Here is a 243793-nt window from a genome sequence, read left to right on the forward strand (position 1 = left end):
GGAACAAACATTAGACCAGTGGAAATCTGTGCTTTTGTCTGATCAGTCCAAATTTGACATCTTTGGTTGCCGTATATTTGTGTGACTCAGAAAAGGTAAAGGATGGTCTCTACATGCATGGTTCCCAATGTGAAACATGGAGGAGGAGGTGTGATGGTGTGCGAGTGCTTTGCTGGTGACACTGTTGGGGATTTATTCAAAACTGAAGGCACACTGAACCAACATGGTTACCACAGCATCCTGCAACAATATGCCATCCCATCCGGTTTGCGTTTAGTTAGACCAGCATTTATTTTTCAACAGGACAGTGACCCCAAAAATGCCTCCAGGCTGTGTAAGGGCTATTTGACCAAGAAGTAGAGTGATGGAGTGCTGCGCCAGATGGCCTGGCCTCCACTGTCACCTGACCTAAACCCAATCAAGATGGTGTGGGATTGCAAATGGGCCAGCAAGTGCTCAGCATCTCTGGGAACTCCTTCAAGACTGTTGAAAAACCATTTCAGGTGGCTACCTCATGAAGCTCAGTGAGAGAATGCCAAGAGTGTGCAAAGCAGTAATCAAGGCAAAGGGTGGCTCTTTTGAAGAATCTAAAATATAAAACATGTTTTAATTTTATTTATTTAGATATACATGTATATACACATACACCAAGCCTTCACATATATACAGAGCTCCAGAGTTTTGGTTTGAACCCTCCCTGTGTGGAGTTTGCATGTTATCCCAACAAAAACAACGTATAGATCCAAACCAGACACTAACCAGTATCTAGTTTGTCAGACTGGTTTAATTTATAACACTACATCTGTTGCATTTATGTTATTTATTTAACCCTGGAGCATACATGCTCTTTCATGCTCTTATGCTATTATTAGCTATTCATAAAAATAGAAAAAGAACAACTTATGTAAAACAAAATATTTTGAAAAAATGTCAATCTTGACTACTATTAGAAGATTTACATTTAAATACAGTTGTGAAATGTCTTCAATAGATACATACAAATAATAATTGTGATTATCTAATAAAGACAAATTTGTGCATTCAGGTAAAATGAAAAGGCAAATGTCACTCTCACCTGGTGAGTTGGTAACAAATTACATCTAAAGTGACCAAGAGGGAATAATAAGAGTGCATGCACAGAAGAGAATCAGGTATGAGTCACTGTCTGAACTAAGCCCTGAACAGCATCTTGTAAATTTTCACCCACATCACACAGACTATGGAGTTGCACAACACAAAAACATTTTTTTCAGATTGTTTTCTTTAAAAACAATCTTCCAGCAGCCCAAAAAATAGACATTTTATTATCGTTGTCAGTGGAGTGAAGAAATTAATCATTTTTGTCTTCTTATTTCTGCACACATCTTTTTTTTTAATCGTGTGTATATGTGTGTGTGTCATCTGTCTTTACCGCACACACAGATACAGCCTCTTTTCTGTCCTCATGTGATGCCGGCACTCTCCTCTAGGTTAGTGACAGTGATGAATGCAGAACATGGAACACATTAATGCAGTGAATTCTGGTCAATGTCAGGCCTTTCTTCACCGTGTCAAGTTAAACAAACAAGATCAAGCAAAAGCGAATGGTAATTGACCCTCCAGAGATAAGGCCCTTGCGACTGAAGCAGGAGGTCACGGGAATCCCAAGCCATTCTAAAACCTGAGTGTGTGTGTGTGTCCACATTTAAAAATATACTATACTCACTGTCCAAATGCTCACACTTTGATAAAATGCTGTAGCGTTCTCACCCCTATTACAAAGTGAATTATTACAAGAAGGAGCCCTCTGATATATACTTTCTCTGTACAGTGCCTCATCAGCAACAGACTGTCATTGTAATAAGTGGATTTTACTTGTAGGAGATGTCTAAAGCTGTAGTGGGATGTGTTTAAAATGTGGAGCTTCTGACATTTTGATGACACATTCTTGTGAAACCTAACTAATTAGTAGAGTTTTGGTTTTGAACTTCTGATTTTATATAATGAACCTTGTATACTTACTGCATGTCCGTCACAGCTAGCAAACATCATTCTGATGCTGTGTAATTGGAAGTGAGTATGATAGAAAAGGAAGAGGGTTACCAGGTGGTGAAAGGCAAACAGCTGATAGAATTTCATATTAATTTATTCATTCATTTTTGTTATTATCCTATTTTAGTCCTGTTGATAACACTAAAAGAAATCATTGTAGTAAATTTTACTTTTTTTTATTGTTTAATTTGGGAGATTAAGACCATCACATTTTGTAAGTGTGATTGGTAGTTGGGTGAGACCCTTTAAGCAAACTGTTATTTCAATGCATGCATATTTTTAGGAAGTGTATTGCACTCAATGTAGTTGATATAAATGTACTAATATATTACATAGAACTGAATGTTTAAGGAAATTACAGTGTTTAACAAACTTATTAGATCGCCACCCAATTTAAGGTTTATACCACAGCTGTAACAATATTAGTAATGACCAAAATCTTTTTTTTTTAATCTTTTTGTTATGATAACTCCATCGGTGCAAGATTTTTTTAAATTAAAAACATTTTATCACTTAAACATAATTATTGTTGCTATCCATGTTTTTTCAAATTTACTTTTTTACAAAAACAAAGCATAAAAACAGTAATCTGACTTCTCAGCGAAGGCCAGTGTGCCTGAAATTTGAGTATAAAAACATGAATTTGGTTATTGTTAGTTTAAAACAAGATGCTCTGTTGAGTTTGCTGTGGCATGCATACTTGAAGCATGTGAACAACCACGAATGCAAAAAAGACTCTTCTCCCTGGCCTTGCATGCTTACACCACTGACTCCTTCAGATTTGTATAGGCACACAGGCTCATAGCCATAAGTAAAACGCTAAACCTGACTCCTAATTTCATTGTCACCAAGTTAATAAAGGAGCAATTCATGGGGGGAGATGTGTTGTTCAAGGGTGCCTTCAGGAGGGGGATACATTTTTTAGAAAATAGTACTGTACCTGGGGGAATTAATATCAATATCACAGTCTTCTGGTAAAATGGATGGGTTGTTTGACCATTAAAAGTCTAGAAACGTGCGCCTGACTAATTTGGTACTTTCTCCTTGTCTATGACTCGCATTTAGTTGCCTCATTTATAACGCCTTCAGGCTTCTACCCTTATGCTGAAGTGCACCTGCTACCTTGCAAAGACTGAATAGAGTGGTTGTTGGTCTGGAAAACTGCGTTGTAAATCTGGATAGTGTTGTGATTTTGAGCAACAAATGAAAAGGCCATGTACTGAACTTTCAAGCTTTGTCTGAATATCTTGGATGAGCTCAACTTACAGTAAACTGGGCTGCAGGTTTGCCAGGGCTACTGTGACCTACAGAGGTAAGGTAATTGTTGAGGGGCAGGTACAGCCCATGGGAGTCAAAGTCCAGACTATTCATTTTCTCCCTTCCAAATTAAAAAATGAACTAAAAATAAATAAATATTTGGTATTGTTGGTAATTACTGATCAGAAATTGATTTTTAAAAGACTTTGAACTCTTATGTTGCTGGTAGATGTGACGAGCTGGACATGTTACAGGGTAGAGATGGGTGGAATGACGGTTTAATCAGTATTAGGTCTTTTTTTCACTGTTTTATCTGGTTAAACCTTCACTGAAGGTGTCTTAAGTGAGACATTAACATTATCCCTTTTCCTGTTTGGACTATTGCTCTATTATTGTCATATCCATCTACTAATTGACTTGTTTGATATCAACATTGACAAGTTCAAGTTAAAAGGTCTCTAGCAAGAGTTGTTTTTTTTGGGGGGGGGGGGGGTTAATGTTGAATATCATATTTCCCCAAAAGGACTTCAAATGCTTGAAGCACCGACTAACATTTCAGCCAGTGCTGAACGAGATGCATATCAACATTAAATATGTTTAAATATTGCACAGTAGGTACATGTGATTGGTTCAAAGAAATGTTACTGCCATGTATTTTATTAAGCTAGACTGCCTGTTGTATTCGTTGCTGGCTTTTAATTTCTACATCTGTCCACGCAGCTGGTGTTTTTATTGCTATTAATTTATTACTTGGGTTTTGTCTGCCTGGACACTTGCATTTATGGAGTAATAAGGGAATGCATTTAATGCTCCCCTCTTCAGTTGCATTGTGAATTGTGAGCATAAATTGAATTGAAGGCGGTTGATTAAACCATACTGTCCCAGGCTTTTAAGTGTGTTTAATTTCACACCATCTATAAATAAGCCAATTATTTTCTTATGCACACTGTCGCAGTGAAGGCTTCGTGTTTATCTCACGCAATTGTGTATGAAGGCTCTTTCAAACACCATGCATCTCTAGTTCTCTTGTTAATCCACTTCTAATGTTGACTAAGAAACCAACACTGGTTTTTTTGTTTTTACAAAGCTCAGATTATGAGGGAATTGTATTTTGAATGCACTTGAAAGCCAAGGAGTTCTACGCATATTTTTGTTGGGCTTAATCTACAGATTGTTATGTCTAGCCATGTGGGTATTATTCAACACAAACTCCTCAAAAGAACACAAACAGTGAAATTCTCAAGACTGAGTATGTGGGAGGGCTTATCCAAGCGTCTGCTGCCAGTTTTAACACTGGAGGATACTACATGTTGAATAGATTTATGCTTTTTATGCTTTTATTTCTAGTCTGTATTGTTTCTCTTGCAGTTAGGGAGAGTCCTGTCTTCATCCTGACCGAAGCGAGAGTGAAATAAAGTAAGCTGCTCTAATCATTTTCAGTCTCAAATGGTCTCAAAAGGAATATAAAATTTTTGTATTTTAATGTTTTTATTTATTCATTTATTTTTTGCACATGCATCATGTTTACTTTTTTTTTTACTTGACATTTGATGGATGTAATTTTTAAGCTAAATGCAAATAGGCACAAGACTTCTCAAACTATCCCATTTGGTTTCATAGCTGCTTCAAGAAAATCTCCATTGTTTACACATTCAAATGTCGTTTTGTATAATCATGCATGCCTATTGAAGGACCTAAATGCATTGTAATTAGAAAATAATGGGCCAGCATTCATGGATGGAAGGTTTCTACTTAACATTTTCCCTCCAAGCAAATGGGCTAAAGTCAAAATCAACCTGGATAGAAGCCCGTCAGACCCCGATATAAAAGTTGATCTAGCCTGTTAAAAGAGGGGGGACTGTGCATGCAGAGGTGTAATGGCAACGCAGTCTCTATTAAGGCTAACAGCTCCCATCTCCTTCAAGGTGGTCATTTAGTAGTGCTGCTCATTCAGCCTAATCAATGGTTGAAGCTGCAGCGAACCATTAAATAAAAAAAGAGGCTAGAGATGAGGTGCTTCTGATTGGGGTTAATTGGATGTAATTGGAATTTATACTGTACAGTGGACGACTCATTAAGAACACATTTAAAAATAATGTCATTTGAGCTCAGGTCATTTAACCATTTTTACACTGAAAAAAGTGCAATGCAGGACTTGGGAAAAGTGGCATAGCTGGTGTCCTACTGTGACTTTCTACAGGCTGTATGTGCGCTAAAATGCAAAATGTCACTCATTGATTTTGTTTTTCAGTTTGCACCTGAACCTTTCACCTTGAATTTCAGATTGAACAGAGTTTAGATTTGTATTGGATAATGTGCTAACACTTCATTTAATTCCCATTTTTAGCATTTTTAAGCCCTAGATAAACATTAAACACTTTGAAATCAATTATAATGCAGCTGTAACCAGAAGCTTTCTGTGAGCAGCAATAAGCATATGCTTGTGAATAAACAGATAATCAAACAAAGTCTCATTAAGCTATATTTAATTTAAACTGTGTTTTTTTTTTTTTCTGCAGTTTTGTCCAAGCTAGCATCCTGTGTTGGACAGCTACTTGAAGCTCTGTGCCATGAGACAAGCTCAGACGGATGGATTTCAGCACTAATCCGTTTGATGTAAGTGAATTTAGGTTCTAATTCATGGGCTTGTGCACTGTATAACAAGCCAGAATCAGCAACACACGGTCCATAAATTCAAGAGGAGAGCAAGAGGGAGAGAGAGACAGAGTGTGGGATGAGAGAAGGGGGTAGAAGAATATGGTGTTTAACTGGAAGGCAGTATGTTTTATCAGTCACTGGCACCATTTAGCTGACAAAAATGAGCAGGCCCAGCTCTGGGAATAGGGCCTAGGCACCGGGTGTTCACCAAATCCTCACAAGAAGAATATCAGCACTTCTCACATGCTGCTGCCTGATATCCACTGCTGTAGCTGAAAACTATCTCCATTGTCCAGTTTGATTGCCTGAATCAAACTGATTTACTGCAAATCCATCTGAGCTTTGATAAATCTATTACAGTTTCATTTCACTGATTTCATTAACGTGAATAAAACCAGCCATGCTTTCTGCATAACTGCCTTTTAATGGCTTGGCCCTGTCACCTGCCTCAGTATTAATCCCTCTGACTTATTGCTCCGCAGAGGGAATGAGTAATGGGTATTTGAATGTGATCAGCACAGTACAATGCAATTAAGGAACCAGTACTGTTCTGTGCCTTTAATCCTGAACTAATTTGAATTGCAGTTTGATAGCACTGTGAATCCTGCATAATTATGTAGGGTGCATATTAAACTCTGTGACAAACCAAAGAGGCCTTTAACTAGCCCTGCCACAAGGAGAGCAGCCAGGAGAGCCACAGTAAGGTAGCCAGCCGGAGCACACTGGAAGTCTCAATTACCACCGTCTTGGATGACAGGTGGAAGCTTAGGGGGATGGGATGGGGGGAGGCTTCATTTGAAAATGGTTGACACTGATATCTCTCTTTTTTTCATCCCTAACCTCAACTGTTATGTACAAGTGTCATTTCAGCCTCAAAGAACAGATACATCAAGTGTGAATCAAAGAAAGGTTTGGGTTCGGTCAGTGAGGATAAGCCCTGAAGAGACGCTACTTCAAAGTCCACGTGTATTTATCACCTCTCTTCTGGCAGCTAATTAGGAAAGTTTTAATTGTTCATTATGTGAGTTAATTTTAGGACATACCTGCAGAGGTAGATACAGTTTGGTAACATCTGCCAGAGTGTTTGCACTAGTTTGTGCTTCTGATATATTACTAAAGCCAGATTTAAATTGAGTGCATGAAATATAGACATTTATAAAATTTATCACATCTGTGTCATTACAAGACGTGTGGACTAAAAGTAAACTTCTTTGATGGGAACTGAGTTAAATATGTTAGGTTTCTTGTTTTTCATCAAAATGGTCAGAAAGAAAATTCCCATGTATCTCCCTCTGATTTTACTTTAAAGCAAAAGAATTTAAAAGCAGGACATAATTTGACTGTTATTCTCTGGGGAGGGGAAAAAAGAGTTTAAAGACAGTTTAAATCGGCAATAAATGCTTCCATCAGGAGTTACCTTATTTTTCGTTCCACAAGTGGTCGGACTCTCATATTTCACACTGCCTTAAAATATTCTTAACAGTGAGTTATTCTGCCTCACACAAGATTGAGCCAGAGAGCAAAGATAAGAGGGATGGAGTGAGAAAGAGAGGCAGAGGGGAGAAGAGGAGGAAGACACAGAGGGGGCTGCTAAATTAAGCCATTGTGACTCAAAATCCTCCTTTAATAAGGTTCATGCTGTCTACAACTTCATCATTTTCTCCTGAATGATAATTACTTTATTCAATCATGTTCAAGGTTTTAGTGAAAGCTAGCATTGATTGATTAACTTCAATTACCATGCTTGCATTTGCATAGATAAAAACTGCTTTTCAATTTGTGAGTGGCACGCGGGTGGAAACCCTGCCTTGATATTTGCATTTCAATGTGAACGGTGAAGGATAAAGGTGGGAGCGGGGTCTGATCACTGCTAAGCCCTTTCTGGTCGGCTGCGCCAGCATCTATTTTTCCATAAACACCCTTTGTTATGATGTTGGTTTGCTCCCTCCACGCAGAGAGAGCCAGCAGCGAGCTCTGTTTGCAGGCTGGCTTGTCGGCTCTGTTGGGGGATTAGGCTGCGTCGCACTACAACTCAGTCGAGAGCTTAGGTGAGCGCAGGCTGTGGCAGTGCACTGCTCTCACAACAGTTGTACACCAGGCAGATGAATGGGTGAATGTTGGAAAATTTCACACTCCAAGGAATTGTATATGCTGCATTCTATCTATAGGCTCACCGAGCTAATGAAGATGCACATGTGTAAAGAGCGGGAGGCAGTGGGAGATAATTACAATTATCACATGTCTATATCAATCATCATTAACGAGATTGAAAAACACGCATAAACCCACACAATTTATCTTGACATACTTATTTAACCGTCAAATTATTTTAATTTTCGTAACTTTTTTTTTTTTTTTGAAGCACCTCATGTGTCATACCAGCCACACAACTACATGCTCATTTACAGATGACAAGATATCCCCTCTCTTGACAACCTGAAATCTTTTGCTTCTTGCCAACTTTAAGTGATAATGGAAAAACCAACAGATACTCGTAATTGAATTATTGTAACGGCAAGGCATGAGCACCTAAGTGTGAAAAAGAATTTTTTTTTTTGAAGTCCGTTGCCACTTGATCTCTGTGAGCTAAAATAAAAAATAATGAGAGGAGGTGGTTTCGTAATGTATTTCCATTTGTGCTCCGGTCCATGCAAGGAACCGTATAGATATACAGTGAGCAAAATCACAGCTGTGCCACTTATGCATGAGTATTGGGATTACTGTCACCTTTGTCTGCATATTTTTTCTTTGATTAATGTCACCCAAATGCTGTGTCTTCCAATTGAGAACCCAGTTCATTTGCATGATTTTTTGTACATGGTGCAAATTTGGGGATAAATTAGTCAGTCTCCCTATGTTGGCATGGCACTGAGTGATTTTTACAGAAGGAAAAGAGTCTCAGAGCAGTACTCCCAGAGAATTACACCTGTGAGATATGCTAATCATTAACACAGCCATAATGACCTTATTTACCTTCATATAAAAGACAGAAATTAGCATTAGGTGCCCTAAATGAACAGGGTGTTAATAATCAAGGCACTCACTTTTACCCCCCATTTGTTAGCTGGAGAGGCGTCAATATGTTTAGTTGGAGGCAACCATCAGTTGATGCCTTTAAAACGTATTATGGCGCCATCCCCTATTGCTGCCTTGAAGGGGAATTCCCAGATGGTGGGCTATGATTAGGTAGTTCACTTAGCTGTTTAGAATTGAGCATCTGGAAACACAGGTTGAATTAACACCACTGGGTCCCTCATTTTCTCTAAATGAGTGTCATTCAATTAATCTAATTATTAGGCATGCAAAAACTGAAGGACTAATAGATTCCTATTATACCATCATTATCATCTCTTACTCACAAGTGCTTATATTTCCAAACGGACTCATGTGTTCAGCACCAAAAGAAACAGCCTCGAGCTTTGCTCTTATACCTTCAGCTTACCTACGGACAAGTTTAGAAAATTGACAAACTTGGTTACTTTTTAAATGATCTCATTTGCATTTTGCTTTCTACTGTGCAGCGAGTTTCACTTATTCTCATTTCTGGTCCTTTCGGATGCAGAGGCCCTGCTGGTTTCCACTTTTGTCATGTAATCAGGGTCTGATTTAGACCTAGAACACCAGCTGAATGAAATTAAGATTCTAGTAGGACTGAAAACAAGCAGCACTCTGGGTACTGAGGAGCAGGACTGAGAGCCACTTAATTACAGCACTGTATCTGTGACAAAATAAAATGCACCTCAGAGGCATCATTAGCCACAGATACACGGGCAGATCAACGGTATAGGTATGAAACTGAAGTCTTAAAGCGATTACAAGTGAGAAAACTGACAATCACATTAGAGGAGAAATTTCAGAACATCATAGCCGTATCCTATCTGGGACTCCTGTGGCTATTTCTGCTACATTTGTTGCAAACAAAAAGGTTGATCAAGGGGTTTTCTTTTGAACACATTGTCCTTCTGTCACTTCACTCTATTTGACATAATGGACGGGCAGAACAGATGATAGGTGTCAGCTCCTCATCAGCCACCTCCCGATCATGTGATGCAAGCCTAAAATGGCCCATCTCACATCTCTCTTCTCTGTTCCCTCGCTAACTCCCCCTCTCTGGATCCCCTGCTGGCCGGAAGGACCCTCTCCCAAGCCTGGAGTGGCTCCTGCTGGGACTAGTGAGCCGCTGGCGAGAAAGGCAGGGGAGGGAAAGAGGAGGAGGAGGTGGCTGAGGGTGTGGGGGTGTTACACAGACCTGGAGAACACTAGCAGTCCCAACCTTACCCATCACCCTACCACCCCATCCCAGACTGCTATCTTCCGTTACTACTGACCCTCCCCCCACACAGACAAGCACTCTCCCTGCTGTTTGTGTGTGTATATGTGTTTATGCACTTCTATTCTAGCGGATGCATGTGTGACAAAGCGACTGCGTCCTTGTGTGTGCGTCTGTGTTTTCACACAGATGTACTTGCTTGGTTGTGTTAGAATTATTTTTAGTGCGTAGCTTGTGTGCGTGTGGCCGTGTTAGTGAAAGACTGAGTGAGTAAACATGTCCCGGGAAAGGCTGAACATCAAGAGTAAAGAACAATAAATCTACTGCACAGAACTAATCATACAGAGGTAACAATCCACCCAGAGCTGGAGCTAGTCAATTAAATCATCAGCTCATTAGAATAAAACCACTTAAGCTGTAATCAAATAACTTTGAATCCTTAGATCAGCATCTAAAAAAAAAGAACACTTTCTATTTTCTATTTCTTTTCCTCTCCAACTAATATCCAGTTTTCTCAGTTTCCATGAGATTTTTTTTGTCATTTGCCTTAACACACTTCACCCCCCCCTCAAACAGGCCCTCTACCAGCCACACTCCAGTCTAGCCCTGTCTGCAATGCAAACACCCCGGCAACTTAATTCACAAAGAAGAGATACCAATTTCTTCTCAGCAAGAGATATATCAAGGATGTTAAACAAAGCAAACAGCTGCATCGAATTCTGATGGCCCAAAGCTAAGCCTTCAATTTGAGCCTTCTCTCAGGAAAAAAAAGCAGAATTTAGCTTCAAATATATTCCTGGTAAAAAAGAGAGCGTATTGTGTTATCATGAGAGTCTGTTTACCTAGTGAATCTACATATGGCTATCTAATATCTTTGTGCCATTGAGCAGGTTGGAAGCTGGAGTCCCAGGGGTTTCAAGGCTGGGATTATGCATGGCGGGGGTTGAACTATTGCCCCTGTGTGATTGAAAGACCTCCACCAGCTTAGGCCCTGTTTATTGTACATTTGCATTGCTCAGTTCCACGAGGCTGCTGGGAACTATCAGTGGCCAGGCAGCTCATATCTGGGCTTCTGTAATTCGGTTTCCTGCGGATCCCCCTCATGCCTTCCAGCAAGCAGGAGGCGCTGAGGGCTTATAGGCAATCATTTAGTCTGATTGACCAGGATATTCTCTGATCAATATCTCGTACCAGGCCCCACACGGTGAGAAAAAACAAATCAAGTGTTTGCGCATTTCAAGCCAGTATTTACACTGACATTCAGGATTCAATACCAAAACACTTCTCCTTAATTTCGATTAACAAGAGGAAGGCTGCTTTGACTGTGTCATGCTTTGCAAATGAAGAAATGTAAGATTAGCGATGTTGTGAGGCAACTTTAAGATGCACGGCATGTTTTGTGTCAGTAAGTTGGATTCTGAGTCATCTCTTGCCAATGAAGTGAAGATCTATTAATAAAGATAATTGCGTTTGGATCCATGCCCTGAAGTGGTCAACTATGCAATTTCACTAATTCATCCTGGTGAAAGGTTGACCTTAAGAAATGTAATTACACACACACCTCAGTTACATCGGGAACCCAAGAGGTCTGCAAAACGTTTACTGGTAAAGAAGGTATAATTACCAGAAAACAATTAGCCCATTACTGTGGCAGTTGGCAGAAGAGTTTTTTTTCTGGTGCCTCTTCTGGCTTTAAGCAAACAATTTATTATGAAAATCCTGTTGCTAAATTACATGTTATCTGTACTAAAGCAAGAGTAAAGATTGTTTGACTTGTTAATTTCTTTCTTTTTCCCCCTTAGGTCTTACTTCTCTCTTAAATAGTGAAAATTGAGTTATTAAAATTTGTGAGAAACTCAATGCACCTGCCTATCTTTAAGGTATACAGTGGGGACTAGCATTAGTTCTACATGGCCACGTGGAATTAAGTGGTTTAGAGTAGCCTGGTATAAACACAAATCATTTATGAATTTTAATAGGCCCACCCATGCCTCATAACTATGCATGACTTCATACTTTCATAATTGACAGGAAATATGATCTAGGCCAAGGGTCGCCTATTAGAATGACTTTTCATTTAATTTTTTGACAGCCCAATACACAAATACAGGGTGGATTTCTTGAGCATATTCATGTAGTGCACAGGAACCTTTCTGGTGAAGTCTAGCAGCAAACCCCTGAGGTCAGGACCACCTCTCTTATAATTACGTACTACTACATTTTGTAGTAGTACAGCATATCTCCCTTTGAGTTGCACAATGCTGTTGTTCAAGTGGAAATTCGGCTTGTTCGTTAAAGTGGTTAAAAGCATATCTCACAAAGCTAAAATGTACATTAGATATACAGATCATTTCCGCTGGCAGGTATGCTGTGCACTCTGATGTCGACCATGCAGACTGAGCAAATATAAAATGTTGCCTTTCGCTCAAGTTCAGCTGTAGGTCAGGATGACCCCCTCCCCTCGCTCTTCTTCCACACCTACCCTGACCAGGACTGTTCTGTGGCAGCGAGGTGTTCATATACAATGGAACAATATGCCGTGGGAGGTCGAGGAATGTGGGCTCTATCACCCCCCTTTTAGCACAAGCTAAAACTCATTGTATCCCTTAGATGTAAATCTACACCTCTGGGCTATAAAAGTGCTACAAAGAAGCTTCTTGACTGTGTAAATTAACATTCATCCCACTCGCAATTAAGCAGACAGACTGACATTGTAGCTCCTACATGGCAGCAACACTGGGGGCTTTGTTGACATGGCGTCTGGATAGAGGAAAAACCAGAGGAAAATATTTTCAACTGAGTCATCGACTGGACATTGGGATCTGGAGACTAGAGTCTGAGTGCAAAACAAGATGCTGTAATTCAGCTTTTGCTCTCTCGTGGGATACTATTGCGCCATTATTAAAGTCATCTTCACACCAACAGAAGCACCTTTGGTGCTGACACACAAAGTGTACAGCACAGTTTGTTATTTTCTGCACACTACTGATCACTTTTAGATGGTATTTCAAATATTTTTTCTCTGTTGGAAAGATAAAACAAGCTAATCTCAGTGACCACATGTATCCATAGTTAGAAATTACATGGAAACCAAATTAGTCTCTAATAACTCTGCAACAGATGGTGCTTGCTCTTCTTACCGAAAGTTAAGAATAAGCACAGAGATGCAGTAGCTCAACATGAAGCTAATAAATTAATCTAAATGACCAAAGACAAAAATAAATTCCCCCTAGATAAATCTATTCAAAACACACACACACAAGCATGCACACACACAAAATTTATATCCAGTTAACACTGGATATAAGAACACATTGCTGAAAGCATGAATACATTACCATCTGCTGCTTTTAATCCCAGACAGTTACAGTAGTGGCATGTTTTGGTAAAAGGATATCATTAATCATGGGTATAATCAGATGACATCAGGTCATGGCCCACTAAGTGTGTTTTCCTCATTATGGTAATATGGAGGAGAGGGGTATGTTTCCGCTCCTTTTTTTTTCTACTTTGACACTTCTTTTCATGACAACCCACTCCTCATGGAGGAGGAAGGAAAACATTAGCAGCCGTCTGCTTCAGTCACTATAATCTGATAAACAGCAATTTTAGCTGATGCTACAAAGAGCTAACAAGCGCAGATTTATTGTGTTAAGACTATTTCAATTTAGTATATGATCTCTAAATACGGAGGTATCAAAGAAGTCGTTTTCGTATCAGATCTTAATTCAAGCCAACTTCAACTTATGAATAGACCGAAAGCTTCTCTGTGGCAGTAGAAAATAAACCCTGAGGCTATTTACTGTCTCCTTGATATATGAAGTTTGTGGTTTTGATTGTGTGTGATTATGTTCTGGGAGAATGACCTTTAGTGGCAACCGTATTGTAATGTAATGAGGATGTGTCAGTCGGCGGGGGTACAGTGATGAGACGAGGCCAGGCAACTGGCGTTTAGAGCATCGATCCACCGGCACCACGAGTGTAGAGGAGAATCTGAAATATTCTAACGCCTCCCTCGCCCAGTAAGTGGGTGTGGGATCTCTTTGAGCTGGTCTCAAGTATTTTGAGGCATCCTCTGAAACAAGGCTGATGTATACGACCAAACCAGTAGGTGATGAACTAAAGATATTCCTGAATAATACGGTACATGATTAGAGTAAATCTACTTCTAGAAATCACACACACACACACGCAAAAAAGTGATCTCGCTGCACCTCCTTGATTTTTAGTTTACGCTATAAAACCACAAATCTGATTCTGTACTGCTAGGAATATGACAATGTTATGTCATACTAATCATGATTAATGTGGAAAAGATAAAAAACAGTTGGAGTGGAGGTGAAAGGAGAGGAGGTGCAGATTGATATGGTGATGAATTCTCTTACCTCCACCTTCTCATTAACTCTTGCCTGGGTAATATGACCTGGGAGAGATTTTCTCCTCCTACTTCAGCCCTGACACTGACTCTCTAAGCCCTTCTTGGTAAGCCCTATCTCATAAAGTACAATTAACTGGGCCAATCAGACAGGCTTAAAGTCACTCCTCTAGTGCCTTAACTTCTAATTAACCAAAATACATCATCAGCAATAAATCAGCCCCATGGATTTCAATCATAATTATAGTAATTCGTAATGTTGTAATTTGCTCTGACTTTTTCTTCAAGGACTACTTAGTCTGATTTGGGCTAATAGGAATTAAAATCAATATTTTTTAGTCAGGCTTGGTTTTCCTTTAAAAAAAAGAAAAAAAGGAGTACACGATACAAGTACAAGATATCTGATTTAGAGTTGAATGTGAATATTTGGTTGAATGTGATCTGAGCATGTACTGAATAGTTTATCTCTGGGGTTTGAGCCTTAACTATGGAAGCAGAGCACCAGTGAAACATTAATCACCAAAGTATTATGGCTGATATCCTTGGACAGCACATTAATTCAGGTGGCTATTAGGCTGCCTTGCAGCAAACCTTCGAAAAAGGTCTACATTGAAATTCAGTTGACAGTGTACAGTGTGTAGAAAGTAACTATGACGTTACTGCATTTTAAAAAAAAAATAGGAAAAACAAATTATAGGTATGAATACAACCAATATTTTAAGTATGTTTAGTGGAGCAGATTTTAAAAAATAATGTGGACTTCAGTGGGCTGTAGGTTTAATCATTCCTGACTGGCACCACAGTCTTCCCTGTATTCCTTGTCAACAGAGACAGCCACTCTACCTGTAGATGGAAAATACAAAAAAAAAAAAAAAAAAGCTGAAGAAACACCAATTAGAATGGTTCGCTCTCCTGCACTCCCTCAGAAAAGCCTGGCTCCGCTAAAGGTCAGCCTGAAATTTGAATGACAGGGCCAAAGTCTTTTACTCATAATTTTTGTGTTTGCAATAGATTTCGGAGCAATTCACAGCCTTAAAGGCCTTAAGTGGAACAGCAATTAATTGTAATGAATAATCTGACAAATCTGGTTGACATATGGCCGCTAATACTCCTCCTTTCTAGAGGGAGCAGTGGAGGGATTAGATTACCTCAAATGAAATCTGGGAGCGCTGTGCCATCTGCATGTACAGGGTGAGGCAGCGCACGTAAAACAGGACGTGGGTGGAACCAGGGTCTGCTCCCTGCCGCTCGAGTTCCCTCAGCCTCACCGGCAACTGATTTGGGAATTGAGCCTCTTTTTTTTTTCCCCCCCTCATCTTATTGAACCAGCTGCCTCTCATGAAATAAAACGCAATAATGCTGCGGCGTTGCCAAAATCGAACACACTGAGAAAAGTAAACAAACATGACAGAAGTGATAAGTGTTGTGCAAACATATAAACAACACCGCCGTGTCAAGCCATCTGAGCACAAGGAAGCCATAACTTTATTAAAAGTATGATGAATTTCCATGCACCCCCCACACACATACACACATCTGTTTATTATTAAACTTATAAAGCTACACAAAGTATCTTGTATTTTGTTGCTTTAGGTCATGAAAGAGGTAATTAATGAGCGGCTGGTTTAGCAGTGATAGAAAGCCATGAAAAGCATGGACAGTGATGGGAAAGCTATTCAGGTAATTTGCTTAAGTGAAACAAGTAAACCCACACTATAGAAATACTTCATCACAAGGAAAAAGTTCTGCATTGGCTAATTTCATTTAAGCAAAACAATGGACATAATTTAAATATAAAGTATTTTTACAGTAGTTTGTGAATTGGTGCAGGTGGAGTAGATTACAATTTAATCTGTACTTCTTATATGAATGTACTCAGTTACTTTCAAACATGGAATGAGGTAATTCTAGCCTTTGGCAGAGGGCTGCTACAGTTAGGGTCATTAATGCATGTAAAGTCTTTTAAATGGTGCCAGAAAAAGTAAGAATAGCCCAGTCCTCAGCACTGGGAAACAATGTATTGCTGGGAGTGTGCTGCTGTATCAACAGAGCTGATACGTGTAATGGCGTCATTCTGTAAACTCCTGCTAAAAGCCTGATAAAGAGGCAGCGGCTATTAACAGCCAGCTGACATAAGCATGGATCAGCACATTCATTTAAAGAAGGAAAACACTCTTCTCACAATATACTTCAGCCTCTACTATTTCTTTGTCTTGAATGTAGTCTTGAGACCCCTGATTATAAAGTCACAGCAATATTTGTATTTGATAAATGCCTTTATACTTCCCTTGGACCTTAAAGGACCAGTTCAACATTCATACTGCTAAGTGCACTTTGTGTTTTTTTTTTTTCTTAGAGCTGACCATGTGCTCCAGCTGGCCTCAGTCTTTTCTGTTGATAAGCACGTTTTGCCTGTGAAGACCAATGGCATAATCTGACTAAATTCTCATGGTGCATCTTTTGACTTGCTTTTCTGTCTTTGCCTCCATCTTCATGTTTATTCATTGTTATGAGTTACTTTCTATTCTGTTTTCTTAAATTTAAACAACTATGGTCAGTCATTAGCGTGAAATGATTTTCATTCGTCCCTGTAGTGGTCCACAGAACAACTTAAAATTTTACTTAGCTTTTTGAGGGTTTTTTGTGTAGTGTAACCAGGACTAATCAGTCATAGTGTTAAAACTTGTGTACTGAGTGCATAGTGAGTCATTTTTTGTCTCATTTACAAGTTGAAATGAACCAAAATGATACTTTCAACATGTTTTAGCACAACTCTAGACCCGCTTAAAATATTTGAAATGTTTTAGACAATTTTTAAAGGTGGGGGGTGTTTGAAGCAATTCATAGAAAGTCATTGCCAAGTGGAAGTTTTGCATTTGCTCACATTGTCCTAACCAGCATCAATGTGACATAAACTCGCTTAGAAAACACGGAATAATAATTTTATACAAAGGCAGTGGGCGTCAACTCAGATTATCAGTCACCACTTGCAGCTTTATGATCATCACTTTAGCCAAAATGTAACTTTGATACAGAACACTGGATTGGCTCCATTAACTCCACCTGACAGAGAAGGAAAAACAACAATACATAATTACCCTTTTCTTCTTATAAAATGCATTCTGAGCGGAGAGTTCAGGAGCCAGGTCTCATATTTAATTGCAGGAATTGAATAAAGAACGTTTTTCTGTGAGGTGCTGGTGTGTGGCTAGCATAATTGCCAGGGAACAGGTCTTAATTTAAACCGGGGGGTAATTATCATGCAGAGCATACCCACCCAGAATGTTTGCATAACTATCACAAGCGTTTTCATAAATGATGCTTTAATTAGTCTTAATTAGAATTTGTTTAAGTCAGCAGGGAATGCAGGGCCCGTGAAATGATGTATGTAATAAGCATCAGGGCCCGCTCTGTTTTTTTCCTTACTTGGGGAATAGAGCTGACAAAATCACATCACATTAAATTGATTCAGTCAGAATTAAAATTCTTATGGTATTAATTAAATGAGGGAAGATCTCATTAGCAGGCTGTGTGGTGAGGGAGAGACCCTCTCTGCCAGCAGATGTGACGGTGTCAGAGCTGCTGTACATGCTCGCCATTAGGGCCCCCAGACAAGGAAAAAGTGAGGGAGGAGAGAGGAGGGAAGGAAGGAGGAGAAAGAAGGAGAGGAGAGATAAAATGAGAATGATGGAAAACAGAAGAAGGAATAAAAAAGTGGAATGCAGGCAATAGAGGAAGAAGGGGAGGGGGGAAGAAAGAATAAGTGAGAATAGGAGAATGAGAAAAGGAGCGAGAGTCAGTGCATGTCTGTGGCTCTGGGAGAAGAGGAGGAGGAGGAGGAAGGGAGAGAGAGAGGTGGCAGCGTATTAATGGGTTGAAGGCTCCTCACCATCTATAGCTTTATTTAGCTTCATTTGGTCTATTTGGCTGGAGGAATTCAATAAGAGAAGAGCTAATGACTTGACCAGATACCCTGTTATCAGCACTGATGAGACACCCTCTCTGCTTGACTCTTTATACAGCTACAGTGGTCTAATAGGCCTCTGGAAGATTGCTACCCAGAGTACAGTACAGACCTTCCCCCAGGAAATATAGAACATGATTTTGCCTCAGGGATCTTTGCTTGGCTGTTACAGGGCTCACCTGATCCTTTTGAATTACTATTGACACACTTCTTAAGGTACTAAACTGCAGAATAATCCTCCAATTCAAGGGTGTTACTCCACAGAGGATTTCCTTTTTTATCCTGTTGTGTTTTCAGGGTTGGGGTATTCATCCCTCGAGCAGCACGCGGTATCATCAGGTCAGCAGATAGTGATGGGGATGCTAAGCAGCAGACACATTGTTGGATGCCTGCAGCAGCTGTCGGTTTGAGTAAACTCCAATTTTAGCTGTGTAACATCTATCATAGGTAGACAGCAGATATACCATATAGAGTGTCAGGATACAGTATGCCTTAATGTCTGTGAGGCAGAGACTTTTTATTGACAATAAAGTCAAAATTTCTGAAAGAAATCACTTTATATCCAAAACAGGTCAGTAAAACACCTAAGGCCTACAGTATATGAGGCAGGAATTGTAAACAGTGGAAACACTGCCCTGTATAGAATCCAATGAAAATGATAATGGAGGAAACAATGGCCTCAGGCAATGTAGCAGCAACCTAGCACTGCCAGTGTTACAAGGCATCACTTTCTCTTTATTAGGAGTAAGCATGACTGTTAGTAGGTCCTGCATAAATATTTGGGGTAAATACACAGTATATCATTTTTCGTCACACTTGAATTGCATTATGATTTCCATGCAGACTCAGGTGAACTGGGGTCAGGGGACTAAATTAAGTGGGTCCTGGAAGCAGCTGCAATGGTTTCTCTCTTTAACCATGCTTGGCTGGTTAAGCTATCAAAAGCCGCTTGTACATGCATCATAAAAAACACTGTGTCTGTGTTTAAAATGGTATTAAAATGCTGTTGACCCTTAAAATTAGAAAGGGAAACGTGCAACTCTTTGCATGGCAATTATTTCATGTCCATCTAGAGCACAGTAGACTAGAAACGTATGACAGAGGCCTCTTGAAAATTTATTGACAGACAGGCACAGAAGTGAGGAGGTTCATTTATGACAATGGGGCGTGATGACATCACACCATAAAAGCCCTGTGCAGGGTCAGATGGCATACGCCACACCGGTTTGAGTCTTTGTGTTTGCTATGCATGAATATATAAGAGGTGGAGTGGGTTAGTAGCTGACATTGCTTTCCTGTGATGTATTGTGACATCCACCGCGATGCTCTTTTGTTAATGCACAGGCTGTAGGACCATGTGAGCAACTGCAGTTCAAAATGGTACGACTTGGAGGTCCTTATAAAGCAGGTTTCTGTGGAGAAATAGCAGAAATTTTCCTTGTAACAAAGAGCTTATTTAACCAAAAGCTCGTTTACTGTTTTTTTTTTCCCCCACTGGGATAATAATTGCCAGCTTACATTAGAAAAATCTCCTAAACTAGCTGTCAGCAGTTGCATAAATAATTTCTTTTTTCATGGCTAAATCTAGACTTTAGTGTTGTGAAATTTCTGAACTGTTTACCACACTGTTTCTCGAGGGGAAACTGCTGCACCTCTTTAATATCTCTGGTTGCACTGGGCCATTGTGGGCAATGTTGCGAATGAGTAAGCAGGATTTGAAAATGTTGGAGTAACTGGCATTTCAAAGGATTTGATAAATTTCCTTCCTTGTTCTCATTTCAATAGATTAGAAAAAAAATTCTGAATTTCATTTGCATGACATGTGGCTGTATCACATTATATACAGTAGTGCTACCATGAAGGGAGATTTGCATTGCCTCTTTCAGATTCCATGGTGATATACATGTTGATTTAGATGAGCTTTAAAAACACATAAAAAGCTTTGTAAGCCTGTGAGTGTGTCAGTTACTGTTCCCAGTATGTCCAAACTAAATGCTAAAACTGTAAGCACGGGCTATTATGATAATTTGGCTTACTTATAATAATTAGCTGTTGTATATTCATTAGCCTTTTAATTGGTTAACTCTGGGGACCGCCAACAATTCCAGTCAGTCAAATACACTAATGATACATGCACATACATGAACACACATACATACACAACCTACCAGAAAGACCTTGCTGGAGTAACCTCCTCCTGAACTTTTATAGAGCACTCTCCCTCCAATCTTACTCCAGCTTTCAATACAGCTGTCAGTTTTGGGCAAAAAAGCAAGCTTTAACTGTGAATTTGCAGCTTTGTCCTCAGTGAGAGCAAGTACCTGTGACATCTGCACTGACATGCTGGAGATTATCCTCCATGTGATTGTCAGACAAATTGGGGGTCAGCAGCGTTGCAGACAGGGGAGCGTGGCAAGGGACACAGAGGAAATGTTCAATCACGGGCCAGCCCATTCGGGAGCCTCCCTTTTCAGCCTCTCCAGCCTATGGTTCATCTCTCTTTCGCACTCACGCTCTCTCTTTCTCTGCCCACAGCTGCCGGGCTTCCACTGGGAGGAAGCTGTATTATGGCTGGGTTAATTTACTGATTAATATCCAGCCACTAGATCCAGCTTTCCCCAGATGGCCAATTAAAAACTACAACTGGCAGCGCACATAGGCCTGGCAGCAGGTTGCCGATGGGCCCAGGGCTGGAGGCTGTGACAGAAGGTGTGGGTCCTGCTTGGGCCTGAATAAGAGCCGTTGACGATCTTAGACTTTGACTTTCCACACCAAACTAAAAGCCATAATACTGTGCAGAGCAAAAGTGAAACTGGGGCTGCTGAGAGGACACCTACTGCTACTGTGTTAAACTTAGGCCATTACAAACAGAAAGTTGTAGGTTCTTGTGCACATTCTACATTCATTTAAAATATGTATATATATATATATATATATATATATATATATATATATATATATATATATATATATATATATATATATATATATATATATATATATATGTATGTGTGTGTGTGTGTGTGTGTGTGTGTGTGTGTGTGTCATAAGAGCTATTTATATTAAGTTCATAAATAGTGATCTGTAGTATAAAGCTTTAGATCTAAACATAAAAGACATTCCTGGAATCTGAATGTATCAGAACAGTTAAAAATTACTTATTATCTGTTTCACATAGTTACCCAGAAAATTTAATTTATTTTTCAATCAAATAATGTAACTATCTGACTCTAGTGACAACAAAGACGGTGAAATCAAGTTATAGATATATTATACTGTATAAATAAGGTAAGAAATTATTAATGATAAAGGCTTCTTTTACAAATGGTAGATAAATATTAATAACCACTCCTGTGGTATAAATCAAATAGAAAAAAAAAAAGAGATAATCAGTGGGTGCTCAAGATAAAATTGAAAAACGTTGATAAGAGAAGGCAAAAATGTTTATTTCCTTCTTGCATATTGAGTAGAACTGCATTCGCCTGGCTTACATTATATGTATAATACACAGATCAGACCTGTCTACATTAATCATTGTCCTGTATTTAATTATTTATTAGTATGCAATAGAAAATCTCTAGGTTATATCCATTTAAAGTTTTTTGTACTAAATATATAGACAAACCTATTTACAAAATATATAAGTATATAATATATAAATATGTATATATGTACAACATAATTTCTCATTTAAATTACATTTAAGTAACATGTGTTAATAAACAACACATTTTTTGTATCAGTTATTAGAGAACAAAATAGAAGTAAATTATATTCATTATTATCCTTGCCTACATAAATCTTGCTTAGTAATTCCAAATGATGTACACTTATTACTTGGTAAGTACTATGTAATTATTTTCCAGGCGTGTGTACGTGGTATGCATGTACTTCTAAATGTAATGATAGTTTATCTTCTATACTACATTTTCACTGCAAGCTGTAGTACTGCTGAATATTACCAGTAAGTAATATAATCCAGCCTGAAATGGAGCAGTGTTAATTTTACTATAATAACTGGCACATTATGAGACACGGCTATATTTAGGTGGAGACCATTTGAATACAGGTCTTGTTTTAATACTGACACAAACCTTATAAATGGACTAGGGTCACCATGGAAACACTGTAAATACAATGGTCGCTGCTCCTCTGAGAGGAAGGGTAATTAATAACTGAATTACAGAATGGAGATAGAAAGCCAGACAGACCCATGCAGCTTCTTGGTCCCTTGATAAAGGAGAGTTTAATACAAACAGTTGTACTTCTACTGGGTCAGCTAAACCAGGGATATCTGGGCCATCTCTGTTCAAAGAGAAAAAGGCCACGAACAGAATTGATGGCCCATTTCATTATGTAATTGCCTCTTTAACTTCCTTGTTCTGAGCAATCGCTCTTTAAACTCAAGCTCAAGGTAATATATGCAGAGATATGAGGGTAGTCTCACAGACAGATAATTCAGTAAATAGCTGTAATCTTTGCATCACCTTTAACCACCCCGGAGCTGGCTAATATGTCATCTTAAAACCGCGGAGTGCTAGAAATGAGTACGGTACATAAAAAACTGGTCTGCTACAGAGAGGAAATGCATATCAACACAGCAGTGAGCCCTCATGTGCACGCAGACAAGAGAAAGAGGTTTGCTGTGGCTGCTGTGGATATCACACGTGTGGTCTGTTGTGGAACGAGGCTTGAGACAGCCTTTAAGCTGCCACCCTCAGTGTCGGGGTACAAGGAGCACAAAGCTGGATATGATTACCTACAAGAGAGTGATGCTTCCTGCCCTCCAACCCTTGAACTTAAGGTGTACCCTACATAGAATCAAAGTAAACACCAAGCCCCTGCTCAGAGCCTCTGAAGTGGGTAGATGTGAGAACACAACATGAGTGACCCGCTTCCTTTCATTTCCCTCTTCATAAAGATCCCACAAATGAAAAAAAAAATGTAATGCAACACACAAAGCAGCGGTGTGAAGGCAGTGCTCTTATTGAAGGGTCAGTAGTAGGATCACTGGGAGAAGGTCACCAAAGAGCCCAAATTCACACCCCATAATTGAGTAACAGGGGTCGCTGATTACAAGAGAAGCATCATAGAGGAGCACTGGACAGCAGTTGGAGATGCGTTCACCTTGGGCTGTACAGGAAAAACAAGACAAACCATTGAAAGAAGGCTCTGGAAAGGCAGAATATTGGGTCGTCTTCCTAGGTCCCCTGGTGTGGTAAAGAATTAGGAATTAATTAAGTGAACAACTGGATATAACAGGAACTACTATATCAGAGAGACGGAGAGCGAGAATTCCTTCATGTAATTAGATCAATTGGGCATGAAGTGAAGAGGCTTCATTCAGGAGCAGTGTGTGGTTCTGAAGTGGCATCACTGACTGAGGTGTGATTACCTTTTGATTGTTAATGCAAAATTGGATTGAGCCACAATGGTAAAAATCCCTTATTTTCTCATTAAGAGTTTGGAGGATGGTTTTGTGCTTCTCTTTCAATGAGTGATATGAGTGTGAATCTTAGTTGTAAGAAAAGCTTGACCTTAATGTGCATCATAAATAGTTTTTATAGCAAATGTGCTTGTCCCATTTGAATCATTAGCGGTAATTAATGGCTTCTCTGATAATTCACCTGAGTGCTTTATGTCCACTTACTCGCCCTATAAATTACCTTTAGAAGGACTCATTGACTCGTCATTTCAAAACAGGGCTTTTCAACTGACTCTATGTATATTTTACAAAGTCACTGTTCATTAAAAGATGCACTTCTGTGACGCATCCTATGCTTGTAGGAAAAAAATGGCATTAAAGTGTGTTCTACACAAACAATCAATCTGAGAAGAATCCAATGAATCTCTTAATTACTGTTGGGCTGAGAGAGTACCCTGTATCTTAGATATGGACCTTAATCCAGAGGCTGGTCCTAACACAAGTGTCCCTGGGGAGGGGATAGTTCTGTGGCCCAGTGGAGCAGTAGAATGCCTCTATCTTTATCTGTCTCTATACACCTCCATACACAGACAGAGGACATGCGTGAGGGATGGGCCTCATCGTCCGGGGGAAACGGCTTGTGTCGGCCGCCCACACTGCGCTTCCTCTGTGTGAAATTGGCTGAGAGGATGTAGACATATTCCATGCACTGATCCATGGCTGAGTATAAACAAGAGAGGATCTTGCTTTCACTCCTAGAAGGTCAGGAAGCTTCCCCGTGAAACAGTAAGTGACACTGCCTCTTCCGCGCTCACTAACTGTCTGACCGGTGAAACTTGACCCTCCCATCCCCTCCTCCCACCCCGTAGCTCTCACCCTTAACTGTGACGGTGTCCTGTATACAACCAATTCGTCCACTCTCAGTGGGGTGCACTGATATTTAGTGGCTGGGTATGCCAACTTAATCAACAATTCCAGGGACAGATACTCAAATTCACATTGAGGGATCGAGCAGCAGACAAAGCATTCAAGCCTGTGACTGAAGATCCATGACCAGCTGGGAACACCTGTAACATCTAAACACTGCTCTGACTCATATATCATGACTTCAGCTGGACAAATGGAAAAAAAAAATCCAAAAAACCTGTTAGATCCTCACCTCACAACTAAGACTGTCCAACTGGTTGAGACGGAGCCATGAGATCTGATTGCGGCTGAAATAAAATGGACTGGGGAAGGCATGAATGTAATTAAAGTGGCTGACACTTTTATGCTGGGTAATGGGAGTCCAGGGCCTAGCTATTCCCTGATGAGCTCCCCTCACAGTATGGAGTACATTTTAATACCACGTTGCACAATGACTTAAACGCAACTCTCAAGGCCTACGCGGAGATGTAATATTGATGTGTAAATAGGATAAATGCCAATATCCTGGGGTGTAGGGTACACTGGAAATAAACACTACCTAATACGCTAAATAGTGTCAGTTTATATTGTCACAGAGGACATAAATGTATATCTAAGTGTAAATAAAACTAAAGATACTCTGCTGTATTGGTAGGATACTGCAGAAAAATAAAACTGAATGTTATCTCCTTGTAGCTGCAGATTATATAAAAAAGTAAAAAGCCAGAACAAAAGAAAAAGAACTTCGGTGTGTGAAATTAGGCTTAATGAAATCTTCCCTCAGTCCTCCTTAAGTAGACAAAACAGATGAGTTGTGTTGTGCGCACTGGCACTAATGCAGAGAGCAGAAAAACAGTTAGGCATTGTCCAATCAGTAATGTATTTGTTAACGCAGGTAGGAAGGAGGGAGCTTTTAGATCACAGTGGGGCAGATAATGAAGAACTTAATAAGAGGAATGGTACTTTGAAATGTTCCTCAACCACCTAGGTCCCACAATTTAATCTGTAATAAATAATCTGGCATCATTGCAAGATGGCATCTCATAATGGCAAATGAAATATGCTGGTATGATAGGTACAATAAATCTGGATTTTCCTATGGTTCCCTCAGGCTAGGACAATATGCAACTATAGTGCTCTCTGTCAGGAAGAGCAGATCTCAGAGCCGTCATAAAATCTAAATGGGCACTAATTAGGCAAGCCTTCCCTCTCACACTTACTATTTCTATTGACATTTTCGGCGCGCCACCCTCCCACCCTCCCCCTGCACTACTATAAGTCACTGGGAAAAGAACTCCCAGGATTGCAGAGCACAGGGCTGTTAAAAGGAAGTTCAACTTAGTGGTAATGAATAAATTTGCCCTCCCATGCAGAACTGTTTCTTTTGTCTTGGACCCAACCATATTCCTGCATCTAAATGGTAGTTTGCTTTGCAACAACCAACGACGCTATGGCAGATATTAGAGCCGTTAATGTAGATGATAATTACCTTTGATTAGCGATAACATCCTCATTTTCGGAAGGATGACAAGCATAGAGGGCATTTTTAAATTGTGCAATTTATTCAACATTAACTACATAATGCATATTTTAGGTTCATATAGCAAATGTTTCATTAGTGCTATGGAAACTATAAATATTAGTATTAACTAAATTCATCAACTAAGAACCTCGATATTATTTCTTGCAGCAGGCACGAACAAAGTGTAGTTAACTTTTCTATTGGGAGTACTGGTGTTCAGAGGTAGTGAATAGTGGTGGGATCAGGTAAATATATACGTATGCATTCCTGGGTGCTTCAAATTAATAAAAACCTAATGCGTACTTGGCACAGGCCTGCTTGTTGAACATATGCTGCAAGCATGGCTAAGCCATCTGGCTCAGAGTCAAGTATTCCCACCAACTGTAGTCTTATGCTACCTGACAGTGGAAAAGCTTTATTCCCCTGGCATCGGGGGCACAAATGGAGAAATATTATTGAAATGATTATCTGCATCAAGACTCAGATTTGGGCTGACATTTCGCTGGCTCTGTGTAATCCAAGGGGTTGTCTAGGAGAGGGCGGAGAGGGGGTTTGCCAGTAAGCCTTGGCGGGATGATTAATGAAGCCAGGATACTGGGTGGACCCAGCCCACCTCCACTCAGACCCAGGGGCCGAGCCCCGCATATGAAATTGGCCTATGCTGCTCATCTCCCTGGGAGAGAGGCACTGATGATCCTCCCGACACCGCTCTACCTCCAGTCACCAAACAACAGCCCAAAGCCATGCCAGATCCAGGCTTAGGAGTTACTCTCCTCGCTCTGTGTGGCTGTAAGGGAGGGCTGCAGAGAAGAACAGAATCTATGCACCTGCTTGTCAGTCAAGCGCTCATGCTGTATTGTTTGTTTGTTTGTTTTGTTTTCACAATGACAGCTTTAATACTTCTACCCGTTCCTACTGGTGATATTTTATGGGTAGATTAAAGCTTATAGCGTTAACAGACTTATATTTCATCTTGGAAAAATAACTTTTTAATAACCTGAGAACATCTGCATGAACCGATGACTTTTAACATTTTTGTGAAAAACCTGCCACCTTTATATAGTCACATAGAGCATCATGTAATGTCATAGCACATGGAAAGTCTTGAAATTTTGTATATACTGTGCATACCTTTTAATAACCAGTAATTTCTCAGCGCTGTACATCTGCAGCAGCTCTCCTTCTACCCCTTGGTCTTGATGGATTGGCCTGTGGAAGCCTCTTGGGACCCTGGTAATCAGATAATGCCAAACCAAAATCTTGACCAAGGGGAAAAAAAACTGTAACAAGCTCATGAATGAATACAGACAGAGCGAGAGCGAATAATTCAAAAAAGTGAAGAACATCTTTAATCATTCCGTGTCGATGATTAGTCATAGACAACGTCGCTTTGTTAAAGTGTGCTGTAATTAATAACAGGACCGGGATAGAACAATCGAGGGAGTGAGTGTCATGAGTTGTACAATACTAGAGAGGTGATTTCTAAATAGTGTAAATTAGCTGTTTACCTATTGTGATCCAGACTGTGACACTGGAGTTCCTTTTTCCTTGAGAACGAGACTAAAGAGAATGATTAATTGCAAGCTCACGGGTTTTACAGCTTCAAGAGTAAATCAACTTCTCAGAAGTGCTAACTTGCTAAAATATAAACTAATTTTAGGCCCCAGATATTAAAATATAATCCATCTTCTTCCTCCACAGGGAAAGCTAATTAGAAAATGTGACTGGCATAAGAGAGGAGAGGTGGAGGAATGGTGGGATTAGGCTCGGAAGCAGAAAATCACACCCTCTTGCTAAATCTTAGGATTTCTATACACTTCAAATCAACTATTTCCCTTTGTGCCTCACTGTTTGTCACATTTCCAAATTAAAAGCCTGAAACCTGTTTTATTCCACATAAATCAAGAGATTACTATCGGAGTGTTTGAGTAAAAATAAAGAAAACCGTGAGGAAGCATTTTTATTTTTTTCCCCAAATTACAAATATTTCCTTTTTTTTCTCACGTCTCTTAGATGTTAGTTGAATGTCTACCGGGCACACTTTCACTAATACAACAGCCAATAAACAACAATTGCCTGAGGCAATGAGGCTACCTGGCTGAGGCTCCAGTGGCATTCAGCTCCTGTGTTCTTTGTATGTATTGACCTTATGCAGTGAAACATCCACAACCCATTGTACAGTGCGATTTATTTGCCTAAGGATAAAGCAGTGCTAAACCAGGGACTATCTGCCATGTAATATTACAGACATAATAAAGCTAAAAACATGTAGTAGGATGCAGACCAAAAGAAAGATTTGATTAATCTTTTTTTTTGTAATTTATTTTACTTCTGAATTAGATCGTGTCAATGTCAAAGAGGGTGCTTTATGATGAAATTTGTAGAAAATAAGCACAGTGACAGTATATTGCATGCAACGTGAGATAGTAGCAGTGTGCAACAGATCTGAGTAGCCAGAGCCAGCCGAGTTCTCTCGAGTCCCAGAAGACAATCCCCTGAGAGAAGAAATGCTCTGAGTGGTGACAGCTTAAAGGCAATAAGCCAATAATAAAGACCAGCAAAGTGGCCATGAGAGAGACTTCTATCCCTGCTTCCTTCCAAACAACAGAGCAAACAAGTGTCACTCAAAAGTCTGCGACCAGGTGTGCAAAGTTAAAGCAATTTTTAAAGATTTTTTTTTCTGCATCTATTCCATAATTAATGGAAATATTTTGTCTACTCAAATAAGTGATTTTTTTTCTAAATCTTCTCCTGCAAACATTAAAGAAGGACACAATTTTGCTGAAAGTGGGAAACTAAGAGTTTATTTTCACCAGACCAGTTCTGTTAACCCTTTCAGTATAACTTCATAATCCATTTACAGAGGCACATTGCAAGTATTTTAGTGCTATAATAGCTGTACAATTGCTGCCCTGCTGGGTGCCTATTTGGCTGCACCAAATGCACTGTAATTCCTTTGTGCTGTATGTAACTACTCAGAAAAAAAGAGTCTTCAAATAGAAAATGGCACTTAATCTAGCTAAACTTTATTTCATGTGCAGACATGATTGAAGAGGTTAAAATGTAAAATGTAAATGAACTTAAAAACTTGCATGTAAAGGACAAAACAGTGGCTCAAAATCAACACTGTAGAAAGTGCTCCATTTAAGAAAAACTAAAGAGTAATGGAGTAATGGTAAATTTGTGATAAAATGTGACTGCATTAAAACATAAAAAAAAACACTTATTTGATATTAAGCAGCATATAGTTTATGCTAGAGGAGAAAAATACATGCAAAACCTTGTGTGGCTCTATTCCATCAACCTATCACCCCTAACTTTGTCTTTCCATCAGCCTCTATGTAATCAACTTTTCTGGTAGAACTTTAGGGGTTGACTCAAACGTTAATCCTGCACTTCAGTGCAGTTATACCCTGTGAGGATTACACATTTCTGGGCTCGTTTGGTAAGGAGAGTGCTGCAGAGGAAGGCAGTGGCCAGTCTGTGATGGGGGGCCAACCAGTAGAAAGCTCATTTGGAATTCAGCACTGCAACATTGCCATCTTTTGGCCAGACTGTATAGTCTGAAATCCCAAGGATACCTCATCTCCAGACCCATATCGATGTGCTTAGGTGGCTTGACACAAAGGTGGATAATGAATTTATTCTTCTCTTACAAAGAAAGGAAGCAGTGTGGTTTGGGATGATAATACAAGATATAAAACTACTGCTTGTTTGTTTTATTATTCTATAAGTAAAATACTTATGTGTATTTCATTTTTACAAAAGAAGTGAGTGTAATCTTTTAGAGAGTCCATTTAATTTCCTCTGTAATCACAATTTTAAAATCAAATTTGAGTTGAAATACTGTAAACACACTGCAGCATTCAGCAGAAAGCAACCAAACGTTATTCTCAGCGCTGTGCATTTTAGCGCCATAAATCAAATATTACACTGACAAATTAAGAGTGATGGCTCTGAAAAGCAAAGTCACACAGTGGCTCATCATCATCATCATCGTCATCGAGTCTTTTTCTGCCAGCAAATTTCCAAACATGTAGTGAACAGGAGAGCTCGAGCGGCTATGCTTATCCTCTACCTGAATAAATATTTGTCTGATGTGGCCGTGCTGTCCTGTTTTCCCACGGTGGTGTATGGGACATCATGGATAAGAGAGAGGATGGGCTCTGACAGAGAGTGACAATTCATCCCTTCATCCCCCCCTAACTGACATGTCACATTCTCTGATGACTTTATTGTGCTCCCTGTCACTGCACTTAATCTGTGTGTCAGTCAAGCTGCAGCAGCCCACACCACCACCTCCAGACAGCAAAGCTAATACCCACCCTTTTTAATGACATTAGATTTGGAGTAATGCCATTCAGTATACCACTGATATTATCTTCTATTTGCATCATTCAGCCAGCGACGCAGCCAGAGCCCGGCCGATAGAGAGCTGGTCATTTCCCCATCCATTTCCACTCAGATGACAGATGTCAAGATGGAAAGTGACTATTATTTACTGTAGCCGTGTTTTTATCACAGACAGACATGATGTCTCACTTTACTCCTGGCTGTCAGCCGCTGCATCACAACCTGTCTTTTTTTTTTGGTAATATTTTGAGTGCAGCAGTGCAGCGTCTAGTTACATTTTGATTTTGATTTCATTATGTAAACTCAGCCTATCAGGAGGCAAACTAGCAGCAGCGATTGTCTCAGTCAGTAACTACATGTTGTAAGTCTAATGTCTTATAATAAACCTTTGGAGCAACAAACTCTAATGATGATCAGTTTAGCAGCTTTTGTGTCGTCTCAGTGCACGTGAAGTAATAACACCTGCTTATGCATGCCAAACACTGCCCTGGAAAATATTCCTTCGCTCAATAAGTGTCTGTACTATCCTCTTCAGGTGCTATGATGACTTTGTAATGAACATGCCACGAATGATTTTGACTGATTCAAATTCCTTCTACAGTATGTTTGGTCCTCCTGTCACTGAGAATGAGTAAGCAGCATTACCAGCCTATCAGCATTAGAGGTAACAAAATCTTTCCCTTTTTCTTTTTTTCTTTTCTTTTTTTTTTTTTTTACTGACAGTGCATTCTCTCTCCCATCAGAGCTCCTAGTGCCTAATTAAATGTATTTAGCATCATAAATATTCCAGGGGGACAGGTTGACACAGTGAATTAATGTCTCGCCTCAGTACCAGAGCCTCTCTATTGGCTGTAGAGAGAAAGTTAGCCCAATGCCAGGTAAATGCCTCTGCTTTCATGTCTTCTTATAAATCGGTAGTGCATTTGTTTTCTAATATAGCAAAACTGAAAACACGTTGATGCTGATTACATTACAGGAGAGCTACTTTTGGATTAACTGCAGGGGAAAGACGCCAATTTTAGGCAACTTTATTTCAACTATTTTATACTGATACAGCAATCCCTGTTAACCTTACTCTTTGTTAATATTCCTTTTTTAAAACACAAGCAAAGGAGGTATCCAAGACCTTTTTAGATGCTTTGGAAAAAACACTGATATGAATTGATTCCATTTCTCCATATTCCCAGTCTTTGTGCTAAACTGAGCAGAACAATCTGCATTTGCTTTTATCATCCTTCAGCTACCAGAAAAAAATATGTTATAGATTAGGACACACTGCAGAACGGTGTTAAATTATGTTGTCTGTTTAGCTGATTTGTAGGTATTCTATTTTTACAAATGCACTTACAATATCATTTATTTCTCCTTTAAATTAAATAAAAGGACTAGATGTTGTAGTCCCTGATAATGCATTGCTTTAAATGGTGAGAATCTTGAGGGATGGCTGTTATGTTAAATTTCTTAGGTGCTGCCTACTTGCTCCACTGTCCCTTTATTTAAGTATGTAGAAATCCATGTAATAAGATTGCACTGTAAAATCTGAAAAATTACATAATAACAAATCATGGGTGGCATTATTGTACGCCAGATAAAGAGCAAGTTACAGATTTGAATAAATGAGATAAGACTATAGGTGGCTTATGTAAAACTATATATGCCTTAAACTTTCATGTAAGCTTTATCTAGTGAGCACACCAGCTATGAGCTTATGAGGTATTGTAATGGTACAGCCCAACCCCACCTTACTGCTAAGTTCACCAGAGTCTTTTTTTTCCCCAATACTGCCCCAGGGAATTTTGGAGGACTTGATTGGGTTTTGAAGCTCATCCCAGGTCTTTGCCCTCGAAAAAAAATGTTTCTCATCTTATTTGCTACACTTTTTCTTCCAGGAGCATTATACGCATTATTATGCTTATTTTTAAATCTTGATATTTTTCCTAATTTTCTCAAATCTTCTGTTACCTGCAAAAAATGCATAGACTCCACTTTCCCCTTCTCAACACCTGTAATTGCAATTTGCAAGAGCTAAACTAATTTTACGACGCAGGAACACCTGTATTCATCTCCATATTAATAGAAAACAGGAAATATAAATCCCAATTTTCCAGCAGCCAGTGTCAGTGAAGATGTTCCTTGAGGGAGAAGGCTGTCTCTTCCCCATTAAAATATTGGTGCCCTCCCTCGCTTTCTCTCTAGAGCGTCCGTTTTGAACCTAAATCAGATATCATAATTATGAATGGCACCCAATCTACATCACTAGCCTTGACACTTGTAATATCCATATATGCCAATGGACAAGTAGGTTCCCACTGTTGGGGTGTTCTCTGTGTTGAGTTATGTTTGGCGCTGCTCTACAATTCGGGGCCCTGTGAGTCTCATTTAGCTGTGGGAAGGGAGCTCTGACTGATAGGCTCATTTCAAGTGCACTACCCTAAAACATCTTTTGGAAAAGAACCCAACGAGCCTTTTCTCTACTCTTGAAGTCACCTTAAAAAGAATACTCCATAGAAAAAATCAAGGAAGAAAAACTGGCCTTATCACAAATCAGCACATCATCAGTTAGCCTAAAACACTAAAGAAGATCCTCTTAAAAATATCAGTGCAGTATTATTTTTGAACGCTAATGATAGAGTTGATTGAGAAATGTAATTATTAATGAATGTGACTCTATCTGTGCTCCTGCATCCCTCCTCTTGCTGTAAGTCATTACACCATGAACAAGAAAGCACAGGAGCTTTTGTCAGGTCAAGCTCTACAAAGCTAGGCTGATGTAGGTGGTCTACGTTGCCTCATTAGTAACAGCATGAGCTGTGGTCTAATGAACTTAAGACAATGCTAATTAATGGAAGAGAACAAAGGCTTAACATTTTTTAGAAAGTGTGAAGCACCGAATCTGCTTGTATGACAGCATTTAAGCCACCTTAATCCGCTTGTGATGCAGCGCATGGTGCCTCGACCGCATGGTGCCTCGACCGCGCAGCACCGGGGCAGGTCAGAGGGAGCAACTCCATACCTCAGCAGATATAGTCACCTGTGACAATCCTTTATAGGCTGATAAAGTAAAGGAAGTCTCTCAAGGAACAGTGCACTGACTTGGCGGAGGGTCTCCCTGGGGAGCAGGTGTCAGGGTTGTCTATCAGAAGGCTGAAAGGAGAAAAGGGACGTGTTACCGGACTCTATTGTATCCCAGTTGTCATTGACTGATCGGGTCCATTTAGCTGGCTTTCACAGTGAATGAAACCACCTGAATAGATGAAAGCGAGACAGCCTTCCTGACAAACAAGGAGCCCTGGAATATTCATGGAGGATCTGCGAGGAAAAGATTAATGTATTAGAAATTAAAATGGGGCCCGGACGTATGATCTTGCTCTAACACTTGGCCAGACCTGTGTCACCCGCCGCTAGCGCCTGAAGTCGGCACATGCCACTGCCAAGGTGGAGAGGAATCATTAAGCACCCTGCCATTGTGTGAGCAGAATAATCAAACTTCACCCCCCCTCCATTCTTTCCCGCAGCACTGACAATGAATAATTCTGGAGCCATTTGCAATGTTAACGGCACCTATCTGGGCCATCCATGCCTTTATGATAAGAGCTCCAAATATGCATTTCAACAGTCTGAACAGAAGCTGCTTCACCGCCATTTCAAAGGACACCTGTCAGTCATCTGAAAGAGCTGTCAGTCTCTGTCACGCAACGGTGCCAGTGAAATGGCCCAAAAGATAATCTTTACTCTCTCTCTTTCTCTCTCTCCACCTCTCTCTTTCAGATCAGAGCAGTTACATTTGCAATAGAGTGACAAGTGATTTACACTGGAAAATGGATTGTGTTTAAACTGAAAAAAGGGGGTTTATTCTTTTAGGCTGTGTTATTCTTTGCTAGCGTACAGCTGTATCAAATATGCTATCACAAATGTGATCTGGGCCACACTGAATGTCATTATGTGTGATACCATGAGCACTAGATGGGCTACTGAGCTCAAAGGTGACTTTGATAAATCCTATCTCACTAAACAGAGCTATGTGACTGTGAGGAGTGGGAGCGAGCTAGGTGGGATCAAACAGGTTTGTGTTTCCAAAAACTTTGACCTTCTGTTGTTTTTAACTGGAATGAATGAGGATTATTTCTATATATTTATCTACCACGCTCGATAAAACTGCCTTTCTTATCTCTGTATAGATCCATCTTTTCCCAACTGTACCTCTTTGCCCAAACATGCCTATATCATTTGTTTACTTCATTCCCAAAACTAGGTTGTTTAATACTGTTACTTATATGGAGGCCTGGTTGACAAGAAGCCCATTTACATGTAAGCCAGGAATTTGTTTAAGCACGACTAACTTGTGTGCCACCAGCTGTTGGTGGTATTTACAGCTGAGTGCAGAGGATGTGTTTGGATCGAGGCTTGCAGGGCTAGGGCTGCACTGGGCCCAGTCCCAGTATCCTTATGGCCATTCCAGGGGCAAGAACAGCCAGCATTCACAGCATACACCATGATACAATGAAATCACAACACCAAAGTGCTCAGAATGACACAAAACTAAATTTTGCATACCCTGCAAAGCTGGTAAGGACTTAGCAATGCCCTTTGAATACACTGAGTCTGAATATAAAGGACAACCTTCATGATGAGACACTCTGCTCTCCTTCACTGTGTACTGTTCAATAAAGTAAAGAAGACTCTTACTATGTTCCACTGCATTACACAACTCTCTAAATCATAAAGAGATCACAGCTAAATTATGGAACATTATATCATGGATGCCACAGACCACACATTTCGATCACTGAAGTCCACTTCAGCTACTGAAACTGTCTTCAATGCGCTCCTGGGAATTTTGCCAAAAGCCAGAGTCATTTTAGTTCATCCAGAACAAGCCAATACAAAGCTCTGTGGAAACCCTTATGCTTACCCATCCAAAATTCTTTGTTGTTTTCCAGCGAATCGGGCCATTTTCACACAGAACAAACAGCAATTTGACAAGCCATTTCAATTTTGGGCACTCCTCTTTGTCACATAGTTTCCACACCATGTCCATTCCCCCCAACAATCTCTTCATTGTGGCTCAGGCGGACATGGTGCGAGAAGTGACTCACTCCATGAATGTACACGTTCATTTCAGAGTGCAGTAGGATGGCATAATCCCTGATACTGAACCCTGACTCACCAGGTCTTTTCATTTTTTTTAGATTGAGCATTTTGTCCCTCGTTCACCGTGACAAAAAAAGGTCTTATGCATTTGCACTTTTGGCTAAAAGTTCAGCTACGCACTCTGTAGTGAAATTAAGCGTTTCAGAAAGACAACAAGGCCGTTGTGAACAAAACATTACAAGGTGGCCCGCTGAAGACAAATGAGCACGCTTTCAAATAATTCACGAGTAAATGAAATGTTATGAGTTAATCAAATGAAGTGAATAACGGAACAAAAGGGAGAAGCTATCTTGTCTGCAGTCGCCCCCCCCCCCTCCTCAAAATCACACAAATGAATGTCAATAGATAAGCTTGTACAACAGCTTTCTTACAAATTATTCAGTGACTACAATTTTGCAGTTGAAAAAGTCACACACAGAAAGCCATTTACCTGAGTCACAAATGAGTATGTAATTGAGTCCTTAGGGAAAATAACTCAGCTTAACTACTGGAAATAATGTGTAAATTCAATACATTTCCTAATGAGCTCATTTGAGTTTGCTGCAATTATATTTGCTAGTCTTGGTGGGGATAGGGTTCTGCCGCTGAGTTGAGGTGAATAAAACCACATCTCCTTGTATTCATTAAAATTAGCATATGGACCTGTCAACACTTCTCAGAGGCACGTTGTAACAATGCCATTTAGCCCTGCATCAAGCAATGCCAATAGAATGAATGCATGTGCTGGGTAAATGCCTCCCCACCCTTAGCGACAGGGGTGGAACGGGACTGGCAATGCTGGCTTTGACGCACAAAAGAGGCTGCGTTTTAACAGCCAGGCCCTGGCCTCTGACCAGGGGCCATCCACATCAACACTGCTTACACTCTACCATACCTCCCAGCTACCAGCCCAGCCAACCAACTCTATACGCGCACCGAGACAGACAGGGAGAGGAACAAGAAAGGAAAAATGAAGACCAGCATTGTGTGTGCGTGCGTGTTTCTGTGTTTGTGTAGTGGCAAGGAAGAAACAACAAACTTCGTATATATCTTCCTTTAACAGCTCTATATTGATCAACTTTTTAAAATATATGAATAAGAAAGCTAAAATCTAAAAATAATTAGCACTCGAATAATACCTGGAGTATATCTCTGGATAAACTTTAAAATATTCTTATCAAAAGGTGCCAGGAATGAGAGGCCTGTGGAAAAAAAGCAGAGCCTTTATTGTTGTTTGTCATCGTTACATTGAAGCTGCCAGTGAGAGGAGGTATTGTTGCTCAGTGGAGCACACAAGGCCCTAGTTGCATTGTTGTGCCAGGATTTTAAAACAGGCACGAGTTATCAATAGACCACAGACTATTCGACTCACTCAGCTGTGCCTCTTGATACACTTCAGAACCTCACACACCAACAGCCAGCCACGATCTCACACAATTGGGCTGCTTTACTCACAAACACTTTCTATCCAGATGGATCCAGGTTCATGTCTAATGGATAGGCTATACTATCATTTCAAAGAGCTCAGCCTCTCCGTTAAGCGCATCTTATTAGCCATTTCAAGTATTAGTTGCCATAGCGTATTAAAACATAATATCCTTGCAATTTGCACACGATGGTGCAAATAGTCTCGGTGAATTCACACTCATGAAGGTGAACACAAGAATAAAAGACAGGCTAAGGAGAAGACAAGGCCTCAGCTGTTCCCTCTACTGATCTGCAAGCTGTGATTACCTGGAGCACAAAACCAAATGTAAAGGCCTTGGGCTGGCTTTGATATTTCCATTGTTCATTTCTCTGCTGTGACCTGGACTACATCTAACAGACCTAGACTGGAGGTCACAAGGAATCAAGGGGGTAGACGAGGAGATTTAAAATTAAAATCTGAAAAAGGGCCAAAATTGAAAAATTTCACTGAAATGACCACGCTTATGCACACTTGCTTGCTCTCTCCATCACTCACTCTCACATACATCAACACTCATTATGGTTACCTTTTTTTCCAGTATTGCGTGCCATTACCTCACCCAGCATTAAAGAACTCGGACCACCTGGATTCTGTCAAGGAGCTTATTAAAACATTACATATTCACACTTCTGTAGAACAGAGTCTTAATGAGGATGAAGGGCGATTCCTACAGTTTGTCCCCACTTTATAGAAAACTATGTGCAATGAGGTAGAAAAAAAGTTACCCCATAGTCTGGGTACAAATATTCATAAAAAACAAAGGGTTATGTATTGTGACAGCAGAGAAAATTGCATTTTAAGTGTAGCATATTATAACATAAAGTTGTGTTATTATTGTTAGGAATTAAACCTACTGGCTGGCAGAGGGATTGTGATTTGTCTTTAACATTGGGAACCAGAGGATGTCTTCCAATTACCAAAGTGTCACACTGGTCTAACTTTTAGCATGCCTGCCCTGTGGTGACCTCAGAGGAGACAGCGCTTCATTAGAATGACTAGAAATTTTAAAAATTCACCTAGAGATATTGACTGCCTGTGGAAAAAGTGGCAAGTTTAAATTTAAACACATAAAAAGAAAAGAAGGTGCTTAATAAGATGAACAAACGTGGAACGGTTGTGTGGTTGTTAGTACTGTTACTAAAAAAAGGTCCTCTGTTCATCAGTATGGGGCCTTTCTGTGTAGAGTTTGTCTTTGGGTCGCTTCCTCCCACCTAAAGACACTGATGGGGTTTGGTTCATTCTAAAATGACTGTAGGTGTGAATAGATAACCTGTTCGGGGTGTACCCTGCCTCTTGCCCAGTGACAGCTGGGATAACCCTGAACTAAAGAGAAAAAAGATGAATGGATGACCCAAAAAAATCAATTTGAAAGGCTGTGGAAAATTTTCAGTACTTTATAGTCAAAACTCCATGTTTAAGTTGGTTTATCACATTATTAAATGATGGTAGCAGTAACAGTAACTGAAAATTGTGCAAACACTGCCAGCACTCCTGTTTAGTAAGTTAGTGACTTAAAGATGTCTAAATGTGCCAACTTCATGACTAACCACCTGAGCCAACTAGGTATGAAAAAAGATGTGCTTAGTCATTCACTGTGTGGAAATGCTGTAAAAGTAACTAATTTCGTTGTATGACTGCTTTCCAATCTTTCCAGTCTTCCAGTGTTCCAACCCAATATAAAAATTAAATGTAAAACCACAGACGAAAGAATAACAGACATTTGAAATGACTGACTTCAGTTGAACTTGGTAGCATCCATTCCAAAAAATGTTTTAACTGCTTTTTTAACTTAGGGTTCAGGGGAGGGAATGGATCCCAGACCCCATCCCAGCTGTCACAGGCCAAGGTGCAGCGTTCAATTCAGACTGGTCCTTGGCCTGTCACGGTGGGTAATGCATTGGCAGCATTAGTTCAATAAATAGGAAAGGCGCCTGAAAGACAATGTGTAAATATTCTCAATTTATTTGCAAAAAATCACTTCACAACATTAGCATACATTAATACCGGCAAAATCTGGGTTACAGTCCCCACTTAGAAAGAAGTAATCATTAATTTGAATCATATCTAACTTATGGATCATTTTTCATATGGAACAAATGAAGAAGGATAAAATAACTCAAACCAAAACTTGTATAATAGCTATTTAAACTCCAAAATAAGTGAAAAAGTTAGTTGATGGATCACACGTAGCTACTACATGGGAATTTAAAGCTGCATTTTAAATCTGCTGTAGCTCACAGTGACAGCTCACAACCGTTTCTCAAAACACGTTTTTGTGTGTAGAGTAATACAGCCGAGCTCAAATTCCTCTCGTCCCTTCAAGCGCAAAATAAAAGAGGCCTGGGCTGCCACCACCTGATTCAATCAAGTGTGTTACATTGTATACCCATGGGCAACAAGGCGACTTGTATTTTAATTAATAATGTAATACCCCGGTCTCAAAGGCCTGGCCCTTGGCATTCTTGCTGCTTTTTTGTAAATACTCAAAAGATCCCAGCAAAGAACATTTTTCTGCACACTCAAACTCGCAACTAGATTTAATACATAGTGTCTGAAAGAAACACAGTAGCATTTTCAAGGATCGTATGAGTGAAGAGAAGCGTGTTTTAGGGCATTAGGTGATAGCTCAGGAACCGAGGAGAGTAGCCTATTACGTGACATATATTGTCATTTAGATGAATGAGAAGAAGAAAGAAGTAAGAATAAAACTCTAAAAATCATGCAAAGGTGTTGGAAATAAGTAGAATACAGACTGCAATAGTGTAAATCAAAGCTAATGTTAAGGGATATGAAAACAGAGACATGGCCGTGGGTGCTGTGTTGTGAGGAATAACAAGCACAGTCAAGGGTAAATGCACGCTTCTTTGGAGATCCTGGACTGGAAAGAAGCCTGAGGGAGCTCAAGGGTTTTTGGGATACAGGCTGTGTTCAACCTTTTTCTACAGCCACACACGCAAGAACAACGGGGAATGGGGATGACACTTTTACAGCATACTATAAGAAGTACTGATTTGTAAGTTTACACATAACAACACATACTAAACACAGAAGAAAACTGCTGCCTGACTCACATTATGAATGTACAGCAGTCCCTTGCATAGAAGTGACCAAAAGTTTTATTATAGCAGACAAATGTTAGTTGAGGCAAAAAAGACTTTCATATGTAAAAAAAAAAAAAAAAAAAAAAGTTCAATGGATCATGTTGTCAACATTTTATCTGCTGTTTCAAGTGATCTAGAGTTTAGATTTTTTTTTTGAAACAACTGATAAAATATCAAACAAATAACTATAAAAACAATGTCTCAGATCCCAAATTAAATTTTTAACAGAACAAACATCTTAATTAGCTAGCATGAGCACAGCCACAAGTAAATCTAAAGTGATTATTCCTGCCCTTAGAGAAAGGCTGTCTCCCTGTGCTCTGTCAAAAGGTCAATTATGGCCCCAAACCGGCATGCAGTGACAGTGACCTGGAAGCGGTACTGATGACCCCACATCCAGGGGCCCAAAAGAGTTGATCATCTAACATGCAGGCTGCCTGGAGCCATGGAAATCTGACATTTGTCCTTATTCAAATGAACACAAACAATATGCATCTCATGCCTCTCCCTAACCTGTGCCAAATCTAAGGCATAGGGACCAGCAGTCTTAATGCATTGTCCTCCAAGTACATGCCTCTCCTTGTGACTGCGGCCGCACAGCAATCACACACAAAGCCTGCAGTAAGAGCAGGCTGCAAAAAAGCAGCATCTTTACTAGCAACAGTGGTCATTACAGTTCTAGTCGACAGTGCTAGGGGTCACAAATTGGATTAAGGTCATACAGTGAAAGAAAGCATTAAAGGTGAGACGAGTTTACGTCACGTGTACGGCATAATAGGTTACGGCAGTTTTTTCTAACACTCTTTAAGGTGATTGAAAGAAATCCTTCAATTAACTAACTGTTTGCAATGTGCAGGTGTCACTCACAGTTAAGGATTTTAAAAAATTATAACACAACTGTTTCGGTTACCTTACCTCTACAGTGGTTTATAATGACATTATGCTTATTGCTTTCCCTCACCGTGTAATTTTCAAACATAGCAGGTGGTTGTTTTAAGCCAAAAAACAAACAAAAAGAAAGCACAGAGTGTTCTGCCTTTGCAGACAAGACAGATAAAATGAGCAACAATGCAGTGGCTGTGATGGTGCACTTGGGAGCTAGTCAAACCCAGTACAGCAAATACAGTCAGATGCATAAATATAAACTGGCAACTGCTGCAAAACTTTAAAAAGCAACTGATGTTAATCATTGTGATGTCATTTTTGAGTACTTGTGACTATTAGTAAAATGTGGGTTTCATTCAAAATACACCACAGTATCCATGTTTGTACACTGATGGAGAAGCATATTATATTTCAAGGCTTTAAGGTACTGATCTCTGGTGAGTTTTTCTTTTTTCATGGATTTTTGTTGATATAAATTCCACATATGCCACTTTTTATAGGTTTTGCAAATGATGAATATCTTCATCCCTATATGTAGCCTTTCATGCTGAGCCCAGCTTGAACCTGTTTACTACTCTGAAGTAAAAACCTTTGCAAAAACACCTACATAAGAAGGTTATTGCCATAAGACCGGTGTATACATGGTAAACTCCCCCCGAATTGCACTTGCCTGAAGCAACACCTACCACATTAAATGTTTATCCATGTGGACTTCCCATCTCATGCTGTTCTGTCTGTGTGTGCAGAAGGTAGCGGCCTGGCCTGGAACCGTGTGACACAGAGCAAGGGCTCTCATGTCTTCGGGGTGTTCCACAGAGCATGATCATGAAAAGCAGAAACATGAAGAAAACCGCAAAAGGTTGAGCCATGGAAACGTCTTTCTTCTGCACGTCAGTTAATTTCCTCTTTTTCCCTTTGGTTCCACATCACTTTTCTATTATGTTTTGAACACAGTGAAAACATAATACAAATCATGCTGCTGGAAAAAAAAAATCTAATCATTACACCCTCAAATGAAAAAATGGATACCAGTGAAAAATGTACGGGAATTGTTATTTTTCACATTCTAATTCACATCACAAGGAACCGAAGAGAAACTCATGCTGTATATCAGATTGGTTTGGTGCCTTTTGCCCCAAGCCATGCAGCACACACTGATATTAGTTTTAAATACAGATTGCTGGCAATAATAGAACAGAAGAGTCCATGCTTGCCACATGGGCCTGGTCTGGAGTGCCTCACATTGCCGGTTTACAAAGACGGCTTCAATCACAAAGCACAAATAAATGTAGTTCTTTGGGCTCTGTCAACTGTAAACTGTTATTGATCCCAACAAATGAAATTTGTTCACGTTGATCGATCAAACATATTATCTGTGTTTTCCAGTCTATTACCAGCAAGTGGAAACTCAGGAGGCATCAATAAATAGAGTTGGGTCACCCCGGGTAGATTCCTTTCAAGCTAGAAGGGCTTTAAAAACAGGCGACCAAACATAAGTACTTGTACTTAAAGGTAATGGACCTGCATCATGACTAAACACTAAGTGCCTGGGGTGTCTAGATGTGAAAAGCACTTCTGTAGCACCTTCAAGGTCTAGAGGCACTTGTGTATGTACTGTATACTTGCCCTCTTCTCTTCTGCCCCTGCTAATACCCCCCACCCTCGCTCCTCTACGTTCGAAAGCCTTCCAGCTGGCACCCAGTGCCTGTACTTGGCAGGTCGGAGGGAACATGAGAATTAAACCTATAACGCCCCAGTTACCAGTTCTCAAATATCAGTGGAGTCCAGCACTTCACCAGGGACTGGTGAAAGGAAAACATGTTAGTGGAACAAAAAGCTCCTTCTGGCAATACTCCACTCAAGTGTTCTGCTCACTGCTGTTACAGGAGCAAAGTTTTCATTAGGAATTACAGTAGGTACAAATGATCGCATGAAAGCGGAATCCATCTGAAAGTTGGATAACAAAGCGATGTATGTAGGCTGCGTCTAACGTTCGGTTTAATGGACAAAATGTTTTCAGACTAAACCTTACTATTTAGGCTTTAAGGACTTCTGCTGAACGCTGCAGAGAGATGCAAAAAGCTGCAAAGAACTAGACTACACTGTCATCTTCACACACTATACAGTCACTCATCATGTGCTATACATTTCTAAAAATTAACGCAGTCTAATGCAACAAGACTGCAATGTGTTCTGGGAGGTTATAATGTTCAGGTGTTTGAAGTGTTTAAATGAAGGTGTTTGGCCCTTTGGGATTCCATAGACTGCCTTTTGGTTGAATTCCACTTAAATATTCCGAAACAGGTAAACAGTGTGGATATGTGATAAAGAAATACATAAAAACAAATAAAGTAGCAGCTGCAGTTTTGAGTGAGTGACTTTTAAGTTACGGTAAGTCTTCAAATTATTTAGTTGTTGGACATCATCGTCATCATTTTTGTGCTGCACTCAGGGATGTGGTCAGCATCAGTAAAAATGCATTTAATAAACAAAATCATCCGACAACAACTGTGTGGTAAACAAATACAATAACTTCTTTTTATAGCTGAGTCAATTCTGCTTTCTGAGTTATTAAATGCCGACTATAACGTGCCTGTGAGAGATTACCAAAACCTCGGCTGAACTTAGTGCTTCCCTCCGTCATTTCACATTTCTTCAGACTAACGGGAGAGTGACAGCTTGTCCACAAACCAAAGGCAGCCTTACCAGGAATAGGGATATCCGCCTCTCTACAGTGATAGAGCAGCTCTGATAGCTCCTTTATTATGGAAAATTATTTTAAACAGCATAAAACGGCGGGGCTCATTTTTTCCATGTTTCTGCCACTATCATTCCAGCTATTGATAAGATGTCTAAATTTATTGCAGAATAATTCTGCAGGAAAAGAGATAAAAGGTTGCTGAATAAAATATGAGGCGAAGGCTGTAAATTGTAGCAATGCATATCATTTCATTCAAATGTGGGACGCAATTACCATCTGCTACACTCATCAGTCCCCTCCTTTATGACTTAATTATATGTTTAATGCTATCAGATCAAGGAAAGGGCAAAACAGATGAATGAGAGAGAAAGAGAAAAGATTCCGCAACAAGACAAAAGGCAGATGAAAAGTAACATAAAAGGATGGAATTGATTTCATTCACCAGGAAATAGAAAAAGTTAATTTAGATACAATGTTCCCTCATCTCCTGTGCCTTTGTAAGATAATAAACCCAGCGTGTTGCCAATAGGTCCCGCACCAGTCAAACAAAAGAAGTCAAGTTCCTCAAAACTAAAAGTCTTCTTCCTTAACCATTTGAAGCGATAACAACTTGGTGAATCATTCAAAGTGCTGGATGATCATCGCAGTAATTTCAGTCCATGCAATTCTTGTATGACAACTGTGCATGATCTTAAAATATTAGCAATATTTACTTTTGCATGAGTTGAGATGAAACAGTATACTCTATAACATTTGTTCTGTGCTTAAATTTAACTCAATGGGGGTGAAGGAGGCATACTTCTGCACATTTTCTATTCTCTTGTCAGTTCTTTTACATCGATTATGCTTCTTGGGGGTTTTTTGCAATAAAATGAAACAGTCTTTGTTAAATCTTTACTCTATGTTATTCCATTACCAGAGTGAAAATTCAACTTTGAGACTGAAACTTTTTGTTTGGATGCAAATCGTGTACGCCAGTGTTCACAAAGAAAACCGGGGTTGTCCAAATGGCTTTGGGGTAAAAAGCTAGCCAGTGGGCATCCCAGGTGCCAGCGGGCACTGTCCTAACTGTGTACCTTTGGCCAGAACTCATTATAGGGTGACATTTAGGACTGCTGCTGTCCATGCCAAGTCAGCCTTCTGGATTGAGACAAATTATGTAGTTATTTTTTATGTCAGACATTAAGCCATATCCAGTGGGAGCCAAATCAGTATCACCTTCATGTCACCTGGAAAAAAAAACGATAAAGGATGTGGACTTCTTAAACAGGGGCATTATTCAATTCTGGTCTTACACATCAAGATTGGAACGAAATACGACCACCTAACATACGAAAAATTTGATTATAAACTGATATTCAGCTAAATTGTTATTTTTTTAATGCAAGACTTTCATGCAATCGAGCTATTAGTTCCCAAAGGGTTCTCTCAACACCCCGAGAGAAAATAATATTCCCAGTAATTTGTTTAAAAAAAAATAGAGAGCTTTTTTGAAAATATTTGCTACCTCTGTGCTGCAGATGGTGCACTCTTTTCCTTCCCTCTGTTGTAACTGTCTCTGCAAAGCCTTAACAAACGCAGAAAAGGGGAGACTGAATGAGGTGTTTGATCCAAGGGTTTATTTTAAATGCAGAGAAAAACTTTTAACTGGGCTGAATGCTGTGTTCTGAAACAATGCACCTGTGTCATGCCACTGCTGTAATGCCATATGCATATTATTTATCATAATTTGACAGAAAATCTCAGCACTTTTTAAAAGATATCAATATTTTGATGTTGCATGACAGTACTTTGCAAGGTAAAATTGCCTGGTTTTGCTTTACCTCTGTAAATATATTTGGGAACGCAAATAAAACAACAGTCTATGATGCAGACTCCTTCCTTAAGATCTTCCTGAAGCAGATTGTCCTCCCACAGAGAGTGCGTGAGCATGAGCAGAACTAAAGCGCCATCTTGTGGACTTAAACAAGTACAGCAAAGAGATACAGGCACCGTCAGCCAGGTTTTCAGTTTACAGGTTAGGCTACAGAGGTGCATTTAAACCCTTGAAATAATAGTGTGTAAAATAACGCGTTACTAGTCAAACCACATGCTGCATAAGGCAAATGAGTTAAATAATACGCCACATTTTTTAATAAGAAAAAATAAAAACACCTATTAAAGCAATCAATAAATATTTTATAGTGCCCTCATTTAGCAGGAGACACATTTTTTAATGTGGGAATCTCATTAATTCATCAAACAGCTGACAATTAAATACAGATGAGACCATCACTGAGAAGTATACACTGGCAGACAGCACACACAAGGCGTGAAATAAATCCCACTTGTTTACCTGCTTTGTGTTATTGGGCAAATTGTAGATAATTCCTCATTTAGTGTATTCACAGGAAAGCATTCACATGATGCATATGCTGTGAGTATTTTCTACACAAACTTCAAGATGTAACAAACAGCAAGAAATGGGATATAATTGATTATAAGTTAATTGTGCAAAGGTCTCTCTGATGGGAGCCATCTGTCAAAACAAGCCGCACATCCACTAATTCTAATCATAATTAATTAAATGGCTAACAAATTACATACATCATAGTTAGTAAAGGGGGAAAACTACCGCAGGAACTGTTATGAAACAAATTAGCTTTAACAATGAAAGAAAATTACATCACATAACTAAATATTATCCTCGTTTCCGCAAGCCATATTTCTTAATGAATTCTCTAATTAATTTAATTCACACAATGTGCATAATTTGGAGCTGAAAATGTCAGTGGGTCAGACTTAACCATATTGTTGCTGGCTGTCTATTTCAACGAGTGCCATATTAGCACAACATGACCTCTATGTAAATTACACAGACCAACTGTTGTAATTTTAATTCCAGAGTCAAATTAACATGTTCCGAAGATATCATACAAGTGCATTTAGCTCATTTTACACGTGCTAGTGTCAGCTGATGATTTCCACTTGCCTTAATTTTGTGGAATCCTTTTGATGGGAAACTTGATGACAGTGCAAGTTTCAGACGTTCCGTCATGCCAGAAAGCCTGTTATTGCTTTTATGCTTCTTACATTAAGTGCTGAACTTTCTCGTCAAGGTGACTTACCACTCTCAAAACCTAAGGCTAGTGGACCTTTATGCTTGTACAGACCCTGTGATTTGACTCATTCAAAACCCACTTACATGTAAATTACTACACAATTTCTAATGAAGATGGGAATGTTGGCTACCTCTTAGGTTTTTGAACACTTATCTCAATAACTCACTCCATAGTGTCGAGGTCAGAACACACAATTAAAGTCAGCAAGGCTGAAATGATCTTTGTCACCGGTGTATTTGTAACTGCAGAGTGAATAAATAATGTCCCGTGATTATAGGCAGTAACTGATTATTTCTGGGATTATTTTTAATGGGTTTCGAGCTGGAAAAGAACCTAAAAAGAACAGTTTTCCCCTTAGAGTAATCTCTTAAGGATCTTCTTTTAAGTGGGTGGATCACAGTTTGGTTAATGGCAACATTTACACATAGGAAATGAATATAAATCATTACAACTAGGAAGAATTAAGGATACAACTTTTATTATTGATCAAACTGCTGATAATTTACTCAATTTATTCATTAACTATAGGCTCAAATGGCATACAATATTGAAACTCGCTGCCAGATTTAGACTTCCTCAGCAATTTTAACTGTATTTAAATTGATGAACTGGTAGATTTGCTCTCCATAAGCTCATTCCAAGTCCACTACTATTACCTGTCCGTTCTGTTGTACTGCATTTAAAGCTTGACAATCACTGCGCTGTCACCTTTAACTTGGTACTGTTTCCTAACCCCCGTGCCTATTTAATTTACACAAAATGCACTCAAATTGGCCAAATGATGCCAGCATGAGTGAGATGCAGAAATCTGTGAATACATGAATAATTTGGCCAGTGGATGGAGCATATAAGCTTGCACATGCATTGCAAGGCTCGGGGGCTATCCTGAGGCCAATCATTTAGCTAACACGCTAATGAAAGTGTGTGTAGTGCAGCTAAGGGCAGCCACCATGGGAGGTAACACTCCCCTCCCTCCTCATGTTGGAGACTGTTAATAGGCTGGATGGAGCCAATGGTACTCCCATGAGAGGCCTGCTGATGAAGAGGAAAACCTGTCCTTGCCTCCACTAATCACTGCCTAATGGCTGCAGTAACACAGGTTTTACAAATGCAATTGTACACGTGTGTGTATGTGTGTGTTTGTGTGTGTATGTACCCAGCCAAGGTTATTATAGTTAATGAAACTAAAACATAAAATTAAATGTACCCAAAAAAACATATTAGTAAACTGAAAAAATACAAACTGGACTTTTGAAAGGAAAAACAAAGTGAACTCATAAAAGCAAATAGAAATGTAATGTTTTTGCACATGTGTTTATTGAGACTGGGATGCCTATATGACTGTGAGCAAACTTCTTTGACAAACTGTTGACATTTTACAATAGTCACAGTCACTGATATTGTGTTGTAATATACAATATTCTCCTGACAAAGACCCCCTTTCCATGGCGAGACCCGTGACCTCCACACACAATGTAGTGCTCACAACTCAGCTGTGTTGTATGCATTTGTGTCGCTGCCAAGTCACTTGTGAAATTCTAGAGAGCCTGATTAACAACGCTAGCTTTAAGATTTGTATTCAATTCATTTGTTTGTTTCTCACTTCTCAGCCACACTGCACCATCTTGCTTGGGCCCAGGAGCTGTCAAACCAGTCCAGACCCTTTTGGATTCCTTTTAAGTCAATTTCCTGGGGGAATGTGGCAAATCTGGTATGGAGAATGGGGGCGTTTTCTCTTTTGTTTGACAGCTGTGTTGATTTAAAGCAGTTAGAGAGCAGACACATTCTCTTAATGTTACTCGGTTTCTTAACATTGCCTTTTGAATGATAGACGGAGCAATGCTATAAGTTAATTATGTACATGTATTGCTTAACTGTCATTTCCTTGAGTGGGAGGAGCTACTGACTGCATAGGTAGGAGTAGCAGCTCCTTTCAAGGTGCACATGTGTCAGATAATGGTGGTGAAATGCTGCTGAAATAGAGTATAGCCTAGCGCAAAACTGCTTCCTCAGTTGTTAGACTTAGTGTTTGATTGGCATCTTTAAAATTTGAGATGCATTGTTATTTTTTGTCTTTTCTTCTCTAATTTAATTCTTTTTCTTGAATTGAAGTTTTCCCTCTGTTTGGACTCCTGATCTGCACTGTAGATATAACTGTAAATATGGCACACTAATCCACTGCTGTGATTAAAAGAGGAATAAAAAAGAAGACTGGAAGACTTTTTTTTCTGCCTCCACCGCTCTCACGTCATAATAGTATAATAACTAAAGGCCAAAATTAATATTTAAACTGGGGGAGAAAAAAAAACCCTATACAAAAGTGTATTTGATCTGTTAGTAGATCTAGCGGAGACACTGCAGTTTTGGAATACTGATAACAGAATTAAATTGTGCACTAACGCAGGCCTATTGTTCATCTATTCTTGGTACTTTATAATAATAATAATAATAATAATAACAATAATAATAATAAACGCTTGACTAGAAAAGTACCCAAGTCCTCACAGTTTCACGGCAATCTAAATTAAATCTGACTGCTTCAGTGGCCAATCATATTTATAACTTTTAAGCTAAATATAACAAGCTGGTGACTCCTTAATCCTAGTGATGTGCCCATATCTAAAAGCCCTAGATTAATGGATCAAAGTGACTGTATGAAAACTCGATTACAATAAGAATAGGCAACTATTTCTGGAGAAAACACCCACACAATTTAGGTGTGTGCAGTGTAATCTCCTCTAAAAATGAGAACAAGACGAATAACGTCAGACCAGTTTTAACAAAAGTGACCGAACAATTGAACAAGGCGCAGCCCTAGTCACATCACCGTCAAACTACGCGTCCTGCGTAACTTCCATACTACTTGGCAATATTGTTCCTGGTGTAAAGTGAACGGGGAAACACGGAACTGAGTTAACAGAGCGCTTCCGGTTATAACCTCCAAAGTAAAAGTTCCTAAAGAATTAGATGTAATAATTTGTCATGGCCAGTTTTATTTATTAAAATATATATCTTCTAATTATAGAAGGTTGTTTCCAAAATCCAAACCAGATCATGGATTTCAATCCAAGACTTTCTCACTATGAGGCAACAGTTCTGACCGCTGTACCACCATGCTGCCCTGTGGTAGAAACAAGCTTCCATAATTAGTTTTGGTTGAGCTAGAAATTTCTTTATCCAATAAGGATCATGAATATTGAAATAAAATTCAGTGATGCATGTAAAGATCAGGGTTTACCAGATACTGCATATAAATTCCCCTGGAGTTTACTATACTCTTAACCTAAAGGAATATATACATTACGAATTTGTGATCTATATATTCATCTTATTTTATTCATTTTCAATACCTTTTTTTCCATCCATCCTTTTTCTTCTGATTATCCACCTCGGGGTCACAGCTGTCATAGGGTGAGAAGCCGGTCAGCCATGGATAGGCTACAAATCTGTCGCAGGGCTAACACATAAAAAGAAAACCATTCACACACACATTCACTTCGGAATCACCAGTTAACCTTAAATATATGTCTATGGACTGTGGGAGAAACTGAGATTATCTGGAGTGAACTGACACAGAAATGAGTATGACATCCACTCAGAGAGGCCCCAGTGTGGATTCAAACCCAGGAACTTCACAGAAAATTCTATCAGAAATAAAAAACAAACAAAAGCACTTGAAAATTGGATGAAAATTAATTTACATTCATAATGATTTGAATGTGAATAAACATTCATTTGTAGATGCAGCTAAAATGTAGGTACACGAGGGAGTCTTCTTGAAATTACAAATGTATGGTTTTCCATATATAATTTAGCTATTAGCTTTTACTACATGTTATATTAGTTAACATTACCAGTGCTATTACCAGACCTATTACTGGAATCATATTATATTTTTCTGTATTGCAGTAATGTCACTCAGTAATCACACTACAGTTACAGTGCTTCAGTTATCTGCAGACAGCAGATAGAAACCAAATCTAACAATGATCATACATCTCTCTTTCTTCCTGCACTCTTGCACTTTAATCAGCTGAGTTTGTATTAGTTCAGGGAGAAGGAAAATGATGGAGTTGTCTACAACTTTAGACGAATAGAGAAATAGATATTAAATTTATTTTTATTGCATGAAAGAACAACAGAAAATGCAAACTTAACTTAAACTCTAAGAAACAGATCTTGTGTGTCTCCACTGGGACACAGGTTTCTGTAAGCCTGCTGGACTTTAGCCCAAGTTTTATATTTTTAACTTATTAACCCACATGATACTCAGAGCTAATTATTTTTAGAGTGTAACTTAAGTTTAATTCTTAAAACAGTCACACCATAAATACTGTCAGACAGGAACCAAAATTACCTCTCACGAGGTGCCGTTATAAATATTTTAAATGTTACACAAAATTATAAGGTGAGATAAATAACAATAAGGTAATTAAATATATAATATCCAAACTATCCAAAGTTGTAAATAATATTGCAAAATCTAATATCCAACATAAATTTATAATCTATTCAAATTAATATAAAATATAAAATAAATAAAGTCACACTTCTAAGAAAAATAACAGCAAATGTCATCACAGTTAACTAAAATACACTTAAAACTAAAACTAATTGTGATGAAAATAAATATCACAATTAGTTTTAATTGTGATAAAAATAAATATTAGATTTTGTAAAATTAAAACTAACTGAAATGATTTTGTGACCTTGGAAAATTAACTAAAATAAAATTAAAAAAATATAGAGGAAATATCCTAAGTTTAAATATTTGTTAGCTCTGTTTAATCTCGAAATTTCGCCTTTTCTTATTTCATGTCTTTTATTTATTTATTTTTTAAATGTGGCCCTAATATTCCCTCGTTCATTACTGATTGTGAAATAATTTTTTAAAATTCTTTATTTTGAAGGCGAAACGTCCAGCTTCCTGTACCGTCCGCGTTCTCTCCCGCTGACTTGCTTTCCGGACAGAAACTCCGTCCAATCACTTTACTGACTATGTGGAAGTCGGCTGCAACGTCCTCATACAAAACTGAAGTTAAAGTTGTGGCGTGGATAGACCCTGCGGCGAAACCGAAAACTTTTCTCTTTGACGTCGAAAGGTTTTTGGAGTATTTCGAGGTAGACGTAATGGCTCGCGGATGTGGACATGACCGAACCGGTACTGTACGTTATGGCAAATTAGTGCTTTAACATTGTACCTACGTGCTGCGCCACGGGAGTCGGACCCTGCTGTATTTATGAGTGACAACACTGACTACCGCTGCTGCTCCGTGTAATTTCTAGCATGCCACGCAGGCAGATAACTTCTCCAAAGACTAGAAAAGTGTGCAACAGAAGCGGCACTTTCAGTATGGTTCTTTGACGTGTTTTTACATTTACAGAGGGTTTGTTTGTTTGTTTGTTTGTTTGTTTGTTTAAATTAAAACTATGTCAATAATGAGGCTTAGAAGATATTTAAGGGACAGTGGGAGGGTGCTGGCGTTTGTGTTCGTAGCTTCTGTCATTTGGCTGCTGTTTGACATGGCTGCTCTCCGCATGTCACTAAACGAAGTGAATACCGAGCTGCTAAAAGAGCGTGTGATAAGAGAAAAGGAGCTTTTTAAACAGCAGCTGAAGGCCACGCAGCACACTAGAAGGGGGTTTAAACACCCGGTGCAGAGGATGGACTGGACACAGGCGGGGAAAGGACCACTCACTTCAGGTGTCAAACTTGACCAGGTTTACAGACATGGAGGCAAAGAACGGGATCAAAAGAGGAACTTTATTAAAAGTCAAGGAGACAATGTTCCCAAACGTGATAATGGAGCTTCCCTGCACAATTTTACTCCAAATCAGGAAGTTCATAGAAAGAAGAAACCTATACATTTTGATCTAAATGTAGCAGTGGCAAATGTAACCCAGAAAAATAAACTTGCCTTAAAGGAGGAGCCTGTTGAAGTTGCACAAAGTCATCAGGACAAGACGGATAAGGCAAATAAAGCAGTTAAAAAACAGCGTCAGGCTGAGGAGGCACACCCAGTTAAAACAACACCCAAACAACCTCCCAAAAAGGATGTAGAAAGAATAGAGAACGAAGATACAAAAGAGAGGGAGCAGGTCAGCGAGACTGTTAAAAGTCCTGTGAATGAAAAAAAGGAACCTGTGAAGCCTTTAGTCGTTCTCCAAGGAGGATCCGACTCCAAGAATAACTCTGCTGTTAGAAAATCAGGTGTCCACAAAGTGCTTTCTCTGGATTTGACTTCCAGTCCTAGAGATGCTAACGCAGTAGGCCAGTTTGGTCAGCCAGCTGTCGTTGGCTGGAAAGAAGATGCAGAGGTGAAGAAGAGATGGGACGAAGGCCATTTTAACGTCTACCTCAGTGACAAGATTCCAGTGGACCGTGCCATTCCAGACACCAGGCCGCAGATGTGAGTCTTCTGCACGTCATCTCTGAAGCTGCCCCCACTTGCAAAGCTTGAATGTTAATTTTTGCTGTGTTTTCCAGGTGTGAACAGAGTCTAGTCCACGATGACTTACCTTCCACCAGTGTGATCTTCTGCTTCGTGGATGAAGTGTGGTCAACACTCCTCCGCTCCGTGCACAGTGTGCTCAACAGATCTCCACCCCACCTCCTTAAAGAGATTATTCTGGTGGATGACTTCAGCACAAAAGGTAACAGTGTCTGGAATTCGTCATAGCTTGGCCTCGTCTCCATGGGGTATCTCAGTTGGGTTGATTAAAAATTTGTTATTAAATGTCGGCTATTCGAATATCTTTTTCATTGTCTGCTCAAATGCAATGTACTATATAGATTGTTAGGAAAACCATAGATCATTATTGATCAGCCAGAAGTGTTAAAATATGTGACAGCTGCTTATTGGTTTTACAATTAAACCATTGATTTCTTTTACATGTACCTTAAGTGTACTATTACTTAAGTGATTGATTGGATGATTGATTTTTTTTTAAATTACTGTATAATCTATGCAGGCTTAGCAACAATATAAATGATCATAATTTTATCGGCTTTCAGATTGTCATTTTTAATTTTTCTCTGCTGTCAGTGTAACTTGCATAGCTTTACCAAGAGCTTTTACTCTGGCAGACTATCTTAAAAAGCAGCTGGATGATTACATGGCCCAGTTTCCCAAAGTGCGAATCGTTCGTCTCAAGGAGCGCCAGGGCTTGATCAGAGCTAGGCTAGCTGGAGCTGCTGTTGCCAAAGGTATGTATGGTCAAGACTAATCTCATATAAGGGTGTCTCTTATACTTTATGAGTCTATAAACGTGGTATAGATGCGGGTTGGAGGATACGGCTCCCCAAAAAAGAAAGATAAAGACAGCAACAGAATATGCATTAATATGTCAAATTGTGTGCTCAGGTAAACTAATGTAGGAACAAGGGTCATAAATAATGACACCTTTCAGATTAGAAGTGTAAAAACATTATGCAATATATGCAGTAATACTATTATTATTATTATTGATGTTACTGCAAATGTTCTTTACATGCATTGACGTTTAACTGCAGCAGGACTCTTATGCTTTCCTTTGATGCAGGTGAGGTTCTTACATTTCTTGACTCCCATATTGAATGCAATGTGGGGTGGCTGGAGCCGCTCTTAGAGAGAGTCTATCTGGATCGAAAGAAAGTACCCTGTCCAGTTATTGAAGTTATCAGTGATAAGGACATGAGGTAAGTGGATAATACCATATTTAATTAATTAGTTATGTGTTTTGGTACAGTAACGGCCAAAAAATAAAATGTCTCGTGTCTTTTCATCCTCAGTTATATGATGGTTGACAACTTCCAAAGGGGTATTTTCAAATGGCCTTTGGTGTTTGGTTGGAGTGCAGTACCACCAGAGGATATCAAGAAGTTTAATTTGACCATCTCTGATCCTATCAGGTAAAATTTATGTTTTGTTTTGTTTTTTTGTTTTTTTATAGCTCTAGTGGCTCTATTTTATAGCTCTATTTTTAGTAATCTCTTTTGTTTGTTTTCTGTCCTGTAGATGCCCAGTTATGGCTGGGGGCCTTTTCTCAATTGACAAACAATACTTCTTCGAACTTGGTACCTACGATCCCGGTCTGGATGTGTGGGGTGGGGAGAACATGGAGATTTCATTTAAGGTTTGTCACTCAGCTAATTTATTGGGAATATTGGTCACAGCTGTTTGGAAACATCCTTCAAGTTTGTGTTTGTCACATGGCTGATGATGTGCTATATCCGTTGCCGTTTGAACAGATCTGGATGTGCGGCGGAGAAATCGAGATTATCCCCTGCTCTCGTGTGGGACACATTTTCCGCGGGCAGAATCCGTATAAATTTCCCAAAGACCGGCAGAAGACAGTGGAGCGTAACCTGGCGAGGGTGGCTGAAGTGTGGCTAGATGAGTACAAGGATCTTTTCTATGGCCATGGCTACCACCACCTGCTGGATAAAAAGCGCATTGATATTGGCAACCTCACAGAGCAGATTGAGCTAAGGAAGAAGCTGAAATGCAAAAGCTTCAAGTGGTACCTGGATAATGTTTATCCGGACATGGTTGCTCCTTTAGCGAAAGCTGAAGGCCTGGTATGTACTCTATCTGTTCATTTAACCCAGTGTCAGCATTCTGTCTGATTGGAATATAAACTGACTATTTTCTTGTGTTCTTGTAAATTAGTAAACAAATCCTGTGTTTACTGGGGTTTCACTTCTCTTAAAATGTTTTCTTTCTTTCTTTTTTTAGGTCTTCAATCGTGGCTTAAGAAAATGCCTTGCTTTGCATAACGGCTCTTTGTGCTTTGAGACGTGTGATCTCAGCAAGCAGGTAGGTGTTTAACAGATTATTTGAACGTAAATATCACCAAATGATCTATAGTAGGGCTTTTTGTATGTATTTTTCTTAGTCTTTACACAGGAAAAAAATGTGGATGATTTGCAAGTTTGGTGGTCATGACTGTGGTAATTATGGTGGGGGAATAACAAAAATACCCAGAAATAACCAAGACAAATGCAGTCAAAGTCTGAGAAAGGACCCAAGCCACTATAAACAAGTGTGGAGTCCAAGACGAGACCAAGTTTTTCTAAATGTGGCCTCTTTGGATTCAAGTCAGCACCACTGAGGCGTCTTTCAAAATCTTATATTGTTTGACATGCAGTATATTTACCTCCTGGTCACTCTCTCTCCTTTTCTCTCATTTTCAGGGTCAGCACTTTAATTACACCTGGATGAAACACATTCAGCAGCAGAACCTGTGTGTTGCTGCCCAAGGCAGCGGCAATAGGTTTGCTTTACGGTCATGTGACAGCACCAAGCCTGAGCTCCGCTGGTTCCACAAATCCTCCAACTCTGCTCTGGTAGGTTGACTTAGGGTGTGCCATTTGCTTTGTACAATATCTTTGTTTTGTCTTTAGTTCAAACCACAGAGCTGGCCTCCTTTAAATCCACGTAAGGAGTGTTTAGATGCAAGAGTTGCATTCATTTCCCTCCCACCCTTTTTTTTGTCTTTAAGGCGGAGCACCTCATAGCAGAGTTTGTTTCCAACCATATGTGCCTGGAAGCAGGACCTGGGAGTGATGATCTTCGTCTCAGCCCTTGTGAACCCAGCAATATGTTCCAGAAGTGGCAGTTCACGAACTACCTTGTGTAGTGGATGAGACTGAAATGAGTTCTATGTGATAAAAACGCACTACAAAAAACCTTCAGTGGCCTCATGCTACAGCACGGTCTGTGGTCCAGCCTCAAATCAGGACTTTCCAGGGTACAAACGAAGCGTTTTGGGGGCATTAATAAGCGTGATTTCTTTTATTTTCTTTTTTTTTAAGTGAATGATGTGGGATTGTGTGCCAAAGGACTGGGACTTAGTAATTTAAAAAATAATATCCTCTACACTATCACCTGGGAAAAAGTGAGAAGTGAGATTCAGATGGACATCTTTGTTTAACACTTCAGTTCTTTAGTAAAACATTTACAAAGATCGAAGGTTAAACAGTGCCTTATAGATTCATCATTGCTGGGACTAAATAATGAGTTAAATTGCATGAAGCTGTTTGTGTAAAACACTTTTTTTTTAAATATCTCGAGATGAGATGTGTGCTTTGAGCGGTCATTTGGGGAAAAAAGATGCTTTTGTGGGGTTTTTATGTGTCGGTTTTGCTGTGAAAACTTTGGATGACTTTGTTTTTGTCACTAGAGGGAAGTGTTGCTTCAAAACACTCAATAAACCTGTGCTCTGATTTCATGAGTTTATTACATGATCACAAACATTTCAAGAAAAAGACATGAATGAAAATGCATTTTTGGTGAAAATAATAACAAGTTGATGGTATATATTTTGTTATTTCCCTCCGTCTGCCATTTGATTTTCTTTTTAATAGTTATTTGCTGAGGTTACTTCTGAGGAATTTAAAACTTTTAACGCCGGATTTCTCATACCAAATATCTTAATAGCCAATAGTAACAACATAAATCAATTGTTTACTTTACAAATATGAGATGTTTTCACTCTATTGAGCCAAGTACCTTAACCGTGACTGTTATGTATGCATGTAAGGTTTGCACGTAATGGGGTGTTACATTGGATATTTCTGTGTAAACTGTAAAGCACACATGTTGCATTTGTTTTGTTTTTTGTTACGGTTTCATTAGATGGACATTGAAACCAGATTCTTAGTGATTAATTATCATGTACTCAAACTCATCTATCTTCTGACGGGTGTTGCCTCTGCGGATCCTGCGATAGGACACGGTGCTGTACTTGGTAGATGTGAGATGGTTAAATGAATCCTGGTGGCTCTCACTGCAGCCAGATTTCTTTACCAAAGGCAGGCTGGAGTAACCCGGGTGGGGGTTTTGATGAAGACCAGCATGGACATTAAAGTTCGGACCCTGCTCAGCTTTCTGATCCACTTGAAGCCAACCAGCACCTGATTTCTGGCCTTCAGCACCAAACAGCTGGTCTGGGTAGTTTGCCTCCCTGTTCAGCCTTGCATAACCCTCCTCATTAGGTACATCAAAGCTTAGGGCTGGTGTGTGAGTTTCTAGTTCCACTTCTTCCTCTTTGATTTGCCGATTTGCTAAAGAGAAAACGAAAGACAAAATCTTTTCTTTTACAGTCTATAAACAAAGACCACTTTTATTTCAATGCAAAGTTATATGAAATTCCTCTTACCTTCTTCTGCTGATGCATTTTGTTCAGGGTGTGCTTGCATTTCTACAGTTGTCCAGTGTGGCTGCAAAAACTCCTTACAAGTTCTCATAAACTCTCCTGGAGTCTGTTCAGAATCGGCACCTTGTTCCCCAGAGTCTAATGCAAACATTAGTTTAGCTTTGGCCGTATGAAACTTTTGGGGTTCTTCTTGGGTCCAAGTGATCTGATGGGTCATTTCCATTCCCATGTCTAAATTTTCTTTGGCAATATTGGCTTCATGTTCTTCCCCTGCCTTTACCTCTCTCTGACGGCTAGGTTCATCTGCCACAGTGTTTGCAAGATGTCGGCACTTGATGCCGGTTGATGCAGTAGATGCAGTAACGATGTTCAGCTGAGCTTGCTCCTCATCACTGTAAAACACAGAGTCATCTCCCTCTTCCAGGGTCCACACATCTCTATCTTCAGGTTCCTTCAGAGTCTTAAAGGCTTCAATGCTGATCCCACTGAGAAACTCCAGTACCTGAGGTGCCAGTGCATCTTCTTCCTCTTCTGCACTGCGTTTTGGGGTATTTGGAGGGATTGAACTCATCTCCATCTGTCTTTTGGTTCTTGAGTAGTGTTGAAAATGGCAAATCAGTTCTGATGCACTTTCTGATGCACAATCCCAACTTAAACAAGTATTGTCACATTGCCTTCTCCGCTGGTCCGAATGTGTTGCTCCTGTTTTGCTTTGTCAGTCAACTGAAAAAGTATCCATCGTGCTTTTCAATGAGCGACGCAAGCTCGGGCTCTGTGGTGGGCTCTGTACTGCTAGTACCATGTAAATCTCTGTTTGTGTTGAATCACCGAAGAACAGAGGCTTTGTTGTAGTCCAAACAAAGGTTCATTGTGGCTCTGGGACCTACAATTGTACTCATATTTAAATCTGTAGTTGGTGACCACCTTCATTCTGCAATGTTTTGAGTCAAGATTAACATTCTGGTTATTCTGTTTTCAATGCACTATTTACAGTCCGAACCAACAAAGTATGTACACCCTGAAACAGCTTAAGAACATAAAGACTTTAAGGTTTTAGAGCAACTAAATTGCTAGCGAAACATACAGTAAAATCACCACTGATTCATTCCACATAAAGGTGGAGATTCCATTAATTTTTTAATGTATTTGCTATAACATACCACAATTCAAGTGGACTACAAAAAGGAACTAGACACTTGCACCTTATCTGCTCTGTGGCTTTTCTATGGTAGGAAACTTTGACTAATAGCATGTAGCTCTTTTTAGGCCAGACTGTTAATAGTATAAAATGTGATTATGTCTGTACTTGATTTAAAGCTGAAAGTGATCTTGCGTCTTCGGGTCAGAAGTATTTGAGCAATAACACAGTTTTTGTCATTTTGCCTCTTTACACCACTACAGTGGATTTTAAATCAAACATTTAAGATATGACTGAAGTGCAGACTTTTAACTTTAATTCAGCGGGTTTAATAAAAGTATTGTGTTGACTCTTTAGCAATTAGTTTTATACTTGATCGCTAATTTCTTGCTCATTGTAAAGACCCTTTTTGTTTGCATTGATAAACTCTTGGGTTGATTTTGCAGTATGCTTTTGGTCATTATCTATTAATATCCATCTTTATCCATCCCATCAGTTTTTGCAGCATTTGACTGAGTAGGGTATAGCCCTGTATACACACTTCCTGTTACTCCACCATGTTTGACAGATGGTGTGGTCTACTTCAGATTTTGAGCTGCTCCTTTCCTTCTCCACATTTTTCTCTTTTCATTGTTCTGGTACAAGTTAATCTTAGTTTCATCTGTCTGTCTTTTGATTGCAGACTATGACAATGATGTCTCTCCCCAAATACAACTTCAACACTTCAACTCAACTTAATTGTTATGGATTATCTCGGAAACGGGCCTCATCTGGCCTTGAACCTGCTTATAAGTCAACATGGGAGACTGTTACTACCAATGGCTGTAATAATGCGATACATTACTTACTTTATAAGCTCATTTTTTTCCCTCTTTCATTCCTCCACTTTCTGTATGTGGCGTAACTTGCTTTCTTTGTGAAGGTAACAACCCTTTCCAATTTATCCATCAGTTGTAGTACAAGCCCTCTTTCTGTAGCAGCAAACTGAAACAACAGAAGTAGTTATTTTATAGGAAATAGATGAATTCTTCTCAACTAGTTTTAAAGCCCTATGCATTTCTTCAATTAATTTGTCTTTTAATGACACAGTAAGTTTTTTCACTACCTGCATCTTCACCAGTAATTTTCAGTGAGTGTGCTCACTCCAAAGTTGCATCTTCACCAACATCGAGACTGCATCACTACATGAAAAGTTAAAGGAAGCACCGGTGACTGGAAACATCTTTAAAAGTTTATTGTTCGTAAAGAATTTTCTGTACATCGTTATTTTATTTACAAAAGAAAAAAGACTGTGGATCATCGACATTAATGACACTCTTGCCACAGAAAATAAATGATACATTTTTTACAGCAATTTCAACAATTTACAAGAAACTGTTACTTCCAGTGTTTCTGAATACTGAAAGAAACGTATACACAGTCGGAAAAAACAATTTGGAAATGAAAGCACTTAAGTAGTACTCTCATACCCACATCCTGTTTTTGAGCTGAGCAGCTATCTATAGGGTGTAGAGGCTTGGTTTTGGTTTTGAGCACCTGAATATGTCATAAGTGCTTTACTGTCTTCTCATGTGCTTTAGGCTACATGTTTGTTTTAAATTTTGAAGTTGGCTACATTGATACAGTTGCTGCGATTTAAATTGATTAATGCTCATCACAATCTGTGAATATGGCAAAAAATGAATTCAAGTAAGTAGGATATATAATTTCATCTGTCACACTTTACAGTCTGTTCAGTTTACATTCATTCAGAGCCCTCATTTGTTTTTGTAATGCTTTTGTGTCACAAGTTAAAGCCGAGCAAGCGAGCCAGGCTCGTCTAAAGGCTCAGCAACTATAGGGGTAACTTTGACATTGGCAAATGCGTACAGTATAAAAGTGTCCAACTTGTTTGCATTCCCATGAAGGGTTAACCCAGGCTTTTAAGTGTGGGGAAACACTTGATTGCATTGTCTGTTTCTATTTGTAATGTGTTAGGAACTTGACAGACCCTGTTTACCAACACTTAATACTGAATAGACACAAGGAGCATTTGGAAAGCGAATCACTGAGTGTTTGTTCCCATCTCCTCCTCTTCAACTGATCGCTGAAGTCCAGGAATTAACTTGAGGATGTGTTTGCGGACACTGGTTCTCCTGCCTCTCCTGGGCAGGGTTCCAAACAAGGACGAGATCCTTGTTTCCTCCCAGGACGGAGACAGAGAGCTGGTGCTGCCGGCCAAACTGGAGCTGCTGGAGCGGCCAAGGGGTTGGTGGTGATTGCTGGAGCTCGATGTGTGAGCTGAAGAGCTGTCTTGTGAAGGAAAGTCTCTGGAGAAGAAGCAGTTATCATCTGTGGTGCTGGCTGCACTGCTGGGACAGGGTGAGCTCACGTCCCCAAACACACTGGCTTGGTCACTATCATCTGTCATCACACTCCTGTAGCTGCTGTCACTGGAAAAACGCCGGCCCAAGCGCCTGACGGGGGAGCTCAGAATAGCTGTGGAGTCTATCAGGAGGTCGAGACTGCTGTCATTTAAATTACCTGAAAGCACAACAAAATCCCAGTTAGCTGACAAGAAATTTGTATCAGGAAGCTCATCAGCAACTTCCACTGTATGTTTATGTTTCAGGGGAAGGCCATTTGAATTATCTGGAGTTTACACATCAATTCACATCATTGATGGCGCATGCATCAGAGAAATGTTAATGGCTGTGAGAAAGGAAGTGCTGTGGTCTGACAGCTGAGCATACTTCTCACCTCGCATTAGACGCTTTTCCTGTAAATTAAGGCCCTGCAGCTCCACCAATTTCTCACGTAGTGATTGCTGTATGGGCAAAAAAGACAACAAAAACATTACACTTATGCTTCCAGTAAAACTCTTAACTAATTCGCTGAGAACATTTGCCTACAAAGATATTTGCACACAATGTCCATGCAGAGTAGCTTTAGGGGATATTTTGGAGTATAGCCTGAGTAAATCAGCTGTGCAGCTGCAGGTTAGAAGGTATTGCTGGGGGCGTTTCAGGCTTCACTACTGCATGGCTTGGTGACTGCTCTTTTTTTTTTCTTTACCAACAACACGCAGCTAAACGGTGTCACCATCAAACACAGACAGGATTTAAGAGACTCACCTTGAGGGCGTCCATCTTCTTCTCCAACTCTATCTGCTTCACTATATTCCCACAAACAGTCTCCAGTCTGGAATAATATATAACACATAATTACACTCTGTTATAATGCTATTATAAACTATCGTTATAGTGACTTTTTAGTTATCATCTGTTGTGCTTTTTTTTCTAGCAGTATTTAGGAAGTTATAAATGTTGTCACTCACTTTAGACAGTTGGTGGATTTTTTTATCAGATCAAGCACGCACTGGTGAGATGAGCCTTCAATACTGACACCATTGACCGTGACAATTATATCGCCTGTAAAAGATAAGGATGCAAAAATATAAGGAACAAATTGGTTATGATTACACAACATAGCTGTAAACTGTATGTGCACATCAGTGCGTGAGATTGCAGGCGTAGGTGTGAAGGCATGTAGGTATTCACATATGTGGTAAGCGATATATCTGTCAATCGTCACGCAGCCCAAACGGTAACATCAATGTCTCAGCGGGGCCTATACGGTAGAAAGGATGTGGGTGGCTCACCTGCGGTCAGGCCAGCACTCTCAGCAACACTGTCCTCGTTCACCTTGCAAACAAACGTGCACATCTCCACTGCAGGGCTGTTTTTCAGCTGCAGCCCGTAAGTCTGCAAAGAGAGACAAATGTGTCACAAAAAAGCGAGCCAAAACCAACCCTCTTTTTCCACACAACTTAAGCATGCTTCAGTGTTTGCTTACCTGAATTTCAAAACCAAATGTCTCATTGTCTTGCTTTTCCAAAATAATCGTGGTTCTGTGCAAAAACAGAAAAAGCAAACGACTATTAATTAATATCAATTTTTAAGAAATGTAATAAACTGTTCATGCACAAAAAGTCCAGTGGACAGTTTTTCTTTTACACGTATAAAAGGAAAAAAGATCAAAAGTTGCATATGAATTCTGATATATTTACCGTTGTGGGTCTGTGTAATCAACCAGTGAGTTGGAGTAAGTCGGCTTGGACTGCAAACAGAGAGATGCAGAGTTCCTCTTTAAAAACAACAAAACACACTTTTTAAACTTTTAACCCTTCCTAGAAAGTATAAAAGGGTTGGGGTTTTTTTTTAAATAACAGTAGAGATTTAAAAATTATTTGGTGAGCTGCAAAGAGCTGCTTTGTTTATTTGTGGTAATTAGTGAAACTATATCACATTACAGCTTAAATCTCAGCTGTAATCTCACGTTGCAAATCAGTGTTTCGGTTATTTGATTTAGACAGCAGAAGTCTGAGTATTTACTGATGTGAAATTATAAACACACATATGTGTATTGCACTTGACATATTGTCTCACCTTGCAAACTCTGGGCTGTGAGCCAGTGCTGTGACGGTGCCGATCACTGCTCCCCCTCAGTGAAGCTCGGTACCACAGAGAACTTTTCTTCTTTGGGGTATTATCCAGAATGTAACTCTCCTGGCTGCCCTGGCGCTGAAGTCCATTGATATTCATGATGGAGTGCATGGTAGAATAGTCCTCAAAGCAGCATCGTGTCCTGCTGCAGCAGCTCTTCAGTGATTGTGTGGTCCTGCCCTGCCGTGCAGCCAAAAGCAAATGCATCAAGCGGAAATCCACATCATGTGATAGCTGTGGTAAACCGCATCTGCACTTCTCAGCTTCACGTACCTTGTTTCCTGTTCACCGCCTTTAACTTTTTTCTTCGTCTTTTCTCGAGAAGTGCTTGTTTGAAAAGAAAAAGCAAGGAGAGTGTTTAAGCTGTTTCTTTTTGAATTCCCCTTCAAACAGTCCCCTTTTCTTTTAGCAGTCTTTGCAATTTGATTTATGGTCTGTCAGAAATCAGCAATGCATGAGAAACCGGCCACCTCACCTCTCCAGCAGCACCTGCTTCCAGCCTCACTCACTCTCAGTTTCTCAATGGGGCTAAGCCTGTGTTCTGTGCTCTGCCAAGCAGGGAGACTTGTCTTATGGGGCCAGACAAAAGGCTGATTTAGCTCAAGGCCAGTTTCATGCTTCCTAAACAGACAGCATGGGTCACTGGGCCGAAGGCATCAGACATGGTTGGATCAAAAGAATAAAAAAACACACACACAGGCAGGCTGGCAGGCGTGCAGACAGTGGTTAAAGAAAACTAAGCTATGGTGCACAAACTTCCTCTTTCTCTCTCCAACACCATTGCCTTCAAAACATATACAGAGTTGCTTTACACTCCATTGTAAGCAGGGGAAGCTTTCAATACAGTGCAGTATATAAAGCCCATGTAAGAAGCAGGCTGCCTTACAGCAATCCACTCTGCCCCACTGACCCTCAGGAACACAGTTTGCCAACTAACCATGAGACCGTCTGGACACCGAAGTCCCGTGTGCTCCACTCAATACGCAAAGCAAAAATAATTCCATTACTTGCATAATTGGGTTGGAAATTGGTTTATGTAGAGTATCAAAATCTTGCACCCCTGTCTTTATATTGTACTTTCAAGAACCCAGAGTTTATAGCCAGGTCATGTCCTTCATAACATGCAGTACCAATTTTAGAGCATCTGATTGGCAATAGTTAATTTTTAAGCATGACGATTTTCCCAAACACTCATCCAAATGCAGTGAAAGCATATAGAAAGACACAAAATTCAGCATTATCAAAAAGAAAAGCTGAGATTATTGTACCTGGTCCTAAAACATCTTTGAAACATGGTGTCTAACCAGATGCTTACTCTGGATCGCATTACCTTAGCCTCCAGCAACACTCTGAGAAATCTTCGAGTCCTTTTTAATCAGGATATGTCCTTCAGTGAGCACATTAAACAAATATGTAGGACTGTCTTTATTCATTTGCGCAATATCACTAAAATTAGAAACATCCTGTCTCAAAGTGATGCTGAAAAACTAGCTCATGCATTTATTCATGACTGAAAAGCCTTCAGGTGATCCAGAACAGCTAAGAGAGTATTAACTAGGACTAGAAAGATATTGTCCCATATTCATTTCAGTTCACTGGTTACCCTTTAAATCCAGAATCGAATTTAAAATCCTTCTCCTCAAGTTTTTGAATAATCAGGCCCCATCGTATCTTAAAGACAGTACTTGTGGTTCCTAGGGTATTTAAAAGTAGAATGAGAGGCAGAGTCTTAAGCTATCAGACACCTCTTCTATTGAACCATCTCGCAGTTTGGATTCATGAGACAGACATCTTCTCTACTTTTGAATGTATTCTTAAATTTTCCATTTTTATAAAGTAGTTCAGATTGGATCAAGTGACCCAAAACCATTTCTTCGTCGTGTTGCAACAGACCGCTGAAGTCTTTCCATTATGCACTGAGCATTTTTTGTTGTTGTTGTTGTTGTTGTGCAATCATCTCTTCTCACTCTCTGTGTGTTTTTACACCACTACTGTATTTAACCATTAGTAATTATTAAACTCTGGCTCTCGTCCATAGCGTGCCTTTTGACTCATCTATTTTCCATCACCTTCAACCATAAGGGAAAAGAGATGGCTCTTCCTCCCTGAGCCTGGTTCTGCCAGAGGTTTCTTCCTGTTAAAAGGGAGTTTTTGCTCTCCACTGTCACCAAGTGCTTGCTCATAGTGGGGAAGGGTCATGTAATTGTTGGGGTTTCTTTCTAAAATTGTAGGGTCTTTACCTTGTGACATAAAGTGCATTGAGGCTACTGTTATTGTGAATTGGAGCTATATGAATAACAATGATTCAAATAATGAGTCTTGAGTTGACCTCCCCAGATTGCAGACCTCATCATTAATGAACCTGTGTAGGTAAATGATTAACATCCAATGGTTCTGCATGGAGTGTTGTTCAGGGACAACGACAGTAAGTACTGACACAAAGTGCACAAATGATCCGAGTTCTAGTCCAAGTTGTGGTTTTGTCTCGTAGCTCAAAACGTATTCATGTAGTATACACATTCTATTAATTATTTTACACACTGGTTAAAATTGACAGCTTTTTCTGATAAATTTTGATGAGGAGGCATGCTGAGAAATGTTTTACAATTGTAAAACATCATCTGTGGATGATGTGTGCGAACCTCTTTACGTCAACTACAACAATTTGTTTTCTCATAACCAACGAATTCGTTGGTAAAGCAGTGTTGTAAATGATGTTAGCAAGCAAAGCAAATACAGTAATGCTCAAAAGAGGAAGGAGTAGAAAGAGTATACCGCCGTGACTTTGGTTCTGAGCAATGTAGTCAATGACTTTGCTGAGCGCAAGGCCGGAAAGATAAAGCTCTGGTGGGTTAGTAGTTCATGTTTTTAGAGATGACTGACACATTGTTGACACGCATTTGTTGAAAATTTGCAGTCACACTGTGTGTTATGTGTATGATGTATCTAGAACATGTTCCACAGGAAATGATTGATGAATGATGAATGCTAGCAGTGAGTGTGATTGTGGTGATCTCTCGTTTGTCCCTTGCTTGCTGTAATGCTTACATTACAGCTTTGTGTTAATTTAGCAAGGCTGGATTTGTTTTAAGCTTATAGCCTGGTGGTGTGACTTTATAGCATAAGGTTAAATAAATGTGTCTGTTCCGCTGATGGTGCTGATGAAAAATTATAAGCAGCTAAAAATACTTTTAAAACCTAACTTTTAAATTCTTATGTGAGTGTTTTGATGCCCCTAAGTGACACAACGTGACCTCCTCTTACGTGACAGACTTCACTGTAAAAATCTGTTAATGCAACACAGAAAAAGGGGTTGACTCATTCATGTAGCGCTGATGGCTTCAGTGTCAGCGCTTTATTTCCTCTGTCTAACGGACATTAACAGCGTATGCGAAAGAGCAGCAGAACAGAAACGCAGATGAGTCACGCCAGTTGAAAGTGCGAATGGGAAGATGATAAAGAAAAAAAGATCAGCTTCAGATAAACGGCTCCGGGAAATTCTGCCCCTGTAACTTGCGCAGTTCTGCACAGTCATTTCTTACAAAATTACCCTTGAAATGTAGGGAGAGCAAAACATCCCATCTTTCTGTCAAAGTCATGAATGATGCTCAGTCAGTGAAAAAGTTTATTGACCCACTGACATCACATTTTGTATATATAATAAATAATGCAAAAAGAGACGACACAATGCAGTATGAGGAAGTAACACAAAACAGTTTTCGATACATCAAACATGTATATTGAAATGATGGCGGGCTTAAAATCAAAAGTAGGTCTTACTTTGTTTAAAATTCTATATTATATGTGAGATCAGAAACCAGAAATTGCACACGGTGATATGCTTTGCTATCTGCTTTCTGTCCCTTTTTGTGTCTTCATAGAGAAGCAGATAAGACACAATACAGAACATATAAATAATAATAACATTCTAATTTCAGTATTTCTTTTTTCAGTAATTATAGAAAAACGTACCTCTTAATTTTACAGAAATAAAAACTGAAGACTTGCACATTTTGCCAAGAGAGCAACAGGCTACTGTACATAGCTTATTTTCAGAGGCAACACTGCTGATACTACATATTATTCAGTCATCCTGACAATAAGTGCTTTCATACTGCAAAATAGGCCAACACTGATACCCAGCACAGATATTGAAGTATGTCACTTGTCTCTGAAACTAAAAACATGAACATATGGACAGGATGTGAATGAAAAGCCTCAGTGTATTTTTTTTCATGTTTCACAGTTTCACAATCACTACACGGATTGTTCAGATTATTTCAATCCACAGCTTGAAATAAGGAATCACTTTGCATGATTTCAAACACACATGCAAGCACACCTACACATGTATGCACAAATCCTGTGCAGATTCAGATTTCTGCACTTCCTCTAAGCCTGTTTATGTCGAGGCTCTGTAGGCCATGTTAGACGGTGGTGTTAGTGATGCTAATGTGAACCCATATTCAAACAGTGCTCCCCTTATGTGGTATGTAAAAGTAATCAGCATCATGTTGCGCTACATTTGCACCTTCGGCAGCTTTTTTTGCAATTTTTTTTTTTTCACCTAATGCAAAAATAAGTCAGGTTTATATAAAAACAATGGATTTGAATTATATATAGGCTTTTGTTTAGATGTTTTATTTTACATTTATCGGATAATTGCTCATTTTTGTTCAGCAGCAGAAAGCTTTAATATGCAAATAATTTTTTTAGAAAAAGAATAGAGTAGACATTCATAGATTTTCTTATCTTTATATTAAAAATATGTATTTGTAGTGATTTTTATGGTTAATCAAACAATGTCAGAAATATTTCTTTGTCAGGATAAACTTTCATTAGTTCAAGTTGCACTCTATATGCTGAAAAACCCTTTTCATGTAGTGACCATTGGCACCAGTGGATGAAAAGTTCATCACTCCATTAGATTTCTTCTGCTTATAACACCCTTAATTATCCAATTGCTGTGAGTTAATTTTTCATTAAAAAACCTTGGATGCATTGAGCTAAAGATTATCTTTTAGTTGTAAGCTTAGCAGTGCTTTGTGTACATGAGTGCCGGTCAAGCAGAAGCACGTCTGATTAACAGGGAAAATCTGTATGTGTGTCTGTCATTAAAAAACAGTCAAACCAGCTGTTTTGTTTCGTTTAAATCCAGTATCCTACAAGATTGTCATTTAGCACATTAACTACCCAACAATACTGTATTGGCTACAAGATATGGCACAAATATCAATGTGCAACTTCAAGCTTTGGGCACTTATGATACTGAGGTAGCAAAATAATCTATTTATACATCAAACACGACTTATTTAAAATGGCTCTTCCTACTAAGAGTTTAGCTGTTTGGTTAAAATGTTGCTTCACAAGGTGTCTAAGTGCAAAGCTTTCAAAAACAACTCCTACAATACTTTGGCACCAATGACGACACGATGAAGCTCTCCGACGGTGTGGTTGTGTCCCAAGGAGGGCGGTCTCGGGCAGTAAGAGAGGTCAATTATTTTACACCAGCGCCAGCACCAGTGCCGATCTGCAGAGCAACAAATCTAACTATTCTTTGATGTCCTTGATAACTGATAGCTGAGACAAGGTTTTCTTGACCCGCAGAGCAGTCAGTCGCGCAGCAGAGTTGGCGTACCAGCACTCCCTCATCAGCTTGCCCATCACACGCAGAGCCTGGTGTAGCAACGAGATGAGATGATGTTATAAGTTACAAAACCCAGAAAATCAGAGGTCAGGCTCCAATGTGTACTGGAATAACAAATATCAAACATCTAATCTGAACAGTTTCACTGGTAACTAAACATGCAATCCAACTTCTTTGATTGACTCTGTAGAAATATCTTTGCAGCCTTTGCAGTGGTAGTAATAGTTTTTGGTGGCTAAAATTGAATACAGTGGTGTGTGAGAATAACGCCCAATTCTCTTCTGTCAGGAAGTGGTTTAACAAGAAATGAGATCTGAGACAAAGAAGTCTCAGACCTCACCCTGTTCTGTCAATCACTTTTAGCCCATTACCTGAGGCCTTGAAGTTAACCAGTGCTATGTGTGTCATCCCTCCAGTGCCGTCCTGACTTCTTAAATATCACGTTTTCTGTACATTTAAAAAAGCTTTTAAGAGAATTTCCACTTTCATATGGCTGTGATATGTATATATTTGAATCACCAAGTTTTGTGATGATATCTGTGACGATAGTAAACAGTGTCCACAAAAGTGCAACTCCCCCTGAAAGGCAAGGGCTATACTACAACTTTGATGTTTTTTATTACATCATACTGACATCAGCCTATCAAATGCTTAGCCAATCATGGTATTCGTGTCCTCCAATGCCTAGCATATTGTTTGAAAGTTTGAAGACGAGCCATAAAAATTGTGGGTAATAAAAAGCTCTTACTGAGCTTGAAATTTGGTGCCTTGACCTTGACCCGATTTTCCCCAAAATGAAATCAGCTCGAGTTGTTATTGGTATCTAATATCACACAAAATTTTAAAATGATACATTGAAAACTGTTGACATTAGACTGCTAGCAAACAGACAAAAAACATAATATACTCCGTCCCTTCCTGGTAGAATAAAGAAATCTCCCTCAAACTGGCAAAACTTGTGATGTCACGATGCATTGTACACAGGAAAAATTATGGTAAATTTATTGACCTATGGATAAGACTGAGGTAGTAGTTTGTGGCCACAGTGCATCAAGCATGGAGGGCGATAGCTATTACCTATAACCTCAATAGCTGTTACCTGAGCTCCTTATGTATAAAGTTGGGACAACAGACTAATCTTTGACATCCACCTCAGCTTAAATAAGCATGTCACCTCAGTTGTGCAGCTTGGTTTGAAGCTTACCAGACTCAGTAAGGTCTGCTCAGTTTTATCTAGATAAAATCTAGAGACAGTCATATACATGCTTTAAGCTCCTCTAGATTATCTTACTGCATTTCTCAGTTCACACTAAAGCCTATTTCAGATCTCCTGACATCATTTGCTCGTGACTGTGACATCTATCACTCTGGAAACAGTTATAAAACCATTTCTAAGGCATTAGGACTCCAGAAAATCAAGGTGCGAGCTGTTATCCACAAATTGAGAAAGCTATTGTATTTACTTGGGTTATCGTTGTCTAATATTAATTTTTTTGATGATCTAAAACATGTAAGTGTAAAAAATATGCTAAAAAAGTAAGAAATAAAGACTTTTTCACAAACTATATATAAATGAAGTTTACAAAGTTTAATACTACTGTCGGGAGCACCCTTACACACAAAAGTTTGTTCATGAAATTTGTTCAGTTTTAAACATGCTCATTACTTATATACAGCTATTCCATACGTGACACTATAAAGTTTCCTATGCGGTTAGAGGCTGTTGGTTCACTGATGCTCGCTTTGGTGCTAAACTGTGACTAATCATGCTTTATGTCACCATGACTACAGTAACTGCAGGAACATTGAACAGAGCCACAAAATATTGGCTTTAATAATGAATTAGTGCCACTGGCTCTTTGACAGCTATCTCACATAACGACACATCAGATTTCTGTCTCACCTCACAGCTCTGCCACTGATTGGGTATGCTGGGTCTGAGCTTCTGATCGCAAACCACTTTCCTCATGTCCTCAATGGATGGATCTGAAGGCACCATGTCATAATAAGGCAGCTGAAAATCCTCATGAAGTCCTGTGAAAATGGCAAAAACAAATTTTGTTTATTGTCTGGGTTTACTTTATGAGGTTTATGAACAACTTGACTAATTATGTGCAGTGTGCTGTGAAATATAAGCAAAGATCTAGTGTTCCTGGGAGAATTACAGTTTCATGTATGCACTCTTCTTGAAGTAGTGCATGCTTTTCCTTTTTTCTATGATTATATACTGTGGTGATACTCAGTGTAATGCTTTAAATATGGCAGCGTATGTGCAAGTAATACTTGCGAGCCACAAGTTCAGGCCTTAGTTAATGACGTTAATATGGTTACACAGGTCTGAGTGTGAGCACAGGTGCTCCACAAGCCTTCTGTTTACAAGGAGCAGCCAATCAGAGGTGAGTTAGGTTAAAGGAAGAGGAGCTGTAGAGGCTCGTTTCAGACAGTCTGCACTGAGAGTCAGTATAAGATTTTTTTTAACTGTGTATTATGCAAAGCAAGTCTCTCACAGTCGCTCCCAAAATAAAAGTATTGTTTTGGAAATTTGCATGAAACTAGTGGTAGAGTATATGTGTTTGTGCGTAGTTTGAAATACCCCTGTCGGAGCATCTTCTGGCCAGTTCCCAGAACACCAGGCCTAATGAATAGATATCCGCCCGCTTAAATGACTCAAAGGTGTTTATATTGATTGTCTCATCCAGGATTTCTGGAGCCATGTACCTGCAGAGGACAGAATGATTACTGTCTAATGAAATAAAAAGCCCAGTACCTCTTGCAGTGTATACTTTAATCAATTTGTTTGTGTGGGTTGGCTTCAAAACTTTGTCCCCCAAGTTCTAAAAATGTGGAAACCACAGGTCACATCACCCTCGTCAAAACCAGCAGAACATATAAGCTGCAGGACATGTATCCATCTTCCTTGCTGAAGACAGCAGAGATTCAAGTGTTGCTCTTGTAGGAATGTTTACCACTTTTTAAAAGGACAAATATATCATCTTTAAAAAGAAAACACAGCACTCACTCAAGCCTTATAGATTGACCAAAAACAAGTCCACAACCACTAGGAGTCGCCAAAGTCTAAATGCTTGAGAATGGTCTGCTGCTAAATAAATACATTTGTTTTTGTACTGTTTACAGTTGCATCACTGCTGTTTGTTCTCTCACACCAAATAAATTGAGATTTCATGACTTTTACTCAGCATTTTTCTCAAATGGGCTGTGTGAACTGTGTACACAGACACTACATGATGATGTCTCCTCAATAAAGAGTATTATTTATGCATCAATCAGGGGGAAAAAGCTGTTCTACACATGTGTTTCTGCACTTTTGACCTCTTTAGACTTTGTCCTTTCCTCCATGCATCTTGGAAATAGGTGAACCTGTGCCAGAAACCCCTTGTGCAATGTGTACACAGACGGCTAATATTACTCTCTAAATAAACAAGGCCAGTTATTCCAGCATGACACCTGGAGGGCCTTATTTGTTACTGTGGGTTCTGCTTTTCTTGCTGAAACCAAAACCAAGGATGTTGGCTTCCTCTTAATGTTTAAGGGCTAATTAATAGTATTACTTTAAAAAACACCGACATGAGAGAACAACTCAAAATGAAGAATAACGTTTAAAGAACACGGAAGTGATTTTGGTTTAAAGGCACTTTAGTTTAATTTCACATTTCTGTTTTGTGTGTGTTTTTTGTATTGTGACATAAATCCAACCTCTTAGTTCCCACTCTGTGGTTGGATGGTATGTCTATGGTGTTTGTGCTGGAGTCGAGTTTCACGGCCAAACCCAAATCTGCAATCACCGCCATCCCGTTCTTCTTCACTAAGACATTTTTAGACTTTAGGTCTCTGTGAGCAATGGCTGGCTTCCCTAGAAGCAAGAAAGTAACAATTAAGGTTATTCTGGAAGCCCCAAAAGTGTTCTTTATATTACAGCAAATATTTTGGGTCTTTTAGAGATGAAATTGAGGATCATTTTCCAGCCTTAATGTCATAAAATGTCACCTTATCATATCACAGCAGATTTTGCCTTGTGGTTACACTGTAGCGCTGAGTTGATTAGCAAATTAATAGTCAGTCAATGGAAAGTTTTTCTTCAGGTTTTAATATATAAAGATATCGCATTGAGATATAGGAAGCACATGGCCAAAATACATTTGCTCCCATTAATAAGATTAAATGATATATATATTAAAGGAAATAGAGCACCCTTTGAGCTTCTCTGATATGACTTCACTGTCCTAGAATTCAAGTTCTTTATTTACTAAGTACATTCATACCCTGTGTGCCAATGATTTCCATGTGGAGATGTGCCAGCCCACTGGCTATGGACAGAGCAAGAATAATCATGCCTTCCACTGAGACCGTGTGCCTGTTCAGGTAATCATACAGGGAGCCGTGCTCATGGTACTCTGACACCAACCAGAGCTGAGTCCATGAGCCATTATCTGCAAAAAGGCAGCAAATGACAACGTTATATATTGGTGAATTTATTCCATAGCTTAATTTGTGAATACATTTGTATTTAGTGCCTAGTTGTAATACCTTTATTATCAGCAGCAATAAAGCCCAGGATGTTTTCGTGCCTGAGCATGACAGTCTGATAGATCTCAGCTTCACGGAACCACGAGCGCTCGTCCCTGGAAGAGAAGATCTTAACTGCCACGTCCTCCCCCCTCCACTTTCCGCGCCACACCTCACCGTATCGACCTTTTCCGATGGTCTCCTGCAGGACGATGGTTCGAGCTATGGTTCGCTGGACCAGCAGTGGCAGGCCTGCAAGATGCAGACGGGAAGAGAAGAGCAGTGGTTTTGTCTCAGCAGATCATAGCTGGAGGAATCAACAAAATGTGTGCAATTACTGGATTATACTTGTACCACAATGGTCACAATCTGGGCCATTGTGTCAGTAACCATGTGACAAGTTCAAGCAGTTCTCTCACCTGATCCTGAACCAGAAGTGCTCATGTCATATATCAGATCTTTGAGACTTTTGTCAGGTGACATAAGCATCTGATCATCCAGAGGTTCCTCCGGGTCCTGCTTGTGGGATCGCCTGTAGGCACAACGGTGGCCCTGCACAACAAAGACGCCTAGCAGGATCCCTACACACAGCAAGCAGGAGGGCACCAGGATCACCACGATGAGCTGCAGCCTGCTCCAGCCGGGTTCTTCTGAAGGCCTCTCTGAACATCAACATAGCCAATATTATTAGCGTGTAGTCCTTTTCTAACATTCCTAGTACTTTTTTAGGTTCAATAATCAGTAGAATGTAGAATGGGGGAAGATTTGCAACTGTGTTTAATGGATCTAAGGTCCCTGCTGTCTGCTGCACACCCTGGTGGTTACTAGAAAACATGGCATCAGCATAGGCGGCAATTAGCACAACTCAACACATCAGTGTTACATAAAACTCCAGCTAGCATAGATGAGTCAGCTTTTTCAGACTTTCAGAAAAGCTCAGCAAAATTAAAACACCACTTATTCTGCAGTCCTAAACTTTAGAGAGGTGAAAATTGAACGTTTGGCAGATGCAATGTTTTCTTGTTTTTCCAGCGTGTCTGAAAATTTTCATCACTGCCTGTAAGTGTCATTAATCAAAAAGGAATAAAGATATTGAATCTTTTAGTGCCAGCAAGCTTTCACTCCTCAAAAAATACGTGCAGTGAACTAATCAGCAACAGGTGCACCGTCAGACCTCGCAATTAAAGATATGGGCTTGGCAAAACAAAATAACTTGACGTTTCTGTCCCTGACCTTCATTCTGTCTGTGGGTGGCCAGAGGAAAACCTGGACACAAACAAAAACAGGTGAGCGGGTGGGCACTGTGATAATAAGAGATTTAGAGACATGCTGGCAAAATAATATGCTGTCACTGCTGCACTACTACCATGACCTAGTGCTAAAATTGTTTGGTCTGGGGAAATAAAGAGGGAGAATTCTGTAACGATTATTTGGCCAACTTCAGGATTGCAGGAGCTACAACTAACTCTTTCAACATATATGTGCACATGTGGGTACTGTAATAAAAAAAAAATAAAAGTTTGAAAAAAACCTAAGTCCCCAAAGGATGAAATGTCCTCACCAAGCAGTCCTAAAATGTGCAACATCTGCAGATGGCCCAATGTGCAAAGCAACACATTGTGAACTAAACCACAGTTTCTTAAGACATCTTTAGCCTTTTACCTAAATACAGATCCTGCCATGTGTCCAACTGGTGCTCAGCAGATATGGTGCAAAACAAGACCTTACTCTCTCCTCTGGCTTATAAGACCTTCTACACACTCTTTTTTCCCTCTTAGGTGATTCGGGTCATCATATCTGCTTTTAAACTGTTTACTACAGCTAAGAGAGGTTTGGAAATTAGGTACAAAGGAACACATAAAGTATCCCTTCCCATGTGTCGAAAAACTCTAAAGTAAATCAAATTGTACTGCTACACAAACCACTAAACACTACCTAGCACTTAAATGTCTGAGTATAGAAATGCATGGAAGTCAAAGCGAGGTCATGAATTCTTTATGTATAAAAAAAATCCGCCAGCTAAACGGATGAGCTGATATGTAGCAAAGCAGTGGAACAGATTGATTGCACTGTCCTCATTCACAGTCAGCACCATCATGGCCTCGGGGCACTGCCCCAACCACTCTCATTAAAAATCTGCAGCATCAGACACTTCAGCACCAAACATATGAACATGATCATATTTTCGTTTTGTTTCTCACTGACCATCTATACCTTTCTGCTTGCAAATTGGAAACAATCAGTAAATGAATCCATTAGGAAATCAACTGATAATCTGCAGTATTTTTAATAAATAACAAACCATTTCAGTAATTTTTTAGCCAGCTGCATATACAAAGGTGTGAGTAATCCTTCTCTGCATTAAGCCCAACTTCCACCCGGCAGACCCATGAGAGGCTTTTGGGACTACATGCCTGACAAAGTATTTATTTATAAATCAGGCGAGGGAGGGGGAGGATCACTAACTGACGTCCCATAGCCTCTGCCAGATTTGTTATGTCACAGGATCTAGGAGGATCAGCATCCACCTCGTCTAGCCGGGACCAGAATGAGTGGGAAATCCCACACAGATTGAGTTGGTGTTGCCGCTGAGTGTATGCTACTGAAGCAGTGGAACATTAAAAGACTGTCTGAGGGGCTGAATGCATTTTTCCTTTATTTCAGTTTTCCAATATCCGCAAACTGTTTATATATAAATCTATTCATTTTTGTATCTGCTATCACAGTTTATGTAGGGCAGAGTACGCCCTGGACAAGTTGCCCATTGCAGGTCTAACCCAAACATACAGACAAGCATTTACAGTCATACCCACTGCTAATTTAGAACGACAGGCTAACCTAACATACATGTCTTTGGAGACTGGGAGGAAGCCAGAGTATCCGGAGTAAACCCGCACATGCAAACTGCACACAGAGAGGCCCCAGCTGGCCAGGTGGTCTCGCCACATGCTGCTGCATTACCACACTGTGCACTGTTTATATATATCTCTATATTATTTCTGCTTCAAAACGCAACCAAAAAATAGTAGAGGCAAATAGACACAGCGGCCTCAGGTCAGTAGCATCGTGTGGGCTGTACCTGGGTATAGGTGCAGGGTCTCGTTGTTGCAGAAGTCAGTGAAGCAACAGTTCCTTTTGGAGACATTTCTGGAGCTGTAGCAGAAGACCTGGCCTTTCATCTCAGAGGGGGACAGGCAGGACTTCACTGCCTCCTCCTTCCCATCGATCAGCATCACAGAGTTCCAGCAGGCGCCGTCTGCTGCTGTCTCACAGGTGTTGTTGGCACACAGCTGGCACACACACTTCAAACCTGAAAGACATTGAGATTTGGTGATTTTTGCCTTCAGACACTTTACAGCTGACAGCAGTTACTGTAATTCATTTATCTGTGAGGGACTGAGGGGGGCTGGGGGGGAGGACAATATACTGACTCGCGTGAACAGTGGTTTTTAACTCTTTAGTAGCAGGATGCTCCTGTTACATAATGACATCTATGCTCTTAATGGATGGAGGTGGAGGAACCAGATTAATGCCTCTTAGTTTAACACCCACATAATCTTGTGTTCTACTTGGAGCTGTTGTCATGCTTTGTTCCATAAGCCACTCAGTGTCTGATAAGCAAGAGTGCACTGCCTGCTCACAAGAAAGAAAAACAAATAGCTTTAAAAATGGCTAATTATTTAATTGTGTGCAGTGTCTTTTATGGTGCCTTCAGTTTTTAAGCTAAAGGTCTCCACAGCCTTATCTTGTAAATTGTAATATTTTGTAACAAGTATCACCCATTCATACATTTTTTATAGACACTGATGGCTGATCCTGAAATATAATTATCAACAGCTAAGTGTCAATACCTTAAATCTTGTTTTCATTTAAGTACGATGGTTGCACAGTTTCCAGTCATGACTGCTGTATGTATGCAGTAATTATTTTACTTACTGTACTCTGTAATAATCTTAAGTCATCCTTCACTGCCTTAATTTGGATCCACCACGCCATAAGACCTGTTGTCAGAATGGCTTCTTGACAGCCACCCTTCCACTGAGACCTTTTCTGATGAATCTGCAGTGGACAGCAGACGGATCAACTGAAGGACCAGATGCATCTCGCAGGTTCTGCATCAGGTCTTAGCTGGATTTTTTCCTATTTCTTTAGGATATGAATTTCAGATACTGTCCATCTACTGTAGATATTTTTAGCCCTGACATTTCTTCATTTGTCCTCCACTTGTCCAGTTTTTACAGAATTTCTAAGGGCACTCTGAATACCATACTGTGCCAAGTCTTCTTTGGAATTCACCTTGTTGGTGCAAAAAATACTTTATGCTGTTTTTGTACATTCAACTAAATAAATGGGAATAATTTCTTTTTGACATGCTCTTAGAAACAAAAGGCCTCAAGATACAAAGTTGCCTGTTATAATTGCCTGGATACACACTAGTTCCTTCACTTAGTCGCCTTTTTATACTTAAATATAGATCAGTGTAAAAAACAAACAAAAACAAATTCTGAAAATGGTTGGATACAGGACTGGATGGAAAACAAGTGAAAAAGCATCCAATGTCCAAACCTGGAGACCAGTTTTCTAAAAATACAATAAAGTCTGGCTCACTGGAAGCAAAATATTAAGAAATGAGCTTAATCAGCTGTATTTTTATGTTTTTTTGCTGTGTGCTTTTTAAAATTAAAAATCGTATAAATCATAAATTCATTGATACGTAGCGATATCAGAAATCAATCCCCGTTTATTCCAGACTCTTGGTTTTTTTTTTCTGCTCCATCACGAATCTCCTGGAAAGCTGATCAATTTTTTATTGACTTTGCGTTTTGTACTAAATCTGGAACCACATTGCTCACTTGGCTCAGTTCCCATGAACTATGAATGCCTTATAAGTAAATCTGACAAGTAATATGCATGTCACACAGAGGTTATATGGTACCTAAAATCTGGAAGAGCCAAAGTATGAAAAGGGGATTTAAACAAATATCATTACATAACAAAATAATATCTTTATAAACATAATCTTTATTTTCAACATCTTGTAGCCTAACCATTAAAGTGCAAAGTTTTTCAGCCCACAGTAAACAGTGGTGGACGGTCTCAAAGGAGAAGTTTCTGAAAAATTCAATTAGAGTATATTTTTCCTCCAGCCTGCTGTGCTGTTCATTCGGGTGGTTTTGATGCGAGCTGCCCAGTTTTGGACATGCTGGCTGTAATGTCTGGCTTCTCTCTGAGTATAATGGAACAAAATGCCACTCACCTTGTGGTGACTAAGGTGCCAAAAACGTGTTCGACAAACAGAGAACTGATGTCTCTTTTTCCAGAACAAGAAAAAGAAATACAACCACAAATCTTGCTTTGACCAGTGTCATGTAACAACTATTTTCTTCCCACAGTCTACAACCACTAAAACAAGCGCGCAGCTAGCTAATTATAGCTCTGCTGAGAGAAGACATCATTAATGTTTACATCCCATAATGCTCTCATCACGAGTACATGAATCCTTCTGCAGAGTGACAGGGATGGCAGGTGTAGTTCGGAAGAAAGGAAATATCTCCTGCATGAAAGTGCTCATGGACGGCAAAGATTAAAGAATTTTTTTCGACGTTGTCATGATTTCTGAAAAGAGACATTGCTGCTGTACTTACAAAAAAAAAAAAAAGCAATTACAGACCACGTGTCACTTGATTTTCTGAATTTAAGAGCAGGCAGACATCACTCCAGCCAGCCCCAAACTCATAACAAAACTCAATGGATAATGGATAAACTGTGAAGGAACGAAGACATAAATTTGATATTCATTATACTGACAGAACATAATCCCCAGTGGACAACTGAGCAGCAATAACTCTTCATCCTTTTGGTCTTTAAATGGGACTGATTGACAGTTAGAAATATGACCAATCTTCTCTTTTAAAGGTTTTTGTAAAGCTCGTCTTGATGAGACAGACCTGCTGACAAAATCAGCACAAAAAAAGTTCAGGTGAAGACTATGAGATTACTTTTTGCCTTTTTATAGCATACCTGGGGTTGCTTGGTAACAACCTGTCCAAGGACAATTAAGTTAAAATACACCGAGGTGCGCCGAGAGTTTCCTTTCTTAAAGCTGATGAACGCCTGAGCACTGGTGTGTGTATTTAATCACTTCTTTTTCTTATTTCAATTTTCTCCATTGTATAACACTGATGGAGACCGAAGGCTTGATTTGGGGATCGTGCATCTTAAATGGCAAAACTATTTTTCCAAAATATACATGTTCAAAATCTTGTTGAGAGTTTATGAAAGGCCCAAAAACTTCTAAATAAAAACATTTTTATTGGCTTAATTTATCAAATTAGCGAAAACAAAAATCTAAACTTCTTACAATAAATGGGACTGTGAAACCTCACATAATAGTTTAACAGGAAACTTGTCTAACCATTTGCCCTCTTTCTAAATCCCATCCTATGATGATATATAACTACATTTCAAATCTATATTTAATTCTCTCTGTTTCAGGAACTTCATATTACCCCATATTTACTTGATCATAGAGTCAGTAGTAATGCCTCTGCATGCATATTTAAAAAGCTGTGAAAAGAAAACCAACAATGAATCAAAGTTGATTCCACATCCATTCAGTTTGGAAGTGGATCTTTGCTTTGAATCAGTTTTGAAATGACTGTTGGCAGCCTTTAGAGCTTGTTTTGTGACAAACCCTAGAAGGGGCAGCTGAATCTGAGCAGTGACAGTAATGAGTACTCTTTTAAATGAAATATTGCGCAAACTCTGCACATGCTGTTCACATTTCTAAATCATTCTCCATAAACTAACAGGTTTGGATAGCCCTGCAGCACCCCTCAATCCTGAAAGAATAATTACTCATTTCCTCAGGCGTCACCAGAGTTAGTTACAAATTAATTCTCTCTCTGTGTTGGGGAGTATAATACTGTTATTTGCAGTGTTGTGAAGTCTTGTTATAACTGTGGACCAAACTTGATAAGTCCCTTTGAACTAATATCTGCACTGATATAACAGAGAAAGTGTTTACAATTACAGGAAACAGGCACACACAGGGGGAATATCTGCCACACTAGAAAATCACCCCAATATTACTCAAATAAGGAATCCGTTCACTGCAAAGAATGTAGAAATAGAGACATTTTTACTTTGTTTATTATTCTGGCTTTACTTAAATCTGCATTTAATGAGCCTAGTTAACCTTTTAAGTAGCCCAATTATTCAGATGGAATTCCAGTGTCTAGAAGAATAGCACCGAGGCTTGTAGAATAATTTGGAGGCATTAAGCAATAAGAGGCATTTAGCGCAATTAAGCAATAACTGGTTGTTTTTAAAAGTTTCACTTAATCATTACATTAGAAAATAAGCTATTACATAGCTAAAGGTGACCCAGAGTGACTAAGAGAGTGCAACTGGTACAACTTACCTTAAGTCACCTGTAACCTTTTACCTTAAGTCAGAGAATGTCAGATGAAAAAACTTGTGCTTTTTAATTATTTTCAACAAAATGCATTAGACAAAGATCCTGACATACAAAGTTTGCCAAACAATAGTTTTCATCCAGTTCAACCCACCATCTACTTGCCCCACTGGAAATGCAGTAAAACATGCACTGCAGTCTAACACAGTTTTCTAAGTTGGAGTTTATGTCTTTCTGTGTACTTGAACCCACCAGCAGCCAAACAAGCCAGGTTGTGTTTATGAACTAGCACCTGTTCTGTTTTCCAGCTCTGGAGTTAAGTGGCTGCAGGTTCTCCAATTCTTAATGTATTTCATCAATATCAAATGCAGTGTTACAGCACTGCTGCACGTACTTCAAGATGCAGGATGAATGTGGGTGGAAACTATGGATTGTTTTCATCAGTTAACCTGACATCTATTTCCATAATGAACTGTTTGGTCTGTACAATAAAAGAAATTTGTAATACCTTCAATTTAGGATTTCCTACAGCCCAGTTTTCAGCAAATATGTAGTTTTGGGCAACAAGTAGTTCAAAAGCAAAACATATGACAAGAAAAAGTTGCAAATCCCTTTAGAGACACTTGAATTATTACCTCAGTTATCAAGTTATGAGAGTAGCTCCAGGTTATTTTTGAATGATCAACTATCCTTTCAGGGGTGTAGTATGAATTCAATCACAGAAAACAAATGATTAATATTTCTATTTCATATTAAGCAAAACGTTTTAATCCTAGATACAAACAGGCTACAAGATAAATGCTTTAAGTTCTTTGAAATGATATATCACAGCATGTGTACTAAAGCTGACCACATTTATTCTACATATTTTAGCCAAACCTACTTACTGACAGCTTGAAAATACAGTCTTTTAACACCCATACTTCCCCACCGCACACATGCTGTTTGTGGGCGGTAACTTTACTTTCAGACCTTTTTAACAGCAGCAAAATAAGAAAAAGAAATGCTCCACTTTTGATCATATCTTTGGAGACAAATTCTTCTTCTTCTTTTTATTGCTATAAAGTTTTGTGTGATTTTGAAAAGTCAACTATACTAATTAAGTTAGTGTAGGCGGTCTAAGAACTCATTAAAAACCTTTAAAAAAAAAACAAATGGCACAGCTTATCATGTTGCACCCTGAGACTGTGTACCTGCAGTCAGCTGGGCGACAGTCAGGAAAATCAACGCCGCTTGAAAGCACTGCTTCCCGGGACGAGTCATGGTAAGAGCCGCATCTGCTCCCTCTCTGACGCACAGCTTACACAGCTACTCTACAGAAAACAGAGCAAATAAACATTGCGGTAAAGTCCGTCGGCCATGCACCCCCGCCACAAACGTCTCCGTCTGTAAACGATCGAGAAACGCAGTTTGCTCCGCCTCTGTTGACTGGACTTTAAGAGGATTAGCGCTGCAGACCTCTGATAAAGACATGTGAATGGGAGCCAGAGAGAAAGTGCGTCGCACAGCCATTTAACTGCTGTCTGTCCAATGAAACACCACCTCCTGTCTGCCAAAGGGATATGGAAATTACCTCTGCTCACTGAGGTCTCACTTATTTACTAAATGTGCAGAGATTTTAAACTATTTACAGTGTAATCTGTGGAAATTACTAACTACAACGCGACAATCTGGCCAATCTGCAACCCATACATTATTAATAAATAATCCACAACAAGACTGCTGAGCTCCCTAATGAACACATCAGAACATGAGCACTCTGTGCTTCCCTGAGTGCAATTAGTGTCTGTTAATGCAGAAGGAACGAATATGTCATAAGAATGTGTCTTTGAATGTGTACTCTGAGCCCCTTTACGCACAGTGGCAGCCTTCCAGGCTTAAAAAATGGAGCCAATGCAACGTGCCAAAACCTCAGTTTCTCCAATGGAGGCTGACCCCAAAAAGCCAGTCACTTCCCATGTTACAAAGCCCAACTTTAAAAACATGTTTACAGCCTGCTACAAAAACAGTTTTGGTCTCTAAGGAAGCCAATGTTTCCCTTTATTTAAAAAAAAAAAAAAAAAAAAACTGCTCAAGGATTATTCTCCTTTGCAGCTGCTTGTTAAAATGTTAAAATGTCATTAAGCCTTAAAGTGATGCATTAGGGATTAGGGGTCATGATTGCTATGACTGACAGGTGGATACCAACACAGATTCACCACACCATCACAACGAATCAGAATCAATATCTTAAAACAGGTTTGTGGCACTTTTTTGGAACATTTATAATAGAAATACCTACTGTGCACTTTTGCTATTAATGGTATCTGATCTACACGTAACAACAGTACAGGGGTGATTTTATTATTACTATTATTTTTTTGCTAACTTACCCTTTAAAACTTTAAAAGTTTGGTGTACAGCTGCTTTGCCAGGTGGTTGCCAAGGCAGCTTTAACCCACCATTGTTCAGGCTCTTTCAAGCTCTCAAATGTGAGTTTGCAGTCCTGTGGATAACTCCCATCTTTTATATACAGCCTATGACAATTACGCTGGTCCCACCGATATTAATATTGTACTTCCAAACTCCTTAAAAAAAAAAAAAATCAGTTAATTGCAAGTGTGGTGCCCTCAAGGATCTGACAGTTGCCTGTTTTGAGAGTTTGGTAATCCAAAAGTCAGCCTATCCTGTGGCCATTCCAACTGCTCTCCCTGGATGAGAGGAGCAAAAATAGAAAAAAAAACAAAAAAAAAACTAGGCTGCACAGACGCCACTGCTGACCTCCCTCCTAGTGAGGCAGAAAGTAAACACTCTTAGTTGATCAACAGTGAGTGACGTTGCTGTACATTCAAAGCTGGACTCACCTGCATGAAAGAAGTTATTTACAGCCAGCCATGTTTCTGCTGCTCAGGCTGCATAGCAACAAAAGGTGCCAATGTCACCAGGGACAGTGAAGGTTTGATCCCACCTCAGACAGACTACACGATCATAACACAATCAAAAATCGGGATTTTTAAAAATCTATTTATTCATGGGCGATATGCACATTGTCTACAAACAAGGAGTGGTGAGGCAGCCACTAGTAAACTCTGAATCCAGGAACCTTGGCTTTTTGGGGGGTTCTAGCAGCACAAACAGTCTCTGCTCCAACTGCACCAGTCGTGGTCCTTGGCAGTTAAGAAAATGAATCACTACTAATGTGGTGACTGACACAATCTTCATCAAGGCACTACTAGGAGAACATCAAGTCACAGGACCAACATAAGAAAAATGAGAATTTGTACAGATACACTGACAGGCAAATGCACAATGTTTATTGAGGGTGCTAAGAAAAGAAAAAAGAAAAACATCCAAGACTGTAGGATTGATGTAGGATTTTCATGAAGTTGGGTCTTTTTTTTTTTTTATCCATGAGTGCCTTTATATAATCTGGTATAAATTGACTCTATATTGTTTATTTTTAACGTTTAAATTCTTTCAAATATTTTGATATTTACTTAGTGGAAAAAAGTAACACATACTTCATCACCATTACACCCTCTCAGATAATGAACACAGTGCAATAAAGTCTAGCCCTAAACCTCAAAGAAACAGGATGGGATGTTAAAACTGCTGGAGTCAAACCTCTGCTCTGCGGTCTCAGGACAGATCAAATGACACTGAATATGAAGACTTGCATACTTTAAAAGTCTGACAGCTGTTTTTAACACACACAGGGCATCTTAGAATGGTTAATCACCCACTGTTGTCATTCAATCATCTGGCCTATAGCTCTTTTAGCATATGAATTAGTTTGCAACCAGTTTGACACTGCCAAAATCTGCTCTCCCCAAAGTTTGGGCTTTTGACCTTTACCAAATAAATAAAAATGAACTGTTTGCCTTGTTAGAGCACATCTCCAGCAGTCAGAAAAGATAGAAAAGGTAAAAAGCTCTGATATTCCTCTTGAGATGAAAATGGTCCTTATTATGCACTGTGAGCTGAATTTTCTGTTAGATTCGTGGAAGCTGGAAAAGTTCAGAACAGTCAGACACTGTACTCAGAAAGTGCAAGGACAAAACAGCTGGATAGTTAAGACTTAACAGATTAGCAGCTGTCATAATAGCATCTTGACATCAAAGCCCAGCTTGAACAAAGTGAAATGAAAATGGGCATTTTAGAGTAGAGCCAGCAGAAGCATGCTGAGGCTAACCACTCGATTCCATACAACTAATTTTCCATCTTAGCATTTTAGCATATTAACATTTACCAATCAGGAATAAAGCAAAGGTATGATAAGAAGTTTCAGTGAACACTTTACAGGTGAGGCTACAAAACCTCTCTGTAGTCTTGTGGATTACTTCTCGAAATTAAGAAAACTTTGCCAAAATTTTGATAGGTTATGGGGGAAACAAACGGAGGTACTGCTTCATCATTCGAGGCATCAAATACATGTAAGCACAGCAGCCAGACTTCCAAAAATCTATTAAACCTTCAAGACATTTTACTCGCAAGCAAAACTTTAAATCTCCTGTGATGACTCTGAAAGGTCACATCAAAAGAAGAAAGATTTACTGAACAGGAGCCTGATGAAGGTGGTGGCAGAGAAAAAGAGACGGCATCACCATTTGAATTGATCTTAAGGTTGTGAATTTCTTTTAGACTTTTGAGATATTTCTACACACATCAACACAGTATCAAGACACCAGTCAGATGTAATTTACTTCTTTTTTTCCCATTTTAATTAATAGAAATAACTAATTGATATAAAATGTTAAAGAAATTAAAAAACGCTGAAGTTTGACTTCAGTTACTTTGACAATGCACGCATTAAGACGACAATGCACGCGTTAAGACAATATACAGGCTTTACAGGCTTACTTACAGGCCTCTGGAGGAATACAGTTCAGCATCATCTAGCAGATATTGTATTTGTTCTTTTAGCATATGTCTCTGTAAAGCTGAAGAAGCAAAACAAGATAAAAATAATTCAATGTAAAGTTAATGATGATATACAAAAGGTTTGCAACAGAGTACCTTGTAGTTGGACGATATCAGGAAAAGGATGGTGCCACTGACTTGACTGTACAACTAAATGTTACAGAACTGAACAAAATCCCAAGAAACTTGTTCTGACAGCATTGTAAACAGTGGTATAGGACACAAAGTGAGACATAACACACCTCGACATGTTCACTGTGTTACAAAGTTTGCTGACTGACTAGGCAAGTTCAACCGGTGAGTTGACATCTTTTCCAAATGGATCGACCGTAATGCAAAAGAACAACGCAGTACAATTAAAGAGATAAAGAAATGACCGTGTTCAGACATTTTCCAAGCTAAAACATGTTTTCAAACAAAATCTGCTCTTCTAAAAACAAGCAACCCTACTCAAATGCCCTGGTAAGTTTCTTCCTTGAAGAACATTTCTAATAGTCAAGCTCCTATGATAAAAGTTGAAATAGATATTTTCCCATTTCTAAGACCATCGGCAGTCTCGGAAATGCCTGGTAAGCCATCTTTGGATGCCAAAATATGTCCCTCAAATGTTTTAAAATAAATATAAGTCTGTGCCACTATAAGGGCACTGAAATTATTGAGTCCTTTATCTTTTGAGATTTTTCTCTAAGGTGGTCCATCCTCCGGACATCTTCAATGGCCCTCGGTACATGCCTGCTTCATCTTCTCGGGGAAGGCTCAAATGTCTGTTTTTATTTTATCCAGAGAGTTGTCGATCTTTGTGAGAGTCTTTTTGATGCGCAGCGCCGTTAATCTGGCTGACGGATTCTGGTACCAGCATTCCTTCATGAGTTTAGCCATGGAGGTTAAAGTCTAAAGAAGAGGAAAAATAGAAATCGATCAATGTGCCTGATGTAAACACTAAAAACTCTGGATTTTACTTCATTTGTGTATTTCTGACAAAAGTAACATTACTTACTGGGTCTGAAAACCATCTGTTTGGGATGTTGGGTCTCTGCTGATCCACACACACAACCTTCCTCATATCTTCAAAACTCGGATCATTTGGGACCACGTCATGAAAAGGGGGCTTGTAATCTTCTACAATTCCTACAAGAAGAAGACAAAGAAGAACAGAAGAACAGTTTACTTCGGAGATTGCACAGTTTAAGAGTGTAAAGCATAAAAATATATATTACAATGATGGCTGACTGAGATGTCCACTCAATAGCTTAAATCCTGCTTAAAGCCCCTTTAACAGTGAAGATAAGAAGTGGGTTTTAGTTCACAGAAAGTGTATCAAGGCTACGTCTTTCCATCAATATATAAAAAGCTTTTACTCAGTCCAAGCTGAAGCCATGACTTTTTTTGTTTCTGAAGAAAGACCTGACTACAGCCACCTCAACGCAGTATCTTTGCAAACAGCACAAATATGCCATGCCCAATTTTATGAGTGCTAACATGATATTTGCAGCTGTTCTTATAGTTTCTACTACACCCATCCAAGACTAACAGATGGCCTTGTGACTTAGTGACGTAATCACAACAGGTCAGAACTGAATCCAACAGGAAAGTGTTGTGTAAAACATGTACTGACCATTACTGACTGTCCTCCTGGCGATCTCCCACAGGACGAGGCCCAGGGCCCAAATGTCCACTCTCTTGTAGGACTCAAAGCAATCCATCTGGATGGAGTCATCGAGCACTTCAGGGGCCATGTAGCGCTTTGTTCCAACTTTAGGGTTGTTCCCCACGTCTAACTCGTTTGTGTCTTGAAAATGCATGACAGCCAGACCTTAAATGGAAACAAAAGAACAATTTAAAATCGCCTCTTATTCACATGTAATCAATGAGATTAAAAAAGAAAATACTTTAACTCTCTGAAGGAGGTAATTACTAAATATTTTTAATTAAGTCCTCATCCAAGTGAGGCAACAATAACTAATGCAGATACTGGAGTGAAGAGCAGACTAAGTTTTTCCGACACTCATCTTTTAAATTAGTCGATTGGAAGGCTATTTGTTCACCATGCGTGGCCCTGTTCACCCAAACAGGATGTACTCCAACCCGACAACAACTCACTTAGGAGACAAACAGCAGCTACCATGTTTGTAAGGACAGCAAAATGCGTCATTCGGAGCAGAATTTATTAAATCGAGCCTGTAAACATGTCAAGCCTGTCGCCAGGTTATGGCTTGTCCCCGAATTAGATGTTATTCAAGCATCTGCAAACGGAACATTGATGTATTAGATAAAGTGAACCAAGGTCCTCAAAATGTGTTTTCGGTTAAGGGCAAAGCAATACACCTGGAAGAGGATATTTTTTTCGAAATAACTAATACGACCGAGCAGACAGATGCAAATTGAGCGACCTTGAAGCGAATACGTCTCTAATGCAATGAATAAATTGTAACCTTCAATTAACCTCTTCAGCTAATCTTCACGTGCATCAGCTCGGATCTGCTTTTATCGAAGCTGTATTATTGTTTACACTGAATAAAATACTAAAACCAAGACGCTCCATTATTCTGCTAATATCATAGCTGCCCGCTGTACCGTTTTATAACTCTCATCCAAACATATATATTTTTTATATTTGGACCAAATGGGATGTGTAAGGCTTTGACGTCTTTGGGGTATATAACCAGGATCCTAAAAACTTTGCCTCAAGGCCAACAGCAGCCCTTTGTAACTTTATCTGACGTCCTACTCTACATTTCCTTTATGCCACAATATGATGAAGCGGCACAGAACAAGACCAAGGAAGCATTTACCTTCTGCTTCAACTCTTCAGTTTTAGCTGTCATATCATACTAAACCTTCATAACACTGACAGATGTAGCTGATGTAAAAAAAAAAAATACCCCCTCACTAGTTGTTTGAAAACAATAAGAAACTCATTAGCTCCCTTAATGTCTCAAAAAACGGCATGTTTGTGCACTGATCTTGGAGACCCTACACACAGCTTTGCAAATGGTGGTCTACATTTTGTAGTCAGCTTAGGGCCCCGCTATACCGGCCGCCTTAGTTGCTTCACGTGTCACCAGTAATATCTTTGACAGTCACTTTTTTTTTTTTTAATTTTTGCCGTTAAGGCGCATGTAGCCACTGCAGTAATCTCCTGACTGTTGCCCTTGAAGGAATACTGCCAGATCAGCACTGATATAGGAAGAGAAGAAGCCAAAACTCGAAGCAAAGACATTGCTAATTGTATTCTTCAAAGTTTTTCCATAAAGAATCATGTTTATGAATTGTTGCTACATCTGCCTGCCATGCGTGTCATTGCAACGTTGTGTACCCCTGCTGTGTTAACACAAACACACGTGCACACTATTCTCACCGAGATCAGCAATGCTGCACTGTCCGTTCTTTTTCACCAATATGTTTTTGCTCTTCAGGTCTCGGTGGGCAATAGCTGGCTTGCCATGAGTGCCAAAGATCTCGACATGTAAATGCGCCAGACCGCTCGCAATGGAGAGCGCCATCCGGAGGCAGCTGGTTGCGTCGAGGGTGTTGAGCTGAAGGTAATCGTACAAGGAGCCCATCTCGTGAAAGTGAGTGATGAGCCACAGCTGGGTGCTGGAGTTCCTCGAGGTCATGTCTGAACCGATGAAGCCTACGTGGAGAGATATGAAATTAAATATTGCTCATCACAGAAATGCAAACATGCAAACAAGGAGAAATTAGCATGCATTGATTCTTATACATCCTTATACAACACACTACCTATATAGTTTTCATGCATTACTCCTAAGAGTGACAGCTTGATATGATATCAACTTTAATGGTTGTTGTGTCCTTCAGTGCATATCAGAGCTCACTAAACTTGATCATTTATTAAAGGTTGCATACCCAAGATGTTTTCATGTCTCAGCAGCACAGTGTTGTAGATTTCAGTCTCTCTGAACCAAGACTTTTCATCTCGAGAGGAGAAAATTTTAACTGCGACATTCTCTCCCTGCCACTGGCCCCTCCACACTTCACCATAACGGCCCTTGCCTGACAAGTAAAAAGAAAAATTATGAATTGGTACACACACACACACATTCCACCAAATTTACTATGAGCACACTTGGTGGACTCCATTATGTGTAACATTCAAACCTGCACTAATCATTTTTGTGGCAACAATGAAGATTCATTATATTTGTTATTGCATAAACATCTCTGCAGCTTTTTAACTTATCAAGATACTGAATGGATAGTTAATAAAGTGTAATATTTAACAGCTACAAACAATTACCTGTTAAAAGATAGTAAACAAGATAACCTAAAGGGAAAGTGATTATTTGAAATAATATGTATCAGGGCAAAAAAAAAGTGTACTTTGAATGCTAATGTCCTTAAATTTTGATTTTTATATTTTATTAGTAGCCATAACTTTGTAGGCTTACTATATTTGACAGCTTATTATACTGCCCCCCAGTGGCCAAAAACCAATTAATATAGTCATAATTGTAATAAAAAATGGTTTCGAGTGACACAGGGTTAGGGAAGTCATTTCAACACAAGTGACTTTCAACATGAGTACCTTTTCATAAAAACAAATTGCCACAACACATTGTGGCAATTTGTTTTCCTGAAAATATGCTCACTCTTGCCAGCATTGTCACTGACACTTATCATAAAACAATCTCAAGACTGAATTGCAATTATGGCTCTGGGGACTTCACTGCTGAACTGTTGCACATTCACTCTGGCCTACTTTCATGATATGCTCACACTGCTCATCTGTTTTGCAACCAATTTCAAATTAATATTTTTATTCTCTTGATGATTTATCTGAAGATTTGGAAGTTCCTGAATTTCATGTTTTGAATGCTCACACAGGACTTTTTAGTCTCACGGCTTCTTCAAGACATGAAAAGTTAAATACGAACCAGGAAATTCTATTTGAAGGCCTATCAGACTGCAAAATACTACATGAAATGTTGTAAATTACTGTACTAGCTATATTAATGATCAGCTTCTACCTTAATATATATCAAACATGACATTCTAAAGTACTGTAATCTGGTATACACCCATCGACAACAAAATTAAGACCAGAGGCTTTCAGGGTGTGTCTTGTGTTGTTGGGCACTGGGACATTAGCACTATATCCTTTGGTTCCTGTTGGTTGCAAGATGGGCCCTCTTGACAAGACTGCTCTTATAGATGCTCGATTATACCGGGTTCTAGAAAGTTTAAAAGCAGGGTAGCACTTTGGACTCTGTCGGTTTCTGCAGTTTAAACTGTGGTGAGGCAGATTATGCTGCAGGAGGAGGATGCTGCTTTTGGTGAGTGTTGATTCCCAGTTGGGGGTGCTCAAGAACAATATTTAAGTGGGTGGTAAGTGTCAAAGTAACATCCAAATGAATGCCAGGAACTGTGTTTTCCCAGCAAATTTCTGACGAGAGCAGCAATGTTATTTATCTCACAAATCAGTGCTTTTAATGTTGTTGCTGGTCGGTATATAAGCACGCAATATACATGGCTGTGCAGGTCTGTCGCTTCACAGTCTGTGCTGCCAAAGCTGTAAAGTTGCCCCTATGCTTAATCTGAGTGATGGAGTACCCTTTACATCTCAACATTTCTTTGCCAGAGGACCTTTAGTCTGCTCAGTTACCGTGTCACCTTAAAATGAAAAGAGGAGGCAGATTTTTTGTTTCCCCAACTGTGCTATTGCAAATAGGAATACAGCTTTTGACAGGACACCTACCCACACACTCATTTAGTGTGATTTGTCGTGCAACAGTTCTCTGAACAAGGAAAGGGAGTCCTGAGCCACTTCCTGAAGTGCAGGAATGATCTAGCAAATCCTGGGAAAGAGAAAAAAAAATGTTTTAAATTGAGAAAAAAGAGCTTATGAATTTATTTGTGCGTCTGTGGATATATTTGCATGTGATCTATGTGAATGAAAAGCTCAGTCCCAAAAGAATCCTGTGGCTCAAGCCTAAAAATGGTGAAATATGGAGCATCTGGGACTCCGATGAAGATTAATAACAAGCAGGCTGTCTTTGATGTGGCACCCACATGGGATGGAGGGGGCCAAGCTGTGTGTACCAAGATAATGTGTGTGGGTGGGTGTGTGTGTGTTTCTGTGCTAGTGTTGCAGAGTGCCCCCTGCTGAGTAAATAACAGAAGTACCACCCCCTCCCTGGTGACTGGTGTGGGTGCTGAAGATTTTATCTAATCCAAGGGCCAGACTCCAAAACAGGCGCAATGCTGCTAAGCCTTTTATTTTTATCTCATCTGCAAGACGTGCAGCATCCCAGCGCTAACACAGGAGGGCAGTGCACAGCAACATAGTCGGCAGCAGCTGAGCAAAACAAATGACTAACTAGGAGGGGAGAATGAGGATTGAAAATAGAGGGGAGTGATGCCTCAGATAAACAAATGCATAATGCAAGAGCTGCCTGAGAGACAATTTGGAATCACAACACAGCAATGCAAGGCAGAGGCCATAAAATGAATGATGAGTTGCTCTGCAGAGAGTTTAAACCCCTCTCTTTGGTGCAGGAGGATTGTTTTTAGGAGTGCATCTTTGGGGCGGGCTGTTAAGCAGCAGAATGTGATCAGTACGTTGCAATATCACTAGAACCAGAGAGCAAGTCTAGGCAGCAGCTACCGAGGGACAAACACTTTTCACAAGCATGCCATTGTTCATAATAATCTTTCTCGTAGTGCTGGAAAAATAAATCAGATAATCTGGAATTTCAAAAGTTTAGACCACAACTTTAGATGTGCTTATCGAAAGAAAACAACTCTTGAAAGATTACTGAATGGTAAAACGCACGGTAACAACCAAGTATTTTGTTAAGGCACCAATTGGACTCAGTTTATGCTGAACATGATTACACAGTGTGTGAGCCAATGAATGTGCTGTGTTGTCTTTCAGACTAAATGCTAACCACAGGACTCCACCTAAATTCTGGATTAGTTTAGCGGGCTTCAAAACCGCAGAAAACTCACAATCCATGCATGAGTGGAGAGAAAAGAAATAGCAAAAGACATTCCCTCTAACCGACTGGAAAAAAAAAAAAAACTGGGAGGAGCAATAGCACCACCCACACATTCAGCCACAAAATTCATACATATGCATCTAGTGTACAACTGCTTTAACTTTTCTTTCCTCAAGAACAAACGGTTCTTAAAAGTAAGAAAGAAAGTTCAGAGCAACAGTCTGCACAGTTCAATTTAACCATATTCGGAGACTGATCTAGCTCAAGTTGACCCAAACAGCCAGTAAACCAAGGCTGAGATGACACTCACTTGCAGACATGCATGCAAGACAGCTGCGGACACCACAGACGAGTAGTCGTCCGCACTTTTTGCATGTCCACTAGACATCCGCACAGAGGATTACTCCTGCTCTATGATAAGGACACTCTTGCATACTTAAAGCGGAAACTACATAAGGCTATGTTTAGACACTATCAAGCTATAATTTCATTCAAATTACTAAAAACATGAGTACTTTTTTATTAAATGGCAAACACGGGAGTTTTACAGGTTTAACTCATGGCAGGAGAAGGAGACTTTAATTACAGTGCCATCGCATCACGGCTTAATCACAAGATTGAATTCTGTTTACGAAGCTGACGTAACTCTTTTAACTTTTAAATACTGGAAATGCGTACAAAGAGAAGGTAAAAGTCCCCACTAATCCAACAGTGTTTAAAAATCATCACAGGAACCCCTCAAGGTAATACAACACATAATTAGAGGACAGGAACCACACATCTCTGTTATTGGATCTCTAACATCTCTGTTACGGTGCAAGTCTGCACTGTAAGGTTTCCAGTGTGTGACTTTAGCTGTAGTCTCCATTATCCATCTGTAATGAATCACTGTGACAGCCAATTTTTTTTTAAAGATCAAACCTGCTACCCTCCCTAATAGAACGATTTTTTCAAACAATGAAACTAACAATTTAACTTTTTTCACAACAGTGTTGATAGAGTCTTGGTAGAAACTGTGCATTATACCTGGCATCATACAAAGGGAAAGTAATGGGTGCAAATAAAAGACTGGAATTTGATTAGGCTTTATATCAAACAAACTAGTGCATTATACTATTCCTTGAGCTGCTAATAAAATTGGTTTTTCAGGTGCGTTATGAAGGTAGCCACCTTTGTGCCATCGACTACTCACCGCTAGAGTGCTCTCCCCCACATTAGAAGCTATAAGGCCATCAATAGTTCCATATTCAGCATCTCGGGAGGTTAGCCTCTCCATTTGGTTGTGGTGGATCCGTCTGAACACCAGGATAGCGACAGCAGAGAGGATGATGAGGACAATGATGGGTGCCACGATGACAACAGCTAGTGTGGTCACACTGTAGCTGGATTGCTCATCAGCTGTTAAGGGGACAGAAAAAATTTACAGTGTCACTATCAGGTCATCCCTTTAGATAGTTAGAACATAATCAAATTAAATCTAGCTTCTTCTTTTTTTTTGTAAATATAGAGTTGGTATCGGTTGCTTGCAGTAAATGACACTGGAGAGTGTTCATTGAGCTTCAGGATCAGACACAATGAGGGAGCGGTCTTGGACCACACAGGTTGAGGATTCAACCATACACAAAACAGAGGATTGCAGCACTCTGCAGGCTTCCTGAAGAAACAAGTCGGGGTGGGTTTGAAGGTGCATAAAGAATATCCACACACAAGAGTGTTCACTCATATGCACACATAGTGGAGCTCATCAAGTCAGCCGAGGCCATCCCGAGGAACTGACCACCATTCACACTTTCCAAACATTCCAAGGAAAAAGACTGCTCGGCTCTGCTTCCAGCACAGACAATGATCCCCTTTTCTCAACTTGCATAATGAACTCCTTCTTCCAAATACACATAACTAGCAACACTTTCTAGGGGCTCACTATATTTGAATCAAACACACATGGGGAAATGCATTCAGCTGCAAAATGTTACATAAAAAAAATGTATTTCATGATTATCTGCATTTGTGAGAATTCAAAAGACAGAAGATTGCAATATAGGAAAGTATGCATGTCATGCGTATGGTATGGTATGGTATGGTATGGTAGTAGCGGTATATGGTACATGGTATTGCTGGATGGTATCACCGAAATGTGGTCAAATGTGGGCTTTTACAGATGGGGATGTATCACCTCACTTATTTGTTTTAAACTCAAGATGTTCTGTGCGGGGCAGCTTTGAAACCAACTCCCATTTATTTAGACTTTTTTCAAATTTTTTGGCTTAAATTAGGATATTTTTGAGAAAAACTACAATTCAATAACAAAACAGCATTAGCGTAATACTATGTACTACTAGTACTAGTACAATACAGAATGAACTGACATTAATAAACTGTAAATATGTATTTTAACCATTTGTGGAAAGTGCTGGATACAATGTAATCATTTTCACAACTGATCTATCCCTTCAATGCCGAACCAAGATGATAAGATTAAGGCATATTAGATCTAAATGTGTCATGTAGGCCGTAGTATCAAATGCATGACTGTCGAGGCTAAGGTACAGGTGAAAGAAATAAAAAAGGACAAAAGCTCTGTGTATCGATGCCTGACTCTTTCAATCCCAGGTGGCTTCACCCTCTGGGCTCTTGTCAGCCAGCCCTGACAGCCACTGAGAGAAAAGAAGAGAAGTGGACCATGACTAAATAATATTCAAAACCTCCCTCCAGTTTCCCACCGTCTCCCCTTTTTTTCCTGTTTCATGACATGCCAGGAGTGTGACCACATGGACGTGTAACTCAAGCCAACAGAAACAGTCCAGAACAGCCATGGCAGGTAATTTCACAGCTGAAGCTGAAGCCATCTCAGTAGAGGATGATGGAGAATGTGAATGTGTGTTGCTTAGTGTAAACCGTAGCATAAACCAACCATATGGCTACTCCTTCTCTGAATATGAAACATCTAGGTAGTACTTTGAATGTGGTTAGTGATTTGATAAAAAAGGAAAAATAGTTCAGAGTTCAACACTGAGAGCAGAGTTCTTGCAAATCTTGGACAATCTGATATGTGATGCATTCTGGGTAGCATTGTGCTGTACCTTTGACAGGGAGCTCCACAGTTATGTTCATATTACACAGGTGTCCCTGGCAGCAGTCGACTATCTGGTCTGTGGAAGGCGGAGTCTTGCAGGTCATCGTGCTCTGTTCTAAGACCTTAAAGCAGCCTTTTTGGGACATTATGATGCCGCCACTGACTGTCAGAGATGAGAAACACTGGTAGCCCAAGCAGCGATTCTGTGTTCCACATGAACCACCCTCGCACACGCACTCATGCTCCTCTTTGCTCAGGGACTTACTCTGGACTACTGTACCTGCAAAAGATTCAGAAAGAAAACTTTTTAAAAAATGCAATGAATTAAGATTGTTTTTTAACCAAAAGATAATCATCCATGAAACTTTTGCACAATCCAAAGTTACATAGGGCCCGTGAAGGAACAGCAGCCAACAGAAATCTGTACGATGTGTACAAAGTCACCTTTCCCTGGGGCTTGCACAGTGACGTTCATGTTACACAGATGGCCCTGGCAGCACTTGACAACATGGGCGGATGAGGGTGGCATGGCACAGGTGGCTTTGCCCTCCTCGTCGTCCCTCAAGCAGCCCTTCTGTTGGACGGCTGCCCCATCAATCATCTTCAGAGCGGAGAAACAGTGCTGGCCTGTGCAGCGATGGCCATGCTCACACACACCGCCCTCGCATACACACTCTTGGTCTCTGAGGACTGGTCTGCCAGCAGACAGTTGTACATCTGATAAGAGGAAATAGATATGTGGGGAAACCCATTAGACCAATACCATTAGCAACCCATTAAATTAAAAGGCATTCACTCACATCAGAAAACATGCACGTTGAAAAGATCCATTTGCTGGACATTCACCAAAGAGAGCAGAAAATGCTTTGCCTGTTTGAATCTAGCATCTCCTGATATAAAACAAATTTTACTATTTTGTTGAAACAACACTTATTCAGGAGGCCTACTCAAACAGACTAGAAAAGATTATTTAAATCTTTGATTTTAGTTGTTGACAAGCATGCACATGGTTCATGGGACAGATCAATTGATTTTCTAGCTTGCGATTTTAAATACATTTTCATTATCAACTGTAAAAGCACACAACAACTAAGCAGCTATACTGTAGAATAACTTCACACACAGGTTTCCATCTCACACACGGCTCTAATAATAATAGCATAAAGCTACTGGAAATTAAACAGACTTTAACAGAGTCCATTAGCTTACTTGAAACTGAATGTGCTGAAGCACAGAGCTTGAACAACAAACAAGAGTTACAGCCTTGCACTTGTATAACTTAATAAATTTCAGTTTAAATGCATGTTTACATTTTATTCACCAATGGGTGTTTATTGTCAGTCAAGTCGAGGGTCTGAGGATAAAGAGTGGCATTTGATGTATAAAGAAATACACCACTTGAGCACATTTTTCTGAGTTACAGTATCGAGAAAGATGAATACAAGAGATCTGACTCGACCTTGCTGAGCTTTTTCTTTTTCTGTTCTGAGACTATCATATTCTAGGTAAAATTCTTTGTATGTGTTTGCACGTATAGCACAGAAAGCTGATTCTGTTAGAAAACAAAGTGTTAGTCATGACAGCAGGCAGTGCTGCAAATATACACATTGCTGCAAAAAAAAAAGCTACAAGCTAGAAACAGCACACAAGATCTTGTGTCCTGCACGATTGCTTCTTGATTATTTTATCCTATTAGGTATTTATAAAGTGTGTTTTCATGATTAGTGTACGAATTCTTGAGTTATGGCCAAAATGTTGTTTTGCTGGATCATGAGAATGGGATGAATGGGCCCAAATTCCAAAACACAATGCATCCATTGTCAACTGTTGCCAGTTCAGAGGAAAAAAAGTGGTGTTACAGTCCAAACACTTCTCGTCTGGGTTTCCATCTGTGAATTCCACCAGTACAGCTGTTAGCAAGAGCCCTCTTTTCATTAGTACCTACTTGAATCAACTCGGCACGGTTCACCATGGTTTTTAGGGTTTTCCATTGGGTCATAGTACCCGGTACCAGGTGCTTTTTTAGTACCTGCTCAGTCAGGGTTCCAAGCAATCCGAGGTGGTACTAAAATGTGACGTCGTGAGACTGAATTGGCTGGTCGGTAGCGTCACTTGATGAGTCACGAAAGCGCTGTTCACGAAAATTAAAACCACCATTTTTGAAACCTGGCAACGAGGGAAATGACTACAAAAAACGATGCCATGATCCCCGAGTCTGACGAAAAGCCAGGACAAGACCAGCCAGCCAAGACCGAGCAGCAGGTCTATTCTTGCCTCGATGTCCACCTTTTTGTAGCATTCGTGTCGCATATTATTACGCCGTGAGACGCTCGGACGTGTTGCTATGATGACAACAACACGCATTAGGTAGTACTGGATTCTAATGGAAAACCAATCAAGCCGAGTTGAGTAGGTAGTAATCGAAAAAAAAAAAGGGCTAAGGAGTCAGCTACCACAGACTCACAACTTCCAAATCCATTGAAAAAGTTGTCCTGAAATTCGATTTCACAGAGTTCTGCAGAGTTTAAAGCAGGACAACTTTACAATTTTCTTTGCAAATGCCTCACCTTTTAGTGGGAAGTTAAGGGAGATGTTCGTATTACACAAATGCCCATAGCAGCACTTCACCACCAGCTGAGGAGTTGGTGTGGATCTGCAGCTCAAGGATCGGTCTTCGTCCCCCAAAATGCAGCCTTTACGAACGACCGATGTCCCGTTTATCACCGCGAGAGAGCTGAAGCACTCCTGGCCAAAGCATCGGTCCCCACTGCTGCAGGATGATCCGTCACATAAACATTCATTTCTCACACCGTCCTCACCTGCAAGAGGAAACAATTAGAAGATCAGGATTTATGTCTGAAAAGACAGAGGTCCTACAGTAGATGATCAATACTGAGGGCAGAAATATGACCCTTCATGTTTAATCACAATAAATGATCAATGTTCGCTACTTGTTTGCATGTAGAGATAATACATACTGAAGATGTAGGGAGAAAGTTTTGCTTGCCAGAATAAAGAAAAAAAAATTCTACTGTAATCCGCTGCCACTGCAGTAGTTTAAAATAACACTGACAGACAGCAGATGAAAGGCAGACAGACTGAGGAGGGGTGGTGAAACAGGGGGGCAGCATGAATTTTGTTCTATGCATGCAAGAAACTTGAGGGGGACAGTGAAAGAAACAGAAGTAACACTGCGTATATTAACCAGCTCACAGGAGGAGGGGGGGTTTCAGATGTCCATAACACAACTTTTCAAGCACTGTACATATTGTTTATTCTCTGGATATCTAGCACGGACACTACACCGAATTGGATCCGATACCGCTCCTGTTCAGGTCTGACGTAAAAAGCAGCCTTTTGGTTTATTATTAGAGACTTACCTTCTAAGCTTGAACAGGGGAGGACCAGTGTGATCACAACTAACAGAAACATGTCCACACTCGTCATTGTAGACCTGGAGAGGGGGAGGAAAAAAAATGAAAACAAAAACAAAATGAACGTGGCACTCCAACTATGAAATCGTGATTTTTATCTTTCTATATCAGCACACTAGTGATATCTTTGTGAAAATTCCTTTCAGAGGACTACTTCATAAGACGGACTTAAAATGGCAGGATTTCCCCATCGAGGTAGGAATATTAGAGTGAGTGATTTTACAGAGGGAGACCTTTTCTTGTTTTCAGGGGAAAAAAGTCAACACCAAGTTTAAAATGCTCAAGTAAAGTGGGTCTCATGCCTTCCTGTTGTCCTGGCAACAAGGCATTGAGTGGCAAGCAATGGGGAGACTGGTGCTCTCCTATTGGCTGCCTCGGTGCGTGAGTGTGTGTGTGTGTGTGTGTGTGTGTGTGTGTGTGCGCGTTGGAGGGACAGGCTGCTTGGCAGTGAGGGGAGAGGAGCAGACAGACATGAAGAGGAGGAGGAGGAGAAAGAAGAGAGGAGGACAGTGTGGGTGCCCGAATACTATCGTTTAGAGACCTGGTGACAGTCTAATCGTTCAATATTTAATGCATTTGTAGGAACCGTTACATACGCTGTGCAGTAGTAGGTTTTTTTCCATTTTGGACAGATTTTTTGTCACAGTTCACCTGTTTATCTCACACTGCAAACTCCAAAATAACCATTTCATAAAGCTGATATGCAAGTGTTGAGCAGACACGTAGCTTAGAGCGTGCCCCGTTTATGCTATACCAAACACCGGGAACGTTTTCTTGGCAGCATGTGCGTTTGCGCCTCAGTGCATCTGCGCCGCTGATAAATACCCCAACCCCTCCAAGCTTTTGTGCCCGTCTCCCAGACATAAATGATTAAGCACGTAATGTTAGCATTAGGCCAACGGCGGCGTCTGCACAGGCCGCTCACACACAGACCACATGCTGCTCCTTTAATCAGAGCACAAAACAGAGGCTGCCACACAGAGATAATCAGGAGCTCTGTCTGCTCCCTTTGGACCGGAGAGGAGAGGGGAACAGCAACGGAGGCACGGAGAGCACGGGGCAGGCGGGCATGAGGAGGCAAGGGAGGAACGGCCCAGGGGCAACTTGGGGACAGTGGGTCAGAGAAGGGCAGAGAACGGGGCGAGCGTGTGAGAGAGATGTGGGTCACGGTGGGCCGCAACACTCAGTTAGGCTAAAAGGAGGGAGGTGGCTGTGGGGGGAGCGAGACGAGGAGGTGTCTAGTGTCAGCGCCCAGAGGGACAGTGAGAAGAAGGGCGCCATGCTGTTGGAAGGGTGGGGTAGGTGAAGCGGGGGGACAGGCTGAGCTGTGATGGAGTCAGAAAGCCGGAGGAAACGGGACAAAGAGATAAGCAGAGGTGTAGAAGGCAAAAAAAAAAAATCCCAGGCCCAATAAAACAGATGCGCGTTCCTCGTTATCTTGATATATTGACTCATATGACTCGTAAGAAAAAAAAAAAGACAACATCAAGCACAACATGCTGACTCAAACACTGTGAACAGATCAATAACTAACCTCAATTAACTAAGTAGAGCATGTCACAAGGCTCTGCTTAATGGCATCAATTAGTGTAGGCAAATGATTTGCTGCATTTTTGTTTATATTTACTGCCAAAACAGCCTCCACGGGGCAATGAAATTATGTCTGTCTCAGTTCATCTCGCCTACTCAAACACTTTGTCATAAACGAGCTATAAGGAACGAGGCACTCACTGAGTATGTGTCTGCTTCTTGGATAGACAGCAAATATTTAAGTCTGAGTTTAAAAAAAAAAAAAAACCTCATGAGTCACCAGGTCTTCCTTTACATACAGCAAAGTACCAGTTAGACTTGATAACCAAAAAATGTGAAGTCCCTGCAAGTTTCAAACAGTACAGTATGCATATGCATGAATTCAAAGTGTACTTTATGCATTAATAGCAATATTTATGTTGCATAAGCACAGTAAACAAACTGTTTCCCACCTATGAATAGGCCATGGCTAGTTGGTAGCATATCATAAACCCAGCTTACAGCTTGGGCTTCATAAATACAGAGCCAGACATGATATTGGAAACCTCAGAAGGCTTTCTTAGGGAAGGAAAAGAAGCAGAGCTAGCATCTGCAAAACTGATCTGAGCAGACAATTTTGTCGTACTGTGAATGTGTGTGTGTTGCGTCCCTCTACCCCTGCGTATTGAATTCTCTGGCAGCGTCGTGTAGTGTGTGCTCACAGAGCTGACATCCTGCCAAGGGTGTGCTCTCATTCCCCCACTCGGTCTCAACCCCCATCTTTCCTCTAATTCCCTCTTCCTATGTCCTCTGAAGTTGTGATGTAATAGGAAACTGGTATGAACGCCACATGCTTATTATAACTTAAGATATATTTTCCCCATGCTTATTGTGGTTGGAGCCAATATTGTAATAAGCCTTACAATACCATAAGGCAGAGGGAAATGCTAAGAGCTTGAGAAAGCTGCCCTGATTTTAATATGCATTAAAATACTTTGAGGAAAATAATGTTATATGTGCATTCCTTCTCTTTGCCTACCTTGAAAGTGAAATGTCAGTTTGCATTGGATGCCATTTATTATGCTCTGAGCTCCTCTGTTCCAGTGGTAAAATTTGACTCAAGTATGCTACAAAGAAAATGTTGAGCTGCTTGCACTTTAGTTATACAGTAACTTTGCATTTAATTTTCTGAGGCACATTCAGGTGGTAATACCGTCATTCTAAATGGAGGAGACGTTCCTTCTTTCAGTTAAGTAAAGAATAGAAATACTTTTTCCACCAAAGACGTTCTTTACGAGGGCTTCAGATTCTCTGCGTAGGTACCGACCTTGTATGAGCAGACATAAAACATTACATTTAGCTTAACACAAACAAGCCCTTGTGTGTACAATCTAAGATAAACACCTGAAATAGACATGGCTCAGCGAGAAGTATGTTAGGGTAGACTCCTGCCAAGTGCTACTAGAAAAACTTGAAAGTGATCCTGCATGTCGCCGCTGCCATTTTATGATGCCACAATTCCTTCCCAGACTCTTTCCAGTGATCTCACTCCAGAGGGCCATCTTGATAAGCATTACTCTAAGAAGTTGAGCAGAGCTTAAAGTGATTAGATAGAGATAATTAAACATGCTACTCACATGCTGTTACTGGTGCAACTGGACCAAAAGGCATGCATAGTGGGGAATATAATGATTTGATCACCTGCTGAATTTGTAATTTTGCGCACTTACAAAGAAATTAACAGTCTCTAATTTTTTTAGTAGTTTCTTTTTAATGGAGAGAGACTGAATATCAGCCAAAAATCAAGAAAAATATTTGATCCCCTACAATCGAGCCAGAATTCAGAACCCAAAATTCTGGCCGCCACAGATTCTGGTTCCACAATCCATCCAATTACAATCCATCAACTACAGACACTCCTGATGTGTATAAAGCACACCTATCAACAGCATCAATTTCTTTCATTCCAACCTCTCCACCACTGTGGACAAGACCAAAGAGCTGTCCAAAGGCTAGAATGGGCTACCAGAACAAATGCAAAAACTTTGGTGAGAAGGTGACAACCCTTGGTGCAATTATGAATGAAATATAATAGATAAATAAAATGACCACCAATCAGCCTGGATCTTTTGCTCCATGCAAGATCTTGACTCATGAGGTGAGGATAATCAAGAGTAAGGTGGTGGAAAACCCAAAAATTAATATTAGGACACACTACGTTGTAACAGGGACAAAAGTCTTTCAGCATCACCATCTTAAGTTTGCCAAGAAACGTCTAAATGATTCAGAGATGCTTGGGAGAAAGTGCTGTGGTCAAATGAAACCAAAAATCAAGCTTTCTACCCGCCATGTTTGGAGGAAGAGAAATGCCGAGTATGACCCAAAGAACAAGTGGAAACAAAAGCGTAGCGTCTGGACTTCTCGGATGAGAGGTGAAATGTCTTCAAGCAACTTCAAGAAGTCCAGACACTTTTCTTTCCAAGCTCCTTAGACTACGATGACCTGGATGACTGAGAACCTTCACAGATACAACATGTGGAAACATTATGTTTTGGGGCTGTTTTACTGCTAAGGCTACAAGACAAGTTCAAAACGTCACGGGGCGAATAGACACAAAAAGCTACAATAAAATCTTGGGACGAGAACCTCATTCCGTCAGCCAGAACACTGAAGATGGGTCATGGATGGGTCTTCCAATGCCCCCATAACATACAACCAAGTCAACAAAGGACTGGTTAAAGAATACGCTTGTTAAGGTCAGGGAATGGCCTAGCCGGTCTCCTGACGTCAATCCTCTAGAAAGTCTGTGGAAGGAGCTGAAACTTTGAGTTACCAAGTGGTAACCAAGAAACCTAAAGGATTTTGTGAGTTTCTGTAAAATCCGTTTTAAAATGTGTGCAAACCTGGTGACCGACTACTAGAAACATCATACTCCTGTGCTTGCCCACAAAGGTTTCTCCACCAAGTCATGTTTTGGTTGGGGGATCAAATACTTATTTCACTCAATGACATGTAAATCAATGTGATTTGTAATGCAAATCAGCAGAGGATTAAATAGTTATTTCTCCCACTGTAGGCAGCTGTGATTTTAACCATTTGAGGAATTTTCTGCTTACGAGACATTAAGTATGATTAAAGCCAACATGTTATTGCCACAATAATTTATAGCTGACATTTTAAAAGTGATACAAGACACATATTAATCTAGTTGGACGCTTTATTATTTGGGTCTGTTTTGTATTCAGGTTAGCTAAAGAAGAGGATGACAAAACACTACTTTGTCTGATGAGCATGGTGTATCACCGAGGTTGAGGAGGGAGGAGGCTGAAGCCCTGCAGGAGCTGCTGAGTCATCATGCTGGCAAAGAGGGAGACGAGAGGTGGAATCTGTGTCTGAGCTGGCAGGCTGGCACAGTTACCATGGCACAAATAGCCTGGGCACCGAGGAAACTGCAGCAAACTGCAGGGTGGCGAGAGAAGAAACAGGCAGAGACTAGGGCAATGCAGATCCTGCTGTTCGTGTCCCTGTCCCTCTTTGCTGACCCACACCCAGACAGCCAAAGTGCCAGCATGCCATCAGGGACACACAGATGGTTCGCTCCTAGGTGGATGTGGGTGTAATACAGACCTGAGGGCGAAAGAAAAATCGTCCTCTTTGCAGCAGCCCACATTCGTATTCACACTACAGCTTGGAAAATCAACATGCTCACCTCAGTCTTAAACCACTCTTGGGTTAGAAAAATAAAGCACTCAGAATGACTAAAGGTAAGGTAATAAAAATGCACAAGCTTAACTTCAAATCTTAGAAGGTTATGAGTGTAAAACAGACTTCCTTTATTCAGTGTTTACAAACTGAGTAGAAGGCAAAAATATAAATTTACTTTAAAAAGTAGAGTGCACACTAAATGCTCAAACATCAGTACTTGGTTTAACTTCTCTTTCAGGGTCTAGAAAGAAACTAGAGCTACATTTCCAAAGTAAAAGACCCTAAAGCAAACCAGTTTGCAATATGCCAACACTTTGAAGAAAACGCAGTGAACACCAGAAATGAACATTTGTCCAAACAATTATAGCGTCTGAGAGCACGTCAGCTCGACCATGTGTCAACTCTATCAAACCAATTTGCGACATATGTGATGAGCTCTGTCATGCAGGCCACCTATCAACTAGTGTAGTAGAGTCTTGAAACCAAAATAGCATAGCGATATCAGGGATCTTGCAGGTTCGTAGCATATCACACTGTGCAAAGCAGGTCTAATTGATTAAACAAAGGCAGTGAAATGGCAATTCTGGAAAACACCCATGTGTGATGGAAGTCTGGTGAAATTTAGGTCTGTGATATAAACGGGGGGGGGAAGAAAAAGCTGAGGCACGTCCCCGACGTGCAAGCTTTGGCTTTAGCTAAGGCTGCTCCCTCTGACTCATACAATCACCTGGTCAGTGAGAATCCCAACTCAGCTTCCTTTCCCCGTTGTCTCACCTTTCCACTTGCTAGCTATATATTTTATGTAATATATATTGCCCTGAAAACTGATTACTTAAATTGACATAATGTCTGTCATGACACAGACTACGAGAAAACCGCCCTCAACCTGGCCCGGTTATTTTAGAACTAACCTGCATACAAAAAACATTTTGCCATTGCCAAACTTCAAATGCCCACAATTTCACACTCCACAGTGCCCTTGTATGACCAGCGTATATCATAATACTCTGTACTGCTACTGTGTGTGTGAAAGCCACTGGAAAGCAAAGCTCTTAATGTTTTTATGCCTGTGAAGCTCTTTGAACCTCTACATGAATTTGATTCAATACAAATAAAACTGAATTGAATCGAGTCGAGTTGAATTAACCTTTCGAAACACTCCTCTTTCTCCGAGGGTCTCATCAAAATGGGAGATGAAAGGACTTCTGAGGTCCCCTGGAATCTGCAGTGCCCCATTAGCTCCAGCCAGGCTCCATCTCTTAGGGTCTTGCAGTATCTCAGCAGCCGGCCTCTTTTACAATGTGAGGAATGTAATCAAATGCAAATGCCCCCCCTCTGTTTGCCCAGTGTTTCACTCACACATTAATTGTGGTAGGCAACAGCATAGCGAGTTTTTGTTCTGTGAGTATGGTGCTACCTAAGGTGTATGCACACACTCACACCCACACTTTATTCTGGACCTCAAACAAATTTAATCAAAAAACAATTGTTTTCTTCCTGTTGTGTCTCATCTCGCCCTCCACCTCTCAGGGCTTAAAGCAATATGGGGTTTTTTGTTGTTTTTGTTTTGTTTTTTTACTTAAAATGTGTTCAGTGGGTAGGAGAAAGAATGAACAGAGGTAGAATTAGCAGGAGAAAAAATATATACTTGGTCACATTAAAAAATATATATATATTTACATCAAAAACATCACTTTTATCTACATTTAGTGATTTTTTAGGGAATCACATTTCAACTTTACATTACTGTAATGTAATTAGCTGCTAAATTAGCAAACAATCCTCAAAAGCTCGGGGGACAGACCCACTTTGTCCCCTTTGTTCTTTAAATAAGATGGTAACACATAAAGAAGATGTAAACTACAACTCCAATGGGTCACAGCTGTGGCACAAATCACAACACTTACCTGAGAGGTAATAACTTTAATCATTTTCTAAAGGTGAATCCTCACATTAATTTAATTTAATCAAATCAACTGTAACTGCAGACCACAGAAAGTATAAAATAAGGACGTAGCTTCCAGATCCGAAGTGCCTTAAACCTGCATTTCATCTGTACGCCAGCAGATGGCAATAGCTGCGATTGCAGAAAGAATTCCAGCCCTATAGAAGTCTATGACAAAATTGTTTTCTGACTTGACCTCTGTCTGACCTCTGACTCAGTCACTAATTTCAGGTCATAGTGGAAAAAAAAGTAAGGATGTTTTGCAAATCTTGGCCATAATTTTCCGTTTGGAGGATTAGCCACAGTGTGCTCACTGGATAATGACTTACGATTGACAAGTCAGTGAGCGCACAGTTGCACACTCAAGCTCGCCGCTCCTCATGACATCACCATAGCTACATCCATCTTTTGTGCGGTATATGCTGGAGGTCTATGTTTTTCCGATGATTCTCAAGTTGGAATAAAAGATTATAAACTTAAACGAAACAAATACCCATCTCATTGCAGTGTAGCTTTTTAAAGCAGAGGCAGTGGGCTGAGAAATGGGTAAATAAATGCTTCATCAATAAAGCAGATTGCTTCCAACAATACAAAACGGGGTTCCTTATAGCCAGCAAACATTTGCTGTGTGACAGGAAAAAATAAAGAAAGAATGAAAAGTATGTTTTCTTGTTTCACAAGAAAGAAAAACAGCCATTTTCATTTCTAATAATACTTCACTGAAGTTTGATTCATTTGAGAAAAAAAAAAAAAAAAAAAGACATAACACTTGAGGCGATGTTAGATAGATGTCAAACACGTAGGATAGAAAGACCAGGAGAGTACAGTGCAATGTAAACAATGAGTATCAAATTACATTCTCACACATGAACTCTGGAAAAGATTGGGAAAAATCACCAAACTTTTGCCTTTTTTGTCACATGCAGAATGTAGTGCAACTTCTTCACAGACAAAAAAAGAAACCCTAAATAAATCTCTTCACAAACTAATGTTATGGCTGTATTATAACTTTGTGGTATGTGATGTCTGGGTTGGGACAAACTTAAATGCTTTACAGCGTTGCGATGGCACTGTTAACGAGTCTTCTACGTAATAGTCACCATAGCAATTAGACATTCATTTTCACACAGCATCAAAACATCTGAAACAGCCAGTTCAAACAGACTTTATGGCCCAGAGCCACGTTTGCCAGCAAAGGAATGCACAAACATTCTCCCTCCAAATGACCATCTTATAAAGGTTACCGCCCTGGGGCAATATTTCACTTAAAAGGACACCTTGATTTGTATCAAGGTGGACCCACTGCACCAGTTTTGTTTCTTGTAAAACAAGTCAGGCGACTAGACCAAAGAGCATTGAGTGCAGTTACCAAAAGCTATGAGAAGACTCTAAAAGCTGAGTGACAAGACTCAGACGGATAACAAGATAATCCACAGTGAGTGACCAACCATACATGGAAAAAACATTCATCACACCACTGTGATAACCACTAAGTAAACAGCTTGCAACAAAACAATGAATCTGTGATCCGCAGAGAGACTGATCGGGGCCATGACATCCTCCTGCCAGTCGAGCCTTAATGGCTTTGAGTTTCCTGCCTTCCACGAGCAAAGACTTCTCAGGCAATCTGAGCACAAGGAAACAGTTTTGAAGAATCCTTTACAATAAAGTCATTAATGTGATGTAACTATTTTCTGAAAGTAGATATGGGTGATAATCCTGTGCTATCATTTATGACTCTGCAGTTGTTATTTATGATCATGTGGTAACACTGTTTAGTCAGGTTTTTTTACTCCTGTTTAGGTTAACGGAAATTTCTGGGGCATTCGTGGTTAACTGATTAAGTATTTGCTAATTAAAATCTTCATTAGAATTAGCAGCCATGGATTTGGCACATGTGCGAAGCAAAATATACACTGCTACACTGTGAAACTGATTTCAGCCATGTTGCCGATCCTTACTTCGATGTCAAAAGCAGTGAATGTCTAAATGTTATAAATGGCCCATTTGCCTCAAGCATGGGGAACGGGAATTCAAGCAAACCCCATCGACTACGACAGCAGAGTACTACCATCATAACAGCACCATTTCAGTTTACAACCCCATGACCCGTGAGATGAAACGTAGATTATTTTCAATTCACAGACAAAGTGCCCACACCAAATAAGAGCCCATGCCCGGGACAGGGAATGAGATCAGAGAGAAGCAGAGACTGAAACAAAGCCATAACTTTCTCCCCTAACAGCTGAGCGATAAGACAAGAGCACTGAAGCGAGTGAAGGGCTCATAAAATGTGTATTGCACACTGTCTCCAGTGCAGTCTGGGGTTATTGTGGAGAGAGAGGAGAGGAGCCGTGAGCACTGCAGATCTAGGTGTGTGTGTGTGTGTGCATCTGAGGAGACAGCAGCGTCTCGTCTCTCTTCTCTCTGTCTCCACTGGTCTTCATCCACATTTGAACACAGAACAGGAGGAATCGATAAGTCTGCGCAGAGCCACCAGATGAGGAGACGAGTGAGCTCCCAAACAGCAAACAGAGGAAGACTAAAAATCTGGCAGAAACACAGGGAGTCTTTTATCTCATTCTCTTCTTCCCCCCTCTCTAACTTCCCATGTCCTGCTGAGGCTGCAGAGCCTCAAAGTCCCAGACAGCTCTTCTCATCGCGATATGTTTGGGCTACATAAGGCTGATGATTATTAAAAGGCTGAAGGATTTTTTTGACTAAAAATAACACTGCAGACAGAGGGCCCCTTTCTAAAAAGCTGGACACAAGCGTAGAGCACAAGCAACTTCAACCCACATGCCGCGTTTCTCTGCAGTCGGCTGCCTCGTTTGATGCCAGGTCTGTTGCTAGTCAAACTTTCGAGTAAGTCAGCACACAGACAAACAAGCACAGGTCACACATGCAGACAAATCGTGACGCGAGAAAGCTGAAGGTAGCTAGTCTGACACCGCACTTCAAGCCAGATTCTTTCCCCTTTCTATCCTTGAGCCTGCACCTACCACCTGTTTACACACATATCCACACACAGACTTCCCTCCCTCGCCCCTCCTCCCTCCTTTTCTTCTCCAACCTGAGAGCCACCTACAAGGAAAAGCGATGAGCCTCAGACATGAAGCAGTCTATCTTGGTCTCATAACTGCAGTTCCCTTGTTAATGACAGACTGTGTAACCTGATTCCACACACATATGCATATACACACGCCACTCCCCCGCCTCCCCCGACACACACACGCAGACTCTCGCAGGGTTTCAGAGCTTTTCTCTCACTCCACTCGCATATTGTTCCAACCCAAACTGCCAGCTGCTTCTGACAGCCAAATTATTGGGCACACTAAATGATTGCTATCGGAAGCCTGCCCCCCCCTCAAAGCAAACCCCTCGCTTCATATTTTCTGAAATAGCCCGGACTTGCAGGGCAAATGAGGCGATTTATGGTCGTCAGAAGAGGAACAGATACAGGAAAACACTGGTGTAGGGGCCAAGATATTCATATATAAAGAACTTGGGAGCTGTGATGTGGAAATTTAAAAAAAAAAAAAAAACTGTTATAACCTCAGCTCACTATCACAAGCCAAATTTCTGGTTGTCTGTATTCGGTGTGATACTTCGATTACTAATTGTTTTTCAGCAGTTTTTACAGTAATTCTGATTTCACTGCAGCCTGTAGTCTACCTATCTGAAAAACTATGCTTTGCCTTTCAGCATCTCTCATTTCATAACGCGTCATCCTCAACTTGATTATTACTTTACTCGGCATGCGTGTGAGCAGTTAACAAATAATATCGGAGGACACATTTTCAGATTACTCAGTTGCCACGTTAGCATGGTATGTTTTGGGGGGTGAGCATACCAAAAATGAAGCCACTGAAAAGTAACATAGTTATGTGGCACTTTTAGAAACCTTTTGAAAAATGTTCATGCTGGCCACCAAAGATGCTCTATAAATATCAACATAGCTGGCTGACGATTCAGCTACTACTGTTAGTCTGTTTGAAACCAGACCAAGAGTTGGTGAGAAGGAGGAAAGGCCCAAAATGGTAGGAACAACAGCCACAATCAGACTGGTAGTTATTTCCTCAGATGAACAGAACAGGCTCCCCAAGACCCCCACCCCCCCACCCCACCCCCAGAGTTGAACTACACACAGTCACCCAGACAGCCTGACGTCGCTTTATCTGACCGCTATCAGCCAGACTCCATGAGGCCAGGCCCCGAGAATGACCGGCGCTCGCCAAGAGGCTACAGCTCAGTGACTGGCCAGCTATGGGGTTACATTCTCCAGATCACACAGCCACTAAGTGCCACTTAACGCTGCCACTAACCAAGACAAAACCCTAAAGCGCTATCCACTTCAAGCCTTCACTGATTTGAACATCTCTACGCAGCTAATATGAAAAAAAAAGAAAAATTATATTTGTGAACAAGTCGTCTGTGTGCTTCAGCTAGTAGCAGCAATTAAAGGGCATGGGCTAGATGGAGATTTTTCCTGAAACTGTGACAAAAAAGCTTTGAATGGAGACGGCTTTCAATTTAAACCACCCTTTTAAAAATGAACATGTCACCCCCCTGACCCTAAGTTGCATAAGCCGTTAAGAAAATTGATGGATGGATTAGTATGGATATCACCCAAATAGTCTCCCATGCCAGACTTCAGGCTTCGTGTGCGTGACAATCAGATTGTCATGCGCAGACACATCAAGTGCAGCCAACTTAAAAAGATGCGACTAAAGCAGAAAGTGCACATTCGAAAGGCTTCCCTGGCATTTAAACTCAGTGTGTGGGATTGGAATTTTGTGGGATCTATAACAATGAGTTGATTCTGAGAAAGAGCACTTAAGTGTGAGACATTCCCCATTCACACTTCTTGCAATCAGCACCATTATCTCTGAATGTTTTCAGCCAGCATTAACACCTTTCTAATGAAGTTGGCACCCTCTCATCAGCGGGTCTACCAGGTTTCCATTAGATTGTCCCTCCAAGTAGTTCTCACATATCATCTTCTGTTTGGTTTAAATCTATTCCACATCCAATTGATGCTCTATCAGTGACGTTTAAGTAGCCTTTTTTATATTTCCAACTTGCCCAAAATTAAATCCCGGACCACTCCTAGTCATACTGTGTGTTCACGAGTGTTGGTGGCGCTCCCCCGCCCCGCAGGACTGCGTTTGTGATGTTAAAAGTGCTCAGCGGGCGATGATGGGGCACGATCGAGCTGGAACGACCCTCCTAAAGACTGCATGACAAAAACTCTTCGAGTCACAGCTACTTGCAATGTCGTGAGCTTGATTCGACTGCTTAGGAGAAATCAGAACCCAGCACAGTCGCAGTTGAAAACCAGATTGTGGTTATTTTGGCCTGGCGCTCATCCTTTCATTAACAAGAGACACATCTGACAAGGTCTCTTAGCTGATGGTACACCGAGCTGCGCGGGGAGCTTATCGGAAGCGGCTATTTTGTTTTTGCAAAGTCACAAGAAAGACACGTTAGATAAAAATATGCTCGGCTGCAGAACCAAACAGGCCACGATTTTACAAAGCAGCTGAGAGAGGGAGACAGGGGTTTCTTACGGGAGCGCGTCACGAAGCCGTCTCCGGCAAACTTTTCCACGTCTACCGAAACGTCCGTGCGCATATTCCAGCATAGCCTGGATTAAATGACATTTTAGAAACGTCACGATAAATAATAATAATAATAAAAACTTACCTCGCGGGGTATTTTTTTCTTCAAAGTGCTGTGAGGGCTAGGTAACCGGCTCAGGTCGAACTATTCTGCCATCTCCCGAGAATTCACCGACAATACCCGATTTGTTTTCCAAAGTCTGAAAAGCAGAGGCTACATGACGCCAACATTCACGCCCGTCTTTCACTCGGCAGAGAGAAAAAAAGAAGCCAAATATAATAATTGTTAAAGTGACAAACTCACTCCGTACTCATTTTTGGGAGAGAGTAAAATCGAAGACGCATTTTTGTTACGCTGTCTGGGCTTCACAACTCGCACCCCGGCGGCGGCGTTTTCGAAGGCAAAAAGCCAGGATTGGAGGAGGAGGAAGTTACCTTGGAACGCAGTAACGCTAGGTGAGACGATAAAGACACGTTTCCTGTCGGCCATTTCAAAATAAAACTCATCTGTTTAGTTTTAGTCTGAGGAGCTTTGTGGCGTAGACTGACAGAAATCACCTCCTTCTGAATGTCAACAAGACAAAAAGAGACTAAGCCAGGTGCTGTTGGTCTGGACTGGAAGACCAGCAGTGATGCCGTGTACAGGGAGGGGATGAGAAGACTCTACTTTCCGAGGAAGCTCAGATGCTTTAATGTGTGCAGAAAGATGTTGGAGATCTCCTACCAGTCTGTGGGAGCGAGTGCCATCTATTTTGCTGTTGTCTGCTGGGCAGGCAGCATCAGTGCCAGAGATGCCAGCAGGATGAACAAACTAATCCACAAGGCTGGAACCATCATTGGCAAGAATCTGGAGGCATTTGAGCCAGTGAGGGACAGGAGGTCACTGAACAAACTGCTCTCCATCACAAACAATCCATCTCATTTCCTCCATGCTACACTACAGAAGCAGCAGAGCTCCTTTCCCTAAGTCTTATTTAACCCTGCAGCCATGAAGAACGCTGCAGGAAATCATTCCGATCATTCTCAATAAAACGGCACAGCAGCTCTCTCCAGATGAACACCAGGACATAGAATTCCACACAGATGTCTGTGTTAAACCTTCTTGCGGCTGTTTCTTAGACGTAGATGTACATATTATTCATTAATATCATTTGCACTACTCTTTTGCACAATTTCGGTCTTACTTTTTATTTTCATTATTTTTAGTATTGCTGTTTATGTAAAAACTGTTTGTATTACATCCCATTAAAGCACCTTCACTGTGGGCCAGCAGTACTTTTACATTGGGCAGTTTTCTTTTTATTGTAGACTGTACTGTTTTTATTATTTTCTTATCTTTATCATGCTGCTGTAATACAGTAGTTTCTCTATCTATCTATCTATCTATCTATCTATCTATCTGAGCACTTTTATAATAGCGTTTTTGTCATAAGGGTCAAAGGCCAATCTAATTGTGTGTCAATTTTGTTTTGCCTTATATTTATGCCTATAATGTTATCATTATCCTGTCATAAAGTGCTTTTTAGTCATAACTTGGTATAATTAAGAAACATGCCATTTTTGAATACAAACAGCATTTTTTTGCCATAATAAACATTAAAACAATTTTTTCTGAAAAATAACATGTGTTGTGTCAAATGTATTTTATGTTTTTGGTTTTTGGTTTTTTTTTTAACGTGAAGTGTTTTTTAAAACGCAGATGCACTACACATCTAGTGAAATGTCTCTGAGTTCACCCATAAAGTGTTTTTGCCTTGTTTGCTTTTGTGCATTATTCGTTTTCTTACTACCAAATGATCTCAAGCGAAATTGCGATTTTCTACTGAAGGAATAGACTGCATTTCCTGTCACTGACATATTCTCTCTGGGTAGCTTAACATGTTAACGCAAGCTCCTTCTGCTATTTGGATTGCTGTGCGCATGCCCTTAGCACTTGAGAGAAGCTCTGAACATACCTGAGGCCACATAAATTATTGGTATACTTCAAAGCAAGCATAGCTGCTGAAGAGAAAAGAAATAATACTTTTAAAATTATCCTAAGAGGTATTCATGTACAGAAAGTAAAGATAATGTCCCATCGCCTACAGACTTGCATCTACTTTTAATTCTTTATTACATTTTAAGAAGAAAGTGCAGACAGCCTATTTGTTCTGGTTGAAAAGAAGAACTTTGGCTAAAGGATAGTTTATGCTTGGATAGTATTCATAGAAAATTACTGAAAAGTTTTCAATGGATTAGTTGATGGAAGTGTTTTTCAACCAAATATTACCACTTTTTTTGGGGGGGGGGGGCTAAATAAATTCAAACCCCAATTCTGAGTTTTTGCAGTCATCGAAGATGTACGCTGCAGAATCATTCCACCTTGCAAAACTCACAGTTCAAAGAAATCATTAAAAGCCCCAAATTACAATTGACACTCATGCCCATGATGAGTGTAACTAACTAACTAACTAACTAACTAACTGTTGTTTATTTTCCATGCACCCTATGAGAGTATTCACTCTGCGCGCAGCACTTTTCTCTGGATAGCAGCAACTGTATTCCAGAGGGCTCAAGCCTATTTCCATGGAAACGCGATCACAACTTCCAAACAGTCTGCCTCCACTCACAGCGGCTTCTTACTCCGCTTTCACAATGAATTCAGAGTAAGTCGAAGACGTTTTACTTTTAAATCATAAGTTTAATCGCTGTCCTGAAACTTTAACTTTAGTCAAATTTGTTATGTCACTTTTCATGTGTGTTTAATTACAGGCGTGGATAAAAATCAACGCTACCACAGATAGCATTAGCTAGCTAACGCCAAGGCTAATTAAACTATTGCTTTGATGGTGCTAATGACAACAGCTTGCGGCTCGCTCAAGGTATAACTGGATAGGTTGACAGGCTTTTTTGTTTCCGTTTCCACCAGAAATTCCTTCGTCCTCACGAGTAACGATCTGGAACCAACAAAATATGGCAAGTAAAACTAATTATGAATACTTAGTTCAGGGTGTGCAGGTTGTGCAGGTTATGAGGATAACACTGGTGAAGAGATGCTGTGTGAAGTAACATAGGCACATGGGATAATGCAGTTTATAAAGCAATGAATATATATACATATATCTTTTTTGTGTGCTTGTATACTAAAACTGCAGGAGTCAAAACAGGATACCATACAAAAAATGGCCACATCTCACAGATCCCTGGACTGTCCCCAACTACCAACACTCTTCCTGAGGAGAGGATCCGAGGGCGAAGAGTCGGAGTCCTAGAGAGTGACTCTGATTATGTAAAGCTTGCAAAACAAGGAGGGCATAAGGGTAAAGCCATCCTGTTTCCTTACATTTCCATGTTTTCCTCTTGCTGTATGATAACTGCTACAAACATTAGTTTTTTTCCCGTGTTTTTTTTTTCTTATCCTTGTTCAACAGGACTTCTGTGGCACGAGGAATCAGTTAATTCTAAACCCAGTTCATACAAACCTCCACATTGGTTTGGCTTTGAATCAGGAGACTTAAGCGAGCCAAGGTTTCAAATTTGTGTTATTGTTTTCACCACATACTCATAGTAGTATGTACACTTTGTTATTATTATAATATGTACATAAATACTTGCCAGTAATACTGTAAAGATTCTCCCACTGCTTGTACTGTTTATGTAACAAAACCTTTTTTTATGCTACTATCCTACTTCCACAACCACAGGCATATTTTCTTTTTTTTCCTTTTTTTTTGGGGGGGGGGGGTGTTTTTGTTTTTTTTATTGCTTGATCTTGTATTTAAGCTGTCATTAAGGATTTGATACTTTTATATACCTATATTGTTTTGTTTTTTCCAACTGGCTAATTAACAGTGAAGAGAAGAAAAACCCTGGAGCTTTTCAACCACAAGAACCTCCTTTTGGGAGCGACAACATGTCAGCCTGGGAAAGAGACAACAGCAGCAACAATGAGAAAGAGGAGGTACAGTAATGCTAACGTCATTTAGAAAACTAATATTGGCATATGATCCATAAACAATTATTCCACCTCTTGTGTTGTTAGTTTAAGGATTGTTCGCTTAGTGTTACATACTCAGTATCAGACGGTTATTTTGTGCTTCAGGTACTTTCTTCCTATGACTTGGGCTGATTGCTAAGTTGTCAAAAACAACCAAATTAGGAATAATTAGTCAACAAATAACCTCCACGTATTCTGATTTTGTTTTACTTTTTGTACAGGACAACATTTCTGTCCACCAAAGTGAGACAGAGAAGTTGCAGACATCCAGTCAATATCATGAGGCCAGCAAATTCAGGAGGATGTAAGTGATTGTGGTCACAAGATGGTGCTGAAGTTCTGTTTTATGCTTAGTGTAAGGGAGGTCTCATACGGCAGTTTTACAACTCTCTTAGATTCTTTGACATAAAGTATAATGGGATCATACTAATATACTAATACTAATCCACCTTTGTTGTAAATGACATTGGACATGTATAATAATGAATTGCAGTCCATTTTGGTCTTTATTTTAAGTAGACAAACACATAGAATAAAAGGTCTAGCCTTCACAAAGCTTTCCTGCACTGTCCTGTATATGCAACTATTTCTGATTGCATTCAAACTTGTTTATTTCAATTTGTGCTTGCCAGTAATCAAACTGAACTCAGTTGGAGAGCATCAGATCATTTAACTGTGTATACTTTTTTTATTTAGCAGAAAGTAATCAATCATGTCTTTTGGGAGATTTTCATGGGCCTACACAGGCAGCATCAACCCACCGTATTTTTCAATGTGGGGTGAAACTGGAGCTCTCAGATCTCCCTCATAAAACATACACACAGAGAAGATGCGGGTGGGGGCCTGGTTTGAACCCGACAAGGCAACAGTGCTAACCACTGAGCCACCATGGTGCCCAACTATGTGTGGTCCTGCTGAAATGGGTGGATAAAGTGATCAAAATTAAATTATTCATCCTAAATGACTCATTGTCAACAATATTGTCAGTCATTAAAACCAGAACAACCAGGAGTCTCTAAGATCTGGTGTATGACCTACTGCTTACTTACTCATGGTTAGTCAGTTAAGGTATAAACATTCATGTGCGTACTGGCACACACAAGAGTTCCCTGAAATGAGGAAGCCTGACAAAATAAGATCAATAAAGAGGCAACATGTATGTGCTTTTTATTATGAGGACACCATCCAACTGTCCATTGTAATTAAAAAAAAAAAAAAAAAAAAACTACAGTAGCGCATGTCTCAACTTTATGCAGGAAATATGAAGGAGAAAGAATATACTAATATACTATTAGTATATTATGGTTGCAGATGCAGGCCAGAGTTAAAGATCAGCATGAGTGAGGGAACTAAGCAGAGGGGAGAAAATCAATATTTGGGTTTTAAAAGCACAAGAGTGGAACAGCAGTGTAAACTACGAACAACAGTCCAATGTTAAATCCAGAAGGATGCAGTAATGAAGCTTTAAAGTGACGCAGACTTCCATGAAACCCAAAAAACCTTTGCTGTTATTCTTGCCCAACCCTGCAGAGGTGAGGTACTCCACCACTGTTTAATCCAAGTACAAACATTATTTTGTTACAGGAAAACAGTGTTGTTCGGTCTAGTATGAACTTCAGATAAAGGCGTGGGATGGTTTTGGTTTTTTTTATTTTTACTATGAATTTTTCCCCATTGTTTTTACTAAAGAAACAACAGAAATAGTATATCAGAGATTAGTTAATTACATTGACTTTTATTAAATATTATTTAAAAAAACCCAAACCTTAATGTACATACAGTGATTTGACCATCTATTTAAATATATTTGAACATGTCTAGAGTATTATTTACTATTATTATTTATATTTGGCATTCTATTTTTGTAATAATTAGCATTAAGATAATACAGTATAGGATGCAAAGATAAATGGCTAATAAAAAATATATGTACATTCAAGAGATTGTTGTAATTACATTCTGTCCCATATGTCTCTGTGTTATGATGACAAAGCACAAATGCTCTCGGGCAGGTTGAAAACTTAGGTCAAACAAAAGAGCACCCAGAGAGATGGTTTCTAGATTAATCCAGATGTTCATCTATTTGCTTTGGCTCCCAGCTGATTAGTACTGTGTGCTCTCTGTACCTTTGGGAAAATGTCAGTGACTTGTCAAAAACCCAAAATAACCTAGCATGCAATGCACCAGAGATCACAATCATATCTGTTGAAAGCACTCCACAAAAGGTCTACCATAAAAAAGTTATGTGAAATTTGCAAACACCCCAGTGTGGTAATATATTAAGCTTGTTTCTAGAACAGATCAACCTACCGCAACAACTTTTAACTGCTGATCAGCTACAGTGTTGGAGGAAGATGAGTCAGTTGCAATCTGGAAGTTTCCAGACAGAAGAAGAGTGACTAACCAATTGGAGAAAAATACTTGTGCTTCTCTTTGTTGCTTTGTCTGAATGAGATAAGAGATAAATGTTGAATGTGAGACGCAGCCAGTCTTTTGCTGGATCATTTTTGCAGAGTTGGATCTTTGTTATATTTGTGTTGTTTGACAAATACTAGTTGGGAAGCCAGTTTTTGTAATAAGTAGCCAGAGTTTATTCAGTGTTGGAGGGGTATGGTCCATTTTTAATGTTTAAACTGTGAGCACTGTAGGCACTGTGTAGTGACATAATGAGCTTTGTTGGTAAAGAGAGAAAGGGAAAAAAACACTAAAAAGATCAAATTTTCACATTTCTGTTTCCATCATATTTGGACTATATTTTTAATCTTCTTTCAGAGTAATTGACAAGAAACCAGCCCCTGTTGACATGTCAAAGCTGCTCAGCTTTGGTTATGCAGAAGACAGCAAACCAGTATAGTGACGTGTCAAGTAAGTAGTGCAGCAATGGAGTTACAGTCTTAACCCTATAATAAGCATAAAACATTCCAATTTCCTATTCTGCTTTCAGAATGCTCGTTTTGCATTATGAAAGGAAATTAAGGCCAACTGCTAAGCAGTGTATGGATTTTATGAGGGTATTATTATTAATAACCAGAATGTAAGATGAAGGTGACAAAATTCAAGGTTCCAGTCATTACGAATTTAGAAGGCTTTTTTACACTATAACAGAGATAATAGTGAATTATGTGACAATGACTTGTACTCTTACATATTTCAATTTCAATAGATCGGAAGACTGCCAGGTGCCTGGATGGGAAAAGGGCGTACAAGATTCATGCTGAGACACATCAAGCATTTTACTTTGTTTTAGAAAAATTTGTCTTGTTAAATCTTTTACTCGAGCATTAAAGTGCCTCACTGAATTACAGATTGGACGTTTTATTTATTGTGATTTTTAGTGGTGCACTTGAAGGCATCAGTTAACTCTTGTGTTAAGTTTTTTTTTCTGCGTCTACAAGTCTGTAAATGTCAGCTTCTGGGAAAAGTTTGATAATTCAAATAAAATGAAACCAATCCAAAATGAAACATTTATATATATGTATATCTCACAGGCTAAATTTTCCACACTAAACATGATTCCTGTTCATGGTACATTATGTTGGCTCTGTGCGTTTCTGTTTTCATATGACAGTGCTAGTGTCAGAGGTTATCTCGGTGTTCTTTTGCTAAATTATGTCAGTACACGCCAGTTATTCCCCAGCCTCAGATTGGCTATTGGTGACACATTACACACCCACACACTCATGCTTTTGTAAGAGTTAACAGTCTTTATAATAATACTGTCTTTATGAACAATTGCTTATTTTGACTGGTGCTCGTATGACTTTTTAAAACTTTACTTACACTTTAGAACCAGACAGTAATTTTTATTATTTTGTGGTAATTTTATGGTTGATCGTACTCTGTTTGTTTGGGGCTTGGAGGATGTTTTTGTGGGAGCAGCAGGGTTGAGCTACTCCCCTCTCTCTGGAACCAATGAGTGGCAAGGTCAGGGGTCACCACTATATCTACTGCACAGTCTGATATGACTCTTATTTGGAAAGCAGTAACTGAAAACACTTGGGGGTTTTGAGACATTTTAAAGCTTCATTTGAAAGTGTATGCTGCAGTAATGGCACCGATACTTCTGAACCACGTGGGGAATGAGGAGAATGAGTATATAAAGTAAGTATTGGCAACCTAAACTGAGTCTTTTAAACAGTATTTCTTGATGCTTTGCTTTAAACTTATGTCACTGTTTTAATATATATTTAATCCATGCACATATACTTCTTGTCGATTGACCACTCTTCATGAACTAAAATGCATTAAAATCTACTCAGTGAACAGGTCCAAGTAAAAAATCCCAATTTGGACACCATGGAAGAGGACATTCTCTACCACTTCAGCCTGAGCACTAAGACTCACAACCTCCCTGAAATGTTTGGAGATATTAAGGTTTGTAAAATAAGTCCAGCTTAAATAAAACTATTTTCTAAAAGCTCTAAAACACAATTCAACAGTCCTCTGTTTTTCTCTGTTTCCCACAGTTTGTGTGTGTTGGTGGCAGTGCAAACCGAATGAAGGCTTTCGCCCAGTTCATCCATCAGGAGCTGAAACTGCCAGGAAACCCAGGAGACGTCAAAGATATCTGTGAGGGAACTGATCGCTACTGCATGTACAAAGTGGGACCAGTTCTCTCTATAAGTGTAGGTATTTCATTATTTGCTGTGGGTGGAACTGTTCTTTAAATGTTGTCAGGAAAAAGTATTTTACGGATTAGAAAACTTAATTTCTACCCACTGTGTATATAATACAGCATGGAATGGGAGTCCCATCAATCTCCATCATGTTGCATGAGCTCATCAAGCTCCTGCACCATGCCCAGTGCCGTGATGTGGTTTTGTTTCGCCTGGGAACGTCTGGTGGAGTCGGTAAGTCTTTTTGATTTTAATATGAGAAAGTTTTACATGCAGTGAAACAAGTTGTTCAAGTCATTAATCCAATACTCTTATTAAAGTATGTAAGAAAATTATGCCCTGTGTCATCTACAGGTCTGGCTCCAGGGACCGTGGTGATCACGGAAAAAGCAGTGGACTACTCTTTCCGCCCCCAGTTTGAACAGGTCGTTCTGGGTAAAGTTATCACCAGGAACACCGAGCTGGATGAGGGAGTGGCCAACGAGCTTCTGCAGTGCTCTTCTGAGCTTCAAACTTTTCCAACAGTGATCGGAAACACCATGTGCACCCATGACTTCTATGAAGGTACAGTATGAACAGAATTCCATTAAACATTTATTTGTAATTCCTAGTTGTCATCCCCTGACAAATCCTGTTTTCCGTTTCTGTAGGTCAGGGCCGACTGGATGGAGCTCTGTGCTCCTTCTCTCAAGAAGAGAAACTGGAGTATCTGAGGAAAGCTTATGAGGCCGGAGTGAGGAATATTGAAATGGAGTCCACTGTTTTCGCTGCTATGTGCCGTGTCTGTGGTCTCAAAGGTATTATTTTTCTAACAATGCAAACACTGTATGATGGCAAAACCTTCTGATCGCTGCAAAGTACATCTTCTACTTGTGATTTTGACAAACTGCACTATTCTAAAAATGTTCATTTCACTCTCCAGGAGCTGTGGTATGCGTTGCATTGCTGAATCGCTTTGAGGGGGACCAAATCACATCATCCCATGATGTTCTGGTGGAATATCAGCAGAGACCTCAAATCCTGGTGGCCCATTTTATCAAGAAACGCCTGGGATATATTATCTAACAACCCAGTTGCCCTGTAGCATGTATATAGTTTTGACTCATGTGGATATGTATATATATTGTACTTAAAATGTTAATACTGAAATATTTAAAAGTTACACATTAAGATTTTTTTTATGATTTATTTGACAATAAAATATTAAGCGTGTTGCATGTATGCTTATAGAGTATATGTGTAAGTATGTATTATATCTACTATATTTATCCAGAAATATATCCTTGTAAAATAACACAAATCTTCAAAATGATATGTTCTGTATCTTGATCTCCATGTTTATCTCTGCCAAAGCTGGAATTACAGTCCAGCAAGAAAGGAGATTACTTTGAATTTTAAGGGCATGTGGTTAAGACCAAGAAACACACTTCAATGAATTGAAATAAAAATATCACGTCTGGACATTTTTGTAGATTTGGAGTCTTTGAATTGTCTTGGGGTTTGTTTTTTTTCAGGGGGGGGGATAAGTGGTTCTAAAACTGATCTTTGAGGAGCCTCGACTCATTTTAGAGTGAGAAATAACTATCTGTTGCTACAAAAAGAGATACCAGTGACAGTGGTGAAAAACACCTTCTTACATGCTTTTTTAGAAGAAAATTATTCAGCAATTTCTTTTAGATTAGAACTTCCAGCAGTGTATTTTAGTGAATGCGCTATCAAATATTTGAGGATGTTAGTAGCTTCTGCAACACAAGATTTTTTTATGCAAATACAACCCACCCTAAAATGCAGTCCGTGACTAAAGATTGATTTGTCTTTTTCTTTGCTGAACACATCTGCCAGCACTCAGAGATACTGTATGTATTTCTCATGTATAAAATCTACAAGTTAGTAATTGTAATTGTCATTTGGAGGACAATACTGTAGTTAAAAAAACTACTTTGTAAGAACTGCAGCTGTTGTAAGCACTCTTAATTAAAAACCATGAAAGATTCTTACACATGAAGCAAATTCATTATAAGCCATATGTTGTTTAATATTGGGACAAGAGTGGGACTTCATAAGATGACTTAAACAAAAGTTGGGTCAGAATTTAAGTATGGACCTTGTGTCACGCCGAGGTGGTTTGGGGGGCTTGATGACAGACAGAACCTCTCTGGCATACTGACTCTGGTGTAGACCGGCCTCCCGCAGAGCCTGCTCAACCCGCACTCTTGGATCAGACACAATCTGGAAGATAGATTTTTTTTTTTTAATAAACAGCTGTTTTACATTCCATTCTTTATGCAACCTTTGCTGTTTTTAATGGTTCACTACACATTTAATACTTGACATAAGGGTTGATCATTAATTCATCATCATTTGGTGCCAGAAGAGAAAAGCATCACAGTCTGACAATCATTAATCAATACCTATATTACACAATACCCAAATCCTAACCTGTTAAAACAAAACCACACACAGACTCTACAGTTCACTGACTGACTTTGGTGGCCTTGAAATTAAGACTGTTGAGGACAAACACTGTTTGGCCAGCCACCCAGCTTACATAATTTTCCTCCAGTGCATGGGTCACTGGTCAGTGTCACCCAAAAGGAACTGAAACTTAAGTGACTTAATGTAACGAAGGAAACATGAGTGAGGAGGCGAGACGTCATGTAGGTATATATACAGAGCAGAGATAAGAGGACAGGGGCAAATGATCATGCAGCCTTAAAGACTTTGCAAAGAAAGTGGTTATAGGAGGGTAGATCCTATCATGTCTCACCTGTGTGTCTGTGTACGTGTTTATACTGTAGAGAGGCTTTTGGAGCTCAAACTCGTTTACATTCAAGTGTCGACACTTCCAAGCCTCTGTGTCTGCCATCATCCTCTCTGGGTCTGCCTCTGCCACCACCCCAACCTTAGATAAATAAGAAAAATATACACTGGATTTACTAATAATATACAATTGTCTTTTTACTTACTGCCATAAGGTGGCAGTGATGCCTTTACTCAGATAAGGATGAGTCGAGTTTTTTTCCCTTGTGAGTTATTTCCACTGACAGAACTAATCCAAGTGGTTGAAAGACCAGATAATGCTCCACCTGGTTTCTAAGAGCTCCCAGACGATTCTGTCTCTCTTCTTCTTCTCTCTGCCGCTCAAGCTCCCGCGCCTCTCTCTCCAGCCGTCGCTGTTGTAGCATATCTGCCCGAAACTGCACCCTAGAGGAAGCAGAAAAGGTGTGGACATCAGACCTAAACAATCCCTTTCTTCCTCTGCCACTGCCACAATCAACATTACATATTGCTCCTGACACAGCAGACCTCCAGGCTGTGGAGGGCTCTACGGTGCTGCCAGAGTGCAGCTCCTCTCCCATCACCTGCTTTTATCTCTGTCTCAGCCCCTCAATGAATCCCTTTCGCATCTGAATTCATTCTCACAGCCAAAGTCAACAACATTATACGGATTTAATGTGAGTGTGTGTCTGCAGAGAAATCAAATGGAAACCACACCATGCAAGAGAATGTTTTTAAAGGCACGTTTTATTTTTCAGCAGCAAGTTAACATTAGTCTGAGACATTATTTTTCCTGTTGAAAGTTTCCAGTGTGCTCACGTCTGACTGACCCCGCATCACTGATGAGGTGCGACATCTCCAGTGACTCAGCAAGGGTCGAGCATAGAGGTGTTAGAAAGTTGCAAATATTCAGAGAAAGTACTTGTGATGCTACATTGTTATCAGAGCATTCTTTTCATTTAAGAAACTACAATCAGCAGTGATTTCTGATTAATACTATGTTTTTCATTTAGCAGTACATATTCCTGTTTATTCAGTGAATATTTTATGATTGATATACACTAATACATTATATATACCTGTTCAACAGCTGATTAACACAAACATCTAATCAGCTACTCACATGAGTTACAGCTACATGTCTACATTTAGGTATGTAGACACGGTGAAGATGACCTGCTGAGGTTTAAAGGAATCATCAGAATGGGCAAGAACACTGATTTAAGTGACTTTGAACATGGCATTGCTCTTGGTGCCAGATGGGATGTCTGAGTATTTGAGAAACTGCTGATGCACTTGGATTTGCCCACACAACCATAGAATTTACAGAGAATGGTCTGAAAATTAGAAAATACGCAGTAAGTGCCAGTTCTCTGGGCGAAAATGCCTTGTTAATGCCAGAGGTGAAAGGAGAATGGCAAAGCTGCTTTTGAGCTCATAGCAATGCATCATCAACCCAAATAACCACTCCCTGGCATAAAGGTATGCAGAAGAGCATCTCTGAATGCAAACACACATTGAAAGAGGAAGCAGATGAACTACAGCAACAGAAGAGCACACTGAGTGCCTCTCCTTTAACTAAGAACATGAACCTGAGGCTAGAATTTGGACTGGCTCACCAAAATGGAGTTCACTGTACTCAATTAGCCTCCATAATCACCAGATATCAATCCAATAGAAGACACTTAGGATGTGGTGGAACAAAGGATTTACATTATAAATGTGCAGCCAACTAGTCTGCAACAACTGTGTGACGCTAACATATCGATATGGACCAAAATCTCTAAGAATGCGTCCAGCACTTTGTTAAATCTATGCCATAAAGAATTAACAAAGTTCTGAAGGTAAAAAAGCGGTTCAACTCAGGTACAGAAAAAAGTGTACCTAATACAAAGTGACCACAGAGTGTATGTATAAATATTATATTGCAAACACAGCACACAGTGGGCTGATGGAAGGATAAGACTATGTAAAGAAGAAAAAATATAGACACTGTATTCTTAAGTCTTGTGTGTGAAGCGCTTTGGGGTCCTTAGGGACTGAGTAAAGCGCTATACAAATGCAGGCCATTTACCATTTTGTGTCCATGAAAGTTCCAAAGTGTATTATTTAATTAGTCGATGAAAAGACTGACTAATGATACATGATACAAATGAAGGTGAAATGGTAATAATTTCCTGTTAATACTCTTGAGTAAACTCTGTCACTCACTGCTTACAATGGAAATTATGTAAAAATAATTTCAGGCTGTTTCTTTAGTAACTGTATTTGTTCAAAGTGCTTCACATAATAATAAAATGCAGCATGCTAGATTCCACTTTTTACTCAAATGTATTTTTAAACAGAATGTGAAATAGACATAGGTCACTTGTAAATTTTGGACAACACTGTGAATTCCTGTGAGTGATCGCCCAAATCGCACGCATAAAGTGGCTGACTAAAAACATGTCATGGCTGTTTTGAGTAATTCAGAAATTCTAAGGGTTCTGAGCTGCCTTTAACAACCTTGATGCACTTGGCAGCGCCGAAAACTCAAGGTCCCATGGTGCAACACTCACCTCTCCTTATCTCGCTTTGCCTGTTCTTCCATGACGCTTCTTAGATTAGCAAGCCTCTCTTGATCCCTCTGCTCCAGCACTTCTCTCCTCTTCTGCTGCTTTAAATAAAACTGTCTGACCTGGGGGAAAAAAATCAACAAAGACTAAAACTGAACAAGAACAGTGGCTACACTTCCACTAAGTTGACTCCCACGGAAACTCTTAGGCTCATCATGTCCTATTGATTGAGACAGAGCGGGAATCAGATAAGTGTAAATAGAGAGAATGAGATGATATTTCAACGTCTGCCAGACTATTGTGCTAAATTATATGGAATCCAATGAGGCCTAAATGTTCTCATTAATCAGAATGTCTCAGGTTGCCTATACTCGCCTAGCAGACCCCTGAGGAGAGACTTAATTAAACAGTCAGACATACACACACACACATATTCTGGTCTGTCGTACCTGTGGGTTCAATAACTAAAGTGAATAATCAAAATACCCATGTAATTATATCCACAATGTGCTTTCAATTTGATATCCATGCATGCCCACAATTAAATCATTCAGATTCTGGAGCCATAAATGGCAAGAAATTTGAACGCGGTGAATTTTTTTAAAAAACCAAGCTACCTACATCAAAAACCCTGCCATGGTGGAATTATTCTTTTATTTTATTCATTCCTAAAGTCCCTAAATACAATGCATTTTTATTTACCCAAAGAAACTCTATGGCATTTCTAGTACTTCTAAAAGAAAGAGACAGTTACTTTCAGCGGTTGTTTTGTAGGCATTCAGTGATATTTCATTCCTTGAGAAGTCATTCATACACTCATCTGTTCATACACATGAAAAGGTTTTAGAACGAGCGCACATCCAAAACGATTTGATGCTTTTGAGAGTACTTGCTTCACTGTGAAATCAATACTCTGTGTGTGGCACACTGTAAACACTCATCTAAACCTAAACTAATCCCCATTGTCTGCTACATAGTTGAGCTGCTGTTGGCAGTCCCTTGTTTTTGATTGGATGTGTGCATGTTAGTGGATGGAACGCACCATAGTGAAGCATAAGAATTCATACTCATTTTATCCCACAAGAACAATTAAAGTGGGCCTTTCACTTCCACATTTTTATTCTTGGCCTTTGCTGGGTCAGTGTTGCATGAGTCACAGTTCAAAATAGTTCCTCTTTAACAAACATATGGTCTTGTGTCTGATGCTCAGTTCATCCTGTGTACTGTCTTAAAAAAGCTACTTTTAGCTCCTCTTTCCTGAAAGCTGGCCATAGTGGCAAACTTCTCCTGATTGGCTGCCCTTCACAAACAGCAGAGTTGTGTGCCTGAGATGACCATATTAAGGAGCTCTGCTCTTATTGTTATGATACAGTTCAACAGTAGAACAAAAATACCTAAAGCTTTGAGCTTTTGGCTTTAAGGGATTACTCGCACAAAACACTAACCGACCAAAAAGTAGCATTTATCATCTAGAAAAATGCTTGCTTTAATACAATATATAATATAAGCTAAGGTGATTTAAAAGTATAGACATTAATAAGCAAATGTCCCAGGATTTAACAAACCTATAACAACATTTGTTATAAGGGTGAAGAAGTGTTTACTTTTTCTTTCTGCTGCAACCTGATGACGGCGTCCTTCTCTTGCTCCCTCTTTAACCTCGCCTCTTCTTCCTCTTGTTGTCTGGCTGCTATTGCTGCCTCAAGCTTAGCTACCTCCTCCTGCTGGGCCCGCCACTGCTGCAACTACAAATGCATATGCAGACACACATAAGGGATGAAAGAGAAAATAAAAAGAAAAAGGCAGATTCTTGTCTATCAGCAACTGTTTTGAAAGAATTATTCACACGGAGACAACCAGCTGCCAAATTGTGGCATGAACTCCAGAGGAGGTACCAAAACTGCTTTTCACACTTTTCTAGATCCCCCTCAGGCCCCTCTAAACAATGAATCATAAAGAAAACCCTTGCATTTTGAGCCCTACACTAAAACAAAACGTATCCTAGTGAGGAGAATGGTGTCCTTATTCCGCAATTTAGATCAATTATATTTACACAGAAGCTCCTCCAGAGTTAAAAATGTAGAGATTTTTCAAGTTTTAGCTGAGAAAGAAAAGAAAATCAATAGCAATCCTCACTCACTCAACTAGATATTTGGAAAGAGACTGTCTTAACTTTTCAAACACACACATACCCATAAACATTTGCTGGGGAGTGAGTGACAGGTTCGTTATGCAGCAACCTCTCTGTGGCATGCCGTGTATTGAAGTGTTGAATACTGACTAGGCAGACAGATTTACAGATCTATCAGAGGAGAGCTTAGGAATCTCCAAAGGGATGAACTGCAAATTAACATGGTCACACACACATTATCACCAGCAGTATCATCAAGTTAATCATACATGATGTCTGCCTGAGAGAAAGCAGCAGCTGTGAGATTGAGAGAAGAATTTAAACACTCCAGCCTCTAATCCACTTCTATTTAGCAGTGCTAAAGATGGAAATACAATATGGTTATTCTTTAGAAAACTCTCGCAAATACAATTAAAATTATTTCCTGCAGATGTTTCGAGTTCTCAGTATTACTGAACCTGGATAAGTAAGAAAATATTTATTTATTTATTTATTTCTGCTTCTGGACACTTTTTTAAAGTTAACTTTTCTTTTTTTTAATTAGTACCAGGCTCTCTACTATCCTGGCATGTACTTTCCTCTTCCTCCTCTTCATTCTTGCCTCATAGCTATGTGCGCACTTGTTATTTAAACAGTTTCCATTATTGCTTTGTTTAGTATAATCCTGTGGTTGTGAACGGTCACAGTAATGATTTGAATAACTTCTGGTGTTCACACAATCAAACGCTTAAATCCATGCAAAAAAAATAAAAAAAAAATGAAATTTTGGCATATTCTGACAAGTTACCCAATATAACTTTAGTGGGCATATTTTCTCAGCAAAACAAGTACACATAATTAAACTATCCATCAAGTTCAATCTATCAATATAAGATACCTGCAAAATGTATAGAAAATCATATAGGCAGGTCTGTAGGGAGTACATATATTTTGATACACTCAGGTCACACAACAATTTGAAATGTTTCTTTTAAAACTCCAAGATCCCCAGTGTCTGAATGTGTTTTGTAAGACTTCTTGTTTAGGCAGGAATGAAGAGGCATTTTAGGTAGCACAAAGAGAATAAAATGGTCATTACGTACAGTCTACAGTAATTTGTCACTGGAATCTCATTTTCTGTGAATTCAAATGGAAATGGGAAACCATCCTTTTTCATGGTAGCACAAAAAAGACTGCAGAGATGTCAGAATAACAAAAGAATGATAGTCTTTTTATCGGAGCACTGCAGCTGGCTCAAAGCTTTTGTTAATATAACTGTACAGTTAAATGTCTTTTGTCAGCCGGCATTGCAGCAGCCATCATAACTTTCTATTGCAAGTAATTTAATATATATAACAGCTGATGGAAGCAGATTAGGCTTAAAAAAAATCAAAAAACATAAAATCTTTAGCGCTGTAAATTACTGCAACAAACAGAAGCGAGAATAGCATTACTCCTTATTATGCGGGAACACTCTGCTGAGTGACGTTAATGATACATGAAATTTACAGAATCTTTAAAGGGACAAGAGCTGAAGTCCATTACAAGATGACAAAAATGAAACTATGCAATTATTGTTGTATTTTTACACCCAAGACAATGAACATTTTCCTGAGTTCCATAACAGGTACATCACTGTGCAAAGGAAAAATTATAGACATATGCGTAATTAACTCCTCAGAGAGTTGTCAGCTGAACCACTGTGGAGCCCACACACTGTCTCAACTCCACAGTTGTTTTCATCTGGCCACCAGAGAGACTTGGCAGCCATTAAATGACTGACTCGATGACAGGCGATCTCCTCACACGGAGCCTAGAGAATATCCTGATTACTGTAGGAAGAGCACATAAATAATGCGGCCATAAGTTAATCTATAACAGTGATGTTTGTTTGGTAAAGTACTCTGGAGATAAGGTGGGAGGGGGGAGAGAAAAAAAAGAGTGCTGGCTATAAAAGAAAACCTCCGGTTTTGTGAAATCTTTCTTTTTCGTTTGTAGTGCCGCTTGTCCTTTGGCCTGCTCATCCCTTTCCCACCTGAGCATGTTGCAACAATCTGTCATCCCTCCAGGCTTTATTTACTCATGTGGAAAAAAAAAACAATCACTCATCAAATATGCCTGGGAGCGAGATACAAGTGGGAGGTAAAATGAAAGCAAGGACACAATAAAAGGCTGGAATTAACAGTAACACAGAGAACAATACGAGCTAATTACAAGAGCCAGAACAAACGGATGATGATTTGAAAAGAAGAGCCTGTCTTTCAGTGATAAAATGGAACGATTTTGAGCTGGGTCTCATGCATGTAATGTTGACTAGTTATCTTAAATATCTTTTTATTTTAAAGCAACCACAGCTTCTACAATTTCACGTCTGGAGCGCTTTCTGAAACTGCTATATGATCAGTAATCTCATCTGAGTGCATACACATGAATTTAGACTGTCTTCTGTGGCATCCTTGCCCCTTCTAGAACAGAGGAGTTCAAGCAAACTCTAAAATCAATTACCCTTGATTTCTTCCCACTGCACCATTCCCTGAAGAGTGTCTGAGTGGGATGGCAGCACACAACCTCACTCACTATAATGAGGTCAGAATCAGACCGGCACTGACCAAAAACTGTCCTGTGTATGCTCTCATCTGAACCCACTGAGAAGACGAGATGTGGAAACCCAAGGAAGAAAACATAACAAGTAGGCACTTACTCTACCGCCTTAACCAAAAAGTACCATCACTGAAATCTTTATTTTATAATTTTTTTCACAGTAAGCTGTTACGAAAGGGTATCTGTTGTCTTTTTTGAAACTGTGCTTTCCATCCTTTTCCATCAGATTACCCCTATATGGAAAAAAAAACAATTGTATTGTTAAAAAAACCCAAAAAAACCCCAGGATGGACTGCTCTTGAATTATAGATCATGATGACCGTTAGCCCTCCATAAAATATACATTTTGATTCGTTCATTTATTTATATTATACTGCAAGCTCCAATATGCAAGTTTCTGCTACCATATTTTCCTACACAGTACACTAAATACAATAGGGATGACTCACAGTAGAGTCAGGGGAGTTGTTTGGATCAGAGGGAGCAGCTGCAGAAACCAAAGCATTAAAGAGGCAGACGCATCAGAAGGAGAATCCATCTTGCCTCGCTGCAGTGTCACTGTGCAGTGATGATAAAGGCAGTGGAAAGAAAGACTGAATGAAAACAAGAATCCATCTGAGCCTCCACGCAAACTCAAATATGTGCACATCCACCACTTAAATTACACTCCATAAGAAAAAAATAATAACCTATTGACAGTCAGTCTTCAATTCCCCAACTTTTGCTTTAAGTTTAGGATAATACACTTTGAAGACATATCAAGTATATGGTCATATATAAAGTTGCACTACTATTTAGAAAGGCATTAAAATAAAAAAATTGGGAGATTTTTTGTTTGTTTTTTGAGAATGTACTATCTTTCAAACTTTTGTATAGAAAACATTTCAACTCTTCAGTGTGACACAAATGTGAAAAATAATCTACTGGCAGGTAGCAGAAGGAAAGGGGTGGAGATTGTTATTCAAAGCGCTACAAGAATATAGACTTTTTTTTAAGACCGATACAATCTTTGGTGATTTACAAACCTGATATTTTGGCCGATATTTTCTTATATTGTTTTTCCCCTATAATGATTGGTAACTGTAGCGATTTATGAGTCCTAACTAGGATGATATGAAAATGTTGTTTGAAAATAATCTTGAAAGTTGCAGAGTGCCCTCTGGTGGACAAATTATGCAACATCCACATTCATAGAACAGAGAGTTTCTTCCATCTCTTCTTTTACTTTTTAAAATTTCATTTATCAATTTTTAATGCCAATACCGATATAAAGGCAAATACCAATTATCAGACATTACACCACCCTCGCCAATATATATCGGCTGGGCTCTAGTTATTAATTATATATTGTGGTGGTTAGGATCAGGATCAGTCTCATAACAACTTTCGAAACAAGATACCAAAATTGGGGTAATATAGAGTTAAAAACACTGAAAACAGAAAGAATTAATTCATGCCAAGAGGGAAGAATTCACAGATCTGTACAGAAAACAATCCTAGAACTTTGCATCTGCAAACCAACAGCAGAAAAACAACCTCTGTGGTGTTTTTTGACTAAATGAGATTCGGTGTTGTCGGCTCCCACCAGCCCTACCTCATACATCAGTGTCTTATCCAAACAGCCACAGGACATAAGCAACTTGGTGCTATATCAACACCACATGGATTTGTTCACATGAGTAACTTGTTTGTTGTGCGAATGTGAACTAGCACCCCTCGGAGACAGCAACATCATGTTTGCAAGACCATTCTTATTAGCTTGTTTGCATTCACAGCCCATCCCAAGTGACAGCTAAAGCAAGAGATGCTGTCAGGCAGCCTGGCGTAATATACAGCCTCATCAGCAGATATACTGTACACAAGCAGGCAATCTGTTCCCTCAAACTTCACACTACCACAGCTGCACATGAGATAGCTTGAAAGGAATATAGGAAAAAAGTTGTTATGTTAAATATATAGCATATACTGAATATATATGAGGAAAACGTATATTCTGGCAGCATAAGTAGATTTCAGTGTATCTCAAAAATGCAACAACTCAAGACTCAAAGGTATAAAAGAGACACTAACTTTTTCTCTGAGATGCAAGCAAATGTCCTGCTGGTTCTGGCGGTCTCTGTGTAGCTCCAGCTCCTCCTGGTGGGCATGTTTTGCCTCCTGCAGTGTGACCTGGGCTCGGGCCAGGAGTTCTTCATGGTCTCGCTGCCACTGCTGGGGCACTGCTCTTAGCTGCGCCTGGGTGAAGCGCTGCAAGTCCCACACATATTCATGCTCCAGCTGGAAGAAGAATGAGAATGGACTGTGTACTGTTTGTATGTGGGGTGACAAAAAAAAACGTTTTAACTGTACAGATGTATCAGGCACAATTATAAACAGAGTCAGAAAAAAAACCTGGAAGATGACACTGTGATCATAGTGCTTCAAAACTAAAGCACCACAGCCCAAACGGCAACTCTGATATATTATGCATCGTGTTGCACCAAATTAACAATATGCTAATGGGAAACCAAAAACTTCCCTTTGTTACAACACTCTACAATAATGGCAGCAGGACCATAGGGACAACTCTGTGTCAGATCTAACTCCGCTGGTGTATAAAATGGTCTCTCTCTCTCCTGGCTGTGAAATGTCCTACAGGAAAACAGTTCCTTTCTGTGTGAGGGCTGCCTGTAGCTATTCATCATTGTGTCAGCGCTCACAGAGGCTGCACCACTTGGCTGCTTCATTGGAACCGAGGGAATGATATTCATCTATGGGCTAATAGTGGCTAACTGACGGTGGGAAGGCATTAGACGGCTGAATGGTTTTATTGAAAATGAGTGAGCTGACAGACCTGCCAACGGAACAGAAGCGCCAGAGGCAGTCAAGCAAATCCTGTTTATTAATACACAACTTTAGAACTTGAGGAAAAGCCCCCCCCCCACCTCCTTTGTTCTTCCCTTTCTCTTTTTGTCCCTGCCTTTACTGTGGTTTGAAGTAAAGACTAAGCATGAGCCTTTGAGATATGTGCATATATGCTTGCATGCTTGTGCACAGGCTTAGGTGCACTTCAGCCATTGCACTCACAGTTTGTGTGGATGCATCCACCGCACTGTGCCTGCAGTATACACTTAGAGTGTAACAGCACCTAGTTCGGCTGCTGCATTCACATTTCCTCTGCAGAGTAAGGTTTCCTGGAGGAGAATGTGAAATAAATAATGGCCATATAAACTCAGAAGTACAAAGAGGTATGAATAATTTTTACTATTAGCATGGAATATTATTACTACTATATTAATACTATGAAATCCTGCTGATTCTCTGCTGGTACAAAGATAATAGACATTTAATTGCCCCATCCAGCAGAGGGAGATCTCCACTTATAGCTGGCTGGAGTACAACCACCTGATTGTGAAAGTGACATGCTGGTTTTACTTTAGGTCACCAAAAAATACAAGAAATTACCATATACAGATTAAAGTGACACTTTTCTGAGATAGGGATAACCACTTGGATATCAACTGAAGGCTTTAGTGGGATAAACTACTGCAAGATATGATATATTTAAAGTATCTTGAGGTTAAAAGAGAAAAGTAATAAACCTTCTGCACTTCCCCTATTTTCCTTTGGATATTTTTCTACAGGATCAGAGGAAGAAAAAGAAGAACGGCAAGAAATTGCAAACATTTAGGCTGCTTTTATCACCAAGGCTCTTAAATTGTTACATACCACAAACCATTTGTCTCACACCTTCTATTCAGCTAAAACATGACTGACAAAAGCAACAGAAAATGACGCTATCATCCTGAAATGACTGCACAGAGATCAAATTTAACGGCAGGTGAGCAGAATGCCATAGCTCAAACAAGAACAGGCTTCAATGCTCTAAAGTGAAAAAAAACATAAGAAACATTAGGGCTAAGATGCTGACTCCATAGAAATATAATTAAATTGTGATTAAAATGCTAACTATAGAATTTCCAAGTCACCAATTTGTCTGGAGTGCTAATGGGATTTCGTTTAAACAAATACACACAAAATATCACAAATCACACACATGCCAGTCACAATTCATATTTTCACTGAAAATGCACACAGGCAGAGCTGAGTTCAGCTAGGGGGACCATTTTACTAGTTTACTGGATATAATCAAAGACATACTTGTTCGGTTGATTTCATTTAGATATCAGATAGAGAAAAAGCCAAAAACTCTGAATAAAATCAAGATTTCTTTTTTCCACATGCTGATAGCAGAATAGCATTTGTGAGTGTAATCAGAGAGGTTTCAGCAAATCAATCTATAGCTCTCACTGATTATCCTCTGCACGCAAGCCAGTCTAATTATGACTAATAGCTGAATTAGTCCAACTCTGGGAATGTTTCTGGGTGAGGGGCATGGAGAAAGACATCTCTCCTCCTTGCAAGACTCCCCTAAGGCTGAACGATCACAGCTCTAAATGCAGCACCCAGCTGGAACTGATATGAGGACAGGTCTCTGGGTGATGGTGAGGACGGAGAGAGGGTCTGGCGGTTGTCATGGTGATGCTAGGCGGTGGCGTGAGCAAATTGTCCACAGTGGGTGACATGGCATATCCTGCAGCGTGCTGAGCAGATCATTGTCCAGGCTTATCTATGTGTCTCACTGCTGGGTTCAGGGTACTAAGCTACATTGATCAGGGAGCTTGGGACTCACACTGTGGGGCTGCTTCTCACAGGGGAGTAAAGTACATTTTTAGATGGGTGTGTGGGAAAGTTAATGCCTTAATTTATGGTAAATGCATGTAAGAGAGCATGTATGTGTGTGTTTTGTGTGTAGTAAAGAAAAAAGAAATAATAATAAAATGATGCTTGGTGGAAAGTGACCAATCATTCAGACCTGGAGACCAATTTACCCAAAGATACATTTTGGGCTTGAGCAAGGCACGTGATGCTCAGTTGTTCTGTGGTCAGCACATCAGACTGTGGTTGCACAGGTTGGCTTCAAGGAGTGACTCTAACTGTATGAGGAAGAATAAGACTTCTTTTTGAAGGTGATCATTGCTTGACCAGCTTAATTACATTATACTACAACTATTTATTTATTTTATTTTATTTTTGACTTCTGCTGCTAGTAATGTTATTCCACTATTATTTTAGTCAATAAAATGTCATAGAATAGTGTAAAAACCAAAACTATACTCAATTTACTCTCATAACTTGTAGGATAATGCAAAAAGTCTTTACATATGAAAATATCAACCATCAAATTTTGTACATTTAGAGATTTTTTACCTATTTTCTTAGAAAAATAGCTGGCTTTTCTGTTTGTCCATTTATAAATAAATTTAACAATTAATTCGGATTTTTTTTTCCCCCTAAAGTACTTACCAGCTCTTGTCTACTTTTCCCAAGAAAGAATCTCAACAGCATATCCATGCAGAGGGCTCTGTGGTTGGGAATGTCATGAGTGTACCTAGACACTGTGAACTTAAAGTGTTCATGATCGTGCTCACACCAGCCACAGAACCTGAAACAATTTCAACACAAACAGTACATGATCAGAAAGGAAAGCACTGCAACAGATAAGCAACACTACAAAATTGTCTTTCCCTACCTTCATTTGACTGCATTGCATTTTCATGTAGTACATGCAGATAAAATGCAGTGCTGTGTAACAATAATATAAAAGCAGCTGTATGTAAATAAAAATCGAGCTCTGAAGTAGTTTGGAGATATTGATATAATCACTCTCCTGGTGAGAAATACGTATTTAAAAGGTTGTTTCTGCAGAGTGAAGTGACTATGCATCTATATGATTTTAATATCCTGTTGAGTTCTTAATCTTTCATCTTGATCTGTCCAGTTACAGCAGAGCTCTGCTCCCGCATGTAATTATCTAAATGAAAGGCTGAAGATCATTAAAAGCCTATTTCAGCCACCTATTTCACGTTAGCGGTAAAAACCAGCGATATATTTCATCCAGCAATGCGTAAAAATGTTGAATTATGCAAATAAGAAAAAAAAAAGCAAAGCTTAAATCTTCAGACATCTTCAGACCTACCTGTCTGTCCTTTGCAGTTGTTCTTGGAGGCTCTGCAGCCTGCTCTGGTATCTCTCTGATAGGGAGTGAAAGGCTTCGATCAGTGAGTCCTTCAGCTCTGGATAAGGGCAGTCTGAATTCAAAACCTCTTCTGGAATGTTCACCAAATTATCTGAAGTACTAGTGAGATATTTCTGTGAAGGACAATATGGCCATCCTTGAGGTTGTCTGTAGACTTTTTATATACTTGATATATACAGTTTTACATAAAATTTGGGGATAATCATATATTTTGACTGACATCTGAACTTAATACAAGCAAACACAACCCCTCAAGCAGGGGTTCAAAAATTAACGCTGTGGACGGGTGTTTGGAGAAAACAGGGAGAAGCATTTCCTAAAACAAACATCTTGCTAACTGTTAAGCATAGTGGTGAAAATATTCAACTTTGTGTTCTAAATATCAACATGTTGGATGCATATCTCAGTAGTCAGTTACATAAGCAGAACTGTAAAGATGTTACTGAAGAATAGAACGATGACCCAATAAACGTCTAACTTAGTTCAAAATAAATAAACAAAATATTCAGATGGAGCAAACTTTGGCATTCCCTGCACAATGAAATGTTAATTTTCTCTCGCGACACACTGTAGCACTCACTTATTAAGGTAAAGGATGTGCTATTATCGACAATGGAAATTTCTCTGCATAAAAAAACAAACCTCCAGGCCAAGGCCTACGATCTCTCTCTCCAGGTCCAGATACTCTTCATCAAGTTTTGCAATAATGTCATCTTGTTGTGCTTTGACAAAGTTTATCTGTTGGTTCAAGGATGAAAACATAAAAATGTAGTAAATACAGTGTTAGAAAACAAACATGCCAGTTTGACCTTATGTTGTCAAGACAAAACAAAATGGTAAAACAGAACTACAAATCTTGCTCTGGCTACCTTGGAAGTCCTCTGCCACAAACAACTCTCTCTCAAGATATTTATATATATTTTCTTTCGGTCATCTAAATTTATGAACTTCTGATAGACTGCTGCAATAATAGAAAATCACTAATTAGGCCTATTAAAACTGTAAGAGCCTAATTAAAAGGAGTAGTTACATCTAAGGTAATGTTTAAGAAATATTAAGCTGTGAAGTGTTTTTTGGAAGCAAAAAATACAAATATGATGTTTCTACATCATCCTGATGGTATTAATATACTGTTATGACTTGTTATATTGGTAGACAATATCACCCAATGAACACCCACCTAGTGAACAACCAAACAATAAGGCATTTGAAAAGGAGAAGGAAATAGACATCAAATTCAAAGAGCTACCCATGCTCTGAATACTGACAAATGTTTTGTGAAAAGAGAGTTTATACATGACTCCTATAAAAAAACGAACTAAACACCAGGATTCAATAGCTCGTAGAACCACCTTTAGCAGCAATAATTTGAAGTAAATTAAAGTAATCCTTTTCTGTATGACTCTGTCGGTCTCTCGTGTCATTGTGAATTCTGGCTCACTCTTTTTTACAATGTTGCTTCAGCTCCTTGAGGTTTGCAGTCATTTGTCATGCCACAGCATTTCAGTGGGGTTGAGAACTGGACTGCAATTTGACTGCGTGGGCCACTGCAGCGCCTTGACTCTTTTCTTTCTCAGCCATTCTGTTGGACATTTGCTGCTGTGCCTGGGATTATTGTTTTGTTCCATGACCAAATTTCAGCCGAGCTTTAGATGCCTTACATTTGACTCTAGTATACTTTGGTATGCAAAGGATTTTATCTTCAACCCGGTAACTGCAAGGTGCCAGGGTCCCATAGTTGCAAACCATGCGCTGAAATGCTGTGTTTGGTTTTCACTAAATGTGGCTCTGTGCATTATTGCCAAATATCTCCACTGTGGTCTCATCTGTCCAAAGTACACTCTTCTACAAGTCTTATGTTTTGTTCAGATTCAACTGTGCAAACCTAAGCTGTGCTGCCAAGTTCTTTTTGGAAGAGAAGAAGAGGCTTTCCACTGGCAGCCTTCCAAACAGGACATATTTGTTCAGTCTAATTGTACTGTCATGAACTTTAATATTTAACATGCTAACAGAGACCTGTTAGCATGTTAGCAAGACCTGCTTCAGACTACCAAACTGCCAAAACTTCTGCATTTATAAAGGTGCTCACTTTTGCCGATGACACCTGGCTGCTACTTACCCTCTTAATTCCTATGGAAGCAGTCAGGGTAAACTACGTTTTTCATAACATTGCATAAGATTTGAAAAAAAAAAAGATAACTGTAAATATTTTTTAAAGATTTATCAGCCAACACCATCATTTTTGGTATGCAGGAAATGACTTGAGGACTTGCTCAGGAATGCTCAAATGTGCCATGAATTCAGATGGGCTATTGCATGTTGAAAATGCAAAGCCCTCCCAAAAATGTAAAAATATACAGTACATTATTGATATCAAGGTAGCAGTATTAGTAGAAACATTCAAAAAAGGAAGAGATCTTAGTGTTCCAGAACAGCACAAAAACACAGATACAATGAATAAAACTGTTTAACTGTCTGATGGCTCTTATGCTTTTGTAAGGGATGAAGATAAGGAATGAATGAAAATGAATGTGTCTTACAATATAACTACACCTGTCACCCACATAAACAGCAGTAGTAAAATGGATTTATAGATGCATGAATGCATATGTGGACAATTATAAAGTTTATTTACTGAAAGCCAATTACAATTGTAATTGAGTTTGTTCAAAAACATTATGTTATCTCTTTTAATAAGTTAAGAGAAAATAGTTTAAGCTTTAACCTATTAATATTCATTTTCAAATTATTATTCCTATTTTATTATTATTCAAACCACATCTAGAAATGCTAAAAGCAGTATTAACATTTTTAAAAGTTGTACACAAGCATAGTGTCGCCTACTGTGCCTTTCTATTTCTTTTTGTAAAGTACCACCCAATTCTGTGCCAATTTTAGTGGTTTTTTTAAACTCCTCACTTTCACTCCAGGATGAAAGCATAATTATACAGCATTCAGCTTCTCTTTTTTATTGTGAGGCAGAGAAAAGAAAAGTGGTGGAATAAGAGATTGGGAAAGGAAGACAAAATGAGTGTTTATCAGCAATCAGGTGGGTAAGGGCTATGGGCCAATAAGAGAATAGGAGGCCATGAGGGGGAAAAAAAGCATGAATTACACAGGTCCGACAAAATGGCTGGCATTCGCTTCATTCCAAGTATGGTGTTTCTTTAAAGACCCGGCTAACTCCTTAATCTCACGATTCATCTCTAGAGCCAGCAAAAAGCCTCTCAGAGTCACAGGCAGAATTTATGTCTTAGGGTCCACAGATATCTAACAAACAACAGCTTCATGGACAGCATATACTGCTGGGCACAAGGAAAGATCACTGTGTGAAAGTAAGAGATTTTAAACTTCTGTGGAGGAGCTGGATGGGCTATTTTGGTCTGGTACCTGCAAAGAGTTTCCGCCGATTAGATTTGCTTTTGAAGACTTGAAGTGCATAGACAGGAAAAAATACTGCCACTTTTTTTCTTTTTCCCCCCAATCAAGGACATATGTTGCAAAACGCTCTTTTATACATGTATATATGGCTGGTCTTTATCAAAATCACTAAGCCCTTATTCCATATCTCACAATACCTGTTGTATCACTTGTTCCCAGTTTGATGGATGTGCAGAGTGCTGCTGATGTTGTACTTCACCCAGTCTGAAGACCAGGTCATCCCTGAGCTGATAAACAGGCTGCACAGTGTTTATCCTGAATGCTTCAATTTCCCTCTCAAGAAACAGTTCTAAAACCCGAAAACACACAGGTATACACATTAGCAGTGCACTGCTTCAACAGCAAGGTGATGGTGACACAAATGCACATAAAAAATGTAGTTGTTTACCATATTCTTGAAGAGAGAAGATGGCACTGTCCGTTATATTGTTTGGCCTGATCTGCTTTATAAAATAATGGATGTCATTTTCAGCTTTCTCTCTGTTGGAGAGAACAAATGCATTTTATTAAATGCAAACATATCCATTAATTTAAATGACAAATAATGAACTCATTTTAAACCTAAGCATACATGATATAATTATGCAAAATGGCCTATTTCAGAATAAGAGACTTTATTTATTTATCTGTTGATGCAAGCATCACTTTAATGCAGTACCTAATAAACATGGAGTTAATTTCAGCTTCCTAACGTTATGGAGTGCTCTGTAGCTTAATCTATAAAACTATATGACAACTTATTGATCTGAATTTGTATAAGTGGCCATGACCTGAGAGGTAGCTGCTAATTATACATAACGGTGTAAAAAGTATAAATTTTACCCTTAAATGAGTAAAATAAAAAAGCATGTTCTTTGCATTTGGCTTACAACAATTCCACATTTAGAGATGGCCATAAGAAGGTGACAACCTTTTTCCATCTATCTCACACACACACAGTATTATAGACTTCGCTGGTGGACTTTCTCCAAAAGTTTGACAAAAGTTAGGTGTAGGATGTCTTGTTGCTGTGAGCAGCTTCATACTGAAATGACCCACAGAGAGAGCTACAATAATTATTTGTTTCTTGCTAACATGGTTGAGATGGTTGCAAAAAGGAACAAGTAACCATAGAGATATACTTTTCTGTTTGCCTGTTTGAATCCCAAGGTACTTTAACTAGATATGTGTGGAGAGAGGTGCAAGCAGTGGCACATCCTTATGACTAGGCTCATTACTGAGGCTAACGCTTGTGTACATCATTAACCTTGGGTGGCTCAGACATAGTCATTATGCAGCCAAACAAGCTGCACCCCAGAGCTAGTGCTGCCCTTCTCACTTCACAAGACATGACACTGCTGGGGCCCCCAGTCCCACACTTCTGCCTCAACCCACAGAGGAACACTTTTCCTCCATTCAGTATACCCCTCTGTCTCTGCATGGCTATAACCACCCACTTCTCTCTGTTAATTCAATGTCATGGAGTCAGAAAATCAGCTTAAAAATCCTCTCTTCATTTTTTCTCTGATACATTTGTTCTGTTTCATCTTTTTTGTGTGTCCAGTTTATTTATTTATTTATTTTTTTTTTTCATGCAGGTTCCTGGCTAGGCATAATGGGGCTTAAGTGGAATGGTTGCATGGTGTAATAGCAGATTCAGAAAACTGCAGCAGATAATGACAGGGAGTAATAGGGGGCTCTTACTCAGCTTTTTGCAGCCTGAGGCACTCTGTGCTCCACACCTGTCTGTGCCGCCGTAATATGGAGCTCTCCTTGGTTGCCTTGGCTGCACAGCGAGTCTTGTGAACCTATAAGATGGTTCACAAGGCAGTTAAATGCAAAGCAGGAATAAACAGTTTTCCTGGAAGCACAACATGCATTTGGCTGGAGTGCTTGCTTTTAAATGCACTTTAACTAGGAACATTTATTTCTGCCTACAATTAACTTCATCCGGAGAGATCTCTATGCGCAGTGCTTTAACGCATCAAATGTCTAGACCATTTCAAATGAAGCACAAAACATATTGTGCATATAGTTTATACATACATCATAATGTTGCAAAGAATGTGAAATACGCAGTATTCTTATGGTTAAAAGTATTTTATCCTGCTTTTTAAAGGCATGCTTCAGTTTTTATTAGCATTATTGAATCTTTGAGTGACTCATAATTCAGCTGGAACAGTGTCACTATTAACGCAAAAAAACAAAATAAACTGGAAAAAATTTGATGAAACACAAATGATACACATTAGGCATGTTATTAGGAGAAACGGGGGAGGTAGCAGTCTTAATCTATCATCGCTTGTGGGTCCCCCCCCCCCCATCAACCCTCTTTAAAGCACTCCGTTAGAGCACCTTTAGCGTAGCAACACATTGTCTTATCAGTGTTTTTTCACACAGGTCAGTGGCTCAGACGACTGTACAAAATATAATATTGAATATCGAGAAAACAGTAATTTCCAGATGAGCAGTGAATAAAATGATTTGGGTGTACATTCAAATGCTGTGACTGTCTATGTGTTCAGAGGGGATTGCTGTTTTTGGATATGTTTTGCTAATGCTCATTTTATAGTAAGTCAATCTACAGTGCTCAGTTGGATTTTAGTGCAGCACTGAAATAAAAAAGGCCAAACTGCTGATATTCCATGCCTCTTCCAGGCAGTGTATTATAGGTAATTTTAATTTGCACTGGCTGTCTAATAACTCATTTGGACTGCAAAAACTGTGCCTGGAGCAAAACTTACATCACCTCATTTGTAGTCTCACTCTGCCAAATAAAACTAATCCATTAATATCTACTCTTATTAGCATTATAATAACCATTAAATTGGTTAGCTTCCCAATCAGTTTTTAGGTAAAGGCACATTTTAGTGAACATTATTGTTTGCTTAAACCTAACCAGAGGAAAATTGAGGTCTTTAATTCTCATATTTAAAGTTTTTCTCACACCACATTGTACATTTTCATGCATTTAACAACATTTCCTTCCATTTCATTCTTAACCCATACTAATCTTATTTTCATGCCTCTGTTAAACAAAATGTATGGCATTTTAAAGATCGCTGACATAACACTTCCTGGCTTCCAGAAAGAAAATGTAAAAAATGTATAAAATATTGAAAGGTCTGCCTCGATTACATGCCACCTTGCAAGACCCATACGAAATACCTGGATAAAAAAATTGAAAATGCTTCTTTGCGATTCAGAAGACCATAATACCATCGGAAAATCAACTCTGTACTTGACCTAGAATATTCTGTGTAAATCCATGGCTCACCCTTCACACTCTCAGGTTTTATACATTTCTCACGTTTCCATAGACCTTTCCACAATAGGCTCCTTGACTTGTCATAGAAGAAAAAGCATTTATGTTACTAATAACATAAAAGATGATTTTCTTCCAACTCTGGTTCATTCTTTCTCTACTTTCTGTGAAATAAACATGCAGTAGTTCTTCAGGTGCAATGAAAAGTTGCACTACTTCAAGGAAAAAATGAGGCCATTTTCAATTTGAAAGCAGCAACACATTTCTAAAAAGCTGGGCCAGAGCCATGTTTAGCGATCTCCTCTTTGTGTAACAACAGTCTGTAAACATCTGAGGAGACCAGCTGCTGGACTTCTGGGAGAGGAATGTTCCATTCTTGTCTGACGTAGGATTCTTGCTGCTCAACAGTTCTGTATCTGCTTTGTCATATTTGTCATTTAATGATGTGGCAAATGATTTTAATTGGTGAAAGTTCTGGACTGCAGACAGGCCTGTTCAGCACCCTGACTCTTCTACTACGAAGCAATGCTCTTGTAATAGATGCTGGATTGATATACCCCATATCATCAGGAACTGAGAGCTGATAACAAACTGGATGATCCCTCTCTTTAGTCCAGAGGATGAAGGATGTTTTCGGAAAAGCATTTCATATTTAGATTTGTCTGACCACAGAACAGTTTAACATTTAATTCAGTCCATTTTAAATAAGCTTTAGGCCAGAGAAGATGGTGCCCTGTCTGAATCATGTTACACATGGCTTCTTCTTTGCATCACAGAGTTTTAACGTGCCTTTGTGGATGACATGCTGAACTGCATTCACAGGCAGTGATTTCTGGAAGTATTCCTTTGCCCATGCAGAGATTTCCATGGTAGAATCATGCCTGTTTTTAATGCAGCGATGCACGTCACAGGCATCCAGTATTAATCTTCAACCTAGTCACTTGTGTACAGAGATTTGTTCAGATTCTCTGAATCTTTTGGTGATACTATGTACTGTAGATGACAAGCTGTTTAAAATCTTTGCAATGTTATGGAATTCTTCCACAATTAGTAGACACAATTTTTTCCCAGATTGGTGAACTTCAACCCATCTTTACTTCTGAGAGACTTTGACTCTCTAAGATCTCTTTTTATACTCTCTGACCTGTTACTGACCTGTTGCCAAGTAACCTAATATTTTTCATGAAATACTAAAATGTCATATTTTCTATCTTCTGTTATTAAAAAATATAGTTTTATGTGATTTGTAAATCATCCCATTCTGTTTCTATATTATATTTTACACAGTGTCTTAAATTCTCTATAATAGGGTTTGTATATTTAGCTTGTAGACATCCACGTGAACAATGTAAAAATAGTTGTATGAGTACATTTAATTTCCTTTCATACACAATGAGTAAAAAGTCATCTTTTTCAGTTTGAAGGTTTTAAACTTAAACCACAGGTATTGTTATAAGCCATGTCTCATTCTTTTTTCAACTCCTCCCTTCAGGTGTTGCCACCCTGTCCTCTGCATCACACCAATTATCTGCATGTCCTTTCTCACTACATCCATTAACCTTCGTTTTAGTCTTCCTCTTCTCCTTTGGCTTAGCAGTTAATCTTAAACTTTTTCCCAATACATGCACTATCACTCTTCTACCCATGGCCAAACCATCTCAACCTTGCCTCTTTTACTTTGTCTCCAAATCAGCTCCATCCTGAGCAGTCTCTCTGATATACCCTTTCCTTATGCATTTTTTCATTCTTTATTGCTCCTTTTAATACATTTTGAAATACAAATCATCTCTGAAATGCCATACATGAGTAAAGGATCAATAACTTTGCAATCACACACAGGGGATTCTCCTGCAATATTGGAGACATGGAATATGTCAGTTATGCATTTTCTTATAATATAATGTGTTTCAGCAAAAACACGTAAACATTAATATAGGTGAATCAGTAGGGAAAATGTAGCAATATTATGCCCATTTGTTGGATGTCTACCTGTAATCAAAACAGTATTGAAAAAAATATGTTTCCCACTCCTTTTTTCAGTGTTTACATGCACACATATCTGTATATTGGGTAACACAGTGCACAGAGTGTAGTATAGAGCTACCAAGTGTTTACTGTCTACTAATGCTGCCAGTCCATTTATAAAAAGCAAAATGATCCCATGCTTGAGGCTACTCATGGTAATTTATTTACCCCTATCACATCACCAATATGAGATGTTCAAAAAGCCTGCTTTTTCAGGAGGGCCAATATGAACATAGCCTCTCTTATCTAGGTTATCCAGAGCGCAGGGTTGAAGAAGCCATGGGCTACCACAATGATGCTAGAAGGCTTCTGACACAATTTACTAATTAAAACAACACAGGTCTAACAGCCTAATCTCCAGTGCCCCTAGCATTAACTTTTTGATCAGCACATAATCATGTGACTATGAACTTCAAACAGTGTGGTGGGAAAAACCACAGGAAGCCAAATGAATATTCACAGAAATGCCATTCTGTATGGCAGTGATATTACTGCTCTCTTTCATGTTGTTGGACAAACTACAAGAATTATGCAATGTCTATTTTATGCTAAATGAAATCCTTTTACAGCGTGTGGCATATATGAAAGAGTGGAAAAAAGTAAACACACACACACACGCACACAGATATTGCACTTTTTACTACTACTGAGGACATGCTGTTTAGTTAACACTTCCTTTGATGTATAATGAGTGGTTTTATTGCACATACTCCTTTATTTGCTGCTAAATCAACGTGTTATTAAATGCAACGGGACTTTATTTTAGGAAAACACAGCTTTTTTATTAGCACAAGGATGATAGTGCTAACAAAAGGTTACCTTTTGTCCAATTAGATCAGTCTCTTGGCGTCTGGTATCAACAATCGCTAGTAGTCTTTTATATTCTGCCAGCTTGTACTTTGAGCTGCCAAGACCATTTTTCATTCGCACTGTCAGTTTTTCTGCATGGATGAAAACAGATGATATGGATGAATTAGGATCACTGGAATTCTTGAAAATCTCATCACTTTTAATGTCTGAAGTAAAGACTTTATGCTGACTTCAGCAAAAAAAGGTTAGACAGAGGAGCAGCACCAGTTAAGCTCTATTGGATTGTATGCGTAATAAAGAAATGATTGCACAGGAGGAGGGGGATAGCAGAGACAAACTGTGTCAGACGTTTTTTTTTTTCAGTGCTTCGGCTTGACTCAAGGAAGCAGGTGGATAAACACAAGCTGTGCCTGTGACAAAAAACAACAGACTTGAAAGGCACCTGGAGAATTTGACATGAGGGCTTCAGGTCAAACCGGTTCAACAGTTCAGTAGACCACTATGTCAGAAGCCAGAATATTCCAGCCATTTTTCACTCACTTACCAACATCTTCCGTTTTAATGCTTGTTACGAATGTTTGTAGATCCTTTCCACTCATCACTGTGGAGCTTTATCTTCATGCACCAGAGTACCTTCAAAATAAATACATTAATTATTGCGCCGCACACACATGCACAGCTTTGTTGCCTACAAAAAAAAAGTTTGGTGTGACATTGTTTAAAATGCTAGTTAACATCAACAAGTTTTAGTGTACTGCAGCCAGTGTGTGTGTGAAATACTGCTGGAATGTTTTTTTTTCTTTTTTGCCTTTGTTTTGGATTAAGCTTGGAAAGATTTTCGCACAGGATTCCTCTCCTTTCAAATGCATGGTGTGTGAAGAGATGGGATGAACTATGCAGGAATTAATTTTTCTATGATTGGAGGGAAAACAGATGCGCTGTTCTGAATCCTTTTCTATTTTTCGCCCATGTCTCCATTACATATAGACTTAAATACCGATTTTAAGGACAGCAAAATTATTACTTTTTCCATTTCAACACCAAATGGCAAGCCAAGGTTAGGATTCAAGAAATAGGTCATTCTAGAAATGTCAATTTTTCTGTCCCTGGCTTTTACTACACTTAAAAACCACTTTATTTACAATTTAGTTCCATGTTAAATTTGAATAATTTTTCCTTCCTCGTCCATTAAATTCACAATATCTGTTTTTTAAATTAAATTATATAGAAGAACAGGCACCACCACAGCGTTTGTCCCCACAGTGGAGTATGGTGGGTAAAGGCTGTGGTTTTTTTTGTTATATTTAAAATGCATCAAATCAATCAGATATGTTAAAAATATGATGACTGTGACAAAATGAAGCAAAAATGTGAAATAAATATTGTAAGATATATACAGAAAGTCATGGTCCCTTGAAAATGTGTCACTGGTGTTATGAGAAAAGTTTATTATTTTGAAACAAAACATCCCAATAATGACATCACTTGACTTACTTTCACAGATTTCCTGAAGCACTATAAAGAAGTGGTCATGATGAGACCAGTGTCTCTTTTCATTTATCAGATTTTTTTCTGTTTTATCTGGTAATTTCATAAGAAGCTTTTAGCTGAAGTCACTAATACGACACAGTTAGGAAATTCTTAAAAAAAACCCCAAAACAACAGAATATAAATGGATTAAATGACATAATTTGGTGAGTACAGGATGACTGACATCATGTGGTTTGATGTTTACAGCATCTATTTTGTAAAAAGCATTTTCCATGAAAACTGTCACTGCTGTTACCTTCCTTATGGGTAACACAAGACCCCCGAGATAATAACTTTACATCCACTGAAATTTGGTACAGGTACAGGTTAAGATATAAAGAATGGCACTGTCACTCATTTTAAGTGTTATTTATATGCTTTCATTTGATTTTATTGCTAATAAATGGCTTTGCAAATATCATACACTGACGCTTTGAACAAACGCTTTGAAATAATAAAATATTATCTTACGATTTTTGCATTATCATTGCATTATTCTAAATAATAATTAATAGAAGCCCCCCAAATTTGCATAAGGAGTAAGTAAGATAACACCAGTGACGAAAAGGTGGCACATGGGGTAAATGTACAAAAGAAATATTAAAAAATATATATATATCATTAGGTTGTCATTTTTTTTTTTGCTGTTAAAACTATGGACATACAACTTGCCTAAATATTTTCCAAGCCAAGCTCTGTTAATTTACTTTACCGACTTTTACCAATTATTATATTACTTAATTAAACTAGAAAACGCTTAACTCTATCATTGTCACAGCTGCTACTGCTATAGTTTAGCGACAGTACTTAGGTAGAACTTATGCTCAACCTTACAAACAAAACAAATAAAAAAAACAAGTGAACCAAAGGTTTCCTACAAGACCAAGCTCAAACTATACCTACAATAAAGTTACACACAACAATTAGCGATTATTTGCGTTGTAAACTAAGTATTTATACCCGACGAGCCACCTAGCTTACCTTGTTCTCTCCCTTCTATAGTGTATGGGTTGACAAAACAGGTAACCAAGGTAACTATCATCTTCTCAGTCATTGGTTAATTTAACAACGCGTACCTCTTTGGGAACGCCCCGTATTCGCTTTGCAACCAATCAGGAGTGCACATCGGTTTCCCACATTCCCGCTGACGTCATGCACGCTCGCATTGCCTGGGACTGCTGTTGGAGGCGAGGAGCAGCCGAGGGGTCGTCTTCTTCACTCGAGTGTGGACGCGAGTTTCATTCTTCCACATGCATGGGACTAAAAGGCAGGACTTTACAGATGAAGTTACACGTTCCAATGTAGATCCAAGCCGCAGCTCAGCCAGCGCAACTACAATCCTCCCAAGGTATGGAAATGTTTCTCTTTTCTTTTCTTTGCAAACTGCTAAATAATTGGAGTGAAAACGCAGGGCGAAATGAAAGCATCTGTGCGCAGAGCAGGCAGGAGGGTATGGGCTGCTTACTTGAAGTCGGAAAGTGAAAAGAGAGTGGTTGCTTTTTTTTCCGTCTGTGCATGCGGCATAAGACAAGCTTCTTTTGGCTTCCTCTCAGCGGGGAAGAATCTAATACTACCCTAATCTGTTTCTTGTGACCAAATCATCGCAAACAACGCACACCTTTGAGGGACCCTCACGCGCTGTTTTTGATGCCATGCCTAACCGTTGGGGTGAAAACTTGGCCGGCTAATGTAAATGCACGGAAACTGCTCCGGGGTTAGTTTTCCTCTTGTAGAAAAACTCACTTTAGTGTGGCAATGCCCTTGAAAACGTGTTGCTAAGTAGTGCAGGAAAAGGCAGGTGAGCTTAGAGTGTGGGAATCTCTGGAATGCGAGGTCGCCCAGGGGCGGAGATCCAAACTCTGCTCCTATTAGATTGGCTTACCTTTTACCCTCAGGTTGAACTAGCTACGTTCAAACTACGCCATATTTAATGACTCTATTTTGCATTTTAACGAGGGTCGTTTCTTTTTTAACGGTAACCGTGACAGTACGTTGTCATCGTTTTGCACCGTGCAAGAACAACCTATCTTTGTGGCAGGGGTAGACTGAAACAGTAATTCAGACCGGGGATTTGATTCCTTTCCAGGCCACCTTGTTCATGCGAACCTCACCAAACTGCTGTCTTTGAAGGTTTTTTACTGGTTACAAACTGAGTGCTTGCTCTTTAGGGTATCATATGGGCAGTGGTAGAAGGAATACTCAGGTACTGTTACACTTTGCAGTAGAGGCACATTTGTATCTTTAGGTGTTACAAAAACACTTTAGTGTTCTTGTCAAAAACAACTCTTTGTATTAGTTTTTAACGGCTTATATTTGTCTTCTTTATCAGTAGCATTAATTCATAGGGGAAAACCACCATATTCACAACAGTCTCATGAAATCACAATGTCAGTCAAACAAATGACTCGGGATATAATTTATAATTAAGATAACAAAATGAAAAATAAAAAATTGGCAGCAATCAAATATAATCGTAATTATATAAGCTCTAGGTTTCTATCTCCAAAGAAATCACATCATGAAGTGATTACTTTGTTATTAAAAAGGAAATCTGTAGCCAATACTATACAAGCAAAACAGACACAAGCCTCAAGTATAAACACTTAAGAAGTGCAAGAGAATATATAAGCTACGTGTGTGTGTTTGCTTGTCTGTCTGTCTGTGTACACAAAATGAAAAAAGGAGAGGGAAACCAGTGAGTGCAGACCCACAGAGGTGGGGGTGAAACCGTGTAGGTGTAAATGTAAGCAGACAAAGGGTTTTAGAGTTGAAGGCGGGAAACTCTGGATTCCCAGAATCTTTAAAATGAAGCTTTAACTTCGCCAAGGTCAAAATACTCAAGCTGGGATGTGCCGCACATTAGTAAAAAGAGAAATGAGTGATTCTAATGTGAAACAGCAATGAGTGGCTGCACTAAGAAATGAGAAGGATTTTAGAAAGTCTGTATAGAAGATGAATAGTAAAGGGAAAAAAAGAAAAACACATTTACTTTTATATGTATATTTTCTATTGTTAATTGTTCTTAATTGTCATAGCTTGCTTTTAAAAGTACCTGCGTCCACAGTCCAAAACATGGACATTAGGTTAATGAGAGTCTCTAAATAGTCTGTCTCTCTGTGTTAGCCCTGTGATGGACTGGTGACCTGTCCATGGTCTACCCCACTTCTCAACCTATGACAGCTGGCATTGGCTCCAGCTCTCCCCCCAACTCTGAATTGCACAAGTGGTTAAAATGGATGGACAAGTACCCCCACAGATGACTTGCGGGAGTAGTTGTAATTCACTAGCACCATCACTGGCTATGGCTATGTAGACTTAAAACTTACCAGAGCAGTTTTCTCACATGGCAGGCAACCTGAACGTTTTGCCTGGGGATATCAATCCAGAAAGCAAAATGTAGGGTTAGCTAAATTTTGACATGATTATCTTTATTAATAGCCAGTCACTCACAAGTCAAGCTAAATGCACTAAAATTGGGAGTTACCTTAGATGATGCCTTTGTTCATCTAAACCGTTAGATTCCTTACCGCAGTAATCGACTTTTCCCTCACTTTGATATCAGCTGCACCACGAACCATCTTAGATTTTAATAGCAGAATTCGATTTGTGCTGAAGCCATGAATGAATGTAATTTGATGGTGGACACCTGCGCTATTGCTTCAGAAACTTCACCACAAGCAAACCAAAGCAACAACTTCACAATGCAATTCTGCAGCAAGGTCACCAACTGCTCGTTCACTGTGAGTGGACCATTAAATATTGTAACAACAAATACCCGTATGTTGTGTCCGTTGTGGTGTGTGTGTTGACAACTGAGTATGATATTGGCCTCTTGTGTGAATGCGTTACTTATTTCACAGCATTTAGCTTCTTCCAGGGCAATGACCTTTTTCTTTTTATTGTCTTCGTCTTTGCTGACTGTTCGTTTTGCTGGGCAACTTAAATGTTATTTTTATTAGTGCAGAAGTAGGAACCATCCTAGCAAAAAATTAGGTTGGCTGTGTAAAAGTATAGAAAAAATAGAATGCAAATATTTATTATTACCTAAATCTTCACTTTCTTTGAATGAAAATATCCCAGCAGCAACATATCAAAGGTTGATACAAAGACATTTTACATAGTAACCCAACTTTTTTGGTAAAGAAGCCTTTATGTTACTTTTATTTTTTTTTTGTGTGTGTGTGTGTGTGTGTGTGTGTGTGTGTGTGTGTGTGTGTGTACAATGCGGTGGATTCTGCAAGGAAACTCCCTGCAATAGTGTGCTGAATTAGTAGAGGTGGGACTCACCTGGCACCCCACGATATGTTATTATTACAATACTTCACTCATGATACTTTGTCATTTTTTCCAACTGCAAATTATGTCCTTAAAATTAAGCTTTGTCAGCATCTGTTTTATCCAGTAAGATAAAGTTATCTCACTTAAGTTATTATGGTGCAAAATGAAACTGTCAAGCATAAACAATACTGTCAATTTATCTGCCATAAATGTTGCCATCTGTGATTGAATGGAGCCTAGTTCTCAAATAAATGCAGTCTGATTCTGATACAACAATTAAATATGATAAATCACCAAAGCAAAGTGTGTCCAGTGTTGGATTTACAGTTGAGCTAAGTTGTTCAGCTAACATTAACATTACTGGTGCGTGAGACGAGTGCTCTTGTTCATCGTATTCCCAGAGTACTATAATTTATTTTGTAAAATACTGATATTTGGTGTTCTTGTATTGATAAAATATCACATATCTGTGCTGATTCCTTGTCGATTGTTATTGGGTTCTTACTGGCTCTTCTTTAAAAGTCACCATGTTGGAGGTTGATGTTTCTCTTAATATTTGGATATGAACAGAAAGTTGACAACACAAAGCCAAGGTAAAAACCAGCACAAAGAGACTTCAAAGTGATCAACGCAGTGATTCCACTTGAACCAGTAGAAACAGAGGTTGGAGGCAAGTAGAAAGTTAATAGTCTGGCTGCTGTGCTGGGGTCGACAATCACTCAGCTTTAACATCACTCTGGGTTCTTGGCTAGCTTAGTGTTAACATGCTGTCTGTGCAGGCGCTTGCAAAGACCCGAAGTTGTCTTAGCAGTATAATGCAGTTGTTTCTGTTGTGGATGCAGTTTGCACTTTACCATTGTACTGTCATAGTTTTGGACAAAATCAGTAAATCAACTGAAAGTGGAACCGATAAGCGGAATCACTAGGCAAACAGACTAACAATTCCAAGGAATTAAACTAGGAACCGATTCTCAATTCCCAACACAGAAGTATAAATCTCATGTCACTATGCTGTAATTGCAGACTTTTCTTAAACACTGTAGCGTAACCTGAAGTATAATCCTTGAGTTATACTTATGCAGTGAATCTTGAGGGTTGAGGGGGACTTAGCACAGATTTTTGGTGTAGGGCTTCAGAATAGTTTGTTGTTATGACATGCTTAAAGTGTAGATTTAATGTTGAGGTATAAATCTCTCTAGTTTTACCAATGCTAAGCCAATTACACAAGTTTAAAACCATACAATGAGACACATGGCTATTATCTTGTGTGATCTTGACTTAATTTTTTTTTTTTTTTGAAATGGGATATTTGTTTGTTAGCCCTGTGATAGACTGGTGATCTTTCTGCGTGTATCTTGCCTTTAGCACTATGACAGCTGGGATAGGCTCCAGCCTCTCTATGACCCTGAATTGGATAAGCAGTTAAGGGGGAAAAGGGAACCGACCAACCATGTGCATTTCATTCACATTTGTGTTGGAATTCCCAAGAGTAAAGATTATCTCAAGCAACATAAAGGCCTTCGCTCAGTCCTTGGCGTACTTAATAACTTGGCATACTTAATAACTTGAACTAAATGCCCCTAAAACCCAAGTTCGTTGAAAATCATTCCAAGGAGAATAGTTTTTTTGTTTTGTTTTTTTTGCTGTTGTTATTGTAGTTCCCTTGTGTCTGTTTAAGTCTTGGTAAAACCAACGCAGGGAAAGATAAAAGGCTGCAGAAGCAGTCATTCATTTTGTTATGATGGATATCCACTAAAGGTCAAGTCTCATGCAAAGATGCTAGGAGCCATGCTTCAAGTCTCTTTTTTTTGCCATACTGCTTAGAAAGGTTATCTGCATGCATCACCAATGTGACAATAGTGCAAGTTTATTTCAACAGTGAAAATGCATATGGCAACTAATAACACACACATTCACTGTCAAAGACAAACGCACACACATAAAGGAGGGCTCTCTAGGTTACTCTCCTCGTGGTTCACATTACTGCACTAGTCACACACTGCCACACAGCTGACAACCATTGAAGGAGGTTTACTGTAGATTTGAAACAGTACGATTTTGGTTTGTAGAGTCAGTCTCCTTCTGTTTGTTTATTTGTTGCAGTTTTTTTTTCTTTGCTCTAAGCAGTGACACTGCTTCAGGCACACGGAGAGAGGTTTTAGCCGGTCCAACCTACAGCCAGTTAGGCGTCATTTTCATTTGTCATGCTTCCCACTGTTTATCACTCTTGCAGTGCAAATTTATAATGCATTTTCATAACTATCTGTTCTGTGGTTGTTTTTCATTAGGAAAAACCATACTCTGAAGTAGACAAAGCACAGCCAGGCTCGCAAAGGATTGTTTGTGCGTTGGTGTCATTGTTTGACCCAGTCTTCATGGTGACTTTTTTTTTAATGGATCATGACAACGGCTGAATAGTTTAGTGCCCTTTGGCAAGCCTCTACTCCTTGTATTTTTTTCACCCCTTAATTCTGGCCCAACATCAAGGCGTAATCCTTAACCCCTATGTTGCATGTCAGATTTGCTTTTTTTCTACTACGATCAAAAAGCAGCCCCACACACACACACACACACACACACACACACACACACACACACACACACACACACACACACACACACACACTCCATTTTAAGACGGAGAAAATGTTTCCATTCACTGTCTTGTAGCCCATGTGCCTGGAAACAAAATGGTTATTTTTCCTTATGTCTGCATGCCTGTATTCAAATAAAGTACTGAAGTATGAACGTCTTCACATAGCCAGTCAAGAGAAGGTCAGCATCCGTTATGTATAATTCAGTCAAGCACTCTTGAGGAAAAGTTTTTACTGAATAGCGGTGTGCATTTTTTGTCGTATTTACTCCCTTACTAACATTTAGTATAATATTGGTGTATTCATAACATTCGATGATTTTTAGTTTACAAAGTCAAAGTTATGATTGACTGTTAGTGTTTACGTTACGTTTAAAACACTTTCACTAGATGTAGAGTCTTCAAAAGTGTGATTGATGTTCAGATTTTGATTTATTTTTTTTTTCTCTCTGCTTGTGAAGTTTCCTCAGCTACTGTGCCAGTGTGGGATGATAATAATAGTTCATTGTGGCAGTGGCAATCAACCAAAGAATGGCTTTTATGCATCCTTTGACACATAATTTATTTATTTTTCCCATCAAATTAACCCAGCAACTTTCTATCCCACATCTACGTGGTTTTATCCAGAGGCAGTAGATCTCTCTACTCCCTACTTTCTTCTTTGAGAACAAACCACATGTAGGAAAAAAGGGATTTTCCAGTGTGGAGTTGTTGTAGCCGTTCCTTTTTTTTTATCACTCAATATAAAAAAAATATGCATTCCTATTCTCCAAAAATATGTGAAGATAACAGTGTTGATATGGAAAAGTATTTCAAGGTGTCCTGTCAGTTTTTACTCATATTGTGCACAAAATAATAATAATTAGAGAGCTATAATTCATGTATGTGGTTCATTCAGTTTTGTTTTGGCATGCGTGGATAAGCCTTGACATGCGCGGCTGCTAGCTGATTGTTGATCTAACTGGATATGTAGATGGAAAGAGCGCCAGATTTCATGCTTTGGTTGGATCCCGGACAGCTAAAGATAATACAGAACACAAAGCTTGTCAGCGCTTCTAGAGATTAGGTTCACAATAGACTTCGGTCCAGTAAAACAGCCCTCCATTGGCCCGACATGCTGAGTCTGGAAAGGCGGCCCCACATTAGTGTGTATGTGGACAGTTAAGCGGAGAGGCAGAGCTTTTCCTCTCACTGTCGCTTGCTCCACATGCGGCCTTACTACTGGAATCTTTCTCCAAGCTCATTGCTCGAACAATCCAATCTCTTTAAGCCTATCTGGCTGCAGAATTACCTCAACCGGGCACATAATACCTTGTTGAATATTTCAGAGTGCTACTCACATTATCACCCCAGGCAAAAGCTATCACTTCGCAAATCATGAAAGGAGGAGTGATGTGAAAGTCCATCTCAGTGAGGTGCTTAACATAACAAGCAGCCCCCCCCCCCCCCCCCCCCCCCCCCAAAAAACAACTTTGTGTAGTCGTAAAAAAATTTCAAATGCTAGAAAGACGTTGGCTTTTGAGCCAGTTGCCGTACCGCTTTTAATAATTCAACATGCTATGTAGTCTAAGCTCTTATTTAAAGGTTTACAGTACTGGACGAGTATTGAAATTGAACCAGCAGACCCTACCTGCATAAAGTGGAAACTGTAATGGTCTGACATTTTTAGTTTGTAACTTAATTGTTTATGTAATTTCTCAAACTTTTAAAATCATATATTAAAGACATGATAGTACTTAAGTTACAAACATACATTTTGGCTATGTACCTCTTGGTTACTCCTTTTTAAGCTAAAATTGCTTGTTTGTGGCATCAGATGTCATCCCAAAGTGGTATGTGAGTGCTCCTGGTGGCTGTATTTAGTCAAAAGGTGAAGGTCGCTCCCCAATGTCGTTTTAGTGACCACAAGGGTTATACATGCTCACAGGGTACAACTGAAAACTAAACTATCTGCAGGATTTGTCTGCCTCACCTGTTTCCATAAAAAGATTCACTTCCTAAATGTCAAGGCATTTAGAAGACTGCAACAAAGTCAAATTACCTCTGAAAAGGGGAGTTGTTGACACTCGAAATAAACAAATAAATACAGTTCAAGGCAGCACATGACATTTAAAATGACATTTTATAGTTCCCAATTTTGTGTTTGGCCACGGAGTTGAAAGGCAGATGTTGGCTATATGATATCAAAGCCCATATTGTATCTTTTCTTTCTTTTTTTTCTGTCAGAGCAACCTGATATAGTGACAACATCAAAGTGGGCATACCTGACGCCTTAAGCCAAGGGTGCACCCTCTGATTTAACTTAAATGAACTACACACGGCTCTAAAGATTTCTTCTTTTCCTAGCACACAGCTTAGTCAGATTATGTGCGCCAAGGAGAAGAGAGATGCCCTAGAATTTCTTAGCTTCAAAGAAAACAAACACAAAAGTTTCTGGTTAATATCTGCAAATTGCTCATGCTGTACTAGAGAAACTGTCACACCTATGCTACCAGCTTACAAATGCAGTCAACCCGTTAAAGGTTTCATTCACGTCTCAGCAAGAACAGTTTTTTTGGCACCTGAAGTGCACTTTCCGTTGCTTGCACCAGTAACCCTGAACAATGCCAAGCCCTTTAAGTTTTGGATAGAAGTCATTCCCAGGTGTTCAGAGATAATTTGAGATTTCCTGTTGTTTCCAACAAAAGCCCCAAAATGATGGGAAAAAAACTGCATCACACAAGAAGGGGAGCATCTTATGTTACCACTGGGATGAGACATGGCTTGTTTTTTATGTCACGCACTGGCCATCTGAAAGCATTGCAAGAGTATAGCTATGTGATATGATGAACACACACCTGCAGCCTGAGAAGGCCTCGAGTAAAACCATACATACTTCAAAGTAATACGTGTTCTCCCTGAATCATTACAGAAAAGAAATTAGGAATTTCATTTTATTAGTCTGTGCGATGTGAGTTGTTCTTTCAATTCAATCTACATGGCTAGGTTACTAATATCGTGCAATCCAAAAGAATCCCTCTATTCGATTCAGTTGTTCACAGGGATATTATAGTTTGTGACAGTCACCTTGTTGTTTAGATCTCTTTAAGTTCCAAAATTGCCCATTTACGGCAGTGAATTTTTAAAATGTCCCATGGTTAGACATTAAAATATGGACATGCATCAGAACTCAATCATTGTTTTAAAATGTTATCTGGTGGTGGTTGGATGAACTGACATTTATTTAAGCAAGGTAATTCTGTCTTGAGCTGTAGTGCTTTGCATATTGTTGCCCTGGCTGTGTGATCGAGATATAATTATAATGGATAATCCTCCTTTTCGAAACCTAGTATGAACATACTTCACGAAATGAAATGATTATTTTTTTTATTCAGTATGACTCAAAATGAGTGACTGAGGCTCTAAACTGAGCACGAAAGTTTTCATATAGACTTGCACAGGACCAGAAGTCTTTTTGCAACCACAGATACCGCCCCCTGGTGATGTTAAAAACAGTGCAGCTTTATGAGACCTTTGCATTGAGTTTAAGCTTAATTCATACTTCTGGGCTGACTCTATGTACAGGCCTATGCAAGTACCCAGTGCTGTTGCCAGGAGTTATGCTTGTGTGTGGTATGGCTGCACTGCAGTTTTATTGCCAAAACACTAGCTGCTATTAAGGGTTTCGCTCTTTGTGTCAATCTTTTTTTAAACAATTTGAAAAATGGTGTCAGAAGTAGTATCAGGAAATGTGAAGGAGGAAACTACGTTGATTAATTGGTGTTAACATGATGTTTATGTACCTTACAGCGTACCTACAGTAAGCAACATTGGGTTACCCAACGTAATCCTTGGTTCTTGGAAAAACAGAGTGAGATGTTTCACTATGGGAATCACCTTGTTGTGATCAACTACGGAAGCTCCAATGACACCATGTCTGTCCATAACAGACCTTGTCGAGCCATGCTCAGCGATCCGCCTCCTTATTCAAACATGGCCAACCAGCCCTTCGTTACTCATTGTAAGCAGATTTCTTTGTGCCCAAGCAAGGAGGGAAGTGTTGGTGAAACAAATCACTCTGTTTTCAAGGAGCCAGAGGTTATGTTAAGTACCCCCCCCCCCCCTTTTTTTTTTTTTGGTAACTTCGCTTGGTGTTTTCACTGCGGGGAGATGCAGCCCAATCCAGCACAGCTAAGCTCCAGCACTGCTCAAGATCTAAGGTTGGACCCTGATGCATTAGATTCCAGCACTGCCTGACCCAGAGATGACTGTGCAACATCCAACCTATAAAAATGCACAAAGGCCAAAGAGACTTTTGGTTGGGTCATAGGCTGCTTCCATGACTTCAGCATCACTCAAGCCTGACAGGTTTAGCCATAAGGCTCTCTTACCTGAGTGCAGCCCATTACACGCCCACAACCTTGGACTGCTCCCCTGGAGGACGAAGGATGAGATTATTGACTCCTGGGCGTAGAAGGTGAAGTCCTCCATGTCCTCTAGTTTGAGGAGGTTGGAGCATCAACTCCATGCCATCTACACCGGACTCGCCCATGTTTTGATCGAGGAGGCCCTCAAATGATGGGGGGCAAGAGCAGAGACTCTTCCTGGATATCACTCGTTGCAGTAGCAGCTCGCAGGCAGTGGTCCTGACTGTTCTTCACTGTTACTCTCAACCTCCTTTCCCATACAAATGATAAATATCAGATGAGGGTCCCTGCCCGAGACGGTGGCACTGCATGATGCGGGGAATCAGCGGGATACAACCTCTTTAGCCTTTGATTCTGGCCCTTTGGTGGAGGTAAGAGCCATAGCCATGGCTAACAGAAAGGGGTAAGACTAAGCTACACCCGGCCTGTCATAACACATTAGCCCGTTCATAACTAGCACTAGCTGCCATCAAATCCAAGCTAGTAGCAGCGTGAGCCGGTTCATCATGTTAGAATAAGAAGGCGGAGCCCTGAGCACAGCGTGACAAGGTCAGTCATGGACAGACGTGGTGTCACTGGAGCTTCCGTAGTTGGTCAAGCCAAGGCGATTCCTATAGTTAAAAACTAAGCGAAGTTAGAAAAAGAACTATAAATTCCTGTCACTTTCCAGAGCACGACACAATGTCCATCTTCCATACTGTCTGTGGTAGTGAGTAAAAGACTCCAAAAATCCCCCTAAATTCAATGATGACTGCCAGTCAGAGCAGTATCTGAAATGATAGTTAAATTTTGAATGTCCTTACAGTAGAAAAAGGCATTAGAACAGTGTAAGAAGACTGTAACATTAAAGTTTAGTTTCCTTTTATTGTGCTAAGGAAAATTGCATTAAAATATATCTATATTTACTTTTCATCGATACCCTGTGATCAATTTAGATATATCAAAATTTCAGACCCACTCTCATTATTGTCACACAAATATATACTCTCTCGCCTACATTTTGTTTGTTGGAGTTTCTCACTGTAGTATATACATGAAATCTTTTGTTGAAAGAAAGTTTTTGTTGAAGAGAAAAATGATGGGGTCATTGATGAGTAGCCTTCCAGCAATGTGTTTCACAAACATGTTAGCAAATCACTGTGAAGACACCACTTGACTCTGCAACACCATCTGCTCAGCTGTGATGTGGCGTGTGCTGCATGTGCTGCAGGCAATGCAGAAAGCATTGTAGACAATCAAGCTGGAGCCGCTCTGCCAGGGAAATCATGTGATGACAACTTTTACAATACATCCAAAGTATCTTTTCCTGCATTATCTTGTCAGTTTCTGTGCAACATGTAAACCGATGCAGATCTGTGATGGACTAGGCTGATGATTTGCTAGCTTCAATTATTTCAGTTATTTATTTATTCGAACCTTGTTTTGCTATCAGAGTGCATTTAATTTGAAAGGTATTATTCTTTTCCTTCAATTAAATGTGAATGGAGATCAAAAATCCTGTCAGTAATGTTGAATAGCTTCTTCGTGACACAATAAAACAGGTTGTTGGGCACCATTTTCACCCACCTTCCCTCCAGCAGTTATTGGCAGTAGTCACTGAAATATTCAACCTAAGTTGGTGCTGACTTTTTTTTCCTCTCTGCCTGATCTGATTTCTGTACAGTAACCTGCCACATCAGAATGTAAACATTTTAGTTTAAAAAAAAGTACTCATGTGCAGAACACATCAATCTGTCAACAGACACTTTCCAACCTGTAATTCACAGCTTGTGGTAAATACCAGATTTGCTTGCAGGTTATTGTAGAACCCCATAACTGCTTAAAAAATGAATTATTGCTACTGGGCTGTTTCTAGCTTGCATAGAAATATGGCAAAATGTGTACTTGTAATACTTAATGTATGCTATCTCTATTCTGTCTCTTGATCTCTGTTTGAAAAAAGTGCAGACTAAAGGTACGTGCTGGGCTAATCTTGGAGTTTATATAACTTTCAGATACCTTTCACTTTCTATCTTGTTATGATGTACACAAACACAACTAATTTTTATGGTATGCTATGACATGATATATTTAGATCAGACCATGGTACTTGTAAATGACATGATTGGAGTTAAAATATAGTGTACATTTTTAATTGATCACAATAGGGGAAAAAAGGAAGTACCATGTAATAGTGGGTCTTTGTGCTTAAACATTCTTTTAACTGTTTCAATAACATTAACAGAACATTTGCTTGTTTCATTTTGAAAGCACTTGCTTCATTTCTTTATGTTTTGTATGTATATTTGTGGAGTTAATAGTGGCAAGACTCAAATTTGAATGGACAGCAGCACATTGTTTCATGACCCCTGCCTGTCAACTCTGAAGCGTAAGGCATTGAGTAGGCAGTGCTGATGCAAATCAGTTATCAGAAAATACATTGCGCATCTTTAATTTATCTATGCACATCCCCCTTTAAGTTCATACTTCCCAGCAAACAACAGTTGGAGTTTTTTTTGTTGTTGTTGTTTTTCCTGGTTTACCAGAGTTCAGAAGTCAGTCTCACTAAATTCAGTCTTTCAGTGTGAGTATTTTATAATTATTGAAGCTTACTGTGTTCACTGAACAATTATTTTAAGCGACGTTTAAAGCCAGAAGACCAGAATATCTTTGGAGCCTGGAGATTGTCTATTAAAATGAAAAGGGAAGTAGTTTGTGTCAATATAAAAGGATTATCTTTTACATCCCAAAGCAGAAGAGCTATTATGATAACCAGAAAATGGCTCTGGTCACTGTCACAGATACATTTCCTAGCTCCTTTAATCATTCTTAATTAAGGTCAGTACCATTATCTTTTAAATGACGACATTTCTAAATTGCCTGAAGAATCATGTTTGATGTCCATTGTTCATTCACTCACTATAATTCTTAAACTCTAGCAGATATTGGTAATTGGTGATGTCTGTCAATACTTTTGTGTGCAATTAAAGGACTTGCAGTTATTACGGCTTGTGTTTTTTGGCACATCAGAGTTCTTGATAATGTTTTTGGAAATAAGTTATGTTTAAACTGTGGGTCCATAGTGTAGTAGCAAGTGAAAGGTTGCTGCTTTGATCCCAGCCTGAGACACAAATTCCCTTTGGGGTGGCGTCAGGAAGGTCATGTGGTGTAAAAGTAGAGCTACCCACTGCGGCAACCTCTTGTGACAAGGGAGCTGCAAAAAGTAGCTTTTATGTTTAACCTAAACCTTTCTATTCTTTTCAAAATGGAAGCAAAGGAAAGTTAAGTAACTAAATAACTTCATGGTAACAGTGTGTCTTTTCTAATAGTTTTCCATCAATAGAGAACTTGGGGCGAAAGCAGATAATTCCACCATTAGGATTCATGAAATTTGGACTTATTATGGGTGGATGATGATGGTCTCAAAATTTTACAATGTTATTTCAACAAAATCTCTAATTATTGTAGTTCTAAAAATATAGAAAAAAAAATACTGAAAGTGGTGTTATCAATGCTTGCAGATGGCAGTATTTATAAGTGTCATTAAATGAAAGGCATTTTCCATCCCTCTTTTCAAATGAGCTACTGTCATTGATGAAACACTTCCTCATTTGAAGTGTGAATCAAAGTGCCAGCAGAAGCAGCAGCAGCAGCATTATACTGCAATAATAGCGACACGCCATTATGTGTAATGAGACATCATAAGTCAAGTGTAGGCACAAAAGTGGCCTAAGTACTCTTGTGCTTGGGGTACTTTTTCTCTGGAAATTTTAAGTAAAAGTATAACATGACTGCTTAACACTTAGTTTCACAGTAACTAAAGTAAATTGACCATGTAACTTTCAGGAGGTGCACAATAGTGTTACACAGTAAAACTGAAATATATATTCTACCTCAGATGTGTCTTGGGTCTGGATTTTTAGCCAGCTGCTTTTTTCAATTTGTTCTTCCTGCCACATGGAGTGCAGCTAGCAAGCGGAGCTAAGAATGCTTGGTCGAGACATTTGTTTACTTTTAGATCGCATCACCAGTTGCTAGTATCTCCTCTTTCGTTTAGTTGTTCTCAGTGGTGTTCTCAGAAAGCTTTCTTGTACATTTACTTTAAATTACTTTGTTGGAAATAGTTGAAGTAGCTTCCTTTTTACTTAACTGAGATCGCTGACATGCACTCTTGCTCTCAGACATGCCTGGGAAAGTTAATATCAGCATAATGAGCACCTTTCCACAGTGGGAGCTCAGAGCAGCAAGTGCAAGGTACAGTAAACTCTTAAAAGAGCAACACCCTGAACTGAAGTCACAAATATCCTTTTTTCCGACAGCAGTGGAAAAAGCAAAGATTCCCTTGCCTCATGATAGCTGGGATAGACTCCAGCTCCCTGCAAGGCTGGTAAGGATACGCAGAGGAGAATGGGAGGGTTGAATTTACAATTGATTCCAGTTACAAGTTTTTTTGTTTTCTTCTTGTTCATTCAATGTTTAACCAATTGGTCACAAGTTCCACTGAGCAGTTCTTTCAGGGCATCTTGGAAAGATGACCCCTTAGTAAGTAGTTTTTTTCCCCTCCCCTGAAAGTGACCCTAAACGAGGTCTAACAGTGGGGTGGTTCATATTATCTTAAAAAGGCATGCAGGTATCAAGCTGTTCTGAAATGGCCTACAAACTCTTACAGCGGAAAACAACCATAAAGTGCTGAGTGAGCTTAGTTATTTGCTTGACACGTTGCATTGTGGGAGCCAGAACACTGCCAATAGCAGTAATGCTGATTTTCCTTTTCAGTTCACGCCCTTTCGGATGGTCCTGGTATTTCATGACATAAAATCTAAACAGGATAATTTGAATTGATAGTTATTCCAGTCAGCCGTGGGAAAAATGCTTGACACGGCAAATCGAGTGCATAGGGTTGATAAAAGTCACATTGATTAAACACATTTTAACTCAGCTGAGAAATTAGGTTAAATAATGAACATCCCATGCCGTGTTTAAATCCCAAGATACATTTGTCCGGTATAGCATATGTTACAAAAGGAATTAGTTTTTTTATTTTTTTATATATTGACTGTTCAGGTGATCTACACAACATTATGTTATAATTCCCTCTTGGAAAGCATTTCTGCTGTAGTTGTTGTGTTTGCGTTGTAATTGTACGCAGAAAGGCTTTAGGGTGTTAAATGTATTTGTCTAACAACGTGTGACAGAATGAAGCATGTCTGTCTCGCGCAGACCCCGATTCTATTTAAGGGATTAGCATGCAATCAGAATAATTTATGTCCCCGCATGTCACAACATATTACTGGTGGTGACATGTTGGAAACAGCTGATGAGACTTCAGTTGCGCCTCTCAGCTCCCTGTTAGTTAAGGTATTGAGAGGAAATGATTTTGAGGGTGAATGATCTGTAGGATTTTTGTTTGCAGAAAGTTACTCTTGCGTTTTTATCGCAAACACAGATTATTTGGTGATGCAGTCATCTCTTCAATGCGCTTTTTAAGTAAACGTGTCTTGGATGGTAAAGTGCAGCTCAGGACTTACCCATAAGTGCATGGCATTAAGTCTGTGTGCACATTTCTTTCCCGCCCCCCACTGTGCTGCAATGACTGCGTTTCCTACCTTTATTCATCCACAAGCCCTGCCCTGTGGCCACACATGCTCATATACCTAGACCTCAGGTTATTGCAACATTTCTCGGGGTGAGGTCCAACGTGTGAAGTGGGCATGGGTGCAGCTTCTGAGTGATTTCCTTCCCACACTCTTTGTCGAAAAGTGAAGGAGATGCTCTCAGGCTTTCGTCTCCATTCACCACAGCCTTATACGTCTAACCTTTTTTAATCCTGTATCAACAGAAGGACAGGTATGTGTCTTACTCAAAGGAAGCTACATCTTTCTTTTGAGCTTATTCAAGGTAATTATTGACAGAGTGATTGTGTGTGCGCAAGAGTGACTGATTCTGCTTTGGAAAGGAGACATTCCTGTTGGGTGTGTCAATATGAGCAAAGGATTTTTCAGCTGTTGAAAGCAGCAGAAAGTCAAACATCTGGTTGTCTAATAATAACTTTTTTTTCTTGTTTTGATCCTGGCACGTCCACTATGTGGGGCTCACAAGCAGTTTTCATTATTTTCTTTAAAATGCTATTTTCTTGTGAGCACATTACTAGCAAATCCATGTATTGATGCTTAGATGCATATTCTGTCTGACGTTTGGGTCAGTCAAGGTTCATACAGATTGATTCAGACCATTTACGCATTTGTATTTCTAAATTCCCACATCTGCTCGTAGCAAATACTTTGTGAGGGTGTCCGCCAGTGTTTCCTAACCATCTGTTGAGTCTAATAGTTTGCTCAGTTAAGAGGTCTAGAAATGGCTTCAGTTTCAGGGCCATACCTAAAAATGAAATGCTGCTGTTGTGAATGAGATTTTTTTTTTTTTTAACTTTCCTCAAAAGTGTTTTTGAACCTCTCTCTGTGTTTGTAGCATCTGCTGGACATAATTTGATGGTGTTTTTTGTATCAGGAAAGTCAATACACTGTTAAAAAAGAAGCAATTTAGTATTGTTGGTCTTTGGGGATGTTGTTGTACCTGCTGAGATTATTAATGATTAGTGATGTGACTGAATTTCTCCTCACAATAAAAGTCAGTCTAGATAAGCTGGAAGCATTCGTGCGTCACATGGCCCTGACAGCAAACAGTTATTTATTTATTTTTCTTACTTAAAAAATTACTTGAAATACATCAGATGATTTCACTCATCAGATTGTCCTCTATGTCAACATAATCAATGCAACTTGGATATGCTCATAACATGGTTTTTGTTTGTTTAACCTTGGTAAACTGTATAATGCATGTGTGATTATGCTGCACTGAGACAACCAGCAATCAGACATACACCGCATTGGCTTGAAAATTACACATCTGACTCTTCATTATATTTTAGAAAACAAGCTTTCTGTCTGATAAAAGGAATATTGGGGGATGATTTGCCACAGGCATGATTACTTCAAAAAAGATTCACAAATTCAGTGATGCTAATTGGACCATGAACAAATAATTAATTATTTTGAGGCATTTGTATTGTGATTTTGGGATCTGCGTCAGACTTATTGCACCCATGTTTCCATTACAGATCTGGGGGTGGGGGGAGTCTAACCAGCAGCATGAATGGCATCCAAGCATAAATCTAGCTCCATTTGTTTTCCTGTTAGGAAAAACCACAGACTTTATGTCCTGACAGGCTGGAGTTTGTGCAACCTCCACAAACACAATAATTTGCCATGACGGAAAAAAGTGAAATGCAAGATAAAACTTGTGAGACAGTCCAAGTCACTGCATCACAACCACTCAGACTCACTACTACCTTCTGTAAAAAGTCTTTTATAGGGTGCTGCTCAAAAGGCACAGTTCTTCATGTGACTTTTTGTCTTCATGTGTCATAATACATTTAAAGTTGTGCATTAACTATCAAACTGTAATTTCCAACAAATATTAAGTATACATTTAGTGAAAAATTCAGCCTGAAAACTGGTCTTTAAGTAGCTCTCGCCTCTGTTTGTGTCATTGATTTTTCCCAGCTGCTTTTAGCTCAGCAAGTCAGGGCAATCAACTGCTGCTTCTTTGAGATTCCTTGCAATTGAAATTCAGGCTAATGTACTATCATTTCTCAGCTCGTCTCCATTTCTGTGCTGAATGTCGGTGATGTGGTGTCACTCAGCCCCCTGGAGAGAAATTTGCTTCCCTGAAAGTCAACAGATAATGGTTCTAATGGGTTTGACGTACAGGACCAATTACAGGAACACCGCATGTGTTCAGGTGATGGCAATTTATCAACTTTGCAAGTAAAAGGGGCTGAAAAGGAACTTTAAAAAAGAAACAATAAGAGGATTTCAGGAAAAAATTGTTTAAAGGAAAACAGTTGCTTTTATTATACTTTTGCAGGGGAAACTATTTAATTTGAATACAGCAGTGCGTACTCATTTGCCACTTTTTTTGGGTGCATCTGTTCAGTTGCTAGTTAATGTAGAAATCTAAGTAGCCAATCACATGGCAGGAGCTAGTTATAGATGTCAAACCAAGCATCAAAATGGGGAAGAAAATGACTTAAAGTTTACATCATCATTGTTGGTAGTGGTAGATTGACTGGTTTGAGGGTACTACTGTTTTGGTGTAATGGTGTGGGAGATATTTTTTATTTTTTTGGCATAGCTCGGCCCACTTATTACCAACTAAATATCACTGAGTATCACCTCAATTTGGTTTAATGAAGTTGAAAATGAGTTCACTGTACTCAAATGGCCTCTACAGCCACCAATAGAGCACCTTTTGGATGTGGTTGAATGGGAAATTCACAGCATGGATGTTCAGCTGACAAATCTGCAGCAACTGTTTAATGCTATCATGTCAATATGAAACAAATTCTCTGAGCAATGTTTCCTGGCAGCTGCCATAAAGAATTGAAGCCGTTCTAAAGGCAAACACTGGTTCCACCCAGTTCTAGCAAGGTGTACTTAACAAAGTGCCCAGTGAGTGCATGTATAATGACATCAAGATAAACTCCTCACCACTGTGACTTTGACAGCAGTGCTGGCTTTTTTTCAGCTGCTCCCTCCTTCACCGCTGGATGGAAACGCATATTTGTTCTGGGACAGATTTCACCCAGATTCAACATGCTTCCTATACGCAGTGTGCTTCCTGCCAGGGTTGATCCAGGGATCGTGACAGGTTATTACCGGAGCTGTGATATACATCTGCTTATTTAATTTAATTTTTTTAAACTTTAAACTTTTGTTTTTCATCAGATTGTATAGCAGCAGACAGTTATAGAGTGTCTTTTTTATTTTTTAGTACAAGTAGGACATTAAACTGAAAATCCTGCTAATTTATTTGCAGTGTTTTTGTTGACGAGACATCAGACTTTACAGCTTGACAGCTGGCCAACTAGCTACCCAGCAGGGACAGTCACAATAAAGTAGAATCTGCACACTGTTCGCTCAACTTCCACTGCTTCATATCTTGCAGGCAGAGATAATATCTTGTCATCAAATACAAACGTGGCTCGGAGCCATTTTTCCCAGTTTAGCCCTATCCCGTAATGCAGTCTCTGAATGTGGAAAAGTCGACAGTCCCTGATCCACACGGACCGCCTTTTTCACTTAATAGTCTGTGTGCAACTCAAGATGCTTAATATAGCGACATATCATCTTGCTTACTTTTTACCTAAAGTGCCAGTCAAGAGACAGACACAGACTTTTATGTTCAGATAACACATTATTTTTCTCAAAGGAAACATTTCTTCAGCATCTCTTTTCGCCCTTGGGTGGGTCTTTGTTCCTGGCTTTTTAAGGACTACTTCCCAAAACACCCAACGTGCTCTGATTGGCTGGCTAGTTTTCGCTATGTTATGGCGAAGATCAGACATTGATCTCCAAATGAAGTCTCGTCAACAAGTATTACTAGCAAGAAAACTATTCAACTCACCACAGTTTATAGTGTCACAATAAAAGGGTCAGACTACTGTGCCTGAAGATTGATTTATTTCTTTAATTCGGTTAGCAATACAAAAACAAAACCACAAAACATTTCTGCTTGGTGGTTATATTTGATTAGAGCAAAGTTTGCTTGTTGTTTATTGAGAGACTCGCAGATACATGAATGCTGTAAAACTGTGTGTTCATCTACAAATGAGTCTCAGCTTTCACCTCAGTTAATCCAAATATTGTGAGTAGAAGAAAAAATACATCTTCAGAAAAATGTCTGTCATAACCTTAAGTAGGCAGTTATAACCCAAAATGCTTCCTAGCAGAAATATGAGACGGGTAAACATGCAAAACTCTAACAAAGGTTTCCTTCTTCACTCTGACTTCTCAGAGTCACCCTTTTTCTTCTGCACGTCTTCTGACAGATAATAGTTTTTCTCCCGCAGCGCTTGTTGGGGAAGGTGTTACTAGACACGGGTGGTTTTCGAGTGATCCAAGGACTGATTAATTCATGACTGTAGATGAAACTGATGGGGGAGAATGGAGGAAAAAAAGGCTGTATTTGAACTTGAAGCTCTGCCTCAGCTTTCTTTATTGCTATCCCCTTTAAAAAAACCTTCATTTAGGTTCTGACACATTAGAAGAAATAAGTTTTCAAACCCTGTGGCACACTCATTTTCCCTTTATGTCCTTTCAGTATGAACCACATTTAGTTTGGGAAACGGTCACCAGAAGAGGTGTTGTGTAAGAAGCTGAGAGGAGTGGCCAAGTCTGAGGTCAGTAGATCAGATCACGTGATCCAGTGTGTCAGGGTGGGGTCAGACTAAGACTTTTCTTGGCAGACTAGGAGACACTGAGGATTATAATGCTTACAGGGAGATTTAGCTTTGACTAGAAAAGGATGTCTAGTAAAAGAGAGGCTTATTATTCCATGTTGAATAGGTAGATAAATCTGACAGTTAATGAAATTCATTTTCAGTTTTGTTTAGTCTTGCTGTCATGCAGGCTGTTTGTATTCTGCTTAGTCAAAGGAAACAATTATAACAGTAATAATTAGACACTGGCTTGCTTCTTTATCTTGACCACAATGAGGTCATCTTTATTCTGGAGGAACTACGCAGTGTGGTCCTTGCGCATTAACCTAATGACAGCCTTGAAATCTGCACAGATTGGGTCTGCCTTCTTGGCTTCTTACCTACTTTTCAGCTTTGTACTTGTTCTTTGAACTGTTTAAGGGCCTGAAATACCAAAGTTTCAACCCACCAGGCTTACAGCGAGGTTTTTCCTCCCTCCCTCGTTTGGAGGGCAATACAAAGAAATGTTGAAGAACCAGTCAACCATGTGCTTATAAGGACTGTGGTAGGTTGGCAGCTTCGCTGTCTTCACTTGTATTTCACAGCTGCTGAAAAGTCAACGATAAGCACAGTGAAATCTTTGTAGACCAAATATAATGGGGGATTTCAGTGGTAGGCTTCTACACCCATCACAAATTTTCCTTCTTTCTAATGGTGCCTTCAGCAAGGTTTGCCGTACTTCCTGGATGTTGTTTTCTTTGGTTCTCTTTCCTAAGGTCTGCTCTAGTCTGGACAAGCTTAGCCTGCTGAGAAATACTGAGATTATATACACAGATTTTGGTCATATTTTCACTCTTTAGTGTTTTTGTTGGCAAGTCATTTTTTTATTTATTTAGTTTTTTTTAATGGAAGGTTGAATGTTAAATCCTGTTTTTATAGAATTTACTATGATAAACATGTCATTTACCGTTATGATATCTGTCCTGCATAGTTAATTGCAGCTCGTTAATTAAAAGAGAAGCAGAAGAGTTTTCTTTCCATCCTGAATAGGTTGGCAACTTCTGTGAGTTTTCAAAATATGCCCTCAGTCAGTCCTGTCAGTGTTTTCCTCTGTGTGTGTGAGTGTATGTGTGTATGTGTGCAGCAGTCAGGGAGGAGGAGCTCAAATTCAAACAGTTTTTCTAGTTTCCCATTGCTGGCTTTTCTGGGAATAACATGGAATGTCCTGGTTCAAAGGCTGCAGTGGAGGGATGTGGTGGGAGGTAGTGGAGCACTGTGTTGTAAACTGTGAACAAGCAAAGTACCTTGGTGACTGATCAGAGGATGTATGTAACGTGGTATGCAGGACATTACATATATTACATACTTAACATACTTGGTGTTAGTGAAGCATTAATCTGTAATACCAGAGCTGGCATGTGATTCTTCACATCTCAGAAACCTTGAATGTCTCACGCTGCCTTGGTGACGCTCTCCCAGAATACCTCTGGATCACATTTCGTCCACATGTTTCAGGACCTCCTGCAAAACTACATGCACATCTAAAGCTTGTAGATTACACCAGCAGTGCAGTATCTCAGTCATGCATCTTCTGTGTTTATTAGACCCCCTTGCTTTTGGTGTGACACAGCCATCACAGCCTTTAACTATCTTGTCTGGTGAATCTGGATCCACCTCAAGCAAAGCTCCCTTGACGCTGTCTCTGTCAACAGAAATAATGAGATCATAACTATTTGTTCCACTTTCTCATTTCAGTTCAGGAAAACCTTATCACCTTTTTCCAAAGGCCTGCCCTCTCGCATCTCTTGCAACATCTCCAATACATCCAATAATACAGAGAAAAGTCACCTGTGGACACACATGTTAGGGCAACTTTTGTATTGCTAAGATTGAAATTTCCATTCCATTTTTTGGCTTCACCACAATCGCTGGCTTTCCTTTTGTTTGTCTTGGATTTTTATATGACTAAATTTCATACATAAATCATTATTTAAGTCGTGTGTTGTCTCAAGGCCATATGGCATTCATTTGCACTGTCACAGACATAAAACATTGACAGTCCTTTTCTTGTTTGGGCCATATGGCATGTGTGGGTGTATGTTTGTGCATTGCTGGTGTGGTGCGCCGCCACTTCTCAGCATCGCTTTGCCTGCGTGTGTTCGCACGCGCACGCACCCAGTCCGGTATGTGTGCAAGACTTTTAGCCGAGCGCCTGTGGTGACCAGAGCATTGTGTGTGTATATGTGTGTGCGTGTGTCCCAGCAGGAGGAATGCCAGCTCCTGAGCAGAGCCCAGTGACGGAGGAGGGGCTTCTGCTGACCATCCGCGACAGTTCAACTGGCCGCAACATGGAGGCTGACAACACCGCCAACAACATCCTGGCCTCCGTCAAAGAGCAGGTAGTGGGTTTCTTCCACTCGCACTGTGCTAAAAGCCCCTTTGCTTCATGTTAAATCTCTGATATTACAGCACAGTTACAGCGTTTATGAACCATTATTTTGTATTGGGACATTTCAGAAATGCTACTGTTTACTCAAACATTTTATATTGCGCAATTTAAGAAGAATGAAGTATGCATGGCTTCTTTTTTTTTTCCCCTACTTATTTGTGTCACACGACATGTTAACACTGTAATTGTATAACTTAACGTTGAAAGTGGTCACATCTCAACGTGTGAGATGATGAAAAGATTTTCATTTACAGCCGAATCCTCATCATAGTCTTTTATTTGCTTTATTCTATTGTGAAAAAAAGTGAAGTGGAAGAAGCTTGACAAAGAAAGCGATTCATGGTTTATCGCCTGCAGTTATGGCCGGGCTTGTATCAGAGGACAACTAGAAAGATCATCTCTAGCAGGGTTTGAGAGCTTGAGTAGAGACGTGCCCTCTGACTCACTCCGTTTCCCTCTCTGTGATTCATCCACGCCCCCTTTTTACACACACTCCTTTTTCTTTCTGGCTTCGCTCCAGTCCTTCATACTTCTTGGGAATCCAGCACAGGGCATAATGTGCTACAGAGATTTTGATCATTATTAATAATTTGAATTCCCTTCTGTGAAATCTTGCGTACATTTCCTGAACTACGCTCATGTTGAGCTAAAGTTTGAGAATGATTAATGGTGTTCCTTCGTTTTATTATTAAAAAAACTTTTTAAAAAAAGGACTGCACGAGTGCTATTAAGACTTACTGCAGGAAAGTGGGTATTGTTTACATGTGTGAGGAAGGAAAGAAAGAAGGAAGGAAGGAAGGAGGGAGCACCTGTCATTGTCACTTCCTTCCTTAGAATAATCCTCGGTGGCTCATCCGGTTGGAGCAGATATCCATGCAGGCGAGCAGGAAGGGCGAGTAGCCTGCCTGAGCTGTTGCTTTTAGAATGACTGGCTGGAGGCATGGCTCGACGGGGATTCTATAAAATTATGGTTCTCCTCGGAGTTTATGCAGGACAGAGTTGGAGAAATGAATAAAGGGATGAGTGAGAAGGAAAATGCGTAGAAGGTCAGAGATGAGGTTAGTTAGGTTTCGGGTTTTTTTCGTCCTCTGCTTATACGTGAGGTTTTCCTGTGATTGTTGAGAGAAACCTTCGAGGGATCGCGCTGTGGATGTAAACATGCATGTTTTGTAGCCATGTTCGTGGTTAGGGCTGAAGCTAAGGAATGAAAGTGCTTGACAGGAGTGTTTGGTAAGTGTTTATTGTGTTAAGGCTGCATCTTTTATTTTTTTGTCTTTGTTCTGCCTCTTTATTTGGCAGAGTTTCCTCTCTTTGACTAGTCTCATTCACTCCTCGTCTTCCCTCCTTTTCGTTCTCCTTGGAAATTTCGTTTTGTCACTGCTGTAGTTACAGCCGCACAGCCTTTGCCCAGATGCCCAAAGAAGGAAAGGCTCACCAACATGTTGGTGTTTATTCAATTGGACATGTCGCACTCTCTCTTTCCTTTTAACTACTTGCAAACATCAGCCTCTCTCTCCCTCTCTTTTTTCCCCCTTTGCTTTCTTTAGCCTGTAATTTTAGGATTTGGTTATGTTGCACTGTAGCTCCTGGAGTCCTGTTTGTGCTCTGTGCTTGTTTAATAGCAAGCACCATCTGGATGACACATCCATAATGGTTTATTACAGATCCAGTGTTTAAATGTCAAAGTATTTCTTGCAGCTCGTTCTTATTTGCCTCTGAGAAGCACGCGTGCTGTTTCTCAAGCTTGAGTCAACTCATGGCAAATGAACTGTATTGTTATTCAGTATTAAGTTCATAAATTCTTAATCTTCAGACCTATCTTTGAATTAGAATTTAATTTAACCAAAGGGATGATTGAAGATTATTATTTTTATTTATTTATTTTTTAAATCTAGTTTATCTTGTGTCTAATTAAAGCAATGGGGCAGCATTGGCACTCATTCAGACCACACTAATTATAATTTGGTGTTTTTCATTATTTGATTTGATTTGAGTTCTTTTATTTTTACGTTCACTTCATGTTAATTTAGGTTTGTTTACTGAATGGATAAGCTTGTTTCTGTTGAGTTTTTATTGTTTCAAATCTTTAGTTTGCGGCAAGTTTTTAGGATTTTGAGTGTTTCTTTTTAATTATAGATGGGTAATTTACATGGGGCAAGATTTGAGGAGTTCAGAACACGGTTAACTAATAATAATGTAGGCATCCCAGTCTTAATAATCAGTGCAACTGAAAAACAGTTGTACTGTGATTAGGAGACGCACAAGTACCTGCTCTGAACAAGCAATGTAAGAGGAAATAATATTTGTTTCTACTTTAAACATGTTGTTTGTTTTGTACATTTGAGTTTAATGAATCATTTAGTGCAGACGTTATTCATGTCACATGACACCGTGAAGGCTCTAACTTCCTGGTTGTCTGTGTGGAGTTTGGATGTTCTCCCTGTGCCTCCATGGGTTTCTTCCAGCTACTGCCGGCGTCTTCCCACAGATCAGACATGCTTGTTAGGTTAACTCCTTCTAAAATAGCCATGGATGTGAGGTAGATTAAGTGCTTAAAGTGCATAAAATAAAGTGCTATATGAATGGTTGAATGTGGGTCGCAGTCTAAAGCGCTTTGATTGGTCAGAGGGACTAGAAACTGCTATAAAAGGGCCACGAAAGCCCCAGTCCTTTTTCATTTCGATTTCTATTGGTGAAAGAAAAAAAAAACAAATAGAAAATTATGATTTTTGTTCTTCTCCAACTGTATTTTTAACTCGTGTGTATTCGTGAAGAGCACGTGTTTGACATTTAATATTCTGTTTTCTTTCCGGTTGTAATTTTTGTAGCATCAGAACACAATTTGCATTAGTTTTACATATAGTAGGTTGTGTGTCAAAGGATGTTGTAGTAGTGTAGTAATTTTACTGTTTCCATTGTAGCCAAATAAAGTGTTGTATGAGTGGATAACCTAACAGGAATGTGTATGTCTACTCAAATAATTCCATTATGTTGGTAGACTACAACGCAAATAGAATTTATGATTGTTGTTATTTTGATATAAGTGAGACAATGGCATTACAGATTATAGGGAGAGTTACGCAAGCTGTGAAATACTGAAAACATCCTAAAGCCAAGAGATGGGCTTCTTACCACAGTGTCCTTTAAATTTAAATTAAATAGTGTCACATTTGGTGGTTATTAAAATGATTATTTTAGAGATGATGGCTGCAATCTATTCTCTGGGAGCTCATTGGTAAGGTAGTTGGGTAATTTAGTAAGTAAGTGCATCTCATGTAAATACACATACTGTAAAATGTAAATGAAAACCTTTTATGATGTTAAATTGATTGTTGGTGAATAATGGTGGCTGCATCAGACGCCATCTTCAGCAGCCTTTAAAAACAAGCCAAATTCAGACTTGAAACAGCTATATAGGAGCTCTTTGGCTGTCTGAGTGGGAAGCCATGACATCCACTGCGCAGGCATTAATGAGGTAGAGGTCAGGTCTTTAAAGAGCATCTCATTGATCAGTTTGACCTAATCTCTGCTTTCTACTGCTTCTCCCTTGAGAGAAATAGCTGCAGGAAAGGAGGGTCCTTTCGTTGCATCAGCTTTGATCTCATCAGCACCAAGTACTTCTTATACAAACACTTCTCCAGTGGCCCCTCGGTATACCTATTTTTAGGTATGTTAGTATAAAGTAGGCTGCAGAAACAGAGGGGGAAGGATGATGGGTGACGATAACATTTGCGCTTTCCTGACAGCGTGCACGCTGTACACGTAAAGTCTGTGCATAGTTGACCTATTATTAACTTAAACCTTGAAATGCCAAACTATGTTTTATTATTTGTATTTTTAGAAGTTATAAAGCACGGAATTATGTAATGGGATACAAAAAGACTGTTGATTTGGTATCTGAATTTTTTTCTTCAAACTGTTTTGTGGAATAATATAATAATTCTTCTATTATATCTGCAGTACTTGAGTATTTCCATTAAAATTCGTGCTCATGAGCAGTTCTGGCAGTACTTCAAAATGTTTTTCAAGCAGTAGGAACTTCAGGTTGGAGCTGATTTACTTCTTTAGCCTTTATTTTGGAAAAGACTGTTTGCTGATGTTACTCTATTACAAATATGATTTACTGTTGTATATTGTGAGTATAGTTTATGCAGTAATATGTTACACAATAGTAAAGGAATAAAGATAACATTTGGAAATCGACCAATACAACATTAATACTGTATTGATGTCCTCCTTTCTAACGTCATTTTAACCATCTTGAACAATAATATGAACTCAAAAGCTGACGTGCACTAAATGTATACAAGAGGTTCCACACTAAAGAGACGGCAGGAGCCGATCCTTTCCTGCTCAACATTCCCACTTTACATCCTGGCCTTTCCCCTCTTTCCTCTCGCTTGCTCTGCATTGCTGTTGAGGCATTTTTTTCAGGAGGGGGACTGTTTTGTTTTTTTGTTTTTTTTATCCTTTATTATGACAGGAAAGCTCGAAGAAGTAGACAAAGAGCAGGGGGGAAGACTACGCAAATGCCTCTGGGGTGGATTCAAACCTTTGCCTAATAGTTCGCCTGCTCAACCTGTTGGGCTAAAGCAGTGCCGACTGTTGAGCTATTTTAATGAGGGATTCTGTCCAAAAAATGCTACTGCTACTTAGTGGATCCATAATGCAGTGGTTTACACATTTACCTAACAAGTGAAAAGATCCCTACTTTGATCCCAGGAGGAAACTGTAGTTCTTTGGAGGTTGCATCAGGAAGCGCATCCAGCATAAAAACCTGCCAAATAAAATATGTGGCGCTACCTGCTGTAGTAACACTCAAATGTGGTAACCACAACCACAGCTGCTCTATCATGGCTAGACTGATAGACCAGTATCAGTGGTTTCAGAATTAGTCTGCCTCAAGCATTGCGAAGACGTGTCCCTCGAGCAAATGAGTAATATCAAGATTGTGGTGTGCTGATTTTTGGAAATGAAATGTTTTGCTGCACTCCCGTTTCTCCTCCATTATGAAGCTTTGTCGTCAGAGTAATGCTGTTATTAGCTGTGCCTGGACATGCCTATATGCATGGCACAACTAGCAAAAAGTTGTGTTCCAACACACCACCTTACAAAAACAAAACAAAAAAACACCTCCACCATCACCACAGTGGAATTTTCCCACTTTGTTGGAGTCAATTACACATGAAAAATCTGTCTGCCTTCTGCTTTTTCCTGGTAAACTGAAGTTACAGTCTGTGACCCTGATTTCATCCAAATCAGGCATAGACACACAAACACGCTGGAATTCTTCAAAGCTCAAGAACTGACCTTGCTTTCAGTGCTACAACTTTACCCTGTTAAAGGCTTGATGAGCTGGCTGAAATATTACTCACTTGAGATACCCATGAAAGCTTCTGTCTTGTTTTAATGAAGCCCAAGTCATCTTTGTCCAAGTGACCCAGCTTAAGGAGTTAATAGTTGGGGTCAGAGAAAAGCTCAGAGGCAGTGGGGGTTTTTTTGGGGTTTTTTTTTTTGGCCATTATGCATTTCCATGCCCTAAGCCCACAGAAAGGTTGAGTTCTCTCCGTAGGCGATAGTGTCTGTTCCACTTCCATAGGCGAAATAAGGATTCTAATTACTATCGACTAGTGATTTTCTCCACTTCTCGGGCTCTTATCTGCCTTCCTCTGCCTGGTGCTGCTGCTGTGACACAGGCAAGGAGAAATCTAGAGGCATAAGCATTCTGGCCTCGATTATAGTCATAAAAATGGAAGCCGGGCTCCGAGCAATTACCCCATGGGGGAGCAGGACAAGTATGAGAGAGAAGTGAGAGAGATTCAGAGGGGAGAGATGCAGGTGAAGGAGAGTGCGCAGATATACAGAGGAAAGACAAAACGCCGAGATGCCGAGTGGGGGGGCAGACGTGGGAGTGTGAGCATGATGGAGAGAGGCAGAGTCAGAGAGGCTGTCACCTGTGAATGGTTCACTAAAGCTCTGTGACAGGAGGCTGTCAACGTAGAGGAAAACAGAAAAGAAGGAAAAGGGGAAGAGAAGATAATCTGCTCCCAATGTGACACGATGTCAAAGGAGTGGTCTGTCTAGCCAGGCGCAGCAATGCTGTTTTCTACCCAGCCACGGGAACTCTCCCCCCTCCCCAACTAGCCTGTTAATACTCATCACCATCACTGTCATCATCATCATGATTACCACTATAATCATTGCCACTGTCAACAGCACAAACAGGGAACCAGGTCATTTGGAGCAGGAGTTTCACTTCTCACATAAGAGGGTAGGAGTATAATAAATACTCTTGGGCTGTCCTTGGAATTGCCATGCATCCATGGATGAAGTTCAGGAAGATGGCTGGGTGAATCCAAAGTGAGGTTTGTGTCTTCGTCTCTTTGCCCAAATGTCGCTTAGTTGAGTTGCACTAAATGACTGTGGTAATCGCACAAGCCACTGCAGTCTTTGTTCACTGCAGCAACCTCTAGACTGACGGTCCCTAAATTGCTTACTCTCCTTATTATACCTTGGAGCAATGACACAACACTATTGATCTCTCTGTGGAATTGTATGTTCACACGTCTGTGTGATTTCACTGCTGCAGTATTTTTGGCCCTTTTTCCACTTGAGAAGATACAGATTGTCTTTGAGTTACTTATTTACTGGCAGTATGTCTTGGTATTATTATCAACAGCATCACATAAGAGCTTTTGTTGAGGTTCAACAGCTTGTAGCTGCTCAGAAACAAAAGCAGCTCTGGCGCAAAACTTGGATGAAAAGACTTGGTGAAGAAAAAAAGCGATGACGAGGGATGAGGGATGACGGCATTAGATTAGCGGTACAGGCTTTAGAAATGTTTCCTTGACAGACATAGCCCCAAACAATAAGTGGGTGACACATGCTTTTATAACTAGGTTTAATAAAAACAATACCATAATGCTGCAAAGACTGAGGTCCATTTGTCATTAAAATACTCGATTGGGTTAGGTCTTGTAGTTGTTAGTCAGCTAGTTAACACGGGTTTATTATTTAAGATAATTATTGCGCTCAGCTAATTAGTGAAGATCTCGTTTCCACAGTTACTCTGCTTGTTAAATGTGCTCCATGTCTACTACCTGGAGAAAGCTACTGGGGAAAACGCTTTATCCTCTTCCTGTTTTGGTTGCACAATCAAGCCTTCATTTCCCCCAGCAGAGTTGCCCTTTGGCAAACACAATTATAGAGTGAAAGCAGTAAGCGAGGCTCATAGCAAACCAACCTAAAGGCCGATTGTGTCATTATTCTGCATCCACTGCGCTGTGCAATGAACATTTGCTCCATAATGATCAGTTAGGTCAAACAATGTTTCAGTTGGCACTTTAAAAAGGAGGAATTGTATTTTGTGCTGCAGTGTGTTATAAATTTTATAACAAAGTATTTAAAGCTTCAAACTGCTGGCTCCTCTTGAAATAGTGAATTTGTATAAATTGCGCTCTTTAGCATAATTGTTTGTTGCTATTCGGGTGGCAGTTCAAAGGACGTGATTTTGTTGGGAATAAAAGATGCACCACTTGAGTCTTTTTCTTTTTTTTTTTTTCCTTTTAATTTCCTCCAACTATTAGTGCCAGTCACACTTTACTGTTTTTGTATTTAATAATGGGAAAGTGTTGATGACTTAGTAAGCCAAGGTAGTGAAATTTGGGGAACTCGGGGAAGAATATTCACCACAACAACAAAACATTTTCTGAAAGATCTTGTCTGGAAATGCAATTTAATGAATTAAAGTTAGTCACTGTCGAATCTGTTCATCAACACTGACACGGTTATACTTCCCCCTCAAACAGTCATTGTTATTGACAGTCATTCTTCTGTTGTCATTCTCTTGTACCAGCTGCAGCACTTGCCAATACAAATGACAGCTCTTTTAATAGCATCCAGCTCATATGTGACAAACCTAAATGATGTTTTTGTCGAGCCAAGTCGTAACTTTATTTTCTTGCCAGTATTTTGTTTTTCCCGCATTCTCTCGTCTTTTAGTTGGATCTTTTAATAGACAACAAATTTTTTAATGTAGCAGATTACTGGTCAGTGATTATGTGTCATTTATCTGACATTTAGATGTCAGTGTCAGATAAGAATAAGAAAGAATAACCAATCAGTACGCTTGATACTTCCATTGTTTAAAAGCAATGGAAGAGAAACTTGTCACGATTTAATATACTAATACTCAACTCTGGTTTGGTGGCCTTGGGGTCATCTTTCTGCTCTTTGTGGATGATGTGGTTCTTTTCACTTCATCAGGTGATGACCTCCAGCTCAGAATGGAGCAGTTTGCAGCGGAGGGAGAAAAGGCAGGAATGAGAATTGCCACCTTGAAGTCTGAGGCTGTGGTTCTCATCAAGAAAAGAGTAGAGTGTCTGCCCTGAGATTGAGAGAAGTTTAAGTATCTTGGGGATCTTGCTCAAAAGTAAGGGGGGGACTGGAGCGGGAGATTGACAGATGGATTGGTGCGGCATCAGCAACCATGCAGAAACTATATTGATCTGTTGTGGTGAAGAGGGAGCTGAGCATTAACGTGAAGCTGTCAGTTCATCAGTCAATCTACATTCTTATCTTCACACATGCCCACAAGATCTGCGTAGTGACCTAAAGAATGAGACTGTGGATGCAAGCGTTGAAAATGAGACTCCTTCATTGGGGTCTGTAGACGGTTCCTTAGTGATAGGGAGCTCATTCCATCAGGAGGGGCTCAGAGTAAAGTAGAGACAGTTGAGATTACTTGGATGCCCCTCAGACACCACCTAGAAAGAGGTGTTTCAGGAATGTCCTCCTGTGGGGAGATGCACTGCAGAGATGATATCTCTAGGGTGACTTGGGATCAACTCAGTGTACCCCCTGGAGTAGCTGGAGGTGGCAGCTAGGGAGAGGGAGGCCTGGGCGTCTCTGTTTAGACTGCTGCCCCGTCAACCCAGACCCCAAGCAGTTGGGTGTATGGATGCATCTATGCATGCGTCATTCAGGATTTCTTAAAATCTTCTAAATGATTGAAAGATCATTCTTACCTTAACTGAATCTTTCAGTATACATTATCTTTTAGACACTTGTACAAGGTTGACTTTCAAACTAGCTGTGATGGGCTGATGTGAGGTAAGTTCAGGCAAATGTTTAATGTTCTGCAAAAGGTGGCTCTATGTTCAGAACGTCAAATCATTAGCACAGGGAATATAGTTTAATTGCCACCAAATAATTTACTAACTGAGGCATTCAATTTATTGTTCCATGTTGATTACTAGATTGCATGCATATTTAAAGAGAACCTATTATGCTAATTTCCAGCTCTAATGTTTGAACTGTACTAGAGTAGCTTTGCATAATTCACAGCTCAAAATAATTAGTGGTGCAGTCTCTAGATCATCCACTGATTAAAAAAGGATTTGACCAACTTTCTGCTGATTGGTTGTCTTCTGCGCACAGTAGGTAGGTTTGAACAGCAGGCGAGTGGTGCTGCTATACTCATAGCCAGAACTGTGTACCTGTCCACTCGCATACAAAGCCAAAAGTGTGGATAAAAAAACTGTAGCTGAGAAAATATTGTAATGTTAAGAGACATTTTGTGTGCCCAAGATGTGATTTGACATGTGATGAACGTACCAGGTTAAAGAGATTTAACCTTACGGAATTAAAAGAGAATTATGAATGAAATAACTCAAGTAATCTGACATCAGTATAATGTCCACAATAACCTTGGTTTCAGTGAACAGAGTCATAAGTAGTAAAAATGTTCTGGTACAGCATAGAATTAGATTAGATGGCAGGAATGACCGAGATCTGTACCAGAAATCCAAATGTTATTGGAGCCAATCCTCTACTGCAGGATAATCCTGCTATGACCTTGAATTCCATATCTGTCTACAGACAGTAAAGTCAATTTATTCTCTATAGAAGAATGTAAAACATGATTTTAGTAGCTCAGCAAGTTTTCGCTTTAAAAGCTTGTAATGTTGTATTAAAACTCTTAGCAGAAATGATGTTCTATTGTGAGCTTGCTGTTCCATTATTGTTTGTTAGTATAACTGTGGACTTTTGTCATATAATGAGCTTTTGCATTATAAAAAGCTCTGGAACAGCTGTGGGTGGTAAAGCAGTTTTTCCCCGTGATTCACCTATAGCTTATATTCTCTTACCTCAGCAAGCCACTTTACTGTATTTATAAATGTCTTTCTCTGCAACATAGCTATTACAATTCTGCTATGGTGGCATGCTGCTGCAGCCAGTTTCCTAAAACCTTAGTATTTAGCAAGGTGACTTTGTGGCAGGTTTTGTAAGTAAATTCCCTGCATGGTTCCTCCAGGTCTGTTCGCACAGCCTGCTCTGAGGCTTGTTCTCTTCGCTCACACCTCAGGCCTGCTTTTCTGTCCCTGCTGCTGCAGAAATCCTATAACCTCTGCTGTCATTCTCCCACTGCGTAGTTGCGTCTGCAACACTGCAGTGTGGGTGCTGAGCTGTCAGGGCCCATTGCCCCTTAATGAACAGTCATATTTTTGTTACATTCTTTAAGTGGACAGTCTATATCAGTTACCTAAAATGGATATAAATGCTGCAATTGATTTCGCATCCTACGCTTTCACTGACTGACAGTCAGATCAGATATTAACCACATCTCTTACTAATTAGCAAGTTGCCCTGAAGAAATCACTTGACTCTGCACCACCTCCTGCTCAGCTGTTGTATGTGCTCTGCTACATATGCTACAAACAGTGATGAAAGTATTAGTCATATTTGCATATATTCGACAGCATATACGATAAATTGAAATGTTTTATAGGCAAATATTGGCTGACGGATACATATTGGTCGAGATCTTTCACCCATTACGACTTGATGTAAAACATTCCTCTACAATCAATCTTTACAGTGATACACCTGAACTTTCAAAGCATTAGATATGCATTAAAATAGATGGAATAATGTATTCCGGTTCCCCAGAATTGAAAGTTGTAAGCAGAAATACTCACCAAGGTGATGCTGGATGCCGAATATGCTTGCTGGGTTTTTGTTGAAGAGAAGACATAAATAAATACAGTACACTGTTACTAATTTATGAATGTAAAAAGTAATAATAATATACAGATTGTTAGAGTTAATTGTAGCATGTGTAAAATTTTATGCAAACGGTGTCAGAAGTTAATGAACTCATCTGTTCTTAATTGACCTTAGGACATGTAAGGCAGTTCGTGATTGGTCATTAAGGATTTTTAGATGATGATGTTTCCAAAGCTAATGAATTCTGACTATTTAAATATTGTTGTAACAACATTTACAACCATTGGCTCCTGAATAAGATTGTAAATTGAAGTTAATTAATAGCTGCTAAGCAGCACAAGGCCAGAGTTGTTATGGCAGTGCTATGGACATGTATTATGAAATATAATGCTTTAGGTCTGCGGTGGAGCCAGGGTGGCTTCTACTGTAGGACACTGAACCAAATGATACTGCAAACTCCACTGCTTAAAGTAATGAGAGTAGCCTCCTAACTTTTAGTGCCCTTAAAAAAAAATCTGTGGTTAGGGTTTTAAGTGGGATGCTTGAAAATATCAAGCAGTGATCTGTAAATGAAAACTTTTTATAAATCCAAGACTAAAAGGACTCAGCTGGCTAAGAAGCCCACTCAGTTCTGACTCAGTAGGATGCACAAACTTTTGTATATGGTGTATTTACTGTTGTAAGTTCATAAAAAGTAGCATTTCAATTTTTGATATGTTTGCTGAAGGGGTTTATTATTGTTTCTCTTTTTTAAAAACGAAAAAATGTGTAGTGTGCACATGTGTTTTAGGTTTACACTATAGTTGGAGTGGTTCATGGTGTAGTTTGTCGTTTTCTTTGTATTGTAGAAGTGTGCTGTTTGCGAAGAAGTCATTCTTTTTTTTCTTTTTTTTAAAGGCATGTGTAAGTCAGTGTTTTTTAATACAGCTGCATGACATTTGGGATTTGCGTGTGTGTGTAAGCTTCTTTTATTTATACACTGTTTGTATGCTGATGCAGCATTGGGGTTAAGCCACTTCAGGCATTTCTGATGGGTCTGTACTGTCAGCAGGACCCCTAGATAGGACATGGGAGAGTGTACGTTGGTAGCATGATCTTCTGCCATGTGTCATTTGTTTCTTTAGGGCCTTTTTAAGGACACAAGGGGACAGGATCTGATTCAGCACTGTGACTACAGGCAGATCAGGCCAAACAAGCTCATTGTAATGACAAATAAAAGCACTAGGGCCCTGTTGGCACATGAAAATTGGTCATCTGTTGTCCCTATCGTCTCCTTCCAGTTGATACCAATAGAAGCTTAGGCTGGGCCCAAAATCTTTGTATAAGCTTAACAAGTTTCTAATGGTCATTACTGCTGTGCTGGGCCTTATTGTACTGGGGTGAATAGAAAATATATTAATTCCACAGAGCAGTGACTTTTCTCGTTTTTCTTTCTCTACCTCGCTCTCTCTGGCTCATATGAGCCCCACTTATGAGACTGATCCTTGTCCCTTTTTTCATCAGACCATGGGCCCCATTTTGGCACACAGCCCTTTGTTATAACAAGGTAATTATAGATGCACTGAAGTCATGTTCATAATAGCTTTAATGACTCATGCAGGATAGGGGAAAGTCTATTGAAATGTGTGCAAGAAAATGAAAGCTCTAAAACACTTTTTTTGCTAAGGAGAGCCTGAGGATGTGATAATAAAGAGGCATTTATGGCAGTAATCCTTGGTGCCAACTGAGAGGCCATTCTCTCAGCATGACAAGAAGGATGCCTTGTTGTTTTAATGCCTGACTATTTATATATCAGTCTTGAATTGATTATTAGATCATTGAATTGTCATAACTATCTACAGTCATAACAGTGTGCAAGAAAAGCACTGTAACCTACACTGTAACATGCATGGTAACCTGATGTGCAATGTCCTAGAAACATTGCTACACAGTGAATCAATGCAGATCTTAACAGCACTGATAAGAGTATTTAGTAATAATATGTCATGTAAACACAGTATATTGATTAGCACAAGGAGAATAACAAAAAGTAATGGGTTGCAATTGTATCTAGCTTGCTCACATTGCTAATGCAATAGCAGTGCTGCTGCAGGCGTATTCAGATTTTCTTGTTTTCATAGCTCTGACAGTCGTGTATGGACTCAGCTCTGAGTTCTTGCCGCGTCCCTGCAAAAACGTAATGCTTTGTTCAAGATTTATTAGATCCAAATTCAACATGATCAGCTCGATTTCACTCATAACAGCAGAGCAATGCAGAGATCACAGCGCAAAAGCATGAATGCAAACAACGACATCGCCCACGGCATAGGCGTAAGCTCTACGGAGATTCACTCAGTACCATAAATTAAGCTGTCAAACAGGAGAAAATACCTGGAAGACAGAGCTCCAAGCTGGAAACTTTGGACTGTCTCCATGCTTCTCCATAGTAAGAAAACAACAGGGTTGGGGTGGGCTTGCAGGCAGTGTGTCCACCTACTATAGGCTGGGAGAAACTCTGAATATCAATAGTGACAGCCTTATGGCTGCAGCAGATGTCTCTCTGTGCTGTGCCTGATCAAGATCATAGACCAATTCATCAGTGGGATTAAAGAGCAGCCAGTTTGTGCGAAGTATTTAAAAAGACACAACTGTGTCTGTTTTGCTTACACGTGCCAATGTATAATAAAAACTTTGCAGCCTGAGATGAAGCTGCTGGACTCGAGAAGGACGCACGTTGCCAAATAAAACAATTGGATTATGAGCTTAGGAGAAAGAAGGCATAGAACTGCTGGGCCAAGAATAGTGACATTTGCAGGAGCAGGAAACCTCTGAAATCACTCTTCGTTCAGGCAGTAAACAAAACAGTTTGGTGCGTGTTTCTCACCATATGTTTGAGTCTTATCCATAAGCATCTGTCAAAGAAAGCATAAAACATTCATAACTCAAGCTCTACACATGCAAGATCATTGTTTTGTAATTTAGGTTTATACATGGATGAAATTGCACATATGTCTATGTATTAGTCTCATTTATACTTGACTGTATCAAGCCAGGCCTTGACCCAATGCTCCCAGACTATCACTGCTAGTGGGAGTGTGCTCTTTAAATATATGAACGGTCCTGTCACCTTGATGTTTTATACAGACTCACCAGGCTCTTTATGAGGTAGACCTTTTTACCTGCTTATTAGCAGTATTTAATATCTAATTTGCCACATCATCACATGGTAACAATACGGTTCATTTAGGCATGTATATGTGGTAAAAAATGACCTGATAAAGTTTAATTAGAATGCAGAGTAAAGGTGATTTAATTGACCTTAAACATGGTGTGGTTATTGGTGCTAGCTGGGTTGGTCCAAAACTGCTGATCTAATGGGATTTCTCAGCATCATTTCTTTGGGTGAAAATGGCTTTTGATGCCACAGCTGAGAAAAATGACCAAACTGCTTCAAACTAAGGGAAAGGCAAATTAACTCTAACACTCTTTACAACCAAGATATGCTGATGAGGATCTATAACATGCAATACATCAAACCTTGAAGGGCATGCACCACTGCAGCAAATGATCAAACCAGGTGGTGCTCCTTTCAGCTAAGAAGAGGAAACTGAGGCTATAAGTTGCCCAAAATTGGGACAGCAAATTGGAAAAATGTTTTCTTGCCTGATGAGTCTCAATTTATACTGCAGTATTCAGATGATAGTGTCAGAATTTGGAGTATAGACTACTGGTGATTGCATAAATGTGTGGGAGATTTTGGGCCCTTTAGTACTAGCTGAGCATTGTTTAAATGCCACAGCCTACCTGAATATTCTGGCTATGTCCATCTTTTTGTGACCACAATGTTCCCATCTACTGATTGCTGCTTCCAGTACCATAATGGGCACTATACCCAAATGACCTCCACAGGCACCAGATCTCAATCCAGCAGAGCACTTTTGGGATGTGGTGAAACAGGAGATTCACATCATGGATGTGCAACGAAAAATCAGCAGCAACTGTGTGAAGCTATCAGGCCAATATGGTTTTACTTGAAATCTCTGAGAAATGTTTCCAAAAGCTTGTTGAATCTATGCTGTGAAGAATTAAGGCAGCTCTAAAAGCAAAAGGTGGTCCAGTGGGGTTTTAGCATGGTGGCTGATGAATATATTTGTGTGTCCATATGAATTATCTCCCCTATAAATGTCACTGTCACCTTATGTTCTCTTTCCTGCGCGCAGGTGCCATACTCACACTAGAGTAATTCAAGATTTGTATCAGAAGGAATTGGGCTCTGTTTGACTCGCTGCACCTTTCTCTCTCTCTGCTTGTGACTCACACAGTTGTCACTAGCATTCAGTATCCTTCTCTTAACTCTTACTACTTGTTTCCTCTGAAAATTCTTCTTATATAAACCTGCCCTCTGCCACATTGGTGATCACTTATACCACCTCCAGACTGCAGATGCAGCACGTGTTCAATCTGCAGTGAACCACTTGACATTTAAACGCTAGTTTAATTAATTTTTTTCCCTCTCGATTGCGGTGCTGGGTACTATACCAACCTCTTTCAACCATAGTCGAGATGAGGGTGACTGACGAGAGTTGACCCATGCAGTGGACCCACCCCCAGTTTTGGTTTTGCTCTGTTGGTCTGAATGGTGTTCAGTCCTGGGGCTTGAATGAGAGAACAGCCTGTATTGTTGGTAACCTTCGCGCTCTGTGTGCATTTTTTTTTTATGAGTAGCTATTTTGTAACAGCTAACTTCTTAAAATGAATGTTGTGTCAGAATGTATCAAACCCGTTGACAATCTGCATATGTCTAGTTCAGAAATTCATTTCAATATTTGTATTTTGACCGCTTACACTTAGCTCCATCTGTCATAAGAAAACTGAGAATGGAAACGGGAGTGACTGGTTGGGATGAAGGGTTGAAATTGGCAATTTTCATGGGACTAAATCTCTCAGTAGGGGTTATGTGTCACAGAAAGGATTGATGGCTCATTTCTTCCTCTAAGTAAAGTGTTGCTGTGGCCACCCTGTTTCCGTCCTGCTCTGCTGTATGTGCGCTCTGCAAGCTTGTAGGCATATGCTTGTACCAGTAACGAGGAGACAGTGACGTGATTGTTTTTGTTTTGTTCCTGGAGAGTCTTCCTACAAAAGCCCGCCTGTGCTAGGCAAATAAATGATTAGTATAATATAAAAAGACACAATCTAATCTGCAACTTGAGTCTCAGCAATGACACTCAAGAGCCAATCAAATTTAAAATATGAATACCAGACAAAGTGAAATTTAATCAGAGATGAGTGACAAAACATGATTGTTTAGTTTATATAACTGCCAGTATATATTTAAAAAATGTAAATCATGCGTTTACTTTTTGTTTACCCCTCAGCCTTTGACTTCACATAAGTAGCTCTGGTTTTATAGCTGGATTTCTTTATTTTTTAACTTAAAGTGTTGTGTGTAACCATGTGCCTCTATCACTGTTGTTAATAGTTTTACTGTCTGCATTTTTACCTCCATTATTTTCTTTTCCATTTTTCCTTTTTTTCTTCTTTTGTGTGCCTTTAAAGCACTTTGGATCAACTGTGTTGTGTTTGAAGTGCTTTACAAATAAGGGTTCCCAGCCACGTTGGAAAAAAAGAAGAAGAAAATCCACAAGGAAGTAGAACATAACAGCTTTCCTACCCGCTTACTCTCTCTCACTGAAGTCAAGCTTCACATACCTTCAACTGAGGTAGATTTCAGGAAAGAGGTGAGCAGTGGAGAGTACAAAGTAGTAGTTTGGGGGAGGGGTGGGCAGAGCATGTCTACAATGTAGAGGGAAGTTTCAGTTCACCCCCAGGGAACACACAGAGTAGGTGTGAAAAGTAGGCTGGTCTTGGTGCTTTAAACTGACTAAATTTCCTCAGTCAGGTCACAAAAGGAGGTGATAGGCAGGTAATGTGTTCGTGTGTGGATTTAGCTGGCCGTGAATAAAACTGACCGTGGTTGTGGGCATTACTGGAATGGCTAAGGAAAGGATTACACTCTAAGGACACGGACAGTGCGGACCCCAAAGCGAAGTGTTATTCCTGTTGTATTTCAGTAAAGTCTGCTTCGGTTTCACCTGAAAGGCGTAGTTGTTGGTCCATTGTGTGGTTACAAAGAATTGGCAGACACACGGATTGTCCACAAAGATCCTCGTCGATGTCATTCGGACCCAAAGAGACTCTAGCGTACGCATGTATGCAGAAACTGCAACAAGCTTTTAAGGATAGCGAGGGAAAGATTCTCCTGTTCATATACTGAGTTATATTAACTGAGGTCTCTTGGAAGAAAAAAGCAAATGTAGGCTCTGCTGCTATCCTAGCAGTGTGGTGAGTACAAAACCAAAAAAACCAACCCAGAAATATGCAAATGGGTGTATGTGTGCAGTTATTTAGTCTGTACCAAAGACCTTGTGTGTGTCTTATGACTGTCATGATGCAGTGCTTGGAGCTAGAGATCTGTGCAAGCAATGGCCTTGTTCAGGCTAGATAATTAGTCAAATGCTGATTTCTCCTCAACTCCCATAGGAACAGTGTCACCTAGGCCAAATATCACCTATTGAAGTGGTGCTTGTCTTTCTGTGTGGGCTTGGAAAATTGCATTGCCGTGTAGGCTACAAGTACATACAGTTTGTTCCATAAGTTTTTGGACAGGGGACAATTTTTCTAAATTTGGCTCTTGACATCATCACAGAGGATTTCAAGTAAAACAGTCGACATGTAAGGAGTTTAATAAAATAGTTGCATTAACTGTTTGGGATTTACTGCCTACAGTGTGTGAAAATAATAGGGATCTGTTGAAAGAAATAGAAAACAATAATCACAGTAATGTTTTTTGTAAGTGCATAATCACTTCATTAATAAAGATTACTGTTTTGTTACCTTAGAACGAAGCCTTTATGTTTATTAATTAATGCCTGTGGTGCTCTTCACTTTGCTCACATATGGCATAGACATGGTTGGCTAATTTATCTGGTTATTTTTAATATCTTGTTAAACCAATCTATACAGTCAGATGACAAAACCTTGGCTGTTTACAGTTACAGAAAGTGCAACATTGCATTTGGGTGGACATGATGAAATGAATATATTTACAAAAACCAAAAGAATTTGAATTTATAATAAATAGTTTATAAAAACATATAGATATTAATAATCGCTTTATGTGTGAAGATGTTGGTGAAAGGTTTCATTCAGCTGTTAAGGAATAGATGGGATTATTTACATACAAGTGCTGTTATCATTATAGTAAGAAAGAAGCAGCTTGTTTTCTAGATATTGTGTGTTCTCTTCAATGCTTGGAAAATGAAATATTCGTGATTGCGTCTCTCTAAGGAGATCTCTGTAATCTCATCATTAACCTATGCACAGTGATGAACCACAATGACATGGAGCAGGCTGCCAACTGTTAACTTTCCCCTCCCATATTGACTTCATATTTTTCATATTTGCCAATCGAAGTCCATATTTCTTTTGAGCGAGAATGTATTTCTGACCCTTGGTCCCCTGACTGTCTTCATTGTGTTTATGTGCAGGAGCTTCAGTTCGAGCGGCTAACCAGGGAGCTGGAAGTGGAGAGGCAGATTGTGGCCAATCAGCTGGAAAGATGCAGACTCGGAGCTGAGTCACCAGGCGCTGGTAGCAGCAGGTAATGAGAAGAGAGACACACACACACACGGAGGAAGCCACAGTCCAACACATGGCTTTTCTATCCTTCACAGCAGTGGCCATACTCTGTGGTATAACCTTATGGCATTATAGCATTGTGATGGAGCATCCCAGTATGCTCAATGATGCTCAGTGAATGGACTATAAATCTAAAATATTTCTCCGTCTTGTGCATTAATCTGAGATGAACAGAATCACTCCTTGCATGTGCATGCGTATGTATGTATGCATTTATATGTGTGAGCATGCATGATCGTGAGGTGTTGTTTTCTCAGCGAAGCATTGCTGTCAGTGACTTGGCTCTGTGAGCACGTTCCCACTTCATCAGCAAAGACACTAGGTTGCCTGATCATCACACCTCAGTGACCACACATTCTGTCCTGTCTGCTGTGGCTCACACATGTCAGGTTCGTTTGTAAGGCTCAATATAATGTTGAAATATCTCAAAAGCCTCACAAGGCAGCTGCAACGAAGTTTTAACAGCAGTCTTATTGTCTTCTGCTGTAAAATGCATCCATAGTCCTCTTCTGTCATATGTAAACAGCAAACCTTCTGCAGCGACAGAAACAATAAAGGCAATGAGCAGTAACAGTTGCAAATGCACAAACCAAAATACTTGCACAGTATGATTATTATTGTTTTTAGGGCTTTGTCACGTAACTGTAAATGTTACTGTCACAAACACAGGACTATGACTAAATTATTCCTGTTTGAGAGAAACAATAATTGATGTAAAAGCTTGATAATTAAAGTTGTATTACTGTTTATTTTTTAATGTTCTGTTTTTAATTAAAACTAAAAATGAAGCACTTCAAAATTGATTTGTACCGAGGTTTCCGTGACAGTGGTAAAAGCTCATGCATCGTAAACATGAATCCTGTTATAGTTGCACTTTTAGATATAAAGAAATTTAGTATCTTAAGCTGAAATGAGAGTAAATGTAAGAGTAAGAGAATTTGTGAGCATTATGATGGGAGTTATTTGTGTCTTTCATTTTCTTTGAATGTCTGGTTTGCTGAAACAGCATACTGCTATACTGTCTGAGTATTTTACTTGGAGTTAACCAAGCTGTACTCTGATGTCTGGTTTAGTCATAAGTATTATGTCTCTTTGTGCCGCTATAAAAATAATGATGAGATCACAAATTATGTAAACTGTCTGTGCACTTGAAAGATCGGTGGTTAGATTCCCGGCTCCTACAAGTGTGTATTTAGGCAACACATTGAACCCCAAATTCCAACTGATGAGCGTGTGTGCCGAGGAGAAATGCTAAAAGTCCTGCATGAATAGTGTCAAAGTGGCCTGAGTGATCAGAAATGACAGAAAAGTGCTATTTACTCATTATGTTGTTTGGATCATGTGGTCAGAGCTAAGGTACAGTCATCTTTTTGTTGCACTGTACTCCTGTAAACACACATGTATTTTTACATTTTTTTAATCTTAGAGGTTTTTCTTTCATCATATAACCAAAAAGAAACAACTACTTCTAATTATTGCTGCTACAGGTGGTTCTTCAAGCTTCTGATACATCTAGTTGCATGAAACACCAGAGCTGCTGCTGCCTCTCCTTAAACATCTTGCACCATACTATGCCCTCTAGATGGGCATGTAAGGATGACAGGAGTTGTAGCTCTAGTGTAAGGTTCCACCCTACCCATATCTATGTTTATCCCCTAATAGCTTAAATCTCTTACATACTACATCCTTCTGTATAGTGGTTTTTATGAGTGTGGGGCGAGCTATTTTCTTCACAAGTGGTCAGCGAATATAAATTCTGATGGCATGTTGCTACATTCACTCTCAAATGGGCCGTAACACAATTGGGATATATCTGGATACATGACACTTTGTTTCAAAAGTAGCTTTAATGGCTCTCTGAACTTTTCTGGCTTTCTGATAATAAGCCCTATGCCCTTAGATAATGCATTCTTGCACTCTAGCCTGCATAACTCTAAAAAGCACCCACCTACCAGCACTGCTCAGTAAGTGTCCATTTCCCCTTTGTCCCTTTTTAGAGGGGTGCAGATATACAGCAGCTTTAAGTGCTGCCAAAGAGGTGTGGACAACAGCTCTCTGAATTATACACTGCCCCAGTAATTACTTTAATTTCCTCTTTCAGAAAAATGTTGTTTGGAGCACAGTTTTAATGTGTCCAACCACACTATGGTTGTTCTTTATTCGTCCACACAAGGGAATATTTATAAAATGATTCATATATCAAGATTAATTTTGGGAATAAAGCTTAAGGACAGAGCAGTCTTTGTTTACTCAACCTAATTATTCCCTAAAATATCAAATCTTGTGTGTGCTAGACACAATGAAAATATCACCCAAAACTGTTTTGTGTAGCTTTCAGCTCATTGTCTTGATCCACTGGTCCATAAGTGACATTTGGCTTGCAAAACAAAGTGTTTTTCAGAGTAGTTGGTGGATTAAATGAGCCAAATGCCAAAATCCCAGGCAATGTTGGACATGCAGTCGTCTTGTTGTAGGCGACTAACTGTCACTTATAAAGCATCACAAGAAAAAACTCGACTGAATTGGCAGACACAGGTTGTTGCTGTGGTTTGATTTTAATGAGGCTTGCCCTATAGCTCGGTTGTTAGGGCTGTCAGCTTGGGACTTAAGGCTTTCCGTGTATTTGCTATGATAGTAGTATGCTGTTTCTGTCTTCATAGCTATTAGTCACCTACTTATCTTGCCTCAGATACCACTCGGATACCTCTTTACCGCTTTAGAAATCTTTCTTTTTTTCACATTGCTAATGCTGCTGTTTGCACTTCTCTTGCCCACAAATTATGACATTTTACTGGCCTTCCATTCACTCATTTTATCTTCTAGCAGCATATTTTGTGTTGTGCGTGTAATGGAACATGCATTTGTTGCAAACTGTTCAGCATGCAGTCCGTTCAACATGAAATGTCTTTGGATTGATATGCTCTCTGAGCCAAACTGTCAGAGATCTCTTTACGTTGACATGCCTGTGCTCTTAAAAAAAAAAATGCAAGTACCACCTGGATTGCTTGGATCCATCCGCTGTATTTTGTTAGTGCCATCTACATGTTTGTCTCAACATTTTGTTGCCACACCTGAGCTAAGCAACAAAGAACATCCATCGATTTAAAAAAAGAAAATGCTTAAATAAAGCAGGGGCATCTGGGCTATCCCAGCCAAATTTGAGCAAGAGGTACATCTTTGGGTGGTTTACCAGTCAATCACAGGCCTAACACAAACACAAGATTCACATTCACACCCATGTACAATTCAGAATTACTAGTCAACCTCAAAAGTTTGTTTTTCTGCTGCCTTCCATTTGAAGTGGTGTCAGGCTTTCCGCTCATTGAAGTCTGAGTAGCCACACCAACCTCGATTTTGCAATTCGAGATGGCAGCTGCAAGGAAAATGGTATTAAGACTGTAAAACTATTGTGCATGTGTCACTAGTTAACCCGTACATTGCGTTCATACCCAAGTATTGCTACTGATGGCAAAATTTGTTTTTGATATGGAGAGAAAACAAAGCCATTTTTTCTGACTGCTACTGAAATATGGTCAAGTTGGGTATGGCATCACTACCAGTTCCAGTGTCCAACTTCCTTTGTATTAAGGTAAAAGGAATGCTGGCTTAGTCTGTGGGCAGAAAGTGGTCATCCAGAGGGAACTAGTGTAGGCACAGAGAGAAAATGCAACCCTAAATGTTAACAAAATAGAAAAGATACAAAATTCACATAAATATGGTAACTAAAGTCAGCAAAATATGTATCTGTCTGCAGGACTGATCCAGCCTTCCTCCCGCTTTTCCTTCCTTTCTGTTACCAAACATCAGGATTTGCATCTTCCATTTATTCCAGTGGGAAAGAGTTGCAAGAGTATTTGAATGTGAGACAAGGTACATGGATAGAAGCAGAAATGCCTGGTATGGGCACATGTTCTTTATGCTCAAAAGGCACATTCTTAAAATTTAGCCACCGTAGTCTGACCCCTCTGAACAAGTTAATTGAGTTTGAATGAAGTTTGAAACAATGTTATTAGCAAACAGCCAAGTCTGCAGTTTAGGATGCTTTTTATTATTTAAACTTAATTTATTCCCAATGTCTGTCGGCAAAGTCCCACCTAAATATTTACCTCTAATCATCCAGCCCTGCTCTCATCATGCAGATCACAATCAGTGTTTTGGTTGAGCTTTGTGATGTCTGTTTGAAAAAGCATTAAATTAAATTTTCTGCGAGTTAAGTGTGCAGGGCTTTTTTTCTGATCTGTTTTCAGTCTCTTGCATTTTCTTTTGACTGGGTGCCTTTTTTTCCCCCACCATCATGGATGCCCTACAACCCATCTTCACCTGAAATCTACTGCTGTAGATAGTCTTATGCTAATATAAGACTAATGCATGATGTTTTAAAGCTTGTATATGTACGTGTAAATATAAATACTTCAGACTGAGAGACTGAAACCACCTAGGACCCTATAAAGAAAACATACAACACCGCTTTTCACACCTTTCTTTCTTTTTTTTTTTTCAAGTAAGAAGACGAATGATATGGTTGTGGCTCGAGATTTGCGAGTGAATGGAGATTAGCCTCGAGCATTGAGGTCACACTGATTGGCTCAATAGCACAGCAGGACAACAGCAGAGGTGACAACACACTTGAGGGGTTCAGATTGGAGTCATTGCATTTCGCGACACCTCCAGAGCTGGCCTCCGCCTTCATTTGTACAAGCAGACAGGGGGTGGCCATCAAACTTCACCTCTGGCAAACTTAACTAGAAGATGCAACCTCCACACCCAGCCAGCCTTTCATTAGCCAAAAGGACTGATGGGAAATAAAGTGCAATGTCACAGTTAGGCCTGTTGTGTATCACCATTGGCACTTTTACTCTCACTTAGCAGCGCCTTCGCTCTGCCTGCCGGTCAGCATGCAGCACGGGTGGCGCATAATCGTTACGGTAGCCATTCTTCTGCTTTATCTCCCATGCTTCAGTGAAGCTCAGCTCGCCCAACTTCCTCTTTTTAATTGCCTGCATGCTCATTAAAATTCTAAGAAAGTGCTTCTTAAAGCTCATTTAGTGTCACCTTAACTGGGAAGAAATAGCGGCAACACTTTGCTTGATATTAATGATTGGCAAATGGAAGATCTGAAAAAGAACGGGGTGGATGCACTGCTCCGAGGTCTCCTGCTTGGCCTCTGTTTCTCGTAATAACTAACTCTGGAACAGGAGAGTGAGTGGTTTTTACCTTTGATCAGTGATTTGATGTTCACACATACTTAAAATAATAAGTTTAGAGTCCTATTTAGTACCTGATAACTTGCTCGTCTGTTCCACACTGCTCTTTCTTCTTAGCTGTATTCATTTGAGTCCATTCCATTTGCTACAATGTTATTTGAATTTTCTCTTACATTTTAGTTAGCTTTTTAACTACACTTTGGTTATTTGAAGTTTTCTAAAACAAAAAATTACCTGCTATAATTTAGCTTTCAGTTTGTTTCAGATCATGTTGTAGTTTAAGCATTGTAATAAGAATTCTAGGTTAGGATTTAGGATTGTCATGATCGAGGATTTGCACTGAACTGTAACTGGCCTCTTTCTTTAAATAGAATTAAGTAGTTAAAACTGAGTAGCCTTTGTTTTAAGTCTTGGTTTAAACAAAAATATATTGTAATAATTTTTCAAAAAAAGGCTTTCAGTCATCTGTCTACCTGGAAAAGAAAACAGATTGAAATTTAGGAAAGTTAAGGCCTGCTATATACAGAAAAGCCTACAAACATCAGACGCATCTAGGACAAATGGGTTTACTACTAAAGCTAACTGTACTAGAAGCTTGTGTCATGCTTTCATGCCAAAAACGCTCAGTGCAGTTGATTGGTATAAGACCATTTATATTACTACACACTGTCACTGGATTCTTTCTGATTTTGTTGCTTGGTACTGTCTGTGTTATCCCCAAATAATGGACCCAAACTGTGATTTCTCTCTGGCTGGATCATTATTCTCCTGCATTACTCTCTGGAGGGTGACTACCTCTGTGGGATACAGGCTCCACTGGAATAAATACTGGTATTCATGTCAGGATTATGTCAGCATGTCAGGACATTGAGCTTAAAGACAGAGGGTGTGAATGTACAAAGTGATTACTTTTTGATTTACTCTGAGAGGGTTTCTCATGTGTCCGTGCTGCTTCAGCTCCCTTCAGGTTATATTCCATCCTTCGGCCGTTGACTTAGCATATTTACTAAATGAATAAAATAAATGTGGAAAAACAGCTGCCAGTCCTGCATGTGTGTGTATATGTATATATATTTTTTTCTTTTTTTTGGCAGTGTGCAAACAAAATGCTAGCTGACTCATTTAGATTTCATCTGAGATGCAAACAGCTCCACTTTGGCGGCATCCTTTGAACCTCTAGCTGTTTTATCTCAAAAGCACTGATTACCATCTCTAATCTTGTTGTAAAAGGCACAAGTAGATGAGGCTCCAAGGTGTCTCGTCCAGATGATTTCACTCATATCTTCCACTGTGGTGTCTCTGGTTTGTAGTGCATTTATTCACCTTTTCATCTGTTGTTGTTTTTTTTTCTTTTTTTCTCCCACACAGCTCATCTGAGAAGTCCCTACCTTGGAGAACTGCAGGTAATTACTGAAATGCTATTGCTGCTCATAAAATAATTTCTCATTTTACGCTGTGTCCGTTTACATTTATATTTGGTGTCTTTTATATCAGCGTATTTGCAGGAGTAATCAAGAATTGAAGCAAACACTCCTCCATTTGAGTCTGTACCCAGACCTGAAATTAGTCAATAATTAGTTAATAATTACACATGCCGCAGTGCTAAAACATTATGGGCCACGAGGCTCACCTACTTTCTCAAGGGCACTGACTGCTGTGGTTAACGTTCATACTACAATACATGGATTATTCAGATAAGTTCTCTGCAGGTTTCTAAAAGTATTTAGTAAAATATTTTCTATTTAAAAGTGATGATTTTCTTTTTGGACCTGTTAGAACCTGAGAGAACAACATGCAGTTTATGCAGTGTTAGTGAGTTATATCGGCTAAGCTAAGTGCTTTTCAATTCTCCATTTGCAAAGCTAGGGCTGTGCATGTATCTAGACTTGATAAAATGTACATTTTGTGTGTTTGTGTGTGTGCATGGTGTGCAGTACAGACACGTTTTACATTTCCACAATAAGCTGTGCTAATACAAGTGTTTTCAACCGCACAATTGACAGCCCCAGGCATGTTCTTGTTTTAATAGTTACTTAAGCAATTTCTGCCCACTCAGATGAAACGCCATCATTGGCAGGTAGCAGAAGACTCTCTCTCAAGACCCCGTTGGTCTGTTTGTTTAGCCCGCATCTTTCAAGGATGTTTAGGAGACAGCAGATAATGGATTAAATTTACTAATGTCTTTCATGGCTTATTAATTGCATAGTGGAAGACTGACTTTCTGCAGTGGTCATTAATCTTTTGTTTTCGATCCCATCAATAGAGCCTATGGGGGGTTACACTTGTACATATGGAGTGGGAATATTAATATCACATGGGTTTCTCGTTTTCTGCCCGAGTCCCATTTTCCGTGCTGAATCCATTTCATTAGGGTTACAACTGAGTCGGGTACTAATCGCTGCCATTGTTTTTCTTTGTATTGATTTCTCATTGTGTTGTAGATGATAAATGATAGTCAGATGTGGTAATGTACTTTGTCCAGTCTAAATGAGTTAAACTCAAAATGTGTGGCACAGAGTGTAATGGGCCACAGTTTTCTCTGAGGCTTATTGGCCTCGTGAGCCACTGTACGTCTCCACCGACTGAGAGATCGGAGGGGAAGTGTTACTGTAGAAACAACTGTCTTAGCCTCAGGAAAAGTCAGTGCAGTCGCACCTCGTATGTCTACAAGAAGAGAGCAAGCACCCCAGAAATGGAGTGTTTTTTGTTTTTTGTTTTTTTCTGTACCTCGTCTGTCTGTTTGTGTTTCGATCGTTTCTCTTTATCAAACATGCATTTGTCTTCATGCTGGCAGTTCAACATGTCAGTATCATGTTTGACTTTTTAATACTTTATTTAATGATCATTGTTTTGAAGATAAAAGGTAGAGGCAGTTTTATATGTAGAGTATAGCTAGGTGATAAGCATACAGTGATTGGGTTGTTATTGTTGTTTAGGTGGAAAATTGGAAACTTGGGATCATCTGCAAAAATATTATTCTTCAGTAAGCTTCAGAAAGTGTTCCTAATACCCCAAAACTTGTAATGCTTCTTTTGTGAAAAACGTACTTTTTTGTCAGGCAGCTTATCTTTTCCAAAGCAAAATGATAAGTCGTTCCTGTAAGTCATTGTAAAATTGCACAGGTTGTTTGTTTGTGAGCGAGCTGTGCACTGTTCGGTTTCCATAAAGCAGAAACTGAGTAAAGACCTGACATTTTAGAGATCACAAACCCATCTGGGTAAATATTCAGTAAGCATAATTCAGGATTAGGAAGAGGCACCTCTTCACCAGTGATCTGATTACATATATACAAGACTCTCTACCAAGAACAAGAGTATCAGGCTGCATTCCCACATATAATGAAGCTGAGATCCATTCAGACAATTACATTTATTGTCGAATAAATTTTTACAGTTTCTGATTCACCAGAATAACTTCCTTATAACTCTTCTTCCTCGGGTAAATCATTGGTCAGATCTGTTCACCATGCAGTACTTTATGAAATGATTCTTTGTGTATAATTTGTGTCATAAAGAAATCTTCTAAGGTAGATGGAGAGGGAAGATTCATGTCATTAGACTGCCCAGCCAGTATAATATTTCACAGTTGAAGATACTTTTAAAAAATACTTTGAAGGTATGCCAAACATAGTCCCAAGTTCTTCAAAAGACATAAAATTATTGCTGATCACTGTAGAGATCAGTCCTGGCTGTACGCTGTATTGTCCAAGACTTGTCGGTCAGCTCTAGCTGGTCAACAAAAACATGATCAAAAAATTGGGAATAAACAACTTTTAAAAAAAAAGTGCAATATCACCCCATGACATTTTTAATGTGTTTTGGAAAAATCAGTATGCAGTGTTGTGTGTTTTACAAGCTATTACAGCATAAAATCACAGAATAAATGGGCAGACACTACAGCTTTGACACTGCCTGATATGTAACAGCAAATGTAACCACCCTGCAAAGTGAAATAATAGTGCTTGAAACCAGCAGTTATTGTCAGATCATCACAGAGGCACCTGGCCAGCTCTCCACTTGAATACACTCCACACCTCCTGAATGCCTAGAAGACACAGAAATATAAGGCTGTATATGGATGGATGTTTTCTATAACTATAATAGATTTCTATCAATTAGGGTTTCAAGAGCCATTTCTTATTTGATGTCAGAAGGGAGAAAAATTCCCAGATTTTACATATTGCTGATTGATAGCTGTGCAAATACAGTCTCAATATATCGCAGTGTGTTGCTGGGTGGAGTGATACCTCTTCTGAATATTTATTTATTCATTTGTACATACATCATTCCAGTGCTGTAATAAGCTTGTTCACACGAGACATGTGCTTGTGTGTTTATTTCAGGTGGATAAATTACCTATATTTACAGAAAGAGGTAAAAATGTTGAGCTAAAAATATTTAAAAGGAGAACGTTTTTATATTTAACCTGCTGCTGCTCCCTCGGTGTTGGCTCTACATGCGTAATTCTTCACCTGTGATGTAACATTGTAAGCCAACAGACCTGAGCTTTGTTGGTCCTAGAAGACAGAATCACAGGAGTACCATATAACTGTCCCATTGACCCAAATAGAAAGTGGGCGTGAGGGTTTCTGGCACACAAATGAAACACTGTTGTGTGCAGCAAAATGTAGCCCATATCATAAATAAAGTAAAGAAAGCATTTATTGGACTGGTAAAACAGGTTTTGACTGAAATATGATATTCGACGACCTCTCCTCTCCCCTTAATGACGAGTTTTGACACCTCATTATAAATCAATAAAGAATTTGATGACCATTTGAGTAGTTTCTTTTCTTCTTTTTTTTTTCAATGGGCAGCTCATAGGTAGAGACCAACCTCGCTATCTTCTGATGGAAAATCTGGGATTTTGTTCTATAACCAACCCTGCAATATGACAGAAACCACTCAGTTCAGAGAAGAGCTTCAAGGGTTATTCCTAGTAGGCTTTCGAGGGGAAAAGAGGCACTCGGAGCCAAATCCTAGAAGATTATTATTCTACATTCCCACTTGGCTACTTTCCGCTGCTCCCTTGCCACAAGGAGCCGCTACGGAGGGTACGTGGCCAGGGTTACCCTTTGTAACACAACCCCAAAGGGGATTTGTGTCACCAGCTACAAACAAACCAGTGTTGACCACTACAATGTTACTACTCCATGCAACACTTAGGTTTTCATTTAAAACACCTTAGTCCTCACAAGTACGGACCCGCAGTATACAAGAAAAGACACCCAAGCATTTTCCATTATCTCAGCATTGACCAGTGGTACACACAGAAGGACACACAGCATGTAGTCTCAATAATAAAACAAAAGCTAAAGAACCAGCTAAAACTAAATCATTATTGTGTGCCGAAATAAATACTGTTTCAATATTTGTAACATTGATTTTTTTATGGGGTTTTTTTTTTCACTGTTTGGCCCTTTCTTGCCTTTTGCATCCTTGGTAGATAGGTAATACGACTTTTCTTTTCTTCTTTTTTTTCGCTTTAATACCTGGGCTCTAATCCTGTATGTGCTCATATCGATTTTCAGCCTCTGTGTCAAAATATACTTTCCTCATATGTGACGTCCCAGTGTCACTCTTTCCTTTCCTCTGAAAATCCAGTTTCTGCATCATTTTCCAGCACATTAATTAGCTGGGGACACAAACCAGAAAGATGCTCTTTAAATCCAGGGAAATAAATTGTTTGGGGAAAATAGGAAACACACGAGTTGATTGTTTGGGTTCTGCTTGGTGCTGCCCAGTTTACAGACATTCTACATTCTTATCTAATGCATTGTTAATAGACAAGAAAATGTAAAAATTGGGGGCAGAGTGCTTAGACATCTACTAGTGGGATTAGCAAAGCAAGGGCAAGCAGTAGAGATAAATGTTGAGCTGTAAAATAAGTTTTGAAATTCACTGCTGGGGCCTAAATGTAAGAAGTGGCTGCTGTTCTCCTTTTTAGTCAGTAGTCGTGGGGAAAAAATAACTATCCGAAATAGATTCACTATGTGTGTAATCTTCTACACAAATCAAAAAGGCTTCTGTTTCCCTCTGCACTTGCGCTTTGTGTATCTTCCAGTTTCTCATCTATTTTGCCTTTTTGGCATATTATTTATCAGACAGAGTGAGCGCTTGGTACAAAATGTCCTAAACAACATGCTGTGTGTGTACCAGACTAAGAGACACTGTCAGAATTCAGATTGTTGAGTTGTTTAATGTCTTTGGCTAATAAATGCCTTTTCATCTTTGTTGCAAACTTAAAAATACACACACAAAAATGTGAGCAAGTATCCATGTATTAAATTGCACTGACACAGTTGACACAGAGTTTCTTGTAGACTGGACTCTCTGAAGCCACATGGGGGATGCTTCTCTCACAACAGGCCACCCCCACTGTGCTTTCTGACAGTCTGACCCCAGATCTGCTTTGATCTGCTTTGACTCAATCCCTTCAGTAAATAGCCAAGCACCTTTAGTCCTCCAAAGGTGGGAGTGCAAGATGCCAGGTTGTCAAATGCACAAAGCCTACATGTCAACACATTTATTCAACAGGTCAGTTTTGACAACAAGGCGGCTCAGTCACAGGATTCAGCTTTCATTCACACGCTAGCTAACCGGGCAGGATTTGACAAACTCAGACCACCAATGTTTGCCTTCTTCCTTCCCTTCATTCACTGCCAATTGTTCTAGTGATTGCAGAGGAATCCATTGACTCTGGTCACGCTTAACTAGATTGTGACTGTGGAGAAACATTGTGCACAGAGACATTAGACAGCTAATTTCGGCTTCTGTTTGCCTCGCTCGTTGTTGCCATGCATGACGCGAGAGGGGATGCAGGGAAATGTTAGAGCTGTGAAACGATTTAGAGCATGGCTGTATACACAATTGAAGTGACATGCTGCCCAATTTTGACTTCCCAAATTAGTATGGCAGTAAAATTTAATGACTCCAACTGTATACAAGTGTGAAACTAATGTTGCTGAAATTACCGTCTTATTGTTTGCTTTCAGTTCCATAAAATATTGACTGCTTTAACGACTATTGTAAACTCTCAGTCCCAAAGACCAAAAACTGTGAGATTATTTCAGACCTGAAGCTCCACCTCTCTGCCTGACTTTCTGCTCTGCCGTGTCTTCTCAGATGCCTCTGCCTCGGGGGACACAAAGTCTCGGGTGACTGACAGCTCCCAGTCCCCGAGGTACCGCATCAGGACGGAGTCAGAGCAGGTGTCTCTGTACTCCCCGGAGCAGTCCTCCCTTCATGAAAGTGAGGGTCTGTTGTTGCCTTCTCTCTACATTCTGCAGCCCTCTCTTCTGCTCGCTTTCTCTTGCCTCAGCGTTGTTCCACTACACTGATGCCAGTTTTGAAAAAAATTTTCTTTAATTTTATACTTTATGATTACACTCTTTATTTTTATTTTTTTCTTTCACTGTTATATTCTTTACGATAAACTGTTATCAGTATAATCATAAGGTATAAAAGGCTGGATATTTACCATGGCACACTGAGTAATAGCTTGACAAAACTGTTACCCACCCCCCTGCTGTGCCATTTGTCATTAGTAAGGCTATCCTAAGTAAAGGTCACATCTGTTATGAAACCCTTTATGATGTGTCCCTGTGCCTCTAACGGGTCTCCATACTCTCCCCCAGCATTTCATTCTCGTCTGTCGTTTTTCTCTCATTATCTCTCAGGATCTGCAGGGAATTCATGTAGCTCAGCTCAGATGAACTCGTACTCGGACAGTGGTTACCAGGATGCCAGCAGCAGCTACCTCAGCAGCCAGAACCTGGGCAAAGCTGAACTAAGGGTGCAGCATTCCTTCCCCGGTGCTGGCACTGGCACACTGATGAGGAATGCCAGGGCTGAGGGACAGGCTTCAGCCCAGGTACTGACAGTTGTTTAAGTCAAGATTTATCTCATCATACGTCTTGTTCAAAGGGTCGTGAAGTTTAATTGCTCCAGAATTGCTTTTGAGTTTGTTAGTGATTTATGGCTTTAATGCACAGAGGGATCGAGCACCACAACCTAATCACGCTTCTTACAGCTTCGTATATAGAGACTGCTGAGAAACCAAATGGTGCCGTCACACAACAGAGGAGGGGAGCACAAGGAAAATAAATATGTCCCAGAGTAAAGTTATGCCCTGTAATGAATTGTTTTATGCAGTGTTGTTTTATGTAGCATGTCATTATTATTACAGTACATAATTTTATAGCTCCTGAATGTAAGAACTAAACCACAGAGCCTTTTTATTTTTTTTTCTCTTGGTTGCAGGTCACAACAGCAGTGCCTGGCCGAGCTATGCGAAGGGTCAGCTCAGTGCCTTCTCGCTCTCACTCGCCAGCCTACGCGAGCAGTATGTCCCCCTCCCGTGGTTCCCTGCGTACCTCAGTTGGCAGTGCCTACGGCTCCCCCATTGTTACAGAACCCAAACCCCTCTCCGCCATCTATTCTACAACATTGCCCTCTGCCCAGCGAACCAGTACTACGGGCGGCGGTAGCAGTGGCTCACCCTACAACACTCAGAAAAACTCCCCCGCTGCACTGCGTCGCATGGGCTCCACAAACTCTCGATCTAGCCGCACCACCTCACCCTACCAGGCCTCAGCAGGGTCACCCTCGGGCCGCATGGGCTCACCTCTGACGATGGTCGACAACGTCAACCCTCCGCTGACTAAACAGCCTACTCACACTTCGTCTCCAGTCAGGGCTAGTATGACTGCCGTGCCCCAGCACTACAGCTCCACTCTGCCCCGCTCCGTGCTCCACAACACCGACCCCTACGGACCCCAGAGTTACGACATTTACGAGAGAATGACGCGACCTGACAGCCTCGCAGGTGCTCCGCTGCACACACACACATGCACACACATACTTGCTCTGTACGGTGCATCAGTATTTTATATATATTCTTTTGAAAGTCTCAGCATAAAATTACTGACACTTTAATATCAAGTCTGCTAACATAAGTTACAAGTGTTTTGTTCTTCCTTTCTTGGCATGTTAAACGATACAGTTATGTTTGCTTTGTGCAGACGGGGATGCACTCTTGTATAATTATTTCTCAGGCATGTTTGTGACTCTTTTGTTTCATTTACTCAAGCTGAAAGCAAAGAGTGAATGCGAGGTCAGTGGTTGCCCTGGAGTGTCGCCAAAACATAGTTCCTGCTCGAAGACAAATATTGGCTCAGAGCTGCTTATCGTAGTTGGTATTGCTGTTAACCATAGACTAAGAAACCAAGTCTAGGAATTGGTATTCATTAGCTTTTTTGCTAATTGAGTGCTCTCAAGCAAAAACACTTTATCATTAAACAGCTTGTGCAGATCACACATCTGCTTTACCGATTACATTCTGATAGAAACCATGTTATTATTATTTGATAGTCTGCCTTTAAACTATTGTGTCAGAGGAAGAACTAAGTTTAAATTATTTCCAGGCAGCTTCACTTGCCTTTTCTGGTTTTAAATAAATCAGTTGCTTCAGTTACCACACCTAAAAGAGGTGTAACCTTGCACAAGCGCAATTCACTTATGCTACAGTCACACAAAAGAAAACAGTGGTTGGCACGGTTATTACAACTGCATGCAACAACTTTGATCCGATTGCTTTTGAAATGGTTGCTTTGACGAAATTTCAGATTAGTAACTAGTGTGACTGAGGCGAGAGGTTTAACTACCGAACGCCACGGAAACCATGATTTTCAGCTGCCTTTAGTTTTGTTTTATGTGAGAATCAAGGCTACTGCTTGATATTACGCATGTGTGGCATTCATTCAGGAGGAAAAAAATGTTTTTGTTTTGTGGTTAAATAACTGACAGAGCATTTAATCATAAACACAAGGTGCCCCCGTGTAGTGGAAATAACAGAAAGTGAAGAAAATGATTCCACAAAACGTGATGGCATTCCTTCAAATCCATTATTCTGATGAGTGCATTATCCAGGCTATATTGTGGGCAATCACTGAGGCAGGAAAGGGGGTGGCTTTGTGTGTGTGAGAGAGAAGTATGCCAGAGATCAGGAAGATAATTAATTGGAAAGCGTGCCTGTGCAAACTAGTTTGCCATTCTTAAGAGAATCCTGAGCAAATGAGGCAAAAACAAGAGCTGACTAGTGTTTGCTTGCTAAACACACGTATCTTGTCCCGGTGTTTTCCACACGGCAACAAGAAGGGATGGACGGACATCAGCCTGCAGCCTTTCATTTTCTGCTCCCATTTTCTGTAGAATCTCCAGGACATTAGATCATAGTCTAGACAAATAATGACAACTACAGATAACCATGATTATTCAGTGGGAATTTCAAACTGATGAAACACTGCTCTGCTTTTGGTTTTGCCTCTACGTCATAAAATAACACGTTACCCAGAAAATCAGTGTAGTGTTACTTTGAGGTTAACTGACACTTATTTCCTCTTGACTTGATGCTGCCTTGGGATTTTCTCAGATGCCCTCGTTGACGGTGACGTACAAGGTGAATTTAGTTTTGTTTTGTTTTGGTGGTTGTGTTACCTCAGCTCATCATCTGTTCTGTTTACATAAAGGTGCTGTGTGTGTGCACGACTTGATCTTATTCATTTTATTTATGTCTAACGCTCATGTATGACCAGTTGCCATTTTTAACGTCTAATAAACACACGTGCATTGTAGCAAGATCACTGGGAACATGCTGCTAAATATCTTTACATTAAATTTTTATGTAATGTATTAGCTATCCTTGTAAAATTTTAAGGGAAATACTCGCGCTTCAGGTAAATTCTGTAAACTCTGAAAGTTTAGTATTGCTTTAAATTTCTGAAGGAACACGCAGTCCTTTAAGATGAAAAGGTTCAGCTGCATAATATAACGTATTTTTATTCATTTTGCTTGTAGCGCATCAACCAGATATTTATGATAAAAATTAACTGGCAAAATAATTTTTAATTGAGCGAAATTGCCTTTGCATCTGTTTGAGCTGAATCACATGGGATAATAACCAAAAAGGCAGAAGTTAATGATGGCAGCTGGGTGTCGACTGTGGAAGTGTAATGAAAGGTCAGTCTTGGCCTTGCTGCTAGCTGTTTCTCGTGGCTGCATGCTGTTTCTTTCCTCAGTGGGATGGAACTGTCTTTACATGTTTTAATTTTGGGTGAATTTGTTGTTTTTCCGGCCTTTTATTAAACATCACAGGCCTTTCCACATGCATTTGTATTTATTTATTACACTAGCCTGACTTAGCAGTAGTTCAGAGCTTATCATTGTTACTGTGGAAATGTTCTTAAAGTGAGATTGTTTTTTATTACCCAGACTCACTGCACACACAAACACAGATGTTGCTACTTTGACTGATGATGTCTCCAGCAGAGCCAAAGGGTTGTCAGCCTCCTGAGTAGTGTAACAGTAATAGTAGAACAACTTCACTCCTCGGTGTCCAGAGCTGTCTGCCTGTGTGTGTGTGAGCGTGTGTGTGTGAGTCGTCAAGGGAGTATAAATCTGGCCAACAAACCGAGCTTTCTGTTCCTTCTGCTTTCCTTCATTTCTTTGTCACCTTCTTTGTCCTCCCCTTTACAGTCTTCCTTTTTGCAACAAACACATCATCTGCACTTTGCAGTAATTTTTCACAAGTGTCCAATGAGCCATAGTGGAAGGAAATGGGACGATCACACAATCAGACTCAATTGCAAGCATTTGGCAAACACCATCCAGCAGCCTGAACTTGATGTTGTAGCTCTTGGTGGTTTTCTGTCAATATCTATCAGAAAGTGTTTTTCCTCCCCCTCCTCCTCACCTTTTTCTTGGTTCATCATACACTTTTTGGTTCTCTCTGCTGCCTTTTCGTCACACTTCTGTCCACCTTTTTGTGCTTCATTTGTGCCCTTTCTCCTCCCTCCACTCTTCCGACTACTCATCCACCTGGCTCCCCTCCCTGCGCTGTCACTGGCATGATGTCAGAGCTTCCCTCTGCTGCTGAAAAATGGAAAATGAAGATAAATTGTCCCTAATAATGTGCTCATTACGCTCCATGTCCCTTTCAGAGAGGAAGGAAGAGAAAAGGGGGAAAATAGCACATCTCAATGTCTGCATTTTCATTTCGCCATCCAGGCTACCGGGGTAGTTTTAGCTGTGGTGCAATCGAATTTTTACCCCTTTAGGAACTTTCATGCGTAATGATTTTCTGATAATCATCCCAGTTTTCTTTGAGGAGTTCAGTTTGTTTAGAGAGGGTTCTTGAAATGTATTTTTCTTGAGGGATACATTCAGCTGCATCCATTTAAGTGTTTGTTTCTCCAGGGAAAGCACGCGCCAAGCCGCCACCGCCCTTTATCCAGCCTCTGCCAAGTGTAATCTGTTAAAGCCACGGTGAGAGGACTGAGGGGGAGAATTAAATGACTATAACGCAGCAGGAATGTGGGCCATTCATCCTCAATAGACAGCAGTATGTTATTTCTCCTTGACAATTTGCAGATGCTTTTAGAAGTGACTGCAGCCCTTCTATCGGGGGAACCGAATAAAGAAGGCAGACAGATTAGTCTCTGCTAAGGTTGTTTGAATGTTGCTACTTTCAGGAGTCAGGCTGCTGAGAGGCAGAGATATGCATGAAGGTTCCTGTGCCTGGGAGATTCTCTCCCGCTCACTCGGTCACAGCTGTGCCAAAAGCTCTGTTTATGTGGCTAGGCTTTACATGGAATGAGAGGTCTCTGGTGGTCCTAGACAGCCTCATTAACCCTCTTTTCATTCATCCTCTCTTTCCCATCCCCTCCTATACTCTCGGCTGCTTTCTTTTCCCGCCTTTCCTTATGTCTTCCCACCACCTCTTCTCTCTCCATCTCCTCACCCTCTCCTCACCCTCTTCAAACCTTTGAACAAGAGAAGCTGAACTGATTTCCTGCCAAGCTGCTGCTAGTGGCTATTGTGCGCACAGCTATGGCGTGAAAGGCTGCCTGCACTATTGAGTGCACACAGTGGCAGAATTTTTCTTCTTTACTCTGTTTTACTACTTCCTTCCAACCTTAGTTTATGTCTTTGTTTATATGGCCATGGAGTGGAGAGTCAGAGCTTGGGCGTTTCTTTAGTTTTTAGTGTTTTTGGGGGTTTTTTTTAATTCTTTATAGGAAACACACATAAACAAAACAGGCAAGAATCTGTAGGTTATGATATATTTTAGTTTTACCTTATTTCAACCCTCTTTATTTGACAACACTTTGAAGTTTACAAAAAAATACTTTCATTAGTGAGGTGAAAATCAGTCAAAAACATTCAAATCTTCAATATATAAATGAAGTCCACAGCCTTGTTTAAACCTTTCCATATTTCAAGGATGTTTGCAGCACTCGCCATCATTTAATTTATTGCTGCGCAATGGCTAAAAAGCCAGTCTCTAAATTTAATTTCGAGAAAATGTTTTAAAATCTGTCATAACCTTGACAAAAAACTGGGTGCTTTGTCAACACTACTTTACCCAAAATGGATTGCACTTGTTCTGATCTCTTCCATAAAATGCTCTTGCCATCAGAGAGCACTTAGAAGCTAGGACACCATTTTTTCTCCAGCTTTCAGGTCAAGGTCAGACTGTGATATTTTGGCAGGAAATGCTCATTTACTTGCAATTTAGACTTGGTTTGATAGAGCTCAATCTGTATTTGTGTGTTTACTTGATTCATTAGGGGAAAAGACCTGCCCACTGAGCCTGGTGATAAGTTGACCTTAAAGGGGAGTTATTCTGCTCAATTCCAGCTCCGTATTTTAGTTTCTGGGTTCTGTATGATACACGGTTTAAATACAAATCTGTATCTATCTAATACTGGGCTTTAGTGCACCCCCCGAGTTCATCCATTGTCTGAAACAAGTTTTTTTTTATGTCCTTTCCTTCAAGCCAACTTTCTTCTTATTGGTTGGCCCTTATAAACGGAAGGTTTGCTCGCGGGTATAAAACTGTGTGGTTGAGATAACCATATTAATTACATCCCATGTCTGTGATCTCAAAGATATTCAAGAGTTGGAGAAATTCTTTTAAGCCGAGCCTTTAGAGCAGTTTGAAGCCTAAGCTTTTGGTTCACAAGGATTATTTTCATATATCTTGTTATTTAAAACTTTGGACATTTTAAGCATAGACCACTCTAACTGCACATGTATGACAGAAAATAAGGAAAATTTTTAAAAAAACTTTTTTTTTTTAATCTGTTTTTTTGTTTTGTTTTTTACAACTTCTGCTAGTATCAGCCAGTAACTTGGACTGCAACCATTATTTTGATAAAACTACACCATTGAGCTAGTTAGTTGATTCTCTGCATGTTTATTCAGATTGAGGTTACCAGGGTCCCCAAACCAGCTGCCCAATGCCTCATCCTATGCTTGCCTCAGTGCATGTAAAGGCTCTGTGTTTCAGAGGTCAGCCTCAGTCTAGTCTACCATCTACATCTGAAATTTGTACTCGTCTTGCCCCCAGAGTCTCTCTGCTCACAAATGAGGCAAATATGTTTATTTATTAATGTCCTCAGTCTCAAATTGTGACAAGACTCCCTCATTTAGCTGGTTCTGCATGGCAGAGCTTGTGCTTAGCAGCAGTCTGTGCCTAAGCTCATGCAGTTGGAGAGGACCCAAGTGACGTTTGGGGGCTTGTGAAATGTGCAATAAGCAGTAAGTTGCCAACTGTATACTGGCCCACTGGGGTTCACAGTTTAGTGAGCTTCAGTGATGTGAGGTTTAAAACAAACATTACTTAAATGGTGTTGGTTTAGGTTTGTTTGATGAGAATGGAGATTAAAGAGGAGCAAACGCCTTTATGTCCACGCTGTCCTCTACAGTTCATCATACCAGTTTATTTTTAATTGGTCTGTAAAATAAAAAATAAAGTTTGGACTCTTAACCTTCTTTGCGATCTTCAAAATGCAACAGTAAAAGCACGACTATTATTCTGCTTCTTGTTATGTCACAGCAGAATAGCTCAGCTCTGAGTTTAACTTGATTAGGGGATGATTGGGTGAGACATGCTATAATTGTGGTCCATTTTCAGACATTAGCCCTTGGTTATTTTGATAGAAATTTTGCAGCCCATTACCCCCTCCTGTTTAAATTAATAGGGCCCCTTTTTAATCAGATTTTTCATCCATTTTCTTTTCCTTCTTCAGTACAAATTCTACTTCGAATGCACTATCCTCTCCTATCGATTGTTTCAGTTAACCATTTTGTGTTTTGGGGAGCAGGGAAATGAATTTTCTTTTTCAAGTTTGAGTTGGTATAGAGTAAGAACAGATGGTGCAAGTATATCTGCAGACATGCACATTATATTGGAGCCAAAAGTTACTCTTCCAAAGTTGCGTCATAACATTATAACCACAGCAACTTTTGTTGACATCTCATCGTCTCTTTAAAACATAACTAAGAACACTTTAATCATATTCTTATATTCCTTGAGAAAATGTCAGCATGTCAAGTTTTAACTTCTTTGTGGTTACATATTAAGGTATTACTAAGACCTTTTTTAAAATGATTTTTCTTTTTATATACTCTCATCCAGTCATGGCAAAAAGAAAGATGACAACCTGTGTCAACTCTTCTTTTTACACACTGGGACATAATAAAAAATGAAAGTCCTAAAACCAGCTAAATATAACCTCCAATGAACTACAAAACATGGCATATTACACATCGATTTAACAAATCAAGTGTTCTTATGTCTCTTATTACTTCCATAGGTAGGTACATAGTAGCCAGTAGAGGCAGTAGCAGTGCTGCTAATCATATGTTCTCGATTGAGCATCAGAAGTGTGAGTACCTCTGTAAAATTTCAGGTTTTGTCACTTTGTTGGCTGGAGCTCTCAGGTGTGTGTTAACACATAGCCAAGTAGGGAATACATCAGCAGTGATCTTAAAGGGATAATTGATGCTGCCCATAACTCTCAGCAGGGTTTTAAGGTCACTTCCAAACAATTTGAAGTCTACATTGAAAAAGGTTAATCACGAGTGGAAAACATTCAAGACGGCTGCCAATCTTCCCAGGAGTGGGCGTCCCAGAAAATTCAACCCAAGGTCACATTTTGTATTGCTTAGAGAAACTGCAAAATAACCCAAGAAGTACATCTCAGACTTTTAACTACCTGAAACTTTGCACAATTAGTAAAGTACAATTTTAAAAAAGAAAAAACCCTGCATAAAACAAGTATGGGTTGCTTTTCTCTTTAAAAAGAACACGACAGCACAGCTTAGCTTTTCAAAGTTGCAGCTAAACAAACCACAAGACAAGATGGTTGGCCATAATGCACGGCACCACATTTAGCAAAAAAAAAAAAAACCCAAACAAAACATTACCACAAACATCTTGCACCAACAGTGAAGCACGGGGGTGGATGCTGATGGTTTGGGTTTGTTTTGCAGCTGCAGGACCTGTGTGCTTTGCAGTCTTTGAGTTGACCATGAACTCCCTCTAAGTTTCAGTGTTCTAGAAACAAATGTGAGGCCATTTGTCCAACAGATACCTCAGCCTGATTGAGACACTGTGGCTGGACCGTAAGAGAGCTGGAAAGAAGAGTGGGCCAAAATTCGTCCATAGCTGCTGACTAATGGGATGCTTTTAGTTTTTCACACATTGCTTCTGCATTTTGGCATCATTTATATTAATAATGGTACTGGCTAACTTGTCTAACTTGCTATTGTTCATCTCAGGTTGTATTTGGCTGTTTTTTAAGACCTGGTCAAGGACTGATTATGTCCTGATAGGTAAAACCTTACAAGTGACAGAGAGTGTGCTTTCAGCACTAATGTGAATGGCGATCTCACCTACCTACCATGTGACACAATGTCAGTTCATCAGATTGTTGGCCACGACTGCACGACCTCGCTCACGTTTGTTTTTTGTTGGAATTTTAGGCATTCCGAGGTTGGTAGAGTGAGACATAATAACCTTTTTCCTTTATATGGAAAGACCCAGAGCAGTATGATGTTTCCTCATTCTGCTCTTGTTGTTTTACATCTGACCCGAGTCTGAGTCAGACAGAAATTGATGCTCGACTATGCCTGCATATCCTGTTAAAGTGACCTTTGTGAAAGGGATTTTTAATTAGACAATGGTTTCCTTTTCTCACCCCTGTCAGGAGAGCTTTTTGCTGATTATAGCATTTGTTTGTTTGTTATGTGAAACACTCCTGTTGTTAATGGACTGATTGGTTTGCAGTGTCACTTCAGTATCTGCTCAGTTCACTTCAGTGACTCATTTTAGTCATTTCAACCAATATTTAGCATTTGCTTGTGCCTAGTTCCTGTTCACAAAAAGAAGCAGATGTGGGGGTTTTCCCCAACTCATGTTTTGTTTTGTGTTTTTGTTTCATTTTTCATTTTTTATACTTTACTGACAGTCATATTTCTATGAATTGAATTATTTCTTCAGCATGTGCAGTGCTTTCTATTCATTTTGATCAAGTTTGAAAATTGATTTAACCTGATACATAAGATAGGATCCTGTGAACATCATGTCTGCTTTTGTTTTTGTCAAAACTGCATTATTGCTGTAAAGCGATGCAGTGTCCCTTTTGCAAATCAGTGAACCGCACACAACAATGACATTAAGTTTGACAACAAAAGAAGACACGTTGTTTTCTGGGATTAATTATCTAAGTCTACCAAGTATCAGGTGACTTAAGTGACCTAAATACCGTAGTTTAGGGGGGGATACAAGCACTCTTGCTGTTTCTTTTTGCGTCCACCATGTTTTCCACTGATGTTCTTAACATGCTGATACAGTTATCCTGTAAGAATCACGAAAACATGGTCTATAATATTTTGAAAAGACACAGACACTAAATTGTTCCCATTTATATTCATTTGCAGGAATACGGAGCTCTTACGCCAGTCAGCACAGCCAGCTGGCCCCAGAGTTAAGGTCAACCATCTCCCCAGACCGCCACATTGCACCAATCTATGAGGATCGAACGTACAAGGGCCCGATGTATCGCAGTCCCAGCCACACCCACCAGAGCACGCTCTACAGGAGCACATCAGGTTGGCCCCACATTATTATTAACTTTGGACATTGTTACTAATAATAGTTAGTAACAGTCTCCCTATAATACTAAAATTATGTGTTTCCCTCTCACATGTAAGAATTTTGCTGCCAGATTGTTGGAAGAACCTGAGTTTAGTGTCAACAAAAGTGCAAAGCATCACCTAAGCTAACAACTGCTATGAAATACTTGCTGTGGAGCCACGGGGAACATTTTTTAAAAAGTCAGAAAATGTTTCTCCTGTCAGTGAGTAAGTTGAGGTGGCACATTTGTATGTATGCAGCTGGTTACAGATGTATCTAGCCAGCTGAGATGGGTTAAAAAGGGAAAGCTTGAGAGAGGAGGCAGAGGACATCGTATACCGAGGTAATGTTTTTCTTGATTCATGCTACGCGTCCCCTGCCACTCAGTGACAGTGTTGCACAGTGCAAAAGAAGCTGGGAACCCCTGCAGTACCTTACAAACAACGCAGTTTTTGATTTGAGTGTGTTTGTGTGCGACAGATCAAATCTACTAGAAACTCCATTTACCCTCTTCTTTGCTTGTGCTGTATCTTCATGCGGTAGAGCCAGGTCAGGATGAGCACAGAGTTTTTATTCAATACATCCTCACATCAGAAGTGCCTTCTTCCTGTTATGTAGTTTCTTTGACTTTAAGTGTGTCCAAGTCTTTGCCATTTAATCCAGGTGTCTTTGACTCTTTCCCATATCCCCCATGGAGGACTATCGCTGTCCATGGGGGGGTCCGCCATTTTTCTGTCTGCCCTTTAGCGCTCAGTATGTTATGTCTTTCTTTCTTGCTTTTCTCTCCTGATTTCTACTTTTTGTTCTCTCTTCCGCTGCCTCCATTTCCATCCTCCCTCCACTGTCAGACAGAAATGGGTGAGACATGAGTTAATGGGCAGGTTCTGATATGTCATCCTGCCACAAAGGAGTCCATTACCCATGTGTCACATTGAAAATGAGAAGAAGGATGAAGGGGACAGCTTGGTTAGCCACATCCACAGCCTGTGCTCTTCCAGCTGTCCTGATGTTGGTATTTTCCTATCATCAACTCTCCTGCCTTGGATACGCATGTTAAATTCCCATGACGTACACGCGCACTCCATTCAGGCTTCTCCTTGGCACACCGGAGATCTGCGTAGACCGATAAGTTCACTAATAAATGCTATTGGTGGTATGAAGAAGCCCCACAGACAAGCCACTGTAATGTGTTTATTCCAGCTATACTAAGAAAAGGCGAGTGGGATAGAGCTGGAGGGGGTGTTCAATATGGGGGCTTTGTGAGAGCTATCTCATTAGAAAAATCCAATTTGATCCCACAGTTTTCTTTGTTATGTTGTGAAATGAAATTTCAATGGGCCATTTCCCCCTATTGGCTTTCCATGCATTTTTGGGGGCTTTTTCTGGAAGCAGGCAGTGTACTTTTTTGTGCAAGCGGGAGCAATGGAAGTATCGATCTTTTTCTGAGAAGGTGAGAAATGGAATCCAAATAGTTCTTGTAAAATTGCAAAGCTGCAGTATGTTGTTTATAATTTGTCTTCCAATGTCTTTGGCTGTGTAAGGTTACATTTTGGGAGATAACCATGTTGCACGGCAGAGCTGCTGCCCAACATAGAAGTGCAGTGATGCGCGAAATTGTGTTTTTGGAGTAACCCCACCAGTTGACGTCTTGGCTGCTCGTAGGAGGGAGTTTGAGCACGCTCGTGCCAAGTTCTGTTGGATGGAGGATAGAGATCTGACCGGCGCAGCAGTCACGCTGCCTCATATCACGTGGCTCCGGTGAGAAGGAGGGCTGAATCCAAGCAGCTTGTTTATGCCGTTCTGTTTGTTACCCATTGTGTTAAAAAACTAGGTCATAATACCATTCGGTGCAAATGAAAAGAGGAAAGATGACTGAAGGGAGGTGCTCTCAGGCTGACTTCTTTTCTCCTTCTTTTGGAGTGCGCCTTGGTTTACCAAATTCTGTTTTCTTTGTTTGGCAAACTTAGCCTGAGCATAGGATGTCTCCGAGGAGCAAGAAGGCGGTGAAGAAAGGATTTGTGGATCACCAAGCAAGTTGAGTCCTCCTGTCCTCTTTGAAAACCAGCAGGATCCTTCTGGCTAACCCAAGCTTGTAAAAGCAACAAGAAGTAAAGAGGTCTTTGAAGGAAAAGAGTTCTGCTTTGTGCTACCATGGGAGCTGTGTTTTATCCTCATCATTAATCTGTTCCAGATTTGAGAATTTGCTGAGCTTGTCAGAACAGCAGCATGTCTGTATTTCCAGCTTTGTTTAAAGATGTATGCCTATGGTGGGGAAAGCTCAAAGTTTAGCTGGCGACGTCTAGACGCTGCTAAGATGTTTTTGTGTTTTTGGTCTTGTGTTTAATCTGAATGATTTGGATTTATCCCTTAGGTGTGGGCAGTCTGCAAAGGTCGTCTAGCCAGCGAAGTGCCATGACCTACCAAAGAAACAATTATACTCTTAACACATCAGCCACCTATGCTGATCCCTATCGCTCAGCACAGTACCGGCCTTCCGATCCCAACTACGCCCGCCAGGCTGTTGTCGTGGATGATGGTGCCGCACGCTCTCCTTCCATAGACAGCATTCAGAAGGATCCGAGGTAAGCTCGGCACACATTTCACTCTATTTCTGTGCTTCTGTTTCCCTAAACTTATTCTGTGGTTAGTAACCAGTGTAGTGTAACATAAACCAGTAATCCAGGGGGACTACTTTTGCTTACAAGGCAGTCCTGTTCTGCTGGGTCAACACCGGTGTCCTCTTACTATTCAAACAGTGAACCTCCTGGGTAGACACGCACACACAGCTCTGGCCGTTAAGCTGGCTCAACTATGCCTGGCCACTTAACAAAAGATTCTCACATGTGCTGAAGTGCTGTGTCTGCTCTTGTCGTGGAAGCGTAGAGAGTGGATTGACATTTGCAGTGACCCTGCTCATTGGGAAATTTGTTTACACTTGTTTATGCTGTTGTCTAAGTATTTAAAGTGAGTGCACCATGCTTATTTTATGTGAGACAGGCTCATTTGGGAATGGCGTCAGAGTCAAACTTCCTCTAGAATATTTTTTTTTAACATTGCTCCTGTCTAGGAAAGACTTATTAGTTTAGCTCAAAGGCCACAAATTTAGTTTTAGCAGCCTGGGATTGTGGCGTGCATAATTCAGTCAGTGTGTCAAAGGTATTTCTCTTACAACTTAAGCCCCTTTCACTCTTTGCCTCCTTTCCATTAACCACTTTTCCCTAGATGTCTTAACAGGCAATTTCACTAGGTTGAATCTATTAACATTCATGTATCACTTTCAGCGAGGCAAAAATTTAACCTGTGTGCATTCACATTAACAGATGAGCATGCACAAGATTATAATGTACTCATGCACAATCTTCCTCATATGGGAAGTAGTGGCTCTATCAGTGTTGGTGTATATTTCTAAATGAAGAGTCTGAATTAGGGATAATAATTAGCATGAGAGCAGTTAAATGTTGTTGTCCTCGGTAGTCAGAACCAGAAGTGTGGGTCGATTAAAGTACTTATTGGTATTTTGTTATTGTGCAACACCAATTCAGACAACTTGGATCCAATTCAAGTTTGAAAAATCCATTATCAGTATCTTAAAAAAAGAAGTTTAGATACAATGCATTCCTTTGTTCTTTCTTTAATGTACTACATGCACAAACCCAGTAATCCAAGTGTGACCCAACTGGACCTGGTGCAAATGCAATTTCTTGGCTTTATCAGCCTGTCCTCAGGTGCTGAAGTATTCATTTTTAGGAAAAAGGTGCCTGTGGTTTTTAAGGAGGCAACCTTCTTCCAGTCGCTGCCGTCATGCTGATACCTTTTCACCCCACCTGTACTTTTAGAGAGTTCGCGTGGCGTGACCCAGAGCTAACAGAGGTGATTCACATGCTGCAGCACCACTTCCCATCAGTGCAGGCCAATGCAGCTGCCTACCTGCAACACCTGTGCTTTGGTGATAATCGAGTCAAGACTGAGGTAGGTGTTCTACCACTAATCCATTACTCTCTTATTACAGTGAGTTATTTCAACTTCTTATATTATTCAACATTTTTGTTTGTTTTTTGGGCCTGCCCAGATTTTGGAGATGTACATATACTTTACCAAAAACTCCAAGATTAATGTCTGGCAGATGAGAAGAGCAAAGCCAGCGACAGTCAAAGTGAAAATTGGCTTTTTAACTACAATTTTGTGGTATGACTATAGCAGTAACTTTGAGCTCTGAGTTAGCCTGTATAAATCATCCATCCATCTATCCATCTGCTCTATGACAACTGAGATTGGTTGGAAACTATCCCAGTTGTCCTAGGGGGAGCGGCAGGGAACACCCTGGACAGGTTGCCAATCTGTTGCTGAGCTAACACGTGCAAACATGCAGCTATCCATGCTTATATTAACACTTAAGATCAATTTAGAATCACCAGTTAATGAAACCCCACTAACTGCATGTCTTTGGACTGTGGGAGGAACCTGGAATACCTGAAGAGAACTCACACAGACGAAAGGATATACACAAATCAGCCCTGCATTAAAACATTTTATTACAGGTGCAATGACTACACCTAGTTATTCGATGAATATTGAATGTTGTCTCTATGTCTGAAAAACTGTCAAATACAACTGCTGTCGTTTTTGTACAATCATCTCCTTCAGCTGTGATCTATCTTATTTGCCACACTTTACCACTTTACTAGAAGGTCAAACCTATCAGCATGGGTTATCTCATACAAGCTTGTGGATTATAGAGAGGTATTTTTTTAATGTATGCTCCAAGAGCTTCACAACTACTTTTCTGAGCTAGTGTCATCTTAACAAGCAGAACTGATGACTAGAGCTGTGAAAATGGAATTTAGGTCTGGAAGTGTGAGGCGGTCAGAAAGTCAGGTGGTCACTTTGACACAGACAAAAAAATTATTTGTAACTAGCAGATGTATTATTTGGTCAATTCAACTCGTAGAGCTGAAAAAGTTTAGAGCTACCAAAGAGTCACAAGAATGTGAACATAGTCACATTCACACTGCTCATACACATCAGAAGCAAGTATATTTAAAGAAAAAACATCCACAGCTTACAGCAACAGTTAGAAAAATAAATAAATCCAAAGAGACATCTGCTCTGGATTTTTCCCTTCAGACATTAGCATAATGGTGATTTTGACATATAAAGACTAAGATAAGTTATGAAGACAGTATATTTTAGATACTGTTTTTCTTGGATGCCGTATGACAGAAGAACTTGATTCATCTTACAAAGCAAAAAGCAGGGAGCTTTTTTTCAGAGTACACATTGTTCTGTGCTCCAGAAGGAAATGTAAATCCAGCTTTCTTTTAGTCTACCATCTCCTGTGGTTGAGGCTCTTTCCATGGTCATATATTAGCATTTCTTTTCAAAATAATTTGTTTGGTATGAATAAATTCCCTGTGCGTAGATTCTCTTGTCACATGAATAAATGCATGATTTTTGTCCCCGTGTTTTACAGGGAAAGTTTTAAAAAATGTTGTTAGTGGTCAGAATCATTTCACATCTGAAAATTTACAATTTCATACCATCCTGACTCCAGGTGTGTCGACTGGGAGGAATTAAACACCTGGTGGACCTGCTAGACCACAAAGTCCTTGAAGTCCAGAGGAACTCCTGTGGCGCTCTGAGGAACCTCGTGTATGGCAAAACTATGGATGACAACAAGATCGCTGTTAGGAACGCCGGGGGTATCCCAGCACTGCTCCGTCTCCTTAGAAAGACTGTGGATGCGGAAGTGAGGGAGCTTGTGACAGGTTAGTGTGGAGAATGCAGAAACTCTAAGGGGAATTATATGCTTTAAAAAAATCTGTCAGGGCATTCATCCACATGCTTCTCTGTTAAACTTGAAAAGAATCAAAATTACACTTCATTCACACACATTCACACGCACAAATAGATTCCTCGAAGTTAGTCAGATCTTCACATCTGGGCCATTTCTGATCGGTGAATAATTTCGATTACTTGCTTTTTCTTTTTAGCTCGCAGGCTAACTGATTCACTGACAAGTCATTTCAGCACTGGTATTATCCAGCATCAGACACAGCAACTTTACGCAGCATGAATTTGATAAATGACTTGCTGGGCATTACAAGAGAGATCATTACAGTACAGTTACAGTGGGGCTGTAACTTATGAATCCTGACATGGTCTCTGAATGTAGCTCGAGGTTGTTTAGTGCTGCATGTCATGGTTAACTGTGGATTACTGCTTTTAAAGATGCTTTGAATAAGCTATTAAGCAGACGGCTTACCATAGTCTGTTCTGAAATTATGATTGTAGTAATAACTCAGGTGTAGAGGCTTTTCCTAAGTTGCCGCTACTGCTGTCACTGCTGCTTATGATATATGCAACAAAATAAAACCACATTTCCGCAGGATTCATGCTTTTTCTTTTATTACTTAGGCTGCCGTTTTAGCTCCTTCTCTGTCAGAAAACAAGCGTACCTGCCAGTGGGCTTGATAATCCTCTCTCTCTCTCCCTCTCTGCGTTGGCCTGTGTGCGACTCAGCTGCATTTGTGTGTTGTTTGAGGTCTGCAAATAGGGTATAAATCCGTGTTGTTTAGGATCAGGGTGGAGCACTACAAAAATAAGCAAGCCAAGACATTTGGCTCCCAGGTGGCTGAGTCAGCTGTTTGTGCAGGACTCCAAACCCCGGTCTAACATGCGCTCAGGTTACAATCCAGCAGTCCCCCGAGGGTGAATAATACGAGCCTGAATATGAACCCTTTTGTATTGTCTGCGAGAAGATCATCTTCAGCTTCCTTTTCTAGTAGAGTGTTTGTTGACTCTGCTTAAAAAGGAGAAAATAATCATTCTCACATTGGAATCTACAGTCTCTAAATTGTCTTTCTTCACACTTGCATTTCAGATAATGCACAGGCATTTCCGAATCGTCTCCTTTAGTGCGATCTCTGTTTAGGTTCTTTTCCTTTCCTTTCTTCCACTTGTCAGAAAGCCTGATGTGGGTAATTGGTAGTGCAGACCCTAGGAACAAGAGTAATTTGAAAAGGTCAGCAGAGTTGCATCACCCTGGTTAATGGTGCGTTCCATTTGAAGTCTGAATATTCAATTGGAACAAGTCAGACTTCCAACTCAGAAAGTCAGAGAAGCCCCACCAATTCCGATTTAACAATCCAAGATGGCAACAGTGCAGGTAATCTTCAGTAAAATTGTAAAACTTAAAATCTGAAATACTACTATTGTGTATTTGTGACTCACTAAATGAGCCATACGCGAATGTGCTGCAGCTGTGTGTTTTTTAAGTGCAAAAGAAAAACAACCACTGTGCTGTGTTGCTAGTAATGCACGAATGGCTCTACCTTGCTGAGGAACAAAACAAATGCTGTTTTTCCTCAGTTTGCCAACTTTACTACTGCAGCGTCACTCCCAGCTCCAGCATTCGACTTCAGAGTGAAATGGAAAGCAGCACAATTATAGCTGATAAGCTTTCAGGTGGATGACAAAGACGCCCCACACCATAGCTTAAAGTGGAGCAGACAGACATTATTCACTCACCCACAGCTCCTTATGAGGCAGCTTTTGTGGGATATTTAGAATTTGAATTAGAACAGCTTCTTTAGTGTCATTGCCAGTAGAGTTCAAAAAGCCGACCAGTTGTCCGATTATTTGAGCTTCTATTGTCATCTGTGCTTCATTAGAGCTAGCTATAAGAACATGCCACCCTTGCTTCAGGTCATGGGTCATGCTGGGGGAGACTCACAACATGATCTCATCCCTTTACCTGCCTCCTCTTCCAACAGCTGTTGTGGTTATTGCTCTGTTCTTAATCACTTCTTCAGATCCAAAGGACAAACACACTGCTCTGTTATTAGCACCAGTAGATGAAACACCTGAAACTGCCATTCATGCACATACACACAGTCGTGTATCATGACTCCAGTGGACTTTACATTAACTTGCATTCACTTTTACTGACTTTCTTTAACCTTAACCTTAAACAATATCTGGTACTAAGCATAACCTGAATCTAAACTTACTCTAATCTTAAAAACATGTCACTGTGTTGAAATGTAATGATTTATTGTATAAGGACTTCTTCCCCAAAAGGACTAAACGTCCCCATTATATGACAGATTTAGGCCCCTAAAACATGAGTAATACCTGGACAACAAATACACACACGCACGTTCTGTTATTGCCCTGTTCTGAAGTTTAAACTTGGTTTTACTTCAAAAACTTTGCTCCACACTGATTGCAATCAACATGCCAAACACTGTTTTTGCATATTCTGGACTTTGAAATATTAAATGACTGTTTAAACAAGAGCTTTTTTTTTTTAATTTCAAAAATAAATGTTTGGAAAAGATTACCTGCTTCTAATGTACATACAGAGAAGCTGAATGGCATTAACCCACAAAGCTAGTTTTAGTTGCCAAGTCTTGGTGTGATTTGCTATGTTTGTGTTCTTGGAGAACAAAGAATGAGAAGATTAATCTTTTTTTCAAGAGATAAATGATAAAGGTAATTTCATCTAAAAATATATCCATGACTTTCACTGAGTGCAGGGCGCAAAAATGAAAAATGCTCACTAACCTCAAAAGTACAAGCCGAGCTGACTCTGAGATTTAGTCGATGCAGCATTAGAGATCAGACGGTACTGAAGCTTTTTTTTTTTAACTCCTAAAATTGAAAGGTTAATAAACTGAGCCGTTTTTTTTTTTTTTTTGGATGATCAGCAGCTTTATACTGACTGAACTGAAAGACGACCCAGTTATTGCTTCGCCAGGCAAAGTCGATGACGTGTCGACCTGTAGTTGAAGACACAGAAATGGTCTCCAGGGAGAAGTGACACATTTGGGGAATCAATCAAGATCACTTTCATTCCGCCTGTCGAAAGTGTTTAGCCTCACTTGGAGTGAAAAATGAGTGATTAATGAAAGTCAGCTTTGTTGGGCAGCTAACAAAATATACAGAAGCATTTAAATCACACCAGAGAGTTTTTGGACTGAGTCACAGACATCCTGGTGGGTATTGAAGTCATTTTAATAATTATAACATGAGTTCAGCTGACTGAATTTTCCAAAGTCGTCATCCACACATATTTAGCAAATGCAGCATGTCATAGCCTTGCAGGACTGCATTATGACAGAATGTAATCAAGTGCATTGGATTAAGTACTGATAAAATGTCAGAAAGCTCTTTAATTTCCAAGATCACTGCTTGTAATAAATTCAGATTTTATTTAGGAGTCTCTCTGTCTCTTTCCTTGTGTCTCGTTTAGCTTCTCAGTGTCATGTGTGCCAATAAATATGACAGTGCTGACGGTTGCCACACACACATTCTGCAGGATACAGGTGTCTCAGTAGTCAGGATGAGTCTGCTCTTTCTGTATTTCTGTGATTAAAAAAAAAATGGCAGAACTGAAGTTGGTAAAAACACCAAATTTGCACAAGTGGGTGACTTAGATTTACTACATGTAAAATTTGGCAAGTGGCTGCTGATGAGGGGAAGTGGTGCCAGACATACTCTGAACTCTGCAGGCAACTGTCAGCCATATACACCCAGTAATCAGTGGAGCTCTGAGTCACTGTGCCAGTGCAATCCCTTGTGGCCATTTAGTTCTTTATCTGTGATCTTTAGACGTTTACTCTGTTTGTGTTAAAAACCCAGAATGCGTTACAGCTGAGCTACTTCAGGGCAAAAGATATGTCCATTTAACTTCCTTAGCTGTTCTAACCACCTTCAGATTTTATTTTATATTATTTATTTATTTATTATTTTGGGGGGTTTTTTCTCCATGTGTCTCCCTGTGTCCTCCTGCGCTCTCACAATTCACAACAATGTTTACCTTGGGTCAGCGTTTCAAAGGCAGGCCAAGGCACTGGAGAACAAGCCACTGAGTAGGGAACAAGGTTCACGTCGGTGCCTACAAGCATACATCTGTTCCGTCTGACTGTCAGGTGTAACTTATGGGTATTGCTGCTGGTGTTGCACCACTGACAGGGTTGTCAGTCACACCTCAGTGAATTCTCTTGTTGATTTCTCCCGACATGCTGCCTCCACAGGATCAGTCTAAAATCCAGCTGAGAACATTCTTCCTACAAATTGACGTTAGGTGGCTGTTTAGGAACTTGCCAGAGGCAGAAAGAGTGAATTGTGGAGTCAGAAGAAGAAGCAGGGAGGTTGGTTAGTGGACATGAGTGTCTTATCACTGCATTATTGGTCCTATTACAAGGCAGTCTGTGCGCGTCCCGTGAGAAAGGCAAACACAGAACTGAATGTGCTGGTGGAAGGAGCAAAGGTCATTTAGTGCAGAATTAAACTGAGTCCCACTGAGTCAAGTTGAGCAGAGTCTACTAGTCTACCTGACACAAGGCTTTTGGCATGCACAAAATGACTCTTACACACACACACACACACACACACACACACACACACACTGCTGCCAGGCTCCAGTAAGAAGCACGTGCTGCATGTTAACTTTATAAGTTGCGTATCACATGATTTTCAGTGCCACCCTGTTATTTTTTTAATATAATAAAAGGAAAGTAATGAAAGTTCACTAAAGGACTTTAATGGGTTTGAAAGCACTTTGATTTAGTGTTAATAAGGATAATGGTGAGAGAAATTGTTGATTAAATGACTGGCAGTGGCAGAGACCTTGCCGTCTTGGCAGGCATATATCTGTCTCTAAAGCTTCTTGCCAGCAGTCTGCCTCAATCGGGCTCTTGGGCCATATTACAGAGTATTATCGTCTCCATTGCTTCAATCAGAGCAGGACGGAGAGGCAGCTTACTGAAAGAAGATAAACAGTGAGGTTGAGAGAAAAGTAGCCAGGAAGACCTGTCATTATTTGTTTTACCTCTCCCAGTACTGTGTCCATGTATATTACAGAGTTCCATGTAATAGCTTCATTGGTCTGTTGATCATGTAATGTGTTCTGAATGCACAGACTGAGGTGAGCAAGTGGTAGAGCAACAACAGCAAATGGATTCATTAACATGAAGCATTAAGCACTCACACGTGAACCACCAACACACATGCACACTGTACATGTGCCTTGAAGCATTGTTTTGGCTGCATTGTTGAACATTACACATGTATTCAGCCCTGAGTGTTTACTGTAGAATTCAGCTGTGTAACATTTGTCTCCTGCAAGGCTACCAATGCCCTACAGCAGTCAGGCTGTGTCTTAGTATAAGCCTAGCAGCAAGAGTCACCTAATTAGAAGAACATGTTACATGCTGGCTAATCCATGACAGATGCAGCATCAAAAGCTGCCACGACTGTGCATGATTATCAGTGGTTACCAAAAGTATATTTGAATTGAGTGAAATGATGGCATAATTTCTAAAGACTTCTACATTATTTATATTTCAATTGAAATGACTGAGCTGATGCCATATGGAGCCCCACCCCATCCTTCTTACTATATTTTTCATTTCAAGCAAATAATCTTTGCCCCAAGGATAGTTGCAGAGATGAAAGTTGACTTGAATATCTGATGCCTTGATGTTCGAGCCGTGGTATAGTCATATCTTTACTCAGGTTCTCGGTTTGCATGTTGTCGGACACGTCCGCACACACTGAACTAAAAGCCAAAGTTGTTTCCCCCCCTCTAGGTTAACCTAAGTACACATGACAGCTCAGCTGACTTAACAGAAGGTTTGCACGCCTGCTTCTCAATGCTTGTGTTTGCGTGTGGCTATGTCCTCAGGGGTGCTGTGGAACCTGTCGTCGTGTGACGCCGTCAAGATGACAATCATCCGGGACGCCTTAACAACTCTGACTAACACTGTGATCATCCCTCACTCTGGATGGAGCAGCTCCACCTTCGATGACGAGCACAAGCTGAAGTTTCACTCCTCTCTGGTGCTGAGGAACACCACAGGCTGCCTGAGGTAAACCACCTGATGATCACACTTGGCACTAGCTCCCCACTGTGGACATCTGATGCTATTGCATGTAATGACTGATGAGCTCATAGCGTGTTTTTGAAGAAAATATGATAATAAAGTGACCCGCCTCAAATATATAAATAAAAAATGTAAGTAATTTGTAGATATGCTCGTAAATCACTTTTTATTTAGCGAACATTATCAGGATGATGTGCATTTTTTTCATAAATATGGGTTTAATGACTAAACATGATTTAGTTAAACGGGTACATTTTTCTGTCTTGTTGTCGTTTTGAAGCCGTCACCATTTCCTTTAATATCACAGTCAAAACTATTGGAAAACTCGCAACCTCTCTCCTGGGGCTTCTTCCTTTGAGAACAGTGCAGTGTGTAGAGCACAGCTTCTAATTGGTGCCAGCTAGTTGAGGTGATTGTTTGTGTAACACTGCACTCAAACATGCATAGGTGTGGTCGTTGGGTCCTTATTTACTCAGCAAAGTACTGTAATTTCTTCAGTCAGACCACACACATGCACACCTCTCATACATTATGGATGGTGTATGGGGATTGCAAAGCCCACATTACACATTCGAGTGGGAGACACACACACACACATGTGCACAGCTGTCATTTTGTGTGTTTGCATATGCTCATCTGTTTGTTGAGCAAAGCCCCAAATCAAATGTGTGTGTGTGTGTGTGTGTGTGTGTGTGTGTGTGTGTGTGTGTGTGTGTGTGTGTGTGTGTGTGTGTGTGTGTGTGTGTGTGTGTGTGTGTGTGTGTCTGCATGGTGTTTCAAAGGAACCTGAGTTCAGCTGGTGAGGAGGCCAGGAAACAGATGCGCACTTGTGAGGGCCTGATTGACTCACTGCTCTATGTCATCAAAGCCTGTGTAAACACCTCTGACTTCGACAGCAAGGTACGCATAAAGACACCCATCCACTGATGCACACACACACACACATACAAATACATTTAGCCAAGAGGGGGAACATGCTGCCACATGATAAGAGGGAAGAATCCTACTCATCCTGATTGAATCATTTGTTTCCTTGTGCCTAAATGACCCTCAGCTGCCAGAAGCAACTGTTTCATGTGCTTTGTCATCCAAAGCACAACTCATATTTTCACATTCTGATTGACCGGGCTGCAACAGTGGTTGCTCATATTACTAATGGCCATAGCTAGAACCACATAAGCTTAGGCTTCAGAATGCTTTAAATGTTCTGTTTCACACTCTTTTTCAAGTCTTGGATCTCTTTGATGTCATAAAGAGCAGATGTACTTAATGGGAGACACAGTCCTGGCTGTCTGTACTGTATGTGAGAGAAAGACAGTCAGAGAAAAGTTGGCTATAAGCGAGGGAGTCATGAAAGCCAGAGGAGGCAGAATGACTTGTTTCAGACAGAGGTGGAATTGAGGGGCCGCACCAAGGCCCAGTATAGATGAATAAGGGTTATGCTGAGAGTTCAAGAATTAAAGATATAGAGCTGGAATGGCCATTATATATCCTTAACCTTTTTTATACAACTGGGTATTGCAAAAGCTCATTCATCTGTGAATTGTAAAGCCATAAAAAGTCAAGTGGACCATGTCTAATGTGAAGATCACCACTCTGGGAACTCGACCCTTAACTGTGTCAATCATTCATGCTCATTGTCATTCTGTAAGGCAAACCCATTACAAAACTCAAACAGCGTGAAAATAAATTTGTGTGCTCTGGTTGACGAATTTTGTCTGCCTTGAGTTCCAAATCTAATTGATATCATTGTATTACTGCGAATAAAAGGTTTGTGTCCCACACACTGGCTGCAGATACTGTAGCATGCTGCACAGAGTTGTAGCCTTTGTCATTGTGATTAAAAGAGCCTCTACTATAACTACCTGTTCCACTGCCTTTCTTCTTGTACCTGCCAGATTGTGGAGAATTGTATTTGCACTCTAAGGAACCTGTCATATCGTCTGGAGCTGGAGATGACAGCACCCAGACTGATAGAGGGGCAGGAAGTGGATGGCTTACTGGCCAGAGAATCTCCCAGTAAAGAGGTGGATTCCAGCTGTTGGGGCAGAAAGAAAAAGAAGAAGAAAAACAGCCTTCAGGAAGACACAGTGAGTGTGGGACTGCATCTTTAAAATTGCAAGACGTTTGGCAAAATATTTCTATTATCATATATGGTATACTGGAAAATGAGTGAAGACCACACAGAGTTGCAAAGAAAAGTTGCAATAAAGTCATTATGTACCACAGCCTGACAAACACTTATATTTTGATTCAGTGGGATGGTGTGGGGCCCATCCCTGGCTTCTCCAAGTCTCCCAAGGGTGCAGAAATGCTTTGGCATCCTTCGGTGGTTAAGCCTTACTTGACTCTGTTGGCTGAGAGTTCCAATCCTGCAACTCTGGAGGGAGCCGCCGGGTCTCTTCAGAACCTGTCAGCTGGCAACTGGAAGGTAAAGTACCTATATTCACTATATATACACTCACTGATCACTTAACTTAAAAGCTCAGCACGTCTGCATCGATCAAAGCTGACACCAGTTTCATTCTGGAACTCACACGTGCTAAAACACACATCTTAAATCATACATTTTCCTGAGTAGGGTGTGGACCCTTCTCAAGTTTCACTGCTTTCTGTGTGCACAGTTTGCAGCATACATCCGTGCAGCAGTGCGAAAGGAGAAAGGACTGCCCATCCTGGTGGAGCTGCTTCGGATGGATAACGACAGGGTGGTGTGTTCAGTTGCCACTGCTCTGAGAAACATGGCACTGGATGTCAGGAACAAGGAGCTCATAGGTCAGGAGTCACACGGTCACACATTTTACACTATACACCATAATGACTCTGTCTGGATGGATAATATTAAAAACAAACATAAAGCCGCCTTATTGTTTTTCCTATCGGATTCAGCATATTTAACAGTCCAGCCTCTGCTCATGTTGTACCAATTAGGCAGAGGCTATGTTGTTAAAGCATTTAGCTTGGATACATGCCCATACTCAGAATAAAACACCCACCTAATGTGTGGATGTTACAAGCACATTATTTTCTGTTATTTAAGGAGGTACATAGAAATTATATAGAGGATCTTTAGGAAATTAGCTGAATAACGTGACTCTACACAACACTACTTATTAATATTTTAAACATTTTCCATCTAAGCTGGCTCAGTGATTTATACAGTGTGCAAACCGACAAATTGTTTAACAAATTGTTAAACAGTGGGGGTTTTTGTTAGTTCAGTTTGTTTTTTTAATTAATGGCAACTACAGAACAAGGGCCTTTTGTGACAATTTTAACTATTGGTTATTATTTTTTTAATCTCCCTCTAGCCTTTTGTTTTTCATGAAACATTCTCATTTAATGGAAAAAAACAAGCTTTTATGTGCTCTCTGTGGAATTAATGAGGAGTTACAGTTCCAACAAAGCGGGGGTGATGCCTGTAGCAGGAAGGGTGGGGTGGGGGTTGGTTCTGATTTAAGGTGCCTTCAGTTTTGTGGTTGTGAGTTTATGCTGCAGGGTTTTTTTTTCTTTTCTTTTGGTTTTCTTTCTACCAGGCTGCTGCTGCTTTACAGTAGGATGCACACACGCCAGTGCCCTTGCGTTGATGCAATGTCATTTAGGATAACTTTCTACAGCACTGCAGGCTAAGCAAAATGAATATCAGCCCGATTATAGAAGCTACACGGTGTAGTTTAGGTCACAGTGGAAGACATTTACATTATGTAACATGGAGGAGGGGGGGGGGGGGGAAACAAACTTGTATGAGTGGTACTCCCCTCCCTTCTCCGTGCATAAGCATCTGCCTACAAACATGCTGTACAGTAAGTGTGTCACAGTGTATTTCCTGCACGTCTCACCTCCCCTCCTCGCTCTTAGGGAAGTACGCGATGAGAGACCTGGTCAACCGTCTCCCTGGGGGGAACACCACCCTGCTGTCGGACGAGACCGTGGCAGCCATCTGTTGCACCCTGCACGAGGTCACCAGCAAAAACATGGAGAATGCAAAGGCTCTCGCTGACACGGGCGGCATCGAGAAGCTGGTCAACATAACCAAGGGCAGAGGAGACAGGTGCGCTACAGAAGCTCGTATTTGTCTGAGAGTTTTTTGTTTTTTTTCCTCAGTGTACACACTGATACACACCCGACTGTAACTTGTGCACACGGTGAAAAAACCCCACCAGAGTCGTGGATGGGGATAAAAGGCTGTTTTGGGCACTGACCAGCTGGAGTTTTATACAAACACACACACCTAAGTAACACTTTGATGCTTGGAGAAGGAGACGTTTTAGCCACAGGGAAGGTGGCATTGTATGCATTGAGGTTTTATGTCCCTGTGGAATGATGGCACAGCAGCTATTTCTAGCCTGCTATATATTCAGTAATGTTCCAGGGTAAAACACACTGAGGACAAACTCTTTCCTCAAACATCATGTCCTGTAATATTTACAGTGTGTTTTTAAAGTAAGGCTAAAGGCATTCAGGAATACCCTAAAATACCCATTTGGGCTTTTGACTATTTCTCCAGGTACTCTATGAAGGTGGTTAAAGCAGCTGCTCAGGTGCTGAACACACTGTGGCAGTACAGAGATCTACGTGCCATCTATAAAAAGGTAATGACATTGAGTTTGGTCCTTTCTGGTGTCCGGTTTAATGTCTGTGAAAAATACACGGCATATCAAAAAGAATTATCTGATTTTAAAGTGTTTTAATTCTGAAGCCGTTCACTGGTAATGACTGAAACATGTCCAGGTAGAAAGAAGAGAAGGATCTGTGGCTTTCACATGGTTGCTGACAGGTAGTGTAACAATAGCCGTGGCTGCAAGGACCCAAGACATGCTTGCAAAAGTATGGGATGAGTTTGAGTATCGTATGTGCTAAAAAATATCTATCCTTTTGAAATCAGATAGTTCTTTTTGATACATCATGTATATAGTTTTTATGTGTAGTAACAGAGTCTTTTGACATCCAGCATATTTATCCAGAGGATCAATGTTTTCCTCTCCCCACTACCCTAACAGGATGGATGGAATCAAAACCATTTCCTCACACCAGTGTCCACACTTGAGCGAGACAGGTTCAAGTCCCAGCCCACCCTCCCCACCAGCAACATTCAGATGTCTCCAGTCAACCACCCTGGTACATTCAGTTCACTCTATTCCGTGCCCAGTCAAAATAGACACTGCCTGTGAGACCGGAAAACCTCTGGAATTTAATGTTACGAAACGTGTTTTCTTTTTTTCCTTGCAGCTGCCAGCGCCACGTCGTCTCCTGCACTGCTGGGCATCAGAGAGCATAGAGACACCATCAGAGATTATCAGAGAGGACAGTCAACTATGCAATTTTCTAATTACCAAGGAGACAACAGTATTCATAAAAAACAGTATACAGGTACACACCTGAAAGCCACTCGGGGTTACGCTCCTTAAAAATTAAATTTGGCTCACACTCACCATCTGCACCAGACTGTGTGCTCTTACACGCTTGCTGCTATGCGGGGCATTATCTGTTTTATCCTTCGTAACGCTCCAAGCGAATTCTGTGGCCAGTCTCCTCTCCTTGCCAAGATGGTCCTCTCTTATCATTTCCACCAACCCCTGCCAGCCCCATCACAGTCAGTTGAATTCCGACCGCTTCAGGGCTGTTTTTGTGCTGCAGTTGGTCTGCACAGCACTAAAGTGGACCAACCAGCCAGGAGTGGACACTCCACAATGGTGCCATTGTTAGCATCACCAAGTCACAGCTTGCAGACAGGGCCAGTGAGTGGGTACCCAGGCATACTACAGCCAGACAAGAGCTCTCACCAGCCTACTCTGGTTGCTAGGAACAGGGGGGAGGCCAGAGTAAACAAAATGAGCCTGCAGCCTCAAAAATTCATCTATTACATAGGGAAGTGGAAATTGAGTTTCTGGATTCCACCCGTTGGATAAAGTGCCAGTGGAAATACCCATCCCATGGGCTGTATAAACAACAGAACAGCAGTGGCCAAGTCTATTATTTGGTGTTATTTCTCTCCAGCGTAGCGCGCCACTTCTTGATCCTCTACTATCAAAATACAGACATTTGCCCTTCAGGGATGTGCTGACTTTTTTCACTGATATGAAGTGTGTTGGCTTCAAGTTCCACTAATCCATCTAAGGCAACACTCACTTTATTTATTTTTTTCTTTCCAGGGTCTGGAAAGCCGTCTCCGTATTACTACTCATCACCCACAACAGAGGAGCCCCGAAGAACACAGGTGAATACAGTAATTCTGCACAAATGTCTGGTTACACTTCACAGCCTCCCCTTCTCATCTTGTCTCGTATGCCTGCTCTGATGTGGCCCTACTGAGGTAGAGGTTGTTTTGGTGTGTATATGCAGAGATTGTTTATTTCTCTGTTTGCCTGTTAGCTTTGTTTAGTTGTGCAGACTATTTCTACAGTTATTTTTGTAGTGTTTGGGGTTTTTTTTTCAGTGTGATAGAGTAGTTTACAGTACATAATATTGCAATGTACGCAACAAATGATTAATTAATCAAACTAAAAAAATTAAAAAAAATATGATACTAGCCTTAATAGTGTTTGGTGATATAAGCTGGCACAAGGCACATGTCTGAGATCCCTCCGCTGCACTGTATAAGCACGACCAACCCTTCTAACCCGCTTGACTAATACAAAGAGACTGACACGTATTCCACCCCGGATGAATGACAATGCTGCGAATGACCCAGCACATCAGCTATTGTTTGAGTGAGATTGAATGTGACTGCTGGGATTGGGATGGTCTGGGTACGTCTCAGGCACTTGTCTCTGTTGGACACATCCATGTGTGCCCATTCAGATAACAGGCACAGAGAGGAGGAGGCAGGAGGGAGGAGATGGTGCACAAAGACAGAGTTCTCTTATGTCCTTCATTGCTTCACATTTCTGGCTAAAGACGGTCATTATTCATTTCAGACATTCATAAATCCCATCCATTTTGTCGGATTTCTAACATTTACCTTGAAGCTGTTTTTTTGCATTAGTGGGCAGAGACGTGCAGGCGAGAAGATAATTGATTAGCCTATTGTTTGAAAAATCTCCAGCCACACTAAAGAGCGTTTGTCCTGAATCTGCTGAGATGTTTGTTTATGCCGTTTCAATTTGTTACCACCATACAGAAGATTGATTTGAGATATTTTTTGTGTTTTAACAGGATGAACAAGCGTTATGTACTTAAAGGCATAGTTAACTTTTTTTTATATCTTATTTTCTCTCTTGCCGAGGCTTCTAGAAGCAAGTCTGCCCCCCTGAGCTGTTGTTTTGACAGTCACTGTCCGCTTGATTAGGTGCACCTGTTCAACTCCTCGTTAACACAAATGGCTAATCAGCCAATCACATGGCAACAACTCGGTGCATTTAGGCTTGTGGGCTTGTAGGCGAGGTCAAGATGAATCCGAATGGGGAAGAAAGGTGACGCAGCTAAGAACAGGAAAGAGAGGCTGTAATTTGCACACACTCACAAAAATTGTTGCGATCCTTTACTGAGGACATGAATCAGTGTAACAGCACATTTGTTTTGCAGTTTTGTCTCTGGGCAGCGTCTTCTGAGCCACTGTGCTCAACATTTTGTTTAAATTGTCAGTTTACTCTTTAAAGCTGAGAAGCTAACGTTTAGAGGTGCTTGTAGGTGGATTTCTAATCATCTAGGTGGAGATTTGCAATTAAGATTTTCCCAAAATGTTTCCGTGTAGTGTGGTTATATTTATAGTGAGGTGTAAGTGTTCCTGAAAGTATAAGCAGCAGTACAATATGAAGATAAATAAAGTTTGTTTACTTAAATGAAGCTACACGAGAACTATCATTAAAACTTATAATGAAATCCGAATAATACTTTGAAATAAGTCCTGCACGGCCAAGGCTGCAAACATCAGTGAAAACTGCCTAATTAAATAAAGGTTAAAGGATTTTTGAAAACTTGTGGTGCAGAGAAATGACCTCCTGTAAATGTTGCATGTGAAATGATTGGACATTTTAATAATAATTATGCATTACATTTCACAAAGCGTTGGGATGTAATTGGCTAAAGTGGAGCTAATTTAATTTACTTTACATGCTGGCAGGGGAAAGGGGACAGCAAAGGCTTAATTTGCTACCTTTATTTTCTTTTGAGTTTAAGTTTGAATCTTTAACGTAACGACTGCTGTAAAACTCAAGTTTTCAGAACTGACTCTTGATACTTGCCTCTCGTTCCTTGCAGCCTCTGTATTATACAGATGAGCCGAGCAGGAGAAACTACGATACATACAGAATGTACCTGCAGCATCCACACGGCTACGACGACTCGTATTTGGAGGAGGTCATCACTTACCCTCCCACCTTCAGCTCCCAGCCTCATGGACTGAAATCCACCTGTAACTACGTGGACTATTACGCTACCACACGGACGCCTTCGTTCAGGGCAGAGCAGTACCCCGGCTCTCCAGACTCCTGGGTATAGGTCAAGGGTGCTACCGTTTCACCATCACTTCGGGTTGTAACTGGGGTGCGTCTTCACCCTGCAGCAGAGGCGAGGAACACACAGGAAATGACAAACTTTTTTTTTTTCATGAACTTGGCTTCATACATGTTTGTTTTGTGGATGTGTGTGTATGGAGGAGAGTTCAACTGAGTGATAACAGATGGAAAGATGGGATGTGAGCCAAAGAAGGAAATCAAGGAATGTCTTTTTTTTTCTAATTATTTTTTTATTTAGATGAGAAAGATGGAATCATGCTGTGAGTCTGTTGAGAGCAGATATTGGACACTACAGTGAGGAGACATGCGTCCTAATCTGTCTAGATGTTAGGTTAATTTTTCTTTTTGAAACTCTTAGCTGTGATAGCATGGTGAAAGGTGTGAGTCATGTAAACGAAGGTCCGCGGTAAGAGTCGAGACTGGAGGAATATGTATGTGCCGAAGCCAAAATGGATCATGAACTCATATCTGTTTAAAAAATGAATTAAAAAAAAATAAAATAAAAAAATAATCAAATGGAAAAATAGTTAACTAATGATGTTAGCTTGTACAGAGGGATCAAATTATATCTGTACTTAATGTTGAAACTGTGTAATGCCATGGAGTCTTGTACATTTTTTGTTTTATTGTAAATACAGAAAAAAACATGTTACCTGGTTTACACTCAACAGCACTGGTTGGAAAAAACAAAAAAACAAAAAGAAACTTGTGCCATGTTAGGTCTCTAAAGATATATAAATATACAAAGAAATATGTGGACGAAGATGGCATCATAACACAACAACGACAACGTAATAAAAGGTCAAGTTTTGTTTTTTAAACCGTGTGTGTGAGTTTCTTTGCATCTCCAGTTTACTGACATTTTGTCCACGTGTGCAAAGAGAGTGAATGAAGAGATCCAAAGGAGATCAAACCATTTCTGCTCTGGTTGTAATATCCTCTATCCTGCCTGGGAAGCATATTTTATGTATTTACACAGACATGAGTAGCGAGCCTTAAACCACCTGTGTTTTATAAAGGCCGTGTGGCACCTTGGAGCACAGCAACCAACACTGATCAGTAACGGACTCTGTGCTTACACCTCGGCTGACAAACCGTGCTCTTGGGATGGAGAAAAAAACCTTGTTTTAAAATGTTTTTCAAATATCGATGCTGAATATGAGCGACATGTGGTGTAAATGTATTTAAGATGAAAGATTCCAGGATGATTTTCTGTCAGGCTACAAACTCTGCAAAATGGTGACGAGTGTCAGGGATGATTTGTGACAGGAGGATAGCAGCAATTATTCACTGTGTCAGGAAATTAAAATGTGCTGTATGTATCAGTGTAAAATATAAGTAAAAACCTGACAATATTAGAGACATGTACTCCTTCCCATCCAATATACATTATTTTTAAAAAAAAATGGATTGGGATGAACTAATCGTCTCGTTAACTCGATGTAAATAACATTTTCCAAGGCACCGAGCCTCAATATGAGAACATTAAGAATTATTTTTGAATTGTGACTCATTGAAAACTACTCGAGTAGAGGTCAATAGTAAAAAAATAAAAATATGGAGCTGGAATACTGGCAGGGTTCAACTTCCTGTGGATCGGGGCCAGTACTACTTAAGCTTACTTTAAAAGATGAAATACAGTTGCCCAAGTTTGAGATCTTTAGGCCTAAAATGATTTGAATAAACACACTGCTGAAAGTTTGGTAAACTCAAAGTTTTTTAAAAGAACAACACCAACACAGCGTGTTATAATCACCAGACTGAATAGCTTTATATACTTGTAGACAAACTAAGATGTTCAAGTTCATCTATATTCATCTTTTTTTTTATTTGCATACAAAAGCAATTTAATATCCTTTAGATCTCATAATTAATGTTGTTTCATGCCCAGAAGGTATTTGATGGGTTGGAGTGGGGTTATCTCTCTTTTTCAGATCATCAAAGAATTTGATTTTTACTCATATTCCTCTTCCCCACCAGCCTCCACTTTCAGAAATCAGCTACACTTCCACATGAGACGGGCCTTTTTCTTGCTTAAGTAGTTGCAACTCTATGGACTGTGCTGCTTATAGTAAAGCTGGCATTAAGGGAATACATACGTTTATACCGACCATTAATTGGCTTTGGCCTACAAAAGACACTTGCATCCAGTTTTCCCGGCATAGTCCCAGGAGCCTTAGTCTGCTAAACTGCTTTGCCAAAATATTGCGAAATTTACAAAGCAGTGAGATTATCCCAGCCACTGATTTCATTTAATTAATTACCCCTCAAAGTAAGTGCACACAAATTAAAGTACCTAATAATCTGGGTCACATATGACTTCATACACCCATTTTTCCCCTCACTGCAGTTTCTTCTGAAACAAAATTCAGAGTGTTAGAGCTTACTGAATTTATCAGGAGGAAAAATGAATACAGGTGAAGTCAACGCTCAATCTACTTTTAAATGCATGTAAGAGCACAGCTACGAGCCAGGACTGTCTCCCATAACTTTAAGGACCTTTTTAAAAAGCTGCTAATATCATGTGAGCATTATTGGCAGGGATTTCATGGCACAGCCCCTAGAGATGGAGAACTAATCTGATCTGCTTAAACTCCCCACCCGATCTCAGCCTATATCCAGGTCCAAATATCATTGTGAAGCATTATTTAAAGATCTGAATACAGTTCATATGAACACTTTTCACTCAGTCTTGATCTATATTGATCTATATCTAATTAAGAAGTCAGCTTTTTATAACAATAAATGCAGATCCAGAGTCTGATGTGTTGCAAAAAAACCCAACAACCTTATTATACTTTCATATCGATTGATGGAGTAATGCTAAAGCACTAATTTCCCTAAACTCTCTTTTGAATTCCACTCGGAAACTTAATCTCGGGTCTCTCGGGATACTTTATTCCTTTTTAAACTCATTTTGGATCTTCTGACTGGGAGGAAGACTTGAAGAACCAGCTTAAGTTTAGAGAACTACTTATATAGCATACACTGCTTAGGAGGCTAAATAGGTTTAGGACTACATGTTGAACCCATAAGTGACAAGTCACATCATCAGCCAACAAACAAGCCAGCCAGATGTTTACATTAGTCTAAAACAATATTTAAGTTTCATACACTGCAGAAATATCCATAAAACTATTAAGTGCAATAATGAGAGACCTCCCCCAAGATAGCGCTTACATGCTAGCTGCCAGGCAAATTAAATATGAGAGTTTTTCGATCTTTTAGCGAAATGACTTCCTAAACAAAAGGAAAATTACCTCCAGTCTTATTAATACACTTATATATTATTTAGAGAAACTTTGCTTTATGCAAGAAAGTGTGCTAAGAAATGTGATGTTATATGACAATTATTTTTTAAGAATGAATTGCATTGATATTGCCGTTTTGCACTACATAGTACACAGTGTTGGGGAGTAACGGAATACATGTACCGCCGTTACGTATTTAAAATACAAAATATGAGTAACTGTATTCCGTTACAGTTACCGTTTAAAAAGGTGGTATTTAGAATACAGTTACTTTGTTGAAATAAAGGGATTACACGGCGGTATTTTCCTGTTTCATATTGTCGCAGGTCAGGACTGTTTGGGTTTTGTTTGACAGCTACGTTCTGTTGTTCCAGGCGGCAGCGTTACGGTTGCCATGGTTACAGGGTGACGCTCTCTCTGTGACTGTGTGTTTCCAGGGTGAGAGAGCGCCTTTTTGCTGTTGTTGTTGTGCTAAGCTAATAGGCAGAATGCTACAGGCATAGCCCTAAAGAATGTAGCCTCATGGGCTGCAGGGAGAATGGACCCGTTATGTGTCTGTGAGCGCGAGGAGGGAGAAAAAGGAGAGTGGAAAAGTACGAGTTGCCATCGAGCAGAAACGGGAGCTGGAAGCATGTAAATATAATAATAACCACTGCAGCCAAGAAGAATGCCTGACGAGCCCAATTGTAAGTACGTTATCAAGACTCGACTGTACACCGTGTTCGTGTTTTCCTCCGAAACAATAAGTTCCGTTGGAGCAGCCTTTCAACGCCTCTCTCTGTCTCTTGCTAGCAAACTTGACCCAGACAACAAAGTAAAGCTATTTTTCGGCTATGAGCCCAACACGGAACCCTACGTATTAGCCAGAGGTCCCTTTACTACGGTTCGGAGCCGCGGACCTTCAGTAATAGTAATAAATCACATTCATGTAGTTGTAAACAGCATGATAATATATTAAGTAATCCAAAGTATTCAGAATACGTTACTCTCATTGAGTAACGTAACGGAATACGTTACAAAATACATTTTGGGGCATGTATTCTGTAATCTGTAGTGGAATACATTTTAAAAGTAACCTTCCCAACACTGATAGTACATGCATTTTATTCTTGGTATGTTGTATACTTAACTACTGGAACTGATTTAGTTGTTTTTGTGCTTCTTGATATGATCTACTTTATTGTTTTCCTTGTTTCATCTACAGTGAAGGTTCTGATAACTAAAAGGTACAGTAATACTATAACTGCGATGGGGTTCAGCTGGGATGAGGAAGAATTATGTTTTTCCAGTTGTGCCTGTGAGTTTGTTTTGTTTATTTTTTAGTATTTAGACTTTATTTTATGCACCAATAAACCACTTTGAAAACAAACAAGAAACAATACTGTCAAGAAAGGAAGAAAAAGCCAGACCCGACCAAAAGCGCAGCCACCGTTCTAATTAAACTAAAACTAAAGAAGATTCAAGTTAAAATACAATAAACTGCAGCTTGCCAACTGCACAAACAGGAAAAGGAAACTAAGCACATCAGCCGCTTTTCCTTCTTCTGGAGCCTTTTGGCACACAGAATAAAGGTAGGAGTTAAGAAACAAAACAACAGCTATAAATATAACTTACATTTACCAACACAGCAGCAACCTTTGTGATATTTAGATGGCAAAAAATAAAACATGCAGCAGAACTGCAATAAACAGTCTCATTGTAATTGGTAAGAAAAATGTGTTAGGACACCCTTTTCTATGCACAAAATATAAGCAAGAAAATATACTAAAACTGAAAAATAATGAAATCTCGAACTTTTTTTTTTTTTTTCTTTCAGAACAAAACAAAGCTGGTCCACCTTAAGGCCCACGCGTTTCAAGCAGCTTGGCACTGTGCTGCACATTACCAACATTTCAGTTAAATTAACACAAGCCAGCTGACAGTTAGCCTGCAGCTTGTGCATAACCGGGAAGGCTGGGAAGGCAACAACACATGCATTTTTCAGCATTAATGCCCCCATAGTTCATGCATATGCAAGCTGTGAAGCTTCAAACCTGTATATTCAAGGAAACTGCTGTACACTCACAGAACTTAGCAAAGTCACAGATTCGAAGAACCTGGCATTAAAGGCACAGATCATTCAGGTTATGGTTAGACTGATCTGTATTACCTGTAACCTGTGACGTGTATCACAGCAGACATTACAATGGACAATGGCTCAGCTCAATACACTGTGCAGGTAACTATGTGCTCTAACATGTGTATTTAATATCCAATCAGGTATACTTTCCAGTGTGTTTCTGTCATTTTTCTGCTTGTTGGGATGACACACCTTACCTCTAGTCAGTCTTACCTTCTCCATTAAACATAAAGAAACATTAGTGTGTCAACAATAAACTTTCAAGTCTCATCTCCCCTCCACAACTGAACTCAGTTAGATACACATGCAAAGATCTGACAGTCCTTTCTGTGCTTCAGCTTTAAACATGGTGGCACTGTCGCTGTTTACTTTGGATCCTCATGCTGGATAAAAGAGTCTAATGTGATGAAAAAATATCTGCCTTAAAAATGACACAGTGTTATTTTCTTCTTCATTTCGTGCAACTGAAAACTTCCTCTGTGGGGTTGTGTCTGTGGGCTGTCATACCTGGAAATAGTTTAAGTGTAGTTAAAACTCGATTTGTTGCCAATCTTGGAGTTTTGTGAAAAGATTTTCAAAATAAGATCAAATAACAGTAACATAAATCAGCTGCAGCTAAATCGTGCTGCAAACCGCAAACAGTTAGTGTACGGTTTCATTTTCTCGGTAAACTATCAGCGGGTAGAGAAAAAGAAAAAAGAAGGTGAAAAAAAGAAAACAAAGAGGCGTTTCGCTGGCCGCAAACTTCCTGTAGCCTCGCGGGACGTCATCTCTGTTGTAGAGAATAAAAACAGCGGAGTGGGCGTCGAGGACAGTTTGGTGCTTTCACTGCGGAAAGTTTTCAAGAAATGGTGCAACAACTCCCCAAATCTGGAGCGAAGGAGGCTCCTCAGCTGAAAGCTGGCCACCCTCCGGCAGGTAAGCCGTATCTCTCTGATAGCTGCCTGCTCTTTTATTTATGTATCTTTTAAAACTTTATTAAAGCTTGAGAGTTGTTGTTGTTGTTTTTTTCCATTCCTTGACCCAGTTACAGAGTTGTTCAGAGCGAGTCGACCCCGCTGCATTATGTTTTTTCCACCAAAGTAACGTAACTTTTGCCGATAATTTGACACGCAGTATGCAAAAGTGCGATAGCTGGAGCTGACTGGCTGCTGTGGCATTGGAGTACTAAAGTGCAAGAAGCGTCATCGGCATGCTTTTGTTTGAAGGGAGGCCTGTTAGGTGCACCGCTTTTCGTGCAAAGCTGCGGAACAGTAGTTAACTTTGCATTAACAGCTGCAGCTTGAAGCGGTGTCACTCATCTGTTTACGAAGACGATCTGACAAGCAAAATATTGTGATACTTTGTACGAACTTTTGCACCATTATAATATATGTTTTGGGGTTTGGTTTTTTTTTTGGACGCCATGTTTAAATTTTGAATTAGTATTGTAAGGTCCCAAAGTTAAACATGGTATTTGACATTCTGATGTCCACAAAAAAGTTTTATTTGTGCAGTTTCTGGCACATTAATTTTATTTCATTATTATGAGGGACAGACTGCAGAAACTATCATGTGTCCAGGTTTTAAGAAAGTACAGAGTGTTTGATAGTTTTTAGGACTATAGGTCACCTCTGCACGATGAAGCGGACAGGGAAGTGACTACAGGTTTTTGAATGAATGCTAGTGTTCATAAGCTTGAACTGCAAGTGCACAAGGTGGGAGAAAAGAGTTGAAAACCTTTGTGGTTTTCACGTTCCACTCCTCTGTCTCAGTTGCATGAAATGCGCTGTAAAACACTGCTTTGACACAGATTGTTTTTTGTTTCTTTCCTCTTTTGCATCACTAGTAAAGGCCGGGGGTAAACGGGTGGCCAAGAAAGGCATGGAAGAGAATGCCACCCATGCAACTCCAGAAAAGGACACCAAGAAGTCTGATAAAATCAGGTATGCTCACACTTTGCAGTAAATGTGCTGGAGCTGAAAACAAATATAGCTTCAAACATTAGTGTGTAAGAATGCCCAGCAGCATTTCGATCATATAGGTCACTAACTTTGCTTTAAAGCTGAGTATAACTCTGTTTTAAAACCTGTGCAGCAGGTCCCTTGCCACCCCCAACAGGATGCAACAAGTTGGCATACTTCTAACAGGAACCCTCGACAAGGTAAACAAAGCATTAACTCTTAAAAAAGCGAGTTAATTCCTTTACGAGCCAGCTGGGTTAGTTGCAGTGCTTCAAAGTATTGTGGATAATAAACCTCCTTCCTGATGTTTTGCAGCTGAGCCACGACTTCCCAGAAACACCTGTGAGCGTGAGGCACAGTAAGGTGCGCCCCGCGGTGGAGAAGTCGCACTCCCCTCGGATCGTTTTCATCCAGCAGCCGAGGAAGTATTGAACTTTTTCGGGCATGCCCTAGAGGGAACCATGTTAAGTCAGCCGTTAAACACCAATGTGAAGTGTTAGACACGTGAGGAGACTGAGACTGACAGGTTGCCTGTAAAGTGTTAATGGAGTGAAAGCTTTCAAGCTTTGTTTACTTAAAAGGAAGAAAAAAAAAAAGCTCTTTGGGGCCATGCTTGTATGTGAATACTATAAACCAGCACTTAATGCATCTTTTCTGGCATTATAATAGAATTCTATATTTGTATTTGTCATCTGATTGGAAAACAAAAGCATTTGGTGGGTATGAGTATGTTTGAAGGGAGGGGTTAAGTTACTGAGTTATATGAGGGTGCTTTTAAGGGGAATCTTCACTTTGTATTGCATGGCAATTGTATTAGATTTATTAAAAAAAGGGGGGACTGCAAGCCATCACTGTGTTATGTCTGTTTATTTCTTGGAACTGTTTTCTGTTCATACACTCTAAAATGGCCACAAGGGGGCAGCAAATGGCCATGTATAACTTTAATAAACCAGACTGTCTGGTCATGGATTTCACAAGTCAATCTCTAAGCTGTGTGCATCTATGCAATATATATGCTTATTTATAATTATTTACTTACTATTTACTTATAATATATGCTTACTTCTATCCATCTGGCGTCTTTCATATAGTGACTGAACCGTGATATCGTAATGTTCCAGCAAGTCCACCCTCTGTGTAGCCAAACTATTTTAATTATCCCAGTATGTGTGTGCAGTGAGTCATAGTTAAACAGTGAGATGGATGAAAGGAAAAAAGAAAACTCTTCCATAAAAGCTAGCTTGGTCTTGTAGGATTCACGGAGCTGAACATTTTGCCCCTGATTCCATTTGGAGCCTGTCCATGATCAATGTCTTGACCATTTTTTGGGACCTTTTCCAGGGTTCAGTATCTCCATATGCATTTGGCAATACTACTACCCAGTGGTGATTTTTCTTTCTTTTAATATGTTGGATAAATTGCAGAAACCACCAAGACTCCATGTGTCTGGAAAGTGAAAGTCAAAAGGGATTGCAGAAGTGTTATTGTTTTTAGTGTCAAGGCTGTGCTACAGGTCACCTCTGTGCAAGATGAACCAGATAGGTGCTGTGACTATTGGGTTTTAATCATTTTCAGGGATGCCTCTTGAATGCAGGCTAGTAAACTCAAACTGCAGGTGCCATATTTCACAAGGTAGATGGAGAGAGGGAGAAAGCTGGAGAAAACAAACTAATCTGCTTTCCACTTTCTGCTCCTCAGGATGAGCTGCAAGAGACAGATGGTCAAACAGGAGTTTGAAACAGATTGGATAAAATAAAAACTAAAGAAATCTCTCTCAGCCAGAGTAATGCATGCTGAGCACACACAAGAATGACAGAAATTTGTGTGGATTCCCTGGATTCATGTCAGAAAACCAAAATGACTTAATTGATGTATTTGCTGCTGGATATTTTCA

At 39.8% G+C, this 243793-nt stretch overlaps 10 protein-coding genes across 19 annotated transcripts; 5 read left to right on the forward strand and 5 right to left on the reverse strand.

The window, feature by feature from the left end:
- Nucleotides 1–52170: 52170 nt before the first annotated feature.
- LOC134646018 (polypeptide N-acetylgalactosaminyltransferase 5) lies at nt 52171–57354 on the forward strand. The gene is made up of 10 exons (XM_063499682.1): nt 52171–53557; nt 53635–53801; nt 54235–54354; nt 54690–54825; nt 54919–55038; nt 55145–55262; nt 55378–55707; nt 55865–55945; nt 56323–56475; nt 56631–57354. The coding sequence occupies exons 1-10, from the start codon at nt 52578–52580 to the stop codon at nt 56766–56768; spliced, it is 2343 nt and encodes a 780-aa protein (XP_063355752.1). The 5' UTR covers nt 52171–52577; the 3' UTR covers nt 56769–57354.
- Nucleotides 57350–59082, reverse strand: LOC134646019 (uncharacterized). Its single transcript, XM_063499683.1, has 2 exons — nt 58290–59082; nt 57350–58194 (listed from the first exon to the last, which is right to left on the reverse strand). Exons 1-2 carry the CDS (start codon nt 58861–58863, stop codon nt 57788–57790), a joined length of 981 nt encoding a protein of 326 aa, XP_063355753.1. The 5' UTR covers nt 58864–59082; the 3' UTR covers nt 57350–57787.
- A 1586-nt stretch (nt 59083–60668) lies between these two features.
- cytip (cytohesin 1 interacting protein) lies at nt 60669–64458 on the reverse strand. Its single transcript, XM_063499036.1, has 10 exons — nt 64384–64458; nt 64182–64235; nt 63852–64088; nt 63473–63522; nt 63259–63313; nt 63065–63167; nt 62741–62834; nt 62538–62604; nt 62164–62230; nt 60669–61947 (listed from the first exon to the last, which is right to left on the reverse strand). Exons 3-10 carry the CDS (start codon nt 64017–64019, stop codon nt 61469–61471), a joined length of 1083 nt encoding a protein of 360 aa, XP_063355106.1. The 5' UTR covers nt 64020–64088; nt 64182–64235; nt 64384–64458; the 3' UTR covers nt 60669–61468.
- Nucleotides 64459–68113: 3655 nt separating this feature from the next.
- Nucleotides 68114–82937, reverse strand: LOC134644179 (activin receptor type-1C). Its single transcript, XM_063496939.1, has 9 exons — nt 82690–82937; nt 77159–77389; nt 74499–74741; nt 74101–74331; nt 73836–74003; nt 73270–73426; nt 72149–72273; nt 71459–71589; nt 68114–69584 (listed from the first exon to the last, which is right to left on the reverse strand). The coding sequence occupies exons 1-9, from the start codon at nt 82757–82759 to the stop codon at nt 69459–69461; spliced, it is 1482 nt and encodes a 493-aa protein (XP_063353009.1). The 5' UTR covers nt 82760–82937; the 3' UTR covers nt 68114–69458.
- A 1575-nt stretch (nt 82938–84512) lies between these two features.
- LOC134644239 (activin receptor type-1-like) lies at nt 84513–114049 on the reverse strand. Of its 2 annotated transcripts, none has more exons than XM_063497079.1 (13): nt 112956–114049; nt 112730–112844; nt 99811–99884; nt 98998–99249; nt 96875–97147; nt 96438–96710; nt 94550–94755; nt 92115–92214; nt 90266–90412; nt 89754–90029; nt 88011–88208; nt 87393–87523; nt 84513–87286 (listed from the first exon to the last, which is right to left on the reverse strand). In XM_063497079.1, exons 3-13 carry the CDS (start codon nt 99875–99877, stop codon nt 87152–87154), a joined length of 2058 nt encoding a protein of 685 aa, XP_063353149.1. In that variant the 5' UTR covers nt 99878–99884; nt 112730–112844; nt 112956–114049; the 3' UTR covers nt 84513–87151. The 2 variants fall into 2 exon arrangements, with proteins under 2 accessions (XP_063353149.1, XP_063353148.1); XM_063497078.1 differs by having other exon boundaries at nt 112949–114049.
- Nucleotides 114050–115251: 1202 nt separating this feature from the next.
- On the forward strand, nt 115252–119850 carry LOC134644180 (uncharacterized protein C7orf57 homolog). Its single transcript, XM_063496940.1, has 8 exons — nt 115252–115289; nt 115553–115599; nt 115779–115943; nt 116055–116151; nt 116476–116584; nt 116842–116924; nt 119393–119485; nt 119784–119850. The coding sequence occupies exons 1-7, from the start codon at nt 115279–115281 to the stop codon at nt 119472–119474; spliced, it is 594 nt and encodes a 197-aa protein (XP_063353010.1). The 5' UTR covers nt 115252–115278; the 3' UTR covers nt 119475–119485; nt 119784–119850.
- Nucleotides 119851–120668: 818 nt separating this feature from the next.
- upp2 (uridine phosphorylase 2) lies at nt 120669–122301 on the forward strand. Its single transcript, XM_063499623.1, has 7 exons — nt 120669–120721; nt 120880–120994; nt 121087–121245; nt 121356–121470; nt 121591–121800; nt 121887–122033; nt 122159–122301. Exons 1-7 carry the CDS (start codon nt 120669–120671, stop codon nt 122299–122301), a joined length of 942 nt encoding a protein of 313 aa, XP_063355693.1.
- A 971-nt stretch (nt 122302–123272) lies between these two features.
- On the reverse strand, nt 123273–149523 carry LOC134644299 (coiled-coil domain-containing protein 148-like). Its single transcript, XM_063497204.1, has 15 exons — nt 149486–149523; nt 147424–147512; nt 146889–147010; nt 142484–142587; nt 141189–141280; nt 140938–141089; nt 138002–138097; nt 137300–137472; nt 136627–136765; nt 133351–133557; nt 128174–128314; nt 126573–126691; nt 124323–124440; nt 124004–124138; nt 123273–123465 (listed from the first exon to the last, which is right to left on the reverse strand). The coding sequence occupies exons 2-15, from the start codon at nt 147476–147478 to the stop codon at nt 123322–123324; spliced, it is 1797 nt and encodes a 598-aa protein (XP_063353274.1). The 5' UTR covers nt 147479–147512; nt 149486–149523; the 3' UTR covers nt 123273–123321.
- An 84-nt stretch (nt 149524–149607) lies between these two features.
- LOC134644297 (plakophilin-4-like) lies at nt 149608–235407 on the forward strand. Of its 8 annotated transcripts, none has more exons than XM_063497196.1 (23): nt 149608–149757; nt 172186–172322; nt 190906–191018; nt 197629–197663; nt 203385–203516; nt 203939–204132; nt 204522–205086; nt 206692–206718; nt 214047–214217; nt 216614–216824; nt 218079–218211; nt 219794–220007; nt 225932–226115; nt 226913–227030; nt 228029–228220; nt 228388–228561; nt 228755–228905; nt 229989–230181; nt 230638–230722; nt 231131–231248; nt 231360–231500; nt 232283–232347; nt 234330–235407. In XM_063497196.1, exons 2-23 carry the CDS (start codon nt 172194–172196, stop codon nt 234567–234569), a joined length of 3585 nt encoding a protein of 1194 aa, XP_063353266.1. In that variant the 5' UTR covers nt 149608–149757; nt 172186–172193; the 3' UTR covers nt 234570–235407. The 8 variants fall into 8 exon arrangements, with proteins under 8 accessions (XP_063353266.1, XP_063353267.1, XP_063353268.1 ...); XM_063497197.1 differs by having other exon boundaries at nt 172189–172322; XM_063497198.1 differs by having other exon boundaries at nt 149609–149757; nt 203385–203510.
- Nucleotides 235408–240743: 5336 nt separating this feature from the next.
- Nucleotides 240744–242747, forward strand: dap1b (death associated protein 1b). Of its 2 annotated transcripts, none has more exons than XM_063498451.1 (4): nt 240744–240874; nt 241785–241881; nt 242033–242099; nt 242215–242747. In XM_063498451.1, exons 1-4 carry the CDS (start codon nt 240805–240807, stop codon nt 242329–242331), a joined length of 351 nt encoding a protein of 116 aa, XP_063354521.1. In that variant the 5' UTR covers nt 240744–240804; the 3' UTR covers nt 242332–242747. The 2 variants fall into 2 exon arrangements, with proteins under 2 accessions (XP_063354521.1, XP_063354522.1); XM_063498452.1 differs by having other exon boundaries at nt 242036–242099.
- Nucleotides 242748–243793: the final 1046 nt, after the last annotated feature.

The sequence above is a fragment of the Pelmatolapia mariae genome, linkage group LG16_19 (genome assembly GCF_036321145.2).
Source record: "Pelmatolapia mariae isolate MD_Pm_ZW linkage group LG16_19, Pm_UMD_F_2, whole genome shotgun sequence".
NCBI classification, from domain to species: Eukaryota; Metazoa; Chordata; class Actinopteri; order Cichliformes; family Cichlidae; genus Pelmatolapia; species Pelmatolapia mariae.

Excerpts from the sequence above, each read along its gene's own strand:
- LOC134644297 (XM_063497196.1), top strand. The coding sequence starts at position 172,194 with ATGCCAGCTCCTGAGCAGAGCCCAGTGACGGAGGAGGGGCTTCTGCTG. Across the intron at positions 206,719-214,046 it reads CGTTGACGGTGACGTACAAG|GAATACGGAGCTCTTACGCC; the intron begins GTGAATTTAGTT and ends ATTCATTTGCAG. Across the intron at positions 216,825-218,078 it reads AGCATTCAGAAGGATCCGAG|AGAGTTCGCGTGGCGTGACC; the intron begins GTAAGCTCGGCA and ends CTGTACTTTTAG.
- upp2 (XM_063499623.1), top strand. The coding sequence starts at position 120,669 with ATGGCACCGATACTTCTGAACCACGTGGGGAATGAGGAGAATGAGTAT. Across the intron at positions 121,246-121,355 it reads GACCAGTTCTCTCTATAAGT|CATGGAATGGGAGTCCCATC; the intron begins GTAGGTATTTCA and ends TATATAATACAG. Across the intron at positions 121,471-121,590 it reads GGGAACGTCTGGTGGAGTCG|GTCTGGCTCCAGGGACCGTG; the intron begins GTAAGTCTTTTT and ends TGTCATCTACAG.
- LOC134644180 (XM_063496940.1), top strand. Across the intron at positions 116,585-116,841 it reads GCAACAATGAGAAAGAGGAG|GACAACATTTCTGTCCACCA; the intron begins GTACAGTAATGC and ends CTTTTTGTACAG. Across the intron at positions 116,925-119,392 it reads GCCAGCAAATTCAGGAGGAT|AGTAATTGACAAGAAACCAG; the intron begins GTAAGTGATTGT and ends ATCTTCTTTCAG.
- LOC134644239 (XM_063497079.1), bottom strand. The coding sequence starts at position 99,877 with ATGACGAGTGTGGACATGTTTCTGTTAGTTGTGATCACACTGGTCCTC. Across the intron at positions 94,756-96,437 it reads TGTGGAGCTCCCTGTCAAAG|CTGATGAGCAATCCAGCTAC; the intron begins GTACAGCACAAT and ends TCCCCTTAACAG. Across the intron at positions 88,209-89,753 it reads GTGCAGCATTGCTGATCTCG|GTCTGGCTGTCATGCATTTT; the intron begins GTGAGAATAGTG and ends TTTCCATTTAAG.
- LOC134646019 (XM_063499683.1), bottom strand. The coding sequence starts at position 58,863 with ATGGAGATGAGTTCAATCCCTCCAAATACCCCAAAACGCAGTGCAGAA. Across the intron at positions 58,195-58,289 it reads AAATGCATCAGCAGAAGAAG|CAAATCGGCAAATCAAAGAG; the intron begins GTAAGAGGAATT and ends TTTTCTCTTTAG.
- LOC134646018 (XM_063499682.1), top strand. The coding sequence starts at position 52,578 with ATGTCAATAATGAGGCTTAGAAGATATTTAAGGGACAGTGGGAGGGTG. Across the intron at positions 55,039-55,144 it reads ACCATCTCTGATCCTATCAG|ATGCCCAGTTATGGCTGGGG; the intron begins GTAAAATTTATG and ends TCTGTCCTGTAG. Across the intron at positions 56,476-56,630 it reads AATCCTCCAACTCTGCTCTG|GCGGAGCACCTCATAGCAGA; the intron begins GTAGGTTGACTT and ends TTTGTCTTTAAG.
- dap1b (XM_063498451.1), top strand. The coding sequence starts at position 240,805 with ATGGTGCAACAACTCCCCAAATCTGGAGCGAAGGAGGCTCCTCAGCTG. Across the intron at positions 240,875-241,784 it reads AGCTGGCCACCCTCCGGCAG|TAAAGGCCGGGGGTAAACGG; the intron begins GTAAGCCGTATC and ends TTGCATCACTAG. Across the intron at positions 241,882-242,032 it reads AAGAAGTCTGATAAAATCAG|CAGGTCCCTTGCCACCCCCA; the intron begins GTATGCTCACAC and ends AAACCTGTGCAG.
- LOC134644179 (XM_063496939.1), bottom strand. The coding sequence starts at position 82,759 with ATGACTCGTCCCGGGAAGCAGTGCTTTCAAGCGGCGTTGATTTTCCTG. Across the intron at positions 77,390-82,689 it reads TGTCGCCCAGCTGACTGCAG|GTTTGAAGTGTGTGTGCCAG; the intron begins GTACACAGTCTC and ends AATGTCTTTCAG. Across the intron at positions 74,332-74,498 it reads CACTTCTGGTTCAGGATCAG|GCCTGCCACTGCTGGTCCAG; the intron begins GTGAGAGAACTG and ends TGCATCTTGCAG.
- LOC134644299 (XM_063497204.1), bottom strand. The coding sequence starts at position 147,478 with ATGAGTGGAAAGGATCTACAAACATTCGTAACAAGCATTAAAACGGAA. Across the intron at positions 141,090-141,188 it reads CTTCTCTCTTCAAGAATATG|AACTGTTTCTTGAGAGGGAA; the intron begins GTAAACAACTAC and ends TTCGGGTTTTAG. Across the intron at positions 124,139-124,322 it reads TGGGAGCTCTTAGAAACCAG|GTTGGGGTGGTGGCAGAGGC; the intron begins GTGGAGCATTAT and ends TATTTATCTAAG.
- cytip (XM_063499036.1), bottom strand. The coding sequence starts at position 64,019 with ATGCACTCCATCATGAATATCAATGGACTTCAGCGCCAGGGCAGCCAG. Across the intron at positions 63,523-63,851 it reads CACAGCCCAGAGTTTGCAAG|TCCAAGCCGACTTACTCCAA; the intron begins GTGAGACAATAT and ends CTCTGTTTGCAG. Across the intron at positions 63,314-63,472 it reads GATTACACAGACCCACAACG|AACCACGATTATTTTGGAAA; the intron begins GTAAATATATCA and ends GTTTTTGCACAG.